At 35.0% G+C, this 247,542-nt stretch overlaps 19 protein-coding genes and 1 pseudogene across 28 annotated transcripts; 5 read left to right on the top strand and 15 right to left on the bottom strand.

Annotated features, from left to right (window-relative positions):
• Window positions 1-14,136: 14,136 nt before the first annotated feature.
• On the top strand, window positions 14,137-16,223 carry LOC120342114 (uncharacterized). Its single transcript, XM_039410807.2, has one exon. It carries the CDS (start codon window positions 14,234-14,236, stop codon window positions 15,770-15,772), a length of 1,539 nt encoding a protein of 512 aa, XP_039266741.2. The 5' UTR covers window positions 14,137-14,233; the 3' UTR covers window positions 15,773-16,223.
• A 1,872-nt stretch (window positions 16,224-18,095) lies between these two features.
• LOC120342123 (D-serine dehydratase-like) lies at window positions 18,096-25,949 on the top strand. Of its 2 annotated transcripts, XM_078111703.1 has the most exons (11): window positions 18,096-18,234; window positions 18,866-19,009; window positions 19,125-19,267; window positions 19,808-19,988; window positions 20,726-20,847; window positions 21,277-21,475; window positions 22,156-22,264; window positions 22,925-23,013; window positions 24,319-24,565; window positions 24,792-24,884; window positions 25,328-25,949. In XM_078111703.1, exons 1-9 carry the CDS (start codon window positions 18,098-18,100, stop codon window positions 24,413-24,415), a joined length of 1,221 nt encoding a protein of 406 aa, XP_077967829.1. In that variant the 5' UTR covers window positions 18,096-18,097; the 3' UTR covers window positions 24,416-24,565; window positions 24,792-24,884; window positions 25,328-25,949. The 2 variants fall into 2 exon arrangements, with proteins under 2 accessions (XP_077967829.1, XP_039266768.1); XM_039410834.2 differs by lacking the exons at window positions 24,319-24,565; window positions 24,792-24,884 and having other exon boundaries at window positions 25,328-25,944.
• A 4,495-nt stretch (window positions 25,950-30,444) lies between these two features.
• Window positions 30,445-46,168, bottom strand: LOC120346870 (ATP-dependent translocase ABCB1-like). Of its 4 annotated transcripts, none has more exons than XM_039416679.2 (27): window positions 46,029-46,168; window positions 45,006-45,123; window positions 44,322-44,521; window positions 44,101-44,241; window positions 43,604-43,708; window positions 43,362-43,533; window positions 42,474-42,598; window positions 41,829-42,048; window positions 40,995-41,177; window positions 40,265-40,381; window positions 39,502-39,714; window positions 39,075-39,255; window positions 38,310-38,519; window positions 37,589-37,701; window positions 36,934-37,036; window positions 36,419-36,597; window positions 36,002-36,212; window positions 35,777-35,926; window positions 35,591-35,696; window positions 34,903-35,043; window positions 34,564-34,720; window positions 33,881-34,078; window positions 33,170-33,282; window positions 32,644-32,737; window positions 32,251-32,397; window positions 31,951-32,120; window positions 30,448-31,623 (listed from the first exon to the last, which is right to left on the bottom strand). In XM_039416679.2, exons 1-27 carry the CDS (start codon window positions 46,055-46,057, stop codon window positions 31,596-31,598), a joined length of 3,924 nt encoding a protein of 1,307 aa, XP_039272613.2. In that variant the 5' UTR covers window positions 46,058-46,168; the 3' UTR covers window positions 30,448-31,595. The 4 variants fall into 4 exon arrangements, with proteins under 4 accessions (XP_077967823.1, XP_077967818.1, XP_039272613.2 ...); XM_078111690.1 differs by having other exon boundaries at window positions 30,449-31,623; window positions 38,322-38,519; window positions 46,029-46,167; XM_078111697.1 differs by lacking the exon at window positions 33,881-34,078 and having other exon boundaries at window positions 30,445-31,623.
• Window positions 46,169-52,558: 6,390 nt separating this feature from the next.
• On the bottom strand, window positions 52,559-62,034 carry LOC120337410 (lysocardiolipin acyltransferase 1-like). The gene is made up of 8 exons (XM_039405177.2): window positions 61,713-62,034; window positions 60,374-60,383; window positions 59,426-59,614; window positions 59,079-59,210; window positions 58,513-58,644; window positions 57,336-57,469; window positions 56,619-56,814; window positions 52,559-55,922 (listed from the first exon to the last, which is right to left on the bottom strand). Exons 1-8 carry the CDS (start codon window positions 61,908-61,910, stop codon window positions 55,693-55,695), a joined length of 1,221 nt encoding a protein of 406 aa, XP_039261111.2. The 5' UTR covers window positions 61,911-62,034; the 3' UTR covers window positions 52,559-55,692.
• Window positions 62,021-84,806, bottom strand: LOC120337400 (general transcription factor 3C polypeptide 3-like). Its single transcript, XM_039405166.2, has 24 exons — window positions 84,650-84,806; window positions 84,128-84,421; window positions 83,124-83,351; window positions 82,777-82,829; window positions 82,216-82,314; window positions 81,390-81,578; window positions 81,205-81,319; window positions 80,178-80,369; window positions 79,346-79,511; window positions 78,367-78,514; window positions 77,962-78,049; window positions 77,530-77,676; window positions 76,335-76,606; window positions 75,707-75,816; window positions 75,447-75,528; window positions 74,732-74,777; window positions 73,736-73,857; window positions 73,248-73,426; window positions 66,743-66,857; window positions 65,911-66,012; window positions 65,407-65,535; window positions 64,426-64,613; window positions 63,855-63,915; window positions 62,021-63,516 (listed from the first exon to the last, which is right to left on the bottom strand). Exons 1-23 carry the CDS (start codon window positions 84,804-84,806, stop codon window positions 63,858-63,860), a joined length of 3,279 nt encoding a protein of 1,092 aa, XP_039261100.2. The 3' UTR covers window positions 62,021-63,516; window positions 63,855-63,857.
• An 11-nt stretch (window positions 84,807-84,817) lies between these two features.
• LOC120337760 (inositol monophosphatase 1-like) lies at window positions 84,818-87,815 on the bottom strand. The gene has a single exon (XM_078111681.1). The coding sequence runs from the start codon at window positions 87,810-87,812 to the stop codon at window positions 86,973-86,975; it is 840 nt and encodes a 279-aa protein (XP_077967807.1). The 5' UTR covers window positions 87,813-87,815; the 3' UTR covers window positions 84,818-86,972.
• A 25-nt stretch (window positions 87,816-87,840) lies between these two features.
• LOC120337786 (vesicle-associated membrane protein 7-like) lies at window positions 87,841-90,918 on the bottom strand. The gene has a single exon (XM_039405676.2). It carries the CDS (start codon window positions 90,812-90,814, stop codon window positions 90,116-90,118), a length of 699 nt encoding a protein of 232 aa, XP_039261610.2. The 5' UTR covers window positions 90,815-90,918; the 3' UTR covers window positions 87,841-90,115.
• A 9,528-nt stretch (window positions 90,919-100,446) lies between these two features.
• On the bottom strand, window positions 100,447-104,116 carry LOC120348235 (arylamine N-acetyltransferase 2-like). 2 transcript variants are annotated; one of them, XM_078115108.1, is made up of 3 exons: window positions 103,772-104,116; window positions 101,884-102,067; window positions 100,447-101,666 (listed from the first exon to the last, which is right to left on the bottom strand). In XM_078115108.1, the coding sequence occupies exons 1-3, from the start codon at window positions 104,102-104,104 to the stop codon at window positions 101,290-101,292; spliced, it is 894 nt and encodes a 297-aa protein (XP_077971234.1). In that variant the 5' UTR covers window positions 104,105-104,116; the 3' UTR covers window positions 100,447-101,289. The 2 variants fall into 2 exon arrangements, with proteins under 2 accessions (XP_077971234.1, XP_077971237.1); XM_078115111.1 differs by lacking the exon at window positions 103,772-104,116 and adding an exon at window positions 102,403-103,159.
• A 3,081-nt stretch (window positions 104,117-107,197) lies between these two features.
• On the bottom strand, window positions 107,198-110,348 carry LOC144427426 (arylamine N-acetyltransferase, pineal gland isozyme NAT-10-like). Its single transcript, XM_078116617.1, has 3 exons — window positions 109,731-110,348; window positions 108,583-108,766; window positions 107,198-107,955 (listed from the first exon to the last, which is right to left on the bottom strand). The coding sequence occupies exons 1-3, from the start codon at window positions 110,139-110,141 to the stop codon at window positions 107,579-107,581; spliced, it is 972 nt and encodes a 323-aa protein (XP_077972743.1). The 5' UTR covers window positions 110,142-110,348; the 3' UTR covers window positions 107,198-107,578.
• A 3,151-nt stretch (window positions 110,349-113,499) lies between these two features.
• LOC144422741 (arylamine N-acetyltransferase 1-like) lies at window positions 113,500-115,454 on the bottom strand. Its single transcript, XM_078112522.1, has 3 exons — window positions 115,128-115,454; window positions 114,128-114,311; window positions 113,500-113,876 (listed from the first exon to the last, which is right to left on the bottom strand). The coding sequence occupies exons 1-3, from the start codon at window positions 115,452-115,454 to the stop codon at window positions 113,500-113,502; spliced, it is 888 nt and encodes a 295-aa protein (XP_077968648.1).
• Window positions 115,455-117,253: 1,799 nt separating this feature from the next.
• On the bottom strand, window positions 117,254-118,905 carry LOC144422727 (cytochrome P450 4B1 pseudogene; annotated as a pseudogene).
• Window positions 118,906-122,804: 3,899 nt separating this feature from the next.
• LOC120325539 (arylamine N-acetyltransferase, pineal gland isozyme NAT-10-like) lies at window positions 122,805-126,943 on the bottom strand. The gene is made up of 3 exons (XM_078117551.1): window positions 126,615-126,943; window positions 125,455-125,638; window positions 122,805-123,803 (listed from the first exon to the last, which is right to left on the bottom strand). The coding sequence occupies exons 1-3, from the start codon at window positions 126,861-126,863 to the stop codon at window positions 123,448-123,450; spliced, it is 789 nt and encodes a 262-aa protein (XP_077973677.1). The 5' UTR covers window positions 126,864-126,943; the 3' UTR covers window positions 122,805-123,447.
• A 2,667-nt stretch (window positions 126,944-129,610) lies between these two features.
• Window positions 129,611-131,378, bottom strand: LOC120347363 (cytochrome P450 4F2-like). The gene is made up of 2 exons (XM_078112420.1): window positions 130,255-131,378; window positions 129,611-130,108 (listed from the first exon to the last, which is right to left on the bottom strand). The coding sequence occupies exons 1-2, from the start codon at window positions 131,283-131,285 to the stop codon at window positions 129,817-129,819; spliced, it is 1,323 nt and encodes a 440-aa protein (XP_077968546.1). The 5' UTR covers window positions 131,286-131,378; the 3' UTR covers window positions 129,611-129,816.
• A 3,915-nt stretch (window positions 131,379-135,293) lies between these two features.
• Window positions 135,294-137,797, top strand: LOC120348690 (arylamine N-acetyltransferase 1-like). Its single transcript, XM_039418898.2, has 3 exons — window positions 135,294-135,793; window positions 136,795-136,978; window positions 137,364-137,797. Exons 1-3 carry the CDS (start codon window positions 135,443-135,445, stop codon window positions 137,735-137,737), a joined length of 909 nt encoding a protein of 302 aa, XP_039274832.2. The 5' UTR covers window positions 135,294-135,442; the 3' UTR covers window positions 137,738-137,797.
• Window positions 137,798-140,946: 3,149 nt separating this feature from the next.
• LOC120348691 (TGF-beta receptor type-1-like) lies at window positions 140,947-162,405 on the top strand. Of its 3 annotated transcripts, none has more exons than XM_039418901.2 (13): window positions 140,947-141,150; window positions 142,729-142,815; window positions 143,113-143,231; window positions 143,606-143,762; window positions 144,133-144,183; window positions 144,498-144,641; window positions 145,268-145,370; window positions 145,475-145,638; window positions 146,057-146,224; window positions 157,657-157,813; window positions 158,455-158,579; window positions 158,945-159,075; window positions 159,478-162,405. In XM_039418901.2, exons 1-13 carry the CDS (start codon window positions 141,108-141,110, stop codon window positions 159,604-159,606), a joined length of 1,578 nt encoding a protein of 525 aa, XP_039274835.2. In that variant the 5' UTR covers window positions 140,947-141,107; the 3' UTR covers window positions 159,607-162,405. The 3 variants fall into 3 exon arrangements, with proteins under 3 accessions (XP_039274835.2, XP_039274834.2, XP_039274836.2); XM_039418900.2 differs by having other exon boundaries at window positions 140,959-141,150; window positions 145,259-145,370; XM_039418902.2 differs by lacking the exon at window positions 140,947-141,150 and adding an exon at window positions 141,281-141,441 and having other exon boundaries at window positions 145,259-145,370.
• A 9,637-nt stretch (window positions 162,406-172,042) lies between these two features.
• On the bottom strand, window positions 172,043-176,809 carry LOC144425219 (uncharacterized). Its single transcript, XM_078114727.1, has 3 exons — window positions 175,967-176,809; window positions 174,280-174,383; window positions 172,043-173,947 (listed from the first exon to the last, which is right to left on the bottom strand). The coding sequence occupies exons 1-3, from the start codon at window positions 176,733-176,735 to the stop codon at window positions 173,744-173,746; spliced, it is 1,077 nt and encodes a 358-aa protein (XP_077970853.1). The 5' UTR covers window positions 176,736-176,809; the 3' UTR covers window positions 172,043-173,743.
• Window positions 176,810-190,011: 13,202 nt separating this feature from the next.
• Window positions 190,012-199,407, bottom strand: LOC120344049 (uncharacterized). Its single transcript, XM_039413138.2, has 8 exons — window positions 198,728-199,407; window positions 198,267-198,380; window positions 196,112-196,252; window positions 195,525-195,655; window positions 194,558-194,733; window positions 193,603-193,747; window positions 192,579-192,714; window positions 190,012-192,081 (listed from the first exon to the last, which is right to left on the bottom strand). Exons 1-8 carry the CDS (start codon window positions 199,320-199,322, stop codon window positions 191,402-191,404), a joined length of 2,118 nt encoding a protein of 705 aa, XP_039269072.2. The 5' UTR covers window positions 199,323-199,407; the 3' UTR covers window positions 190,012-191,401.
• Window positions 199,408-218,885: 19,478 nt separating this feature from the next.
• Window positions 218,886-226,055, top strand: LOC120348057 (uncharacterized). Of its 3 annotated transcripts, none has more exons than XM_039418170.2 (13): window positions 218,886-219,037; window positions 219,106-219,240; window positions 219,994-220,062; window positions 220,857-220,928; window positions 221,008-221,088; window positions 221,397-222,242; window positions 222,526-222,633; window positions 222,903-222,991; window positions 223,143-223,332; window positions 223,476-223,625; window positions 223,826-223,993; window positions 224,127-224,271; window positions 225,888-226,055. In XM_039418170.2, exons 1-13 carry the CDS (start codon window positions 219,016-219,018, stop codon window positions 226,042-226,044), a joined length of 2,232 nt encoding a protein of 743 aa, XP_039274104.2. In that variant the 5' UTR covers window positions 218,886-219,015; the 3' UTR covers window positions 226,045-226,055. The 3 variants fall into 3 exon arrangements, with proteins under 3 accessions (XP_039274104.2, XP_077971447.1, XP_039274112.2); XM_078115321.1 differs by lacking the exon at window positions 219,994-220,062 and adding an exon at window positions 219,728-219,796; XM_039418178.2 differs by lacking the exon at window positions 219,994-220,062.
• Window positions 226,056-241,706: 15,651 nt separating this feature from the next.
• On the bottom strand, window positions 241,707-243,901 carry LOC120348600 (kelch-like protein 25). The gene is made up of 7 exons (XM_039418762.1): window positions 243,810-243,901; window positions 243,419-243,526; window positions 243,062-243,150; window positions 242,723-242,912; window positions 242,430-242,579; window positions 242,057-242,224; window positions 241,707-241,922 (listed from the first exon to the last, which is right to left on the bottom strand). The coding sequence occupies exons 3-7, from the start codon at window positions 243,080-243,082 to the stop codon at window positions 241,759-241,761; spliced, it is 693 nt and encodes a 230-aa protein (XP_039274696.1). The 5' UTR covers window positions 243,083-243,150; window positions 243,419-243,526; window positions 243,810-243,901; the 3' UTR covers window positions 241,707-241,758.
• Window positions 243,411-246,883, bottom strand: LOC144422670 (uncharacterized). Its single transcript, XM_078112373.1, has 8 exons — window positions 246,752-246,883; window positions 246,549-246,683; window positions 245,993-246,061; window positions 245,110-245,181; window positions 244,950-245,030; window positions 243,810-244,641; window positions 243,602-243,669; window positions 243,411-243,526 (listed from the first exon to the last, which is right to left on the bottom strand). Exons 1-8 carry the CDS (start codon window positions 246,771-246,773, stop codon window positions 243,411-243,413), a joined length of 1,395 nt encoding a protein of 464 aa, XP_077968499.1. The 5' UTR covers window positions 246,774-246,883.
• Window positions 246,884-247,542: the final 659 nt, after the last annotated feature.

The raw sequence follows: 247,542 nt of genomic DNA, 5'->3' as shown, positions 1-247,542 counted from the left end.
TTACTTTTGGGGACAAGAAAATAGGGGCGACCGCCCCTCCCCGACTTTCGTTTTTTTCAAAATTGTGCAACCATTATGCAACTTGCTGCAATATATCTGCTTAAGAATAGGTCCACCAAAAAGAAAAATCCGTTTAAAATGCGAATATTATACTTCCAAGTAGTCCTACATACTTCATAATTGGGCAGACTGCACCTCGCATGGGTCAAATACGCGGTTATGACGTCACAAAATCCAAAAAATAAATTCGCGATTATCAATTCCCTGGAGTCCGTATTGAATACATTTAAAAATGCAATGTGGCCGCCAATAGCAAAAAGGTTGTGCATCCCTGTGCGAGAGAATTGCAGGACTCCTCCAACTGAGGGGGGTTCACGTAATCGCTGGTCGGTTACGACATCCTCCACCATCACGTCCATGCTTCTGAAAAAAAAACTGGCTAACGAATCCCGACATGGAATGATAATTGTAGAAGAGACGGTGGTTCGCCATATGATTGAATTATATTTGAAGAATAAAACACATCTAAATTGTATCAAAATCAAAATCTTTATCAGCAAAGATAAGATCACCTGGAAGTATCATTCTATAATTTAGGGTTAACAGTTTATCTACTTCCACAGCTCTTTCAAGTGAAAGATATGATGCCTTGAGGAGTAATTTATATGTAATATTTTTTACAGTGTTATGATGCTTCTAGTGAAAATGGGTTTGGGCGGCTGCTCTTAAAGCGGTAGGTCTAGTCGAAAGACACATTAAATATTTAATATTTATGCTAACAACTGCAAAGTGATATTGCAATGTATACAAGTTAACAGAACCTGTTGAAATGGTGATAGAGATGTAAGTTCTTTAAGAAATAGTTTCAAAATATCAACAACAACTTTAAAATTTTGTATGTGGGCAACCCAATAACGGCAGTTTGTCATATGTTTTTCATTAAAATGACGGGGCTTATGAATACTTGTAGAAATCAATAACGGCACATCATCACCCAACAGCGAGATGGGTGGGAGATGGTGGCCTGTTTTTTCAATTAATAATAAAATGAAACGAATCCGGAACTGGTATGTATACTAAGATCATGAAATAGAAGTGGTCACTATTTGGTAAGTTAGTTTTACTAATCAATATTTGATTATTAAAACATCTTCGATTGAATCACCTTACCTTTCATTGCAGTTAATATGAGAACAGCGAGGGGTTGGAATATGGTACTTTACTTTAGTTAAATATACAGTTATTTTAAAATTAATTACTTGAGGACTTTTCTCCTGATGATACCAATTTCTGCTAATACCACAAAGGCACTTCTAGGCAGAAGTTTCCCCGCAACTAGAATTACTATCCAGCATGCTCAGAGCCGTTAGACTTGAGCACCACAAAGTTTAATATCCTCTGTTCGGAGTTCAAGAAACAGCTTACTAATCCATAACTATCAGGGCAACAGCCCGGCATGATGGTGCGCACCCATCTCTACTAATGCAACAACTCGATTTGGAAAAAAAATTCCCCATGTTCGGTTTATGTAACTGAATCGTCCACTAATATCGTTACTAATATATATATATACCACAGATATGTATGTTACTAATACATATGGGCTATTCCAAGTGACTCTACACAGGACAATTCCAAACATTTTACATGTTGTTAGATGCAATATATTTTTACATTGCCAGCTACATGTTTTGTATTATTGGACACGAAGTGGACATAACGATCGTTTCAATACTATGTTGGTCTTGTTGTTGTTCTTTGACACTTTTTGGACATCTAGTGGAAAATCTAAAAAACCGCTTTTCGCTTCGAAATTTTTACTGGTTAAAGATGAAATTTTTCTCCAGAAATTTAATTCAAATATTTCTGTTAGCTCTGTGAAATTTGTTTTTGTTTGCTGTGACGTCATTAAACGTTCTGCGGATATCGGACGCCATTTTGTGTCCTACTGTACTGCTTCGCTTGGTGTGAAATATATTTGTAAACTGCGATCTGACGGTACGGTAAACCGTACTGTACTGCGAACAGACGTGTCCATATATTTGGGCGTAGCTCTCTTGTTGTCTAATCAATTGCTTTATGGGGCTTGAACAGCTTGTAAAATGCAAAACAACTATCGGCAAGTTGCACACGACTCAAGATTCAATAAAACGGGACGAGGGTCAAGTTTGAGAAAGCCAGGCTTACGTAGAATTGTGCGGGAAACGTAGCTCGTTTGCCAAATTCCGTTTTAATATCTCTACTACATTTATGTTTTGTGATTTAAGTTAGATTTCACTTCTTTGGTTATTACTCTGATATCGCCAAATTTGAGACCCGTATGAACTGGCAACTTTTTAGCCTGAACCTTTTCAGGCTACTAACTGTGAGAAAATGGTGAATTAAATTATGAATGTTTTGTTTAAATTTTCGTGCCTTCTCGAATATCTTACCATCTTCCACTACTAAAAATGAAATGATGGATCGACTGCCTCAAAGCAGTATGAAAGATACTTCACCACGACGGCTGTATACGCTCATAGTTTATTCAATTGGCTCTAAAAGAGAAAGAATTAGAATTGCCATTCTCAAAACAGAATAAATTTTCAACAGCAATTTTCGAAATGTAAATCATTTTGACTCGGACAGATCCAAGTAAATGAAATGTAAATAACTGCTCTGTAAAATGCTAACCTTTTTCAAAAGACTGTTAAAGACGTTCAGTAAACTTGATGCATTTTGAGTCTCTGTAAAAAATTTATTTCTTTCATCACAATTGAAATTCTGCAATTACGACTAGGGTAGCTCAGAATTTGGACTTCTGACTTCAGGGAGTACGACTTCTGATGAAAAAATGCCAAACCGCTATTCTCCAATGCCATGCAATGCGTAGATTGCGATTATACAAATTATGTTTGATGGTGTCAGCTCATGGGTGTGCCAAATGGTGACCGTACATTTGAACCCACGTACATTTGAACCCATGTGTATATCCACGGGTTCAATCTATATGCGGGTGCTAAAACCCATGGGTTAGGGTTAGTATGGGTTTAACTATTCGTGAAACAAAAAAAATCATACAATAGCATACAGGTACAATTGTCATGGGTTCAAATGTACGTGGGTTCAAATGTAATGGAACCGTGCCAAATCAAAGCTATAGTTGTGTATTTTAATTGCGAATGATAATGAAATTATTGGTATCATAAGAGTGTAAAAGTTGTGAACATTGTTCCATGTCTCTGAAGCGGAAAAAAAATATTGTCAAGAAAATTCTTTAATTTTAGATTGGGGGTGGATTTCTTTATGATCGAAGCAAAATAGCCCATATAAATGCGTTTCAAACAACTCAGAATTCGGCCATTTCTACCAGTTCGAAATCACGAAGCCTTGAAGTTTACTTTGGGGCCACATTAAAATAACACAGTTGAAATAATATCCGATCTCTGAAAGAATTGCAACATAAAAATAGCGTTGTTTCTATGTGATTAATTTGAAGATGGTCGCTATAATTGAAAACCCATTTGAAGTATAGGTAAATGTGAATTTTTATTGGATTGTAGGGAAATTCAAATTTCAGTCACGACACCATTGCTTATCAGCAACGACAGATCCCTTGGAAATTCCGGAAGCTGTAACCTTTTCGATAGCAAACTCAAATAACCTTGGAAGACATCTGCGTGTCATTTAACCACGAGAACCCAGTCATTTCAACGCAAAATAGTCACGTGTAACAGCCACAAAACCGCTGCAGGTGGGGGATATTTTATTTTCGCAAATACGTTTGGTTGCAACAATCTTGCGGTTTAACATGAGTAATCAAACTCCCAAGACTTAAGTATATATACTGAATGGATTTCACCGACCAATTAACTATACCATAATATTTTTGTATAGCTCTTCGCCAGATGAGCAAACATCTGATTTGAACGATTCAACTGTACCTGTTTACCCTCTGATGAACCTCTGCTCGGCAACGGCCAAGTAAAGACATAATAACGGTAAACAAGTTAAACCATAGCTTGCTTAAGTGTCATTGAAACACGAGACGTGAGTCATTCAGACTGGAGTATAACGAGGCGGCGGGGTTTCTTTTTCATTATAGTACAAAATACACAATTATAGCACAAAACTACCTTACATACGAATGATCAAACTCCACGGCTTTAACTATTGAAGTGTGATTTAATGGAGATTTACGTGATTTCATCGAGTTTTTGGTGATACGCCTGTAACCAATGAACAACAACACCTGCTTACGCAAAGCCGTTTAGTTAACTTCGGCTTGGCAACAACCCCGTAAGGCGCAAATAAGTGAAATATAATAATAGTTATTTGCTTCTGCCAGGGTATATTTGACTTGAGTAAATAAATATTTCCTTGAAAAATTGTATTTTTTCTTGAAACTACATACGCTTCAACGTAGTTTTACTCAAACTGCTTGATCGATTTTACAACTTCTCCATAATTTTTTCGATATGGTATATTATATTTGTATGTTTGTTTTTATCGGGTGTACAAAAGAATTAGAAAAACAATGTTTGTCCCATCATCGTGAAACGTCGTACGATATTATGATTTATATACTTTTGCTAAAATGCGTCACTTCGTGCTTTACTTACGTAATTTCAAGATCAACATTTGAACATTTCTAACATTATAGCGAGCAAGCGACCAGACATACAAATACGCTCAACCGAAGTTTACGTAGTAATAACCACAAACCCATTCACTCCTGTAATCGCTAAATGGGTCACCAACTCGGTGATCAGCACCGCACAAATGCAATGTTTACAAGAAAATCTCTCCCACTTCTCTCCGTGTCCCGATGTATGTCTAGAATTGATATTTTTGGGGCAGAAATATTGTGGGCCCTTTCACGAAGGCATTATGAAGTTACTTTTCAGTTTGTTCCAGTTAATCATACTACATCACTAACACGTGTTATTAGTGGCGTTCAGTTGATGTTTCATCACGAGAATATCCCAGCAACCACACCAACAATAATACGAAACCATACACAGGATGTTTTTGCATGCACGTAGTGATTATCAAGATTACTGCCAATGCCGTTTCAGTGTGGGGAACATGCTGCGCTTGCATTGATGGTTGTTAAAACAAATCCTATTGACAGGTAAACGAATTCATAGAATGTACAAACAAACATATAGCTCCAAGTTTAGCCCAACCGAAGGTCGCCTGTCCTTAAATGGCTTTTTGAGAAAATATCGATACACCGTGACGCAATGATTTATTTTTAGAACCATTACTGTTGAGTCTGATTCATGATGATGCGGCCGGAAATCAATTTAACTATAGAAAATTTCCCATATTGTAATCTGTTGATCTAGTCAATATAACCCAAGGCGTTATTTATTGTTAGAATTTAGTCTTAGTCACACAGAGAGTCGAATTAATCTTCAAAACACACAAAAATCGCGCTATTGTTTTTCTGGCAAATCATGAACCTGACTTGGTACTAGCTCCCTCATGAAATTTTAATGATTTCCAACGCCGCAGAATACAGTCGATGACCATTTACGTACATTTTCTTAATTTTGACAAATTTAAAGGTCGTCATGCTTTTGCGTAGTTTGGGGAATTTGCACGGAAAGAGACACACAATCACAAATTCAATTTTTTCAAATTTAATAGAAAAATATAGTAATAGTACAATAAGAATAAAGTGTAAAACGAAATAGTTCACAGAGCAGTCGACATTAAAAAATTAAAATTTTAGAATTTAACCAAAAATATATATTAAAGCAAATAGCAGTTTATGTAAGTGGACGATGAAGAGGTCTACGCAGTAATCGAACACCTACAGTAGTCAAGCTTGTTCGGCGTCCTTCCCGAGATTTTTGTCGTCGAATCCGCAGTTTCGAAGGCGCACTTTGTAACTCTTCAACTGGTTCTTCCGCTTCGTCAAGTTTCGGTAAAGAGTTTTTCATGAAATTATGATTGACTTTGACTGATTCAAACGCAGCTGCCTCATTTTGAGTGAACGGCAAAAGAAACTCCACCCATTCGTCTCTGGTTGATTTACTTGGGGCTTGAAGTATGATGACGTCATCGGACATGTTGGGATAAATCCGAAATTGTCTATCTTCAGTATCGTTTGTTCGGTTACCATTCGACGATACAACTTTACAATGTTTAAGTTTAAATTTCACCACAGTTGACGCAAATTTCTTCGTTGATTCGTAGATTACAAAGTATGGACTCGAAACATTGGTGTAAACACAAATTTTCACGTTTTTTGATAATCCGATAACTCCCACAGAACCTTCAGCCTTGCAAAATTCTTCTCGTGGTATTTTCAATTTTCGCTGATCGATTTTATTATAACTCTGTAATCCATGAACACTTTCTTGAATATATGAAAGCCGTTTATTGACAGGTTGTCGCCGTTGTTTGTCCACAAGTAATTTGCAACTTTCACACTTCTTATCAATGTTCGAAGTTCCAGTAAATTTTTCTAATAATCTGGAACTACTGCCTGTGCAGACCATCAGCACACCAGATTTAGTCTCATTAAGTCCCTCATGTAATATGTCTTCAACAGCAGAAACAGTCATTTTATCTGATATCTTGTTTTTTTAGAATAGTACGTAGCGTGTTACATCAACACGCACCGAAAAGTAATACTCGCTTGTTGTTCTGATTCGAAAGAGAGAGTCACAGTGCTTTTAAATTCTCTTGTGATTCATTCATGCATAGCCAAATCGCGTCACGTTCTCTCGTTTACGAAAATGACAACATATTGTCATTCAAAATATAAAGCTGTCATCGATGAAAGCGAACGCGTTTGGCATTTTTCCATACGTGATACACTCACAGTAAAAATGGCATAAAGAACGTCATCATCACCCAAAAATAAAACAAAAATAGAATGTTTATACAGTTTTGACAGATTATCCTGTAACAATAGCATTTAAATTTAACGATAAGTATATTCGTCCTCCAGATGTCTTCAAGAAGGATTTTTGTGTTCCTAAAAGTAAGTTTTATGACGCCGCGTGATGTCAATTTGAATTTAAAACTCGTGAATTAACAGCTGTTATCAATTTTAAAATGGTATTTTTCTCGAATAAAATGGAATCTTACTCATAATACTTAGTTATTTTTCCACTTTTAAAATTAAGTTTGTGCTTCTGTAAGAAGAATTCTTAAGACAAAGTACTAATTTTCCTAGAATTTATGATTGTGAGTTGAGCATGGGTACTTTTTCTGAATAAAATTGAAACTTATTCATAATATACTTACTTATTTTTCATTCCTATTGATGACGTTCGTGCTACTGTGCGAAAAAAATAAAATTTGTAAGGCAAAAGCACAAATGTTCTAGGATTTATGTTTGTGCATTGAGTATGTTGCAGGCAATGATTTCCTGGTTCAGTTATTTTTTCATCATTGAAAAAGAGTAAACTTTTACTTTACATGTGCACTAAAAGAAATGAGCCCTTTTTGAAACGAATGCAATATTTCCATATAAAAAGTAAAGTTATGACATAAAAGCAGCAAGAATAAGAAAACAAAGCAATCGTCTGACGAATAGTTTAAAAACATTTTCCCGTTCTCACATTCGACGAAATTATAATAATAGGGTAAACGGAGGCATTAAAGACGATCTCAGCATTAAATTTCAAGACGTCATTTTCTTTACAAAAAGTCGAGTTTCACATTTTAAAACGCTATACAAGAATCAGATTACAATCAAAACAACAATATGAAACTAAATCGGCTTGAGAAAATACCTTCAATTTATCGACACAATGGTTATTTATAAGTTCACTTCAACAGAGTTGTACAAGCTTGCAACCTGAGGCACTCAACAAGGTTCTTCGAACGGAACGAGTAACTGTGTGTGATAAAACAGTGCTTATAATTTCCCACGTGATAAACTTTCTGCATGCATAATAAGTTTGCTCAGAGAAAATCCCTGGCTCTGAACTGAATCGGAAAAGATACTGACTGAAGAATGGCAAGCGACTATTCGAAGAGCTAACAACCCGTATGGTGCGAAACTAGTTAGGTGGAAGGGAATTTCTCAGAGAATAAATATTGAAATAAAATTTCAACGGAAAAATTGTGTACTTCTCCGCCTTCTCCGGACGGCTAATCTGAGGCAACCGCAATAAAGAAATGCACAGATAGCGAACAAAGTCCGTTGTACAAGCTTTAGAAATAGTAAATTAATATATTCCTCAAACTTACTTATTCACTGAAGACCCTGATTTTTGTTAGCACGAATATTGTTACAGATTACTTATGAGTAGAACATCACTGATAAATAAAAGTATCATTCCATTCCCTAAAATGACTAGGTCTCCGATGTAAAAGATCCTTGAATAGCAATATATAAATAGTATTATAAATTTGTTAAGGGGTAGACTTGAGAATATATATTCTCATATATATATAAGAACACGAATAATTTTCCGAGGTAAAGAATGAAACAAATTTCTCGTTAAAAAATTCAAATTGAATGACTTCTGGAACACATCTTGGAAAGGAATTTGAAAATGTATGTCAGTTCAGAATTGAATGTCGAGTTGTAACGGAATTTAAAGACCTAGGCTTAAGCCTGCCTTGCCTACAGACAATTCCGATTCTGATCTCGAGCGATATATCTGACAAAGTCCATATGCTGAGAGCAAAAACCATATATATCCATTTATCATCAAACTGGATTGAGAATAGACGAAATGACGCAGAACGGATCTCTGCTGTAACTTGTATTTAATGTATGTCCTCATATATTCGAACTCTATTGTAGTGATATTGCAGCTATTTTCTTTTCTGTTTTGCCTATTTGTACGGTGGTACAAAACAAAAACACCCACATATCAATTTTTTCATGAATTGATAAGATATGGAAGATTTTTTGCCCCACCCTGTACATTTGTTTTCTATAAAGATTCCGACAAATGATATTTTAGTTCAGTGATTCAACACCTTTTCGGTACCACGGACGCCTATATTTTGACAATTTAATTGAAAACCGTGGACCCATTTAAGTGATCCAGCCTAGCGGATCAGTTCGACGAATGATTATGTTGTTTTTTGTCTTCCCGGATTACCATAAAAAACTTTGGTCCCTCTCTAGAATGACACACACAAGACTGTTTTTTTTTATCAGATTTAAAAGTTTTATAATTTAAAGGTTAAATATCAGGATTGAATTGCCTTGGTTGCATGTGAGCAGCCAAGTTAAACTGTAGGCTCCCGTCTTTAGGTAGGCTTCCTGTAATTTCCCAACCGTCAAATAATGTAATCTAAGTATATATATACCACCGGTTATGTATGATTAGCAGTGCCATCGAAACTCGCCGGTTATCACAACAGAAAAACCAGAAATCTTAAATTTATTTGCTATCTTTTCGATTGATTTTAATCTATAGATAATTTTAATGTTTCGTCATATTTCGTGTGTTATCGATTAACATAAACTTGTGCCTGCCAGTCTCAGAGCCAGTATGAAGTCGCAATATACGATATATTATTGGATACGGAACAAGTGGAACAATGTATCGTTTAGCGAAATTTTTGTTTTTGAGTGATTGTTGTTGCTGCAAAATTTTAAATTTCAGAAAAGTCGGCTAATGAGACTGATAGGCATGACTTGTCGCATGCATTTCGGTACCGGTAAATGGTAAGGACTATAGACTTACTTGCTTAGCTGAGAACCAGGGTTAGTTTTACTATATGCTTTGAAATTGTATTTTAAACATACTCTGTTAAAGATTTAGATGTGAAAAAATCATTTCTTACAATAATCACGTGTTGATTCTGTCATATTGAAGATTTTTTTGCAAAAATGACGAGAAATTCCTTATGTTCCGCATGGTTATTGTCTATCAAAAATAATTAATGATGAATGACAAAAATTATCTCTCAATTATCTTTTTTACTTTTTCATACATCAATAACGTCGTTTAATACACTCGGAATAGGTTGCGTACGTAGAGTATAAAATACCAGAAAACATTTCACGCCCTATCGTGGATACTTTTGAAAAATTTAAAGAGCTTATTGTTTTTGGCGGGGCTACATTTTTTTATTGTGGCAGAACAGTACCAGCACGTTTTGGCATAGTCATATAGAATACAAAACATAGCATATATTCTTCGATTGTAATTACCGAATAATTAAGAAATTAGGTCCAAATATATTACCACTAATTTGAGGCTAATTAAGTGAATGTTTAGGTAACTTTTCGTGGTCATTGTGGCATTCTTTTTGTTGTCCCTTTTATATATATGATTGTGTCGAATTTAGTGACTATTTAATATTGAGTTGATCGGTTGCTATATTTGCTGCTTCAATGCAGCTACAAGGTGTCGCTGACTGGATGACTCTTTGAGTCTTTCGCGATCCCTCGTCTATTGCAACAAGCCGATATCTGTCTTCGTAATTTGTTATATGTCTTTTTTTATTTTTTCATATCGTATATTGGTTTTGCATGACGAAAATAAAATCTGAATCTGAATCTGAATCACTAGGCATGGAATTTTATTATTTACTGTTACTCTTGTTTTATCATGGAAACATGTTTACAATATATTAACAAAATGATTGGTTTAGGGCTGGGTGGTCCAAAGATGACGGCTTCGCGGGCTACACTATCATTTTTGTATTGTTCGCGGGCCACAATAATGCCAAGAATCCTTGAACATTGCAATACAAAACAAAAAATTTTATTGTCCAAACACATTGATCATTATTTGTAATTTATCAAGCTAAAACATGCCAAAACCACCAAAAAACTCACTAGAACGTGCAAAATTTTACTATATCTACATTTAGTGTAAGATTTCAAACTCTTCATAACGGACAAAAAGTCGTTTTAGATTGTCACCGACACAACTTACAGACATATTAAGCAAGCATTGTGGTATTTTCTCTCCCATATCCAGTCAAACATCCGATTGAATTGGTCATCTTTCGTTTCAAACTCATGTTTACAAAATAACTGCAGATTGTTTGATTACCGAATTTTATCAAAGTTGAGAGGGTAATTACTAAATTTTCTGACATATAGGCAGCATTTTTACTGGTTAAGCTGGCTGCAAAAAAACACCCGCCAGGAATTATGTTGTTCGGCCATTACATTGATATTTAGTTATCAGGCATAGCCAACCTAGAATAATAGATTCCTCATTCGATTTTTAGTTCTCTATTAAGCCTATTTTGTTAGCATATATTCCCGGCCAAAAAATCGAAAATCAGTTGACAATTTAGAGACTATCCAAACACAATATTAAACTTTGCTAGCTGTTTCAGCTAGCCTCAACACTAGTCAATTCATGACATTCATTAGTGATGAAACAATATATATGTCAAAAAAATTTTGCTGGTTATTTGCATTACGAAACAACACCAAATGCGATTTTTTGTTTACCCACGCGCAAATGCGACGCGGGCCACAGATAATGAAGCGGTGGGTCACGTGTGGCCCGCGGGCCTGGGTTTGGGCCACCCTGGTGTAGTTACTAATTGTTTTACATAATTTGCAGTCGTGAAAACCTAAATGAATACTAATACTAAAAAAGTAAAACTAATCAACATGCACACTTTTATATATTTCAACCAAAAAAAGGGTGGAAATTGTTTTTACGCGTAGGGATTTTTGCGATTCTGTCAGCTTCAATTTTATGATTTTCTGCTAACTTGACAGAGGTCTAATCACCTGCGGTAGCTGAACAGGGAGGCGGACAACTCGACTACACGGACAACTCACCAGAGACAACTCGTCAACAGAGAGGCCTGGTGAGTTGTACGTTGTTTCGCATTTTCTATGGCGAGTTGTCCGTCAGCCGTCAGAGGGCCACCCTGGTGTAGTTACTAATTGTTTTACATAATTTGCAGTTGTGAAAACCTAAATGAATACTAATACTAAAAAAGTAAAACTAATCAACATGCACACTTTTATATATTTCAAACAAAAAAGTGTGAAAATTGTTTTTACGCGTAGGGATTTTTGCGATTCTGTCAGCTTCAATTTTATGATTTTCTGCTAACTTGACAGAGGTCTAATCACCTGCGGTAGCTGAACAGGGAGGCGGACAACTCGACTACACGGACAACTCACCAGAGACAACTCGACAACAGAGAGGCCTGGTGAGTTGTACGTCGTTTCGCATTTTCTATGGCGAGTTGTCCGTCAGCCGTCAGGTGGGGGTTTCGGTTAGTAAGGACATATATACAAAAATTGTCTAGCCAGGCCAACTAGAAGTACTTGCGGCGTGTATTTAACGAAACCCGTTATTGCTTTATTGACTGCTCGCTCTTAAACAATGCAGCGCTTCACTTCTACTAAATCTATTTTTGTGTAATTTGTCATCATTCAATAATGCAATAGGAGGTGTACCGGTACCGGTACCGGAGTGTACCGGTACGCAATGTACGATAACTAATTATCAACTGGATGAGGAGTTGTTGCAAGATTTCAACAAAAACTAAAGTTCTGACTCCGTTAAATTATTCAGCTTTCATGCTCGTACCGTACCGAATAGCATGTATAGAGAATTTCTGAATTCAGACAAAATTTTAAGTTCTGAAGTCTGGAAAGAGTCTTGGACTAAGTCTACTGTAAGTTGCCATTTTGAGCTTAAATTTGAGTATTACTGCTTAGATAAAGACAACGTTTCAATGCAATTGGTATTTTAATATTTTAGTCATAGAATAGGGCTATCTCTATTTTCTGATTTTATTTGGAGTACCGGTAGTCTTTTTTTTTGATCCAAGTACAGAAGTAAATTTACCGGGTCTGGTATACCGTAGTTCAGTACCACATGCACTTCTAGTTGGTCTGGGCAACAATTTTTGCATTTGGCAATCCTAACCCCCACCTGACTACGTCACCAAAAAATCTGTCATTTCAGCGTCACAGTGCGTAAAAAGACCCACCAAAGTATGCGGATGGTCGTCCAAAACGCGCAAACGATCACCCGAAATCGAGCAAGCTATTTTTCTCGTTTTCTTGTCACAACGATCACGATAAGAGAGAGATCGCCGCCTTTAGTGAGTTTGTTATCGGCAGCGCAGATGCTATTTCGGGCGATTGTAATTATACTTTGGCAAGCGCTATAACGTGATGGTGACGTCGTAGTGACGTAATGTTTAGATGGCATAGTCAGGTGGGGGTTAGGAATAACATATGCAAAATTCGTAGGCTATACCCACTGGAAGTAGGGTGGTATAGCCAGTCTGCGGACGATTTCATTCAAACGGCTATAAAACCAATATTTCTAACCCGTTAATTTTTTCACCGTGGGTGCATTGGCATGTATTCTACACGCTAAACCTCGAATTAACTTTCTACGACCAGGGGTTAAAGCTATACAAACCACCAAAGTACGACACTCGGCAGAGGTATTCGCGACCGAACGACCAGTGTGCGACCACGTATTTCAAGCCTTGAACATCGTTTCTGCTGCGGTGAGACAAGAGCATACGCAGCCATGCGTGAAAAAATTAGGCTTCTAATTGCATTTCTGACCGTCATATATTCTAAGAACACGGTCATTTTGAACAAAACTTGTCAAATTATATACAAAGCACCGCATCACAGCAATCAAACAGACAAAAACACGGTGGTCGCAAATTGGTCTACAAAGATGTTATCGACGTATTGGAAATACGCACCCCCCTATTCCCCCTCCTTTAAATGTAGAAACGCGAAAATTTAAAGATGGTTAAAAGAAACACAACTCTACCCACCTGCCAAGTTTCATATCTTTATCTCTTATATTTGTATGGATTTACAAGTTATTTTAATGGGAAAACAGGTAGTTTGCAACATAAAAAAATAATCTGTTTTTTTTCTTCGGTTGGGTTTTCGGTCGTAACTTTTTTGTTTGTGGCCGCATTTTAGTGTAATTTTGCAGAGCTGTGAGGGACAAGATGAGGATCACGCGTGAGAAATATAGTTGCGGTTCGCTAATTTTTTCGACATTAATTAGATCTAGGAAGTTGATGGCCGCAAAGCGGTTAAGCCACCCTACTTGTGGTACTAAACTATACTAGACTCAATTTACCAAGGCCACATTCAACGAGAGCATACATCAGTATCGCATTCAGACAAATTGACAGCGTACATGACATACTGTTTCATTTTAGTTTTATTATGTTTCCTGTACATTTGAATATTTACAGATTTATCTGTTATTCCATGTCAGCATGTCATATAGGCTGCGTTAACTGCATAATATATTAAACTAGCGGATTTAGATATTGACTTAGCTAGCAAATGACTGCTCTAGGAATGGATAATGGAGTTGCGATTGACCCAGACACAAGACATAACAACAAGTTTTTGACAAGAATGGAAAAAGAGGAAATAAAAGAAATGCGGCACGGAAGGATGTCAACTAGTGAAAAATTAAGAGAGTGGAGTGCTAATTTGCTACGTCTACTTCTACTTTTTGGAGTTCCTGTAGTCCTGGCTATGGTACTTATTATTATTCTTGTGGCAATATTTGTTGTTCGTCCCTATATACTAACACGAGATTTTACCAGAACTAAATGTGAGGTTTCCGAACATGTTATTCTCAACGAATCATCTGCGAGTTGTAGCGCTGGAACAGATATATTCAACCCGTGCGTCAAAGTTACGGTTCTGTATGCTACAGGAACAAGTGGGAAATATGAAAGTGGAATTCTAATGGAAAATGAACAAGCGTTGGTTAATTGTAACCCATGTTCATATACTTTTGGTACGCATGGTTTACTCCATGAATATCAAGATGCTTGCGAAAGCTGGAAAGAAAATTACAATCCAACTCTTTGTGTGGAGAATTTTCTTGATCAACTTGGGGTTGCTGGCTCTGTTTTTCCTTGTTATTTCAATCCAAACAAACCAGATGAAATTGTACGAGATTTAGTTTTGGATGTTAATATGATGATTCATGCTGTATCATGGCCAATTTTATCATGCCTAATATACTTGCTTGCTTGGGGATTTGTCTGCTATGATGCGAAGCAAAATCGTATGATCAATAAATGTATAAGAGAGGAAATCGCATACAAACGTAAAAGACAACAAATGGCACGTTTACATGCTGCGGAATGGAGAAAACAAAAGTTAGGGAAAACATTAGGTGTGAGAATTGAACACAGTAATGGAATAAACATGTTTGCAAAAAATAACGAAAGCACTAAAAAATTGAGTCTGAGTTTGCCAAGTCTATGTAGTTTGAATGATAATCATAACGTTGCAAACGATATCAAACTTTCTGAGTGCAATGAAAATATCGACACAGAAGATGAAGAAAATTTTAATCTTCATCACTTGGATCTTGCTGTATCTCAACATAATATTAATGGACTTGTGATGACTTATGAAAACCCAAGAACGCATCATTCATTGTCTCACAAAAACATGCGATTTAAGGATAGATATCAAGCTGGTTCCTCTCATCATACCTTGCCAGTTCTTTCATTCTCTCCTATGAGTACTTTTCGTCGACCGAAATACAATGGAAACTCACTTTTACATCAAAACGTCTACAATTTTGCGTACTCTTCATTTTCTGCTGGGGATCGTCATAAAACAAAAAATTCTTCAAAACTGCGGGCAGCCGCAATACTTCAATCTTTTCCTCCAGTTCTTCATACTAATGGTCGTATGTTCTATCAAGAAAAAAAATTAAATTCTGATTCATCAGATTCCGACGCAGCTGTGAGTGAAGATGATATCGATGGATATTATTCTTTTGCTCAAAGACAAAAAGATTTACCAATGCAAACTGTTGATATGTATTCAGGAAAGGATGAATCTAATGTGTAAATTTTAACCTAAGGGTATACAAACTTTTCGACCCATAAGCGTTTTGACCCAGACATCTGGCCATCGGACTTTTCTAACCACAGGATTGGATAAGACAGATTGATTTTGATTTTTAGTCGCCTTGGATGGGGATGAGCAATTCAGAATATCGAAGCCTGAGGATTCGAATCCAGAAGGATTCGGTTTTGGCTATTGCGTAATAATTTTGATATTTGAAGTACACAATTTATTGATTAACAACCGTCGTTTTTTACGAGCACGCGCACAACACTATTTCTCTCCTCGTGACTCTTAATTTTGCTCATGATGCACAAATATGGCAAAATCAACCATAATAATCAGTTCAATCAATCATAAATAATTCAGTTGTTTGAAAATTTTGGCATAGTTAGTATTAGGATTGTATCTCTTCCGGCATGTTATTGTCACTGCTTTGGTGAATATGTTCAAATGTCCTAAAAAACCACATAGTTGTATATTATTATGGTTGGGCAACTCCCAAAGCGACTGAAAATCATAACTCAAACCGTCTTATGCCTATGGAAAAGCTTGGGGGTCGAAAGTCTGTTATGTCCAACTAAGGTACCCTATTCAAAGATTGAAATAAATATCATTGTTTAGTTTTGAGTTGCAATCTTGTATGGATATCATAACTCAATATGGCATATATTTTCTCATCGTTTAAAACTATCTTTCACAGTCTCATTAAATATATATTGAAAAGTTCAGTAGTGCTCTTTTAAGTTATCTAGCTGTCAAACATGACTCACGGTAACTTTAAATATTTGAGTAGCCTGATGAAAGCATTCCTGAGATTTATTTATCTATTTCCTTTCTTAAAATTAAAGAATGGCATGAGAATTCCTTACCATTCACATCATGTGGAAATATTAATTCACTTTTTAAGCAATTTGAGCACTTTGAGCAATTTTTTTACATTAGTATTTTGTAATATTGAGAACATAAGACCACCTAATATCAAAGATGGAAACATAAGTATTGTATTTAATTTTTTTTTAAATATTTATGGATAAGTACTTTGGCTTTCCATGTATTGCTTTCAGCATTATTTATATTTGCTCTTTTCTGTGTGTAAATTTAGCTATTGTATGTTTGGTTTTGTCTGCCATTATTGATTTTTTTTATCTTGTAGATACATCCTTTTAGAATAGTTTGAAAATCATTATTGCATTATCTCTATATTAATTATGGTATTTATCATTCTATTGCATATTTTATTTCCCTAAACGTAGTTCTATTTCTTAGTAAACATACACAATTTCTTCACTTGATATTTTTATGCATTCTTATTTACAATTGTACATTTATAATATTGATATTGCTATCAATGATTTTACTCCCACCCAATTCAGAGATGATATTCAAAATACTTTTTAATATCTTATTTAATTTTAGAAATACAGCTGTTGCAAAACTTCAGTTTGTTTCAACACAAAATCTTGCAATTATGATATATTTATATATTATTTTAGGATAACATAGGATTTCCATATTTATCAATCTGTCAATGTTGGTTATCACAGTGGAGGAACACTTATCCATTCTGACTAGATTCTAAGAAAATATTCTCTGACACATTTTCAATTGAAAAATTGTAATTCACCGAAATAAACACTTTCAAATACATTTGGAATTGGATGAAATCTACCTTCTTTGTGAATTAATGTCTTGTATTAAATTGTTCACTGAACTTTTGTTGTGCCTTTAGTAATTTCTTTGTTACTTAGAGATTTATATTCTGTAATTATCGTGCAATTTTTTTCTGTTATTCATATTTTTTTTTTATTATTATTCTGAATTATGATAGTTTTTCTAGTTTTTTTTTGACATGACACTGGTTATTGTTTTTGGAAGCTAATCTATGTTTAGTATGGGAAGTAGTGTAATTCACATTGATCAAATTAAAATATTATTTCCATATTATGACACTTATAAATTTACACCTTGCGCTCTCGAACAAGGCCCTGTATAGCAGCCACTGATATCTAATGATGTGTGGAAAGGGTCATAAATTCACATTGATTAAACTGAAATATTATCAATATAGGTTCGAATAATTTAAAATTTTCTTCCTCAGTTAGCCGTTTTCACTCGCATTTACACTCACTCGTATATATTTTGATTTTACTGAATCATTGTACCTGCGGTATATGTCGAGACGAAAATAAAAATTCTATTTTTTCTTTCTCATTTCTTAAATGTTATTCTATGAAATCGTTGATACTGGTTGATAAAATATTTCATCTTTCAAATAAAATTCTGTAGTTTAAGGTTGTCAAATTATATGTTACTGTTGCTCCCGCCATGGATATTTCTGACCTTCCTACTCCGGCATTGATCGTGTACATTGACAAAGTTAAAAAGAATATAAAAGATATGGAAAAAAGGTCTAAGAAATATGGCGTTAGACTTCGGCCCCATTTCAAAACTTCAAAAGTTGTGTAAGTCTTTATATCCGGAAGGATCAACTATTTTAAAGATGTGCACACTTGATCAGGCAGGCGCAGTTGGTGGGAACTGGCAAGGGGAATGAGGTCCCATGGCTTGCCATATGATCAAACCGTTTTGAATTGTTAATATCTTTCTAAATGTGAAGAATCCAATCACCAAAAAATATGAACTTCAATCCAGCAATTGTTTATCTCCCTGCTGTATTATCATTATTAAAACGAGAGAGCAATGCCCAAATATATGGACATGTAGGTTGCTCATCAGTACCAACACAGTTGGGTCTTAGCTGAGCACTGAGATTGCTAAATAGATTGACAGGCAAGCGTGACAGAATGAAGTGTTCCCATAATTCATATGAAAATGTTCCCTTTATTAATTAAAATAAAACAGCGGTTTTGTGTGAAATATAGAGTATTGCTCAACCGAGAACTAGGAGGAAATTAAAAAATATAATAGACTTCTATCAGCTTATACCATCGTTCGGTACGAAAATTTTTAAATCGGTCGGTCCATTAGTTGCAAAGAAAATCGAATCCGCTTTGTGTCTAAAAAGATGAGAATCCATTCTCTTAGAATTGTCGATTTAACAAATAAAGATCTTTCATAGATAAATACTTGCAGAAAAGTAGCCGAACTCCAAACTGCTGGATCAAAACGTGGTCTTGTGGTTTCAACTCTTCCTGAAGCAGAAGCTCTGGCTGAAAATGGTTTTGATGATATATTGTATGCTGTCCCCTTGATAAATGATCCCGACAAGATCAAAAGGTAAATAAATTCCAGTTTGGGTCTATTCTAATTCCCACAAATTTTATAATTTGAGTTGCATGTAATGTCAAGTCAGGTGCCCTGGCCACCGTGTCTACAGTTTTTCAGTTTTCAGATGCAAAGCTTTATCTGAAAAACTGTCAGAATTCCATGTGATGATAGACACAATTGACACTGCCAATTTACTTGTCAGTACTAATTTACTAAATGGAAAGAAATGGTCCATTTTTCTATTGACGGATTGTGGATATCACAGAGGTATTTATGTGTTGATAATTACAACCCTTCTTCTCATGTGATACCACTGTAGGGCTGGGCATTTCTGAATACCTGATGATTTCCGAATCGAATACCTTGGGGATATAGAATTGTATGTAACTTTTTTATTGTATTAGGTTTTCAAGACACATAAATTACTGAAAACTTAGAATATATCACTCAGTCAGATTGCTGAGCGTTCACATACAATAAAAATACGTTTTCATCAATAACTCACTACAGAAAAGAGTCGTATGTCAGAATTGCGTTGAAAACATCTTAAAAAAATAGGAAATTTACCTCGACCATTGGCAGAAAGAAAATAAACAAGATGGTGGCGATTCGAAATTTTGCTCTAAAGCGATTCGAATAATTTACTATTCGATTCGAAATGCCCAGCTCTAGGCACCACTTACTCTTAATTGGAACTGAAGAGTTGAAAAGATTGTTACTGACATTTCAAATCATATATTGTTTTCGAAATCATCACGTTTCAAATTCATCTGTATCTTCTATAAATTATTTTATTTTACCATTCAGCTGGTGCATTGCATGACTCGAGCAAACTCATAGAGCTTGCTAAACTACTCCATAAGAGTGAGAAAATCCAGTTTCAAGGTCTCTATACCCATTGTGGACATTCCTATCATCTTAATGCAGACAAGACTGTCAAAAATGTGGCTGATGAAGTTGTGACCAACTTACTTGCAACAGTGGAAAGGTATAAAGAGAAAAAAGTGATATCACTGACGTTCAAATTATCAGTCATTTTGACAAATATAAAGCGGGACGGAATCAGTACATCTCATGAAGTTGTCTGCTGTGATGCTCTCATTCCTGCGGAGTCTCTAGTGAGATGAATACTCGCTGAAGGGCACATAAACATAACAAGTTTCATGATAATTCTCTTTCTCAATTTGAAAACCACTGCCTTAAACAAATATTCACATACTTTCAAATTTGTTAACGCTATAATCAATATACAAGATTTAACACTTATTCTAAGAAGATTGTGAAAACAATGACAAAATAATAATTTCATATTTTTCACAAATCAAATCTTTAGTAATATATATATATAATGCTGTTGAAAGCAGTGTTGAGGAGCCTCTAGTCACAATTTATCAAAGATTCGAAGTGACTCGAGCCATCTTTATGGAATGTCTCAAAATCGACATCAGTCCATACATACATGATAGACTCAGACTAGACTTGAGACTCTTATAAGACATGTCCCATGACTGGACTTGACTCCCGACTCAGAGCTCGGAACTTCCACCCAAATTGGTTGACAATAACTTAATTTATGATATATTCCACATTACAAAGTGTTTGGAATTGTAAATTAGCCATTTTAACCAGCTCTCATTAGATTAATATTGCAATGCAATTCTTTCATTTTTACCCAAATTTTTCAATTATGGTACATACCAATATGATTTCGTTTTATTCCTTAAGATTGAAAACCCTTGGTATACAATGCAAGCATTATGGACTTGGTTCAACACCAACATGTAGTCAACCTACTGAAATGATGAGAAAAGTTACAGAGTGGCATCCTGGAAACTATGTCTTTTATGGTAAACTAGTACCTAACTCATATAATAACAGATCAGAAGAGAAAAATATAACCATTCAAAGTATGAGATTCTGACCCCAAGGAATCAAAAATGTTGACTTCCAGGCAGTTGGACAATTGACTCCAGTGAATCCATGTCAAAATCGACAGTCATGTTTCTGACTACTGACAATGTTTGCTTTGCGAGAAAGATTTTGGGTCCAAACCCTTTGCCCACTTCACCTATTTTCCTCGAAGTGTAATAGATTAGTATGGCCATATAAAATCAGCAATTCAATAGACCGGCATAGAATTTTGTTTGGTGTATGCTTAAGATGAAGATCATGTAGACAATATTAGTTTAGTGTTCAACTCCTATTATGCTTAAACAAATTTAGAAACTTTGTGACATTAAGTAAGCTTGTTCATTTCAATATTTTTCAATTATTAGATGTTCAACAAGAAATGCTTGATTCCTGTGAGAGAAGTGACATAGCCTGTATGGTGGCAACCAGAATCATTGGCCATTATAGCAGTAAAGGCTTCAGTCACATGGTAGTAGATTGCGGATTCACTGCATTGACCCAACAAGGTTACGGAAAAGTGCCTTCTGGAGGTTATGGGGCAATTTTGAATCATTCTGAGCTGAAGTGATTGCTATTTTTAATCATTTTATCGCTTTCTTTATTATTTAAAAAATAATATTGATATATTTTCAATATATGAGGTATTGGCAAATTGAGGCGTGACTGTTGGGATGGAACATCCTACTAATTTGCAAACATGCTCAGTATTGGTACTTTGAATGGCTTTGCAGATGAAGTCGTGGCAGTAGAGCAAAATCATTTTGTAAAAATAGGAATGCCATTGCATTGTGGTTCCGTGTGTATGCATCTGAAACGATAAACAAGCTTAGATTTTTTATACAAGCACAGCCACCGATATCTAATGCTGTATGAGGAGCTAAAAACTGAAATCTTTCTTGTTTGACGTTACCTACCCAATTTTTACACCCTGGGTGAGATGGTGAACATTGGATTTGAATCCAAGATGGCCGATGGGTAACCTGAGATGCCAACACCGTTAAGTTTAAGGCTTCAACCGGTAAGCCATCCCGCCCACAATTAATTTCATCTTCGTAAACAGTAAGCTATGTCATAACTGTGTGAATTTTCACACCAAAGGGTGAATACCAGTTCTGCTTTGTAAAATCAAAAAGATTGTTGTGTTTAGTGAAAGCAAATATTTGTTCTGAAGCTTCAAGCTAGCACTTGTTTGCCAACCACATTTTTTTCTTTGCTAATTTGGTTGAAATTGTTCATTTTCCAAGGTTGGAAAACCTGACACAGGAGGTTGGAAAGATAACAAATGTTGATGGAACTTCTATTGATTTTGCTAAATACCCTATTGGGTCCATGCTATTCATACTGCCTTATCATGTAAGTATTACTACGGATCTATAGCAAAGTCGGTGTAATAAAAGCGAAGAGATTGGTTGAAATCTTTCATTTTATAATTTATCTAGTATAATTTTACCTTGCCTAATTGGCAATCTTTTGAGTTGGTCTTATGAATTGAAGAGGTAAATTAATTTGATATGTTCGTTATGAATAATAATTTTAGAATACGAAACTATTTAATTATTTATATTCTCAATCATAATCATAGCAGAGATGGGAAGATGGTGATTTGAGCTCGCAATCCAGCCCAAACTGTGGCTCTGTCACGGGTGCCTCATATTTTACCTTGTTACCTCTGGCTCTATAGCCATTGATGTTTTTTGGTATTACCACTACTGTGAAACACCATTCCAAATGTATTTTTGCGACAGTGGAATTTAAAACCATGATATAAGATTCCACATTTTAAAATTTTGATTACACAACTTTAACTAAAAAAAAATTCAACTTCAACTTGATATTGAAAAAATTAATCTGAAAAATGAGAAGAATATAATTGTGAAGAAAATTATTGTTTGGAGCAGAATCTTCCAATATTTCTGGCATTACCGACTCCATAAGCTTTGATTCATAGCTGTTTTTGGGGGTTTGCTGTATTACCTAAATTTTCATTTCTAATATTTCTTGATTTATTAACAGTCATGTGCAACATGTGCTATGCACCCTGTTTACTATGTGGCAGACAATGAAGGAAAAATAGTTGACAAATGGTTTCCAGTCAGAGGATGGTAAAATTCTAATTGTTGCTTAATAAAAAGTGCCTATGGTTTGTGTATAAGATGTAAAGCAGTGCATTGTTGACGTTTTTAGTTTTGTTTTATACATAACTTGGTGCTTAAGTTTTATACATAATATTTAATCACCTCTTGGCTTGCTAGTTACTGATTAGCAATTTATATTACTTGTAATGTATACCTATTTCTACAGTTCATCTATGAAATGTGTCAATTATTTTTGGTGCTTTTTTGGTTAAAAAACTTTTAATCATATTACTTGCTGTTTGTCAACTTCCAAAAGTTAGGGTTAGGCAAGTTTTCCTTCAAATTTGACAGTTCATAATAATATATGTATAGTGTTTAATTTTAATCAAATACCGATTTAGATGAGCCTTCTCAACCTTTCAGTAATCAGTAGTTTATTTTCTCACCATACTAAATGCACACTTGATATACAAATTGCAATAAATAAATAAAAGGCATTTCAGGGTGAGGGGAGCTGCGAGAAACCAAATTTGGTTATCGAGCAGCGGCACCCATAAGCAAGTCTAACGAGGAAATAATAACAAAAAAAAGTCGAACTGTGTATATACAGTATCATATATACATTAATTTGAAAATAAATATAAATACGTCAAGGCATTCCAACCAGGTATGCCCAGTAATCTCGCGTTTCAACAACAACAAAACAAGAAACGACTCCGTGCACCAATTATTTAAGTAGCCATGACGATAGCTGCTTTGAGGTAAAGTCACAATGGTACCATTGTAAGGTGACTGTGGTCGTATGTAGAACATTGTATGGTGCAGGGCTACAGTTGTTTAGGTATCAATGGTAAAAATGAAGTTTCACGAACAGGAAGCCTACCAGTAGTATGGTATGCATGCAACGGTAGTACCGGTAGTCATAAATAATTTAACCTTTTATGGTAAGAAAATTGAACTTCAGTGTGTAACTGGAAGGCACATGATCAATGAATAAATGGTATTCTACAAGATCAAGGTAGGATTAAATTTCATGTGGAACTAACCACTTCATACAGAACATGGAAAAAGCAAAGGTAGGTAGATTGATAAAAATCTAATGTCAGTCAGTTTATGACATAACGATGCCAAATGTACAAAGATAAAAAAAAAAAATTACAATCGAATATGGTTTAACATTAAAATGATGTTATTAAGGGTGCCAGAGACCAAGATCTTAGTAACTTAGATCAGGCTCAAATATTACCAATATATACTGACTATATTACATGACATCACAGTGCATGAACTATGCATGGTTTCTTCTTACATGATATCCTCTCATTCACACAGTGGGTCAAGCAGAGATGAATCAAATATCTTTCAGTACCGACCGCCGTCGCGTGAGGACGTGGCTACCTCGAGCCGAAGATATGCATTCGAGAAGTGAATCCCAGACTTAGTGACATCAATAAACAAATAACAGAAATAGCAGATTTTTTAATGATGAACTGGAAATGTGCAAAATGGAAGATTTTGTGATGGACGAAATTATGCTCTGCTCAAATATGGAGAAGACCGGATATACAAATGTTAAACCGTAAATATATACTACTACGGTTAAACTGCACGAACTGATATTAGAAAATTCACAATCGATTTTTACATTGGTGTGTTAACGTTTTAGTAGATTTTACAAGATATATGTTTGAGCATGGAACGGAAACATGCATTCGCACCTCCAACTAGGATTTTTCGGACTGTTTGTTTACATGCCGCATCACACGCACAGCGGATATTTAATTCACTTTTTTGTTTTTGAAAAGATTGCACGCAACCTGATTATCAAGTGAAACGCCTGAGTAATGACTGCCGTCAATATTCATGTTTGTGTTTGTGACTCATTTCTTTCTTCTTTGGTAAGTGAACGCGTTTAATACGTTTTAAACCTATTTTATTAGGTTTTGTTCACTTTCCAGATTCTTCGCCTTAATCTCTTGTGTATATATGTTCATTTTGTTTTTGCGAATGAATCGAAATAAAATCTTATCTTATCTAAAAAGAAACAATTCATAGTAGTAAATAGGTAATAAAGAGGTCATGGTGAGAAAAGACAATATGAGCTTTGCATTGGAAGCATGACTGATTGTAAATGCATATAGCAGGACAATTGTCATTTAATAAGAGAATGATACCTAAAATTTTTGATTTAGGTCAATATTTTAGCAAAAGCTCGCTCTTTGATATATTGGGTGAAATTAAAAATACAGTAAATACTTTTTGTAAGGCTGGGACCATGTAACATACATAGGTAAAAATATTTGTTTGATTACACGATAAATTCCAAAATTATATATTTCAGGTACTCTGGATCAAGTCGACAGTGGAGCTGGCAATGGCGAAGAAAGTTCTGGATCCACTTTAATCGGATGAAAAGGCTTGTGTCTCCCTTTTAGAGGCTTTCAGTACTCATGTCCCTCTCTTTATTATTCCAGTGGTATTTATAGTGTCATTTGATTCATAGATTCAAAATCCCATTACCGGTATGTTCAAAGAATTCATGCTCAACAAAGTGAACAAAAGCCTGTGAAATAACCTTATCAAGTAATGAAACTAGGAAGAATGGGGTCTTTTCTTGTAAAGGGGAAAATGAAATCAGTTTTGCACCTAGCATTGTCACCCCACTCCAACTGATCTTTGGCCCCTTTGTGTGGCCGGACCCTCTGTTGCGAACCACTTACAGATTTTCCACTGTTAATAAACTTGCTGAACTTGAAGATCATTTTGTTTTGCCAGTGTTAGGTTTGCTTTTATGTATATTTACAGTTTGTGCAATCAAACAATAAATGGTAATCAAACTATTCAACTAATCCTTGAGTTCCTGAAATGTTTATAACCAATTGCTTTAGTTCTAGATTCTTGTTATTTGGGGGTACTTGAGTACTTCCACCAAAAATATCCGCCTTTTGTATGTATGCACCATAGATAGATAGATAGTTTAGATAGATAGATAGATAGATAGATAGATAGATAGATAGATAGTTTATTTCGAAAACTCCATAACAAACCTAAATTTAAAATGGAGAATTCTGGAGGGCAAGCAAAACCTACAAAAAAGTTTAAAACATGAAGTATCTCATGTGCCTGCCCACCAGCACGCACACAAAAACACAAGCCCAATTAAATGAGGCTTGGGCCAAACTTAGAAAACAAAATACACGATAGTAATAAACTTTCGGGCTGTTGTACTCTTTTTCAACAATTACGTTGATAATGACCAATACCTACAACCTCATGCAAAGATAATGTGGGGAGTGGAATGTAATAAATTTGCGACGATAGTCATACTCATGAAGCCATGAAAGCTTTAAGAAAAACCAAGCCATGAAAAACTACACTGATTGCTAGATTGGGCATTGCGGAAAAGGTGATAAGTGGTTTAATATACAAACAAACGCAAAACCATGGCGGCAAATTCGGTGTGCGGACACTCATAAAAGCAATTATTAGGAAAAACACTAATCACACGTGAGCAGGTCTGTAGCCTAATTGATACATTGACGTGGCCAACATTGTTAAAACAGTACCGGTATACACACAGAGAGAACAAATCAAAAATATGCCACTAAATGAATGTTTAAAAATGTTACACTGCAAACTATTTACACATATATAGTTGAATACTCAGTATTCAAGCGGAATTTCTAGAAATAGCAGTATATCATACTCTTTGTCACAAAATAAAATATCTGAATCAATCCCTGTTGTATTCATCTTTCGATTCTGTTATGATGTCCGTATGTTGCCTTTATGCTGCCATGTAATTTCATATTTCGGCCTTTACTTGTTGATATTCCTTAAGTGCTGGTTCATTGTTGTCAATCTAATCTTTCTGCGCCGTTCAAAAATGCGACCGCACCCGACGACTGCCAAACACAAACTTTAAATCCAATCTTTTATCCATAAACTTCTTTAATTCCGGTGGATGGGCCTTGATCATGTTGATATCACGAGATACAAATCTAATAGTAAATACCGAAACACACAGCGCGTAGCATTCTCAGTCCAACAGCATTGATTGATCTTTCATCTAACAGAGCAACAAAAACACGTCCGACCCAGACGGCAGACGGCAGTCTGTTGTCTGTAGCTTGATCTATCTTAAATATGTGGAATAGATCTACTTGGCTCGCCAGTCACAAAATAGCAAAAGAAAAGGTAACGAAGTGAAAGAAATAAAATAAAAGCTTGAAAAGTTGTAGAGGAAAAATATGACTCTGGTCACGTCAAATGTGATTTCATTACGGCAGGGATTATTTTTGGGCCAACAGCACAATGTATTGAATGTAAATACTACGTCGCATGTAAGCTTGTCTCCTGCCAAGCATCCACTTAAACCGATAATATCTAATATGCAAGATTTACCTTCACGTTAATATTAAATGCCATGTGGATACATTTTTTTCCGTTTATCAACATCTCATCGAGGTTCGCCCGAGAACGTGGCAAAGGGAGGAATTTATCGAAAACGGTTTCAAATCGCTGGCTTAGTTTTTGAGACTAACAACGACAGGGTTTGGAATTTCAGAATTCAGGGGTGATCATATTTTTGAGCAAGATTTCTATAACTGTGCATTGCAATCGGTTTTGTATACTTGATCAACTGCATTGGTTTTTGGATTATGGCAACGATACTGGACAAAAATTTGGTCGCTCTAGAAGTGTGCGTACTAATATGGGGGTAACTAATTTTGTTCGCCTACTTTACATCAAGTTGTGTAAAGGGACTGAAACCTATGGGTAGGGGGTATATTCTCTTGGCTAACACAGACAGTCCCCGAGCTCGTAATAAAACTAAAACAGGAATAAAATGATGGCCTAACCTGGTACACACAGCTTCCCATCAGATAAATACCTCAAATAATACGCGTGCGGCTCTCAACAACCTTTCCTGCGGCTCATGTTAATGCCTCAAAAATTAATTACTTTCGAAGAAAATTTTCATTGGAAACTAATCATTGACTTGAAATTAAAATGCGGAAGTCTATTTGTTAGTCGAATGGATTCCCCGTGTTTATTTGCGTAGCGTTGACTAATCTACAAGAAGCAATAGTGACGCAACAGTAAGAGTTTTCGCGGCAACTCAGACACTTTTCACTTGGAAAGACTTTAGACATGGCTGTAATCATTGGCTTGCTTTCGTGGATTTTCAGTTTTTGTCGCATTTTCTAATATTATGTATAAATCAAATAACTCAATGATTATTTTAATTTCTAGAGCATTTTAATTTTGTTCCAGTAATCGAAAATAGTCCCGAAATATCTGGCGATCATCTCAAGCAGCTACTGCACCTTGCATCCTCCACGATTACGACCCGCTTTGACAAACTTATTAGGAACCAAAGCCAAATTGAATGGGTGTTAGTCTAGGGTGGGCAAAATAGAATCTTTTTTCGAATCGAATAATTTGAATATTTTTAACGAATACCGAATAGTCGAATAATGAATATTTTTTTTTTATACATTACAGGGATTCAGAACGTCGGAGGTCGATACTCCACTTGGAAATTAATAGAAACATTGAAAAGTCGACAATAAAGCGATTTTTTACTGGTTAATGGTTAATTTCAACAGAATCGCTGATTGTCTTTGTCACCGCGATCGTTTCGGCGGCGATATCCTAAAGTTGGTATTCTATATTCTCGCCTTTTCTCGTTTTTTGCAAGAATAAGGGGTCGCCGAATATCGAAGTTTCATATTTTTAGTATACCCTTGCGTTCACATCAGCGATAGCTGTTGAATACATTAAGGGCTGATTTCAAAACCAAATTAATTTTATTCTGAGTTTTATCCTCTGCCTTGGATTTGATCTTTCTTATCATCACCTGTAAATTAACCGTGCGTGTGTGAACGGTAACCGAGACGCAGATGTTTATTAAAATGATAATTGAGTTTCTCCTGCTTTTCTATGGTGTTCGTGTTATTTTAGTATTAGCTAGATAAACCTAGCAAATTTACGATTGCGTGAATCCTGAACGTTGATTTAAAATAGCGATTAAATAAATTGGCAATAAAGGCATTTCAAGGCATTTGTGCCTGATAGAGGCTCAGACGCTAATTATTACTAATTCCTTCCTAATAAGTTTTAACGTTTTCAACACCCCGATGGTTATTATAGCTAAAATACCTACTGAGAAATGCTCAATTTTTTTTACGGAATTTGTAAATTCAGCACTTCTCTTAATGATTTTGATTATGTCATGCCTTAATAAGGCTTAATTACCACTGCCCAAATGCTTCAAAATTTAACAATTGTAATCATTTTTGATGATAATAGACGCAACAATTCGTGAACGAGTCAGTGTGCGTTGTTACAACGAAATTCACGATTGATTTTACGTTCTACTCTTGGCTCAACGGCCATGCATGGTCGAGTAAAATTTTTACATATTCGAAACATTACTTGGTCAAGAATGGAAGGGATCACTAAAGAGCTAATACAAAGTGCTATAAAGGGAATAGGACATGACAATTCTTATCTGGTTACAACTTAATGAGTGTTTTTCATACAAGTAACTCATACCAGCTTTTGAAAAAACTTTTGGTCATTTTTAAATCCACGCTATTTATATAACTAGTGTTTTCTAAGTAGAGTTTTCTAACGACCTAAAATCGCCTTTTTCACCACGAAACGCCGAAAAGTCATTTTATGATTTTAACATTTAGTTTTAATCAACTTTATGTTCGGTAATGCAAGAAATGGCTGTCACCAAGCATGCGGAGTTTAAAATCTGGAAAATTTATTTTAAATACCCAAAAATCTGGTTTGACGTTTCTAAATTTACGGGACGGTCGGTAAGTTTTTTGCAAAATATGGAATTGAAACGATACGTTAAGTGCAAAGATAAGCACATAACGCAAAAACAACGACTTCAAATTTGTCGTTTTTTTTCTGATAGCTAGCACCGTTGGGAAATGTCGCACAATTCACGATTGAGTTGGAGACGCGCGAGTTCGGTGTCCGAGCAGAGCGGCGCAGGTCACGTGGTACCGGATATTCGAATAGTAAAATGCCATTCGAATATTTTATTAGTCGAATATTTTGCCCAGCCCTAGTTGTTACGATGACTTGGTATTTTAAATACGCGCTCAAGGTTTGTTGCTATTTTACCATGCGTTGTTTTTGTGCGGCTCTTCATAACTTTGAGGTTTGAAATGCGGCTCTGGGACTAAAAAAGTTTGAGAACCACTGCTCTATAGTTTCAGGATATCATTTATTTTATGACGACACGCTTTGGCCAATCTTGGCCGTTGAATTGTTCGTTTTTTCAGTAGTTGGTTCTACTGTCCTACTGATCCTAGAAAAAATAAGTAAAAGAGACACACACTCCTGCGATTTAGAGTACAGGCGTATATTTCATCGTACAAAACCAAATTTAGGCTGAACACGAAGATGAACTACCCCATACTTTTGAGGATTCGCTCGTATGGAGTCTCGTTAGAATGGAGTCATACATCGCAATGCTTTTGGGGGTTGCTTGTGCCAAATTCTAGAGACTATCCAAGTGATCTGTGATTCCAGTCACGTCAACACCGAATTGCATGCAGTTAATGCTTTCCATCATTTGCTAGGAGATGAAGTACAAAGAAAAGTGGCTCATAATTTCCCGCCTATCAGGTGGTTGGTGGTCGTTTTTTTTTAGGTGAGGCCAAATAGTAAAATGGAGAAATTTCAAGACCCAACAATTTCGTTGGAAATTTTTAATTTAACCACGTAATATAAGGATATTTAAGTTGTTTAGTTGAAATGAACGTAATGTATGATCGTTTGATATATAAACAAAAACGTTTTCCAAAACAAAATACAGGAATAGCGTTTCACTAAGTTATAAGTGCTAACTTCATCTTCTAGTAATGTACCGATTTTCTGTGTGTTAGTCGATCCTTGCCTGTACTAACTGATCGACTGAGAAAGTCTGCACTATAGGCTATCGGTCGGAACGCTACGTAAAAGCGAGAATTTTTTTGCGTCACAATATATATTTAAGAATAACATAATTAAATATGAATATATAAATGATTATTGGCACCGGTTCTATTTTATTGAACTCCTAGTATTTAAATTTTATACCATGTGTACAAAAACATGGTCTGACTAGATTAGTCTGATCCGAATAGGAGTGAAAGTGTTATAGCAACTAACCCCCAAATGTAGGCTACCCCATTTCATGTTGAAATCATCAGAACAAAGTTAATTTTTCCCAAAATTCGAACAAAGACTTTCGTAGGAATCAAATTACACCAGTTTTAAGAACATAACATGTTCCACCCAGTCATTATCAAATTAAAATTTATATTCTCAAGACGTTTGGCACTGATTGAAATAATTATATCTGAGTTCCCATCCGTACGATGTACATAATTACCCTTATATGCTATAGTGTGGCATATAACTCTGACCCTTAAGTTTAGTAAACATATATAATTTTGATTTTCGAACAAAACTAGCACATTTTTAAGGTTAAAATCCAATCTAGATAACTTTGTTGACTTTGCTTGTTGGGAGCAACTTCGAAGACGTCATGGACCCACGTTTTGTCGACATTTCCAGTTCTAAAGTTCAATCTACTGCTAACTCATTAGCTGTGCGTTGACCAGGCTGGAAAAATGTAAAAGTGAAAACATAGTCATTTAGAATCAGATTGCATGGATACAACTATATATGTATAATCTTCCCATACTTAGTTACCAATATGCCACTGTATTCGGATAGTATACCCTGACTTCAATTACATCAAAGACATAATATGTATTTATGTATAGTTTCATTCTTTTTCGTTGAATTTTAAATACAAAAGTATATATATATATTTATGAATGAAATGTACCACACGAGTCCGTTACTAATTGCAGCCGTGATTAAATATTCTAATTTATATATATATATATATTACAATTATATCATAGGGATATTTAAACTACTTACCGATGATAGGCGCCCATGTGTTGTAAAAGCTCATTATGTGTCCCCGTTTCAACGACCCTTCCTTTGTCAACCACTGCTATCATGTCAGCGTTCATGACTGTTGATAATCTGTGTGCAATGATAATACTTGTGCGACCTTGTCTTGCTTTGTCCAATGCTTCTTGTACCACCTGAATAGTAATAATTGCCATTTGTGTATACGGCTTCATGTGACTCGAATCTCTATTACGCCAGCAGCGTAATAAAACCGATGTATATATATATTGAAAATCAATTCAATTATAAAAAGGAAAACACTACCTTTTCGCTTTCTGTGTCCAACGCAGAGGTTGCTTCATCAAGCAACAGTAATTTTGGTTTTCCCAGCAAAGCTCTCGCAATAGCAATTCTCTGTTTTTGTCCTCCTGATAACTGTCTGCCCTTGAATCCAAGTTTGGTGTCGTAACCCTGTTAGTAAAATTTTTTAAATAGTGTCATGACAATTTCGGTCTATATATTCCTCAACACTTTTAGTAATTCCGCGCATACATGGTTCAAACACTCTTCAAGAACCTTGAATATATATATCTTTTTAAACTTTTCCCCCAAATTTGAAGTCTTTGTTTTTAACAGTTTTTTTGTGAACCGTTTTTTTTTTATTTCAAGTAGAGGGATACCATTTGTATATTAGGTCTGATAATTCTTATTGCATACCTCTGGCAAACTTGAAATAAACTCGTGAATGTTTGCGTCAGCAGCAGCGGATGCAATTTCTTCGTCTGTGTGTGTCCGCGTGATGTCACCATATCTGCGTCCACATAAAAAAGACAAAAAAACTTCTTGGTCAAAAATCGAAATCCATAATATTATTATTATTTATTCTGGTAATTATTATTACTAAGTTTGTTTTAGTATTAAACCCGATTTGTTATTTACCGTGAATAAAATTTGATGATAACACCACAAATCAGGAAACAATGAATCGCGCCAGTGAAACACCGTACATGTATGACCAATATTCTAATCGAAAGAAAAAAAATCTGAAATACGCAAGATGGCTAGAGATGGTTGGGGTTAGGCCATAATTTTAGGTACAAATACGACGGGAGTCACTTGGCTAGTCCCCGAACTCGTAATAGAACTAAAATAAAAAACCTGGTACACATACTACGTCCCAGTGTCTGACATCTTGGTTCACATACTTCGGGAGTACCTTAAAATCTAGTAGTAATAAACTTACAAAATGTTGTCCTTGATGCTTATATCAAAAAGCACTGGTTCTTGCGATACAATACCAATCTGTTGTCTTGCCCAAGATACGTTAAGTTTCTTGATATCATTTCCATCAATTGTCTACAGAAAAATATTTTAAAGAAATCGTTTATCCTTTGGTACAGTTGGTACTACAGTTTATATTAATATTAACGTCACGCGGGCCACCACTTTAGAGGTATGATATGCGTCAGAAATCATCCTAGAGTTAGACCATTTAGTCACCCAATTTCCTGTGATAAACCCACTTAACAATGTCTAAATGGCCTAGTTTAAGAGATACATTTTAACCATTGCTCAAATATACCGTATTTCCCGGCGAATAAGTCTACCCGGTCAATAAGACGAGGCCTGTTTTCAAGCCTGAAAAAATGGGTTTTTGCATATAACCTGCCAATAAGTCGGGGTCAACATCGGAATCTCAAATTACCATGCAATGTCTTTTGAGCGGTCTCCGCGTTTGCGAATTGGTTAAAATAGCCTATAATGACCTTTTCTTGTAGCGTAATATTCAATCCCTAATAACTACGGGAATTTAAACTGTCTTCAAATTTTAATCTACTTGTGTTCAACTCGCGATTGCGTCCACCATAAAAGAACATTATATAATACATAATAAGGAAATACGGTACATGCGAATTGCCAATAACAAACGTTTTCTTTAAGTACGATAACGTACCACTTCTCCGTCTGTCGCATCATAAAATCTCTCCATAAGTTGAATACATGTTGATTTCCCGCATCCGGAATGACCAACTAATGCTAGTGTTTTACCAGTCGAAACCGAAAAATTACATCCTTGAAGAACAGTTGAATCTGGCCGAGTAGGGTACGTGAAATGAACGGACTTGAATTCAATGTTACCTTTACAAGCATGCTGAAAATAGTTTCAAATTTAAAATCAATAACGAGAAAGTTATTGGCTAGCTGCTTGATAATTATTGTAACTCTCGCACACTCAGTCAAAGTGCGTCGATAACTACGAGAGAGTGGTGGTCTGGTTAACGTATGCTGCCTGTGTATAATAATAACAAATACTCCTACTAACCCTTTTAAATCAATGAAACTGACATATATAATACCCCTGTTGCAGATACACCCTTTAAGAACATTAAAAAATGGAACAAAACGTTATGGCAGACTCCAATTAACTGCTAAAAGTGCCGTTGAATTATCATAAATGCGCATTGTTTTAGTTATCGGTACATAACTTACATCGGTCCTATAGTAGTAGAGCTAACGTTACGTTTTAGATTTCATATTACCAATCTAGACGAACGTAGCCTATCACCACCTGCAAGTCGATGAGTGATAATCGGAAAATAATAAAAAAAAATAGTAATTAGTAATTAACGTTCTTACAGGCTTATGACCTTCATCGCTATGACTTGGAATAGTTGGTTCGCTGTCAAATAGCTTAAACATTCTTGCCGCTGATAATTTAGCTTCGGCGTAGTCTGGTACGTAAGAACTGTTTTGTCCGGCGGCTCTTGCTCCGAAAATAACAGCAAAAAGTACTCTGAATGAAATATTGTTTTAAAACAAACGATTCCAAGAAAGTTAAATACTTCAACAGATAATATATAAATTCAACAGTCACTATATAAATTGCTGTGCAGTGTACTACTGAATATATTAGGTAATTCTCTGTTTTCTAAAATCACCTTGGTTAATCATGACATGTAGGTTTAATGAGCTTACTTGAATACATCTTCGAATGGTATTTCACCACTCTCAACTAATTCGATACCTAAGCGAAAAATCCCAGCATAGGTCATGTAGATGAGACATTGAGAAAACGCGTAACCTATACCAGTGTAGACGGTTTTCTTAACTGCAGACCTTGTAACAAAATATTCAATTTAAAATTCTGTAGAAGTATATTAAAAATAAAAATATGCAAACAAAATAAAAGTTACCAATCGTCAGAAAAATTAAGATTTTCATTTAAAGAATAAATACATCTTTTTACCACAATTAATATTTGTTATTCGTCACCTGGTTAATTACAAAAATTAATGCAAAATAACACTTTAAAACGTAAAATATTCAAAAACTTTAGTAGGATACATGCGGACAGTGGTTCCATTGCATTTGAACCCACGTACATTTGAACCCATGGGAATTGCACCTGCATACTATTGCACCTATGGAAATTTGTTTTGTTTTACGGATATTTGAACCCATACTAACCCTAACCCACGGGTTTAACACCTGCATATAGATTGAACCCGCGGATATACATATGGGTTCAAATGAACATGGGTTCAAATATACGGTCACCGCGGACAGTATATATATACAGTAGTTTTCTAACTGTGGGTGAAGGTTTGTAAAGTCCTTTTCCGAGCGGAGGCGTTAAATATTATAAATAAAAAAGATTAGTTACTTGAAAGGCTCTTTCAGTCTTTCTGTGTAAGTTTGAAAAACTTTGGCTTCGTTGGCGAGTGAAGCTACTGTACGAATATGGCTAATAGCTTCTGTTGCTATGTCGTCTGCAAACAATATGACCATTTGATTAAACGACTGAAAATTACGACAAACACGAAATAGCGTACGCGAATAAATATCTTACTTGCGTTTTCAAAAGCTTGTTTTTCCTTTTCTGATGCTCCAAGCAACAATTTCATCTTTAGAAATTCCCCAAGTACAATGAGAGGTATGTAGGCTATTGTCAGTAACGTTAATTTCCAACTATAAGCAAATGCAATTCCCAACGCAACACCTTTGGAATAACATTGAAACAATAATAAAATAATAATTTGTAACATTTGTGAGAAACTTTTTGACAAGTACATACCCAAACAGGCAAAATTTTTAACCAGCAGTCCAAAACGAGTTCCAGTACATCCTTGTACTCTTGATGCATCAGAAGCAAGCTTCATGCAAACAGCACCTGTGTTGTTTCTATGATCATCAAAGTAAGCGATATCTTGACGAAGAACAGAACGAAATGCTTTTTCTCGAAGTCTTATTGTTAGTTCCGTACCAGATTTGGAGAAGAATATTGCCTGTGTAGTACAATCGTAAATAAATACTAATATATATATACTAATAATATAATAAAGCGGTAATTGTTATGCGACGAAGATAAGTAACAGCTGGTGGTGAATTTAAATGTAATATTTATATTTGACTAAAATATTCAACAAATTATTGAACGTATTTCTGTTATTGGGTTTAAAACATATCGTTACGTTTACTCGAAATAACTTACCTCCAACGTGTTTGAAATAAACGCAGTTGCACCGAGCGCTAAAAACAAACACGAATACAGCACGGACAAGTGACCTTGTTCTTCTACATTTCCTTCTGTAAATATTGTCAAAACAGCGGAGAAGATCAAAGCGTTTATGGGATCCAAAGAACCGGAGACAGCAGAGAAAAAGCATCCAACTAAAATGAATACATCATTGAATATTACTCTGCTCTTCAATTTTTCTGTCGCCGTCTGCTGTTTTTATCCTTTATATTTTACAGTTATTGATGTAGCTCTGTGATTACCACACAACTACTTCTTCATGAAAGCAGAATTTTGCCTTGGCTATATGTGCGTATTGGTTGGCTCTATATGCATGAGTTGGCTGTATATGCATATTTTGGCTGTATTTGTATATCACGTTGCGGACTTGAAAACTAGAGAAATGTTGCCATTTGTCATATGAAGATGATTCATAATTTTCTTCCTACTTAATATCAAATATTATATTTCATAAAGGCTTGAGAACTTACATCCAATGTACACAGCCTCCGGTTTGTTAAGTTTCATTATTCTACTTATAGGAGCATCCGGAAGTTCTTCTTCTTCCTCCTCGTCAACATCTTCTTCAGTTTCCTATATTATACATTCAAGTTTAAATTAGATGGAAATCATCACGTTGTCGACCAGCAGTTCAAAGTCGCGGTGAATGGGGCATTAGTTGACGGACACAAAATTTATAGTTTATCCTTTGCACGGTTCATCTTTAACAAATCGTCTATGGAAACTTCTTTTTGCGAGCCTTTTTTAAAGGGTTACATGCAACACGCCATCCAAATTAATGTCCTGTACCTATATAAATACTCAATGTATGATAGAAATGCCAACAGATATCGACTGAAAATTTTCTAAACCTAAGGGCTAATAATTGACGACTAACAAAGTAAAGAAACAACGCTATCTACATTAAACAAAGTTTTGCTTCAGTCTATAGTGAATAATTTGAATACTCACCCTGGGGTCTCTGGGTGACGAAAATAGAAGGCATATATATATTAGATCTAACTGCCATGCTCTACGTCCACGGTTATCGCGGAGTCCATTACAGTTGGAGTTCAGGTTTAATGGTTGTTTATAACAGGTTTATGTTCTGTACTCAAATACTGTACATAGTAATTTATACTTTACTTCATTTCCACTGAATTCGTTTCCTGATTTTATAGACTGTGTTTCCCGGCGTTTGAAATTCCGATTTGAGCGTCCTCTGGCTGACGTTTTGGAAGATAATTTCGTTAGACGTTCTGAAAGTAATATTTATATGGATCGACTGACTAACTAGTGGTATCAAGAATATACTCTTTATCTATCATTGTTTTGTCACAATATGGAAATTGTGTGAATTTAGTCGTTGACTCAACCATCCATAATAATACATGTTAATGGAAAAAACTGAAATCACTCATAAAAATAACAGTAACTACAAAGTTTATTAACTCATCGGTTTACATTTATTTGAAGGTGTTTGAAATTTCAAGAGGGTGTAGGGTAATCATTGATTACAGTAGGTATTTAGCCTTTATTTAGTAGCACATAATATATTAGTAACACCTATTCCTTCCCAAAACCACCTAGTACTCAATGAAGTTCAATTAATCTTGCAAATCAGTAATCAGTAGTTTATTTTTCACCATACCCAAAATAGGCACAAACACAAACATACAAATTGCAATAAATTAAATTATAAATAGGCCATATTTCAAGATGAAGGAGACGCAAGAAACCAATACTGGTTATTGCAAAAGCAGGATTCTATTGTGATCAGCAGTGTACTTCTAATATATCTTACATTACAAAAATTCCTATGTTTTATTTTATTGTACATAACCGAAGTAGGCTACTGTTAACTTACGGCATATTATACCTTGGTTTTTTGACTCCACTGAATTCTCCGTTTTATTGTTCATTTGACTGTTAATTAAATTCGAATATGCTCCTTCGTGATTTTCCAGTAATTCATCATGAGTTCCTTCTTCCACTATTTGTCCATCATGGAATACAATGATTTTATTCGCATTCTTGATCGTAGACAAGCGATGGGCGATAACGATCGTCGTTCTACCTAGAAAAAGAATAAGATTTCATGATACACTTACATATTTCTTGAAATAACGCAGCCAGACAAGCCGAACCCGCGGTGGAAACCAAAATGTATAATAAGTTTTATTATAAACTTTAGTGAAGTGTGTTTTACAAATAATGTTAAAAATTTATCTGTTATTTAAAATTTATGAATTCAGTGAATTTACTTTTGACAAATAGTCACCGCTTAGGAAAAATCAATAATTTTTTTATTACGATTATTCAATTGCTCTGCAAAATATACTGCATTGATAACTTTTGTCAGTGTTATTGCGCGTTTCCAGAACAATTTTGACGTTACACATCGTTTTTTTTAGTGTCAACAGCAGAAATTCGCAGTAATTGCCTTTTGATTATTGACCAGTTCTATACTGACATATGTGTAGCAACAATAGATATTCATGGGGTTGCTGGGTGCGTTATTTGCCCCTATCTATCTGTGATCTTTGCTTTATAAATTACAAACATATAAAACCTTGCGTACGATTAGGTAAAATTATTGCCGTTATGTGGCATTAAAATCCTATTTGCCTACCTGCAGATGCTTTTTCCAGCGCAGATTGAACAATATATTCGCTTTCGGTGTCCAAGGCTGAAGTAGCCTCATCCAGTAGCATTATCTTGGGATCTCGAACAATTGCTCGAGCAATGGCAATTCGCTGTTTCTGTCCACCACTTAACTGACTACCGCTTTCGCCAACAAGTGTTTCATATTTCTATAAATTATAAGAGGGAACATGAGAATAATTTTATATTAAAATCCTAGAGCGACGAACAGCCTATATATAGTGAACAAACCCACAAAAATCAGCTCCAAATTTCAATACCGAAATCAATCTGTATTCGATTCGATTTTGGTGTTGAAAAATATTCGAGTTTATCCATCCCTAGTTTTGAAGTCTCACTACGTTAGGCACTAGAATATGAATGAAAGAAATGATCGAGTATTTTTATGTTGATACCTTAGGAAGAGCACTGATAAAATTATCCGCGTTTGCCAGTTTAGCAGCTTTGTGAATTTCTTCATCTGTTACATCCTGTTTTCCATATCTTATATTTTCTCCAATAGTTGTATCAAAAAGCACAGGTTCTTGTGCTACAATACCAATACGGTCTCTAAGCCATCGCAAATTAAGATTTTTTACGTTATTTCCATCAATCATAACGGCACCACCCTGAACAGGTAAAAATAAATAAATTTTGCTTTTTTATATTCAATTACACTTCGGGTAATGACCCATTGTACTTCATTCACAATTCTAATAATCCATAAATCGAACTATACAGCAATCTGCACATGTATTGCATACAAAGTAATTATGATTTAGCTAGTTTTGCGTCGCACGACATGACGACATGTTTGAGTGCGGTTGGCAACTTGATATACATATACAGCCAAAATCTACATTTGCGGCCAACTCATAAATTTATATCGGTGTAATCATGTATATATGTATATCAGTTGGCTGTATATGTATATCAGTTGGCTGTATATGTACATGAGTCGGCCTTATATGCATATGTATAGAACGATATCAACCCTATTGCGTGTTTTAGATATCAAAAATGTATATAGTATTAGTAATAATTTGGGCCAATTTTCTACGGAATAAGAAATCTATATTGCATAGAAGAGAACTAAACGAGTTTTGTACCATTAACATTCTCAAATCATGGTCAATAATTCAAAACTTTAAAAAATTAGAAAATGGTAGAATATCTTACCGCAACATCATAAAATCGTTGAATTAAGCTGATCGATGTGCTTTTACCACAACCACTTTGTCCCACCAAAGCGACAGTCTGTCCTTTGTCAGCTTTGAAATTAACGCCTTTCAATATCTTCGACATAAAAAAGAAAACAATAAAAAAGGTCAAAAATGAAATTTTGGGATGTGCGTTTAAACGTATGATTGCTCTAAATTGAAAAATTGAGATACTGTTGATTTTTGCTATATAATTCAATTGTAATAAACGGTGAATTAAAACATGAATGTACGCAGGATAGATCAAATTTTATAGATAAATAAAATAACGCCGAGCTCGCTACCTGAGTTTTGTTATCGTCAATTTTACAAAGCTTCAACAGGTTCCTTAAAATCTACCATTTATAGAAGGGTCAGAATTTTTCTGCTTGGCATTACCCACTCAATTTATTAGACCTTGGGTGAGATAGATGGGTATGAGGCCTGGACATGTTGGTAAAATCCAATTCTCCAAAATGTCTACCTTTCAGATTATCTTACAGAATGTTTTCATCGATATGTATGTATTGGTGCTGCGGCGTAAATGACCAAATTATTTAAACTGATCAAAGCCCTACTATTTCTGATAGTTTTCTATTTGCTTTGAGGCAGTTTAAACAGGACAATTTTTTGAGAACTTCGTAAGCACTCTCTTCGACTTCTCAGGCTAAAATCTTGCATATGCCAATGTGTAGATATGCACCATTTACCTGAGTTTCTGGTCGAGATGGATAGCTGAATTCAACGTTTTTAAATACTACGTTTCCTTCCATGTTTTCCGGTTTTATGCCCTTCTCTGAAAATATATCTATCACTGGTACACGTTCAATCACTGAAAATATTTTCATTCCTGCCACTTTAGCCGTTGAAATGTATTCCATGTTGCTTCCAGCCTATTGGTGGTTTAAAAAGGTAATGTATAATTTTTTTGTTACTGGACACGAAATGGATGGTTATTATGTTGTTGTTAGTATTATTTTCCTTAGTATTTTTTTCTGTTGGTGGCCTTTTTTTTAACTACTGGACCAACTGCTTTGACAAAGATGTCAAAGATTGCTGTGTCGCTAGAAAGCTACTTTATTAATTTCAAAAATTCCTTTGGGGTCTATGAGATTCGTTTTTCACATTGAAGTTTTGTGTAATGAGCTCATTAAAATTAAAAACTGCGCATTCTGTGGCGATCCCGCGAACGCAATTAAGCGATCTCGTGCTCAGCGCTGTCGGAACTTTTTCATAAGGTACCGGCACTGTGAAAGATTTGATACTACTTCGTTTTGGCTTTCGTGTCCCCATTTGAAGATTGGTCTATCCCATCGTGAAGTAGTTTGAATAGCGAAAAGAAACTTAAGCTGGACACCATTTCAGCCAATTCTGTTGTATACGTAGCCGATGGTTTTGGGGTTGAAAAGCTGCATTCCGTACGAAAACTCGAACAAAATGAGACCGTTTGGGATGCTTCATTGATGAAAAATACTAAACCTTTCTGACATTACTATTCCTATAGTATATGCTAGAAGTTACCAGAGAATAAAATAAATTCTTACCGCTCCTAAACCCAAGGCAGCCAGTAAAACGTTGAAGAAAACAACCATCATGTCACCAGGATCAAGAGGATCGTTTTCATCGATTATAAGTTGAACTCCGTACCAAAATGTTATTGCATACACGGAAAACGTGGTTAAATAAGTAAAACCCATGTTTAGTCCAAGCACTGTTCCCTTTTTTATCCCCATTTCTCTTGCTTTTGTCAGATTCACTGAATACCTGCAAAAAAAGAATATAAAAAATCATTTATTAGGTCTTCACCAATAGAGTTAGCGATATTCTTTTGAATTAAACGCCACAGGAGATAAATTTGCGATGACGTAATCATTTTCAAAAGAATTGTACATTATGAAGATGATTTGTACCTGAGATGTCAGTTAACGGTTAAAATAAATCGTAACCGTTAACCATCTAACCGTCTAAAAAAGCACGCACTTTTTCCTTTAGGAGGTGAGGAGTCTAGCAATCCTCTCGCACATACCCATCCGTGCATGGGATTCGTACCTGCGAACCCATGCAAAGTATTCAGAGGTGCAGTGACGAGCGTATTTCTAACGCTTAGCACAATGAGCCACACCACCGCGCCATATTATATTATATATTAAATTTCGAAAAATGTATTTAAATTAGGTAAACAACCATACCTTCTGCTTTGTTCGTCTTGAATTCCTAATGAAACAACGGTTCGAATAGCAGAAATAGTTTCTTCCGCTATTGAACCAGCAGAGCCGTAAGCTTCAATCTCCTCTCCAGCGTACTTCTTTATAAGCTACAAATGTTAATAATAAAACACGTGCTAATTCTTGTATACGACGTGGAGGTAACTATAGTTTGGGAGGACCGGCTCGGCGGCACATTTTGCGCTCGGCGTTGCAATTACTACCTGGGTGAGGCGGTGGTCATGTGATATAAAGATTTTGATTTGTGACGCTGTCATGATTCCCTTATTTATCTTTATGAAACACATTAGTGTTGATCAATTTTACAAAACTTAGTGCAAAACAGTCGTTCGTGACCCCTTTCTGAAGCTTTATACACACTTGGCCCCCTGTTTATCATTCCAGTTGTATTTAGAGTGTTATTTTGATCGGTAAATTCCAAATCTCATTATGATCAAACAACTCATGCTCAACAAAGTGAAAACACCTTGTGAAATAAACTTATCAAGAAATGAAATTAGGAAGAACAACGAGTTTTTTGTAAAGTGAAAGTAAAATCAGTTTTGCGCCTGGCATTGTGGACCCCCGGTTGTGAACCGATGGTGTAAAACCTAGCCCATCTTTAGCCACCCAACCCCATTTATTGTCCCTGACAACGTGTTGAAGTAAACAAACTTAGAAAACAAAATAAAACAAAGCAACTATTGTGTATTTTGCAGAGAGCACGATTGTTTAAGTGGTTAAAGCATTGGACTAACTATGTTAGCGTCTCAGGTTCGAATGCCATGCCCACCTACTCATCTCCACTATTTATCAAAATAATTAAGTATGTTTTAATAATACAGTATATAAATTTACAAACAATATACATACAACAAAAATCATCGCTGTAGAGATCACCAACATCGGAGTCAAAGATAAAGCCACAAGCGCTAGTTTCCAAGAATATATGAAGGCGACGATAACCAAAGAAATAACCATGCAGATGTATTGAATTAATAAAGACAATTTCTCTCCCATTCCGTCTTGTATTTTCAGGATGTCACTAAAGTGAAAATGATATTGAAAACAAAAAGTCAAGAGTATAAAAGACGTTGCATAATACTGATACTCACTCTGCTAGTCTCGCGTTTAATTCTCCTGAAGAATTAACATCATGATATCCAATATCCTGCCGTAAAATACTTTTGACATATGCCAAGCGAATTCGTTTTGTCTGCCTAAAATATCAAAAAATGGTGTACTTATAAAAAATGCTTTTAGGTTCAACGAAAAAATATACTGTTCAAAAGATTTAAAAACGCCATGACTGGATTTATTCTAGAGACATTTGATCAAGTATTCACATGAACATTGCACTTGTTTAGCAGTACACTTCGTACAGTACATTTCGTACAGATGGTCTTAAAATCAAACCGATATGCCTTTTACCGTTGGGTCCGTTTCAATGGCGATTAGGACCATACAACCTTCTCTACATTTAACTCTAAAACTAGGAAAAAGCGAAAATTTCAGGAATAAATTTCACTTGAATTTGATCACATCATGTAATTAAATTTCGTATTTTAAACTATCCATTCACGTCTTTTTACACTGTGACTGATTTACTCACCGTATAGCGAGAAAGCAAAACGTTGTAACTTGAATAGATCCCACAATGAAAACTCCTAATCCAATATATATGAACCAATAAACAGAATAAATGGAGTTGCCAGTCAAATCTCGAGCCTGTTCGGCAATAATTTGAAATTCGCTGAAAAAAAGTAGAAAAATATATTATAGGGAAACGATTCAAAACCACACTGCTATTTGAACATTATATCGTACTCTCACCTTTCCGTACCGTTGAATAACAAAGCTTCGGTGCATAATGTATAATTGAAGTTGCACGAAGAAAATTTTCCAAACGAAGTAAAGGTGTTTGTCAAATCTCCAAAAAATATGAATAGCAAAGGCAAAGAAGCTCCATGAATAGCTGACGCGAGGCTCCCGATCACCAACAAAAAGTAATCAAATCCATTCGCAAAACGAAACTGTCGAAGAAAAAGCATACATGGAAATAAGAAATAGAATCAGTTTTCATATATATATATATAGATATATAATTCAACAAATGAAAAGCCATAAGACCGGGTAAAAATACCAAAATCTACGGCCTTTTGGTTCGTTATTAGTCGAAGATGAAAATGGTTGAAACAATGGTTGATCGTCCCAAACCAGTGCTGGGCAAAGCCTTTTGCAAGGACCGCATTCAGAAAATATTTTTTTGCAAAGGGCCTCACTGAGAAAACTATTTTCCTGACTGTGGTGTCACAGTTACTATTCCAATTCGCCGAACCCATACCACACCATGATTATGACAAGGTGAGGATAAACTTTGGCTGCAGTTTGACAAAATAGCTAAAGTGACCAAGTCATTATACGACCTCGACGACTTGAAAAAGTTTACGAAATAGCTAAAGTGGACCAAAACATTATACGACGACTTGAAAAAGTTTACGAAAGTACACAACTCACCAAGCTATAAAACGGCACAGTTGGTACTGGCGAAAGTTTTGCTGTGTTGGCAGTACTTTCCACATGCCACTCTTTCTGTCCATTAAGAGGAGGTTTTTCATGTACATCATTGCCGCTTCTGAAAAGACCAATTCGAAATTAAGCACTAAGTATAATGAAAATAGAAAATCTAAGAATTGATCCACTATGCATAGATGCATATACCCGAATCGATAATTGCTTTTGAGTTCCGTCATTGCACAAAATAATACTAATATATACATGACACAAGCACACAAGAAGGAAATTGGGGAAATGAGAAATAAATGTATTACAAGGGTAATATCGCCTTGTATAACAGAGAATACAAATGGAAACCCGCAATAAGATACTCTCAAATAATCAGACTAAACCATACATGGGCAAAGCACGGCCGGTTGGGTAACTCAATCTGGCCCGCCTGTTCCTTCCACAACTGAACTAAAAAACCAAATTTTAATGTTTTAAGGTAAAATAGCTCAAGTATTTTATTGATTTTGCGTTTAAATTTAGTATTGGCACGATGCATATTGTTTTCCACCTTTGTTTAAAACACTGTAAATATGGGGTGCTCCAGAAGTATGCGCACCAAGATGTCACACCACCTGAATCATAACCGGTACATACATACTATATTGAGGTTGTGCGCCATCTTGGTGCGCATACTTCTGGAGGTCCAAATATTGTTCATAAGAGGTAACTTGTCATGTCAGACTTACCTGGCTCGGCAGTCTCGGTAGGCAAAATTGTAGGCCCGTGGTTCAAAAACATTGCCCTCCCCTGCTTTAAACCCTTCATATTACACGAATATATGTAAAAAACACGATGACGGGTGAATTGGCGAGTGCGTGGATATTTTACAAGAAGATTACTAGCGAAAGGGGGAAAGTACGAATATGTTTTAAAGCATTTTTACCATATCTAAAAAAGAGGTATTTCGTATTTTGAAACGCTTACATTTCATTATATATATATAATTTATAATAATAAGAAATGTGTACTCACATTACACTTAGATTTACCTCTTCGCCCATGATACCTTTTTTGATTTAAATTGGTGCCCAGATATAAACGTTAAATAAACCTGGTTTGAAAGCATATATATATATATTATGTTAGCCGAAATGAATATTTTAATCACGTTCAAATTCAAAGCCTTCATGCAATAATAAATTCTTACGATTCTTCTGGACTCTCACGCTCAGATCACATATTGCTTTGAAAATCTATAAGTTAGCATTGTCACTAAATGAATAGCTTGATATTGTTCGAAAACCAATGGTCTATAAGTTGAGTACGGTTACATTACGAGAACCGTGTTTGATCGATCCTAAAAAAGCGCGGTATACCGTATAGGCTATATTTCAATTGATCAATTTTAATACCTGAACTATCATGAACTATTTTTTTTATATACATGACTCAAATCTAAGGGCTAGTATAATTAGCTTTAGTTAAATTAGCAAAAACCATAATATACTGTTTTTTTGTTTTGTTTCTGCAATCTTGCTAAGAATGCTACCGCGACGTTTTAATTAACGTTAAAATAGAAAGGACGATGTTGGTCCGATGAGTCAGTGCTTAATATTGTATTGTTGCCAAGCTGCCAAGGGGTGAGAATAACTTTTGTTGTTCAAGTTGCTTACTCCAAGATTTTAAAATTATAAAGTTATTTAAGTCTATAAGTTCTAGTGAATTTGTCTCTCTTTAAACATCAATCTTTCAAAATTTAAAGTTTAAACAATACCAGCAAAAATTTAGAAAAGATTGTAATAAGGAACCTTTAAGGAATGGATTGCCCCTTCAGATGATAAGAACAAGGCCTTTGTAAGTTCTGCAGGTGGGAATTGAATTCTAGGTTGTGAAGTTAGCTTCTCCGACATCTAATAATACTGTATTATGTAAGATAATAAACTTTGTATGCTCTTGTTTCGTTAATTTTCATCAAATTCAATGACTTCATATCTAGATGTATTTTCTAGATGTTTTTTCTTTTCAATCTAGATGTTTTTAGTCAAGCAAAAGTGGCAGCCCTGCTGTGCAGTGCGTCCTTATTCTCCAGAGATTTCGTACCAAGCGTCCACTTACGTTCCAAACTCGCATAAGTGTAAGCTTACACCGTTGGAGAAAAACAATTTTGACTTAGCCTGCACCTATCATGACAAGCGAACATATGGCTTGGTTCGTGTTAAGTTTATTGGAAAATATTTTGAGCAACAGACAGTATTCTCTGGTGCGACCATAAGCGCTTCACTATCTAAAGTCAAACCTCCATTACCTCGAATAAATTAACGCTCACACGGTAGAGATATTCCAACAAAATACTTGGAATTCTGCCTGTGATGCGATTGAAAAGACTTAAATAGTCCATATTAATATCTGTCGGGACAGAAAATCTATATTCGCAGATTTATGAAGATACAAATGACAGCAATATTTCGATAGCTTTGAAACCACCATTTAGTAGGATTTGCAAGCAGTTTAGCAAAACTCCTTCAATCTGCTTTGAGGAAATAATGCCTAAAAATAGGTTTCTGATCCTCTGGCCCTGAAAGGGGACTGTACTGAATGTAATGTTCTTTATATTTGCCTTTACGCATCTGGCGAACTGTTTCTGTTTGGACGAACTAACGCTTTCATAATAATTTTCCTAACTCACTAGCTAAATTAAACTCGAATGAACGAATTCTCTTTATTTTACTTTAATAACTGCAGATCTGAATGTCAAGTTGACTTGGTCTTTGGCTGAATATTGAGCGACATAATCCGAACTTTAGATTATTAACGCTATACCTAATCAAACTAAACACAATTAATGTCCTGTTAATCGGAAATCACCACGAAACACGGTTTTGCTTCAAACTGATGCGGTAACCGTTACCGGAGACTCATCAAAATGACTCGTCAATTTAACTGCGAATAACAATTTAATCGCGATTATAGGTTATCGCCCAAGGGGTTGCAACTTGTGCCGCCAACTCTTTGACCGGTCTAAAGGGCAATTAGATAGATCATTAGAACCGATAACTATACGAGCATGTCCAAATATTTGAAAAAATATTTTTCTAAGGTTTGAATATATTTTCTTATAAACATACGCATCCATAATGATTCCCCTGAAGATAAAAAAAAAACACCTCATCCACGGATAAGTCTAAGATTTTTAATATTTTTATATTATACGCTGGCTACATCATCTCAGTCTGCACTCATTTTAATGAATAACAACACAAAATATGTAGCTTTTGAAATGGGGAAACGCATAAAAATGTAGTCCTATCACATCCACACAAGACCACTGTAGCATGGCACCATTTTCAAATTGTATCGGTTCTTCATCGCAAAACCCAAGCTTTAATTAAAATGAAGCAAAGAAATCGACTGGACGCCGCTGCAGAGCGACGTGTTGCAGAAACTTCGTTGAAGCCTCGTTTTCAATTATATATATATTGGAAAAGTAGTAGCAGCCGCATTCTAACTAGAGTTAATTGTGTTTGTACATGATTTGGCAGTTACATGTTTTTCATGTGGGATATTTTCTGTGTGCCTTTTCACGCACAGTGGGTGCTCAGTACTGCATTTTATTACGCATATATGTCGTATTATTTTATGTTCCCCACATTTCAATTTTTCACCGGCACATCATTTGATTTGCTTGTGAAATGTTTTTAAGTGTGCCTTGTTTTTAAATATAGAAGCATAGTGCCAGATATTGCATTATATTACTCTAATATATATACTGCAGTGGCGGCGCGTCAATAGGGCCAACCGGGGCAATGCCCCGGTTGTTTTTTCGGTATAATAAAAAATATTCGAAAAATACCTCAATATCGGTTGCACAGACTGTCTACACTAGCCATATTCTCCCGACATGGTTCATTTTTCGCTCGCTAAGCCTTCGCCGAACGTCGACGGGGCGACGCCGATTTTGCCCCGGTTGCTCATTGTATATCGTATTCTCTCTTTTATCTTCCACTCGCCGCGTTTGTCTCGTTTGTTTTCTGTTTCTTTTACTAAATCATCGGGGCCGATCGGGGCTAGCCCCGAAATTATGACGACACAATGCCGACGTTTCTTACAACAACGTGTTGACATATTGACGCATTTCTTCTCGTTCGTTGGTTGCTTGAAGAGTTGATAGTTTCCTCGCCTTTGTTTTTGTCGCTTGTTTCGCTATTTGAATCAGTTAGAGACCTTTAGTCCATTTGCTTTCGATTTTCCACATTCCTTTTGAGCTCCTCACTTCTTTCCGGCTTCGCATTTCTTAGCCTTAGACCTCATAATGAATAAGGTTGATGCACTACTTCGCACTCCGTTTTCGCAGCTGCCGCTGGAACAAAAATTAGAGGTACAACGTCTTGGGCCTTATCAACCAAAAAATTGTTCACTGGAACAATCCCATGACGGAGGAAAGCGTCGGCGTACATTCTGCGCAGAAACTTGGTATAAAAAACACGAATGGTTGTGTTACAGCGAGGACAAAAATGCACTTTTTTGTTTTTATTGCCTACTTTTTGCTACCGCCCGTGACTCACGTTGGTGTAAATTTGGTTTTAGAGATCTTAAACATCTTTCCGAGCGTGCCAGGGATCATCAATCTTCTATGGAGCAACTGGACAATGCAGTAAAATACCGAACATTCGGAAATGTTAATATTGCAGCACAGTTGGATGAAGGACGCGCGGTTTCTATTCGTCGGCACAACCAAAACGTCGAGAAAAACCGCCATGTTCTCGGTCGATTGATAGATGTTTTGAAGTTCATTGGTTGTCACGAGCTGTCCCTCCGTGGGCACGATGAACGGGCTGGCTCTTCTAATAAAGGGGTATTTTTGGATATGGTGGCATACATCGCATCCCTAGATACAGTATTGAGAGATCATCTTGATGCCGCAACTGTTTCGAAAGGGACATCTAAGGATATCCAAAATAATTTGCTCGACTCAATGTATAAAACTTATTTACAACATTTGGCTCTGGAAATTGAGAATTGCCAGTTCCTTTCGATTCAGTCTGACGAGACAACTGACATCACGTGCGTTTCCCAACTGGCTGTGATTTTTCGGTTTGTGAAAGATGGTAAACCTACCGAGAGATTTCACAGCTTTGTACCAATCGTTGATCGCACGGCTTGCGGGATATCGGCTGTACTGAAAGAAGTGTTACAGCCTTACAACGCGAAGTCAAAATTGATAGCTCAAACTTATGACGGCGCGGCAGTCATGAGTGGGTCGAAACATGGTGTTGAAGTTTATATAAAAGAAGATTTTCCTCATGCGCATTTTTTACATTGTAATGCACACCAATTTAACCTCGTTATTAAAAATATGTGTCTTGATACCCCTCTCGTCCGTATATTTTTTGCAAATGTTTCGGGGTTTTCTTCATTTTTTTCCGTTTCGCCGAAGCGCTCTGACCTCCTTCGCCAGATATGTAGCCGCCGTCTCCCAGCTTGTGCACCAACACGTTGGAACTTCCAATCACGCGTGGTGCAGGGCGTGTCCGAAATTAGGTCTGAGCTCTTTGAGTGTTTCAATGGCATTCAGAGCTCTCCGGTTTGGGACGAACGCTCTGTGAGGGAGGCGGCAGGTCTAAAGCGTCTGCTAGAAGATGGTGAGTTTTCACTTTTTCCCGCTTTTTTCTCCACAATATTCTATCACGTGGATGTATTATACGGCGCATTGCAGTCAAGGCTAATGGATGGAGCGTCTGTGCAGTCGTGTATTTCAGACTTCTGCGATGCTGTATCTCGTATCCGGGAAACAATAAAATACGACGACACATGGAGTGCTTCTTTACGCCGCGGGCAAACAATGCAGCGTTTGATTTTGTCTGCAAAGGAATGCTGTGACATTCTGGTGAATCAAATAGGCGATTGTCTGCGCACTGAACACCTTGCCGCGTTCTCTTTGATGAACCCCAAAAATTTTTCAAAATTTGCACGTCAATTTCCCATCCATTTGTTGGCTACTGTCTCCAAATTTTACCCCATGATAAACGTGGGTAAATTGGAAAATGAATTGCGATGTATATACACCAATCAAACCTTTTTGAACATCACATCAACTTGCGCGCTCTATGGGTTCCTCATAGATAACACTCTAGTAACTACCTTTGCGGCGTCTGCAAAATTTCTGGACATCATTTTGACGACGCCTATTTCTTCCGCCGACGCAGAGCGAACATTCAGCACGCTGAAGCGTATCAAAACGTATCTCAGAAACACAATGAAGCAAGATAGATTAAATTCCTTGGCTGTTTTATCCATTCACAGAGACGTTATTTCTGGGATGCATGACTTTAATCAGCGCGTTATTGAGCATTTTGCTTCCAAGAAACCGCGGCGTGTTGCATATATGTTCAAGCAGTAGAAGTCTAGCAGCATATATATCTATGAGTGAGCGACGCATGTCCTTATCTTTGCATTAACTTTCCTTTCTTCATAGTAACGATTTAAACCTTATTTTAGGTTTTGTCTGATTTCCCGAAGTTTCTGTTAATATGTCATTGTATTTATCTGGGTAAATATTGCCTTTCCTTTTGAAAGAGGTTTCAAAATAAACTATGTCTATATTTATTAATCCCTTGACTTGGACCGGTTTTAAAGACACTTTCTTATCGTTAAAACTTGTCGCTTTTGCCGATTGGTTGTTACCGATGGAATGGTTTTTATACTCATAAAATGATGGGAGAACTTACAGCGCTCATCCTGTCCCCGTAGATGGGGGTGACTTGGTCCCGCAGTAGCTTGCCCCGGTTGTCAAAATGACCACGCGCCGCCACTGAATTATATAGGTTATTATTTCCCGTTCCACTCATTTCAACATTTTGCCGATCCGCGAGTACATTTTATTAAATTTTACCGGTTCGCCAGGTGCAAAGGTTGGGAACCACTGCGCTATGCGAGTGCAAGGCTTCTCCCATGGTACGACCAAAGTAACTATAAACTTTGGGCACGACCGAATCCAGCGCGATTACCTACAAAACAGTAACTGCATTCCACGTCGCTGGCCTCACGTTACAGATTCTTCAGGCAAGCGCTTCCATGTTACAATTGTCGATCATCCAAAATTCTTGGTCAAGACTTGAAGCGAACTATGACCGCTTTCTCTAGTCGCGATAACAAAAATCTTTTTGCAGCATCTTGAATAGATGTTCATTAGACATTATTATATCATAGGTATAAATTTGGCGCTCCAGAAGTGTAAGTACCAATATGGATTCAACTAATTCTGTTCGCCTGCTTTACATCAAGTTGTGTAAAAGGACTGAAAGCTATGGGTAGGGTTGTATTAACTTGGCTGACACAGACAGTCCCCGAACTCGTAACAGAACTAAAATAAGGAAAATAGGACTAAAATTATGGCCCGACCCTAACCTAGTACACGCACTTCGGGAGTATCATAAATTTTACTATAAATACAAACTCCCATTCCATGATCCGACGTTCTCAAAGTAACGAAAACGATACTCGTTCATATATACTAGCCTGCCTGTCAGACAGACGCACAGACACAAATATTATAGAATTCCAAGTTTCGTGAATCGTACATTTATTGTGTTTGATATTATGAAAGACCAATCAAAAGTGAACAAAATAGAAGGAAGTAACTCTTTTTCCAATTTCCAACAATAGGTATCAAATATGCACAAGTGTGGATTTGTTGATTTTATTATTTTGGTGGTAATGGTACCAGAGTCCCTATATACTACTTTCATTAGGTTGAAATAGAAACTTACAATTGAAGCTAAACGATTTTCGCAAATAGGAAGATTTTTGGGGTCGAAATTATACTATCAAGCTAAAGCAGTAATTTTTTTTCAAGTTTGTTTAAAGCGAGGCGATGCGCACTCACTCAGAAACAAATGCCAAGAGCTTTAATCATTTGTGAAAGATTGTACGTTAGTGAATAGGGTACCGATTGGCGAAAGGCAGTTCATGTCATTACGATTGGGAAAACAGGTATGATGTGTGAAGTCGACATAACGGAAGCTCTTGGAAAAAAATGGGCTTGAATTCTTTTTTGTCTGGTAGGTACGCTGTGCTCAAAAAAGTGAGTTGTGATACCAAACTGGGGAAGCATAATTGGTAGAATGGAGAGAATGAAGTATACTACCTATAACTCAAGGAACTGCTATTTCCAATGTATTTAGAATTAGTCGTCAACTAAGAATAGCAAAAATATGTTAACATCAAGACTTGAGAATGACTGCACATTTCAAAATAAAAAGGGCAATTTAAAAAGCAAATTATATATAATTATTTAAAAACAATAGTATGTAAGTACTGACTGAAAGGATGAGTACTGGTACATTATTCAGTCAAAGGAAAAATAACTAGGCTTACATGCTCAGGGACCACGTTCCCAGAACTAGAATAATTCATGAGAAACTGGAACTGACAAAGGAGAATAGCAAGTTACAGAAAGTACCAAAACAATTACCGACAGGAACTTTACATATTGAACAAGATGAATGAGAGGTCGAAAATCGAGACAGACTACAAAAGTGCCGCAAACATGTTTTTGAACTCGAAAGCTGCATTAGTAACAAACATGATTAATATTGCACAAAACAAATGAAAGTCAAACACAATTTGAAGTTACAGAATTAGTTTATACAACAGGACACTCATAAAAAAAATTGTGGTGGTTAGGTGAAATGCTGGCATGATTTGATTTCAAAGTCTTCAACGACAGAAAAGTAGCACAGACTTTTAAAAACATCAATTTGTTTTGGAATATACACAAAAAATATTTTTACATAATATCAGTTCTCTTATTTAACACAGGTGGTTTCTAATATAGGTATTTCACCTTTTTTAAATGAAGAGTACGATTGTAACAGGGGGCATTGATAAGATCAAATAAAACAAAATACCAACAAATATTTATGTCACATAAAACATTCGAATCACTAAAATCCACTACGAATATATGCCACATATGACTGAAATGTACACATTATACATGGCCAATTATGGCACAGAAAAGAATACAAAATCTTATTATTGCTAATAGATCGTTATGAAATCTGAATAATTTAATTGTATATATATTTTGTCTACAAAGAAAAGAATAATTTTGTTGTTTCAATCTAATAAATTTCAGCATTATATGTGAAGCACTCTTTACTCTTTCAGGTGACAATCAAATGTTTATTTTGATATGGTTCTTCAGGACATGCATAATACGTTTTCTAAAATTTGATACAAAAGTGAATAAACCCATAACAAACATATGAAACAAATTTTATGCATTTACAATTTTGTATTTAGGCACAATCATGTAGATTTATATTGTAGGGCTGTAGGATATATTTCCTAATTCACACCAATAACCACTACACACTCTGACATAACCATAATGAAATCGTAAACATAAAATGGTCATATATTAAAAAGGATATTTTGGGAATTGCAAATCTGATAAAGGAAACATAAATATGTTTTATACCCCATAACATGCTCAGATAGATCATTCTACTGCAAACAGGACCCGAAAGTACATGTACAGAAAAGCTCTGATTCAATTTGAAGTTCTTTGAGGCTAAACATAACTGGTGAATGACTTCGAGCGTCAACTGGATGACTTGAAATGAAGCCCTGCCTAGAATGTGGGGTCAGAGTTCAAATCTTGAATTTTTCGAAGTCATAATTTTAGACTTTTCATGGTGATATTCAAAGCCAAAATTTTCTACATAGACTCAAATAATTTAGTCGACCAAACGGTCCTGAAAGTCGATGTTTTTTATATTAAAATTTGAGTTCCTGTGGAGTAGGAGTACTGCCAAGCTGTTTGAGAAACCTGGCATAATAATCGTCCTGTGAACATCTATAAAGGCTACAAAAATTAGTCAGGCAATTCATTACATGTAACATTTTGAGTTATAATATACTAAATACAGTAAGAAGCAATTGAAATTTAAAGCATTCAGAATGCCAAAAATATTATCAATTGAAGATAGTAAAAACAAAGACAAATTGCGTTTGTAGCAACGCTGAGAATTTAGAGCCAAGCTTAGCATGATGGATGGAGCTGAAACCAGAAATTTTATTGCTTTCAGTTCCGAACTATTTTTTCACATTTGTTTTTTTTAATATTTCATATAAAATGTATTCTTTTTGGTTAATTTTCTGGGAACTCCAGAGGTGTTGTGCGCCATCTTGGTGCACATACTTCGGGAGCGCCATTTTTTGTAATTCAATTTTTAATATCAATTAAAAATTTTAGGCTAAATTAAAAATTTGAAACCCCTCTGCCAAACTGCATTCGACCTGATGTCTCTGGTAGTGGTCATGCAAGAAAACTTCAATGGCTATGCAGCCACTCCAGAGCCCAGCTCAGAAGACAAAGCCATTGTGATTTCTAACCAGCTTACCAACCCTAGTTCGCAGGAATGACAAAGGGTCTCACATATAAGCTGAACACGAAAGACTTTTCCGAAAAAAACTGAACAATAATCAGCCCATTGGTCTATATTGAATGATCACATACACATATTATGCCACGTTCTCGTTTTCCCTACAAAATGTGTTAAATGACTAAGGTCTATTGAAGATTGGAAAAATCCGACCAGTTAAGAATGATCAAGTATTATTGTTCCCCATTTTAAACAGTGAATACATAATTTTATATTAATAATTGCAGAGTTATAAATAAAAACAAATGCTATTGCTTCTTAACATGTTTTGTGTTTGAATGTAAGCTGGGCTTTGTAGGTTTCTGGCCAGAATTTTTCCATTCCTGCAGAACTTCATACACAAACATTTCTAGCTTTTCCATCCCGCCAAACAATCGACCTTGCAGTACGTAAAACAATATCATCACACATGAAAACCATCGTGCTATTGGTGACACTATGATGAATGTGATGCTGGCGATGAGAAAAACCAACCAACCTAAAAAAAAGATTAGCGAATCAAAAAGTTGTCAATGTGTTTGGATGACGTCAAACCTAACTAAATTGTACTCTATATTTTTTATTTTTGTGTGACAACTTTACTGAGATCAAGGTGTCCTATTTATATTTTTAAAATAGTTTGGAATTATGCATGCTGTCTCAATGAATTATTTATTATCAAAAAAAAAAGGAGTCTGAAGTTGAGAAAAATTTTGACCCGTAGATATTTCAACGTTCATAATTTGACTCCAATTCCAGGTCAATGTCAATTTCGGAACAGACTTCAACTCTGAACCCTCAGGGAAATCGAATTTACAGACTGTTAGAAAGGCTCAGTGAACTTATTTTCTTCGATTATAACAAGTAAAACCTGAGATTCCGACTCAAATTTGAGATGATTCCTGGTTCAGCATTGCCCCCCTAATTTATTACACCTTGGGTGAGGTAGAGAGTATGGGATTTGAACCAGAGATGTGTAATCTGAAATGCCAACATAGTCGAGTCTCGCACTTTAACCGCTAGGCCATCAAACCCACAAAATAACCAGAAGGTAAAATGGACAACCTTAACATCCCAATTCCAGCAATGCCTTCACTTTTAAATAATCACCCCCGTGGGGCAAAGCAGTACGATGGAAAGCATATACAGATCACTACAGTCATCAAATAATTTGACACAAATTTCTCCATCTTACCAACAATTGTAAACCACATCAGTAGTCCTCGCTCAGACAATGGTGGAACTTTGTCATTTGGAAAACGTCTGTTTGCAGTGATAGTTTGTATTTGACCTGTATCGCATTCATCATTGTAATATGCTCGTAACATTTCTTCTTTCTCTCTCCATCTTTGTTTACACCATTCTGATAAACCCTCCTCATCTTTTGGAAGCTAAAAATACAATAAACATTTCATAATGGATATCAGAATAAACAAAACTTTTTTACATATTCAAATAAAAAAACTTGAATTGAGTGGTTTTGGAATACATCATGCTGCCACATAAATAGAACTGGGCATTTCAAATCGAATAGCCACCTAGTTTTATCTTGTCTATCAAAGCCGAAAAGTCACAGTAAATTTTTATTGGAACTATATTTTTACAATATTATTCTGACATATGTTCTAGTGAGTTATGGATGAATCATGCCTCTTATTGTATGTGAACACTCAGCGAACTGTCTGAGTGATTGATTCCATATTTTCAGTAATTTATGTCTCTGGAGGGCCCAATACAATATAAAAGTCACGTCCAATTGGGTACTCCTGAAGTAGGCGCACCAAGATGTCGCACAACCTGAACCCTAACCTGGTACACAACCTGAGTCCTGTTACTTTGTTCATAGATAGGTCTACTTTAGCAACTTTTCAAATAGAGTAATTACACATCAAACATGAAAATAATATCAAACCTCTTCAATATCATGTCTCTTGATATGAAAATGAACTTCTTCCGGTACATTGCCTGATATTAAATCAGATTCTCCTTGCGAGAGTGTTTTGGGATAAGCAACAGTGACATCGTGAACTGCTTGGATTTCGCAAACTGTATAGAAACATATATTTTGTTAAGGAAACAGTTTTGGGTGAATTTAATGTATATTGAGGAAAATTTGTAATTACGGCAAATAATAATTATATCTAGGATTGGAAAATTTAGGAAGTGCCGTTAGCAAAACAAAATCAGGCCAAAATTTGCCAAAGCCATATTTTAAATTGACCAGGGTAAAAAGTTGGAGTTGAAATTTCGAACTGTCCGCCCTGAGACCTATGAAAGACTGTCTATTTTTCAATTGAAAAAAGAGCTGTAAATAAGAGAGTGTAAATATTTGGTCAGCTTAGAATCATGGATTATTGCTTCAAACAGGGGTGTGATTTAAGGTATTTTGAAACATCACAGTCATTGAGTGCAGAGCGGGAAATCATCTATATGATGAATATACCAATTTATTATTGAATAAAATTCAATGGTCCTGGCCAGGAGGTTAACATTTTTCCTGCATCAGAGACCTGACAACTCATGCTCAATATTTCAGGCAAGGCATGAGCAAATTGTGCTGGACGTGTTGAAAACGGTTGGACCAAAATTGGCTTTAGGCTTTAAAAATTTTACACAATAATGAAATGTAAATTGACTTTGCCCAATATAACAGGCTTCATTCATACAAGCATTTCAATGCTAGTAGTCCTGTATGGAATTCATTTCCACAAGCTTCACCAATATTAATTTTAGAGACAATAATCGGGTCCAAACGTAAGTTCAATGCATTCGGCATTACTTTACAAAAATACTAATGTGATTACAAAATTACTAATGTCATTGTTTGGGGAGCTCAAGTCATTGATTTGATTAGTTTGGACTCGATTGTCCATTCATCAAGGACTCTGAAGTGACTCGACTCGAATTCAACCAATAGAGTCCAGTAAGACTTAACTGAGTGATCAACTCGCATGACCCAGGACATGACTGGATTCGTAGTTTAGACTTTTAACCAACACCGGCGCAGGTCACTTTGGTTATGATCCTGACTCTTAATTAAGATCCTACAAACAATGCATTACATCTCTTGTTACATGCATTCTTTCTACCTTCTCGGAGAGTGCTGATCATATGTATAAATCCTGTAGTCCTAGGATGTAGAACATATTCATACTGCTTTAAATTATGTTTTGTTGCAAATTTATTACTTCTTGCTTTCGTAAACTCAGTTAAATCTGTACCTGGAATAGAAACAGAAAACTAGCCTACTTCTTACAAGTTTCACTGGTGGGGACATTTCAGACAAACAACCCGAGAAAAATAGACTCATACCAGACTTGACCAAGGTAATTTTGAGAGAAACTGTGAAATAGCAAAAATAAATTGCTGTAACTATTATTAATCAAATTAATTAATGTTTCATTGGAAAAATCGAAAATTTACTAGCTTGTGGCTGCAATATCTCTGCATAGGCTGTGTTAATGCCAAGGCAAATGTTGTTAATACATAATTAGGTTTAAGCTATATTTTCAAAATGGAGTTAGTTTAACGCAAAACAAAAATTTCTATAGGCTGTGTCAACTGTCAGGGTAATTCCTATATTTTCATTTCATGACTTGTAGCTGCAGCAACTCGGCTCAAATAGCAGTAAGAAATTTTTGAAAAATCAAGTTACCTTCAGGAAAAAATAAATAATTAGGATATGCTTTAAGTGCAACAAAATGATTGAGCATATTGGTAATGTATTTTTTATCAGTTTCCCAGTTTCTTTCAAGAAAAATATATCCACAGGTTTGCATCCCCCATCCTGAAAAATACAAAAAGAAAGCTATAACAAGAATTTATTCATAGGTGCAATAGGCAAATTTTTAAGTCAGTCCCATGTGTGGGGTTAGACAGGATTAAAAGTCGGACTCATTGTGTTGTCATCGCAAGTTACGAAACTGTGGGGACTTGTTGTTTGTGAGTTCGCTACAAAAGAAAACTCGGTCTTTAAATGTTGCATTCAATCACTGAACATACCTGCACCAGGAATCCATTTGAGGATAGATTTTAAAGTAATTTTATGACGATTGAGAACTCTACAATGAAATACACAACAAAAGAAAAACATCCAATCAAGCCGAGTTCGATGGTTCATAATAAGTAACGTTTTTTCATGACGTCGTATCGTGTCGCCAGTAATAACAAGTTTGACTCTGAAGATTTTTTCTGAAATGAATAAAATGTGTCTGATAATATGCCAGTTAAGTATAAAAAGTACAGAAAAGCTTTTTCTGCCTTTATGTACTGACAATTTTAAATTAATTGGTCTATTAGTCACAGAGAAACGCGATTTTTTCGATCTCAATAATAAGTCAACAGCAATCATAAAAAATGATAGGTATTACTCTAATACTCTCTCTTACACTGGTGGAAATAGTATTTCATTTATATCAGAAATCATGCAAAATTTTTCAGTGTGGACAAATTATTATAATTGTGATATTAAATTGTCACTACCGAGTACCGAGTAACAAGCTTTCTTACTTTATTTCCCCCATATACCAGCAAATATATATAAAGAGACAGTAGTAATTTATGACTATCTGTAGTTATAAAATGAATCGTTCCTGTTTATCAGGGCTGTGAAGTCAGGAAAATGTTCAATTCCGACTCATATTAACGAAGAAATCAAATTACGAAAGTAAAAAATTTGAGACATGTTAGTCTTCTTTAATAGACTGTTAGTAACGCTTAGTCAAATTAATTTATCTTTAGTTTCTGTAAAATAAATTTTTGTTCAAAATTCCGAATATCGACTCCGACTAAATTCATTGCAACTTAAACCTGTATACCTCTATCCCACAATTTGATATTATACTGCAAAACAATGATGTAATTTACTGTAAAACTTTCAAGTTACAAATCCTATCGATTTCAAATTGATTTTTAGTACGGGTATATTAAAATGAACATAATAAGACTTACCTAATGTAGCCTTTGTAGATGATGCATATGAAAAAAGAAATATATGATATTAATTACCAATGAAATCTTATTCATGAGGATATATAGAACACACGTCTTAGCAAAACGATGCAATTCGCCACGTTTTTAACCCTTTCCGTGCGGTGGGCACGTATACGTACCAACGACAAAAGTCGCTAGATTGCGGCGGGTACGTTGATGTACTCCACTGTTTTATTTAGCAATCGGTCGCAAACTGTTGGTCTAGTTTTTAAAGGGTTTTAGTTTATTGATAAGAAGTCTTTTTCGAGATTAACATAAGCGACGGTAAATCTCGCTTTCGTTTACGACGGGAATTTTATTTGCGGCGGAACGAGGGAGTGTTTTTGAAATTTATGCAAATTTCGGTGTTTTTTGGGTGGTAATAAAAGACATATTATCCCTTCCATCTACCAAAGTATTTTGGGTTAGATCACGAAATTGCTACAGCAATATTATGCTGTTTTTTGCCAACCACGAAGCGGTTACAGTAAAGGATTTAGCGAATATTTTTATTTTTTATTACGGTTTCAAGTTTCAACTCCCAAGAAAAAAAAATGCCCTTTTTCTATCCGGTTTGTGACTCAGACCACCATTTTTAAAAAAACTTTTTAAATAAGCTTTCCAACGAGCCGTCAGTGGGCAGCAGAGGATCATTCGTTTTTCGTTAGTCGATCGATTAGTTGTGGGGGTACAAATGCACAAAATCGGCGTAGCAAATACGATTATTTAATAAAAAATAAAAATCGCATGGAAAGGGTTAAATTTCTATGCAGAAAAACTTTATCTGGGCATTATACGGAAAAAGACAGTAGTGTATAAATATATAGTAAATACAATTGTGTAACATCTAATTGAAAAACACGATAGATAGTAGTTTGGCGAAGTTCAAACAAGCTTGGAGTATATTTATTTCAAATGACGATTTACACACAGATGAAAACATGGGCATGAAATAATATTTCAGAATATGAGATGTCGAATATATTCTGAAAATGGATCATATGGAACAGAAAATTGAAAAAAAAATAATTGTAAATTCGAAATTAATTTTGGCAATACAGAATGTTGGAGATTTCTATTCTCGATTTTTTGAGTGCAAGAAGAAAAATTTTAAGTTTATTTGCTGTCTGATCGTCAGATGTCTAATGCTCAAGATGACAAACTTTCAGATGAAATTATTCTAAAAATCGAACATAATCAATTTTGCTGCTGACCTCGACAAGCAGGCAGTATTGGACACAAACGGGTTACGAGCTGCTCAACGTCAAGTAGTGTTATTATAATGGTAATATATTTTCAAAAAAACAAACAAACTCACCACTAGTAGGGCTTGCCACATGGAAGCTGCAATCTCTGTAAGTCGTCTGTATAACCATGGCCATAAAAACATGAGCGGTATCATCGGCCCATGTAAGAATATAGAACCGAACAAGCTGGTCAATCCAAATACAAGACCAATTATAGCACTCATAAAACTTCCCAACGGTACATTTTTCCCTGTATGTGTTTCAGCCATGGTTGGTTTGAGGATATTTTCAAAAATGCACCAGTAAGAATTTTTTACATGATATATTGTGTCTATTAAAATCTATTTAATACATAATTCTACAATATTAATGCTAAAACCTGAAAATGGAATGAAATAGAAAAAGGTAATAGCAAATATTGATCAGAACATATCATTTGTATCCACCAGAATAAAGAATTTTAAGGGCACACAGTGGCAGTGTTTTAGCGGAATTCTGGCTTTTCAAAGTATTGACAAATATATAGTTCAACAAACAGAAAAAAATAGTATAGAGGTTTTATACACTCAAATAAGTCCACATGATACAATTAGATCTAGGCTAACACAATTGTAAATTGCACTGTAAATTGAATTTGGCAGCATTCACCAATTGGGGAAAAAGTTTGCTGTTTGGGGGAAAGAAATATTGTTTGCATTCGATGTAGCTTATCGAAAATTGTTTACTTATTCAGTATTATTGTTATACAATGAATTGTGAATTTGAAGCGACATATTAAACACATTCCAAAAATTAAAAAACATATGATTTTTTTTATCTTGGTGGCTAATTTAACCAAAAATGTTCAAAACATAAAAAACATCATTTTGGATAACCTGAATGTAAAGTTAACAAAAAAAATTTTGCTAGATTATTTTCTATTGAGCAAAACAATACATTATATTAATAAACAGAGTCCAGAGAGGCTGCCCTGTGCTTGTCTGTTCTAAATGTGCAAGCACATACAATATAAAGGCAAGATAACTTCGAATTTTGCAAAGGGAAATTCGTGTTCATATTCATTTCAATGAGTGAATTCAGTTTCAACTTGACTATATATATTAAACTGGATTCTTGTTACTTTTCACACCTTTTTTGTTTTCAATTAACAAAATATGCAATATCAAACTCAAATGATATTTGTCCTGCATTTTTTTATTAACGATAGCAAATTGACAATCACTAATTTAGATTGAATAAAACCAGCAAAGACTAATGTCATTGAACAAACAATATAAATCAGAGGATTGGAGTTGGCAGAAAATTAACAATCGACTTGGACTCCGAGTTGAAAAAAATTTATAGACTCCAACCTTGGGTTACAAAAGATTTTGACTTCAGCACTGAGAAAATAAATTTTACAGAGAAAACTTTGGATTTAGATTGTCAACTTATTTTATCGCCATTATGTCTGTAATTCTGACTTAGACTGCAAGGAATTTAAAATTCAGATTCCGTCTCTCGAGAGTTTGAAACTAGAACTCTGGCTCAAACTCAAAATGCTAAACTCTGACTGACTTCAAGAGCCCTGATGCAGTTCTTTAAAATACAAATCAAATTTTTTTCAGTAACAATAACATAAGTAGCACTTAAATACCAAAGGACTTCTAGCAAAATTTACCTATCTCAAAGCTGACAATAAACAATTACAACATAGACAACCAGCCGCAAGAAATTTGAGATCACGCCTATAATAATCCATTAACACTATGAGGTATTGTGTCAATGCATTGTAATAATCATCCTGAAATGACTCAAGCATTCATGTCAGATTTATTATGAGTTCATATTGTGCTGCAGTGCCGGATATTCAATCTTCTCTCCAACGATTTGACACTGTATATATAAAAAGAAGTAAATTAACAAATATATTACAGTTTGAAGAGATTGTCACACAAAAAAAAAACCAAACTTTTATTTTTATTTTTAAATTACTTTCAGTTGACAGCTAAAATAAGCTTATCGCCACGGCCAAGCATATTGGATTCTAGTGACTTTTTCCAAGAAAATTTGCTACAAACAAAATCGAGCAAACTCACTCAAAAGTACTTATCTCCGAGTATGGTTATGGGCAACCTCTAAACTTTTGATAAATATGGAAGGTTGTGTGACATTATTTAATAGCTGAAAGAATACCAAAGTAAATTTAAATCGAAGAACATAATAATACTAACCTTTCATATTATACAATATTTTGATAATATCTGCATTGCAAGAGCTTGATTGCCAGATTTTCTGTTAATAATAAAAGAACATAAACATATTTCAACAAAAAATTGAAATAAATGTGATTTTGATTACGTCCATATTCAAATGCAAAATAATCATTGGGTTTATCAGAAAAATGGATAAATTTTGCAAAAATAACCATATACCAAGAAAGCAATGTCCAAATAAATGGATACAAAGGCCTTCCATCAGTACTGGTATTATGGTAAATATTGAGAGCATCAGGTTTACTGAAACAAGTGGACAAGCATCGCGGAGGCATTCAAGTACGAAGTAATAAAAAGCAGTCCCCTTTAAATTAAAACAAAAATTTAGCGTGAAATAATGACCAAGACAAAATGAAAAAAAAAAAAATTGCAAATACTTTCATCTTGACTTCTTGAGTACTGGAAATTTAAAATCACTTGGCCCATTATTTCTTAAAAAAAATTTTCTAGCAACAACAACCTAACAAGAACAACAATTTACCGGAACGATTCATATCTACGCTTCACATCCAAAAATCAAACGACATACCTGTATAAAATAGCAAGGTTATATCCGATTTCACATTTGAGGTCGATAATTGAATTATCGAGCCCTGTACCAGTTGGGGGCGGAGTTTCCAGTGCTTTCCTATACCAGTGAACTGCAAAATGTCTTAATCCAAGTTCGTGAAATGTACGAGCCAAGTTATAATAGATTTCCTGACTGCATTTACGATGCTAAAAAAGAAGATTAATCAGTCAAGTGGGGAATTACATATGGCCAGATATATGACAGAGATCTAACATGCTTGATTACCGAATATTTTTGACAGAAAAATTTTAAGCGTACTCGAAAATTTATTTCGTTTGGATAAAATTTGAAATGGAATTATTTCAAAAATTGAGAGGGAATAAGATTAGTTTTTTTTAACCTGATTTTCAAGCTCAAGAGAATTAATCTTATACTTTACGATTGCTGAATGATTTATGCTTATTTTTGTGAGCGAGTGCTTACATAACCACCATTTTGATTCAAAATATTCAACAACTTGCCTTTAGAAAGCAAATTTTAGCCTAGTTCATCCGAGTGAAAAGTGTAGGTTGAAGAATTTCCCAAAACTTCAATTGTTACATAACTGTTAGGTTGTTAGGTTATAGCTGATTAACCATCATTACAGACAAATCTAGATACTTGGGGAAACATTGATTGTATCAAAATGATTTGTGTTTGAATAAATTAAGAAATATAATTCTAGAATACCCAGCCTTGCTTTGAGCCAGGACTGTGGATATAGAGTTTGGTATGTTTTCATTGGGCGTTGAAAATTTTCCTCATATACGCAAAAAGATTCAAATTCACTAAGCGTTCCTAACAGCCTATTAATGGAGGTTTGCATACGCCAACGTTTTCGTTATCAAAATTAGCTCTTCCCCCAGTTTATTCCTGGAGTCGAATTTTTCACGATCCATAGTCGGACTCCACAGCCGTGCTTCAAGCGAAATCTTTTAACACAAGAGTCGGTAGACATACCTGTGCATATTTATTCAAGAAAGCGAGTGCTTGAACTACGAGTGAGTTTTTATGAGTGGTGAATCGTTGAGCAGAAATGTGAGTATAAATTATTCCGATGAGAAGCATAAACATTGGTTCACTTGGTATCTGAAATATTAAAACCAGCTATAAAATAAATTGATATACTTTTTACATATTGGCTTCAACTGATTCAAGAAATACTTTAACAGACATAACATGGGAAAAATTTTTGTTCTTATTAAATAGTAAATAAAGTAAATGCTTGTACGAAGCCTTGCGTCAAACTGTGAAGGTATAAAAAATCGTTCATTAAAATCTCATCGCTAACTGATCAAGCCATCCATTGCCTATCCTCTACAATTCTATCTCAGTGACTTTTCTATTAGTAACACCCGAGTACCGGTAAACTTGTGGCAATTCGTCGAGTCAAATAAATTTTATACTCTGCTATAAAACATACAAAAATGCCATAAAAAACAACTATCTTAACTCTATGCTCACCCTTCTATGTGCCCGAATGTATTCTCCGAGAGAATGTTTATACGTCCCAGTCGCCAGTGAATTATGTCCATTTAATACAGCCAGTGCAATACTATCAGGTTCCTGTAATGAAATAATATAGAAGCAAGAGTAAAAATCAATACAGATCAATTCACATGAGGATAAGAGAGGATCAATTCTTCAATACATCATAGCATGGTATTACTTGTATAATTCTTCATGGTATACACTGATTCCTTATATAACGTAGTCAATATAAATAAAAGATATGGATTGAATTACAATATGACTATCCTAATACTAGAACTTGTTATAGAATAATCATTTGGAAAAGGATATAGATCAAGGACCCCCATTTTACTGAAAAATGGGTGTTCCAAAAAAGAAAAAAATTGTTGTGAATTGTGATACATTCTACCAAATAACAGAAAAGGATTGAGTTAATAAAAAAAACTACCAAAAATGTTTATTTAAAAAAAATATAGCCTACTAAAGAACCATATTTGTGAGCACGGCCAATTGGTTAGAGCGTCAAACTTAACTATAATGGCATCACAAATTAGTTCTTAAATTAAGTAGTTCTTACCTAAAGTGCTGGGTAGAGCCTCGTTTAAAGCAAAATACAGATAATTATGTCATAAAAAATATGGATAAGTCTAGATTGTAGCACAATATATACTGTAACACTTGTAAAATATTTGACTTCGGCAAAAATTCAATTGCCTAAATTTTTTAAAAACTTCTTTGATTAACAGTCTAAAATTTTATGAAACCTAGATTTTCAGAAAAATACTACCAGCATAGACTAATATTTCTAGAAAAATGTACAGACCTTTACTAAAAATCGTAAACAAAATCTGTGATGTCTTTGATCTTCAGATCTAACAGTGATTTGATTGAACAAATTCCATAGAACATTACTCGAAGCTCGATTTAATAACCATGGCCTGAACAAAAATGAAAACGTAAAAAAATTTGAGCAGACCAAACACCTAAATGAAAGTTCTATGCATGGGGAAGAATTCCACTCCTGTTAGTGTGGGTAGTCAGCAGTGTTAACTCTAAGGAAATTATGAGTGCGAAAGTGCTTCGCAGTCGAAAAAAAAAGTGCGAAAGTGCTTTTTCTGATTTTAACTAGTTAGGTGCCCTAGCTTTCGTTTAAACTCATTTCAAACAGCAGAGATACTCGAAAAAGCGCTCCTTCCGTTAATATTGTGAATTGAAGTCTTTCCGTTAACGGAGTTTCGTTTAAACTCTTGTTAAAAACAAGCGAATTCATCAAAGGACACCTGATAAGCACACTTGTCGGGAATAAAAGTTTCGTGCAATCAACCACCAGGTCAGTAACGTAGCGCACTCCCGCCTGAACAGACAAGCCTTGCAAACTTGTTTCTCCCATCTAACAGACACCGATTGATACATGCAGATATTAGTTTCTACCGGCCATAGCTAGGGAGGGGGGTCATTTGTACAAAACCCGGGCAAAATCACATCCCCATGACCCATCAACAATATCGCTTTAGTATAACACGCTTCCTCGTCCGAAAGAATATGCTTGAAAGTAGTCCGCCCTCTTCCTTTTTAAGAGATTGGTTAACGTAGTCATGTTTCTCCCGCCAGTTTTTTTTGGGGAAATAACGCAAGATCACCATGAAAGTACCGCTGTTTTTATAGATAGAGTGACCTACTTTCTATCGAAGAATTTTTTTCCGAAATATTATGCAAGATCACTTTGAAATCCCTTCCATGAGCTAGCTTGGCCTAATTTATATTATACTGTCTCACGGATTACCCTAAGACAGACGTGTAATTTTCAAATATCGACTTGCATTGGTTTGCGTGCCAGTTAGTTCAAATCGGGTAGAAAACATCATGTATTTGCAATTTTTTTAGAAATGCCATGTACTTCCAGCATTTATAAATAACGCTCTCTCTAATGCTGTAGACCTAGTATGAAATATTCGCATCTCAACGCCACTTTCAATTACACTAATAGTAATGATGACACCAAAGAGTTTTCCTTTGCGAAGGTACAGGAAATACAACAGGGTGATTCTTGAAAAAAAAACATGAATGTAAAAAATAAACGATTGACATGATAGTGGTTCCCAAATAATTTTGAGTGTGACGCGAAATACCAATCCATTTGATAAATCTTTTTTAGTCGACCACGTGAACGCCGAAATCCTGGAAATTAAAGTTGAAAGAGAAGTACGCATTCTCACATAAATAATCGCGATATATAATCGTTCATGTGCACAAATCTCACATGTAGCATCGGTTAGTTGTGCATGAAATGTAAAACTCTTATGTGTGTGCGTTTCAATTTCAATAAAATCAAATTCGTTTTTCCATGCACCATTACTTGTAATTTTAATATTAATTGCGTTCCGAGTTTGTAAAGTTTAGAAACCTCTTGTATATACCATTACCACTATTTTGATTGGCTAAAGAAAGATAACACGTAACCGCTTTTCGGCAACATGGTATTCGTTTTATATCTGCTTTGAACAGAGAAAAAAACATGTGCCCTCTCAGTCATCTGATCACAATCGAAAATCCGTATTCATTTTTTTCGCGATTTCGGCAATCGTTATTATTAAGGGTTTTCGTCGACTGAAAAATAAACATCGTTCTGTTAAATATATATTTCAGGCCATGTTCTTTATATCCTGCCATAATTAGCAAATCTTTATTAAGCAACCCATGATTATAAAATAGCTTTGCTTATCATTTGCTGCTGAATCTTGTGCTATCGCTTGTCAATTATAGCAGAGACGTAAGGAACATATTTAAAAAAAATTTTAAATTTTAAAATTAAACATATTAAAAATGTTTATAAAGAAATTAGCCACGTTATCAGCGCCAACTAACAGAAAATAACTTATCATAAATCACAATTAAATTTCAGTCGGTAATAAATGGCGCTAAGGTGATGCCATACAGAACAAAAAGATTTGGTCGCGAGAGTTACCTTAGATGACCGTATAACGATGTTGTTTTATAAGCGGAAGGTAGAACAATCAAATTTAATAAAAAAAAAACGGGGGTTACGACACCCGTAACACATCAAGTTCATTAGACATCTCTAAAGACTTCTAAGTTGGTTACTCGATTACACTATACTATCAATATTACACTTATTACACCTGCTTGAGTATTCCGGACAATTTCGAATTTGAAATAAACGAAAACTCAACATATCATAATTAATACACAAAAGTAAAATAAACATTCATCGAAAAAGTTATTATTTAAGAACAACAACATAATCGTATAATTCCGCCCAAACCCCGATGTTCGCAAGTGAGATGATAAATAAATACTTTCCGTGTATTCGATAAATCAACTTCTGCAAACAGTCTTGGTGCAAAATATTTCCATCCAGTGATATGCTTACAAATATTCTCTGCGTTAATATCATAACCTCGCCTATAGGACTGGGCAAAATATTCGTATCGTTTCAATTTCATACTTTGCGCCAAAAAAGGTACCAACAAAGCTTCCTAATTTTAGAAGAGTCAAAATAAATAGACTATTCGAAATAAATATCCCAGATTTCAAACTCCGTATATTGGCAGCATGAATTAGCCGTTTCATGTAGGAGCCGCACATACAATTGATTGTCGAAAATTAAAAGTTAAATTGACGTTCCGAGAGCCCACACGTGGTATAACATGTACAGGCTATAACCAGAAAAAAATGACAAGTCCTAATCCTTTTAATGTGCTTTCAATTAGCTCGTTAGTGATCCCTCCCATCCTTGGCCAAGTAATGTTTCGAAAATGTGAACCTTCCACTCAGCCATGCATGGCGGGTGGAGTGTTGAAATCGTGAACAAGAGTATAACGTAAAATCAGTCGTGAATTTCGATGTAACAACGCACACTGTCGCCGTCATGAATTGCGCCTAGTAACATCGGAAATGATTAAATTCGTGATATTTTGAGTAATTTTGCACCAATAATTAGGGCGTGATTATCAAAATGGTGAATTTGCAAATTCCGTAAATAAAATTGTAACATTTTAGCTAGAATTATCACCGGGCAGGGGCGCAGCCAGGATTTTTTCAACGGGAGATTAGGGGGAAGTTAAAACATTACACCAAAACTGCAATTCGCGACGACGTAATGCGTTTATAACTAAAATGTAAGGTCGTTCACGGCGAAATTTCGCAGTTACGTGTAGCCCACCTTTCTTTGCCCAACGGTCCGAAGTCCTATTTTTAAACATCGACCATTTATCCGTAGTCAGCGGGCATCCGCATCTAGAAATGAAACATTAAAAATCGCGAAAATTGAATTTGGAGAGATCTATAACTCGCAGATGTCAGTAGTGTCATCATGGTTTATATGTACAAAAACACGCTCGCATGTAGCGACGATCAAAATCATGAAAATGTGAAACTATTACTTGAGAATTATTGTTAATGAAGTTAAATTTTTATTGCCATTCAATGATTATTTCATAATTTTGTCATAATCGAAGGCTGCAGTAAATTTTTTGTCGCCGCGATCGTGTTGTTAAACTATATTAAAGCATGTTTTTATTCACTAGCAAATATGAGTACCGGTAAGGACTGATTCGCTCTGGTCTGACGTGTCCATATATTTGTGCGTAGCTCTCTTGTTATATTTCGGATAGAATTGTGAATTCACATCGGCGAAGATTTTAAAGACAACTATTAATGAGCACATTCACAACGAAAATTGATTTTGTTCTGATTTTTATCTTCTGTGTAGGATTTGTATCAGTTCGTAAATTACCGTCCCGAGTTTAAGCCAACAATAATATTATTACTGACCCCGGGATGCGATATTTGTGAAGCAGATAGTTGACATTTCTACGCTTTTAATTTTAGATCGTGTCTGTGTTACTTTCGTATTAAATAATAATTGAAAAACTCCGCAAATTGGTTATCTCTTGAGTACTCAGTGTTAAGTATTTACGTAACTCAGCTTTGGGTTAAAACACTGATAGTAACTAAACACGTGAATAAATCGGCAATAATGGCATTTCGACATGGTCAAAATAATATTTCTCACCAATATCTCATGAAAGTTCCATAAATACATTATTTACTTGTCTTACTTATCGACGTTTCTAAATTTACAAAAACGATGTTGACACGCTTTATACAAAATCGTTTCAAATTTATTGTTTCTACATGTTAGCGATAGCCGTCTGGTTAATTCTTACCCGTAACTCATTGTAAAGTAATGTTAATAAATTGTGTTTTGCTTTCCAATGCGCGGTTAACCGCGGTTAAATTGGTTCGTCATCCGGAATTGCAATCAACAATTACACATTTTTTATTTATCATTATCAGTAACGAATAAAAAAAGATAACATATCGTGAAGATGAAAAAAGTCGTTGAAACTTGAGTTGAATTAGTTGCAATTAGCGCCTGATTAGGCACCAGAGCACTCAAGCCCAATGTTTTTAGCATTAGTCGCATATGTAAAATATCCTTAAAAAAGTGCTGTTTATTAAAGTCATCTCGTCTTATGGCCACGCAGGAATGCCTTTATTGACGAATTATTTAATCACAATTTTAAATCAACATTCAGGATTGGCACAATCTCAGATTTGCGAGATTTATCTGTAAATTAATACAGACACCATAAAAAAATTATAAAAGTTAAGTATCGTATCAAATATTTGCATTCTGGCATCGATAATAATAATACCATTCGCTTAAAATTGGGACAGTAAATTTACAAACGTTGATAGGTAATATCAAGTCAACGCAAATGTTTATTTTGGTTTTGAAATTTGTCGTTGATGCCCTTAACAGCTGTTGCCGATGTGAACGCACGCGTAAGCCTGGATTGCCAAACCCAGGATATAGTCGCCAAAACGATTGCGGTGACAAAAACAATTAGCTTTTATAACGATATTAACCAGTAGAAAAGGCTTCCTTGCTAATTTTTCGACCAGACTCCTGCTGTGCGTAAAAAATATTCCTTATTCTTTTAAAATATTCAATTCGAAAAAATATTCGATTTTGCCCACCCCTACTCGCATATTAATGAGGAAATAGTTTAGATTGATTTTTGACCCTGGTCTGAGTTTGATTTATCGTGAATGACTAGACTAGCTAATACTGAATATCGCAAAATTCCGCGAAACGCCATTTGCTTTTAACATTCGTGGTTACAATAAAATGGCTGCTAAAGGTTTCTTCTAATTTAACAAACAATGGCCCAAGTTTACATTCCATTACTGAACAATGTCGTGTCGAGTATCAGAAATTTCTGAATGGCTCCAGTAAATTCACTAAGAAGAGAACACAGACCTGTCAAACCAGTACTAGAAAATCGTGTACTTTGGTCACAATTCATCGATGTCATTGACAGTCACATGACCACTCTCGTTTAGAGAAACGCACTGCCTTGCATTCGGACATCTGGTTTCAAAGACGCCGCCGAGCGTTTTCGCGGTCGAAGCGGAATCGGTGTGCTTGTTTAATAATCATATTATAAACAAGAATTTTGCCATTAATGCAAAAGCTTTATCTTCCATGTCTTCACCACATAGGTTAGAATTCCGGTAAATATCGTTATGATATGCAGAATTGAGTTACAAAAGTACTAGTATGTTACTTATTTGTCAACTTAATACGCACACAAAAACATTTGTCAACTTTGAATTTTTATTCCATTCAAAATCGAAAAAAAGTGCTATTTCTCTTCAAAATCGGAAAAAAGTGCTATTTCTTTTCAAAATCGGAAAAAAGTGCTATTTCGCAGTTCCTAAAAAAAGTTGCGAAAGTGCTTCGCAATTTTCGCAAAAAAGTGCGCTAATAGTGAACACTGGTAGTCAGTGATACTCTGTTCAGGGGCATAGCGAGGAATTTTCAAAGGTGGGTTTCTGAAAGCTCTAATTGTCAATTAGGCTGTATCTGCCAGTGGGTCCGACCGAAGACAGGAAAAGTGGTTTTTCAAGCGCCTTGAGTACCTAAAAAACGTTTCAAGCTACAAAAATCGCTGATTGTTGATACAGAAAAATACTTTTTTTTTATATTTCAAAGGAAGGTTCCGACCAGCTAGGGTAAGCCAACTCTGCTCTCTCACCAATTGATTGCAAATTTTCAATTCATGTAATTTGAGATTGAAGCCGCTAGAAGGCTACTATTTTCATTTTTTTTTTTCAAATTTTCTCCGAGTATTACGGGGCTCGATATTCCAATCAAAATTTACCTATTTCGAATATTGTGGTACCAGCATTTTATCCTTACTTCCATAATGGACACTGAAACATTCTTATGTTGCAATACGAATTACCTCTTTTGGAATAAAAATGCAAATTTCAAAGTAAAAATGAGTAAAACAAACCTCATAAAAGAGTACGCCAGTGAATAATTTCCACTTATCATACAGAAAGAACAAGCCAGCCTTTCGAGTTTCAATCTCTTTTCTGCATTGCAATACCAATATCCATAAGATAATGCTCCATCAACAATAGTAATAGCATCCAAATATCTCTCAGTTTTTAATAGAATTTCACATGTGAGCTGGAACAAACATTCAAATTATGATTAGGCCTAGTAATTTGGAATTAATTGAAAAAATATAATAAAATGTTTGATTTATTATCAAAAGTGATTTTCAAACTGAGTGTTGCAATAAATACCATGTTTACTCACCACTGCACTCAGGGTGTATTAAAATGAGTAGGCTTGCTCAGTACAAAGCCTTGCTAGGAGCCAAAGCACAAATGGGCATTTTATATAAAAAAAATTTTTGTTTTTCTTCCTTTAAACAGTTTTGTGAGATGCATTACATAAAATCAACTTTCAATAAAGCTAACTTGAAGTACTCACCAAGAAGAATTCCCACCAATCTTCAATACTAATGACAGCAGCATTCCCCCTGGCAGCCAACGTCCTTTTATCTTTATGTTTATAAAAATTCTTTCCAACGCGACGAGTTACTCGTACGTCACCTTGAAAATAGGATTTCAATTGATAATCTAAACTAGAGTTGGTAGAACAACTCAATTTGGGTATGTAACCACATTCATTAAAATCATCTCTTGCCTAACAATATAATAACGAGATAGCGATTAGGGACTGTAGATTTATCGATATAGCAGCGTGTATCCTTCGCTCTGACTCAATTTCTCGATGGAAACTTGTGCATCGCACACATACTCAGCACATGTGCGCTCTCGCCTCAAGAATCTAGGTCAGGTGTTCCCAGACTTTATTAGCTGAGGGCCAAAAGCAGAATCGGAGGGATGTTCGCGGGCCGGATGATTGTAGCGCCCGAAAGTGCGCGACGCTTTAGCTGTGATTCAGTGGATCTACCACTGTTTCCAAAAAATGTCTGTTTACGGAGTCTAGTTTTCGTTTGTGTTTTGATATCTCTAAGCTTTCTTATGTGGTTGATAACTTAATTACTGCCATATGTAATCCTAATACCGGTGCATATAATTAATTGAATTGTTGCAAAAAAACATGCTTAAACTGTGATAATCACGTAACACACTAGAACGCAAACAAAATTTGTTGAACACTATTTCATCTGAGCTCGGCGGGCCATTTCAAATCACGGTTTGGGAACCTCTGATCTAGGACATACACGTTCTCTCGCTTTGCAAAAATCTAGATCTCTTTATCACTAATTAATTAATAACTCGCTAATTATACGACATAATTTATTTAAAATCAATAGGTATCTGGTCCGAGATATGATGAATGCACATGCAAAATTTTGAGCAGATTCAACCTCGCTTTCGTAAGATATTGCGTGTATCTAACAGACAAATCCCTATCAACATACTTACCGATCAAGATCGATAAGTAACAAGGAATTACCTTTGAATTTTTTGTGACTCTGTCGAGGTTTCTTGATTAGCATCGTCTGAACAAATTAGATTTGGTTAGATTAAAAATTTAGATTAAAAAAGATCGATATTCAAGATTGATAATCTACAATTCTATTTCCTATTTCGAATATTATACAAATAATTGGTGTGTCAACTGTCACTGTCAACTGAGGCCTGTGAGTCAGAGTTTGTCATTTATTCATCGAAGTTATCTTTTTTAGAATCCTTCAGATTCGGAATTTCAGACTTTCAATGGGTGATAAAAAAAGTCAAATTTTATACAAAAAGCATCAAGTTTTCCAAACATTCCTAACCTACCATGAAAATAGTTTGCCTATACCAAAATTTTCGTTATCTACATTTGATTTTCCCCAAAGCTGGAGTACGAGTCAAATTTTTTCACAACCCAGATTCTGAGACAACTCAGACTCGGGAGTTGATTGTAAATTTGCCCGACTTCACACCTCTGATGAATACTGTCAATTAGTTCCCAGCTTTTTTGGGGGTTTAGAAAGAATTCGTTAATTGCATATTATATTGCTTGTTTCTTGTGTTAATAATCACGCATCACGCGAAATGAGTCACATAGTACAATATTTACTTTAGTTATGATTAATAAAATAACAGGAAGCATTATTGAATAAACGCATAATATTTTGGGTCAGAGTGGCGGTAATACAAATAACACCAAACAATATACTAACCTTAGAAGGGGCAAAAGCTGCTTCCAACTTATTAGCAATCATAAGAAGAGCTGTATCTGCTGCCTTGCAAAGTATTTCATGGCTGTTAAAATGAGTAAGAAAGTTTGTACTGATATATAAAAATGATACCTTGTTAGAATGAAAAGGCATATACATATGCTTTTTAAAACATAACATAACGTCCACGAGAATGCAATATCAATATGTTCGTTAGTATAGAATCAATTCATTATGAACAGGTTGGTTAGTGGACTTCTCACCCTCTTTTCTTTGACACAGCAGACCATTCATGATAAATGTGAAATTTTTCGAAATTCAACAACATTTGCTCATCATTGTCCAATTCATATGTTTCCGCATCTCGCACAACCTTGGAAAAAAAATTAAAATTATTTGAAAATTCAACTGCATTACTGATATGTGAATTTCCAGACTTGACCATGATGCCCCGCAGATTCAAATTTTAGGTTCGAACCCACGATACAGTGTGTAATAAATTGGGTAGACAATGCGGCAATCAAAAGATTCTGGTATTTCCAAACTATATAAAATATGTTGCAAAAAAAATTTGAAATCATTTATAATTCAAAGACAGGAAGGATAAATAAATCAAGGTAGCAAACCATGGCTCCTCAATCGGTTACAAGTTTACAATAACTGAGGAAATAACTTTATAAGTTAATCATTCTAAATGAATGGAATGGATTTTATAACATTCCATTTGGGCTTTGGTGTCCGAGTTTGACTTTGACTTTACCGAGTGTTCTTAACAGTCAAAAACGACTTGAATATTGATTGTGGACATCCCAGAATTCCAGTTTTTTTGGAATAAACAAGATTTTTACCAAAGATGGTGGTAAATTTGACCAAAAATAGGAAAAAACTTACATCAATTGCTTCTCTGCATTTCCCCAGTTTTCTCAAAACTTTACATAAAGCTAAATAAGCTTTCGTATGTCCCGGTGCTTTTTTAACCACCTGTTTAAAGCAATTCATTTCGGCAATATCTTGACCAAGCTCTCTATGACATTCCCCCTTTTTTAACCAAACAGCAGCGAGAGAATAATCGCTAGAAGTTACGAGGATATCGAGAACAAAAATTGCTTCAACATACAGACATTCATCCATTAATAATTCAGCAATGTCGAATTGTAAATCGCCTGATAAAGGAAAAATCAGAGCTAATATTAAGAGCATCATATACAGTACAAAGATTTTGATAAAGCGTAGAAAAATCTATTGTCTTGTTACCATTCCTGGTCTAATAAAAAAAAGCAAAACACTTTTTCAGTGGGCAATAAAGAAAAAGGCGAAGTCCCTCTAGGGAGAAATCCTGCACTAAAGTGTAAGTCCAACGTATAATACAATACTTAATTTTAAAACAACATTGGGTTCCTGTTCGCTAATGAAAAGCTTACATGATGCAAATTACCATTCAAAGGAATAAGAATTTTAACAGTATTGCAAGAGGGTTAGATATAATTCATACAAAAATACAGGTTACTCTAAAATGCTGTGACCCATAATCAACATTACAACCCCAGCTCAGAAAAGAGCATATATCCTACTTAGGGGTTTATTTTATTACTCTGTCCTAAGTTTTATACCTATGTCCTGGTCTAGGATAAGTATAAAACTTGAAACAAGGTTTATTAAAGACCAGGACATAGGTACAAATGGTAAACAGTACAAGTGTGAGACACAGGATAAGATTCACATATTTATCCCGGGGGAGAGGAAAGCCGATAAAACGACTTATCCATATGGCGAACCACGGTATCTCGTCCGGTTACCAGTCCAGGTCGGGTATGGGATTAGTTAGCCAGTTATTTATCTTCGGAAACCAATTTCTGGACCCATTTTTTGTCCTGATTTTCTGAGATCGTCTTATTCAACAGCTAGGATTGTTTGCCATTTTGGGCCAGCCTATTACTAGCTTCACAGAGCAAAATAAAGAAGAGAAAAAATTGGAAAAACCTTCCATTTTAGCGATGAAAATTGGCCTTGGCTTATTAGTCAGAAAATACAATATGTATTATTTTATACAGTCAGAATAAGAATAACTCAATACATTAGTCTTTACCATATTCTGATGCGTCCATTCCACATATTTCATGAAATATATCTTCAACGACGTTAAAACATTTCATTGGAATCGCTGCCAACACACATTTACATTTTAGATCAATTGGTAAATGCTCTGGAATTTTGACATGTGCTAGAGTAAAATCTGTTAATAAAAATAAAATATTTCAAAATCTTGAAACATAAAAAATGAGATTTATGAGAATATTATTTGCTTTGGAACCAGAGCCAAGCTTACCATAATGGGAGCTACGAGATATTTTAGTGACCCCAGCTTCTAACCATTTACGATGCCCCCTGGGGCAAAGGACCCAATTTGAGAAATCCTAGTGTACGACAATGCACAAGATTGAGGTAACATGTAGCACCTGGGCTACTGTTGAACAAAACAATCAATCGCTGAAGAGCAGATAAGAGTGAAATTTCATACCAATATTATTTTCAATTTCTTCCGTTATTTCATCTGTATCCATTTCTGACTCGTATTGAACTTCTATTTGACAATGTTTAACCATTACCTAAGTTGAAAGAAGAAATCTTGGTATTAGAACGAAGATTTGGAATTGCGGAAAGGCAATAAGACAGCTCATTCATAGGTTGAACCATGCGGTAACTGGTCAAGGTCATTTGTAGGAGTAATTTATTAGGGTGAGTATTTATTTAAAATTCTCCCAAAAAATGGGTGATATTTAATAAGCTGACATGTAATTGTAATTTGAAGCAATATTGGCAAAAATATTTCAATAAAAAGTCCCAAACAAGAGTTTGAAACCAAAAATATACTTTTAGTAAATTTCCCAAATTGATTTGATTGAAATCAAATTCTTTAACTCACGTCAAATACTTTTCTGTATTGCTTAGAAGTAATCGCTAATTCACACATAACATTAACATCTTCATATTTGACATGATCTGGATGTTTAGAAGCAACTTCATCCATCACTTCTAATGCTAACGCTGTTTCTTCGTTGGCATGGCACGCTCTGTAAAAAGAAAACAAGAAACTTCAACATTGAATTGAGGTAGAATGTTCTGAAATCTGCAGTAACATGTTTTATAATGGGCATTCAGAAAGGGTCTAAATTTTTCTGAATATTCAGAACTGAGGAGTCGGAATATGGTATTTTTTTATTATTAATATTGGAGCTTAAAGGTGTGGTTGTTGTCTAAGTACAAATTTTGGTACTCCCGAAGTATGTGAACCAAGATGGCTGACACCAGAACGCAGTATGTGTACCAGGTTAGGGTCAGGCCATAATTTTATTCCAATTTTCCCCATTTTAGTTCTATTTCGAGTTCAGGGACTAGCCAAGTGACTCCCGTAGTATTTGTACCTTAAATTATGGACACCGGAACGTAGTATGTGTACCAGGTTAGGGTTAGGCCATAATTTTATTCCAATTTTCCTTATTTTAGTTCTGTTACAAGTTCAGGGACTAGCCAAGTGACTCCCGTAGTATTTGTACCTTAAATTATGGACACCGGAACGCAGTGGGTGTACCAGGTTAGGGTTAGGCCATAATTTTATTCCAATTTTCCTTATTTTAGTTCTATTACGAGTTCAGGGACTAGCCAAGTGACTCCTGTAGTATTTGAACCTTAAAATATGGCTTAACTTTAACCTGGTACACAGACTATGTTCCGGTGTTTGTCATCTTTGTTCATATACTTCGGGAGTATATAAGTACACCACAAAAACTCAGAAAAATTCTGATTTTATTTAGGTCTTATCTGGTCGAATTCTTTCTTTCTTTTATAAATCTGATTCACAGTTAAATAAAAACACAGAAGCTGGATAAGAAAACCACAGTTACCTGGCAATATCTCTTGCCAATGCCATACGCTGGGCAACTTCAGTTTCCGGTATAAGACGAACGACAGATTTGAATAGGACAAGTGCTTGATGTACGTTACCAAGTTGTTGTTGGGATACTGCAGCCGCCCAGTACAGTTTATAGTCGTCAGGTTTTAGCTTCAATGCTGAAAAGTGGAAAAACCATACAATATAGAAAATAAGGATACAGTGTTTGATAACTCCAAAATGGACCCAACGTTGGGTACTTGGCTGACTTCAAGTTATTATGATTCATCATAACATAACATTTGACCAGATAACTTAAAATATATATAAAAAATATTAATATATAATAATAATATATAAATTATATATAAAATCCATAGTTCAGTCATAAGATAGTACTGAATTCAGGTACGGAAAGACTGATTTGCATGCATATATATTTGTATTCATACAAATATATATGAATTACTGAAAAATGTTACGTTCAGTATGAATTACTGAAAAATGTTTATAATGCTACTAAAATCTTATTATGGTTTCAATAGAGTTTGAAAAGAAAGAAATACATTTGAATTTATAATGAGAATTTTATTTGTTATAGGGGCTTTTAAACGTATTAAAGTCACTACCATCCATCTACACGGATATTTTGGATTTCTTTAGTTCATTTGAATCTCAAAAATTTTGTTTCCAAACGTAATCGTACACACAAAAAAAATGCCTAGGACAATGCATCACCATTGTTGCCCCTAAGAGACTTAGATTTAAAAAGGTTTAGTTACTAGTATTTAGTTATTATTATTACAATACCCTTCTTTTGTGTAACTACATATTCAGTTATTTACCCTTGTTATAACAATGAGCAGCTTGCATTAGAAGTCCTGCATCCTCACAGTTTTCCGCTAATCTTAACCACAGATCAACATCGCCAGTTTGAAGATAAGCTGCAAGTAATGAATATTGCAATCCCTTGATATTTTCACCACGTTCTTCATAAATCATTGCCAATGTTTCAAATGGATCTGGGCACCAGGGAGCTAAAATGAAAAAAAAGAGATTCATATGAAATGCTAAAATACTATCCAGTAACATTTAATCAGAAGAGATGTGTCGAAGTCGAAAAAATTTACACCCAACTCTGAATCAAGTGTTACACTTAATTTTGCTTGCATCACAGATTACACATCTTCGCTTCAAATCCCATGCATCCATCTCACTCAGGGTGTATTAAGTTAGGTACGCAATAATGATGGAAAGGATTCTGGTCCTTCCAAATAATAGTAGCTCCTCACGTATCATTAGATCTCAGTGACTGATTGTATAGAGCCTTGTTCAAAGCAAAAAGCCATTTAGTGTGGCCTTTGTCAACACTCAGGTTTTCCTCATCAGGCATAAAATACTAATCAGACAGTTTATGTTTAAAAAGGCGCTCACATGGGTAAAATACACAATGTTTTTTTTGCTCTTGTCACTGCCTTAGATCTTTCGCCGTTTTGCCTGTTGCCTTTATATAGCCTTATTCTGTCTCTCTCTGTTCCCTTGTCAGCTGACTGATGAACAGTTGCCCAGTCAGCTAGGGGTTGCTACAACTTCTGTCAATCTGATGTTACCAAACTATGTAAAAACTTTAAATTTCGAGTGTCCACTAAAATGTTACTGTAATGTATAAATGAAATTTTGCATTGTCAGAAGTTTTTAATTCATTTTACACATGGAAAAACTAAATTTTTTGTGTGGCCCTACTAGATGTCTGAAGTTGGGTATATAGCCCCCCGACAAAAACGGTTGCATACCCCTGAGCTAGGCCATTATGCCCAACTAGCCAATTTACTACAAAAAATAATCTGATAGAAAACAAGTAGTTCTACATACCAATTCTGATTATTTCCATGCACATTTTCAATGCATCGTCATATTTTCCTCTGGCGAAGCATAGATTGGCTTCTCCCATTAAACCTTGAACTTCTTTAGGTAACTTATTATGTGCCTGTAAAACAAGGACCATATCCAGTGAGTAATATTTTGCTTCCCACTTTTGAATGACATTGTAAACTCACATCACTTTTCATTCCTCTTCTTTTTTTATTGGCTTTATATACATCGCATTCTATGTTTAAAGCTTTTGTTATATTTTGTACGCTTTGTCTTTCTTCTATATCCTCTTCATTTTCATCTTTATCTAAAGTTTCTCCTGTTTCGAGCCCTGCGTTTGTTTCCAATTTCTTTTCCGGTTGAGTGCTTGAGGTCTGAATTTGATCAATACGTTTATTAGTATTACATTAATTAAAGCGAAATAAATACAAAAAAAATCTGTTTGTAATAAGTGTATGATTTTTGTTTTGATGTATTTTTTGAGTGAAATCCAATCAAATTTAGAATCAGAAAGTTCATATATTTTATGATATCTTTCAACCATAAAAACTGTTTCAACTGTAACTGTAAGTATTTTAATCTAAAATTCAAACTAAAGTATGATTAACATAGAATTGTGCATGATGATTTATTATATAATGTATTTATATAGCTATTACTTCAAACAAGGCATCACTGAGCTTTTGAGTAAGTAGCTACTTTATATTGGAAGAACCCGAATCTCTCTAATTCGGCATTGGCTACTTAATTTATAACACCTTGATTGAGGTGATGGGAATAAGATTTAAACCCGGCGCAGTGAGTAACAAAAAAAAAAAAATTGAAAGGCAAAATGGCATGAGTCATCAGAATCTCAAGTTGGAAGTCGAGTCAAGTCAATGCAGTACCAAATCACATTCAGTAGATAAGATAAACAACAGAAAATGGATATGACTCAAAATCCACCATTCGACAAATTTCAAAATTCATTTAACAAAAAAAAGTTTTTTTTTGACTTCAACAACTGCTTACCGGTGATTCAGAAACGGTCGAAAGAACCGGTTTTGACTGTGAATTTTCTGATACAGGAGAACTATCTGGTACTTTCGGTAACACAGGATGCATCAAAAACTGCAAAATAATAGAACAATTACTACAAGGGTCAGATAACAGCAGAACAAATAAAGACTTTGTTAAAGTACACAAAGTCTAACAAATAGTATATCAATGCACGACCTATAATATAAACTTAGGTAGGTTTGCTGCATTGATGTGCATACAGACAATGCAAATTTCCACAAGGGCTATGGGGTCAGAGTTCGACATGTTTTAATTAGAGTTGTATTTTCCAACTTACTGGAGTTCAAGTCAAAATTTTTCCAACTCACAAATAGTTCAAGTCTAAATTTTATACAGAAGCTCGAAAGGGAAAAAGGAAATTTTCGAAGAGAGTATCGAACCCCCGGGGGGCTCAACTTGAATATAGATTAAAATCATCCGTTATTCATTAAAAATATTTGATTTTGGTGACTTGAGTTGAGTCAATGACTCAAGTGTCTGCAACACTTCAAGAAACTAGTGAAAAGTAAATACCTGCGAGAAGCAGTCCATTGAGGCTGCAGATGAACTCGACAATAATGTAGGATCTGAAAATAATGCATCACAGTCTAAAATGATATTTATGACTTCAGTATTTCCTGGACCAAGTTAGACAAAGTGATAATATTTCTCGAAACAAAAAACTGATTTATCTGAGTAAATATGACATATTTAAGAGAACATTTGCAAAAAGTTTAATATTGATAATTTTTCTTTTTATATAACACCCAAAATTTATACAACAAGCAGCCATTGTTATCTAGTAATAAGTAAAAGGCTACCATTTCTCAAAAGAACGGAATATTTTAAATCAGAATTCAAAATTTAAAAAAGTTGATTACCTTGTCTAAATGATGCCAACATATCCAATGGATAAGTGATTGAGATTCGACCGTTTCCCTTTTTCGATATAACTGGTCGAAATTCTGTACCATCGGGAGCAACCAGACGAAACGGAGTGGGTGGAGACTTGAAGGAATGGATCTCAGTTACTGGACGAGCCGGCGTTACTTGAGGAGGTTGGTCGACATGAGTATTTTTATCACCATCTTCTGCTTTATCTTGAATGCCTGTCAGATCAGAAAACCGGCATTAATTTAAACAAAAATATGTCCTCTGAACAGAAGATAATTTTAATTCAACTCATGGATCCACAGTCTATAATAATATAACAGTCCTAACAGTCTTTGGTTTAACTCATAAGAAACTTTTGAAAAAAAGTGTTAACTTTCAAGTATGTTAAAGTATTAAAGTTAGGGGATCCCCCAAAACAGCGCTCTTACTCCATAGTGACATCTTGTGTCCCATCACTAATTAATAAATAACTCGCTAATTATACGACATAATTTATCCAAAATTAATAGGCTTCTGGTCCGAGATATGATGAATGCACATGCAAAATTTGGAGCAGTTTCAACCTCTCTTTCGTGAGATATCGCGTGCATCTAACAGACAAACAAACATACAGACAGACAGACAAATACCAATCAACATACTCATCGATAAAGATCGATAAGTAATGAGGAATATAATAAATTCATGAATGTTCAACACTTAATTGTATAATGATGTTGAAAAATAATGTAGATTGGATAAGTTTTAAGTGTATTATACAATAAATTCAAATTAGGATCTCAACAGTAACAAAATTTTTAGCCTCACTGTTAGAATTCAATTGCTAAAAATGACAATTTGTCTAATGTGAGTTTACTGAATTACACTTAAAATTGGGAATTTAAAATATTGAGTATAAAAACTATCTCAAGATTGAATCCTTGATTGTTTTTGCTACGAATATCGTGAATATTCAAAAATAGAAGACTTATGTAAAAATTTCTGCATCTACCACAAAGCTTTCGAGGAGAATCGTTTATTCTTGAAGGAGTAACAGGTTGCAAGTCTGTAAGCTGTTGCATATCTGTCAAAGGAGTTAGAGGATGAAATGTTCCTGTTGTATCAGCATCAACATGGACTGGTGGGGTCTGAATCTCGGTGTGGGGGAACACTGGACTTTTTGCGGAAAATCCTTCGCTTCTACGTTGTGTCGCCGGAGGCGACTGTAATAGAGACATCGATTGACAATATACTGATGATGTTGAAATTGAAAAATCACCCCCAGTCTGGTCAGCGTCCATTTCATCTAAAAATAATTTTTTTTACTAATAAAAATGATGTTTTTTACTAATGAAACAAAAGACATTGTTTTCCTTATATGCAGCATTTCACACCTTTCCTTTGAGGAGAGCTCAGTAGTTTTACCAGATTACAGTAGGTTTACCAGATCTTTAACTCGCGACACCAACAAGTTAAAAGCTCCACTTTAGCTTTCAACTCTTTTCTGAGAATGAATAAAAATTTGTCAACATACCAAAAGCAGATTGTCCAGGAACCCATGACGCAGTTGTCTGCATCAACGGGGGATCACATTCTTGTCCATGCAATGAATGTGAATCAGATGTCGTCAGATTACCAGGGAATGTTGAGTATGATATATTTTGCTGAGGATTCCCGTGTCCGTCATTCATTATTATAGTAATCTAGTTGAATAATACAAAATATAAAGTGAGTAAATAGGTTACTGAGTAATCAAAGCGTCATGGATATAATTTTATACAATTATTCTTAACGCCAAGAGCATAAATGAGATAAAGAAATAGGGGCCGAAAGACTCTTGCATGAAAATGATGAAATATTATTGCAAGCACACAAACTTTGTAGCTTATCAGGCTTTTGTTCGAAAGCATCTACGATTTAACTTTAAGCGACACTGATACACTAGCAGCCACTATTTTTCGTATGACCAGAATCTTACCGGTTCGCTTTTGCCTACCCATTTTACTCTGGGTGAAATGGGGGCATGGCATGTGTGGACTGTGATGCGCCATAACATAACAAGTCTACGCTTACGCATCACAGTCATAAGAAAGCAACTATCAGGACCCAAATTGATTAAATTACCTAACCAACTTTAACCCAGTCCAGGGTTAGATATTAAATATTCTTACATAGATTTCTGATTCGAAAAATTCCATTTGACTCACTGCGCAGCAGATATAGCAGAATTATAATTTTTTAACATTATTGAACAATGACGAATAATCGAATGAAATTAATCTTAGATAGCAGAATAACAAACAAATAGTATACAAATATTCTACAATGTATACCACCACTAGGGCTGTGAAGGTGGAGTCGTATTTCCCCAGAGCTGAAATCAAAATTCTGATTTTCCTATCGTTGGGATTTCAGACTTTTGATGATGATAGAAATCATAATTTTCCAGATAAACTTGAAGAGTATAAATTTTATCGGCCTTTTACAGAAAGCTTGCATATGCAAAGTGTTTGGTTTTCAAAATTTGATTTTCTTCGAGTTCAAAGCTGAAATTTTCAAAACCCGTAGCCTGGAGTCTGTGTCTATAGTAAATTAGTCCTACATTAAAGCACTGATATATCTGAGATTCAACCATCTACTACATACAAATAATATATTGCTAATTTTTTTCTCAAAAATTATTCCATATTCTATTCATGACTTCAAAAAGATAACCAATAAACAGAACTGGGAAGATCAAAAAACAGATGTTGGTGCATAACAGATCAATTAAGCATCTTGAATACAATTGTTTTAATACAATTAAAATAATAAAAGCAGCTTTTTTCACTCATAAAAAATTGAACTGTGATTTAATAATATATTACCTGAATAGAGCAAAAAATATAATATACCCTACAATTCCAAATTACAAAAAAGATTTGCATATATTTAGTACGCAAATTACACTATAGTTAATCGATTAACAATTTTTGTAGCAAAATTTAACAATTCATTCTAAGCAAAACTTTTATTTCAGTATAAAACAATAAAATTCAAAGTTTTGAAAATGAAACAGTATAGAAAAATCTGTGTATAGGCTACTACAGAACTGAGCAGTTAGGGATGAGCAATATAGAATGTTTAACAGAATTCGGTTTTCAAGTGAAGTGCTCAATTTAATTTTTTCCAATATTAAATGTTTTATACTGAAACGACTTAAAAACAGCCCCCAACAGCAAACCAGACAAACACAATGCATTTCAGCAGTATGTCTGACTTCACAAGCTATTCCCATGTCATCAGGTCGCAATAATGCTGGGCCAATTGTTTCCTCTATGCCTGCATTTGAAAGTCTCACATCAGTCCGAATAAGATCTCGAACAAAATGATTCTCGCTGAGAACGTGACTGCTCCACTACTGGCTCGTAGATAACCGGTCAGTGCTAATTCTATACTTCAGAATCAGGATAATCATGAAGTAAGCACATCGGGTAAAACAATTCGTTATGGTAAAATAAACACCAACAAAGTCAAACATCAATCAATACCCAGACTAGAGACAGAAGGCTTACAGCCATTGTTACCTTTCTCAACATCTTATTATTGTGAGGCCTGGTTTTTCGATATTGATAACTACAAAATCGAGGTAGGCTGGATGTAAGAAACACGTTACGTGTGTCGGTGTCGACCATATCTTCAATATGGGAACAGATGGCCAGCCAACAAATACAGATCTCGCATTAAATAGCAAACTTTCATTTTTTAGTATAATGTCAACATGAATTTCCTAACACGTATACTTTTATTTCATAAGCTTAGTTCTTTTGTATGAAGGTGGTCCGCCAAAATTTTCATCAGGCTTAACCGCTCTGACATTAATCTCTAGGTAATTCCATTTGTTCCACAATCACATTTGACAAACTTTTTGCCACTGACATATTGTTTGCCGCTATTATTCTTCGTCTCATAAGATCCAATTCACCACCTTGAGTGTCAATGACTACACCACCGGCTTCTTCCACAATGATTCCGGCAGCACAATAATCCCAACAATGAATGCCAAATTCATAATATGCCTCTGCTCCCCCTTGGGCAACCATGCAAATATTGCAAGCTGCACTTCCAAGGCTATGAATAGCATGTACAGGGGCACTGATAACAGATTGCATGTTTTTAAAGATTTTATCTAAGTGCTTTGGATCTCGACTCGAACCACATTCAGTCATTATCATACTTTTCCCCAAATCCTGTTCTTTTGAAACTTTTAATTTTTTATCGTTCAAATTAGCTCCTTTACCTTTGAATGCTGTAAACATCTCATTCAAAATCGGGTTATAAACTACACCAAAAAGACGTTCTTTTTTCCAGACGAACCCAATACATACAGCAACATATGGAAATCGATGAACGAAATTAGTTGTTCCGTCAATAGGATCTACAATCCAAGTAGGAGCGTCCGTTAAATTACATTTTAGTCCGCCCGCAACAGACTCCTCGCCTATGAAATCATGTTTAGGGTAAGAATTCTTTATTGCTTCTAAAATTGTTTTTTCCACATTTTGATCAGTCTCCGTCACAAGATCTGTTGTGCAAGATTTTGTCAATATTTCTTTTTCCGAGTAAAAAGCATCCCGGATCATTGGGCCAACCTTTTTTGCCAATTCGATAGCAAATGCAAAATATTCTTCTGCTAATTGAAAATCTTCAGAATCCATTTTGATTTATTCTACTTTTATTGAAGTGCTATATAAAAAAGCAACATTATATATAAGTATGTTTATGATATTTGCAATGATAGTACACAATGTAACTTCATTATTTCTATATTATAGTACTGATAAAAAATACCCCTCGATTTGAGATATTGAAAATGGGCAACAGATTTTGGAATTTATACATCCCTGTATTAAATAAGCAGCCTTGAAGAATTTAGTTTTAATTTACAGCAGAGAATTTCCACAAAAAAAAAATTCCTTGTATATCATGAATTTTTAACGAATTGAAGTCAACACTGATTGTTCATGACACTAAAGAAAGATGATTAATTTGCAGTGAACACTTAACGAAAAAAGATTGAACTTGCGATTTGAGAATTTCAAATTTTCAACAACTTCAATAAAATAAAATCTAATTTATATCAGAGTCTGATGCCTCTCAGTAAACCTTTTTTGAGCATTTAGATTACCTGTCTCATTCAAATAAGCATTAGTATGAATTTTGGTTCAAATCATTTACATTTATACCATATCTACTAAAACCCATTATAAGATAACTAAGGCACAAATAAAGAGTATTACAAAATGCTACAACACTTGTATTAATAATTTAACTTAATGGATTTAAAAAGAAGAATTTTAGCACAGTCGCACAGCTTTCAAAAAAAACTTCTATGACATATCTCAGGGGTGACCAACAGGACGATTGCCACGTCTTGAGTTGTCGACCGTGCTTATCAACATGCCTGCAAGGAATATGTGTTTAACCAATATCCAAGCATCACTCATTTAAACATGAACATTATTAAGCAGCAGGTTCTTGTGTGGTATCTGTCAAAACTGAGCCCACCATACCAGAGCAATCCCGCACGGGCTTTTTTAAGAATCTGGGGGTGAACAGGGTTCCAGTCTAGGCAGGGGATAATTAGGATGGCTATATCCACAAGCAGCTCTAGTGTCTGGTGTTCAGGGATTTGAAGCGGAACATCCTTATTGAGGTTCAGTTCTAAATTTAGTACTCGTTCATTTTTGTGTGTGACTTTATTATCCATCAGTCAATCGCAAGATATTGTGAAAAATTAAGTCAATCTCAGTCAAAGACAGGTTGGCCCCCCCTGGCATAACTGCAGACATATTCATTTATAAAACAGTCAAGTGAGATAAACAATGCTATGTTTCAAGCGCATGAGAGCAATTCAGAGGAGTCCAAACAATTCAGAGTATATGAAATTCACAAATGAATATATTTCCGAAATCCCAGAATCATCAAAATTGGGGCTTTATATGGTAATTTTACACAGTTTTGAATAGTCATTCATGTTAGTAGAATATGTCCATTCGTGGAAATTCGATTTAAAAAGGGTTGTCAAGTTATATTTATTTATCATATGATCACTGGACAGAAAAAATATACAGCTAATGGAGTGAAAATGAGACATAACAAAAGGACACAACTAAAAACTATCATACCCTAAAATACAACAAAACAAACTTATCAAAAATATGAAGGATTATCATTTCCTGAACTTTTAAAATAAACTTTCTGTCATGCATTGTGCCAAGAGTCTAATTATCGTTGCACCACTGCTTACTTTACACATGAAACACAATATCAATTTTTGTGGAGATAGTTGCGTGCAAGGGTTGTTCAAATACATTGAAACAGATTGAACAGACCAATGCAATGAATTAACAGTAAATATTAGACTAGGTATGGTAAATGGGGAATACCTAATCAGCCACAGTTTCTAGCATGATTTATTTATTCGTCCAACATGAAACCATAATGACAATTCAGGTTGATGAAAAAATATAATACAATAAGAGCTACTCAAGGCAAGTGAATGAAACTCATCAAAAAAAATAACATGTACGACTAACGAATATCCAGTATTTAACAGAACCAAATTGATAAGTGTTTCCCAATATATGCTTGTACATTAACGAAGTCAGGAAATGACTCATTGGTGAAAATCATTGAAGAATAACCGTATTTGTTAAGTAAAACTCATACTCCAAATCTGCCTTTTAATAGTTTGACGGCACTTTTGTATCACTCAAAAACTATAAATGAAAAAGTCCGCTCTAGCAGAGGTATTGAACAAACTTAGAGAATTCACCAATTCATAGGTTCAGTTTATAACCACTATTTTCAGCTTAATGCACAACACAAAACTAGAACCATTATCAAAAAACAAAAATTTGACTTCAAAATGCATGAAAAAAAAATAACCCAAATCACTAATACCAAACTTTGGCAAACTATATGACAAACTCACTACACGAATCATCAAATAATAAATTCAATCAATTCTTGAACCATTATTAGATTTCCCCACGCACTTTGGCCAACTTAGTCCTCCACAACCCGCAGAAACCAAAAAATATATGACTATTATTGCAACAACAATCAGGACGATTGTTATTTTAACATTTTTCCAAAATAGCTTCCTAGCTAGGTTAGTGCTTTGTTTTTTGAAAGTGACAGATGATTGGCTAAGATCTTCTGTTTTATCCACAAGTAGATTGAGATTTTCTCCGCGTTCTGTTATGCTATCAATATTTTTCACCATTATACCCTTTAATTCATCAAGCTGATCGTTGACTTGTTTTACTTTTGAAATCTCGGGGGATTCCACGACAGGTTTGGAATACTTTTGCATTTGAGACCACAGTTCCCGCGAAAATTCATTATCCATCGCATATGGTAAAGCTGTCAAAGCAAGATCTCCATAGTTTCTCTGAAACTTTCTTTTTATTTCTCCCAGAAATTGGAACGCCTTCGAGCGCTCAAATTCATCTTCTGTTATGGCGTAATATACAATTCCATTTTCTCTTACATAATGAAATAAATAATTTCCTTGCGAATATGTCATTTTTGTATCCTTGTCTGGAATCTTTTTCAGTATCTGGTCCGTGACTTCGTCAAAATTGCCAGCACAACTTGCGCATTTGGCAAGAATTGTCGTCTCACGAGCGACAACAACATATAAAAGAGCCATACTTATTTTAGATAGACTAGTGAGCTAGACCATGCCCAATATAATTCTGTAAAGTTTCAAATTTTTCATTTAGCATTATAGTTTGATGTAAGACTGAATACGATAACTCAATCTCCTAATTAAACAAAAAAAAACTTTTCATAAGTACGGTATACCGGGTACAAACTTATTAATAATGTGCCAGGCTCTATTGCTGTGATTGGATATTTTATTTATTGTCCCAGCAAATTTCAGTACCAGGTACCAAGTCAATTCGACTCACTGCTGCTTCTATCACAGTATCTTTTTTTTTTTTTTTTTTTTTTTTTTTTTTTCTATAAAATTGAGATGGTATTTTTGAATAATAGGTTATCAGTAATAGGTTGCGCGAAAACAGCACAATGTGCCATGTGGTATAAAATTTAAAATATAAATTAAAAAGGAGTGAAAAAGATTTTGTTTCCACAAACAATGTTAATATTACAAAATAATACAAAACAATATTCAGTAATTGCAAAGCAATTTAAACATTGTTTTGTGCAGGCCAGTACTGCAGTATGACCATCGAAGGTCACTATGGCTGCTGCGCGTTTTTGTGCACTATGACTGTATGAGTAAACTGACAAAATTGGTTGCGACAATATAGCTAAATGGAAAGATGAGAAAATAGCCAGAGATAATTTTTATTCGACCATTTTACATCTTATAACTATGCAACTTGACTCGGCGTAAAATTTTTTCATAATATACTGTTACTGTTATATGGATATTTAGTATGTTATTGATCACCATAAAATAACCGACTCAATGTAGAGGGCCTAATCAATAAAAAAGCACATATTACTGTACTAAATAACACAAATGACATTAAATTATTATCAATTTCAGAAGTTAGACAACACTTTCAGACTTAACAGTAAATATTCTTCAAGAAAAAAACATTCATTATACTCATTCAGAGGCTATTATTATATAATATACCGGTACCTTATATCTGCATGAAATGACTGAATGATAAAACGCCTTTTCTCAGCAATAAAACTAAAAGGCGCGTTATCAACGTCTAAGCCCATCGAATGACAATTCGGGAACAACAGCCACGATATCTTTTTTTTTTTTTTTTTTTTTTTATTTATAAAAACAGTCAATATTATCAATACTAGTCAATCTTAAAAATGTACTATCAAAAGCTATGACATTACCGACTTTTCTAACAAGTTTTCAATTCTTCCATCCTCCAAAAAGCTATTTTTCATATTTGATGCCATATTTTTCAGCATCCCTCTAATTTTACATTTAAAAATTATTCTCATAACTGATTGGAAATTATCCAAATCTTCAAATATTATTTGATTCCTGAATTCCCAAATAGCTGCCTTTCCACATGCAACTATCATAATAACTGACAGGTCACATGTATTTTGTGCAATAATGGTATCAATATTATTTTCACTAAAATGCAACTCGCACCAATCCCAAAATATTTTAACATAATAGCATTCAAAAAATAGATGTTTACAGTCTTCAATGATATTAATATTGCACAACACACAGTGACCATCATCATATTCTGTCCAATGCCTTGTTCTATTTCCAGTAGGTAATGCCATATGAATTATTTTCCAACATAAAACTTGTACAATTTTAGATATTCCATGAACCCAAATGTTATTCCAATCAATATCAAATTCCAGTCCATAATATTCCTTAATTGATAAACCTTTTTGTTTTGTCACTTCCATTATCTTTTTACTTATAATTTGATTATACATATATTTCGTGGTTGGAAGTTTTTCAAATGAATATATTGAACTGGAATCTGTTTGAACATTACTTTGACTATTCAACACATTAGCCCATCCTGATGGTATGGCTTTTAAAATTTGTACAGAATCTTTTACTACTTTCCTATAACAATCAAGTTTTTTATTTTCACGCATACTACTCCATTTGTTTATGCCCCAAATTTTGATTGCTATTTCAAGACAGTCATATTGGAACAGATGGCCAAATGTTAAAATGTTTCCTCTTATCCAATTATTTATAAATTCTGGTTGATTCAACCATGTTAAGGCTGGATTCCACCATATGTATTGATCATATATTTGTTGTTTAGTGGTAATTTGTTTCGTTTTTACATCAAGTTCCTTGAATATGTTGACCGAATTTATATAAAACTTAGGAATGTTATTATTCCTTAAAATTTTCAAAGAGAGATGTAGTATTTCTAAATTTGTCACTGTTATTTTAGGATGGTATCTATTTATAAATTGTTTCGCTCTCTTTGCCCAAGGAGCCTCATCACTTTTTAATAATTTCCAAATCCATCTAACTTGTAGACTTTTAATCTGACTACACAGATCCATGGCCTTCAGACCTCCTTCAACTTTCCTTGCACAGCAGACTCTCCTCTCTACCGTGGGTTGTTTGTTGTTCCATACAAAATCCCATACTAGGGTCTCAATTGTTTTAATGATATCATTTGGAATTGTTATTACAGCCGCAAGATACCACAATTTAGATAATAATAGACTTTTAGTAATCAGTATTTTCCCTTGCATGCTCATAGTTCGAGCTCTCCATATATTCACTACTCTTTTGATTTTTTCTATAATTGGATTCCAGTTTTGTTGCGTCGTGTCATTGTTGCCGATCCAGACACCAAGGACACATAAACTATCCCTTTTTAATGCTATACCTTGAAACTATCACAGTATCAACAAGTCCCGTCCAACTTGTCATCATAGATTTCGTGCGTAAAGCGCTGCTGCAATGCAGTAATGCGACCCGCAATATCCATAATGCTGACTGGCTGAAGTGCGCTGTTGATAAAGAGGCCTAATTGTTGATAACGGGACATTCCTAATGCGACCTTACTGTGCGCAATGCGATGCTCCTCGAACGACCAAAGGCTATACCGGTATGCTACAGTACCGGTAGTCTATTATTTGATATGAGAAATATGGCTAACGCTTATACCGGTATACGGGGCATTTATAACATAAAGGGTTAGTGTGTATATACTAAGGTAAGGTTCTACGCAGATTCATTCTTGTGGAAGCTATTTCATACAAAATTACATTTTCGCAAACTTACATACAGTCGAAGTAGCCTACACCAAGAGGCGGAGGGAAATACTTTCACATGTATAAGTATAAGTTTATTTCGGGTCTCAATAATCAGCAAAACAATAAAATGATTGGTAAAAAAAATAAATAAAAACTGATTATGAAATCAGGAGAGCAAACAAAACCTTAGATAAGGTTTAAAACGTACAGAATGTATACAAGATGGCAGGTTTTGCCAAGAAGAAGTGGTACGTGTTCACTCACCTAAAATAATGAAAATATTTCACACACGCACCCACACACACAACCAGAAGTTATAAATTAAGAAGTTATAAATTACATACGGGTAGTTCAAAAATAAAATAAAAATTACTTGCCATACCATATTAATAAATTTATAACGTTTGCCACTGCCGAATTGATAGATTTTATAAATGGGAGTGAACAGTAGAGATAAACTTTTATGAAAAATATATTGCCAAGCCAACGACTAACATACCAAGCTGTGCCAAGCTGATTATAGTTGGAGCAATGACATTAAACAACATGATGCGCCACTCCGCCATTTTTGGCCGAAGATCGTGTCCGATAGCACGCTCCAATGCACATACTTGACGAGACGAAAACGAGCGGATGTGTGCTGCTTTCAAGGAATAGCACGAATGGTGTTCGTGCCTGCTTTGACAGTTGTTGTCGATTTTAATGATATTTTGTAAAGTTGAGGTAGAAAGAAATTGAAAAAAGGTAAGGTAAATACTATTGTTGTATATCACACCCGGGCATCGCACTGTTTAGTACATGTGGGAAAGCCAGCTTTTGTCAAATACTACGAAGTTATTAATTCAGTACGGTACGTAGTTGTCCATTTGCCGAAATTGCATATTTACTTACCCCTTATGGTTTCAAATAGTTCATGCACCTCCAGTTAGATTTTTTATTCAGTGAGGATATATACTCATTTCTGTAACATACTATTGCTCAATAACTTTTATTTGCGTATTGAATCAAAGGGTTAACAAGTTCACCTAACATTTTACTCATACCGGTCTATATTGTATAGTCTGATCTCTCAAGTATAAGAATGCTTGTAATTTTCTGACTAAACCCTTTTATTAGTTGGTTTATATACCAAATTCAGTAAAACATATTTTACATAGACATGGGATATTGGATTTATTAGCTTTCCCATTCTAAATCATATAGACTGCTTTATTCATTCTTAACGAAAATTAATAAATCTCCTCTCTTTCTTCAGATGTGAATGTTGTGGAAAAACCTGTCTAGCATTGTGAGACTCCTGCAGCACAAGCGGCAATAGCAAAAATAGTAAGTATATCAATCAAGAAATTAAGCCGACATAAAGCAAAACTTTCAACTATTCGTCTATTCTCAATTTCCTATTATTTATTCACAGGACAACTGTAGCAGAAGCAGATATCAGAAGTCTGGCGACATATCAGTGACAGTGTGATTCCAAGAGAGAGAGAGAGAGAATTTTTTTATTGTTTCGTCAAACCAGAAAACTCATACAATATATATATGATAGCAAAATGAGAAAAATTAGGTTTCGGTAGATGACAGGGTGGTAACGATACGACCATTAACAGTCATCTGAGTCGGTTACCACCCAAAGCAAGCACATGAATAAATAAATTAATAACACAGGTTCTGTAATATTACACTCTCAGGATATACATATGGAAAAAAACTATATACACTATGTAAAAAAAAAAATGATATATAATTAGAGATGAGAAAAATTTCTAATCGGGATTAGGAAGTTATTAAATAAATTTTAAATAGAGAGGAGCAAAAAATAAGAATTCCATTCCAAATTTATTATTATTTGTTATATTAATTTACACTTTCAATCTGTTCTGAATCTTCTTTTGTGCTTACACATGATAAAATATGAGGGATATGATCACAGGGAAATTGAAGGTTCTATGAGTGACAATAATGTGTTGTGTGAAGAAAACCATAGATTGAGATATGAAATGTAGGCATAAGAACCAAGAAATATAATTAGAATACTCCATAAATGTTTGCAATAGAAGAACAACCTATGGAGGCATGCAAATGCATTTGACCCTCCGGTAGAGTTGTGTATGGCCCCTACATCCTGCAAGGCTTGAGGAAAATAACTAAAAATTCCAATGCGTAAGATTGCATAAGCGGTCTTATTTGTGAAAAAGCACAAAACATGCCAGGCATTCTTAAAACAGCTTTGAAAAATGAGGATTTCGGGTCACTCACTACACCTGTGTTATATTTGGTCCATCAACTTTTGGTAGTACTGTAGAAGAAATTCAGGAAAGGGTATAATCATGATTCATGATAAAATACTGGTATATATTTTGGACAACTTCAATCTAGACCAAACTCGCGGCCCCAGAGAATTTCCAGTGCGGCCTCGAACGCTTAATAATAATTGTAAAAGTATTTTGGAATTTTTTTTTTATCTAAATGTAACAGATTTTTCAAACTTTTTAAAGTGAAATTGAATATTCACACAGAAAACAATTTACTGAAAGTAGTTTTAAAAAATTAATTTTTTTTGTTCACATTTTAACTCGTTTAAGAATACACATCAAGCTAGCAAAATAATACTTGAATAAAACACTTGAGTGATTAAATTAAACGCAAAGTACATGAAGAAGGTGGCATTTTCGAAGAAAATGGGAGTTGCAATATTTCTGCATTTCACAAAATTCTCTGAAGCACATTGTTTAATTTGTCATATTTCCATCAGTACAATGAAATAACACAATAGGCTCAGCAGTCAATATGACAAATTCGAAGACCAACTTCGAACAGAAAATTTCCATATGTTTGTATATTAATATAATTATACAACTCTTTTGTTACTAAATATCAATAATAATTCAAGCAATCCTATGCCATGCAATGTGGCGCGAAATTTCTTGTCGAAAAAATCTGTCATTTGTTTTTTTACTGATCTATACATGAAATGATAAATATAACTTTTTTGCATTACTGGAATTAATTAAACATTCGCAAAGATCCACATTAACCCATGATCATGTGACCTCGTTAGTTAGAGTTGGTACTATAAAATTATTTCATCCTGGCCAAACGTCAGGACAAATGTAATTAAAAAACATAGAGTTTATATTGTAGTATTTTTGTTAATTTTAGGTTCATATATTTAGATTGAGTCATTTTTTAGTGTATGTATTATTCTTTCCTTATCCAAAGCTTGTTCAAAAATGATTTTGATGGTTGTACATAGAATTTTATGATTTTTTGTAATAAATACAGTAACTTGCAATAATAGTGGAATGCAAATAATAACATGAAATTGCATTTGAAATTAAAAAAAATAATAAAACTTAATCCAACTGTTTAGTTGCATCCTAATATATGTCACAAACTAAAACTTAAATCTTGAAAATATCTTTCAAGTATACATTATTAAAAACTGTTTGCGGCCCTTTTTACAATTTCCAACATGCAATGCGGCTCTCGAAAACCCATGAGTTTGACACCACTGATCTATTCTAGACAATTCAAGCATTGCTTTGGGAAATAATATCACTTCAATTAAATTGAAAAAAATCTTGCCGTTTTAAAAACAAAATCGTTGCTATCATAAAGGTAAACCAATTCAGCCACTGGCAATATATTGGCCTTCACAAAGCAATGGAGGCAAAATTGAGAGTTCCTGAGCTAGAGAGAACTTTTGTTCTTTTCTTTGTCTTGAACTTTTCATACTCCACAGCCCCTATTAATTTTAATTTTAATTACCATGTGATGGTCATACATATCTTTAACTTGTATTTTCTGTAATGATGTATTATCTCAATGTGTCAAACTTTTAATTAGTGTGCATATTTTGCTTCCACATGACATGAATGTATTGTCTTGTTTATTACCTCAGCTTGGAGTATTGACAAGAAAAAGGTGCCAGTAAATTCTTTGGTATAATCAGAATTCACAATTAATAGGAATTATAAACAGCCACCAATCAATGAGAATTACATGCGAAATCCCTCACAATAAATTTGTCCAAAAAATTCACCTACTAAGGCAAGTTCGATAGGTGCAAACTTTGTGTTATGGAATTGTATCACAGCACCGTTAAGAGTAGTAAAAACAGTTTTGCTGTTTTGTATGACACCCTCTTTAAATGAAATTTCAATGTTTAAGCGCAAACATTAAAATGACTACCTTTGAACTTTGTCATTATCTGCAAAATGTCCCACACAAATCTTTACGCTATCGCGTTTGTAATCTTCTCTGATAAAAAAAAAAGTCTATGATGTCCATTTTACTCTTTACAGCTTGTATGTCATTCCAGCTTTCCAAGTGAGCAAAACTTCTTAGATATAGAGATTATTTTCTTACGTTACAGGCGCAAAAAGGCAGGTACTAAACGTAAAGAGGACGCCGATTAGCAAAAGCAAGCGGAAAACGGTCGCGAAAGGCGACGAGAAATATGTGCATTGGAGCGTATCATGAAATACAATCTTTCGCATGTAGTCTTATGGAGTGACGTCAGAGTTGCCTATCATGTTGTTTAATGTCATTGGTTGGAGTCAATTGCCAAAAATGCCCAACCAAAGTTGCCAGAATTGGGTGCATGAAGAGGTGGGCTAGTAGACCACTTCATTCCCCAAACTAGAGCCTATTATTGCCAGATTATAGTCCAGATTGTAATAAGTATTTAAAGGTACAAGTGACATAAGTTATTATAATTAATTAAGGTAGGACAACGGGGAATAGGAATATGTTGATTACCAAGGGTATAAGTAAGGTTTTTTTCAATCTTAGATATTGACTTCTGCAAGGACAAAGGAATTAGGATTGTTATTTCACAGGATCATTTCTTCATTTACTTAATGTAACGCAATTGTTGTCAATTCAAATTTATCATAGATGAGACATCAGACTGCCAATTTTGATGATGTAGATTGTAGACACTCTTTATATTCAATAAGCTAGCCATTAAATTGGTCATCACAAACGACCTGAAAAACAGAAAATAAATCTTCGAGTAGAATATTCAAGGGTTACATATTAGGAAATAACACTCACTACCCTACACTTTTGTTGAGAAGAAAATAATATTTTGATTAAATATTGATCATTAGTTATTTATCTTTAAAACGCAAGTTGAAAGACCTGATTTGAATTCTGGTTGGGACACAGGGTAAATAATCTTCGCAAACCATGTAAGATCTCTCAAACCACACTAACCATTTGTATGTTGGCCTTCACGTTAACTTCACAGTAGAACCTTAACCTAGAATAAAATTTTGTATACACACAAGACAAATCATTGAGTACCACAGCAAATCAAAATGAAGGGGAGAATCCAATATATCTCGACTGGTCGCCTAATTACAGTAATAGGTACAGGAGTTAAATTATACCTTCTACAACCCTCACAAAGAAACACACCACTCAAATAGAAATAAAAGATCATGCATGTGGAATATCAGAAACCCAACAAAAAACATGCACATGCAGATATCAGAATATGAGCAGCCATATGAGGAAGAATCTTATGCTTTGCATGCTATAGGACAAAATAAAGAGCCAGCTAGAATGCAAAACAAAACAGATGTGGAGAGCTTAGCTGCTTGTTCAAAAGCGTGGCAGTCAAAAACAATTTTTTCATATAATATTATTACAAAGTTATTTTCTTAACGGAAGCATCCAATTTATCTCTGATTCACTAGTTAACAGAGGGAGAGAGAACTGCTGTTTTGTTGTGTGAAAGGTATTATAATTATGTTAATTGCGATAATTTGACGCACAACGTTAACTGACCTGTCGATAAATTATCGAAATTCCAAATGGACGCGTAGAAAGACACGGGGCAATAATGTTTTTTTCAAACTCAAAAATAAAACTGAAACGAGCCTTTACGAGACTCGCATAGGATTTGCGGCTCATTTACCTTAAAACTAAATTCAACATCATTCCGTGGATACTTTGCCCGTTCGAGTAGAAAGTCTTGTTGTCAAAATTTATAATTTTTTCAAACTTACTCTGTTCAAGTAACAGAGCAGAAATCATTTTGCTATATTGTCATTATGAGTACAACTATTGCAGTGTGGCAACCGCAGGTGTCTCTCTTATGTCGATTATTGAAATTTTCAAATAATTGACTGCTTTTATAAATGATGTTTGGCGACTGCGCGTACAAATTAATTTATAGCTAATTTAATGCCCGGTATCTACTCGCAAAGATATGATAGAAGATTCAGATATTACTTAGCCTCAGAATCGAACCAAAGTTAGTCCGATCCGCACTGTCCCGGTTTTTTGTACCAGATATATGGTAAACCTACCTATTGAACGTTTTGTTATTGTGTTGTTGTTGTTCATCTTGTCAGTATTTTTCTTTCTTTTATTCTTTTTCTTAATGTAGGGAAAATTGCTTCTCAATAACTATAGTTGCCTTGAATTTTTTAGTGGTTAAAAATTGTATTTTCGCATTTATTTTCTCACTTTCATAAATGTCTGTGGGCTCCAAGAGATTCGTTTATTGTGTGCGATGACGTCATCAAAAATTGCGTTTGTTGCTTTCTGGTGGTCAGGCACATTCGCGAAGACAGCGGTACTGATAGTCTACTGCGGTGGTTCCCAACCTTTTTCTTGCAAGCGACCCAAATTTGAAAAAAAGAAATTTGGTGAAACCTCGCGACGTGAGTATAGTTTCAAATACTAAACGCATTGTAATGCTTTTATGGTCGAAAACTTAAATTACTAATACAAAATATTCATTTATGAATAACATTTATTTTACCAAAAATGACCTTAAAAATAAAAAACATGCGCTTATTTGTCATCGGCGAGTTTTAAAATTGTGGCCTGGAGATGCTGCCAAATTTTGAGCTGTGATACTTCCAATAATATGCAATTGGCCTACTAATGAGCAATAACTTGCGCCACTTGAAGAGCTCCAATGTGACCCTCGAACATCCATCAGTAATTTTAATAAACCAGTTAAAAGTTATTGATAATTGAATTACATCAAATATCGCATTTTATTATTTTTATTTTTTTGTAAAAACACAGTCTTATTTAGTCCTTATGTATTTATGGGAGGGAGAACGTGGTGAAATGTTACAGAGGCGAGTTGTTGCACAACAGCACAAAAATGGATTTTTTTAAACATCTTGATTTAAGTTAAAATGTTTATATCTTCATCAGCCAGGAGGATGTGCTGGTTTATTCTACAAAAAATTAATATCGTAGTGGTTCTTGGCATGTTTGATCATGGTAGCTATTATTGCATCAAACAGCTGTTTGGCCAAGGCTCAGTTAGTCTTTGAGTTTCAGTCTTAAATATGTTTCTGTGAATTCAAATAATAATGAACTGCAAGAAATTGTTATGTAAATGTAATTTAATATTTAAAACAAATCAATAACACAAAGTACTCCCCAAAGTACAACTCATTCAATAAATGGTATACTGAGTTTAAAATTCAAAATAATTCCAAATTCTTTTTTCAGAATGTCGTACATTTCTTCCATCGAGCACTTCTGAAATCTCTCTAACTTCAGTGTTACGGGGTCGATATATTTCTTTTCGTAATATAAATTTTTCACAAAAAATTTTCTTCTCTCCCTGTTTTGACGGATCACGATTGGTTTCGATATCATGAATTTTTCTTCATCTTGAGCATAGTCGTGCCCGACTTTACAATCTTCAAAGGTACACGGAGCTTTCTCCACACCAAATAGGATGTTCCACGGAATATCTTTGAAGCGAATTTCATCAAGTTTTACGCAATCTTTTTCGGCTTTACTGTTGAAGTAAAGTTGATCATCTACACAACAGAAAAAAGTCCACCTATACATTGTTTATCAATTGTAAGATATTCGTAAACTGCTAAATATTTCGGACCATTTTAAAAAATGATATGCGTTCATACGAATGTTAATTTCATGATACCTTGAACTGTATAATTTCATTTTACAAACAAAATTATCTAAAGATCCCTAGCACCGATCCGAATTTCGATTTAGACTGTGAACTGAACTCACATTCACTTTTCAAATAGGTTTGTCTCTTCTTCTCCACAATATACATATCTCGATTCTCACTCAGGCGATAAATTCCATTTGGTTGAGATTGTTCAATTCCTACTTTTAAATTCAACGGAAGAACAAATGATGATCCACCCCACCCAACATCTGTCAGGTATTTGTCTTCAGTGTCCCAAGAAACCTAAATTACAGTGTTGATATGATTTGTGGTTGAACCACGACTTTGGGAGCTTATCCTGAACCCGATGCCTGATTTGATCAGAGCCCCGGCATTTGTCTTAAAACGAATAAAAGCGTCAGGTTACTGGGGCGCTGTTTTACCCACTTTTCTTTAAAGTATAAACAGGGGAGAAGGAACGCATTTAAAAATATCTATCGAAAATTACCACCAATAATCAGATTTCTAGAAAACGTGATGTTGATCACTTTCAGTTGAAAAAAAAAATAATTACAGCGATGCTCAAATATATGGACACGAATGCCACAACGAAAAAAAAACCTGGTATGTAAGCTTACCATACGCCCCGCTTTAGGCGGTACAGTCCCACTTTTAAGCGTCTTGTCCCGCCGTCCCGACAAGTCAGCCAAAAGTCCCGCTTTGGCATTCAGCCATCCAGCATAAAACACGAGCATGTTCTCGTTACTGTTGTTGCTGTGTAGCGCAACGCTAGCGTACTTACTGAAGGTGAATGCGTTATTTTGTTTCGTTGTTACTCGCTAACATTGTCAGCGAACGTATCACATGTAAAATCAATTCTAATTGGTCCTGTTCGGACGTTCACGTGAATGTAACATTGAACAACGTCTTTTTGAAGGTGTTATCTACAGAAAAGCATGCTTGGGCGAATAAGTAAATCTCAATGCTGGAAAACGGCAGACTATTTCGTCTTTTTGAAGGTGTTATCACAGAAAAGCATGTTTGGGCGAATAAGTAGGCTAAATGTCAATGCTTGAAAACGGCAGACTACTTCATTATTTTTTATTCCTTTTGCTGTACATAAAAAATCTAAATTCGGATCATTTGTATCGTTAGCGTCTATTCCTTTCTATTTTTTGAACTGAACCCGATATTCAGACAGAGAATATGCGTTCGATGACAATATGGTCAATGACGACAGCCGGGATGGCTTTAAATGTAGGCCTATATAGTAAAATCGGAAACTGTAAAGTTACAGGGTCACAGCTAAGGGGTCGTGTCTTTGGAGGCGTCCCGCTTTGAAGTCAAAAAAAATGGTAACCCTACTGGTATGCAATCTAACAAAGTAGACTTCACGACCTTGCGTGACCGCGAACGCGGAACCGCCACAAGGTGCGTAATTTTGCTGACGTCAATGCACGCAAAAAAATGAATCTCATAGAGCCCACAGAATTTTTTGGATTAAATAAAAGCAATATCCTTCTAGCGAAAAATACAATTTTCAACCACTAATAATTCCAAATCAATTGGTCTGATGGTTTATGTGAAAAAGAAAGCATGATAAAGAAGAACAACGACATAATAACAAAACGATCCATATATATGTACATTTCGTGTCCAAAAATAGAGTGTATGACGTGAATATAAAGCGGCCACAGAATAACTCCGCAATCTCCGCGAAGTAGGAAATTTGTCTTTGGCTAACATCCAATTTATTATAGATTAACTGATTAAGCAAGCTACAAAAATTATTATGGGAATTAGAAATAGATGTAATTAAATCATTACGCGTCGGTTGAAAAGATGAAATTGCTAACTACTACTATCAATATCAAGTGTAGTCGTATTGAAATGACATAGAAAAATCTTTAGCCTGTATTACAAAATACCGATTTTTGTTCTTGACAAGATGAACGCATGCAATGTGAGATTTACAAATAAACGAAACGTACTGTTTTCCGTTCTTACCATCAATACCAGGTGATCACTGACAGTTTGAAATAGATTATTTTTTGAATCGTACATATATCCCATAAGCAATTCGACTTTATATCCAAGTAATTTTAAAGCCCACTGCAAAAGCCCATTCAATTCATAACAAAATCCTCCTCGTTTCTTCTCTACAATATTTTGATATATTGTTGGCAAATCCCAGATTTTTCGTTCACCTCCGAACATATCCAAGTTTTCATACGGAATGTTTGACGCAGAACCCATGCATATATCTTTTAACAACTTTAGTGAAGGTTGGCGAGCTGGGTTTCTCAAATTTAACCTTTCGAAATACTTTTCCACATCCATACTTGAACTTGAACGTGAACAACTTTTTGCTGTTATAATGCTTATTGATTACTGAAAGAATAGACACGTCATTAATACATATACATGTCAGCCATGAACGTGGCATAACCGTCTTTTGACCGATTCACGTTTATTTAGACACTTCGGTTCGCCTATTGATGCAACGCCTGCAAAATAGATGCTGCCAAATTTTACGATTACGATTTATTATTGTATGAACATATGCACTATCTCATACCTAGATCAATCATGATGTGACATTTTCTAGGCAACACCAGATTTGTTGAATATTATATGAAAGAATTTAAATGTCGAAATTTATTTAGATTTAATATTCATACATAGATACAGAAAAGAAAAATAACAAAACACCCACTTTAGTTGTTTTCTGATTCTCTGTCTAATTTTTCCAATTTCCATACAAAAAATTAACTAGTTCGATTAATTACTGATAAATGTATATAAAATGGACGCACGAATTGGATGACGACTGTATGATAAAATGAATTAACTTATTCCTTATGGTCATACATTGGATTAACAAAATTCTGGTAATTGTATGGTTTTATATTTTAATTCTTACTATTTACACTCGTAAGAAATGTGTTTAAAACTATGAAATCAAAATACAAAAAATTTGGGCACTTGTTTGTTTGTTGTGCTCCACACTTCTCGTTATTTTCTTGTATATGATATATATGGTAGAAATTGCAGCCCATGTTCAAAATCCACACCCAAGTATTTACATCCGAATTATATTCCGTGTATATTTTTAATTACTTCAATGTGTCGTTTGCTGTATGGGGTAAGTGGAAACGTGAATCACCACGTCATTAGATTTTGCTTACTTTCCTGATTTTCCGCATATTTGTTTGTTTTGTCCTGTATTGCTTCTTTGTTATTGTGGTAAGGAAAATTTGAAATAAACTTATTTACTTACTAGTCTACTTACATTGGCGACCATTCCGGGGAAAAATATAATTGTTAAAACCGGCTTTCGCGAAAGGGCAAACAGGAAGGACCTTTTAATATATTTCTGTGAATTTTACGGCAATTTTGAGAAATCGTAAATGCATGACTAACATGGCATTATTATGTGCAAAATTTTTACAAATGCAACCTTGGTAAAAATAGTCTCAATTTTACACTAGCAAATAATATTATTCATGTAGAAATGATATTGCTGATCATAGTGGAAAATTAAGAGCTGATGCTAAAAGTCGAAAGGTATTTCAAACTTATTTTCAAGTGGGATTAAATTCGTGTATTAGCTTATATATCGTACATTGTATTGTTAAAATAATGAGTTAGATAACATAATATTTTGTCCACGTTGTAAGTGTTGCATTCTACGCAATATAGCAATTTTACTATGAAAAAGGGAACTTCTACGGGAAATTTTCCTTATTTGGTCATTTCAAACCCATTCCACGCAGGAAAAAATTTAGGTAGCAAAATGAGAATGTCAAACATGCGGCTCCAATGCGACCCTCGAACATTCAAAAGTAATTGTTATAAACCAGATAAAAAGTGATTAATTAATTGAATTACATCAAATATTGCGTTATTTTTCAGGAGAAATTCAAATTGCTCTCTTCTCCGGCCGGTGCTAACTGCTAAATATTTACGGCCATTTTAAATGATACGCCAACATTAAAAACTCACGATTAAAAATGATATACGAGTATATTCGTTCATACGAATGTTAACTTCGTGATACTTTTAAATGTAGAGTTAGATTTCACAAACAAAATTGTCCGAAGATCCCTCGCACTAATCTGAAATTCGATTTAGACTGTGAACTGAGCTAACATTCACTTTTCAAACATGTTTGTTTCTTCTTCTCCACAATATACATCTCACTCAGGCGATAAATTCCGTTTGGATGAGATTGTTCAATTCCTACTTTTAAAACTAACGGAAGAACAAATGATGATCCACTCCATCCTACATCTGTCAGATATTTTTCTTCAGTGTTCCAAGAAACCTTAATTACAGTGTTAATATGACTCGCGTCTTTGGGAGCTTATCCAGGAGCCGATGCCTGATTTGATCGAAGCCCTGGCATTCGGCTAAAAACGGGCAGATGCTTGTCAGGTTACTGGGGCGCTGTTTTACCCACTCGTCTTTAAAGTATATACAGGGGAAAGGAACGCGTTTAAAAAATACAATCTAACATTCACGATCTTGACTGACTGCGAACGCGGAACCGCCACAAGGTTCGTAATTTTGCTGACATTATCGTACGCAAAAAAAAATGTAAAAAGAGGCCACAGAAATTTCGAAATACATGAAAGCAATTATCCTTCTAGCGAAGAATACAATCTTTAACTAAAAATTACATGAAAGCAATAGGTCTGGTAGTTTATGTGAATATCGATTTTTTTTCCAAGAACAAGAAAAATGAATGATTAAGAAGAGCAACAACATAATGACAAAACGATCCATATGTACATTTTGTGTCCAAAAATAGAGTATTATGAGGTGACTATTGGGCGGCCACCGAACAACTCCCCAAAGTAGGAAATTTTTTTTGGGCTAACGTCCAAATTACGATAGATTAACTGATTGAGCAAGCTACAAAAACTATTGTGGGAATTAAAAACAGATGTAATTAAATTATTACGTGTCTGTCAAAAAAAAGAAATTGCCAACCACTAGTAGTATCAAGTGTAGTCGTATTGGAATGTCCTAGATATTTTATGAAGAAGAACATAAACGCCAAAGTTTATTGCTGAGCCAGTATCACAAAATTTAGAATTTTTCTTCTTCACAAGATGAAAATATACATTTTTAAATAGCATTTATTTTACCAGATATGACCTTAAAAATGAGAAACGTGCGCTTATTCGCCTTCAGTGAGTTTTGTAATTGTGGCCTGGCCTAACTTAAGCAAAATAGATGCTGCCAAATTTTACGCTGTGATACTTCTAATGAGATGCAATTAGCCCACAAATGAGAAACAACTTGCGACACTTGAAGAGCTCCAATGCGACCTTTGAACCTCCATCAGTAATTGGTATAAGCCCGTTAAAAAGTGACTTATAATTGAATTACATTAAATATTGCATTATTTTTTTTATTTTTTAGTAAAAACACCGTCTTATTTAGACGTTATATATTTATGGGAGAACGTGGTGGAATGTTACAGGAGCTAGTTGTTGCACAGCAGCACAAAAATATATTTTTTTAAACATCTTGATTCATGTTAAAATGTTATATATTTGTCAACCTGGATGATGTGCTGGTTTTATCTACAAAAAATTAACTGCGTGGTGGTTCATGGCATGTTTGATCATGGTAGCTATTATTGCATCAAACAGCTTTTTGGCCAAGGCTCAGTAAGTCTTTGAGTTTCAGTCTTAAATATGTTTCTGTGAATTCAAATAATAATGAAATGCAAGAAATTGTTATGTAAATGTAATTTAATATTTAAGACAAATCAATAACACAAAGTACTTACCAAAGTACAACCTATTCAATAAATGGTATACTGAGTTTAAAATTCAAAATAATTCCAAATTCTTTTTTCAGAATGTCGTACATTTCTTCCATGGAGCACTTCTGAAATCTCTCTAATTTCAGTGTTACGGGGTCGATATATTTCTTTTCGTAATATAAATTTTTCACAAAAAATTTTCTTCTCTCCACGTTTTGACAGCTCACGATTGGATTTGATATCAAGAATTCATCTTCATCTTGAGCATAGTCGTGCCCAATTTTACAGTCTTCAAAGGTACACGGAGCTTTTCCCACACCCAATTGGATGTTCCAGGGAATATATTTGAGGCGAATTTCATCAAGTTTTACGCAATCTTTTTTGGCTTTGCTGTTGACGTAAAGTTGTTCATCTACACAACAGAAAAAAGTCCACCTATACATTGTTACTTATCGATCTTAAGATCGGTAAGTATATTGATAGGTATTTGTCTGTATGTATGTCTGTGTGTCTGTTAGATGAACGCGATATCTCGCGAATGCGAGGTTGAATCTGCTCCAAATTTTGCATGTGCATTCATCTTATCTCGGACCAGAAACCTATTGATTTTGGGCGAATTATGTCGTATAATTAGCGAGTTATCAATCAATTATTGATATAGTGATCTAGATTTTTGTAAAGCGAGAGAATTTTGAGACCCGCCGAGTGTGTGTGTGCGATGCGCAGTGCGCAAGTTACAAGAGCGGATGAATCGAAACTGCAGTTTCTGTTTTGGGGGATTCCCTAACTATCGATCGATAAGTCTTCGGTTTCCAACCGATATTCTCGTTTATCAATTGTAAGATATCCGTAAACTGCTTAATATTCACGACCATTTTGAAAATGATACGCAAACATGAAAAACGCACGATTAAAAATGATATATACGAATGTTAACATCGTGATACTTTCAAATGTAGAGTTTCATTTTACGAACAAAATTGTCCAATGATCCCTCGCAATAATCCGGAATTCGATTTAGACTGTGAACTGAACTCACCTTCACTTTCCAAACATGTTTGTTTCTTCTTCTCCACAATATACATATCTTGATTCTCACTAAGGCGATAAATTCCGTTCGGTTGAGATTGTTCAATTCCTACTTTTAAATTCAACGGGAGAACAAATGATTTTCCACCCCACCCAACATCTGTCAGATATTGTTCTTCAGTGTCCCAAGAAACCTAAAATACAATATTAATATAATTTGCGGTGGAACCACGTCTGTGAGAGCTTATCCAGGGCCCGATGCCTGATTTGATCGGAGCCCTGGCATTCGGCTCAGGTCACTGGGGCGCTGTTTTACCACCCACTTATCTTTAAAGTATATACAGAGGAAAAGAAAAGCATTTAACAATACAGGTTCTAAAAATATCCTTTAAAAATTACCAACAATATTCAGATTTCTAGAAAACGTTATGTTGGTCACTTGTAATGAAAAAAAAGACAGCGATGCTCAAATATAGGAACACGAAACCCAAAAAGCCCGGGTATGCAATCTAACAAAGTAGACTTCACGACCTTGTCTGACTGCGAGCAAGGGACCGGAACAAGATGCGTAATTTTGCTCACGTCACCGCACGCAAAAATAAAGAAAGAGCCCACAGAAATTTTGAAATACATAAAAGCAATGCCCCTCTATCGAAGAATACAATCTTTAACTAAAAATTCCAAATTGGTCTGGTAGTTTACGTGAAAATCGTTTTTTTTCCAAGAACAAGAAAAAAGAATGATTACGAAGAACCCCAACATAATAACAAAACGATTCGTATGTACATTTCGTGTCCAAAAATAGAGTATATGAGGTGACTATTGAGCGGCCACAGAACAACTCCCCAAAGTAGGAAATTTGTGTTTGGCTAACGTCCAATTTACGATAGATTAACTGATTAAGCAAGCTACATAAACTATTGTGGGAATTAAAAACAGATGTAATTAAATTATCGCGCGTAGGTTTAAAAGATGAAATCGCCAACTACTAGTATCAAGTATAGTCGTATTGAAATATCATAGATTTTTTGTGAGGGAGAATATAAACGACAGTTTATTGCTGAGCCAGTATAATAAAATTTCGAATTTCGTTCTTCCCAAGATGAACGTAATGTGAGGTTTTCCAAATAAACAAAACGTCTTGTTTCTCGTTCTTACCATTAATACCAGATGATCACTGACAGTTTTTAATAGATTATTTTTTGAATCGTACATATATCCCATAAGCAATTCGACTTTATATCCAAGTAATTTCAGAGCCCACTGTAAAAGCCCATTCAATTCATAACAAAATCCTCCTCGTTTCTTCTCTACAATATTTTGATATATTGTTGGCAAATCCCAGATTTTTCGTTCACCTCCGAACATATCCAAGTTTTCATACGGAATGTTTGACACAGAACCCATGCATATATCTTTCAATAGCTCTAAAGAAGGTTGGCGAGCTGAGTTTCTCAAGTTTAACCTTTCGAAATACTTTTCCACATTCATACTCGTGAACAACGAAATATCTATTTCCTGATGATTCTTATTTATAAATGAAAGAATAGTAACAATAACGCACCTCATTAATGCGCATACATGCCAACGATTATCGTGTCACACTTCATTTCGATGCCTACTCATGATAATTGTGTTTGTATTATGATATCCCAGCACAATTGCAGAGGGTGAACTAGCTGACTTCTTTCAGTGTTGTTGGACTTTTATCTGGTCCGTTGAAGACAAAGAAATTAGCCTGTCTTGCAAACTGTATTACCGCTATCTGCGTTTTGGTACGTGGAGCGTTCACTGTCTTTCTATTCATAGGATTCTGGTACCATAACTGTTGTGCAAATTTTTGAGTGCAGAGGTCGAAATCAGCAGTCGATAGGGTTGGTAACGTGCCGTACGGTGACCGTACATTTGAACCCATGCGTATATCCACGGGTTCAATCTATATGCGGGTGCTAAAACCCATGGGTTAGGGTTAGTATGGGTTTAACTATCCCCGAAACAAAAAAAAATTCCCTTGGTACAATAGCATACAGGTGCAATTGTCATGGGTTCAAATGTACGTGGGTTCAAATGTAATGGAACCGTGCCGTACATATACCAGTAAGAATATGCATACACCGCCAACTCATGTATACATACAGCCAAACCAAATATACATATACTGCCAAGTCATATGCATTCATAATCAACTCAATCTACAAATACAGCCATCAAGATGATGTACAAATACTGCCAGATCATTTCATAAGAATGCAATATATGTATATGCGATTGCATCCACGAATTATATGCACATTACCGGTCATTCATATAATAAGCCGTTAAAAGCGTAATAAACTCCAAAGAAGCTAGTGATCGATATGGTATTAGCATACAGGGACAAGGCTTCACTCACATGTTGATTGCGCCCAGAAAGACATAAAACTACCAGTGTTCGGCAGTGGCGTATCTACGTAAAATGGCGCCCATGGAAAAGTCTGAAAATGCGCCTACTTGATACTTGTTTGAACACTTATATTGACTATTATTGAATTGAGATATTTGTACGTTATCATTTGAGTAAAAATACAAGTTTCAGTTACTCCCACGAAATTATTTTATTGAAACCTTTTCTAATTAATACGTTTCGCCGTTTTTGTGCCCATGTTCAAACGGCGCCCATGACATAAGCCATGGCGGCCACACCCGAGATACGCCACTGGTGTTCGTACTTCGTAGTACATGATAACTATACAATTAGTACCAATCTATAATATCCTAATATAATATTCACAACAGCTGGTCGTTGATAACACGAGTAATGTGATGGCTGAAAATCTCTCTTCAGTGAACTATTCTTTGACCACTGGCAATAAACTGTCCACAAAATAATCAAATTAACGCTCGATGAAAAATATAAAACATGAAACTGCCGGTGCGCGTACTACCGTACTGCTTGTCTGAGGAAGTCTGACTCTGGTCGGACGAAACGTTACAGAAATACCTTTGTGTTAGTGTGCAGCTGGACTCTTTAATTGGATAGAATGTTGGTGTATGTTGTTGATTCGAAGATGGGCGGATGGTACTGTTAAGATTAAAACGCGACAAATTGTTTGTTTATTCATTCTTACCTTCTTCACTGTGTGTATGACCTAATATCATTTTAAAAGTTTTCCTTCCTATTTGTATAACTCGCGTAAGTGAAGCCCGCCTTCCCTCAGTAACGAATTTTGGCCGTTCTACTAATTGAGCTTTTAGTTCTCTTCTATACAACGCACAGGTTCTCAGCGACCTGCATGAACAAGATGTCTACAAATAAAAAACATCCGTTATTCATCGATTGCAAACAGAAAATAAATTTAATCTTTTTTCAGATGAATGTTTTACTTCAATTTGCAGCATAGAATAAACATTCGCACAAAAAGTAGTGTGATCGTGAAAGTTCATATGTACGTATGTATATTTGTACCTTACGGTATGTACAAATGTGCCTTGCGTGTTTTACAATTGTGAGTTTATTTTAAATGTTGGATAGTAAAACTTTTCATATGACTATTATATTGCAGCGACTTTTATGTAGGTACATGGCTTGGGGCTTGGGGTAACTGTAATTAAAATGAAAATGCCTTCAAAAAAGCGTTATCTTTCCAAAGTGTGGAAAATAAGCTACACATGAACTTATGTCATGAAAGAGGGAAAATCAGTTATGTTTTTTGTTAAGCTTACATTTGGTTTTTAAATTTCAAAGATCATCCGTTGCATGGCACCTGTAATAATTTCTTTTTATCTTTCTGGGCTTCATAAGGTTGTTGTTACAAACTTGCTTTTCAATTTATTTGATCGTTTTGACCGTGTGCAATATTACAATTCGTTGATAATAAAATTTTAAATTAGGCTTTTTCACGAATATCCTGATCGAACTGTTGCGAAGTTAACAGAATACGGATTCGTGGAAACTTAATTAACAGAATACGGATTCGTTTTACAACCATGTCCGAAAATCTGTCTGGATGACAATGCGTTTAATTAACCGCGCTAGAATTCCAACTGTTACGTCGCTGCTGACATCTTTCATATTAGCCAATGCTATCGTAAAACTTGCGGCTCCAATGCGACCCTCGAACATACATCAGTAATTGTTTTAAACCAGACAAAAAGTTATTGATTAATTGAATCACATCAAATATTGCATTCTTTTTTAGTAGAAGCACAGTCTTATTTAAGCGTTATATATTTAGGGGAGACTGAGGAGGAAGGTTACAGGGGCGAGTTGTTGCACAACCCGTTCGAGCACAAAAATATTTTTTTTCCCAAACATTTTAATTAAAGTTAAAATGTTAATATCTATATCAACTTTATCAGCCAAGAGGCTGTGCTGGTTTAATCGAAAGAAATTAACAGCGTAGGATTCGTGGCATGTTTGATCATGGTAGTTATTATTGTACCAAAAGGTTTTTTGACCAAAGCTTAAAGGAACTTTGAGTTTCAGCTTGAATATGTTTTTGTGAATTCAAATAATAATTGTCACGGACCATAATGTCCGTATTTGTATTGCGTTAAAATCTTTTTGTATTTGTCTGATGCTATTTACCAGACCTTAGATTTAGGCAGTTTTGTCCGGGTCTGGACTTCGACCACTCATTCATTACACGTGCGAGAGAAAATAACTCTTGCTTTCTTCTCCGGCCGCTGGGCTGGAGGTCGGCTGCTTTTTGGTTATGTCTGGTGTTTTAGTATTTATTACTGCTTTAAGTTTGAAGCGTATCAATAAATAACCAATCCGAGATCATAAGTCTTCTGATCTGACCACCACAGTAGCAAAAAACCTGTTTGCCGAGCACGCCAGGACTTGGTCAAAAACAAACTGTGACATTATGAAATGCAACGAATTGTTATGTAAATGTAATAATATTAAAAACAAATAAGCAACAGAAGGTACTTCACAAAATACTTATTCAATAAATGGCATACTGAGTTCAAAATTCAAAGTATATCCAAATTCTCTCTTTAAAATGTCATACATTTCTTCCATGGAGCACTTCTGAAATCTTTCTAATTTCAGTGTTCCGGGGTCAACGTATTTCTTTACGTAATAAAAATTTTTCACGAAAAATTTTCTTCTCTCCCTGTTTTGAAGAACCACGATTGGATTGGATATCAAGTATTCATCTTCATCTTGAGCATAGTCGTGCCCATGTTTGAAATCTTCAAAGGTGCAAGGAGTTTTTTCCACACCCAACATGATATTCCACGGAATATCCTTGAATCGAATTTCATCAAGTTTTACGCAATCTTCTTTGGCTTTGCTGTTGAAGTAAAGCTGATCATCTAGGCAACAGAAAAAAAACATAGCCTTTACATTGTTTATCAATTGTAAGATATCTGTGAATTGCTAAATATTCATGACCATTTTAAAAATAATACGCCAACGTGAAAAACTCACGATGAGAAATGATATATATGCGTTTATACGAATGTTAATTTCATGAAATGTGGATGAGTTAGATTTTACAAACAAAATTGTTCAAAGATCCCTCACACTAATCTGAAATTCGATTTAGATTGTGAACTGATCTCACATTCACTTTTCAAATATGTTTGTTTCTTCTTCTCCACAATATACATATCTTGATTCTCACTCAGGCGATAAATTCCATTTGGTTGAGCTTGTTCAATTCCTATTTTTAAATTCAACGGAAGAACAAATGATGATCCACTCCACCCAACATCTGTCAGATATTTTTCTTCATTGTCCCAAGAAACCTAAAATACCGTGTTGATATAATTCGCGGTTGAACCACGCGTCTTTCGGAGCTTATCCAGGACCCGATGCTTGATTTGATCAGAGCCCTGACATTCGGCTAAGAACGGGTAAAAGCGTTGGAGTGCTGTTTTCACCCACTTATGAAGTGGGTTTCTGAAGTATATACAGAAGAGAAGAAACGCATTTAAATAATACAGGTTCCAAAATATTGATCGAAAATTACCACCAATAATCACATTTCTAGAAAATGTTATGTTGGTCCATTGAAATGAAAAAAGAGAGCGATGATCAAATATATGGACACGAAAGCCAAAACGAAATAGTCCGGGTATGCAATCTATCACAGTAGACTTCAACCGTCACAAGATGCTTGTTTTTCTGACGTTATCGCACACAAAAAAACGAATCTAATAGAGCCCACAGAAAATTTTTGAAATACATAAAAGCGATAGCTTTTTAGAGAAGAATACATCTTTACCCACTGAAAATTCCAAAGCAATTGGTCTGGTAGGTTATATGAAAATCGAACAAGAAGAATGGTATGATTAGGAAGAACAACAACATAATGACAAAACGATCCATTATGGACATTTCGTGTCCAAAAAGAGAGTGTATGAGATGACAATTAGGCGGTCATAGAACAACTCCGCAAAGAAGGGAATTTGTCTTCGGCTAACATCCAATTTATGATAGATTTACTGATCAAGCAAGCTACAAAAACTATTTTGGAAGTTGAAATCGATTTTAGTTTTTCACAAGATGAACGTATGCTATATGAGGTTTTTCAAATAAAAAGTATTGTTCCCCGTTCTTACCATCAATACCAGGTGATCAGTTTGGAACAGATTATTTTTTGAATCGTACATTTTTCCCTTAAGCAATTCGACTTTATATCCAAGTAATTTCAAAGCCCACTGTAAAAGGCAATTCAATTCAAAACAAAATCCTCCTCGTTTCTTTTCTACAATATTTTGATATATTGTTGGCAAATCCCAGATTTTTCGTTCACCTCCGAACATATCCAAGTTTTCATACGGAATGTTCGACACAGAACCCATGCATATATCTTTCAATAGCTCTAGTGAAGGTTGACGTGCTCGGTTTCTCAAATTTAGCCTTTCGAAATACTTTTCCACATCCATACTTGTGAACAACAAATCTCTTCGCTGCTATGGGCTTATTGTTTACTGAAATAATAGCCACACATACGCATGTTTAACGTCAGTGACGCATATAAATATGCCAACAAATATTGTGATTGAGTTTTATTGATTACTTAATTAATGTGTTTTCATCTTGATAGCCGAGCCGATTGCATAGGATGGACTAACTAGCTGACTACTTTCAGTTTTGCTGGCGTTTTGTCTGGTCCGTTGAAGAAAAGAAATTGACCTGTCACGTACTGTGTATTGCTACTATAAAGCGTTAATCCATCCATCTATTCATGGGATTCTTGTAGAATATTTTGTATTTATTTTATTCTTTTCCTTCATGTTGTGAAGAAAATCGGAACAATTTCTCTGAATTTGTCATTGGTAAGAAATTGTATTTGTTTCACATTTGTTTCCTTACTTTAATAAATTTCTGTGTGCTTAGAGGGATTCGTTTTTTTTGTGCGCGATGACGTCATCAAAAATTATTCGTTTTGGTCTTCGTTTCCATGTGCTCGTATTTGAGCATTGCTCTCTTGTGCAAATAACTAAGGTTAGGATATAAAGGATTTCTATGACAAAATCGTAGTAAACTATCTATGTAATTCGATTGCTATTGCCACATATCGGATAAGCATATTACTGCAATAAAATTGTGTATTCAATGAACATCGTTCCAAGATTTCATTGTGAGTCATAAACTAATTGTCAAACTGAAAATTAATAGGCGATAAAGTGTGAAACCATTGATCTAGTTAAAATCGTCTGTCGTCTGATCTTGCAATATATATATATATATATGAGTTTTTTCTTCAGTTTAATTACGCGAAATTGAAAATGGTCATATAAGTTAACTTTGATAAACATCAACCTATATTCTTCTTTAGAAAAATTTCATCTTCTGAAGAGAGATTTCTTGTTGTATTCTTTTTTTACATATTCATTTGTCACAAGTACAATAACATCACCTAATGATGATCTCATCAGCAATAATCAGAGATCTAACTCTTTTCAAAGATCTAGTCCCTTTTATCATGATTAAAATAAATCATTAAATGCTGCTCAAAAAATAATGGCAAAAATAGCTTGCTGGCAAAACTTGTAGCTACCAGTAGTATATGAATTGAAATTCTGTCATTATAATATGCTCAAATGAACAAGCTTTTGCAATCGAAAATAATAACTGGTTAACCGTACTTGACATGGACTGAAAGCCGACCGAGTAATGACGATTCGCCATATAATTAATTCACATTAGTGATTTTTATCTCCCCGTGATAAATGTTCTATCCTAGATTGCATGTGCGAAGAAGTATGTTAAAATATCATTATGACTAATGGGGGAATAGCACTGTAAATCTGAACGATGTAGCCGATATTCTTGATTCGAAGATGGGCGGATGGCAGTGTTTAGATTACAATGCGAAAAATTGTTATTCCTTCTCTTTACTGTGCGTGTGACCTAATATGATTTACAAAACTTCTTCCTATTTGTATAACTCGCGTATGTGAAGCGAAGGCCTTGTCTCTTCCCAAGACTGAATATTCAAACCCTCAAGTATCTACCTCAGTAATTAGTTATTTCAGTGTGAAATATTTGGCGAGTCTTGGATATTATTTGTAAAAATCTACCTTACATATTTGATTTATTTTGTCGAACACGAATAAAATCAGCTGTGAGTACATAAACAATTATTTATTCAACAATTATATAAACAGGAAAATTATCATCTTTTCATTGGAATGACGTAATTTTTCACGGGTATGATCAAAATACATATACACTTCAATATACATCTTACACGATTGAAAGATTTGAAATGTACAGAGTTGATGTAGCGATTAGTCATAAGCCTAAAGCATCTTATCGTTATCATCTTACTAAGCCATGTTATATCAAGTAGTCCATTTGTCGCTTCTAGATTATTCCAACTTTTCTAGCTTTACATGGATACCCGTGGTTGATCGCGAGACAAGCTGTGGCTGGACAGCTGGTTTTGGGTAGGTTTCATCCAGGGAGAAACGAAATCTTTGAAGTGCTAATGCAAGAGTAACTTTCATTTCATTCATTGCAAAATTTTGTCTAATGCAATTTCGTGATCCTGCGGAAAACGGCACATATGCATGAGAAGATCGCTTAGATATATTTTCTGGAGTGAATCTCTCAGGATCAAAAACCTCTGGATTGCTCCAAATGCAAGGATTGCGATGTAGTCTGTAAATGGAGACCCCGATGAGTGTGTTAGTGTGAATAATCTTAGAAGATTCCGGTCCCGAACTCTCAGACGAATTCGTGTTGTATTGGTCAGGTCCAAATCCATTAGAAAAGAAAAATGGTTTGTTCATTTTTCTACCAACCGACGGTACTGGTGGATGAAGTCTCATGCTTTCTTTAATGCACATCGTGAGGTACTTGAATTTAAACAAGTTTTCATAATTAACTCTTTGTTGTTCACCAAGTACTTCAAATACCTCATTCCTACAAATTTCTTGATGTTCTGGATTAGTTGCCAAATTATAAATTATCCAACATATTCCACTTGACACTGTATCATGCCCTTCAAATACGAAGGTATCAACTTCATCACATATTTCTTGGTGTGACATACCTATTCCATTATCATCTTTTGCTAGCAGCATAATATCTAAAAAATCCAACTTCGTAGTATCGTCGGTTGAATCTCTTTCGTTCCCGTGCTTCAAAGAAGATTTTCTTTCATTTATTGCAGCACTCGAAAAAGAATGAACAGTTTTGCAAGCTTCTTTAAACTTTTTCCCCGCTGGCGATAAGTAGGAAATTAAATCGAAATGGTATAATGGGTTTCGAAGTCGGCCAACAACGCCCTCTGTTATGCATTTTATAGCGTTAAGATATTCCATGCTTTTTCCGCTTTGACATCCAGATTTCTTGGATAGAATACATTGTAGCAAATTGTCTAACGTCATTGCACTGATATCGGTGAACAATTCTACACTCACACAATTTTCACTTGAAGTTGACCATTTTTGAATAAGCTCGGCAACAGAATCGTTGAAACACACAAGATACCGTTTCAAAATATCAAAATGGAATGCCGGGGTAAGGAGACGACGATTTCGTTTCCACTTGCCGCCATAACTTGTTAATAATCCATCACCAATCCAATTCTCAAATTTAACCTTTCGAAATACTTTTCCACATCCATACTTGAACTTGAACGTGAACAACTTTTTGCTGTTATAATGCTTATTGATTACTGAAAGAATAGACACGTCATTAATGTATATACATGCCAGCCATCAACGTGGCATAACCGTCTTTTGACCGATTCACGTTTATTTAGACACTTCGGTTCGCCTATTGATGCAACGCCTGCAAAATAGATGCTGCCAAATTTTACGATTACGATTATGATTTATTATTGTATGAACATATGCACTATCTCATACCTAGATCAATCATGATTTGACATTTTCTAGGCAACACCAGATTTGTTGAATATTATATGAAAGAATTTAAATGTCGAAATTTATTTAGATTTAATATTCATACATAGATACAGAAAAGAAAAATAACAAAACACCCACTTTAGTTGTTTTCTGATTCTCTGTCTAATTTTTCTATTTTTCCAATTTCCATACAAAAAATTAACTAGTTCGATTAATTACTGATAAATGTATATAAAATGGACGCACGAATTGGATGACGACTGTATGATAAAATGAATTAACTTATTTCTTATGGACATACATTGGATTAACAAAATTCAGGTAATTGTATGGTTTTATATTTTAATTTTTACTATTTACACTCGTGGGGAATGTGTTTAAAACTATGAAATCATAATTCAAAAAATTGGGGCAATTTATTCTGATTCGACACTAAAATCTCTTGGATTGGCATTGGAATTTATTTGGCAAAAAAGGCTGTGAGGTATGCTACAGTAATATTTTATTTTGAGCATTATGGCTAACTTTTATACCGGTATACGAGGCATTTATAACTTGAAAGGTTAGGATGTGTATAGACTAAGGTGGATATTTTCTACTCAAATCCATTCTTGTGAAAGCTGTTTGATACAAAATTACCTTATCGCAAACTTACATTCAGTCAAAGTACTCCATGAGGCGGAGGGACATACTTTCACACGTGCAACCGCAAATGGAGTTCATCGTGGAAAACTGACTGAAGCTGAGAATAACATGAAAAGTCAAACGTCAGATGTAGCGGATATAATGGATTCCATAAAAACGAGCGCTTGCACAGCACAAGTTCACAAAGCTCGTGGATTCTGATTAATACTGAAGTGGGAACGCCAGGGCATAGAATACATTGTTATACTGTACATCGTTTGTTGTTGTTTACTTTTAGGCTGCTATTGTTGGGTATCGCCCAGTCGACTATTAGTTTCGTGTGTTCGGAACCACATTAATTATCACAGCGCCGCTTGTTTGTTTGTTGTGCTGCACACTTCCCTCGTTTTTTTCTTGTATAAGATATATATGGTAGAAATTGCAGCCTATGTTCAAACTCCACACCCAAGTATTTACGCCCGAATTATATTCCGTGTATATTTTTAATTACTTCAATGTGTCGTTTGCTGTATGGGGTAAGTGGGCACGTGAATCACCACGTCTTAAATCTTTATTAGATTTTGCTTACTTTCCTGATTTTCCGCATATTTGTTTGTTTTGTCGTGTATTGCTTCTTTGTTTTGTTGTAACGAGAATTCGAAATAAACCTATTTACTTACTAGTCTACTTACATTGGCGACCATTCCGGGGAAATATATTGCTGTTGAAACCGGCTTTCATGAAAAATGGATTTTTTCAGAAATGATTTTAGCTGGAGCAGGCAGGAGAGACATTTATTTTATTTCTGTGAACTTTACGGCAATTTTGCGAAATCGTAAATGCATGACTAACATGGCATTATAATGTGCAAAATTTTTCATTTACAAATGCAACCTTGGTAAAAATAGTCTCAATTTTATACTAGCAAATAATATTATACATGTAAAAAGGATATTGCTGATCATAGTGGAAAATTAAGAGCTGATGCTAAAAGTCGAATAGTATTTCAAACTTATTTTCAAGTACGATTAAATTCGTGTATTAGCTTATGTATCGTACATTGTATTGTTAAAATAATGAGTTAGATAACATAATATTTTGTTCACGTTGTAAGTCAGGGGTCGGCAACCTACGGCCCGCGGGCCGGATCCGGCCCGCGGAGCACTATAATCCGGCCCGCGACGCTTCACTAAATTATAGTAACAAAACATCCGTTTATAATTAGGGTTACCATATTTTTGTGACATCAAAGTGGGACGCCTCTAAAGACAACGACCCCTTAGCTGTGATTTTGTAACTTCACATTTTCCGATTTTACTACTTAGGCCAGGGGTCGGTAACCTACGGCCCGCGGGCCGGATCCGGCCCGCGACGCTTCACTAAATTATAGTAACAAAACATCCGCTTTGACGAATATATTCTTTAGACTAAATTATATTATAACCTAACAATTATATAATTCACAATTACTCGTTTAATGAGCATATAATTTAATTATAATTAGGCAAATGGCAACAAAACGCAGAAAAGTTGATGCTAAGTGCAAAGGGTTCAATGGCGCTGAAATTATTGAAATGAAATTTTATGAGATGCAATGAGGAAATAAAACTATATTCTATTCGAGAGATGTATCACTGCTTGATTTTTATTTTAAGAAGTACCATCCGTTAGGTTTTTAAACTTTCTAAAAATAAGTGCGGCCCGCCAATGACTTGCAACCTCAATTTTGGCCCGCGAGCGACAAAAGGTTGCCGACCCCTGTTGTAAGTGTTGCATTCTACGCAATATAGCAATTTTACTATGAAAAAAGGAACTTCTACAGGGAATTTTTCTTATTTGATCATTTCAAACCCATTCCACGCAGGAAAAAATTTAGGTAGCAAAATGAGAATGTCAAACTTGCGGCTCCAATGCGACCCTCGAACATTCAAAAGTAATTGTTATGTTATAAACCAGATAAAAAGTGATTAATTAATTGAATTACATCAAATATTGCGTTATTTTTCAGGAGAAATTCAAATTGCTCTCTTCTCCGGCCGGTGCTAACTGCTAAATATTTACGGCCATTTTAAATGATACGCCAACATTAAAAACTCACGATTAAAAATGATATACGAGTATATTCGTTCATACGAATGTTAACTTCGTGATACTTTTAAATGTAGAGTTAGATTTCACAAACAAAATTGTCCGAAGATCCCTCGCACTAATCTGAAATTCGATTTAGACTGTGAACTGAGCTAACATTCACTTTTCAAACATGTTTGTTTCTTCTTCTCCACAATATACATCTCACTCAGGCGATAAATTCCGTTTGGTTGAGATTGTTCAATCCCTACTTTTAAAACTAACGGAAGAACAAATGATGATCCACTCCACCCTACATCTGTCAGATATTTTTCTTCAGTGTTCCAAGAAACCTTAATTACAGTGTTAATATGACTCGCGTCTTTGGGAGCTTATCCAGGAGCCGATGCCTGATTTGATCGAAGCCCTGGCATTCGGCTAAAAACGGGCAGATGCTTGTCAGGTTACTGGGGCGCTATTTTACCCACTCGTCTTTAAAGTATATGCAGGGGAAAGGAACGCGTTTAAAAAATACAATCTAACATTCACGATCTTGACTGACTGCGAACGCGGAATCGCCACAAGGTTCGTAATTTTGCTGACATTATCGTACGCAAAAAAAATGTAGAAAGAGGCCACAGAAATTTCGAAATACATGAAAGCAATTATCCTTCTAGCGAAGAATACAATCTTCAACTAAAAATTACATGAAAGCAATAGGTCTGGAAGTTTATGTGAATATCGTTTTTTTCCAAAAAGAAGAAAAATGAATGATTAAGAAGAGCAACAACATAATGACAAAACGATCCATATGTACATTTTGTGTCCAAAAATAGAGTATTATGAGGTGACTATTGGGCGGCCACCGAACAACTCCCCAAAGTAGGAAATTTGTTTTGGGCTAACGTCCAATTTACGATAGATTAACCGATTGAGCAAGCTACAAAAACTATTGTGGGAATTAAAACAGATGTAAATAAATTATTACGTGTCTGTTAAAAAAAAGAAATTGCTAACTACTAGTAGTATATATCAAGTGTAGTCGTATTGGAATGTCATAGATATTTTATGAAGAAGAACATAAACGCCAAAGTTTATTGCTGAGCCAGTATCACAAAATTTAGAATTTTTCTTCTTCACAAGATGAAAATATACATTTTTAAATAGCATTTATTTTACCTGATATGACCTTAAAATGAGAAACGTGCGCTTATTCGCCTTCAGTGAGTTTTGTAATTGTGGCCTGGCCTAACTTAAGCAAAATAGATGCTGCCAAATTTTACGCTGTGATACTTCTAATGATATGCAATTAGCCCACAAATGAGAAACAACTTGCGACACTTGAAGAGCTCCAATGCGACCTTTGAACATCCATCAGTAATTGGTATAAGCCAGTTAAAAAGTTACTTATAATTGAATTACATTAAATATTGCATTATTTTTTTTATTTTTCAGTAAAAACACCGTCTTATTTAGACGTTATATATTTATGGGAGAACGTGGTGGAATGTTACAGGAGCGAGTTGTTGCACAACAGCACAAAAATATATTTTTTTAAACAACTTGATTCATGTTAAAATGTTATATATTTGTCAACCTGGATGATGTGCTGGTTTTATCTACAAAAAATTAACTGCGTGGTGGTTCATGGCATGTTTGATCATGGTAGCTATTATTGCATCAAACAGCTTTTTGGCCAAGGCTCAGTAAGTCTTTGAGTTTCAGTCTTAAATATTTTTGTTTGAATTCAAATAATAATGAACTGCAAAAAATTGTTATGTAAATGTAATTTAATATTTAAAATAAATCAGTAACACAAAGTACTTCCCAAAGTACAACTTATTCAATAAATGGTATACTGAGTTTAAAATTCAAAATAATTCCAAATTCTTTTTTTAGAATATATATCGTACATGTCTTCCACGGAATACTTCTGAAATCTCTCCAATTTCAGTGTTACGGGGTCGATATATTTCTTTTCGTAATATAAATTTTTCACGAAAAACTTTCTTCTCTCCACGTTTTGACAGCTCACGATTGGATTTGATATCAAGAATTCATCTTCATCTTGAGCATAGTCGTGCCCAACTTTACAGTCTTCAAAGGTACACGGAGCTTTTCCCACACCCAATTGGATGTTCCACGGAATATTTTTGAGGCAAATTTCATCAAGGTTTACGCAATCTTTTTTGGCTTTGCTGTTGACGCAAAGTTGATCATCTACACCAGTGGTTCCCAAACTTTTTTGACAATCGCCCCCCTATAGTAGTTTATACAACTTCATCGTACATCTCATTTATTCGTACAGCATGATGACATGCACCAAAATACTTTGGTAAAATTCATCCCCGATTCCTCATCCTACCACGGCCTCCAGTCCGATCACCAGTCCATAATTAATCAGCCATTTGTTTTTGGATTCATGGACTCGGATGTGAAAGAAGCCGTGATCGACTATCGGCTACGGCCCAGGGGACGGCAAATTTTATGTCGCTCGCGGGACAAAATTCAGGGTTGCCATTTTTTTGCGGGTCGCATAAATTTTTTGAAATTAAAAACGGAACAGTGCGCGAAAACTGCGACAATTCGTGAACTCAACTCAGTCGTCTTATTAAAAAAATATTACAATGACATTTAATGTGGCACTGTCTTGTTGCTGCATCACGCTAGATAGCTTTACGACGCCAAGATTGGAATATTTTCTAAATGGGAATCACTAATCCTAGTTTGCTTTAGGATATAATAAAATTTAGTCCGAACGTGTCTCACGATAAATTCTGTTACGTAAAAAAATGTAATTTACTCCTCGAGCGTAGATTATAAATAAAAAAATTTCATCGTCAAAACCGCCATTTGAATGTTTACCCGGACATAGACTTCCTTGTTTACTTCGTAACATTGGCCAATCAGCAAGATGCAAAAAACGTGACAATGCCCCCTTTCGCATCCGCTCAGACACGCTCACTCAGACAGATTCTCAGGCGTGGTCGTGAACATTACCTCAGTTTCGCGATTTTGAATTATGTCCGTTAGTTTTTAGTTGTTTTTCGGAAATTTAAATATAAATCAAATAAATCAATGATTACTTTGTCTTCTTATGAGTTTCAGTTAAATTACAAGAATCAAAAATTAGTGTAGAAATAGCTGTGAAATTCTTTATCGGTACTTTTAAAAAACAGATTGTTGAATGGTGTGTATTAGAATGACAGTTTGAAACAAATACCCCATTTTACAGGCAACAACTCGCGAAACCACACTTAAAATAAACACCGAAAATTTTAAAATGGTAAAGTATGGGAAGAATTTTCCGCGATCAAAGGTCGGGGAAGGTCCATTCAGTGAATCGTCCCGGGCCAGATTATTTTACTCCGGCCGTATTTTGCCGACCACTGGGATACGCAACTACCGTACCTTACAGCGAAGACGAGTCCAGAAATCCTTTCGCGTGTGATAATCGCCCACGTGATTCAAGTCTGCGAATGCACACAGATTACAGAATTAGGTGCGCCGAACATAAAACAGGTTTCGCGAAATCGCCCCCCTATCGCCCCCTTCAACTTTTTCGCCCCCTTCTGTATCGTTTTCGCCCACTGGGGGGCGATATCGCCCACTTTGGGAATCACTGATCTACACAACAGAAAAAAGTCCAGCTATACATTGTTTATCAGTTGTAAGATATCCGTAAACTGCTACATATTCACGACCATTTTAAAAATGATACGCCAACATGAAAAACTCACGATTAAAAATGATATATACGAATGCTAACATCGTGATACTTTCAAATGTAGAGTTTCATTTTACGAACAAAATTTTCCAATGATCTCTCGCAATAATCCGGAATTCGATTTAGACTGTGAACTGAACTCACCTTCACTTTCCAAACATGTTTGTTTCTTCTTTTCCACAATATACATATCTTGATTCTCACTCAGGCGATAAATTCCGTTCGGTTGAGATTGTTCAATTCCCACTTTTAAATTCAACGGGAGAACAAATGATTTTCCACCCCACCCAACATCTGTCAGATATTGTTCTTCAGTGTCCCAAGAAACCTAAAATACAATATTAATACAATTTGCGGTGGAACCACGTCTGTGAGAGCATATCCAGGGCCCGATGCCTGATTTGATCGGAGCCCTGGCATTCGGCTCAGAACGGGTAGATGCATGTCAGGTCACTGGGGCGCTAATTTACCACCCACTTATCTTTAAAGTATATACAGGGTAAAAGGAAAGCATTTAAAAAATATAGGATTTAAAAAAATCTTTCAAAAATTACCAACAATAATCAGATTTCTAGAAAACGTTATGTTGGTCACTTGTAATGAAAAAAAAGACAGCGATGCTCAAATATATGGACACGAAAACCAAAAAGCCCGGGTATGCAATCTAACAAAGTAGACTTCACGACCTTGTCTGACTGCGAGCAAGGGACCGGAACAAGATGCGTAATTTTGCTCACGTCACCGCACGCAAAAATAAAGAAAGAGCCCACAGAAATTTTGAAATACATAAAAGCAATGCCCCTCTAGCGAAGAATACAATCTTTAACTAAAAATTCCAAATTGGTCTGGTAGAAATCGTTTTTTTTCCAAGAACAAGAAAAAAGAATGATTACGAAGAACCCCAACATAATAACAAAACGATTCATATGTACATTTCGTGTCCAAAAATAGAGTATATGAGGTGACTATTGAGCGGCCACAGAACAACTCCCCAAAGTAGGAAATTTGTGTTTGGCTAACGTCCAATTTACGATAGATTAACTGATTAAGCAAGCTACATAAACTATTGTGGGAATTAAAAACAGATGTAATTAAATTATCGCGCGTAGGTTTAAAAGATGAAATCGCCAACTACTAGTATCAAGTATAGTCGTATTGAAATATCATAGATATTTTGCGAGGAAGAACATAAACGACAGTTTATTGCTGAGCCAGTATAATAAAATTTAGATTTTCGTTCTTCACAAGATGAACGTAATGTGAGGTTTTACAAATAAACAGAACGTATTGTTTCTCGTTCTTACCATTAATACCAGACGATCACTGACAGTTTGTAATAGATTATTTTTTGAATCGTACATATATCCCATAAGCAATTCGACTTTATATCCAAGAAATTTCAAAGCCCACTGCAAAAGCCCATTCAATTCAAACCAAAATCCTCCTCGTCTCTTCTCTACAATATTTTGATATATTGTTGGCAAATCCCAGATTTTTCGTTCACCTCCGAACATATCCAAGTTTTCATACGGAATGTTTGACACAGAATCCATGCATATATCTTTCAATAGCTCTAGTGAAGGTTGACGTGCTCGGTTTCTCAAATTTAGCCTTCCGAAATACTTTTCCACATCCATACTTGTGAACAACAAATCTCTTCGCTGCTATGGGCTTATTGTTTACTGAAATAATAGCCACACATACGCATGTTTAACGTCAGTGACGCATATAAATATGCCAAAAAATATTGTGATTGAGTTTTATTGATTACTTAATTAATGTGTTTTCATCTTGATATCCGAGCCGATTGCATAGGATGGACTAACTAGCTGACTACTTTCAGTTTTGCTGGCGTTTTTCTGGTCCGTTGAAGAAAAAGAAATTAACCTGTCACGAACTGTGTATTGCTACTATGAAGCGTTAATCCATCCATCTATTCATGGGATTCTTGTAGAGTATTTTGTATTTATTTTATTCTTTTCCTTCATGTTGTGAAGAAAATCAGAACAATTTCTCTGAAATTGTCATTGGTTAGAGATTGTATTTGTTTCACATTTGTTTCCTTACTTTAATAAATTTCTGTGTGCTTAAATGGATTCGTTTTTTTGTGTGCGTGATGACGTCATCAAAAATTAATCATCAGCATATATCCTCATTTAATATATATCAATACACTAACTAACCTGTAGTCCCCTAGCAACAATCCTATAACCATCTATAAGCAACTAATATCATCAAGTGTAACGAAGCTATATTCATTTTGGTCTTCGTTTCCATGTGCTCGTATTTGAGCATTCGTCACGCTAATAACCGAATTGCGTAAGTCATTTTCAGCAGTTTTGAGAAAAACGTAAAAAACTTTCTAATGATATTGTTATGCCATTGAGAGTCAATAATTTGCCATGGTTCATTTTTTTGATCCTAGCCGGATTTAAGTTAATTTGTATGACGCAGTTAAGTGACGTCATAATGACACACTGTGACCTAGGCAGAAATGTGTCTATGACTTGGGGACATACGCAATTTTGCAACTTTAGTATATGAACCAGTCCTGAAAACTAAACATTCCAAAAACAAATGTAATTTTTAGTATCTACAATGTCTAATCCCAAAAATAGCTAATCAGTTTCAATTACATTATTTTTTATGTTTAAAAATATATATTTCAATAATATAACACGTTCTGCACACCCACCGAAATAAGACTAAGATTAAATATAAAGAATAAAACAGCAATGCACCCAATATAAAAGCCAACCAAGGTGAATTGGACTCGGACAGTGAAAAACACAAGTGCACGCCTTCCTATGCTGTAGTATAAATTTAAATTAATACGCGCTAAGTTAGAATCTGAGATGCAAAAACTCGAAAATACTTCGCCGAGGTTATTTTGCCTTTGTGACGTCACAATAGTCCTGCGGTAACAATGATAATTCATTATGACGAAACAATTGTACAAATGTGCATGTCATACTAAATCTCCATTTTTATGGGTTTCGGAATTCTTAAAATAAAATCTGAGTTAACAGACAGGTGCGCAGCATTACATAAATACCTATTTTATAAAAAACTCAAAATCGCCAAAAATGACTTACGCAATTCGGTTATTAGCGTGACGCATTGTGCATTGTGCTCTCTTGTGCAAATAACTAATGTTATGATTAAAAGGATTTCTATGACAAAATCGTAGTAAACTATCTATGTAATTCGATTGCTATTGCTACATATCGGATAAGCATATTACTGCAATGAAATTGTGTTTTCAATGAACATCGTTCCAAGATTTCATTGAGAGTCATAAACTAATTGTCAAACTGAAAATAAATAGGCGATAAAGTGTGAAACCATTGATCTAGTTAAAATCGTCTGTCGTCTGGTCTTGCAATATATATATATATATGAGTTTTTTCTTTAATTTAATTACGCGAAATTGAAAATGGTCATATAAGTTAACTTTGATAAACATCAACCTATATTCTTCTTTAGAAAATTTCATCTTCTGAACAGAGATTTCTTGTTGTATTCTTTTTTTTACATATTCATTTGTCACAAGTACAATAACATCAACTGATGATGATCTCATCAGCAATAATCAAAGATCTAACTATCATTTTTATTATGATTAAAATAAATCATTAAATGCTGCTCAGAAAATAATGGCAAAAATACCTTTCTGGCAAAATTTGTAGGCTACCGGTAGTATATGAATTGAACTTCTGTCATTATAATATGCTCAAATGAACAAGCTTTCGCAATCGAAAATAATTACTGGTTAACCGTACTTGGCATAGACTGAAAGCCGACCGAGTGATGACGATTTGCCATATGATTAATTCACATTAGTGATTTTTATCTCCCCGTGATAAATGTTCTATCCTAGATTGCATGTGCGAAGAAGTATGTTAAAATATCATTATGACTAATGGGGGAATAGCACTGTAAATCGGAACGATGTAGCCGATATTCTTGATTCGAAGATGGGCGGATGGTAGTGTTCAGATTACAATGCGACAAAATGTTATTCCTTCTCTTTACTGTGCGTGTGACCTAATATGATTTAAATAACTTCTTCCTATTTGTATAACTCGCGTATGTGAAGCGAAGGCCTTGTCTCTTCCCAAGACTGAATATTCGGACCCTCAAGTATCTAGCCTACCTCAGTAATTAGTTATTTCAGTGTGAAATATTTGGTGAGTCTTGGATATTATTTGTAAAAACCTACCTTACATATTTGATTTATTTTGTCGAACACGAATAAAATCAGCTGTGGGTACATAAACAATTATTTATTCAACAATTATATAAACAGGAAAATTATCATCTTTTCATTGGAATGAGGTAATTTTTCACGGGTATGATCAAAATATCTTCAATATACATCTTACACGATTGAAAGATTTGAAATGTACAGAGTTGATGTAGCGATTAGTCATAAGTCTAAAGCATCTTATCGTTATCATCTTACTAAGCCATGTTATATCAAGTAGTCCATTTGTCGCTTCTAGATTATTCCAACTTTTCTAGCTTTACATGGATACCCGTGGTTGATCGCAAGACAAGCTGTGGCTGGACAGCTGGTTTTGGGTAGGTTTCATTCAGGGAGAAACGAAATCTTTGAAGTGCTAATGCAAGAGTAACTTTCATTTCATTCATTGCAAAATTTTGTCCAATGCAATTTCGTGATCCTGCGGAAAACGGCACATATGCATGAGAAGATCGCTTAGATATATTTTCTGGAGTGAATCTCTCAGGATCAAAAACCTCTGGATTGCTCCAAATGCAAGGATTTCGATGTAGTCTGTAAATGGAGACCCCGATGAGTGTGTTAGTGTGAATAATCTTAGAAGATTCCGGTCCCGAACTCTCAGACGAATTCGTGTTGTATTGGTCAGGTCCAAATCCATTAGAAAAGAAAAATGTTTGTTCATTTTTCTACCAACCGACGGTACTGGTGGATGAAGTCTCATGCTTTCTTTAATACACATCGTGAGGTACTTGAATTTAAACAAGTTTTCATACTTAACTCTTTGTTGTTCACCAAGTACTCCAAATACCTCATTCCTACAAATTTCTTGATGTTCTGGATTAGTTGCCAAATTATAAATTATCCAACATATTCCACTTGACACTGTATCATGCCCTTCAAATACGAAGGTATCAACTTCATCACATATTTTTTGGTGTGACATACCTATTCCATTATCATCTTTTGCTAGCAGCATAATATCTAAAAAATCCAACTTCGTAGTATCGTCGGTTGAATCTCTTTCGTTCCCATGCTTCAAAGAAGATTTTCTTTCATTTATTGCAGCACTCGAAAAAGAATGAACAGTTTTGCAAGCTTCTTTAAACTTTTTCCCCGCTGGCGATAAGTAGAAAATTAAATCGAAATGGTATAATGGGTTTCGAAGTCGGCCAACAACGCCCTCTGTTATGCATTTTATAGCGTTAAGATATTCCATGCTTTCTCCGCTTTGACATCCAGATTTTTTGGATAGAATACATTGTAGCAAATTGTCTAACGTCATTGCACTGATATCGGTGAACAATTCTACACTCACACAATTTTCACTTAAAGTTGACCATTTTTTAATAAGCTCGGCAACAGAATCGTTAAAACACACAAGATACCGTTTCAAAATATCAAAATGAAATGCCGGGGTGAGCAGACGACGATTTCGTTTCCACTTGTCGCCATAACTTGTTAATAATCCATCACCAATCCAAGGCCTAATAAAACGATAAGATACATTATCTTTAGGAGTGTCACTGCCCAATACTGGTTTTATGATATCAGGGTGGTACGTTGAAAGAACGAAAGTAAATGGTCCAAACCAATTCAGAGTAACTTTTGGGAATTTTTTCATCCATTTCACCATTCGGCGCATACCTGCTTCATTCGGAGTAAGTTTACGAATGTGGCCGAAAAACCAATGCCTTTTTGCGCATCCCACATCTTTCACGGCTTCTGACATTTTTCGGTGTTCTTTAAACCACGGAATTAGAATGTTGATGACGCAATGAGCCAGAATGAAAATAATCGCTACTATGAATAATATAGCTAGCAAATTCATTTTTAATCTGGATTTCCTAAAAGTAATAAACTACAATACAAGGTTGAAAAAGAATAAATAAAATTTCTCAATTATAATACATATATTTTTTAATAGCTGGTGTTACAGAATTGTGTTATGCACATTTGTCTAAGCTAGAGCTCTTTAAGTTTTTACCTGTCCATACTTCATTCAGGTAATCCCAGGTACTTTCAGCATTGGCAATGAAATGAGATCATTTTTTGAGTACACTCATCAAAAACAATCATTCGACATTTTGATATGATATTCTTTGCACTGTTTTTTCGCCCGGGAAATACGAATAAAATTTCTCCCGCCTTCCTCCCATAACGAATTTTTTTTATAAAATTTTGCTGTTAGTTCTCCTCTATACCACGCAGAGGTGATCGTGAAATTTTATATGAGCGTCTGTATATTTGTACCTTATGTACAAATGTGCTCCATCTGGTTTACAATTGTGCGTTTATTTCAGATGTGGAGTAATAAAACTTTTTATATGACTATTATATTGCAACGACCTTTATGTAGATATGTGTATGAGCTCGAGTTAACTGTTATTAAATGAAAAATGCCTCATTTCGAATAGCGTTATATTAAATATCTAGTCGTAATAACAATAAACCATTCTGCAATCGTGCACGGCATGCACTGTAAATAATCGTATATATTATGTAAATAGCTATAAATATAGAGATGATTATTTTCGAAGTATGGTAATAAGCTATATATAAAGTTATGTCATGTCTTGAAAGACGAAAAATTAGTTATGCTTTTTGTTGAGCTTTCATTCGGTTTTCAAATTTCAAAGATTAACCGTTGTCTGAAATCTGTTGAAAACCTTCCGACGCTACCACTTTAATACTTAATTTAAGCAATATAAAAAGATAAAACCTTCTCAGATCGAACCTGAATCAAAAATAAAAATGGTGATTAACAAAATATCAAATGTTACGAAGAAACAGAAGTTATTGGAGTGAAGGATTTTTTTGCAGCAATTGGACTTCAATTTTGGAAACAGTTCATCCCAAAAAGTCAATAATTTTAAATGCCCTCTGGGCTACACAAGGCTGTCGTTAGAAACTTGCTTTTAATTTTTTGACTGTTTCAACCGTGTGCCATTTTACAATTCATAGTTTAAGCGCAAACATTTTGACGATGAAATTTTGAATTAGGTTTTTTCACGAATATCCTGATCGAGCTGTTGCAAACTTAAAAGAATACGGATTCGTGGAAAATTAAAAGCACTCGACATGAAGCCACGATAATTGCGGGAAACAAGCCATTTTTACAACTATGTCTGAAAATCTGTCTGGGTGAAAAATGCGTTTGGGCGCGCTAGAAATGTAACTGTTACGTCGCTGCTGACATCTTTCGTATTAGCCAATGTTATGGTAATAAGCAAACGAGTAATTCCATGCTCGGAGAAATGTCCCTTGCTCTACGATGTCACAATTCTTTCGTACGTGATTATAGAAGAACCGTCGTTGCGTTTAATTAATTTCAAGAGAGTTGAAAAAGATACTTCACGACGTTGGCTATTTTGTTCTAAGTTATAACGCAGTTACATGTATGAGAGGTCATGTATCAAATATAATCTGACATTTAACTAACGCTTCAATACGATATAGTAGTGATGTTAATGATAAGGTAATAAGATATAGATCAGGGTAGTCCAAACCCAGGCCCGCGGGCCACATGTGGCCCGCCGCTTCATTATCTGTGGCCCGCGTCGCATTTGCGGAGGGGTAAACATAAATCGCATTTGGTGTTGTTTTGTCATAAAAATAACCAGAAAAAAAATCATTTAACATATCGTTACATCACTAGTGTCACTGAATTGACGCAACTGGCGAAGTTGAACAATATGCTTGGCAAGCCAATTAATCTAAATTGTTAACTGGATTTCTATCTTTTTGATCGAGAATATATGTTAACAAAATAGTCCCCATAGAAAATTAAAAATCGAATGAGGAATTTATTAGCCTAGGTCGGCTATGCCTGATAACTAAATATCAATGTTATGGCCAAACAATATAATTCCTGCCGGGTGTTTTTTGGCAAGCAGCCTAAACAGTATTACAAAAAAGGCTGCCTATATAAGTCAGAAAATTTAGTAATTACCCTCCTGTATCTCAAATTTGGTAAAATTCGGTGATCAATCATTCTGGAGTTCTTTGCAAGTTATTTCGTAAATATATATGAGTTTGAAAAAAAGCTGACCAGATCGAACAGATTTTTGACTGAATATGGGAGGGAAAATACTACAATGCTTGCCTAATATGTCTGCAAGTTGTGTCGGTGACAATCTAAAACGGCGTTTTCTCCTTATGACACTTTCTCCGTTATGAAGAATTGGAAATTTTAAACTAAATGTAGATATATTACGATTTTTGCACGTTTTAGTGAGTTTTTTGTTGGTTTTTGCCAGGGGCGTAGCCAAGAATTTTCAAAGGGGGGTTCTGAAATTTAGGTGTGTACGGAATGTTGCACAACCTGAAAATAGTATGTGTGCCAGGTTAGGGTTCAGGTTGTGCGTCATCCTGGTACGAATACTTTCGGAGCGCCGAAATTTGTAATTGCCAAGTTTGACAGCAACAGGTGGTCTGGCCGGAGGCCGCAAAACGCGAGTTTCTAAGAGAACTGATGTTCTAAAAATTGCTATGTGTGATACAGAATGATTTTAGAAAGCGAAACTAAATATGTTAGGATTTGCCAGGAATAAGGGTATCAAATAAGGGCGGCGGTTCGACCCCTCCCCCTCCCCCTGGCTACGCCCCTGGTTTTCGCTCGATAAATGACAAACGAGAATATCAGTAAGAGACCGAAGACTTATCGATCGAAAGTTAGGGGATCCCCCAAAACAGAAACTGCGTTTTCGATTCGAAAAATTCTGCAAACCCGAACTGGATTGTTTTGATTAGTTTTCAGCCAATATCAAAAATGTAGGAAACAATAGCCAACTCCCCATGTCGTCGTCGAAATACTGCTCGAGGAAATACTTTTATGAAGAATTCTGCAAATCTGAACTGGATTGTTTCGATTAGTTTCCAGCCAATAGCCTATTTACCAATCCTATAGTTTGTGTCAAATACAACGGCGCTAACCCAGGTTGCGACGGCTATTCAAACACAGCCTAGCGATATTTTGGTGAGGAATTCTGCAACCCCGAACCTGATTGAGGAATATGGACATTGCTTAAACTTTAAGGAGTAATTATAAGTAACGAGATAAGATCTCGCGGCGTGTATCTTTCGCTCTGACTCAATAGCGTGGAAAATTTCTCGAAGGAAACTTGCGCATCACGACGACGTCAAAGTTACAAGAGAGATATGGACAATGCTTAAAGATTAATCACGAGATACGATCTAGCGGTGTGTATCCTGTCGAGGGCGTTTAATGTTCTAAGCATTCGTCATTACCAATCCAATATCGCATACATCTGCAATTTTCATTGGTTTGTAAAAACAAGAGAGCAACGCTCAAATACATGGACACGTGGACTAGAGCGAAGCAGGGTTTACCTTCGACGTTACCGGTACCGTACACTCAAAAAGTTCCGGGTTTTCAGTCGCAAGAATATTCAAAGTCAGCCGTCACGATTGGCGGATTAAAAACCGTGTTCCCATAATTAAAAATTAATACAGCGCAATTTTGAATGAAATATTAGATCTCATAAGATTCATAGAAAATTCAGGAATAAATGAAAGTAATAGCCTTCTGGCAAAAAAATCAATCTTGAACCACTGGAAATTCCAAAGCAATTGGTCCAGTATTCGAAGAGAAAAGCGATTTTTTAATGATAATGACGAAAGAAAATAACAATAACAACAAAATCTTGAAACGATCGTTATGGCCACTAAACGTGTCCAATAAGACTTTAATAGTGGATCAGGGTATAGTACGAGATCACTCTCTTGTAACAGTAATGCCTTTCCACTAAGTAAACATTTATTCAGTAAACAAAACGCGATCGATCAGAAGGCCAGGAAGCGCGATGATTGTTGGTAGCGGTGTTAGCATGCGGTGACGACATAGAAAAACCTACATAGTAGCCTACAATGGTAGACTTCACAATCATGGATTTAGAAAGGTATTTCGGAAGAATAAATTTGAAAAACTCAAGTCGTCAACCTTCGCTAGAGCTGTTAAAAGACATCTGCATGGGCTCTGTATCAAATATCCCGTTTGAAACTTTGGACATGTTTGGAGGTAAACGGAAGATCTGGGATTTGCCAACAATATATCAAAATATTGTAGAGAAGAAAAGAGGAGGATTTTGTTATGAATTGAATGGGCTTCTGCAGTGGGCTCTGAAATTACTTGGATATAAAGTTGAATTGCTTAAGGGATATACATACATTTCAAAAGACAATCAGTTTCAATCCATCAGTGATCACCTGGTATTGCTGGTAAGATGTTTTTTTTTCATTATCCAGTTATGCGTTTTGCTTTCATTGGTTGGAAATGAGTGGATGTTTCATGTTTTCTTCGTGAAGTAATCTACTTAGGTGCAAATTATATCTGATCGGAAACAGAAATACTCATAATCGGGGTCATATATGCGATATCATTCTTTCCTATGCAAGTCAATATTTTTCTTTTCGAGTAACGAGACTCATTTACTGTATCTTTCAAAAGTTACATCCCCGAGGCCAAATACAATATGTAATTTAACTTTTGTTCTGAGGGCAATCTATTCTTGGTGTTCAGTGGCGTTGCTATAGCAACTGCTCCAATTAACTTGGACTGCTGTTATTCTCCAATTGGTGTAATATTTTTTTCACTTAATTCCGTCCTTTAACAATAGCTTTTTATCTTTGCGATCCCATTATCGTAGGCTGATATAGATATATTTTGCATGGTACTCTACGACCTACGCGATAGACTAGTGACTATTATCTTAGCTATAACAACCATTTTTTTGTGCACTGTACGTTCGAGTATTGTTACATAGAGTCATAGACTGGATTAGCTCTCCATATCCGTTTGACTTTAGATTATAAGACTATATTATAGGGCAACAAAGATTCGACCCTATCTGCGTGTCCACACTCCCGTGTTATTGAACACACGTTAACAGAGTGTAACTCCGATCTTGACTCCTTCAGAGGTCGAAAAGCACACAATGTATTGAATGCCAATTGTTATATTGTAAGGTTGCACAATCGAATTGATCCAAATAACGAATTACACTTGAAACCTTAAAGCAAGTATATGTGATGAAACCAAATTTCTAACTAACAAAGAACGGCAAAGACAAGCTACACTGAGTGAGAGAAATATATCATAAAGGAAATGAATTGGGACAACGACCTTGTTTCAGGCAAATAACATGCACTACTAACAATAAGTGGTGAAAATATTAAAATACACAGTAACTATCCTTATGTACTTGCTACAATATATTTAGGTGTCTTGGAATAGTGAAGAAAAATATTTGACAGATGTCGGGTGGGGTGGATCATCATTCGTTCTCCCGCTTAATTTCAAAATGGGAGTTGAACAATCTCAACCAAATGGAATTTATCGCTTGGGTGAAAATCAAGACATGTATATTGTAGAGAAGAAGAAACAAACATACTTGAAAACCGAAGGTGCGTTTGACACAGAGCCTGAATCAGAATAAAAATTACGATAAATTTGTCAGCTGGAATTGAAATTACAGCTTTATGTGACATTAAAATATTCCTAAATCCTATTTTGAAGTAAAATTCATTTTAGACAGGATGCGTAACCAGGGGGTGGTTTTGGGGGCCGGACCCCTCTCCCTCGGAAATGTAAAAAAAGTAAAAGCCTGTTTCTGTATCACACATAGCAATTTTTCGTTATATATTTCAATCATTTTTGTCAATTTCATACATCCAAGCATTACATAGTATTCACTACCTCTTTAGGTTGCCAATGCCCGATAAGACGAACCATATTTTATTAATAATAAAAAATTACCAATTATTTTCTCTTTTCTGCTTTAAACAAAAGATCAACCTAGGTTTAACAGCAAAACCGAGGAACATTTGGCAAAAATTGATGAAACGGGCTACAAAGACATTCCCTGGAACATTGTATTCGGAGTGGGAAAAGTTCCTTGCACCTTCGAAGATTGCAAAGTGGGGCATGACTTTGCTCAAGACGAAAATGAGTTTTTGAAAGCAACGCCAATCGTCGTTCTTCAAAGCGTAGAAAAAAGAAAGTTTTTCGTCAAAAATTTGTATTACGAAAAGAAGTATATTGACCCCGACATATTGAAATTAGAGAGATTTCAGAAATGCTCCGTAGAAGAAATGTATGACATTCTACGAAAAGAATTTGGAATTAATCTGGATTTTGAACTCAATATACCATGTGTTGAATAAGTTTTATGCTGTAACACTTTCCCCTGTATCCCTGACAAATATATCTGCAATTACAAGCAACCGTTGAGCACAAACGAGCCTACCTTGGAAATGATTTGTTGCATATTTTTACAGGGGTTATGTGTGTATAGGCATAACACGATTAAAAATCATGTCATAAAATAATCTCTATTTCGGCATCGCGTACTGCTGCGAGCAGGACAATAAAAAATGACCCTGAACAAGGAGAAATTTATGTACCAGCTTACAGATGAGCACTTGGAAACTTATCTTCGAGGTGCTATAATCTAAAATCTGTCACTAATTGATACGTTTTAGCCCATTGCGATAAACAGTTGCACGCCCCTTTTAGAGTATTCCTTGAGTAGGTAAAGTGGGATGAAATAATTAGTACGTTTTGGAGTACAAATATAACCTAAATACCAGGTCCATGAAGGCAGACAAATCCTGAAGCTTGCGGCTAGAATGTCACAGTAATTGTAAAGCAAAATTGAAGAATCCGTTCATGCAAAGCCTGGTTTACATCTTTGAAACACACAGATTTTTGCAAGGAGCAAAGAGAAAAGAGAAGGAGCAACAACTTTTTGACACACCCGCCTAACCACCAAAAATTTTTGCTCTGCTTTTCACTCGCATCGCATTATTGGCAAGTTAGTACTCACGCCGAAGTCATTAGAATTTAAGAGCAATGTTTATTCGAGATATAAGGAAGGCGGTACCTACGCCGCAAGTCTGCTTTTCTTGTTTTAACCTATTTAACGAATACAACAGTCATTTTAAGTAATATATATATACTTTATAAGTAGTAATCTAAATACTTGTAAAAAGTTTATGAATGAGCATGTTTTTCTTTGAAAGTAGCTTCAAATGTCAGTAGTGTGTTCACACAAATTTCGGTTTGCACAGGGAAGAGTTTTGTCATTGAATTTAGCCGATTTGGACACGCAAACAAAAAAAAGTTGCCCACCCCTGATCTAACCATTATTATTTTTTTGGATTAAAAACGAAGAAGCTTATGGACCTTTCCCCGACCTTTGACCCCCGAAATATTATTCCTATACTTTATCCTTGCAAAAATTTCGGGGCTATTTTAAGAGTGCTTTTGCGTGTTGGCGCCTGTGAAATGGGGTATGTGTTTCAAACCATCATTATGATTCATCGCATACAACAATCTGTTTTCTAAATGTACCGTTAAAGAATTTTAGCTTAGTCTATCACAGCTATTTCTACATTAATTTTTATTACTGCAATTAAATTAAAATTCCTAGGAAGACAGGGTGACCATTGAATTATCTGATTTACATTTAAGTTTCCAAAACACAACTGAAAACTAACGAATAGAGTTCAAAAATGCGAAAACGAGGTAATGTTTACGACCACGCTTGAAAATCTGTCTGAGTGAGAAAAGTGTCTGAGCGGATGCGAAAAGGGAGCGTTGTTACGTCACTTTTTGCAATTTGTTGATTTGCCAATGTCACGAAGTAAACAAGGAGGTCGATGCTCGGGGAAAGGTCCATTGGAGCTAAAACTTTTTATTATTTCAAAAGTTGTTTAAAGCGAAGTTGTCCCTCTGCTGTATATCTATCGCAAATAATAAATTGTTTCGGCATCAGTTTCTGCTACATGGTAAGTAAGTTTATTTTAATTTTCCGTTTCAACAAAAAATCAATACAGGAAAATCAGTAAAGTAGGCAAAATCTGAGAAAACTTAGGAAATGGTGAAGCACGTGCTCACTTACCTCAAACAACACATTGATTGAAGGAAATAAAAAAAAAACTACACGGAAGATAATTCGGGCGTGAACGCTTGGGTGTGGAATCAATAAATGACGATATTTTGAATGTTGAGCTAATTCCACACGCAGACATATTAGACCGAAAACACGCGCAGTGAATGTAATCGAAAAATGAGAAATAATTTGGAGTCAAGATCGACGAAACGTCGGAATCTTCCAGAATCCGGCAGTTGGTTTCCTACAAGTTTGTTACTTCTGAACTTGTTGGACACGAAGTTGTTCATCAGTTTGGTTGTTCATTTGTTTGTTTGTTTAGGCTTTGTTCGCTAGACTAGTAAACATGCTAATTTGATATAGTTACCGGTAACGTTACTGCACTGAAACTACGATGGCCTCGAATGAGGTGCTTGTCCTCATTCAGCATCATTATCTGCATATTGATTCAAGTTAAATAGGTACCGGTACCGGTACCGGTACTGGCACATACTGACATATCATTATCAGTGGCTCACTGACGTTTTGGCCCACGCAGGCTTGAGTGCGACATGCGTTTGTTAGCAATACCGGTACCGGTACGCAAGTCTCAATTGCGAGATGGAATAGTCTACCCGTACCGTCCTGGTACCGGTATTTCTTCAAGAAAGTGAAGTTTTGTTATTTTATTACATGTATTACAGTATTATGGCGGTACGGCCTGGCTGACATTTGACAATGATACCTGTACCGTTACCGTACCGGTACTGACAATACTGCAATACGACCATGCCTGCATGCGGTCATCAGAGTCGGTCAGTTACGGTACCGTAACTACTACCGGTACCGTTACCGTATGTCAGTATGTTTAACACCTTTTAATATTCTGAAAAAAATTGGCTTAATAATTCCATACCCGACTATTCAAATAATGGAATGTTCTAGAATATTCTCCAATATTTATGACTTAAAGAATTGTTTTTAGTCTTGATGTCATTATTTCTTTTTCTATTTTATTGTCTTACTAATTGTATATAATTCTTTCAATTGCAGTTTAAGTGACATAAGTTAATCGTTACCGTATCTTGCTGTTTTGAGTCTTATATCATTGCTTATTTACATCAAACAGTTTTTAACTTGTATTACATTGACATTTCAATTATTATTTTCAATATTTTGAGATTTTAAATTTGGACATTTGTGCATTAATGACATAATATTTTCAAATTTATCCTTATATTTCAAGGGATTTTAAGACTTATACAATTATCGGTTAATTTTAGTATGTCCTGTTTAAATATTTCGCAAGTGGTCTCTTGAATGTGTAACAAATCAACTAATAATTTTGGAAATAAAAACATCAAGACTAAATATAGTTCTCGAGTCATAAATATTGGAGAATATTCTAGAACACTCCTATATGATATTTCAACATAACATGCAAAATAGCGAATAATTCCCGTGTGATATGTTTTACATGAATAATCTGTGTAACGGTCTCGAACAATCGAGGAGTAAAATCTTACATCGTGGAAACAAATGTATTAGGATAATAAAGAAACAGACCATTTTGGACGAGTGAAATAAAATTGTTGTACACCTTAAAATACGATCTTAAACATACAAGGAGGTCATTATCGTCAAGCATTATTAATAATCTGATGATCTCTACCAATCAACTGTTAAGAATAGTAACTTGGAATTGTAAGTTGGTTTATTTGATTTATCGTAATATCTTTATCGAAGGAAATCAAATCTATACAGGCAATTGTCTAGATCCTTGCTGTTATATCAAATTAACAGACATCTCAACTTGAACAAGCAACCTATTATATATTCTGTTTGTAGTCAGATTAATATCTAACTAGTTTAATTAGCAATTACGACAGAAGACGTGTGTTATTGTTATTTTTTCAATCCTCACCTAAACCAGTAAACAGAAAAAAATATTCGGAGAAACGAAGGGCCAGAGTCAGGAACTGCAGAACTGTGGGGGTGAATTTAATAGTTTATATCTGCACACAGACTTCTGGACTTGAGCTACTATATTTATTGTTTTAGGCAAAACATGATAGCTGCAGTTTTGGGGTCTTGTGTAGTTTCGTACCTAACGTACTTCTAGTGGGCGTAGCATAACAATTTTTTGATATGTCAATCCTAACCCCCATCTGACTACGCCATCCAAAAATTAAATCACTACGACATCACAATCACGTCATAGAGGTTGCCAAATATACACACGATCGACCGAAATGGCATTGGCGCCGACGATAAAGAACTGACTGACATTATCGATCTCTCTCCTATTGGAATCGTTGCGACGAGAAAACGAGAGAAATAACTGTTCAATTTCGGGTGCTCGTTTGCGCGTCTTGGATGGCAGTTCGTATATTTTGAGGGGGCTCTATTACGTCACTGTGACGCCGTAATGACGTCATTTTTGGATGGTGTAGTTAGGTGGGGGTTGGTTAGAATTGATACGTGAAAAAAATGTCATGCTACTCCCACTAGAAGTATGTTAGGTTCGAATCTACATCGAGACCCCAGTTTTGGGAATTACTTTTATATACTGATTTTGGACTGTATCATGATTTAATTTTCAGTACTGCAGTAAGGAACATTTTTCCAATTCCAAGATGTTCACTCAAACACTCTATTTGTCTCTGAAACGAGGGCGTCTGCCATGACAGCAGATGCGTGTGATTGCGCCATGCTCTTCTCCATAATAATTTAACTTTTCAACGGCCCTGCAGCTATGCGACGGACTTAGGTGCACAAACGACGACGACCTGATCCATTATTATATGCTAAGGGCAAAGACGCGAATAACGACGTATTTCTTTATTTTGGGCAAACAATCACGAAGTCAATGCACGTACTGTTTTAAGTGTAAAAATATCCACTAGATCGATATTTTTAGCCAGAGAAGACGCGGTCGGCGCGGAATCACGCCCTATTTTTGTTCTGAGTGACGGCATTAACCAATATATCATCGGTAGACTACTACGATTTGGTGTTTAAATGTCCCAGAAGAAACACCAGTGATAGAAATTACTGCTCTAAGAGATTTACTTCCTGTCGCACAAAATAAGCACGCACCGCCTGACTTACGATGTCAAAAGGAGACAAATGATACGTGAGCGAAAAAATAGGGTTTTCGCCATTAAATCAATCGCGACCATGTTTTTTGATGTGGGGGCCATTCTTAGAATCGGAGAACTGTACCATACGATTTTAATTTGCTGCTATGTTTTTTGATGCTCGATTTTTTTATCAATTTAGTTTTTAGAAATCTATCAAATATGAAGATGAAAAGTTTTACTTTTGTAGTTTTTTATATCTGCTTTCATATACATCAAACACAAGCAGGTTAGTAATCTAAATAGAAGAACCGAGAGGCACTCATAAGTAATGACAATAGCTCATTTGCATAACCATGTCATTAATGGCATACTAGCATTGTCATAACTAGCTACATACCGATATACTGGAATGTTGGATTGAGATAAAGTTAAAGTTGTCCTTATTAAAACTTGTTCACTAAGATTTTAATATTGAAATATTAGTATGTTTTCCAAAAATACCTGACAGGTTTGGATATTTATACTGATACTAATTACTTCTTAGGAGTTTTCATTTGAAATAATAATTTATTACTTATTTCAGAGCTACATTGTCATTGTGGAGGCAACAAGCCAAATCCATTCTGTTCAAGTGATACATGTACTGTAGAAGGAAAAGGACAATGTTATCATCATATTCAGAAAATGCCAGAGAGTGGAAATGTATGTTATATTTTGACAATTGATATTGAAAAAAAAACTGTTCACACTGAATCGTGAAATAACGGATTTTTACTGTTTGGAAAGTTTTGAATCCAAATTGAAAAATACTAAAATATCATCTGAAGAAAAAGATAATCAATTCACTAGTTGAAAAACAATATTTGAAGATATTTAGATTTTGGGATGTTTGTTTGAAATAATCTCCAAAGAATTTACTGGAAAGTAAAGAAAAACCAAAAGAGCATTGTTGTTATGACTAAAGTCTTTTATTTCAACTATGTCGTTCGTTTCTGACTCTTTTTTCCCATATATCATGTATTATTTTATTTTGTATATTGTATTTGAAGTTTTCATTTTTCTAATTCTTATTTCAGATCTATGAATCTTATGGGTGTTTTACAGAAGGAACTTTACGTTCTAGTCCTTTTGTTTGTAAACCATCTACGAGTGAATATCTTGTACAAACATGTTGCAATGATGAAGATTATTGTAACGGAGAACCTATATTTTTGCCACCTCCTGAGACTACTGGTGGGTAATCTGTGGAAATTTTGTTATTTTTGTTTTTGGACATGATCGTTTTTCTAAATTCTAGTCTTTGTGAAAAAATCGCTTTACTCCATGACTGAAAATTTTCATTACTTGAAGATGGACAACTTTCCTCTAAGTTCCAATATGTCACCCAAAATTTTGGTGTTATATTTCAATAATAATTGTTAATGGGAATCACTTTTTTTTCATGTTTTCATGCTTGCCACCTACGCCAGTGGATCTTTTCAACAAATTCAATACTCAGTTATGTACAGGCATCAATGCCATAACTCCCATATTCATACATCTAAGCCTAAGCTCTTTTTATTTTAATCTCCTTTTTTCATTATTTATATATCTGTATTTTTAGTTCCAGAAAAATCAGGATTAACTTCTTCACATCAAGCTACAATCATTTCAAGTAAGCATTTTTAATTATTTTACCTGATAATTTTACAGTTCTTTTATATACTTGATTTTTTCTGCCAATGTACCAAATTTGATCCTTGACTTTTAAGACCAGAATTATTTGGCTGAAATATCACTCGAAAGAGAAGAATTTTTGTTTAAAGTAAATTGAATTGAAAAACTGGAAAGCAGAAAACGGTCAGTTACATTGAAATGCTTTAGTTTCATATTAGGACATTATATGGCATTTGCCTCCAGATGCAGTGTTTTTTTTTTTCGCTTCCAACTTCCAAGATTGATGTTTGATGCAGTTTAATCTCTTCTTAGGTGTAGCTGGTATTTTGTTGATATTAGTGGTTGTAATCTTTGTTCTCGTAAAAAGAAGAAGTACGATTAAAGATCCTCTAAGTAGTAGTGGAAGTAACGGTTCATCTTTGTCCATAAAGGAGGGTTATGTCACTGACAATAAAGGTAAAGAGCTCTTAATTTTTCTGTTTTGTTGAATTATGATAGCAAGGTTAATTCTGAATTTGCCTTCAATAATATATACTGAAATGCACAGTAGGTCCCACAAGCCTGTCTGTTGATTGGTAGCTAAGTGAAATATTTTAAAAGAAACTTCCTATTCGTCTCACATTAATGCTGCAATATAGATATATATTTCCATGAAATTTTAAAAACAAAGATAATGATCTGATATGCTCATGCATCCCTAGATTTATAGTTATCTTACAGTAACATATGTCAAAGTCTACAAATAAATGCACAATATGTCGCAGTAAATCCGTAGTTCCTTATCTCCCATTTTTTTAAAATGGACCTTTTTGGTTTTCTGGACCAGGAGCTATCTTTTGATCTGGATTTTAAAGCAGTAGGCCTATCAGTTTTAGTTTTTAGGTTATGCTGTTAGAACTAAATTTTTACAAAAATTCAATTTTCTGATAACTCTAAAAAACACATCAGCTAATTTGGTTCTGCGGTACCAATTATACTAGTTTGGCCAAATTACTGATTTAGCTGTTTGATTAGGTCTCTTTTACTTACTGATTGATTATTTTTGTTGAAAACTTGATGGTCATTCCCAACAGTTTCTTCAGAATTTGACGATTGGTCAAGCGGTTCTGGAGCTGGCCAGCCTTTACTGGTCCAGAGGACAATAGCCAGACAAGTTCAGTTACAAGAAGTCATTGGAAAGGGACGGTGAGTCTCATAAAGATGGATGGTTAATTCCATATAAAATACTAATTTGCCTTTCATATATTTTAAATTCTTCGTTTTATTATTTGTTCATGCTCGATTTGCAGATATGGGGAGGTTTACCGAGGAAAATGGAGAGGGGATGAAAATGTAGCTGTGAAAAAATTTTCTTCTCGTGATGAGAGATCTTGGTTTAGAGAAGCGGAGATTTATCAAACAGTTATGCTTAGACATGAGAATGTGCTCGGATTTATTGCTGCTGATAACAAAGGTAAAAATATTATAACTTGACTTGAAAGAGAAAAAAGTGGAAAAATTGTGAATGATCACATATCAGTTTTTTGAAGGATTCAGTGTGAATTAAATTTAAATTTTAGAAGTACAAGAACTTTTTTTCCCAGTACTTTTATATAGTTTGTTTTAAGCAAGTTTGCTAAAAAACAAGCCCCAAAATTTGCAAACTGTACTGAAAAATCTAATAACCTAATTTTAAATAAAATCTGTCACTTTTTATGAAATTCAAATTTTAACTGTTCAGAAATTTTTTTCTTGTCCAATGCTGATACAATATTATTTGTATTGTAATATGCAAGTTTGTTCAAAGGTAAGCTTTGATATATGAAAAGTGCACGGAAACGCCCCAATAACCATATTCTGACATTTATTTTCCCATTATTTTATACTTATAGATGTAGGAACATGGACTGAATTATGGTTACTTACGGAATATCATGAGAATGGATCCTTGTTTGATTACTTGGAAAGAACCCAAGTTGACCAAGCCGGACTTTTTAAATTGTCAATTTCAATCACCAGCGGACTTGAACATCTTCATATGGAGTTTCTCGGCACTCAAGGTACATTCACAGAATGGTTTTTGTTAATTATATATACAGGGTTACCCAAAAAAACAGAACCCATTTAGTAATTAGGCTACTTCTACGAAAATGAAGAAAATTTATTTAATTTTTCGATTACTGGCTGCCGATTTTTCGATATTTGTACCGAAAGTTTAGGAATCTAGGACACTTTGCACAAAGTTATGTTCTCTGTGATCTGTGATCTCTTTTGGGCTCACACAGTATATTTACTATAAATAAGTCAGCAGTTTGAATTGTACCAGGTTATTTCAAATGTTTTTCAAATACTTAAGGTTTATTCCTGTTATTAATAACATACAGCAACCTTTCTAACAATGTATTTGATAGAACTGTACAATTTAGTACAACTAAAAATAACTTCCCTTGAATCAAAGTTCATACGTAGTGGTGGTCCAACTTAGGGGTCAGCAGCAGCGTGACTTTATTGAAGTTACAAATTTGCCTTGTTAGTCTAGTGGCCGGCTTTAAATCATAATCTCAATCAAAGTTGTAAGAAATCTGGCAGGCTTTGCTGATTCATAAAGATTTCTGTCAATTTAAATCATATTAGTTAATTTCTTTGTCAGTGTTAACTCTAAGGAAATTATGAGTGAGAAAGTGCTTCGCCGTTGAAAAAAAAAGTGCTAGAGTGCTTTTTTCAATTTAAACAAGTTAGATGCCCTAGCTTTTGTTTAACTCATTTAAAACAGCATAGATACTGGAAAAAACGCTCCTTTCGTTAATATTACTTATTAAAAAGAGGAGTTTTTCCGTTAACGCAATGTTTCGCTTAAATCCTTGTATAAAACAAGGGAATTCATCGGTAACATAAGGACACCTGCTAAGCACACCTGTCCCGAACAAAACTTTTGTGCTACCAACCACCCCTGTCAGCTGCGAAGGGGAAGCGTACTCCTTCGTCTGAACAGGAAAGCCTTGCACATTTGTGTTACTCCTTCCATTTAACATGAGACAAGGATTGATTCATGCAGGCAGGAATCGATATTAGTTACTACCGCCATAGCTAGGGAGAGGGGTCATTTGTACAAAGCAGATGCAAAATAACATCCCCGTCACTGATATTGCTTTAGTATAACACGCATCCGGAAGAATATGCATGGAATAAGTCCCTCCTCTCCCCATTAAGGAGATGATCACTTTGAAAATACTTCCCCTTCTCATGAGCTATCTTGACCTATTTTTTCATTTACATTTATAGTATACTATCTCAGAACTTATGCAAAGACATGTACGTGCCTACGTGACATGTCGGCGTGCCTTCGTGCGAGTTAGTTTAAATCCAGCAAAAAACATCATATATTGGCAATATTTTTTGGAATGCCATTTACTTTCAGCATTCATAAATAGCACTCTTTGTAATGCTGCTGACCTAGTATGAAATATTCGGATTACACTTACACTAATAGGAACAATGACACCAAAGAGTTTTCTTTTGCGAAGGTACACAAATACAACGAGGGTGATTCTCGAAAAAAATTTGAATATAAAAAATAAACGAACGATATGATAGTGGTTCCCAAATAATTTTGAGAGTGTCTCGAAAAACCAATCCATTTGATAAATAATTTTAACCGCATTAACCGCATGAAACGCTGATATCCTTAAAATTAATGTTGAAAGGGAAGTACGCGTTCTCAGATATCAGACATCCATTCCGGATATTCAATCGTTCATGTGCACAAATCTCACATGTAGCATCGGTTAGTTGTGCATGAAATGAAAAACTCTTATTTGTGTGTTTCAATAAAATCAGATTCGTTATTCCGTGCAACATTACTGATATTTTTAATAGTAATTGCGTCCCGAGTTTGTAAAGTTTAGAAACCAACAAACAAAAAATAACTTATCCTAAAACAATTAAAATTCAGCCGGCAATAAATTGCGCCAAGGCGATGCCATACAAAACAGAAAAGATTTCGTCGGGATAGTTACGTTAGATGACTGTAAAACGACGTTGTTCTTTCTTTAAGCAGAAGGTAGAACAATCAAACTAAAAAAAAACGGGGGTTACGACGCCCTCAAAACGACGTTGTTCTTTCTTTAAGCAGAAGGTAGAACAATCAAACTAAAAAAAAAACGGGGGTTACGACGCCCTCAAAACATCATGTGTATTAAACTTCCCATTGCTAAGTTGGTTACTCGATTACACTATACTATTATTATTATTATACCTATACACAGGCGCGCAGCCAGGATTTTCAAAAGGGGGGGTTTCATAATCATAAATTCCCATTGCGGTCTGTAACAGTCTTCGCATTACGCGCTCGTTAAAGGGACGTCTTTTCAGCGTATAATGATTATTCTTGTGGCGTGAAATATTCAATCTCTGACAACTACAAAATTCCAAAATGTCTTTATATATTAGTTTAATTTTGTCCAACGTAACTCGCGGTTGCTTCTTCTTACGTCAAAATTAAAATATTAGTTTTCTGAAATGCCACGGCGATCGGTGGACATAAAAATATGAGATAAACGGTGTATTTAATTTTAATACGTATTTTTGGAATCTTACCAACTCCTTATCGCCGTTAGAAAAATCTCAATAACTGATATAAAATCCCGAAAAGTACAATTTTATTTCGTGCAATGAAAATGCATTTGAAGTATATATATCGTTGAATCAAAAATACATATTCATCGCCGCGATTACGCCACTTGTTAAAAGAACCGACGTTTACAACGAAAAATGATTTTTCTGTTGTGCAAAGTAATCAATTCGTGACCGATAAGGGCATATTTAAAATGTCTTAAATTGCTTTATTAATTTAATTGTCTTCAATTCAACCAGCGTTTGTGTCGTTTGCGTTTGCCGACATAAAAATAAAAATTTGTGGTAAATAAAATATAAAATAAAAATTTGTGGTTGTGGTAAAAAACTGCCCGTCGCCTATCATATATTGTTTTGATCCGTATTTTTTCTATTTTGCAAATTCGACAAATTTGAGATTACGGTTTTATTTTCAGTATTTTATAATGCCGCTTTTCAATCAGATTTAGATCGCGGTTTTGCTCCTTCTTTTGTCTTTAGAACCTCGCCACCGATGAACGTATAATAATTCACAATTCCGTGCAAAGTACAAAAATAAAATAATTATCATGTTTATCGTGACACAAATTTATGATTTAGAAAGAATAAAAACCGACGTAAGGCGTTTACGGCCTAAATAACACGCTGATGAAAACATGGGCGATTTCAGCAGAAGGCAATTAATTGCACGCTTTTTCAGTTTTCACATTTCCGTGCGGGTACAAAAATAAAATAATTATCATTGTTCCCGCGGTACAAATTTGTGATTTAAAGAGAATAAACACCAATGTAAAGGGCGTTTACGGCATAAATAACATGCCGCGTTGATGAAAACGAACGGCGATTTTAGCAGAAGGCAATTGCACGTGTTATCGGCAACTTTTTCACTTTTCAGAAAATTTAAAAGGGGGGGTTTCGACCCCGACCCCCCCCCCCCCGTATTTCGGACAATTTCGAATTAGAAATAAATGAAAACCCTACATATCATAATTAAGACGCAAAAGTAAAATAGACATTTATTGAAAAAGTTATTATTTTTAAGGAAGACAACATGATCGAACCCCGATGTTCGCCAGTGAGATGATAAATAAATACTTCCTCTGTATTCGATCAATTAACTTTAGCGAATCGTTGTTCCGCAAACCAACAGCCGGGTGCAAAATATTTCCGTCCAGTCCATATGCTCACAAATGTTCTGGGCATTAATATCATGCCCTCGCATATAGGACTGGGCAAAATATTCGAAAACCGAATCAAATATTACAGTATTTACTTTGCGTTGTGGTGTTATTTGATTTATTTTTGCGCCTAACGTCGATAAATAACATCGGTACGAAAATGACTAGTCAACGTTTTTCCCAGAGCTGGTATCAGTAACTGGTATGAAAACAATTTTTAAGTTGTAGCCAGATAAGAAATGACAGGCCATACTCCCTTTATACACTGTACTTTCTATTAACTCTCTAGTGATCCCTTCCATTTGACATTTTATTCGACCATACAGGGTCGGTGGAATATTAAAATTGTAAACAAGAGAGAAGTAAAATCAAGCGCGAATTTCGTTATAACAACGCACGCTGGCTTGTTTACGAATTGTTGCGCCTGTTATCGTCGAAAATGATTACATTCGTTGTATTTTGAAGCATTTTAGCAGTAATAATTAGGGCATGACTTCAAAATCGTCAAGTGAGGTGTTGAAATTGCAAATTCCGTAAATAAAATTGTGAATTACTGGGTAACGAATTTAACTATAATAACCGTCGGGGTATTGTTAAAAACAAGTCAACACTTGAGGGAATCAGTTATAAATAGAGTTACAATTGAGTCTGATCTAATCACGTATAAATGCTTTTCTTGCCAATTTATTCAATCACTATTTTGAATCAACATTCAGGATTCACGCAATCGCATATTTGCAAGGTATCTGATAATATCCCGGTGTCGATAATAATATTAGTGGAACGGTTAATTTGCAAACGGTGGTAAGTAAGACCAAAGCCAACGCAAAAGATAAAAATCAGAATTAAATTAATTTCGGTTTTGAAATCAGTCCTTAATGTCTAACAGCTGTTGTCGATGTAAACACAAAGGTATACCTGAAATATAAAACTTCGATATTCGCCGACCCGCAAGAATTACCGGTAATATCCCCAAAAAGAGAAAGCGCGGGAATAGAGATTACCAACTTTAGGGAATCGCCGTCGAAGCGAGCGCGGTGACAAAAAAAAATAGCGATTATGATTAATTTAACTAGTAAAAAAAAAACGCTTTGTTGCCGACTTTTCCAGGTATCTTTTAATTCCGAAGGAAGTATCGACCTCCGACGTTTTGGACCCTCGTTGTGTATAAAAAAATTATTCGACTATTCGGTATTCGTAAAATATATTCGAACTATTCAACTCGAATAAAAAATATTCAATTTTGAATAACTAAAGTTGGATTGGCGTTTCCGAAAGGCAATACATGGTATAATACGTACAAGCAATATCCAGAAAAAAATGACAGATCGTAATCGTTTTAATGTACTTTCAATTAGCTCTTTAATGATCTCTTCCATCCTTGGCCAAAATTGCGGTGGAGTGGGGAAATTGTGAACTAGAATATAAAGTAAAATCAATTGTGAATTTCGATGTAACAAGGCACACTGTTTCGTTCACGAATTGTTGCGCCTATTATCATCGGAAATGATTACATTCGTTATATTTTGAGTATTTTTGCACTAATAATTAGGGCGTGACGTTATCAAAGTCGTCAAGTGAAGTGGTGAATTTGCAAATTCCGTAAATAAAATTGTAAATTACTGGTAACATTTTAGCTTTAATTATCGACGGGGTATTGTTTTGTTGAAAAAAATTAAAAAACTTGAAAGAATTAGTTATAATTAGCACCTGACCCTTTATTAGGAACAAAAGCACTCTAGCCAAATCAAGTCGCAAATGTAAAATATCTTTCAAGAAATGCCTTCATTGTCTAATTATTTAATTACTATTTTAAATCAACATTCAGGATTGACGCAATTGCAGATTAGCGGAGGTTTATCTGTAAAATAATACAGACACTATAGTAAAGCACAAGAAAGTTGATTATCATCTTAATAAATATCTGCATCCCGGTATCAATAATAATATTACAATTCGCTTAAAATTGGGACGGTAAATTTACAAACCTTGATAGGTGATATCAAGTCACCGCAAATGGTAATTTGGGTTTTGAAATTAGTCATTGATGTCTTTAACAGCGGTTGCGGATGTGAACGCACAGGTAAACTTGAAATATAGAACTTCGACGTCCGCCGACCCGCAAGAATTCATACTTGCAAAAAAGAGAAAGGATATAGATTGTCAAATCCAGGATATCGCCGCCAAAACAATTATAACGAAATTAGCCAGTAAAAAGGCTTTGTTGCTGATTTTTCAATGTTTCGAAAATTAATTCGATAAAACTATTCGATTTTGCCCTCCCCTACTCGCCTATCAATGAGAAATAGTTGCGATTCATTTTTGACCCGGGCTGAGTTCGATTTATCGTGAATGACTAGACTGTATTATATTGAATATGGTAAAATTTCGGGAAACGCCATGTGGTTTTAATATTTGTGGTTACAATAAAATGGCTGTTAATACAGCCTGTGTATGTAGTGAGTTTGGCGATTTTACAAATCTGTGATAGCTGCTAAAAGTTTCTTCTAATTTAATAAATAATGGCCCAAGTTTACATTCCTTTACTAAACAATGTCGAACTTTATGAATGGCTCCAATAAATTCACTAAAAAGAGAACAAATCCTGTCAAACCAGCACTAGAAAATCACACACTTTGGCCACGATAGTCACAAGACCACTCTTAAATTCAAAAAAACGCACTGTGTAGCATTTTAACATCTGGTTTCAAAGACGCGGCCGAGCGTTTTCGCGAGAGAAGGGGAATCAAGGGGAATCGGTGTGCTTGTATAATAATCATATTATAAACGAGAATTCTGCGTTAATGCAAAAGCTTTATCTCCAATGTATGCACCACATTGGTTAGAATCCCAGCAAATATCGTTATGGAATGCAAATTGGGTTATAAATCTACTAGTACGCAACTTATTTGTCAACTTCATACTCGCATGAAAATATTTGTCAACTTTGAATTTTTGACCTGCAAAATCAAAAAAAGTGCTATTTCGCAGCCCCTAAAAAAAGTTGTGAAAATGTTTCGCACTCCTCGCAAAAAAGTGCGCTAATAGTGAACACTGTGACCCCAGTAATTTTTTAGGGATTTATTTGAAACTTATGAATTAGGTTGTTTTCTTCGCAACTCAATTTAAAACTATTGCTTCACAATTTAAGCACTAAATTGGTTCCATAATAAAGGGTGTTCATAAAGTCCTGTTGCAATCAAAGTATCGTTATGAAGTCAGGTCTCAATATATGTTAACCAGGTTTGTTTTATTTTAATCAGTGCTCACTAATTTTTCTATTTTATTTAATACTAGTTTATTTGCCCACCATTAGTTGCACCAAGCACATCAAAGTTCTTTCACCTACCGTAATTTAATTGAGGACTATATTATGAACACTGTTATTTGTTTAAATTGGGCGAAGTGTAAAATACTTATATAGATACCTGCAAGCTGCAATGGTAATGTCAAGTTGATGTGTTTTCATGGTTTCTTTTTACAATTTTATTATAATACTGAAAACAATGTGGCTTGGTTATGAAAGCATGATCTGTGAGTTTCTACATTGAGCACCTATAATAGATATATGTTTCATCTACAATCACAAAGTCCTAAGTAGTGCTGACATTGGAATAGGACTGTTGCGATACCATAGCTTGAGCTAATTCATCAATTAGCCTAGTTATCTTGTTGTATTAATTGGTATTTCATAGACAGACCTAATTATGCGGAGATGCCTTCAATATATCTTAACATCACCTGTATTTAACAAAATTTTGGGGTCTGATAGCTTTTCTTGCCTTATCAAAAAAGGATTGATAGGATCTTTGTTCTCATGACATAAGTTTTGTATTGTGTTTCTGACATACATAAATATAAAGAATTTAGTTTGTACAATATTGTAGACCCCTTCTCTTCAGTATTGAACAATATGTTGATGTATCATTCCATCAGCAATGACTCACACATGAGCTATCCCGAAACTTCTCTCATTTTTATCAGTTTAATATATAACCGATACATGAATCATTAGACCATAAATCCTATCAATCAACAGTCTATACCTGACGCTAAGTTGGGACTGGTAATAATTTGATATCATGTAAATAAACTATCATATTGTTGTTATTGTTCTGGATAACAAGATTGTTATCCAGAATCGTGGATATTGTTATATTTTATTTTAATTTGGAAAAGTATTCCTAAATCATTCATTTTCTGGGCTTAGTATGTAATCGATGTAGTTGCGTTAGTCAAAAATAAATCATGGAATGGATTCAGTATGATATGTTTTAATAAGATATATACCATGCTTTCGTAATTCTGGTGAACAGTGAAAATGTCATCAAATTTTTCAATATTGAAATAAAATTTCCACCCAAATCGTTTGATTTTGACACAAACTCGTTTCCAAACGGACGGAAGTTGTGTCGGCTAATTTTTTGGGGTTTGAACTGGATCATTGAGACAAGCAAGTTCGCCCTAGACTAATATGCTTTTCTTCTTAAATGCTATTTAATAGACATCAGACCTAATCAATTACTATGGTTCAAATAGGGCACATTACTTTGATTGATTATACGGAGCATATCAAGCCAAATAGCAAATTTTGGAAACCATATATTGAATTATGTAATTTTAGGAAGCTCATTCAGATAGGCTATACATGTTAATGTTCAGATTTGTTTTGAGTGTATGTCAAGCTGCTTCAGGTGGTTTGATTTTACCAAATAATTCCAATTATTATACTGAACTCTTTCGAAGCGTTTGAGTACCTTTACTTAATTCAGGCTTGTCCAAAACGAATCGAATATTCGAATGTATTCGAATATCAAAGTATTCGAATACCTTTTCGGCTGATTTTCGAATAATTCCGAATAGTAGCCACTTTTTGCCGTAAACGTGGTGTTTCGTTTTACGGGAATCTTTAAACGACTTTTTACGCTGTCTCACGTAATGACGATGAAATAGAATCGGCACTTTGATTGTTTATATTCTGTGCGACCGTACGTCGCATAGTGTTGCGACACATTTGCACGTTTGCGTGGGTGGACATTGCCGACATTCGTGTACGAGGCTTTTAATTTACAAATTCAATTCCATTATGTCGAAAAATTGAGAAAGTATGTTTATTTTATTTCTATGTGGCCTGCTTATTATTCGCATGAGTCTTCTCAAGCATGATTTGTGTAACCTTATATATGGGTCTTAGGGTCTGCCAATCATGATATTTAATCGCAGGCCGGTTATCGTTACTTTAAAGAGAAACACGGCCACCAAGATAAAGTGATTTGTGACCCTTTCGTTTTGCCGATTCAGCAAAACACGACAGGGACAGGAAAACACAGCTGTGAAATAACCCGTGGACGTACAGTGTAGTACTTATCACATTCGAAAATTATTTCAACATTCGGGTTAATAAATTGTCCAAAATGATTGATTTTTTGTTGCGCAAAATAATCCAATCCATGACTGGTACCAGCATTTAAAATGTCATGCCGTATTAATTTAATTCTGTTCAACGTAACTCATGGGTTGTATTGACAATCTGTGGACATACAATGTGTAGTAAACTGACCGATATTATCAAATATTGATTCCTATTTTTATATTGATAAAATAATGAAAGTATTAATGCCAAATACAACGGGTATTTGTGGACATGAAATATGTGGTAAACTGCCCAATTATAATTAATTTCGGATTCGTGTTTACAAAATGATAAAACTAATAATTTCAAAATGCAACGGCGATCTGTGGCCTTCAAATGTGTGGTAAACTGCCCGATTTACCAACATTTGAGTTATGATAATAGAATTAAAACAACGCGGTAAGGCATTTCAAGTAGTGGTATCGGTCATGGATTCGAATATTTTGCGCAGAACAAAATCATCCTCGTAAAAAGTCCATACTTTTAAATACAAACCACTGGCAACCATTATTCAAATTAGTTCCCAAGAGCGGGATAAAATATAAATTCTTTTTCCGACTTGTGACAATTTTTCGTGAGTACGAAAATAAGAATCAAAACTAATAATATTCGGCCCAATATCACGGCAATCTGTGGACATAAATTGTGTGGCAAACTCGCGATTAATATTAACTTTTGATTCCTATTTTCGTATTTACAAAATACAACGGCGATCTGTGGACTTACAATGTGTGGTAAACTACCCGATTATAAATAGTTTTTGATTCCTATTTTCATATTGATGAAATAATAAAAGTATTATTACTCAAACATACAACGGCGATCTGCGGACTTAAAATATGTGGTAAAGTTCCCGAATATAATTAATTTTTGATTCGTATTTTTGTACGCACAAAAAAATTGTCACAAGTCGGAAAAATACCTCATACTTTATCCCGCTTTTCGACAAATAATTTGGATAATGGTTGGTATTTAAAAGTATGGGCGTTTTACTAGGATGATTTTGTGTTGCGCAAATATTCAAATCCATCATCGATACCACTATTGTCGTATTAATTTAATTAACATGTTAACATGACTCATGGTATATAAAATATATACTGCAATAATCTGCAAATATGAAATGCCTGGTAATATAGTTAGGTTGTAACTTGTAGATAGCAGTTATTCCATTGCTTATTGTATGGAAATTCCTACATACATTTAGATAAGCTTCAATTAGTGGATTTTATTTTCGAAGTATTCGAAATTTCATATTCGAAAAAAATAATTCCGAATGTATTCGAAATAGTGAACTATTCGGTATTGGCCATCCCTGACTTAATTGTTAATATTTTTTTATTCAGCCTTACATTATCTATGTGAATGATTTCAACTGCATATTCATACATACATTTTTTAGGCTTGATGTGGCTTGATTTCAATAGGCTATTAGTTAGACAACACGTAATCAATTGATTAATCTACGTTATTTTAAAATGATTCTGTGTCACGAATTTATGCAAAATATGTCTGAATCGTTTGTTGGACATGCTGCCATGACATGATTCTGTTCGAATATGGTATTGTTATCGGAACAAGGAGTGAACATGTCTATACAATAATCTTTTGAATATCCTAATCTTATGTCTTGAAGTTACTAATGACTGATGTTCCATGAGAATGATCTGAAGTTGTATTCACATATGTGTGTAATACAAATCTAATAGATTCATGCCTACTTTATCTGCCTCAGGATTAGTCTATTCAAAGCGATAATACAGCCTTCTTTTTTGAACTAGATACAAACAAATGCATGGAAGTATTGTTCATTGAACAAAATTGGAATTACCTTATTTTACTGACCATAATAATGTTAATAAATTGCTCAGGTTTGTTCTAAAATAAGGCGCCACCGGTACTACTACTGATTTTGTGTGTAGGAAATAAAGCACTACCTTATTCATACATTAAGCTTTTCAGACGCACAATCGAATTTTGAGAAAAAACAGTATTTAAAGTGTGCCTTATGGTCCTTATTTAAATACAGTACACAATATTACTTTTTCTCAAGGAAATTTCCTGAAAAGACTCAAGATATTCAAACTTTGAGACAGATAATATGGGATCATTTCATGAATGATATCCACTATTAAAGCCAACATAACATAACATAACCGAAATATTTTGACAGGAATGCATTTATATTTTCATTCATTTCATTTTGTATTTGAAAATTCTAAATATTTAAATCTATTTACCACATTTAAAGAGGTAATTTGTCAATTTAAATTTTTTATTCTTTTTATAGCAAAACCTCCGATTGCTCATCGTGATTTGAAATCGAAAAATATTTTGGTGAAGAAGAACGGTGAATGTGCAATTGCTGATCTTGGACTCGCAGTACGACATGACTCACAGACTGACACCATCGATATTCCGCTGAATAACAAAGTTGGAACTATAAGGTGAAAATTGCACATAAGATTTTCTTTCGATTCATCAAAATTTTATTCAAATGTTCCTATTTTTTAGAATTTGAGTTTTTCAAAATTAAAAATGATTACCAATCATAATATCAAAACAAGGCAGTTAGGGTTTGTCATATTTTAAATTATATTTTAAAACTCCCCTAAGTAAGGTGTTGGAAATGAAATATTCAATTCCTCGGAGTTATAATTCCAGAATTATAATGGTGATAATTGAAGTTACATTTTCTATCGAAATTGAAAAACTGTTATTCACAATTTATTAAAAAAAGCTCACATAAATTTTGATCAACAAAATCTATTGATTGCCTTGTTTTTTTTCTTACAATAAGGATAAGTTGTCATTTGTATCACAGGGATAGGAAAGCCTATATTAAGTCGGCTTAATTATATTGTGTATCAAGGCCTCTCGTTCGATTACCAGTGCATGCCAGGTATGGGAACAGTTATAGTTAATAGCTTTTCACCATTTGTTGCCCCACACAGTCATGCTAGACTAGTACAAAAATGCTTCGTTTAGAATATTTCTAATGTTGTTCTAGATTTGGCAGGGCATGATTCTGTGGTAGTTTGGATAGATGACCTCATTTGTGTAATTTATATCTTTGTATATTATTTAGATACATGGCACCTGAAGTATTAGACGAAACACTAAACATGAGACATTTCGATTCATTCAAGAGAGCTGATATTTATTCTCTTGGTCTCGTTTTCTGGGAAATTGCTCGACGTGCAGATGTTGGAGGTGTGTTTTTTTATTACAATACCTTGATGCGTCCAAGCCGTCCATGGCTATAGAGTCGGAGTTTGGCATGTTTTCACTGGAGACTGAACCAGAGTCTTTTTTTTCTTCTCCCAGAAATTACAAAGTCGATATTGCACATTTTCAGTGGTGATAAAATTAGTCAAAACTTCCCAAATTGGATTTCTTACAGTTCGTATTTTGAGACGAGTTTTTGCAACTGGAGGTCTGAGCCAACCGGATTTGCAGGCAATTGGAATTTTCTCTGATTTCACGGCCCTGCTAATTGTCTTAGTATTACAGACTGCAAATCTTTCATCTCTTTTATTAAATTAGCAATTGTTCATCATTTGGCTAATCATTTTTAGGACAAGCGCTGGAGTACGAGCTTCCATACTTTGATGCTGTTCCTAACGATCCATCTGTTGAAGATATGCGTGCAGTTGTATGCGGAAAGAAACAACGTCCTACTGCATATCCACTCTGGGAACAAAACGATGTAAGATTTCTATTTTCTGTTTCTTTTTTTCTTTTCATTTTGAGTGCAAGTTCACTTTAGTAATGTCCCAATCCCCCAACAAAAATGGAAAGAGTGATTAGCTACATATTAGAAAGATGTAATTAAATACTAGTTGATATGGGTGAGAAACAATGCAAGTTAATAATGCCAGGAAATGAGATTTTCCACAAAACAGAAACTGGGACAAATAGTGTGGGCCGTCGACGGCCTAATGGTTGAAATGCTGAACTTAACTACTTTGGCAGCGTAAGTTGAAAATCTCAGGTTTCAATCCTGTGCCTGCCATATCAGCCAGGGTGTAATGATTTGGGTTGGACTCTGCTACTTAAAGTTATGCACATACTGATAACATAACACCTAATTTCTGTTTTCTTATTTCAGTGCCTAAGAGGAGTTTATAAGATCATGTGCGAGTGCTGGTATGAAAATTGCTCTGCTCGACTCACAGCATTGAGAGTGAAAAAAGCTCTGAAAAAACTTCAGGACGAAGAAGGAATAAAAATCGTTTGATGAGCAGGATCGCAATAAACACTTGTTTTATAACATGTATATTGCCATAAAGGCTAACTGACAATATTGTTTTCAGCCATGACAGGCTTGAATTTATGATAAATTCAAATTCATCTAATTGTATGCTGTCTTGCCAACTTGAGGAATTGTTTGAGCAATTCGTAAGTTCTGACTTGGTCAATGTAAAAATATATGGGAGGAATTCGAAGATGTAAGAGACCTATCAGCTTAATTGAAAATCCCACTTCATATGCTTATACAACCATTTGCTGAAACTTCAATGTTTATTCTAACACATGAATTATCACAGTAACCCATTAAATTTAGTCTCGATGAATGCAGGATTTTCTGGGAAGGATTCTAATGATTACTATTGTCTATGGTGGCATATGACCATTATGCTCAACCTGGTTATCATTAACAGGTTGGAAGCCTGACTCTGGCTGTACGTAACATGTGATTCTGGATGAATTTTAATTAAAATTAGTCATTTTACTTTTACAGTTTTTGCATTTTGTAGCATAACATTTTTGAAATTAAAGAAAAAACAAAACGCAAGCCTATAATCAATATAATCCTGGCATTCTGAATGTCTCCCACTGGATTGTTTAGAGAATACCATGGAACAATTTGCGCTCTTTAGTTGACCAGTCGTCAGACATCCATGTAACATACTATTCTGCCTGCCCATCCATTACTAAATTTGCCATATTTGCTGCGGTTTACTTGGCTTTGTACAGCTTAATTATAGTACTATATAAAAACCTATTACCTGCTGATAAAAATTTGTCACATTTTCACCTTCCAGTTATTTTTTAGACTGTTTTTTGTACTATTGAGATTCAACTCATATTTCCAATGTGCCCCTAGATCCCAAAACATTTAAATAAGGCAAATATGTAGAATAAGGACTTATTGTTGTGATTTTACTTCAAGTACCGTCGTCTGCCAAATTATTTTTGTTTTCGAATTTTACCCCACCAACGCGTATGCCTATCGAATATTGGTACAACCATAGTCTTCAGCCATAATATTTGATCCTTATGATTGATAAATTTTATGATTTTTTTTCCTTTCTGGGTAAAGAAATACATTTAAAATATTTTACTTTTTACGTTGCCTTGTTTTAGAAACATAGGGTTTAGTGGCTTTAAAAATTCTCATAAATTTTTATCATTATAGTCCTGCCTGGATGGTAATGTTAATAACGGGGATTTATTTGAACTGAATGTTTCGATTTATAAAGTCTTCAAATGAATTCTAATAGTTCCACATTGACATAGCGTCTCTGTTATGGTTTTTATATTTGATCTTGTGTTTTGGAATTATTATTATAAGAATTTGGCAAAATATTGATCAGTAGTATTTTACCCAAATCATAACTTCACTGCAAAATTGGAAACTGTATGTCAAATTCAGTAACCTGAATTATCTGGATTCTCGAAAAAAAATTGTCTTAATTTTGTTTAAGCTAAATAGGTATACCCCTAATTTTTATCTTTAAGATCATCCTACAGACACTCAGACAGTGGTTGGCAAACTGTGGCCCGGAAACAATTTCTTTGTTACCCCTAAACAACTTCACTTTTAATACATACACACAAAAATTGCTCATAACTTTGCACACATATGTATATCATCGCAATGGCTGTTGTACAGCGTTTGTTTTGTTGTAATTAATAGGGCAAGGGCATATTATTGTGCACAGTATGTCATTTACTACCAATAATTTTTTTCAACACCGAAATAGGAGTTCAAGTGCATTATAATTTTAAGTTTAATGTGGCCCGCATGCTTCCGTGAGCAGATTTGGCACAATGGTATGTAAAATTTGCAGACCACCGCCCTCAAAGCTTCTAACAAGAATAGTAGAATTCTTAAATCTAATTTCATGTGATTTTTTTTAATTAATACATTATAGTGTCTGAGCCTAAATAAATCTGCATTTATTTGTGTAAATATAATATCAGCTTATCATTTTTAGACGACTTCTTAGGGGTGAATACTTCTTTTAGGATAAAATCCTCTCTAAATGTGTATCTGTTCCTGATTACCCTGTTGTCTTTTCGTGAATGTGCATGAGAGATTTACAGGGTGTTCATAAATTCCTGTATAAAAATGGTAGGCATATAAAAGTGTATAAAACTGATCGAAATAAAACAAACCTGGTTAAGATATATTGAGAACTAACTTCATAATAAAATTAGAATTATAACAGGACTTCATAAATACCCTGTACTGTATCTCTGTCCTCCATTAATTCGCTCTTGTGTTCAAGCAGACGATGTTTCAAATTCAATTTGAGGAAATATCTCTCAGAAATTCAAAAAATATGGATTTCACTATTTTTTTGTTTTTTTTATCCAGCATATTTTATTATATATATACAACCTTTTTAACAGAATACCGATTTTCTTGTTGATTTCATATCTGTATCATGGAAATTATGAGGAATGAAATCAAGTTGAAAATTTTGACAGGTGTGTAAAATTGTATACTGATAGCCTTTTTCCTTAAAAGTGGAGATCCTGAATTTTTGTGGTATATTCATGTACTGCTGTTTACTATAGATGATTACACATTTGACACCCTTGGTTCACAGTTTGAAACCTTTTGGAAGTAGAGTGTCATATGAGTGAATTTTTATATTAGATTCGAGAATTTTCGCGATCTTGGAGTAGTGTTTTATTCATTGAAAATGGAATTATGTTCATTGTATAATTAATTTTCCGAAATCTTATCTCTCCTATGATCTATCCTTTTACATTAATTTGTAAATATATCTATCTTCTTCATAAATTTGTATTTGTACTAATTATTCACCAACTTGAAGATCACAATTCAAAGTTAGGATAGGATTTTCATATTTATTCCTGGGGAGAAGGAAGGAGATCAGGCAGCTCGAATCATATAGCGCATAGGTTCTCGAAGTGCTCTGTACAGAGCCCCAGGGCTCCGCGGGAGAAACCTAGGGGTTCCGCGTGCTATTCTATTACTTTTCAAAATACTTACTTTGCTAATTTTATAATTGTTCAAAGAAGCAATAACAGGTTTAATAAAATTTGACAACAGTATAGCCTCGAAATATGGCATAGAGGCGGAATTCAGAAATGACATTATTTATAAGAAGGAGCGAAGCCAGGATTCTTAAGAGGGAGAGGGGTTCATAATTGGAATCGGAAATTTTCGCGCAACATTCTTCGCGATTGAAAAAAAAAATTGCAGTGGATAACGAGATTTCTGTTGCGTAAAATATTCAATCCATGACTATTGCGAGCAGCATTTAAAATGTCTTGTCATAATAATTTAATTGTGCTTACCGTTACTCACGTTTGATTCGAGATTACTATTAGGATTACTAAAATAAAAGATTACTATTCTAAAATAATATAAAATACGTGATAAACTGCCAACAATAAATAAATTGAAATCGTATTTTTGCGATCTTGGGATTTGTCAAACTTGATTTGTACTTTCGCACTCGAGATTATTTTTAAGCAAGATATCGGCGTTACAAAAAGCCTTAGGTTGACGTTAAAACTCAAAAAGTACAATTTACAATCTATGACAGATGCGGGCATATTTAATAAATCCTAATAAATCCTTACTTCTCAAATTACCACGGCAATACGCGGACATGAAATGAGAAACAAAGTTAAGTGAACGAAGTTCTTGTGGATATTTGTGCCCTTCCCAATTCATAATCGTAATCATGGCTGATTGCATGGCAGTGTGGTAGATTTAGCGAATTCGACAAATTTGAGCCGTTCTTGCAACACTAAATCCTACCGCGCAGGTCTGCAACTCAGATTCTTTGCAAGATATCGCCGTTTAAAAAATCACAAGGTCTGGGCAAAATACGAACGATAGAAATTTTTGTTTTTGCATGCGGCTCCGTCGGTAGTCTCAGAATGGATAAAAGATCATCGCGCGCATAATTGACTGTGTTTCGATTTCAGTTACTACGATGAATAACCAAAGAAAATCTAACATAACACCAAATTTTGGGATTTACAATGTCTAAAAAAGCTTTAATCTGTCGTGAGTCTGTTGAAACAAAACTTAGTGTTATCCTCCGTTTTAAGTTTTAGTTTTAATCATTCATAATGCCGCTTTTAAATTAAAGAATTTGAGTTGTGGATTTACCTCTTTTTTAAATATTTTAGCCTCTCGTCGCCGATCAAGCAATATGGTAACGATGCTTTCACGTTGAACTCATAATTCCCCACAAGAACAAAAGAGCAATTATCGTCGTCATTGTGTAACAATACATGTATATACGGTAGGAAATTTTTGATTTAGGGAGAATAAACACCGATGTAAAGATGTTAGGGTTTTAAAAAAACACGCCACGCTGACAAAAACAATAGACGATTGTAACAAAATGCAATCGCGCAGCGACCTTTTAAGTCTTTTAAAAATATCAAAAGGGACAAGATTCGACCCCTACTTTATTAATACGTTTGTCGAGTGTCAAATTTACAGCCTTTATATATATAATTTATCTGTGAAATTTAGATTTATTTATGGCTTGTATTAACCCCATTAAAAAAGGTTTAGCTTTTAAATTCGTAAAGTACCTTTAACTTACTCAGGAATATTAATCGGAAAGTAACAATTTTAAATTTATTTTGGGGCTCCGTGAATATTAGTCAACCTCTTCACGGGCTCCGCAAGACCAAAAGTTTGAGAACCCCTGATATAGCGAGACTGTTAGGTATTGGTAATACTTATTCCAGATCCATGAATTTGATTGTAGAGAAAGCCGTAACCTACCCTCCTTTACTTGGGATTTTGACCTTGACTTTTCTTGGGCCCCTGGGGAGGTTAGGAACCTAATCAGGGTAGAGGTGGTAAAGCTGATTTGATAAGGATCGTCAAGAGTGATTTAGTTTAGATGTCCCAGCTGTATTTACATGTATTGTCTGTCAAGTACGCCAATATCAGCACAAACAAAATGAGTCGCGCTTCAACTAACTGTATTCTGTACAACTGTTATAAGCTACACATTCCCTCGTCAACTGCTAGAATTGAGGTTCGTTCATTCATGGACACCAATGCCATGTTGCAGGGGTCTGGGCTGGGATATGCGTAAATATCTCGTCTGTGGTGGAGGAAGTCGTACCGGTAACAGATCAGCGGTAACGTAAATCACCCTGCGGCGACGAGGAGTCCAGCAATCTTCTTGCACGTATTTATCCCAGCATTGGATTCGAACTCACGCAGGGTACTCAGAGGTGCGGTGTCGAGCCTATCAATCTTTCCCCGAGCATCGAATTTCTTGTTTACTTCTTGACATTGGCCAATCAGCAAGATGCAAAAAGTGACGTAACAATGCTCCCTTTTCGCATCCTAGGTAGATTTATTGGGGGTCAAAGGTCGGGGAAAGGTCCATTCTTAACGCTAAGCAGGATGCGCCACAACGCCGAGCCCCTGTCAAACACATCAATCAATTTTATTTTGGTCACTCTGAAAAAACAAAACAGAAAAAAACGGACAAACAAAATGAAGAGGACCTGTGAATGTGATGATCATATGTCACGTATAAAAGCATTCTCACGATTCTTGGGCCGTAAGTCGCGCCGCCATCTTTGTATTCTCTCAAGAAGAAAACGAAATAACTCGCTAATTATACGACATAATTCATCCAAAATCAATAGGCTTCTGGTCCGACATATGATGGATGCACATGCAAAATCTGGAGCAGATTCAAATCTCGTTTCCGTGAGATATCGCGTGCGTCTAACAGACAGACAGACAAATACTTATCAACATACATACCGATTAAAATCGATAAGTAATGAGCGGAAACAGCACGTAAATTTGTTCAAATTCTCGTGCATTTGATTATTTTGAAAAATATGAAAGTAATTCTTCCTGGTTGCATCACATTATGTCGGCATCTTAGTTAAACAAATAGTATTAAAGCGGTTTTGAAGAATATTATTTTGCAAAGTTGTAACGAAATTTTAAGGTTAGGCTACATAAAAGCTGCCGAGAAGCTTGTTAGATCTCCGTTGATTTCTATCGCTAAGTGATATGCTTAAGTGGTCTTAGCTCACCTATAAAATATATTATAGGAGTCTGTTATTGATCTTTTATAGCAAAGGTTGCGTCATACTGATACCGTGTGGTTGTTGAGTCTCAGCCTTGAAATTGTTTTGCAGCAGGCACAAATCTAATCATGAAAACTGTATATTTTCCGGCACATCCTTCTATATTGAGCTGTGGAGTAGGTAAATCCCCTTATTCATTTGAAAACATGTTATTTAGGACAGGTGGAGAGTACGTCATGGGAATGATTTCATCGGGTGTATTTCATACAAATGTATTTGCACAAGTAAATTTATTTATGACTTTGTGCACGTCGAAAAGTTGGAAAATGCTTGTCAGAGCTTGTTTACGAACTCAATTGGAGATTGTATCTGTACTGTATCTGTATAGCTAGCATTTTCTTTCCCGCTGCTTTGCATTTGAAGTAATTTAGATACATACTCGCAGTAACTGCACTCCAAGCAAACATTTCGATGTTGCACATCCATGATCCTGCCTTGAGAACGAAAAATAGAGAGATAGAAATCTGATTTCACTTGCATATGGTTTGCGTTAGGAATCCCATTATGTAAATTATATTGGTGTCCATGCTATGCTTTTGATATTTAGAATTACTGAATCTCAAAATTTACGCCTGCTTTTGCGTGCACAGTACATCTGTTTTTCCGTGCAGTGTCCAGTTACCAGTTCAACGTTATTATTAACACACGAAATTAAAACTGTACACATCCATCATGTGGTATTAGTCGATCGAATTATTATCCAGAAAGTTCGTTACTACCTTCGTTTTTTTATGGTGGAAAGAAAACTCGTGATCGCTTTGTGCCGTCCCGGCTTATAAAGATTGATATCACGGGTGAGATAGGGCACGATTTGATCGCCCATTGACGATGACTCTGGAAAACTTGGGATATTACCAGTTTGGCGTAGACATTTATATTTGGTTTTAGGGTACACGCCATGTGAATGTGTTTTAGATACAGTCTTGAATCAATTTATTTCCCCCTGTCATTAATTAGACGGATACATAAATACACTACTACTTTTTTGTATAAGATATGGTGATTTATGGCCAATTTTGCCGTCTTTAGGCAGAAGACAACGTATAAAATATTTAAACTCTTATCTAAAATAGTTATGGTTTGATGTTAATTGCCTTATTTATAAATGCCTCAAAGTTCAATCTTCATTATGCCCGTCGATCGTATTCTTACATAATCTTTGTAATAGTGAAATGGGCGCGAGGAACAAAACTCTATACAATGTAGCTTTGTAAAAAGAAGAGTATTTTGATATTTAATGATACAGTTATACAATGACCAATCTACAGCTTTTTTTTTATAACAGACTTTGATGTCTACGTTCTAACTCTATAGCCATTGCTGAACCAGATTAGGAAATAGGAAAAGTTCAAGAAAATAACAAGCGAGCAATGCTCGGATGAGGGTACAATAAGCAGACACAGTACTGGTAGCCTTTGCGAACCAAACTGAAATCATTCAAATCTAATTTATTTGGTCACTCTGATAGAAACAAAACAAAAACAATAACAAACGGACAAACAAAATACAGAGGACCTGGAGGACGGGCATAACTTAATAAAAAGTTAAAAACGTACAAGTACGGGTCCGTCCACCAAAAACAGTCAAAACACAATAAAACAAAAACACGATATAAAAAAACGGGCAATTAAATTTAAAATGTGAGACGTGTATGCGTGACACAACAGCGCTTTAACTACAAAATTATGAAATAGAAAACACTTGCTGACGTAAAATGGTGATGTTGTAGGCCTAGTTCAATTTCATTGCAAAAATAACACAGTGACAAAAATGGTTACTAAAAACAAGATCGGTAAATAGATTGAATGTTCCATAGCAGTCTATGCACAAATCAACGATTGGGGTATCGTTTTTTTTTGTCGTTTTCCATTAGTTCAATTTAAAATCATTGTATCCGTTCCAATGCTTCCAAAATTATTACCGAATTTCCACGAACGATCACGATTCCAACAGGTGCAGTGATGGTCTCATCTTTTCTGCGCTCTGTTCCATCATTCAAAAGCTCCAAATTAAAAGTATAAATGATGCCGCGCTGCTGCATCAGCAACATCAATGCAGGTAAGATCGTAGAAAAGTGGGCATCGGAGATGTCGGAAAGTACCTGACTGGTCTGATATCAGGCGTTGGTGTAGGAATACCAAAATTTTGATTGAAATGTCTAGCTTCTGAAAGTAATGACCTTCTATCCGCTTCAACCATCTGCGACTACTGATATTTTAAAAATTCTTTGCCCATTAGTGTCGAAGAAAAGCAATTTTTCCAACAATATAGGTCAGCCAATAACAACTTAAAACGTCCACATACAGTACAACGTCATCCTGTTAGTAGGCTACTCGTATGAATGTTTGGGTGTCAGTTAATTTTCTATATTGGGGCTATTCCTCAATTTTGTGTTTTGTAAGAAACATATGCAAAGCCTCCATACTATACCAAAAAGGTATTTTCTTGTGAATATGTTTGATCACGTTAGATATTCTTTCACAATAATTAATTTGACCGTCGAAATCTGTCGATCGATCATCGTGAACTGACCGAAACAAGAGTTCGTATACTTAACGTTAAGCTACCACAGGCGGTATTGTCATGCGATTTGTAGTTTAGCAGTATTTTATTTTTCTTGTTTTTCATATATCCCAATACTATACTAAATTCCGAATTTTATGCCACGTTTAGCGTATTATTACGCCACACATGCATCAGAGAACTGACGTACAAGGAAATTCCTCAGAGATAATGAGTCATCAAAATTTATAAAGTCACGCAGACTTACGTCACTCTGACTACGACAGAAATTATATAATCAACTTTATAAACGCACTTCATGATTTATATTGAAAGTGTGCATCCTAGTTATTCTTTATCGCTGATTTGGAAAAACTTATTGATAAAAGAAGAAATTGAATTAAATTTTCGTATATTGTCGGCACAATTGTTGATTTAAATAACGAAGTAACAGAACAAAATAACTTTTATTCGAAATGACATTATTGGTCATTCCGTAACAAGTTTTTTGTATTAACTATATATTCAAACCATAAAAATATTGATTGCAAATTAGAAAGTGGGCAGAGCCTTTTAATTTTAACTAATGATCAGGCTCATATATCTTATTTTACACTGATCTCCTATCTTGGACGTAGGCAGGTCCACTCACTTTTTTCCGTAATTTGACATCGATTAATTTAGATTACTGGTCACGCAATGCCAAAATTCGAACCGCGTGACTGGCTAGCTAACTCAGCTGGTTTCAAAACTCAAAAAAAAAGACCAATAAAAAAGAACTGTTCAAACAAGACAACAAAAAATCGGAAATATTTTTGCTATGAAAAAGAGAAACAAAAAAAAAATTTAAAATCGTAAAAAATGTTAAGTCAAGTTAAAAATTTACTATCGTGCTAAGGTGTTGTGAGAGCTAGACTGATGGCGGGATTAAGTTATGGATAAGATCTTTAGCTTTAAAAACAAATGCATACATGTTTTGCTCCGTCAAAATGTCACATATGGTTAACCCTTACAAGCTTGGGCTTAGTGCCTCACCACTAAATGGCGGCGTAACTATTGGGCGTCGTACCATCACGCTTCGGCGCTCACGGAAACAACCTGACAAGAAAAAAAATGTTTTGATACTGGAGAAATGAAATAAATTCTAGAGTTTAAAAAATTAAAGAAACTGAAAATATTGACTTTGTTTTTTATTTGGGCTGATTTTTTTTTATTTTTGTGAATAAATACCGATTTACTCTCAGTTATGTTCCAGGCATCCGCCGGGGCTCCCGAAGTATGCGAACCTCTTGGCTAGTCTTCGAACTGATAATAGGACTAAAATAAGGAAAATTGGAAAGAAATTATCGCCTAACCCTAACCTGTTACCCATGTTACGTTCCGATGTCCGCCATCTTGGTTCGCATACTTCGGGAGCACCCATCCGCCTTTATTTCTTCTCATTCTACTGCAAAAAAAGTGTTTTGTCACTTTAAAATAGGCACTTCATTTTTACTCAACAGAAAATAAATAAACAAACCCAACAATAGCACCTTATAGTGCGGTATTCACCCTGGCCACAATATCTCGTGCGACGGTTTGTGCCCAACCCGTTGCTCCGCCTTTAATCCCAGAAAAAATTCTATTAAGCTCACTAATTCATACCGCGTTCGATAAATTGAAACCTCAGTTAGTGAATCGCAGCCCTACCCTATTTACCTGCCATCTCCGATGCTTATAGCACTATAACCAAATTGAATATCATGTATGAACAATAGGAAACGAGTGAAAGCGTGCTTTCGCATCAAGACTGAATAATAGAATATTTTTTTTTGAAAACGACCAAGCATGTTCAGACCACTACAATTACCATGTGGCCTAACATTTGAGTACTTGGAGAGAAAAATTAGTTTGCATTTGAGAGAGATAATAATGGTATTAATCCTGTTTTGTGTATTAATTTTTTTAAGTATCGCCTATGAACTCTGAGGTTTATAATCGCCAATTGAAGGCAGAAAAGGATGATATAACTGCTATAATAAGAATACTTTCCCCTTGTTCCCCAGAACGAGTGAACGTTAATTTGAACTTCATTCTAATACATCAACAGATTAAAACCACTGGGCTTATATTGTCAATGATGCTGAACAAAATATAAGTATCCTACATATTTCAACTTTTACGTCTAATTGAAGGTAATCTTGAATAAATAAATGAAAATATGGTTCAGATCTAACGCATTGGATTCAAATCGGCGTATGTAAAAAAGAGGAGTGGCTCACATCATTTTATAAACTTAATATCAAGTCTAATTTTCAACTTTATCATAGTCTACTTAATTATTTTTTCGTTAGGTATGAAACTGAATAATTATTTTCAATTTTGCTTGCTTTCCGAATGTGGTCCTGGATTTCACTTGACGATTAAATGCTATTACGTTTTAGCTGTGAATATGCTCCACGACGTCAAGTCTCCACAACAAATTATGAAGTCGGTGATAATACTGTTCATCCAAATCAGATTTTGGTATATAATATTCACTATTACTCAGCAGCGGTAGCAAAGTAAATGCAATTCAACAAAGAAATTTTAGTAGTAGCTGTTACATTATATAACATATATTTAAATTTATTTTTCTTTTATTCAACTCATTTGTTTACTATTTGGCTATTTTTAAACGGTGTATTATTTACAATTTTTATTTATTTAAATTTAGCAGTAAAGCTGTCGTGCGCCCCTCACGTGCGAAAATTTTGCAAGTACGTGCGTACTTAGTGGTGAAATAGTTTTTACAAGGACTTATCTTGATTTTTGTTTTCCCTTCGAATTAATTTGGAAGAAGCCTTTGTAGACAAGATGCCGATTCGACTGAGAGAATGTTTCGCACGAGTCTGGGAAGATGTTCCACGTTACCTGGCACGAAAGTTATTAAATTAACTTATTTTAGAGGAGACGAGTGCCTTAACCCAATGGAGTAAGTCTCATTTAAAGGTCAAGATTTTGAAAAAAATATAAGTAAACACAAAATTGAACCTAAAATAAGAATTCGAAATTTGTTATCTTTTTTTTGCTTTTTGCATGAAACTGTATCTCTGTATTCGGAGAATTTTTCCAATTTTGCCACCTATTCTATTAAATACTCCTAAACATGAATCAATCAAGTTATTTTACACGCTGACGGTGTGGGAATTCAAAAGAATATATTTTTTTTTGACAAATAGCGTGAGAGTAATCTTTAGTTACAATGTCATTTCAATGATACATTGTGAATGCGGAACAAAATTTTCCTTATAAATCAGAATCTAAAATTTGTTTCGCAGTGTGCAGGGTTCCCGGTTTACAAGTTTAAATCATTTTATTCTGCTCCCATGCTACCTGATTTCCCTTTGTTTCGAAACTTCGCAAGTCGAGGAAAATGTCTCTAATTATCTCCCATACTCGCTCGCACGCACGCTATTTCTTTCTTTATATAATTTTTTATAATCTATCTATAGCATTTCTCACTAGAGTAGAAAGTATGTTATGCACGCATGATTCTTTCGAAATACTTTAGTCAAATTATAATTTAATTAAATGTTGAATATTAAGCTTTAGCTTATACCTTTGCCAGGGCTCAACATACTTAGGCTCATAGATATAGCAAGATAACTTAGCGCCCTATATCACGAGCCCACATTTGGCCGCGATAAATTCCTTCAAATAGGCCACGGCAATAAACTATTGTTTTGATTGCTTTATTGAAATTAAAAGGCAATTTTTGTCAAAATAACGAACAAAAATGATAAAGAACAAAAATGAAAACAAATATAAAAAATGAGGCAAAATAAATAGCATAAAAATGTAGAAAAACAAAGAGTGATATAAAAATAAGGAAAAATTAAAATTCTAATACTGAAAGTTAAGCATTTAGAAAGACATGGATATTAATTTTCAATTGTTAAGATTATGTACCAAATAAACTGGCATATGCATGTAGTTTGATCCTGAATATGCCATGCACTTCTGTCGTTGAAAAATGCTCTACTAAAATTGTATCACCTCTCACTAACACTTATATAGATTTGTGGGAATATTTCACCCTGTGTCCGGTTAGATATATGATGAAATGTCAGTTTATTCTGATGTAATTTTTAACAAATTGTGTGGTACAAATTCGGTCATTCGTCGCGTATTATTGAGCTTAATTGCATACTGACAATGATGTATATTCGTCTCATGTCTACTACGAAAAATATTTTTCTTGCGAAATATTTTCAACACCATTAACGGACTTGAATCAAGCATGAGCTGTATTATATTTTTCTATTAAATGTGGCCAATCGACCTACGTAGCCAACTCAATATACGAAAAGGAATTTGCTCGTGCGAGAAAGATTATAGTTTGTTTTAATATGATCCTATATGTTATGATATTTCATGTCTTTAATATCATATGACCATGCTTGACCATGCATAATTTGTGAAATGTTGTTTAAAAATAGAACGGTAATCTTATAATTTGCAAAAGAGTATGCAGAAAAGCATTTCATGGATGCCAGAAATTCATCGGTATAAGGGAGAAATAGGATCTTGTTTTTAATATAGCGTGATTATGAATTGCGAAGACACAATTTAATATTCCAGATGAATTGTAAACGCATTATATTTTACTTGACAATAACAGTAATTTCAAACCAATGGCATACTAAGTGAGACCCAACAAATGTATATCCACAGAACCAGCAGGGATTTATTTACAGGCAAACGCCAGTTAATTTAGTACATTTTATCACGTCTTAATGAAGTCGGTGAAAAACACGTCGTTTATTGTATTATATTATTTAAAGCTTGCGACACCGCAATGCCTATCTGTGTATCAACAACAGCATATTCCCTTGCGAATTGTCGGTCAAATTTAGTCCTGCACATAAGCATGCATTAAAGACACTATGCGCATGATAGCTGGTAGCCTACGATAACAATTACAAAGCTGTGCTATTGCGTACGTCTACAACGAATTGGGGTGCAATTTTCGTAGACACTCATTCTCGATCTGTCTTTGTTGACGACACAAAACAATGAAATCAACCAATCAGCGATACTAGTAGAGGGCCACATGACAAAAATACTCGCTTCATAGTTTCGAAACAAATAAATTCGTTGAAACCATTAAAACATGAATACCACAAATAACCATTTTTGTCTTACACAGCAAATTTAAAATCTGTCTACCTTTTAGAAAATTTCAGATTTAATAATCAGTTTGAAAAACGTTCCACAGAAATGCACTAAAATAACGCGTAGTTCATTTTAAGCTTTTATATTGAACTTTTCTCCAAAGGTATAGCGTGTGCAATTTTCTCCATAATTTAATCTCACATCGCCACATAATTGTTCGATAAACACCCACACCAGAACCCCATTTTAGATGCACTTTCATTGGCGCAAGTCAGTTCAAGCATCCTTTGTTTTCATCATCACTTCCCGATTTCTTATGAACGCTGCTATATGGCAAGCTGCCTTTTTGTGTTTTCCAACACCGTCAGCATTGTTACGTCCAGTCAGTCGACGTCCAGAGGCAGGAAATGTGCCGACTTACTGGTGTATGAAATTCTCGTCCCCTTTTTGGGTTTTCCGTGTTTGCTTATACCGACATAAGATTTTCGTTGTCTTTTGTCGCTGGGCGATATCCAGTTTGAATATGTGTTATACCACCCTTCTTCCACCTTTTCCACAAAATTACTTCTGTTGGGGTCGTACACCTCCTGTAAAATAAAATCTTATCAGATGTTTGTTACAATACAGTTGCTAATAAAACCCATATGTTTCTTTGTCCTAATACTTGTTCAACTTATGAAATCTAGTATCGTTACGAGAAAGTAGTCTTAACATGGGTAAACAAATTGATTCTATTTCAAGGCATTTGTGGTTGACCTTGCGTGCAAGGGCCGATATAAAAGTGTCGCTTCACAAAAAAAGCTTTTGCTGTTATATTTTAATCGTTCAAACCAAATTCTGTTAAAAATAATGGTACTTTTTCATTAAATGTTTTTAATTACATTTTTTGAACTTTAGAACTTTTATAGAAAATCCTTACCGTGGCGTATAATTTCCCCGATCGAGTCATGGCAAGAAAAAGTCCAGTAGCTCGACTTTGAATTCTAACTAAACCTTTGCTGACCGTTTGTATAAGCATTTCACCTAAAAATAAAGAGGAGGAACATAAATTCCGAGCTTAGTAATAAAATTAGTAAGTACATCGGTTAAGTAAATAGCAGGCAGGGGTAGGTACATACCCTTATTTGGTAGACTATCCGTTTTTTGAGGGCATGGGTACTTAATCTCCGTGCGTACAAGTGAAGATAATTAACCCTAACTAAAATTAGAAGGTTTGGGTCTTGCGAAAATACATTTTTGGCGAGATTTGTGGGTACAATGAAAAGTTTATGCAGCATTTGGTAGCAGGGTGAGTGACCTTAAAACTACTTTTATTATTTTACAAAGTCTCGCTAGGTGTGTGTTTTTTAATTAATTCAAAAAGGTGGCATTTTGGTTTTAAATAAGATTAATGGTGCTGTATTATTAGTATAAATATGAATCCCTTAAACAAATTTATTCTGTGTTCTCATCGAATTAAATTCGAGTTTTATTAGTTTCCCATGAAAAATCCACAAAAACCAAATAGGTTTATCTGGTAAATTCTGTTTTGTAAAAACAACTTTTTCGTTTGAATTCAGTCGTGATTTGAACTCTTAAGGGTCGGCCTTCTTCGGCTTCGCTTTCGTTCGATTACTTGGTGTACTATTTCATTAGAAGCGCGGTAACAAGATTAAACGTGTTGACTGTATTCAAAAAACGAGTAGCGTTACTATTCTCAGTAGCAGCTAAAAAGGAACTTTAGGGGTAGAAGACCGCTTGCAGCGTCAGCAAATAAATTTAGTACCTTAAGTCGAAAGTTACACAACATTAGACAATACCAATACTCGATATTTGATCTGTGAAAATATCAGTGTTGACGCAAGTAAACCCAAATGCTTTTTCCAACTTGTATTCGGATCTTACTCTCTTGAAACATCAAACGGTAATTTTTTTGTTGGTCCTGTTTTAATGGGAGCATCTTCACCACACTTTCTTCATTTTATACTTTTGATATCAAAATAGGTATAATTTTACCCGCAATGGCGTCGCACGCACCAATTCAATCCTTCTCACCGGGGGTCCCCTAATCTCCATGGTAAACTAAACAACAATCGCTGTCCATTTGTCCAGTTAAATCGCAAAAACAAACTAACGTCCACAATTATGTTGAGACGCGCAAGTTGCTGACACGCTAATGGACAGTTTTCCACGAGGTCAAAATAAACATATATTCAACTGGAATTCATAGCACATTTACGATGAGCGTAGAGGGACTTTATGTAGATTAAGTTATGCGAATTCTTCTTAAAATTACACCTTAGTAACAAAATTTTTTTTGATAATTTCCCGTGATAATCTCATAGTGAACCACAATGTAATATGGGAAATATATACATATTTAAAATAAAATTTCGCCTTGATTGAAGGGCCTCAACACACTAAATGTGATAATAATAACACGCACTACATATTTATGAATTTAAAATAGTAAACGAATCTGATTCTACAGGACGGTGCACTGGGTTCATATTTAATATCGACTGCGTGAATCAGATTATTCTAATGCATCTACCCTGTGACCATGTGTGATAATAATAAGTGAGAATGTAAATGATTTCAACTAAGAATTCCAAGCTAATACTAACCGAGTTTGCTTCGATGGTCGTATGTCCCATCTACACGTCCATTTGAACGAATTTGTAAAATATATCCAGTTCTACAATAAAGTCTTTTCAATCGTCGATCGCCGACATTTCGACGCCATCTTCTTCGCGTCCTGGGCTTATTAAACGGAAACGAGTCCATGGCGGTGTGCGAAATTGCACCCATTAGACGCAATTTTCCGCTAGAAGTAGTTTCTGATTTGGCTGTATTAGTTTGAATCGTTGGTAGGTGACCTGTTGTTGTACTTTCTGATGAAAAAGCAGTCTTTTGCTGTAATGAATTTGATGAACCTGTATGCGTTACTTTATTGGGTGAATCCTTCCGATGATAAGAAAATATTTTACAGAATAAACAGTTTGTATTTTTCTCCTTTTGAAGAAAATCTAAAGGAGTCTGTCTTTCGAAATCACGTTTTTTGGTGGTGCTTTCATAAAGGTTGAAGTTATCATTTGTTGATACTTGATTGTGTGTTATACTCGGATTTTCTTTATTGGCCAGGCCCGATTTATCCTCGGGGTTGACGATCAACGGCGACCCCATGATTGGTACAAATAACAAGTTCAAGGCAACGAAAAGAAGAAAAATGTTTGCACGTTTGAAGTTGATAACACTGTTGTTGATTAAAATAAGTAAATGAAGTAGAAAATTGAAGATGATTTGAGGTCGATTTGGCGTTTTAAAACACACTGATATTGTTGACGACGTTGTTGCTTTTATTCTTCGACAATATACAGAAAATGGCAGGAGCATGTTGTTTCATTTGGAGATCTTGCAATCATTATTCCGCTCGAATATATTCATTAATGTACTAGTTTTTAAAAGAAGTCGAGAATGCTAAAAAACGTCAACAATAAAAAAATATTTTTCAACTAAAATTGACCAATTAAATGCTTGCCCTATACGTCAATTTCAACCAAAAATGTCATTCTAGAAACGTTCATATATTTCTTGAGTGATTATCAGAAAATGCACTGATTTTAATCAATCAATATTCCCCAATATGTGATTCTGATTTGGCTTTTCCTAGCTCCACGTTTTTTCTACTAATATTATCCCTTAGCTGTTGTCATAATATATTCAATCTAAATTCAAATACTTCGTTAAATACACTGACAAGACTTGTTTTGTTTTATGTGTTCTTGAGATCACACTGACTCATACTATTTTCTACGTAAAACAATGCCCTGCGACCTTGTCTGACTGTCTGAAAATAAACATCAACCGAAAAAAGTAATATTCAATTCAAGTCAGATTTCACAGATAAAAAAACTGATTCAATATGAATTTATTGGTTTTGTTGGCGACTTGACAGTCCTAAGCATTGTTCCTGGAATCAGAGAGGGACTTCGCTTATAAAGACCCTCAAAAGGTAAAAGCGAGCACTGTTGAAAAATTTGAGCAAATTAATAATATTTTTTTGGCATTTACAAGTCACATACACCCTGGTTCGCTGGGGGTTGGTGAAAGCAATTACTCAATGGCCAGAATTGACACAAACATTAAAATTTTGCATGCTGAAACTATAAATTTAGTTTGACGAACTATGGTATTCATATTAATTTAACAAGTACTTGATCATCGCGTTACATCTACTAACAGAGATTATGTCTCGCCCGCTGTTTTTATTTTTATTAAAACATGAAAATTTGTTATTTTTTCCTTTTTACCGACTCTAAAGCAAGCGTGATTTACAGATTTTTTTTTTCGAAAATGGTAAAAGTGATTTTTATGGAAACAACACGAAAATGCACACTTCTCACGCGAATATGCAAAAAATTGTATCCCGAATAGAACTGATCAAGAAAAAACGACCTAAGTGAGACACTAGCGTAACTTACTAAGGAATTAATAAGCGCCCAGTCGCGAAGGATACTTGTGTTTATGCATCTTCGCTTGCTTACATTAGTTACATATGGCCAAAGTACTTGCAACAACTAGTTTAGCCTTTCGCCTGTCTTCTTGGCATGCGTTTTAGTCGATTACACTTATTTGAAGTCCCATTGCTCATTCTAACTTTAGAATTATCATTCTAGTATAGCCACGACAGCGTTTCTATCAGACGAGTTAATTGCAAACTGAGTTCCAAATGCATATGATGGTCACACTGCCTCTTGCCTTAAATGATATAAAAACATATTGGTTAACTTAATTATATCCGCATTCCATACCAGGCTAATAATATACAGCGAGAAAATGCAAAAGCGCTAACGCAATAAAAGTTAATCTGTAAGTATCGGAAGCTGTCCGTGTTCACACCATGCTTGGGAGTTTGAAATATGATTTTCGTAAATGGCCGCATCAGACCTCGCAATGCTGATTGCTTGTAAGCTCCTCGCTATTGAATTTAGAACAGACTTGTCGGTTTCAGCTGATCGTAGCACAACTCGATGCAAACATCGGGGGCGTACGTGCCCTCTGCCTGCGTGTGACCACCAAATGCCGCGCCAACCGACGACGACCAGACGATCGACTTTTTATGGAATCAATTCCCAATAGATCACTTGTGATGTGGTCAGTAACAAATGAATCATTGCATTTAACCGAATAAACTAAAGTTGGAAAACCTCATTTGCACCGGGCAAATGTCACAGCTAGCGGATGAATACAGACCTCGCTTTCACTTATTAATTTCGTGACCACATTACTTAATATTCGAGCGCAGACAATATACGTAAATATCCTTGTAAATAGGTCTAATACTGATCTCTATGAGATGACCGATGGGACATGATCCATACTGCAAATTTGTATTATTGTGTTACGCAAACACTACTTTTCCTGCGTCAAACATTGTGCATTATGACGTATTTTATATAAATTGTGACATCGGGTCAATGGGATCCGAAGAACTTTTAAACTTCGTCGTCGTTGTATAAACTCTGATTCTAAAGTTATTATGAGCAGATGTTTATTCACGGCTTGTTTGAATTGTTATTCCCCTTTTGTCCAAAGCTTTTAACACTAATACGTGCCAATATTTAGCCATGTCAACTTCTACACCACTCCTGTCTTCCATTGAGTCCAGGTCTAAAAGAGAATTTTAAAAAGTCTTTCTTGTCCGTGAGACCTGATACAAAATATTTTGACACATGGAATTTTGTAATCATAAATAAAATTTAATAATGTTGTTTCTCGGAATACAAAATCCCATTTATCACATTATTTATCCCAGTCAGAAGCTTCGGAATTCAATACTGATGACGAATCAAGGATATTCATTAATAAGTTTTATTGCATTTTAGTGAGTCACCTATTGCATATGCAAACGGTAAAAACAACTCTGGGATACGCAATAGACAGCAGAATCAAAAAGTTTGGGCTCTGTGGAAGCAACTGTTTCAGTTTACATCTATCTAGAGACGACAAGTGTGGAACGTGTATATTCTTTAGTAAGACGTACAAGTGTCAAAATTACTTCAGAGTACATGATTTTTAGGTTTAACATTGGTCTATGTCTATGACATAGGACGGACAAATTGTAGCTCTTGCTTAATTGCTTCTCCGATTTTTTTGTGTGCCACGCTACCAATACAATGGGGTTGCAAGGTAAAAATGGTCGCAGTGAAATTAATTTTGGGTCTTTGATACTTTCGTTCTTTTTATTGTATTTTCAAGATAATTCACTCAGAGCAAGATCACGTGTACTTGAGAAGTGAAGGAGACTTGAAAAAGCAAACTTACGGTCGATCACTGATATTCTAAAAGCTACTGTAATCATATAGAATTATGGTGGCAGCATTGCACATGTGTCAAATGTCAATAAATTTAATGTTTTATGTCTAATCAACCACAATTTTTTACTTTTGAGTTGGTTACGTAGTTATTCCACTTCATTAGATTTCAAACATAGAGACCGTTGTTTAGTGATTGCGATTAAAAATTTCATTCGCCTAATTTAACGCACTGTAAATTTTAAAATGACAAACTTGTCGTAAATAGCTATATATATGTTGCCGATGATATTATTTTGCAAACATTATGTTAACCAAACTTATGACTAAGCGCTATTATCGTTGCTAAATTAAGAAGTTAATGCAAAAACAGCCAGGCTATCGCCCCCGTAGCCCCATTTAAATATATCCCTCGATGATCTCTCGGTAATCTGAATAGCTTATAAAGTGAACAACACCGACCACGTCCCGGAAATGGGACTACACGAACAACTTAATATAGTTCACTATTTTTTGTAGTGTTGTAGTGTTTTCGTCATTTTCCATCGAGAACTGGGCATAAATGATACTAGAATTTTAAGGGCGTTGCATATATCTCCGATGTTTACCTAAAATGTAATTTTAAATATTATTAACATCATGGGAGTTACAAAGCACTTTGCAAAATAGCATTCCGTGCTGAACTTCAGCAAATATGTCGCTTAGATGTGATAAAAAAAAAACACTTCTTTTGACTGCGTTTATCCGTTAAATTCCTAAATTTACTTTAAGTCTGTATTTCAGAAAGGGTTCTGAGAAATTGTTGAATTCATCTGTACATGGGTAATATTGTGCAAACCATCGCAGCGTATTTGCTAGTATGTTTGTTGCCTTAAAACATCGCTTGTCTCAATTTGTTGTTATTGTTATATGTTTGCGATACTTCAGCAATTTTATTCACTATATCACATCAAGAGCGTTCTCATCTTTCAGAAGAGATTCTTGGCCTATTTTGTTGATCCCATTGTAATTTTAGTTAAGGGGAATTATACTTACATATCTGTATATTTATTTATAGTTCGTTCGTCTGCTCTGAAAAATTGCTCAAAGGCAGACAGTTACGTTTATCGGGACTTACATGGCCTCACGCATATTCTAAAAACGGTGAAACTATTAAAATTTTAACCTTTAACCCTAACAATGACTATAAAACAAAACTATGACGTTATTATCAATGGTAGTTTTCTTTAATCACATGAGAATGACGAGATTCGACACTACGTTGTATTTACAGTATATTAGAAGTATTCATATTTTTCGTATGATTTCAATCGATATACGTGGCCATATCTGGAGTGCGGATGTACGTAATTCGCATCTTCTTGACACTTAAGAGGAATTAAATTACGATTGGAAGTCAATTGAAACTCCTTATACCTCATCGAAACATACATCTTTTTGACAATCTGCGGGTGTGAAAATATATTATCGTTTCCTTAGTCTTGTTCGAGTACATTATCAAAACTTGAGTGGTCCTTGCTCTTTGCCAAATCTCAACGATGAGTAATATATTAGGTTTATCGACGTCATGATTACGTCACCATGTGACGGGTGTCCACACCAAACCAAAGTGACCACTTCAAAGACCTCCCGATGCTTTCCAAAGTTCTTACTGTCATCAGGTGGGCGCAAAGTGCTGGTTGTTCACAAAGCATCGCGGTGAGAATGGGGATTTCGCACCAAGATAGGATTAAGTAAGATTGTTCACACGCTGGTTTCCCCAGTTAAATATTTATTCTCAATTTGTATGTACAATCCGTAGTAAATCACACATAAATGGTGGCTTTTAAAATAATTTTCGAAAATAATCAAGCATGGGTCTTAGAAAACAATATTCCCTCAAAAATCACACGTAGATTTGGTTAATGTATACTGACTAATACAGAAATCCGATTTCTGCATGTGTGGTAAAACGACTGAAAAACATCAGCCAGGCTAGCCCAAACGAACCCAGCTTAAAAGGTGAAAAGGGGAACTTTAAGGAGCATCTACCTCAAAATTTAACCGTAAAAAATCTGCAAGGCGAAAAGTTTTTGGATTTAGCTCGCAAGTTTTAAAATTACCGAAATAAATCGTCTGGCATTTACACTATAAATTAATTAAGGATAATTACGCGCACAAATACCCCAGCAAACTTAAAAAACAAAACAGGTAAAGATTTTTAGCCTGGATCAACCATGGTTTTGGTAAAAATAAACATATTTTGGAATTTATAACTTCTGTTATTTGGCTCGTATATACTCTATTGATTTCGAGTATGGGATGGCGTCATAAACAAAATAAATTTAGAATTTTAGACTTCTATTTTAGGAAGGAATTCTGAAATTGAGGTCAAAAATTAGACTTGACGACTGCTAAGGATTGTGGCGAATTTTGGCATTTAGAGTCCTTTATCAAGTAAAGTCAAGAAAACGTTAGCGGTTGGGATAGTATAGGCAGCGACAAACACTATGACGTACAAGCACCTACATGAGATCGGTAGTATTTGTAAAGTAAAATCCACGCGAGTTCAAGAAATGGACATTATTCAAAAAATATTATTACACATTGCAGTAAAAACGATAAGTACTAAGACCATCACAACTGTATGTTGGCGTAACCAACAATTTAAAGCTAACGCCCCGAGCGCTTAGTGGACGCGGTGAAACAGTGGTTAACGTCTTGAACTAACTATGTGGGCGTCGCAGGTTGACGATCTCGGGTGCTGCCGTCGGTCACCAACTCACTAAGTTGTAATAAAATTTGGCAAGCTGAAAAGATTCTGGTCTCCCCAAAAACGTATTACGTTGCGTGCTTTTGAGATAAGTGGCCGCAAACAGATGGTAAACAGATAAGTGGTTTTACAATTTTATAGAAATATAGGATGGTTATGATTTTATCCAGATAATATGCGTAATTTCTAACAAGCACAATATGTAATTTAAACTACCCATTATGACGTCGTGGGCACACCCAAAGGAATCAATTAAGATATTTGTATAGTATCAAAGGTAAAACATCAAATCCAGAGTAAAGTTCAAAAAAGAGCAAAAAACATCACTAATTTGTCTGTTTCACGTCAAAGTGATTCAAATGTTACTAAAATAGAATATGAGAAATGCTGCGCGTTTGAAATTGTTTTTTTCAAAATTTGGGTCGCCCTAAATATAAATATATGTGAATAAATTTGCTGGACTTTATTAGTAATTGCAACTCAAATGTTAATGTCATAAGTTCCTTTCATACAATTAGATGCTTAATAGAAAGAAAACTCATGTGTCCACTGGAGTAAGATTAATGAGTCCCGGGGATAATATAGCAGTACATTTGAAATTATGAATACATTCAGCAAATTAACAATTGTGGCACTGAATGTTTTTGTTTTATACTTTTATTAGATCATTTTACCTATATTTCCTGCTAATGTGCTACGTATGCTTTTATTTGTTAATTTTATACAACTTCAAAACAGATTAGGGACCATTTTCAAATGCTGTTGAATTTAAAATGTTGTATTTTAATCTAACCTGTAGTTACAATTGTGCTGATATGATGACATATTGTTGAGGCTTCTCATTATATAAATCAGGAGGGGGATAGACCGAGAATAAATATTCAGCAGGTTGTACGGAATATAATTGTTCGTTCTTTAAATGATAATTAAATTGATTCAGTAATTTTATATTATATTTAGTTTGATGTTGGACCCGAACTAGACTTTAAACGAGCATAGTCACCGGTTTTTGCTGTCATAATATACCCAGGAGTGAAACACAAAATATTTAAAAGCTTTTATATTTCAACTTCAAAACAAGATGAAAAAACAAACAAAATAATAATAAATGTCATTGGGCAAATGGATATCATAAAAATCCTTTTTCATGCACAAGTCGTCGAAAATTAGACTTAAGGTATTACATTGTCGCCCCCAAAATGAGTATTTCACAACTGCTTAATTCAAGGTCCCAGGTAGAATACTTAAAAATATATCATATTATCCGATATTACGGTTCCCCTTTTCTCCGCTAGGGAAGTGTCGGTTAATTTTCGTCACTCTTCAGCGTAAAAAGACAGTAACAGACATGCAGTGTGGTATCTTGCAATTGTTTGTATTGTTGATCTCAGCTCTCAACAGCTTGATCCTTGGTATGAGTTGGGAGCAAAAGGTGGCCTCAAACAATTTTCTTCTTGTGCATGGCCCACAGATTAGTGACTAAAATATCTCGTAAGACGTTCCACGTCTAGAAAGGTGTTTCTTAGGGGAATCAACTTGGCTCACGAGTCGGAAACCAGAGTCGTCACTTGCAAGTTTTAACCGGCGGTTTGTTGTCACGTTTAGCGGTCTTTGGTTGAGTAAACAAAAAGAGAAAGCTACTGAACATTTCTCCGCGCATTTATAAAGCTTAACTATAGAAATGCCTATGCAGCGTTAAACATGCAATTTAATATCGACAACAACACTGCGAGTATCTCTTCTGTACGAAGTTTACAAGCAAATGCATCATTACTTTTGTATTGATATGAACCTAATCTTGAGTGTTTTATGTCATATATCTCTGTCTCTCAGCCTTTATTTTATTGTGGCCCATTTTCGGCGTCAAACGCAATCTCGGGCCCACAGAACCATCGTATCATAAAATGTTTTTTTAATCATATAAATAATACCGTAGAGGGGCCAATGACTAAACTAATCCTTGTTTCTATTCATCAGTTTGTCGAGTTGAACTTCCAAGCCTTGGTTCAATTTCAGCATTACATTTTTATTGGAACCAACTGTAGGCCGGGCCCATTTCAAAAACGCAGCACCTTGAGAAACACTGCATGTATGTAGATTGTAGATAGATGTATCAACAAAAGCATGTTTAATTGGGACATTCATTAAATAAATCTACTGCTATGTTATTGCTGTAACCCCAAGACATTGATGTTTACACGACTTTATATTACAAAGCATACGAGAATTTGTATGTACCATGCCAGGGCAACGCAACCTTTTACAGTCTCAGTGGCTCGTATGACTGCAAAAAGTTCAAACGGTCCATCCCCGAATGATCATGCTCGCAGGAATAAATATCTGGTGCCATGCACGTTGAGCATTGACATTTTGTTGAAGTAGCATGAACCTTGTGATATACTATATCTCGTCTACTTAGAGAGTTTACTTTCTATTTACTTTATTTGAATATTCAATACGTACACTTAGTTTCTGGCATACTTGAATTACTGAAAGTTTATAAATGACTTGTGCCAATTCGTATGTACCTAAAACATATTTTGCCCGATATTTTTGTGCAATTCAGGCAATTGCAAGTTATCTGACAAAAAGTTTTCAAATACTCCTTTCACAAGACAACAACGCGTAAATAACACATGTCATAAATGTCCGATTTTGAATCCTTATTCGAGGTCTCAAGTTTTGCAAAAGTTCAGTGAGAATGGGAATATTTCGAAATCTCAATTTTGATCAAGCAATGATTGAGCTGAACCCCATTTGACGTTCCCGAATGAAAGAAAATTATGAGAAGAGTTGAAGTGAGAGTGCTGAATCCAAACGTTCAAAATCGAATCGTACATTGAGGAGCAAAGTGTGAGTTATAGCAGGACTGGGTGAAAGCTAGAGGTTCAAATTTTCGTCTTTAAACATTGCAAGATAGAATTTGAAGTTTCCATTGACAGTTGTTCAAAGAAAAATACAACATGTATGTACATTGCACATTTTCTGCAATTAAATCCTGATCGATTTGGTAGTGAAAGCTTTAATTTTCTCTACTAACTTTTTCTAAACGGCACAATAAAATGCACTGATAGCGATGAAAATTAACGAACTTTATTACTTAATTAGCAGTTAATGGCAACTTTAAGCGGTATACAATTAAGTACCGACGCTTCGGTAGTTTGCGGATACCACAGAAGATCTGCAAATTACCCCCATTGGCGATATCTAGTGTTGAAACGCGACAAATCAGAATTTATTAATCGGTGCGCGAGAAAACTGAAATCTTCATGAAATTTTATCAGGAAAGATTAAATCAACGCGTGTATCTGCGGGTATTAAAATTTTTTCTTTCTTTACGGATAAATATTTCGACATATCCGCTCCACAGAATTTGTTAATCGGTGCGCGAGTAAACTGAGATCTTCATGAAGTATTATCAGAAAAGATTAAATCGACGCATACATCTGCAGGTAGTAAAAAACATTTTTTCTTTACGGATGAATAAATCGACATATCCGCTCCAAAGTTCTTAAACACATTTTAAAATATTAAATTTTCGATTTCAGTCTAAAACTATTACTGGAGTTCATGAAGATGTTAAATATTGTATATTATTTTGAGGCATACACTTCATTACAGTCTTCTCTTTCGAATTTGATTAACATTTACGCCTTTGTGCGTTGGTGCCTATCGGAATCCATCTAGTTTTTAGAGAATATAATGGAAAACTGTTTTAAAAAAACATTTTAGAAAATATATTTAGAGGAATAACATTTATTAATTTTTAAATATAAGTTTACAAAATGTTCCCAATTTATCATCCACTCTTTTACTATGTAATATGCAAAAATCTGAGTCAAAATCTCACGTGGCCTATCAGTCTTAAATCTAGAGTCTGTCCGTTCACGTTGGAATTGTACCAGATTAGAACTCAGAACTCAGAAGTTTTATTTCGTCGTGCATGAAATATTGTACGCAATTAAACAATTATAATGATAATACAAAAATCAATTGAAGACTGAAGTATACATGCATACAATATATCGCAATTGACGCGGAGCCGCGAAAGACTGCAAAAGTCATCGTGTCAACGACACCGTGTTGATTTATTGATGAACAGATGACGTTGAATAAATGTAAAAAAAAAATATGAATTGGATGATATCATCATGACTTGCTGAGCGAATTTAATTCAGGAAATAAAAAGTAAATATGATGCAAGTCAATCGGGAAAGAGTGACTGATTAAGTCAGTTTCAGTCAGATTATGCATTAAGCATGAGTCACACAATTAGTCACGCCCTGATTATTGTGATATGCCTATATTAGATTTGAGAGCGTGTTGAATAGATTCGACAATGAATGAAAAGTTGGTATAAATTTGGATATATAAATAGAAAAAAATGCAGTCTTTTATACCAGTTAGAGGGAATCTACAACGGGATACCACACTGCATCACATGTTATAACACCAATGGCAAGTTACAGTAGACTAGCAAACAAGCCAAACATGGCCTCCTGGAATCGAGAAAAGTTATTGGACCAAGAAGACAACTTCAATGAAGTCATTTCCAATGTGACCAATGCAACGCACTTCGGATCCTGGATTAAGAAAAACACTGATTTTGCTTCCTATACTTCTGGTAAAATATCAATAATGGCGATAATACGTATTTTCAACTTCATTTTATGTCTCTATTTGCTTATTGCAATGTTACACTTCTACGATAACAACCAGAGTCGGCGGCGTTTTTGCTACATCAAATCAATAGATTGGTGTGGATGGACGAAGCGTTGCATACTCCTAGCAGTCATCTTGCAAATAGTGGCGAGTGCGTGTAGTAACGTTACCCTGGTATTTGATTATTGGAAGTTTGAGCACTGCACAACTCCAAAAATCCTTGTTACTATTCTTGGAATTTCAACAAACACTGCAGTTCTTACATCATTGTGGTGCAGACAGAGAATGGTGTACTGTGCTCCGCTTTTGCGTAAATTAACAAACAGAATAACGAGACGTCTTAGCATCGTCGGGGGAACGTTGACAGTAATATACCCTATTTTCATAGCGCCTTTAATTCTGTCAATGGGATCCTCAAAGAAATGCCTCAACAATTATCTACATACGGGAGCTAGAAGAATTATACTAACAGTAGCCTTTGTGAGAATCTTCGAAAACATCATTCTTCTTGGTTTGTTTTTCTATCCATTATTACGCTATAGAAAAGAAAGAAAAGAGGGAGGGGCCGGAAGCAGTGCGTTATCATATGCGGTACCTCTGATAAAGCGATCGTTCTTTGTATCCGTGGTATTTTTTGTTGTAAAGGTGATGGTAACGTTGCTCAATTATTCGATGGTTTACGAATGGTATGATTTCCCAGCTGTTGCACTGACCAATCAAACCATTAAAGTGTTTGGATCAGTATTATCATTTTCAGAGTGGAAAACTATTCTACTACCATGGAAAAAGTGCGAAGGCGACGGGACGCATGAAGATTGCAATATGGCGACACTCGTCGAAGCAACTGCCGTAAAAGATACCAACTGTGCTACGTCATCAATCGACGACAGCATCGCTTAGCGCAGCGGTTCCCTAACTTTTTGTTCGTGCGGAGCCACAAAAACTCACCGCGCTCTTACATGAAAAAAGCTGCATTTAAATAAAACTCGATTTTGTGATCGTTAATTTGTACTTTATGCCCTTTAAAGTTTTTAAACACGTAGGCCTGAGGAACAAAGGAAATGATCTCTTCTTGAATTTGCTTTGAAATGCTAAGAAAAATAAACTGCAGCCCACGAAATTGCAGAAAGTATTGTCTACCTCTATTGTTACGTGGCGGTAGAGGCTAAGTGACAGAAAGTAAACGACATAGAAAGGTTAAATAATTTGATTAATTACTATTGATTCATTCAGTAATTGATTCATATACACAGCATTTAAAATAAGAAACGATTGAACATTTATAATGAATACAATATCCAAAATATTCAATCATATTTTAGTTATGTTCTACAGTTACACAATTCTGTTAATTGTCGCGGCGCACTTAGCAACTCGCGGCGGCGCGCCCTTCGGGAACCGCTGGCTCAGCGAATTGATTTTCAGTCGCTGTTTCGTGAACGACATCTAAGTGCTACGCCTCAAATTGTTATCAGTAGAGTTGCGCGAAACTAACTCCCAATCCCAATTAATTGTGACCAAACAATGAAAAAAATATTGATATTCAGAAACAGATTGCGACATAAAAAAATACGATCGGTTCTCGGCATGGAATAATTCTTCCGCGACGTGCTTGATTTCACAATAAGTTTCACTAGAACATTTGTCAAAGTGTTCGCCTATCCTTCCTTATTCCCTTTCAGAATAGAAGGCTTGTTCTCATAGAAACATGCCCAGATATCACATTAATATGTCATTGCTGTATATATTATCTTGCCGCCTCTTTAGGATAATCTCATTGGCATTTTGCGAACTGAGTTTGGAAAACATTCATTCTTATTGTTAGTTTTTTTGTAGCCATGAAATTGAACTTGGTATCTGAGTTTGAAAAACTTTCATTCTTATTGTCGTTTTTTGCAGCCATTGAACTTGGTGACTTTTTAAACTCAAGTCATAAGCTTATTGGTCTCTTTGCTACCTTTTTCTATGCCAAAAGTGATCAGTTAATCGGATCTTCTATTTTCGAGAAATCTGACGTGTTTTCTTTTGGTGTTCCGCAAGCAATTTATAATATAAAAAATGTTTCTTTACCAAAAAAGGTTGAATATCACTGGTAATATTCGTGGTAAAACGTGTGCTGTCTGAATTTTCCTTCATTGAACGGAGTGTATCAATACCGAGCGATGTATAAGACATATTTGCAGACTAGTCACAGACAAAGTTTGGACTACCTGGGGTCATAGTTTCAAGTGCAGGACAAAATTGTCAAAAAACCTTAATTTTAGAATTAACTTTTGGTCCTGAAGGCAATAATTTAACCCAAAATTCTGAACACACCCTCAGATCACCAAGTTTCCTGATGTTAATAGAAAAATCATTGCATTCGCATAGATTGGATGACTGAGAAGGGGCAAACTTACTGGTGATTAAGGCAAACGGAGGGGATGAGTTCAGCAAATCTCTCACACATAATTATTGCACAAGCGACTCAACTGTCAATAAATAAAAAATACAATCAATATATGATATCTAGAACCATACGCGCAGCCAATAATTTTCAACATTTTTTAAATGCAATTTTGCGGCATTATTAAATCATACGCCTTTTTGCGCTATTTTTGAACGATGAAAACCGGACGTTTCCTGGCTTGCTATCAATAATCCCTTCACCAAATAAACCAAACGAGATATAGATCAAAATGCGCGCTTATATTCCTCGGACAACTTGGACAGCGAAGTACGTCTGTAGAGCGATTCTTTAAGATATTGTTAAATATCAATGGCCACTTCAATCTGGCTTTGTTCTGAGCAAAAGGCACGAGTAAGCGTCGTATTAAGTCAATATACAAAAAAAAAAATGCCCCCCCCCATCATCAATTTTGTGATGGCTACCTTACGCTCTTGACTAAAACTCCCAATTGCTCAAATTTTTCAACCTCTCAAATAACAATTGTAACACAAATTTTGTCATTTACATTTTGCCGGAGAAAGACTTTTCATTTCAACATAAACAAAATTAACTGCCATGAGTCAAAATATCCATTATTCAGTCAAGTATAAATAATAATAAATATAAACAATAATATTGTTCAAAACTATTTTATCTTCACAGACAATTAAATTACAAAAAATTATCTTAAACGATAACTTAATCGAATCAAATAAAGAGCTTTTAATCATTACTTAAAATTATGAAATAATTAATTATAAGGTCTGAGCCCTAAAGTATACAATAGGTTGTTGGCAACCCATGCTCAAGATGTATCTAACATTTCTGAAACCGGTAAAGAATTGAAAATATATAATTCATTTTTGAGCATTCATATTGCATAAAACAGGAAATCACCTAAAGGCAGTTCCAACAAACATACTAGATGACAATTGTTTGTTGACAAAAAAAGAATTCACATTAAACAGAGCGCTTCCGGTTTTATTTCCTTCACTCCCATTATTTTCACTTAGAGTTTCCTTAGAGGAAATTTTGTCTCAAAAAATATGACAAATTTAAATTTCATATACCAGAAGGATTTAATATGTTTAAAAATTATTCAGAAACGGAAATTATTATTCAGAAAAAGATCATCTTTTAACAAGGGATTGGAAAGATAAATATAAATGAATGTGGTTTCAATTTATGTTTTTTTAAAAGCTGAAATCAAGCTCTGAATGGCATAGCTGAAAAAGAAGTATTCTTGGTTAAAGCGCACATGTTTTTACCCATAATAATATTTTTACTGAAATTGTTATAAACTATATTAGGACTTCTGTGTTATTTCATAATCACAATGTAAATAATTTACGACCGACATTGAGCGTAGTTACACTATCTTCAATATAAATACATGGCAACATCATAAAAAAAATATAAATAGTGCATACACTATTTTTCATTTACATAAAAATTCAAGTTTTAAAAAGAGTGGCCCAGATTGCCAAGCAGAGGTGTGCATGGCACATCACTCTGATTTATGTTTGCTAACACTATTACAAAGTCACAACAGCCATCTTTCAATAACTGGAAAATTTCAGCATACCTTCCACTAAGAAAAAAGTGAAGTGTTACTATTTGTTACTTAGGAATGAAATCTCAATCAAAAAATACGTCATGGCGATCAAAATCAACCGATGCAAAAAGCTCAAACAGTACACACAAATATCTATCAATCTCAAGATTTGCAACTTGGCACAGGAATTCGAGGCAGCATATGTACGATTTATAACTATCAGTATCATGACATTGCCATAAATTTTATCCAATGCCATAATGCAATGATTACCACCCACTCATGGCCACCTTTTCACAAAATACTGCTAGAAAACAGCTTAAAATGAACAAAATTAGCCTGAATTGACTAGTTGCTAGTACATGGGATTGTTTCTGAATTTGAAGATATGCTATAACTAGAGGTCATGAATGTAGCAATCGGATCAAGCAAGACCGAGCAATCTCTGCTGGTTGGATTGTCTTGCGAGCATGATTTGGCTAGTGTAGTGCCAAACATGGGCCTAGTAGCTTGTTGTGGCAGATCGGTTGGGTTAGGTATAGACTGCGCTAGGGACTCTATTGTGATGTGATGGTGTATATTATCATTGTGCATAAAGGGAGAAAATTGTTCATAAGGAACGACTGTGCTGTGAGGTATTTCGGCAGAATTTTCAATCAAAATATCAGTGAGAGTAGTACTTGTTATGTTTGCAGATACTTCCGTCGTTGGCCCATATGAAAAGTGAGTCAAATCAATTTTACTTAGACCAAGGGCATTCAAAAACTCGAAAGACGGCGATTTGTTCTTTTCAGGGCCACTCGTAGGATTATTGTAGTCGGAATTATTAGAGACGGTCCTGTCACTACTTTTTATACAAACACACGTCTCAGCATCCTCAAATTTGATGTGTGTTCGCTGATGCATGCCTAGTACTTCATCAGATTGATCAGTTTCATCTGAAGACAGAAAATCGCACTCAGACTCGCTGCTCGCCACAGACTCCAGTTCATTTCCTGTTTGGCAGTCAGAAACCTCCACTTGAGATCCTGTTTTTTAATAACACATAAAAATTATTAATTTGCATTTAATGATTATATTTTTCAAAGAGCACTAGCAGGAATACCAGCATGCCAACAGACTTCAGCACTAGCGTCTCTAGCACATTCAAATTTCAAAAAATAAAAACATATGAACTGTGCTGTATTTTCATACGTTCTGGACAAGGCTCTACACAAGCAGCCGCTGATATGTAAGGAGCTCCTGTATTTTAGAGTGGCCGGAATCTTTCTGGTTCAGGATTGCCTACCCAATTTATTACACCCTGGGTTAGGTGGTGAACATGATACTTGAAAATGAGATTTTAACCCACGATAGCACCCTAGTTAAGTCTAACGCTTTACCACTAGGCAACTGTGCCCACAAATATAGAACAGACTAAGTATTATACATTCGAAATATATATTTTGGAATACCATTTCTGCTTTAGACGATCGGTCTGAGTAATTTAGTAATAGAGATTCAATCTTATAAATCTCCAGCTTACCATCTTGTACAGTGCTAAGTCTTTCCATAGTTTCCAACAAATGAGTTCTCACTCTATCCGAATCGAATTCTATTCTTCCGTTCTCATTTTGGCACTGTGACGCTGCACAACCACAAGGAAAGCCTTCTCGATCAACCTAGCCAAATCAAATAGCATATACATATATAAAAAGGTTGGAATTCAGTAATTCACTTGGCATTGCGGGGCGGAAAATGTTAAACATCCAAAATAATTGTTAAATTTAGGAATATATTATACCAAATATAACAATTTTTCAGTGTATTCATTTCCTTCATGTGTGGCATAAAAATAACAATCAGTCCAGCGCTGTTAGGACATCTATATAAAGTACTACTTTTATACCTATTTAATAAAACCACACTGAAGCATGATTTATGTATAAAAATGTGTATAAAAATTGCTGAAACTGATGAACAGGAAACAAGAGACTAGAGCAATGCTCAAATATCAGGACGGTTGTGCATCGCTACCATATTTACTGAAAAGATCGTCAGAAAAGCAATGAGAAATGAAAATGCTCCTCTTTAATTATTATAAAACAGCTAAAATATTTGTGAAATATTGGGTCCCACAGGACTTGGACGAAATTTGAAAAAAATTAAACTAATAGCCTTCTAGCGACTTCCTCCATCTTCGAGTACTGAAATTTAAAATTTATTGGTCCATTAATCTTTCCCGTAAGTCTGCTTTGTGTATGAAAACCCATTATGGACAAAATTTGGAATATCAAAATATTTCAATGTGAAAATCCATTTTCTTTTTAAAATTATTCAAAATTTAGTAAAACTCTTCTAATGAGCTCAAATGTTCAAATCACGCTGCTCTTTTGAAATGACGCTCCTTTGGGTGTTGCCCAAACCTCACATACGATGTAAGAAATCTAGTACACTCCTTTTAAGTGAAAGAATCCTTCAATAATAATTGTAAGATCAAATTTGGAGATAAGAAGAATATCAAAAGCAACACTGATCTTAATATACTGTAAAAAGAATAATTTACATACTTGGCATTGAATTCCCGATAGCACGCATTCGCATGATTCCGGCATACAGACCATTTCACAAGCGCATCCACACATTTCACGAGATTCCCTCAATATTCTGTTCATTAGTTTTTCTTCTCCATCTATTCTTTCAACACCAGATGCCCTGGAAAAAGGAAAAGTAATTTATATTATAAATATTTGCTCAAAGTGAGGTAGGTTGTAAAGATTTTCAAGGAGGGATCAAGGTCTAGCATAAATTAAATATATGAACACTGCGGGCATTCGAAGATGTGCGATGTGCCTGTTAATTTATTAAAATCCAGCAAAATTTGGGGTAAAAAATAGGGAAAACGTTGGAAAATAATAAAGAAAAAAAAGGCTTCTAGCGACTTTTTTCATCTTCAAGTAGTCTACATGTAAACTAGAAATCCATCGGTTTATAAGTTGTGAAGGGAAGCAATTTTCAACAACCATTTAGCAAATTAAACCATTTGTGTTCAAAACATTCATTCCAAGGTAAAAGACAAAGTGATTTTAATTGATGACAACACTTTAAGTAAATGTTTGAGATTTTCTATTGTCGCAGATACTTTTTGGTTTTGTCAAATGAGTCACATACATCTTTTATTGCAACAACTACAACACAGGTTATTTTACTAATTTACATCAATCTTGAAATGAAAACAGATCTTATGCTTTATGTAAAGTGAAATGAATGGTTTAGAACTTTGCACTAATGCATTTTAAATCAAAGAAAACTGCATACCTTTTGGAAATTTTCATTTATATCAAGTGTACATTCGATGGGCTTTCTGCTGCTCTATATCTAAGACAACTCTTGAAATTTGTGATTGTGTTTTGCAGAGTGTGAGTTATATATTATCTTTGGCATTATGCTTGGCATGCTTGATGCTTGCAGTTACGACTTCAGCATAATTAATAACTGGGTGTGTTTAATTATAATAATTCATACCTGAGAATTTTTCTTCTTTTCTTAGCAGAAATTGGCTGGAGAAAAAAAAATTCATCAAAGTTAACCAGAACTGAATCATCTTCAGATGCCATTGAACTCGATTCATTTTTTCCGACAGCATTTTGAGCCATTGACGAAAGTGTCCCATTGTCCAAATCAGGATTCAAAAATTTCAGCTGTAAAATAAAATTTGCAAGTTAATAAATTTTTTCAACACATTCATTAGGATTCCATTCAAACTCCATAACTATATATTACTCTGCCAAGTGCGGCCTGAGACTGACACCAGTGTTGGGTAAATGCCCCTGCACCCTAAATCCTGACTGGCGAGGCAACGGGTCATCCGAGTTAAGTCTTACTGACGATTAGTTGATGACGAATCCGAGTCATCCCATTTATTAAATGACTTCGAGTCTTCGACAAATGGTGACTCTAGTTCAGCAGGGATGTGCAAATTTCGGCACACGGCCCAAATCCGGCCGTGTTCCAATCGAAGTGTTTCATCGGGCCCACTTGCTTACCACTGTGTTTTCACGGATATGAATTTTCGTTGAAAATTCTGATGAAAATAACAAATCGCTGGCTAAATTCCCTGTGTATTATCCGCACTTTAATATAATGTGCAAAACGAGCCACATATACCTCAAACTCACCCACTCGAATTATTCACGTCACCCTAGCGTCTCTGCCAAAAATAGCGCTTGAGAATAGCGTTCCGGCCTTCAAATTACAGAGTTTTGTATCTAAGGCCCTGTAAACAAGTCAATGACTTGAGCCTACCCAATTTACCCATTTTACTGATTTACGTCACGACTGGACTTTCTGAAAATTTCTGATATAAAGTCTTATAAGAGGGGAAAGATAATGATTCTCTCGATTCGGTATGTTAAGGAATGGAAGATAAAATAAAATTTTTCTAATCTCTGACCCCGAATATATAGTACTGGTATATTAATTAAAACATTACCTGTTGAATTTTGTTCTCAATTTTCTGCTCTCTGAAGTGTTCCCTTATTTTTTCTTTGTGAATATTTTTCATCGCTTCATTGTGTTCCTGAAGAGTCATTGTTTGACAGTGAACATGTTGCAGTCCCATTCCTGGAAAATAAAAATACGTCTCAATACAGTAGAGACTCTACATACAAAATTAATTCGTTCCGAAAGCCTCTTCGTATGTAGAAAATTCCGTCCGTGGAAAGGAGAGTGGGAGGACAGCGGTCAGAGGGGCAAAAGTTGAGGAGAGAGATGTAATGTACGAAAATGAGCACATGCACAGTAAATTCAAAATTATAATTTACTCTTTTTTTACTTTTCTGCTTTTCTTTTATTTATTTTGTTTAACTTGTCCATTTTTTATTTTTTTGTTTTGCTGTTCTATTTTTATTCATTTCATTATCTTTGTTTTAACTGTCACACATATTATCATCTTCTCAATGAATTTCACTAGCAAAACTGAAACGGAGCGATCTGCCCTTCCACCTAAACCGTCAATGCAGGCCGTTGTTAAATATGTGAGATTGCAAATACCGGTATATAGTTTTGAATAACACTCACCCAAGGTCGAACCTCCCTGACTTGGTACTGTGATAAAACTTTGTTTCCTTGGAAAATAATACACAGTGACATCTTGAAATCCAACTTTCCTGTCAATTTTTCTTTTCTTAACCCTAGAATTCTGTTCGGCAATCTGATATTCTGAAACAAATTTATTAGTTTGTTAACTTAATAAAAAGGCGGGGAAAGTTGGCAATATTCCCAGAAGCTAACAGGCAAATCAATATTTGGTTGAGTTTCAATATTTTTTAAGTCAATAATTTTTTATTTGAATGTTTCTGTCTATTTGATATCCTCGGATACCAAAAAGTATGCTAAATGTAGGGATGGGCAAAATAGAATACCCAATCCGGAGGATTCAAATCGAGGAGGATTCGAATCGAGAAGGATCCGATAACAGGATCCGGTTTCCGCCTCTTCGGCGCTGTGCGTAAATTTTTGTGTTTCGATTTCTCATTTTTTAATAATCAGCGACAAGCGTTCTCCCTCGCGACGAAATCTCTCTCGTTTGATTATCGTTGTGTTTTCTCACAAAGAATCCACAAAAGCAGCAGACATCAAACACTGAATGCCAGCTTGCATATTCAGAACGCGAAGACGACGTTATTGCACCATTTTTGCGTATTACAATTTTACTATCTAGTTCGCTTATAATAATTATTATTATTGGTGCAGAGTCCGACTTACTGGCATGAGCAGATTTTCCGATTACCTGATGGTTCCAACTCAAATTTTTGGAATATGTGAAACATTCTTTCATTTTAAATTAAATGGCTTTCCGCGGCCTTTGATTTCTCTCGGAAAATGATATGTACCAGACATTAGATAGACCTATAAAACATTACTTGCGATTAATTAGGATCAAATTTTATTTTTACGACACCCCGTTTCCAAAAATACAAAGTTATATCGCAAAACAAGACGTTTTGTAACATTCATTTTGCACTACCAATAAATTACATACCATACTTTACAAAATTAAAGTCGACGATGAATCCGTTCCTATCGCCCAAGCTGGACACACGTTTGGTTGAATGTCGGGCGGTATGTTAGTTGACAATAAATTGGAAAAGTTGTCGCTTGTGGTGGAGACAGTTTTCCTATCCGGCCTTATCTATTGATAGACATTTTGCAAAGCGTATCGCCAGGTCAGGCTATATATAATGATATTAACTGAAAATTACGATTTTGCAATAGAAATAATTTGTCTATCAATGTTAGTTTACAAGTCTTGCTTGCAGAAAATAAACAGGCTGACATACTTGATTATAATCGATAGTCGTTAAATTTATTTTGCACTTTTAATTAATGCGCCATAGGAACGGCGGCACCCATTGCGACCACATAAATTGCAGCGGCCTCGGTTTGGCCTGTGTGTTTTCGCCGCTCTCAGATTAATAATAATTTGATGTTTTTTCATATTGTAATTTCACAATTTATTATCAAGGCGGATAATGCGCTATTAATTTTAACATATTAAGTATTTAGGGATCACATAAACTTTGATCTATTCAAGGCACAAAGTAATTTGTTAAAATTCTTATGTTCCATTGTCCTGTTTGGTAACAAATAAAATCCAATCAATTTTGCTTTTTTTTATATGTAATCCATCAATGAGGTGGAAGAATTCCCACATTTGAATAATAATAAAGGGGCTCCCGAAGTATGCGAACCAAGATGGCGGGCATCGGAATGTAATGTGTACTAGGGGAGGGTTAGGCCATAATTTTAGGTATAAATACTACGGGAGGCTCTTGGCTAGTCTTCGAACTGATAATAGGACTAAAATAAGGAAAATTGGAAAAAAATTATCGCCTAACCCTAACCTGTTACCCATGTTACGATCCGATGTCCGCCATCTTGGTTCGCATACTTCGGGAGCCCCATAATAAAATTAAAATAGGATTCGGTATTCTGGATTCGATTTAAGTATTCTAGAATAGTAAATTATTCTACATTGCCCATCCCTAGCTACATGCAATAAGAAATCTGGATTAGCGACTAAATTCTCTACATCAATCTAAACAATACCAGGCCAAGTAAAGAACATCTTAGTGATTTTATGACGGTTGGAGGCGATTTTATTGCGCCTGTTTATATTCTTATAGCCTTCAGTTATCGCTTGGAAATTTTCAGAACGAGATACACATCATACCATCCAAGTCATGTTTACGCTTCTTTGGTCTTGCTGAATCAGTGTTGGAAGTTGTAGTCAAGCAATCACAGAATTCGTCAGCCCCGAGGTTGGTTGAACTAGAATTCTGAGTACCTGTTAGCGATGTAAAAAAAGTTGATACAAATAGAGAAATTGAGGATAAAATAGCAGAATCAGCTGTACCAAGGTAAGGCATAGCCAATTCTGTTCAGTCATACTTGCTCAATTCCTGATACAGATATCAGAATATGATAGTTGACTGGAGCCCTTAATACAATATGGTACAATTTAACAAGTCTTGACTATGACTATCTCATCTTAAGTAGGTCTACAAGTAGCTCATGAAAAGTCATTCATCGTTTGTGACTGCGTATTAATGATATATTTTCAGATGGGTTCATACACCTTATTAAATGAAAGACTAATATTCAAAAAAATTGATATCATAAAATCATTATTACCATGAACATGGGATGACTGTTTATCCATAGTAGGTGGCGAAAGTGTATTTTCTTCTTCGCTATTTGGGTAAGTAGAATCGACCGATCCCAGTCCCGAATCCATAGAAGACTCTTCAGAAGCAATAACAAAGATATCATCTTCATCCTCATCTTTCTCAAGTGATTTAAAAGTTGCTGGAAAACTATTCATGTCTCTCGATGAGGCATCTAGAGAATCATCACATTCGAGTTCACGATTCCTGCTGAAACATGATGATACCGAAGTTGAAGTTTGTTCCGGAAAAGGTTCAAAATGAGCTTCCCCGAGAGCGATGGAATCTTCTGATATCATAAAAGATGGCTCAGTACATTCAGTTTCTGTTTTATCAGAGTTGATATCATTACCAAGGATTGAATCTGATGATGTGAGGTCATCAGGAAGAAGCTCAAGGCTGAGAGGCATTTCTGTAAAAGAGCTCTGCTTATTTTCTTCTACTGGTTCAGAACATATACTGATAGCAATACTGGAAGTTTCAGTTTGAAGAGTTTCATTCAAAGATATTTTTGCAATGGTTTCCTGATTTCCGGTACAGTACCCATCATTATTTAAACTCATAATTATTATCAAAAAATCATAGACTGCTGTAAATTTCTCTTATATCAGAATATATTAGAGTCGAAAGATCTGCAAAAAAATAAGGACATGCTGTTTATATTTTTTTGTAAATACTTTTGAGGCATACATAAATCAAGAAGAGTTAACCAATTAAATCACAATGTCTAATTTGAAGACCCACCTGTTTTATAACCGTAAAAGCACCTAACTTCAGACAAAATCACCATATTTTCATCGATAACACGACTATTTATGTCCAAACAACGTCAAAATTGCTCGGTAGAACATGTGTGAGGTAATTTACATTCCCTGCAAATTTCGGGTCAATTGGGCTATTTTTACCAGAATAATAATATTTTTTTTGCCATCTGACCGTTATCCTTCACTGCCCTAACTTCAGACAGTCATTTTCCACACTGTGTAACTGCGACACACAGGGAGAAAGAGGCTTACGATGCGAGTGACGTAATTACGATGCGAGTGACGTAATCACGTCGCTGCGTGAAACTGAAAATCCATACAAATATAAGAGATAAAGAGATGAAACTTGGCGGGTGGGTAGAGTTGTGTTTCCTTTAACCATCTTTAAAGTTTCGCATTTCTACATTTAAAGGAGGGGGAAAAGGGGGGTGCGCATTTCCAATACGTCGATAATATCATTGTCGACCAATTTTTGACCACCGTGTTTTTGTCTGTTCGCTTGCTGTGATGTGGTGCTTTGTTTATATTTTGACGAATTTTGTTTGAAATAACTGTGTTCTTAAAGTATATGACGGTCAAAAACGCAATTAGAAACCCATTTTTTCCACGTATGGCTGCGTATGCCCTAGTCTCGACGCAGCAGGAACGATGTTCAAGGCTTGAAATCCGTGGCCGCACACTGGTCGTTCGGTCTCAAATACGTCTTCAGAGTGTCGTACTTTGGTGGTTTGTATAGCTTTAACCCCTGGTTGTAGAAAGTTAATTCGAGGTTTAGCGTGTAGAATAAATGCCAATGCACCTACGGTGAAAAAATTCTACCAGTAGTCAAGTATAAAGGTAGAGCCTACCGGTACTGATCTATGGCTTTGTGGAGTGTATTTTGAAAAAACAATACAGCTAAGCATAATGAATACCGGTACGGTACCGGTACGACGGTACCATATTCAGATATTCCTCCTTATTCATTTTTTAAAAAAAAATAGAAATGGTTGAACTTATCTAGATAGAACTCCTTTCAACAACAGTACCTTAAACCATAGTTTATCCTAAAGTTAGTTTTTTTAGGTGAAGGCAGTAAAGCAGTGAGAAACACTGAAGACCGGAAGATGATGTATTGATACAATCAACTGCCGGCACAGAACTAATGGGTCGCAATGTAAGCTAGTGACAAAATTAAACAACGATACATTTACTTGTAATCAACTTGGTCGCTACTTATGAAAACAAGCCGCACTAGTGAAAAAACGAGAAATCTCCCCAGCTTGCCAGCGCAGAAAGCAACAAAAGACCAACCAGATTATATCAGAAAATCAAGAACGCTTCGCGTCATGAACACTAGTGGCGCAATTGACGTTTTTCGGCCCTTGACCCCTAAAAAATCTGTGAATATTGATAAAGTATTCGTTCCATTATTCTTTTTTACCAAAACCCTTCCATTGGACGTCCATAGGAAAGCATATCCACACCGTTTTTTAGCACTTTCGCTTGGTAAAAAAGATTTTTATTTTTGTATGTTCAATTTTCTACCATGAAGGCTTTCGATAAATTTGACACGGATGTAATATTCCGAGCTGTTCGAATGAGATGACGATTCTTGAGGATTTTATTTCTAATTTTCCTTTTGTAAACTTGGCAATTATAGGCTTATAGTTGTTTGAGTTCTGAGACGGGAAACGATGGGTGACAGATATATCGGATGGCCCAACGACTAACATACCGTGGGATGGCCTGATAGCAACATGGATCATTTCCCCCTCTCCAATACCAGTTTGTCTGTATCCTCGATTGAGGTAGAGGGGCTAGGCCGTGCATTCAATATTGTCCACAATGTCTAGTCTTGAACGCCTTTCTTGTTCCTCTACTTTTTTGATAGTATAGTACAATTCTTCATCAAGCTCTTAAACTTGGTCTTTCAGTTCACGAATTCTTTTGCAGCATTTTGTGAGGCTTTCTTCCATAGGTTTTTGTTTGGCAGAAATCGCATCACACATGTCTGATTGGAAGGATTAAGACTCTTTAATTACAGAAATATGTTGTTCTATTACCTTCATGGACTGTATTTGTTTCTCCATGCATTCCTTGAGGCCGGGGCTCAAGGGAAGGTCCAACTCTAAGAGGTATTATTGGTCTTTTACAGTTAATTACTTATCGATCTTAAGATCGGTAAGTATGTTGATAGGTATTTGTCTGTTTGTCTGTCTGTCTGTTTGTCTGTTTGTCTGTTAGATGAACGCGATATCTCACAAACGCGTGGTTAAATCTGCTCCAAATTTTGCATGTGCATGCATCTTACCTCGGACCAGAAGCCTATTAATTATGTCGTATAATTAGCGGGTTATTAACTAATTACCGATCTAAGATCGATAAGTCTTCGGTCTCCGACCGATATTCTCGTTTTCTATCAGCGGTTCCCAAACTATGGGTCGCGACCCGCTGGTGGGTTGCAAAAGGAAACTTAGTGGGTCGCGAAAAGATGTAGAAAGCTTTGATCAATTACTTATCGATCTTGATCGGTAAGTATGTTGATAGGTATTTGTCTCTTTGTGTGTTTGTCTGTTAAATACACTCGATATCTCACGGAAGCAAGATTGAATCCGCTCCAATTATTGCATGTGCATTCATCATATCTCGGATCAGAAGCCTATAAATTTTGGATGAATTATGTCGTATAATTAGCGAGTTATTGATTAATTAGTGATGGGACACGCGATGTCGCTATGGAGTAAGAGGGCATGAATCGAAACCGCAGTTTCTGTTTTGAGGGATCTCCTAACGATTGATGAGTCTTCGGTCTTCGAAAGTTTCTTTTTTACGATCTTCTCAAAGGAACAAAAATTTGCCACACAAAGAATGACCATGTGGTTTTTTTTACGTATAGCAGTTTTGTACACTGTACAGCACTCCTTACCGTGTTTCCCCGAAATTTAGACAGGATTTAGATTTAATTTCTTTTGAAGAATAACACTATGGGCTTTTCTTTGAAAGAGGTCTTTTGTGTTCATTTATCGAAAATAAAATTACATTGTAGAAAATCACGAGATTTTTCAATAAACATTATATAAAAACCGACATCTATTGTTTTTTGATTATTTGGTTTCTGCGAGACTAATTACTTCTCCTTTTTCTATGCTTTTGTGCCGGTGAATCCGTATGCATATATTGCAAGGATGCTGTAGCAAGAGTAGAGATAACAAGTGATTCAAGAGTCTTGCTGCACACTAAAACAAATACATTTCTGTATTGCTTTTTCCACTTTCGATTTGGTTTTAAATGATACTCTTCTGTGTTGTTGATGTACTGGATCCACAGATTTATCGATGTTCAGCTTCAATTGATATCCTTTGAGTTTTCCTACACCATGAAATATACTATAATACTCAGTTACTAGCCATCATTTGACGTCACATTTGCAGCAAATTCGCCAATTAACTGAAGTGGTTTTTCACTACCATAAGCAAATAACTTTGTATCAGCAGGACATAAACTACAACATTTGGAAGTATTCCTCCGTATTTCTTGATACGCTTTGTTGTCTAGGACAGGGGTTCTCAAACTTTTGGTGTTGCGGAGCCCTTGAAAAGTTGACTATCATTCCCGGAGCTCCAAAATAAATGTTAGAATTGGTACTTTCCGATTAATATTCCTGAGTAAGTTAAAAATACTTTACCTAACTTAAATGCAAAATTTTTTTAATAGGGTTATCACAAGTCATAATTTAATAATTTAAATATACAAAACGCTGTAAATTTGACACTTGACAAACATATTAATAAATTAGAAGTCGAATCTTTTTCCTTTTGACATTTTCGGAAGACTTGAAAGGCCACTAATAATGTGCATGATAATTCTTTTATATTTTTCCTTTTTTTCTTTTTCTTGGTCTATATATATCCACTTGTGTTTTTTTCATATCAAGCCTGATGAAGTTTTCCTGTATAGAAATTCGAAACGTCGGCAAATTACATCGTTTTGCTAACACCGGTTGTGCTTCATTTATTATCAACATGACTTTACCTGGTGGCAATCATGCATTATGTTATACTCACGTCAGATTAAAAACGCTTTTATAGGCATTGTAAATCACAAAATTTGATGTTTTGTTAGTTTTTTTTTTGTTTTTCATCGTAGTAACTGCGATGTCGAAACACAGTCAATTGTGCGCACCGTGTACCTTTTTTCCATTCTGAAAATACCAACGGAGCCGCATGCAATAAAATAAATTTCCATCATTCGTATTCTGCCCAGATCTTGTAATTTTTCAAACGGCGATCTTATCTTGCTTAAAAATAATCTCGAGTGCGAAGGAACAAATAAAGTTTGACAAATCGCAAAAATACGACTCCAATTATTTATAGTTGACACTTTATCACGTATTTTATGTTATTTCAGAATAGTATTCTTTCTTTTTAGCAATCCTAATAGTAATCTGGAATCAAACGTGAGTAACGATGAGCACAATTAAATTATTACGACAAGACACTTTAAATACTCGCATCGGTCATGTATTGAATATTTTACGCAATAGAAATCTCGTTATCCGTTTTTTTTTTTAATTGCTAATGATGTTGCACGGAAATTTCCGATTTCAATTTTGAATCCTTTTAAAAATCTTGCCTGCGCTCCAGCTCATAAATAACGTCATTTTTTAATTCCGCCTCTTTTCCATATTTCAGGGCTATATTATTGTCAAATTTTATCAAAGCTGTTATTGCTTCTTTGCACAGTTACAAAATTAGCCAAGTCCGTATTTTGAAAAGTAATCGAATAGTTCGCGGAGCCCGTGGGTTCTTCTCGCGGAGCCCTGGGGCTCCGTACGGAGCACTTTGAGAACCTATGGTCTAGGATATTAACACTAGAACCACTGTCAACAATAAAACATCCACTTCAACTGTTGGAAGCTTATTAGAAATCTGAGATTGTTCAACCTTTATTGAGTATTCTGAATCTTCACAAATTTGAGATTCGACTTTACTTGTGTTGTTTGAGCTTGCTTTCAAATTATTAACAGGAGAAAAACCGCAGACGACTAACAGATAACAGCTACCGAAGAATTTTGGCACACGCGGAATAAATGATATGTGTGGGAAGTTTTTATTTAATTAAAACATTTTCAAGTTTTGGAAACACAGAAACATTGGTAAAACACAGAAACATTGGTAAACGCGGAAAAAAAGCATTGGGCGTGGGAAACTGTCTACTTGAAGCCTCCTAAAAATTTAAATTGGCAGATGCAACGGATACAATTAATATGAACGTTTGCTTTCTTGCTTGTAATGGAATTAGTACTGATGTTCGGAAATGCATTGAGTTCCTGAGATAAAATAGGGTTTTGGCAGATAGTATCGCCTGTGTAAATTGCAGTAACTTAATGGTTGAAGAGTCAACGAGTGTCTAATTCAGCGTTTCCCAACCTTTTTTGGTCGCGGACTAATTTCACACCGGCGAAATCCTGTGCGGACTCAAGGTGCGTTTATTGCAACCGTACGTGTGAAGAAGCAATAAAACCAAACACAACGAAATTTGAACGAATTTCAAAATCGGAATTTCGCCGCAATTACGCGTCCGTAAGCAGAGTCGGTTTTTTAGTGTATAATGGGCCTTTTCTATCGCACTATATTCAATCCATGACAACGACGAGAATTTAAAATGCCTTTCTATTTTAATTGTGTACCTGGTAACTCGCGGTTGAGTCGACTCACGACAAGCTGATAGCATTACTTCTTTAAAATGCCACAGCAATCTGCCAGCATATTGCTCGAATATATTTAGTTTTGATACATATTCTTAGAGATCTTGCAAATTTGTTATCGTCGTTAGAAAAATCCTATCATCTGCTATAAATTTCCAGAAAGTACAACTTGATTTGGTAATTATTAAAAATATATCTAAGTATATTTGTAAATCAAAAATACCGCCTTACTTCATTATTAATTTAATGGTGATCATTTTAATCTGCGGTTGTGTTGACGAAATAAGAGCAATACTAATCAGAAAATATCATGACAATCCGTGGTCACAAAAATGCGTGGTAATGTGCCCGATTATATTTTGTTTTGATTCGTATTTTTGTGAATTCAACAAAACTGAGCTGTTCCTACAACACTTACGGCGCTCCAGTACTGTATGTACCAATGTGGAAGCCTAAGGGGAAACGCCCTGGTACATATAATACTACAGTATCACCCGAAATTTTGCGATTTGCAATGTCTAAAGAAGCGTTTTTAATCGGTCGCGTACAATCATAAAACAAAAGTTATGGTGTTCTCCGTTTTTTTTTTCAGTTTTTGTATTGCCACTTTTCAATTTAGAAAATTTGGTTTGCCACCATTGACATCTACTAAAAAAAATTATTTCTCGTTGTTCGAACTCACCACGCGTGTGCTCGGGTTTTCGTCGCCGTCGGAAATTCGCAAGTGAGTTGTGAAATCCAATCGTTTTGACCTGTCGCGTCACCTGTTACCAAATTTTCGAATAGTGAATTGCCATTCTAATAGTTGAATATTCGAATATATTCCCAGCCATACTCAGTAACTAGTAATAATTGACTTGATTAATGTTATGTGAATAAACTTATTTTATTTTCAGGAAAACAATCATTAGTAGGTTATTACTTTTATGTGTATATCACAAAGAACAAGTCTGAAGACGCTCAACTTAAATAGGTTAATGGGTCATGATTTAAAAATATATTCTTTTTTCTGTTTATTGGTTTATTAATTTTAACCTGACTGTGTAATATATCTTTTTAACCTATTTTAGCATTAAAACATTTTAATATGTTTTTCTCGTTTAAATAGTAGGTTAATACTATGTTTACTCAAATGGACCTTTAACTGATACAAAAACATTACAAACACAAGTCTGAAACTGCCCAATTTTAAAATAGGTTAACATATCACGCTTTACAAATATGAATGTTTTTATTTTTATTTTTTCTTAAAATTATTGCCCAAAAGCATGAGATAAGTGAAGTACAATAAAAAATAATAAATAAATACGGGGCGTATATATAAAGAAAATTTTGATCCACTTTTTCAGGATAAAAAGTCGTGGTTTCGTTTAATACTTCAGTACTGAAGACTTCACCACTCAATTCCTCGCAGTCAGTGTCATCACAAGGTATACGAGTGACTAACGAGTTGTTATTAATAATAAAACAGTGAGCAGTAAATAAAGTTGAAACGATCATGAACATATGTAAATGTTGCATATTTAACGTTTGAGATATTTTTACTGAGTGAATTTTTTATTATGTAACACTTAATTTTTTACCAAGTAACTAGTTTAATATATTTTTTTTTATCAAGTTGAAAAAATGTCGTTTTCTGATGAAGAAGAGTTAGATAATATCATACGTCAAGTAATACTGGAGTCTGAGCAAGAGTAAGGTTAGTTAAGGTAATACTTAATTATTAAATTTATAACTTAATCTAAATTTTAGAGTTAAATCGATTGAAACAGTGGCAGAAGTTGTTGTTGAAGAGAAAAAACAGACAGAGGTACCATGCTGTAGTAAGACTTTACCAACACCGCGTAAGAAAAGGTACTTTTTACTTAATAGCGTATGCAATTATACGAGTTGATTTTTATCGCATTATTATTTTATCACAGACCACTAAGAAAAGAAGAACCCACAAAGAGCACCGTAAAAAAAGACCACGCAAAATACGGACCGCTGATAGTTCTACTGAAACACCTATTCCTTAGCCCCGTCTTTGTCGAGATTGTTTAGAGCAAGTGTACACCGCTTATCAAGCCGTCAATAATAATTGAACATAACGTTTTTTTTTTAATTATCTCTCCATGTATATGTGTTAAGTATTATTTTTAAGTCTTACATTTAAAATGAAACCCATTAATTTGTTGAATATGTGTTACGAAGTTATCGTGTATCACATTCAGCAATCTTTATATCTGAACATACACGAACCCATTATTCTTAAACTCTCTTTACCTAAAAAGTTAATAATAACTATCACACAAAATATTATCAAACATATTCAGGAGTTAACTTTCAGCTCAAATGATGAAAACAAAAAACTCTCGTATCATACAGAAGTATTATTAGCATCATGCGTTTTCACTGCAATGACTATTTCAAATCACCCCGAATTTAATCTTTCTACATACATGGGACTAAGCGGTTTTTGCTACACTGAACGCTTAGCGGTTAAATACGCATTAAGACGCTTCATTTATTCACCATTGTCCAGTTTGAATTTGCATGGGTTACGTAACATCTCATGTAAAGTACTTTTTTATGAACTATTTCAACTTAATAAAATATTACCAGTAAATATTCAACGACGTGTAAAAGTAAACCAAAAACCTAAATTAATTACCTTCCCGTTAAAGATATTCTGTTTTTGTGAAGCCAAGGTTTTATTTACATGTTTTATGAGCTCTTTAGTTCAAAGAGGTTTTCAAGTGGAAATACCTTGTTTAACGTAAGTTACTATTAACGTATATAAAACTTATATTTCACTTAAAAAGATAATATTTATAATATATATATATATATTTTTTTTTTTTTTCAGATTCGTGAATATGGAGCATGATATCGTTTTTGGAATGAAAGCAATGTTTGAAGGCGAATCTGCTATCATATTAAATGAAAGTACTCTTATCACATGTGCTCAAGTGTCCCACCATTATCGTTGATTACATTCATATAAATATTCATTTTTACTGTGTTTTGTAATATGTGTTTTTTGTTTTTGCTTTAGATTATAGTTAATATTAGAATTATGACTAGTTATACTTGTGAAATATGCTCGAAACGGTTCTCAACCAAAGCGATTTTGTCAAGACATCAGAAGACGGTACACATAAAGAGACGATATGAATGTCATAAATGTGGGGAAACGTTTTCAAGAAAAGATAATCTCAAGAGACATATCAAAATGGAAGAGACAAAGACAAAAAACTTTGAACACTGCACAAATCTCTTCGCCTAAATCAGGTAATGAATCTCACAATGTAAGAAATCAGACATTAACAAGATCATTCACTGAACCTCATAGCTTGAGTAAAACGTCGCGAAAAGCTGAACAAGCAAAAAGTAAACGTATAAAGAAAAACTCATTGATTGCACCCGTCTCAGAATCTATTGATTTACGCATCCAACAATCAGAATATCAGTGTACTGAAAAGAATTTAAATGCTTCATCTTTCCAACTTCAAACTGACGCTAAAAAGAGAGAAAATCAGAAAAACCCCTCATCAGCAATAGAAGATCGATGTGTCACCGTATCAATAGAGAAGTTCTCCAGAAAACGTTGTTCACCTACTGAAAAACGTGAAACTAAAAAACGTAAAAAGTATACCACTTTTAATTCTGAAAATATTGATGAGGTATGTGAAACTTTGAGTCGGCATGTCGCAGATGTGTACAGACGTCACTGAGCTTCCATTTAAACTCAGTATTCAACAGGCAACACCACACAAGACTTTTACAATTTCCGTTTATTAAACTCTGGTTTTGAAAACGCAACAGACAGTTTCCGGGCAATATTTGATGGTCAAACCTCTTCATTTAAAATCAGTTATTCATTCGGGTATATTTTGAAAAACTCTTCCCTTGACACTGAAAATCAATTCAGATATTTCCATCCGTCCCCAAATGAGGGTGCCATCATAGAACTTCAAATAATAACTTCTGAACGCGAATTTTTAAAATTCATGGACTTTGTCGATACGACTATGGGTTTAGACTGGGCAAGACGCCAAAAACCTACAAGTTCTGATAAAGTTGAGTCAGTAACAAACATTTGTTTTATCGTTAACAAAACGAATTTTAACCTTATCGGTTGCTCAGTCAGTTTACCAGACTTCATTAAAAATTCAAAATTTGTTTCAGTCTTAATAGTTATAAAACTATTCCATACACGGATAATTTGTGTATGTTTCGCTGCCTAGCAATTTTACGAGACCCCTCTAAAAACAATTTTGTGAACGACACTGTGGTAGCCGCTCAACGTTTTGCACAATTCACGGGAAATGACCCAAGTGAAGGATTTTCAATACTGGACTAAAATAGAAGACTGCTCTCAAGTTTGTGTCAACGTGTTCCCATTAATAAACTCTGATACTGCCATTGTGATTCGAAGAAGTCAATTTACAATCTCAGATGATACTCTCAATGTCAACCTTTACCAGAATCATTTCAGTTACATCACTGATATTAAAGGGTAAGTTTTTAACACTTTCCAATTTTCTGTACCAACTCGTGTATTCTGTTTCAAATAATTTTTTTTTTATTTCATTTATGCAAAAAATTATCAATGCGAAACCTGTCAAAAGTTATGGCATTGTTTGTGAAAATTAAATAGACATTCAAGTAATTGCTCTCTTCAACAAAAAGAAAAATTTATAAGTGGTGTTTATGAAAATCAAAAAAACGTTTTTGAAAGTCTTGAAGATTTTAATATTAATATCCCCTTAAATCAACAATATTACCCTATTCGAGTAACTTTTGATTTTGAGTGTTATTTCCCCGTAACAAATAAAATTGAAGATACTAAATGCACCAAATACCTCAAAGAGCATGTCCCTCTTAGCGTTGCAATAAATTCCGATGTCCCTGGATTCACGGATGCTAAATGTTTCATAACCGAAGGTGATCCAGAACAATCAATATTTCAAATGATGAAATATATTGATAATATTCAAAAAAACGCATATAAACTGTTTTTTTCTGAATTTGAACCTTATATTATACAAATTAATGAAAAACTACAGGATTTACTGCAACGCGAGAGAGATTTCGCTTCTAAACACTCTATCAATTCAAGCCCTTCACCCAGAAAACATGGCTTAAATATAATAAAGAGTATGTTAATTAAATTTATGAAGCAAATTATAATTCTCGGTTATAACCGAGAAATATGATATTAATGTAATTAAACCGTATCTGATAAAATTTTTCAAATCACAAAATTCCAAAATTTTTTCATTAAAAAAAGGAAATAAATTTATGTCTTTACAAACTGAAAAATTCAGATTTTTAGATATTATGAATTATTTAGCACCCGGTTATACCTATGATAAATTTCTTAAGGCGTTTTCATTAAACGTCTCTAAAAGGCTTTTCCCTTATGAGTACATTGATGATTTAAAAAAATTAGAAGATAAACAGTTACCACCTCATTCAGCTTTTTTCAGTAATTTGAAAAATAAAAATATTACTGAGGCTGAATATGAACAGTGTAAAACTGTTTGGCGGGAACGTAATATGAAATCATTAAGAGATTATCTCATTTATTACAATACACAGGATGTAACACCTTTCCTCGATGCAATTGCAAAACAATTTGATATTTATAAAGCTAAAACACAAATTGACATGTTTAAAGTACCTATATCTGTACCGGGGTTAACCCTTCAAGTCACGTTTCGAAACTTAAACGCTGTTTTCACTGTTCCAAACGAGCAAAATTCCGATATACATAAACTGATACGTTCTAATTTAGTAGGTGGACCGGCACAGATATTTTATCGGTATCACGAGGCGGGTGTGACAAAAATACGTGGTGATTATAATGATGAATCCGCTCAAACATGTGAGTCGGTATTAGGATTAGATGCAAACGCTTTATTCTTAATGGCTATCGGTGAAAAACTTCCAACCGGATTTCTTGTGAGACGGAAATCTGACGGGAATAATCATTTAAAAAAATCCAAAACTGCACCTAATATTTCAAAAGCTTGTTCATGGTTAGACTGGGTTAGTTATTCACAAAACATTAAAATTCAACACGGACTCAATAGCTCTGAAAAAAGAATTGGTATGCGTAATTTACCCGTTGATGGCTTTTCAATAACTTCAAATTATGCCACAATATATCAATTTCACGGTTGTCTGTTTCACGGTCACAATTGTCATATTGGTAAAAGTGAAACTTTCCCAGGTAAAAACGCTGAAGAATTACGGCAAAACACAGCCTTAAACACACGTCATTTTCAAACTCTCGGATATAAAGTTGTGATAATACGTGAATGTGAGTGGAACGAAATTACCAAAACAGAACCGGTAAAATCATTTCTTAAATCAAGGCAACCGAATTTTTCAAAAGTTACACACTTTCAACGCAACAAATGATAAACGCAATTCAGAAAGGTAAACTATTTGGTCTTATCCTATCCAGTGTGACATTCAAGTACCCGACGCTCTTAAAGAGTATTATGCGGAAATGCCTCCTATTTTCAAAAATATTTTAGTGTCTCGAGAAGATATCGGTGAACATATGGGACAATACGCTGTTAATAACAAAATAATGTCTCAACCGAGACGTTCACTCATAGGAAGTTACGTTGGTAATAAAATTCTTCTAGCGACTGATCTCGTTCGATGGTATATCGACCATGGAATTCAAATTACCCACATATATCAATTTATCGAGTATGAACCTAAAGCATGTTTGGCTCCTTTTCGTGATGAAGTTTCCGCGGCTAGAAGGGAAGGAGATACATCACCAGAAAAAGCAATATTAGCTGATACATACAAGTTACTTGGTAAGTTTTATTTCATCACAATTTTAATAACACCGTTCAACTCATAATATCACGTAAATCTTTACATGTTTCACAGGTGTTTATGTCTAAACATATTATAAAACCTTTTTTTTATTATTTACTTTCATTTTTCTTTTCACAGGAAACTCCTCATATGGAAAGACGTTAGAAAATGTCGCCAACTACAGGACCATAACATATTGTGATGGTAAACAAGCACGAGACTTAATCAATGACCCTTCATTTGTTGGCGCGACTTAGCTCGATGACGACTTATTTGAAGTGAATTCAAGAAGTAAACAGATTTCATGGAAATTACCTAATCAAATTGGATTCGTAGTGTACCAAAACGCGAAGTTACGCATGCTAGAACTGAAATATGACTTTTTTGACAAATACTCTGATCGTTCTGACTATCAATACCTTCGTATGGATACGGACTCAGCGTACATAGCTATTTCTAATGAAAATTTAGAAACGTTAGTAAAACCAGATATGCGAGAAGAATTTTATAATAATTATCATAAATGGTTCCCCTCTAAATCATGTGAAACTCATCGTAACGAGTTCATTTTTAATAAAACCAACTTATTACCATTTGACGATACGCGTGAATGTTGTATAAAACAGTTTAAGTTTGGTAAACGAACACCGGGACTTTTCAAAGTTGAATTTTCCGGCGAAACGTTTGTTGGACTTTGTGCAAAAACATATTTTTGTCAAGGTGATAACACCTTCAAATTCGCCACAAAAGGTTAACAAAATATTCATCAGAATATAACGTTTAATAAAATGCGAAACGTTCTCTTCTCTAAAAAGCCAGCTGGTGGGTTTAACGTTAACTTTAAACTTTATAAAAATAAAATGTACACTTATAAACAATACCGAAATGGGTTGCCTTACTTTTACGCGAAGAGAAAAGTTCATAGTGATGGAATTTCTACCAGCCCTTCATTAATTTAGTTACACCATGTTTATACATTTCATAAAGTGTTCTTTAAAAGTACATATCAGATAATATAATTTTGTCTATTTTTTTGGTTTTTGTTTGTTTCTACTTCACAGCCAAGTTTTCTTTACCCGACCTTTTCATACATATTTTCTTAAACTACTCTTTATATTTACTTTTTATTATGTTATCTTTCCCATTTCATTTACGTGCTTTTATTTTATCCTAATTTCTGTTCTGTTATTTTTACAGTTCATATTATAATCTTTTAATTCTATAAATCCATTAAAATGAACAAACCACAAATTCCTAGCTACACAGAAGCTATACTGAAAGTAAGTTTAAATAAAATATATATAACATAATTTAAAAGTTCTTTCAATAAATATGATTTACGTAATGTTTTTTTTTTACAGGCGTTGGAGTTTTACGAGTGGACAGATGGGTTCGAGACAATCCCGACTCTGAAAAGATTTCTTGTCCATATCTTTTGCAGATTTAAGAAATATGGGGAGAAGTGAAAGGCTTCCGGTGGTACACGCCGTACACAAATTTATCATGTACATAGTGACCTGCAAGCAGGAGTATTTGGATTATATTGTATCGACAACATGTTGGTTTGGAATGTATATAAATCTCCGGGATGAGCGTTTTTAATATTTACAATTTACTTTTATTTTTAAATATATTACTGTGCCTGTAAACTTTTACATGTGTGTTTGTGCCTCTCTGTGATAATGTGTTTTCTATTGTTCATATACTTTAATATAATCACTTACAAACCTGTTCAATATTTTTTATATATTCGCCAGATTAATCAGTTAGATTTCTCTCTCTCTTCAGTTCAGTTGGTAATAAAGAGAGCACCCGTTTAAACAAGTCTTATCGATTAAAGGGCGAAAATTAAACCATACCGTGATTTTTCTTTTTCCCAATCTTCCCTCATGTCAAGGTCTTATCGAGAGAGAGAAACACCCCTGACCCTCTACGCGAATACTCTAATACCTGACCGAAAAGGTGGACATGTAGGACCAGTCTCTGTGAATTCGTTCATGGACAAGAGGCTCTGGGAGGCTCTAAGAGCCTCTGGGAGGCTCTATTTTAGGAAACGTAAACAACCTAATATACTACTCAGGTGTGCTGTGGAAAATTCTCATCAAGGTTGTCACAGATTTTCAGGTATACGATCCATTTAAATTAGCGCATAATAAAACTTCAGTTTTAGTCAGGCTATTCAGTGGAAAACTGAACTCGCAGTTTGATGGAAATTACGCCACACATCATCTCGAGTGATACGTAAAAGAGTGTGTTGTGCTGAACTTGAAACAAATGACGGCAGATCAGTAAAAATTCAATCACGAAAAATTCATTTTCATTTTTATCCCGTAATTTGGTGTTATTTGGAGTTCCGCATAAACGCATTCAATAGTTTTAATGCCGCCGAAAACAACGATTAACAAACGTTCAATGTTTTTTTTTTCTCGGTAAATCGCTGTCTTTTTCCGAATCGCATAAATCTGATTCGAATCGATTCGGAAAAGATTCAATTCAAATCGATCCGATTTGGAAATCCAAAAGTGGCATCTCTATCAATAACTTTGCAAACAGTTACAGTTGAAGAAAGAGACCCTTGATTGGGATACAAAGGGCACTGCGCCAACTATACAACTAGAGGACGTAATCAGGAAAGACCCAGATGAAATTAGACTTTCCCGTAATCTCCGATCAAGATTACCAGAATCCCTCAGGCTGGTAATGCAAGGCCACGAGCAGGACACATGGGGTGATGTAACAAAGGAATTGCAAGAGTTCTGAAATTTGGAATTTTCAGATCAGCAATCGGTCAAAGCGACCGACAGAAACGGGAGATATTGGAGCTCCTCCACCCATGCTGTAATGTCAGCGACGCCAACCGCCCCACCCACTTGCACGCCTCCACCGGTGACATACGTACACTCAGCATCCGCAGCAGCCTTCTTTTGCCATAGTTACACTCGAAGCTGAATCGTTACACTCGTACCCTTACTTTCTTAGGAACGTCCAGGATGAACGATTGGCGAACAGTATGGGGGAATCTCGTCGTAGCACAAGTGGGCAGGCATTCGGGAATAGAAGGGACCCGCCTCAGCCGACAAGAAATCGTCTGCATCGACAAGCTTAAGAAGGACCAAAGACATGAGAAAAGCCTTCTTCTCGATTTCAAAAGGCAGGGAAGGGAAGACCTGCGAAAAGAGGTGCTACGGTGCCGCTGATACCACCCAGACTACAACAACGACCACACCCAGTACTGAGAACGCCACCTCAATTGTTGAGTCAGCAGGAGACAACTCCAAGCAGTGTACAGGAAGCCTCCTTGATAGCCAACCGCGTAGGTGAGCGTTATGATTTTTTGGCTCAGCCAAACATCTTTGCACCGCTTGGGCTGTACATCCCACCACGTAACGGTCAATCACTATCAGTGTGCTACCTGTGCAAGGCTTCTGAGCACATCGCGACTAACTGCCTGGCTAAAGCGATACTCTGAACAACCGGTATGATACTGGCAAAAAATGACGATGGCGAGTGGGTGGTAATAGGCATAGGTGGCACATGCCAGGTAAATTCGTTGATGACAATTGAAATAGATGGGCTAGAGATTTATCTCGCTATAGGTAAGGGAATACTACTGAATATAATCGGCCTTGGCTTGTTAGAACAAGTACAAGCGCTGCTGTTGATAAGGACAGAAATGAATGACCCGTCGTCGTGTATAAGTAATTTGGTAATGGCCGTGGGAGAATCAGAGGGTGACGACCATTTGCCAGGAGCCTACAGGGAGGGGAGAAGTACAGAGTTGTATTTAAAGTTGCCCAATACCTCTGGTCAAGAATAGAGTTCGAAAGACTAGACATTCAAGCACACAAAAGGGGGACCAGATCCGGAGGATAGAGTCCCAGCCCTAGAGAGGGCCAAACCTTGGAATTCCGGAATGACGCACAGAATGCAGGTAAATCATCCGTCACATACATGAAGGTACTTCGGTACAGGTTACAGGAAGGAACTTCGATGGAAGTAAGGGAAGAATTACAGAGACTTAGCGACGAAGCAGAAGCACTCACAAAAGGGTGCTACAGAAGTATGCGCACCAAGATGTCGCTCAACCTGAATCCTAACCTATGTTCAGGTTGTGCGCTATCTTGGTGCGCATACTTCTGGAGGTCCCGCAAAAGTGTTATATACCCCACCCGGATTAAAAACGCCCGATAGCACCATAATTCAGGATGAAATATAGGAGTAGGTACACAGGCCCTCGGAGTATTAGAGACGGGGTTCGCGGAATGGGAACTGGCAATATTCGTGGTGCCTCAAAAGATGAATTAACGGCAAAAGCAAGAGGAGGGCTGACAGCAATCCTGGAGGGTTGTGCAAAACCTTCAACCCTTAAATGCGGCGATGAAAACGATCGAGATTCCGCCTCACTTAATACCCGATGTAAAGCAAATGGCGCAGGGAATAGAAGTATTCACGTTTCTCGACCTCAAGAAAGCTTATTTTCATTGTGATGTGACCGAAGAGTCTAAAACCTTTCTTGGAATAGCAGTGAAAGGATTACACATACGTTGACGCAAAATGCCGATGTGACTCAAAACTGCCGTTGCGTTATGGTCGGCTATCATGCAAGAGTGTGTGGTGAAACCCACAACAAGGACATACCGGGAACAGATGACTAACAATAACCGACTGGAAAAGGCAAAGGCGTCGCCGATAGAGGCATACATAGACGACATTTTCCTTAGCACTAAAACAGTTGAGGACCACCTAATGTTGCTCCAAATGACCTTCGAACAATTGGCAAAAATGAAATTGACCGCAAATCGAAAGCATCAATAAGAGAGTATCACGAATCAACCTTCTAGGCGCGACCTTAAGTGGAAAAAAAATAGATTCAACTGGAAGGACTGAGGGCGTTACAAGAACTCACGCCGCCACGAAATATATACCAACTTAGAGGATGGATCGGTGCTCTGAGTTATATAGCAGATCATATTCGGAAACTAAGCCTGAAACAAGCAAAGTTTGACGCCCTAACAGGAAACGTACCTGCCACAAGAGCCTGAGTCACGCCAGTAATATAGACTAGAGAATTACTTGAAGACTACAAGATCGCACGACGCCAACTGAATAATACGAAAATATTATATTATGTATAGAGTCGTAGACCAAAGGCTTCCTTTGTATGTCGAAACGAATGCTTCAGAGAATGGGTTTGGCGCTGTCATGTTTCAAACAAAAGAGGGGGAAGAACCACCATTCAAAAACGTTTACCCTATAGCGTACTATGGTCAGGCATGGAACACCCTCGCAGCCAGAGCATATGATCCGTGCAGTACGTTTTTTTTTTTGGATTATTTAATAGAATGAAAAAAAAACTCAAAAACCCAAGCTCGCAGATGTTAAGATTGTTTATTTTGTTTTTTGAATTTTTCAGTGATTAAAGATTCTTGAAGTCGATAAAAGGCTATTACTTTTATTCAGTCCTAAATATTTGATGAATCTAATATTTCATTCACAATTTTGCTTATTTTTTTACTGTGGGAACACGGTTTTTAATCCGCCAAGCGTGACGGCTGTCTTCCGCTTTTATTTTGCGAACTCGTGCTACGCGAAAGTCAAAGTTTAGTTGATACCAGAAACGCACTGTACACTAAGTAAGATAAACAACTTGGTTATGGACTTTTCCCCGACCTTTGACCTCGAAAAATTCTTCCTATACTTTACCATTGCAAAATTTTCGGGGCTATTTTAGGAGTGCTTTTGCGATTTTGCGCCTGTAAAATGGGGTATGTGTTTCAAACGATCATTATGATTCATCGCATACAACAATCTGTTTTTTGAAAGCAACGGTAGAGAATTTCAGCCTAGTCTATCACAGTTATTTCTACACAAATTTTTTATTACTGCAAATAAATTAAAAATCCTAGAAAGACAGAGTGATCATTGAATTATCTGATTTATATTTAAGTTTCCTAAACACAACTGAAAACTAACGAATAGAGTTCAAAAACGGGAAAACGAGGTAATGTTTACGACCACGCTGGAAAATCTGTCTGAGTGAGAAAAGTGTCTGAGCGGATGCGAAAAGGGAGCATTGTTACGTCACTTTTTGCATCTTGCTGATTAGCCAATGTCATGTAGTAAACAAGGAAGTCGATGCTCGGGGAAATGTCCATGGCTTTCGTGTCTTTACATTTAACCATTGCTCTCTTGTTTTAAATGGTTGAATCTCCTAATTGAGACAGCTGCGTATTTTGTATATCAATAGTGACCCGGAAATTCAAGACATTTTATCTTTTTTTCGTATTTCTATTGGATACCAAGCTTAATGCTCAAAATCCGGTCTTTGACCGTGAAACCTGGAATCTTATTCTCACATTCTCATTACAATTTTGTCAAATTTTGTTTCAGCAGAACTACATTTTGCGAAAATGATTTCCAAAAAAATAGACCAGCAGCATATTCTGACAAAAAAGGCCAACAACGTTGGTTTTGTCCGGCCCACGCTCGTTTTGTGGGCCAAATAATTCTGTCTTTATTCTTATGACAACCTATTCTAAAGTGTCATGTGAAGATTAATTGTGACCGAACAAGGTAATTGCGCTAAGATAACATACAATTATGAGGAAATACATGTATACAAGGAATGGTATTAGAGTCGTTTGTGAAAGAATTTTTTTCACTTCACTTTTTATATATTGAAACTCCAACAGTGCGCATTTTTACAAGAAATTAAGGACGAATCATAGATAAACAAATTGAAAAAGAAGTCACTTTAGTGAAGTGACGACTTTTCGACGTTGCGATGATTTTTGCACGAGATTAACAAGATTTAATTGCCTAAAGGCATGTAGCTAATTGTATCGTGCAGTAAACATTTGCGCGTGGATTTCGACTTGAAAAACAAAAAGATGAAATTTAGTTGAGGGTTTTATTTTGTTCAAGATCAGATTGTTAATATAATTTTGCAAGAAGAAAATTGAATCTACAGAAGATATGTCGGAATCGCATTTCACCGGTTAGTAAACATCACTTGGAGTAAATATAAACCAAATTTGCATTATCTTTACAATTTTCCTATTTCAGATGAGGACGAGGGCCATATCTCTGACATAGGATCAGAAAATGAACATGGTCAACATATAGAGCTTCAAAACAGAGGGCAAATAGCAAATATATCATCAAACTCAAATGAATTAGCAATGCCACAAGAGAGATCATGTATGACTTTAAATTTTATATAGCCACGCAAAAGACAGCTAATCAAGGAAGCACTTGTATATAGATATGCGATATTCGACTATTTTGAAGATTCTATTGTTTTTTGTTATATAACACCAATATTATATAAAGTAAAACTATATTTTCAGTCTTTGTAAATTATGTCGCAAGCCAAGGAGACAACAATACCCAACTTTCGCATTCTTGTTGTCAAAATAATAGGTCAGTTCTAAATAACCCACGATAATTATATGTAGTGTGAAGTTGTGCAAATTCGATTTCAGTAAACGTTATCAAATGTCCATTGGTTTAAGATGTAAACGCGTTCCAGAAACCTATTGTTTATCATATCACTTCGCACTGGGATCTCCAAGAATTGATTCGGGATATATGAGGAATCGCTGAGGCAAATTTAAAAATAAATTACTCACCTAAAACCACTAATTTATTTTTTAATTTTTTTATGTGAAATGATGGGTTAATTCAGATGGCGTGAGTGGAGGAGATTTCAAAAACGCAACATTTGGTTCACCGCAGTATAATTTGACTAAGAAAGGTATGATGCAAAACTATTGGGAAGAAATCACTCAAAAATTCCGCACGCTGTAGATAAGTAGGTGTGCAACAGGCGACCCGCGTGCCACAACCAGGCCCGCCAAACCATTTAGCGTGGCCCTTCTTACCACTCAGATTTTTCCTCATTAAGCATAAGATCTTTTAATTTTTTTTATGTGAAATGATGGGTTAATTCAGATGGCGTGAGTGGAGGAGATTTCAAAAACGCAACATTTGGTTCACCGCAGTATAATTTGACTAAGAAAGGTATGATGCAAAACTATTGGGAAGAAATCACTCAAAAATTCCGCACGCTGTAGATAAGTAGGTGTGCAACAGGCGACCCGCGTGCCACAACCAGGCCCGCCAAACCATTTAGCGTGGCCCTTCTTACCACTCAGATTTTTTCTCATTAAGCATAAAATCTCAATCCGACAGTTTATGTTCAAAAAGACTCTCACATTGATAAAAATATATAATGTTTTTTTGCTAGTATCCCTGATTTAAATCTTTTGCCATTTTGCCCGGTGTCTCTTTCTCCAAAATGAATCTCACCAAAAGCAGCTGCAGAAATCAACTGACTGATGAACATTTGACCAGTCAGTTGGAGGTTCTACATCTTCTGTCAAAGCTGATGTTAACAAACTATGCAAGAAATCAAAATTTTAAGTATCCCACTCAAACGTTAATAAATAAAATTTTCATTATGAGAATTTTTTTATTCGTCGTGTACAGGAAAAATCTAAATTTTTTGTGTGGCGCAGCGAGACGTCCGAAGTTGGTTATATGGTCCACCGGTAAAATTGTTGTACACCCCTGCTGCGAATGTTCATTATATTCTATTTGATAAAACAGTACACTTGGGAGAATTTTCCGCACCTTCAGAAGAATAATTAAAGAGAATGGTTATAATTACAGATTTATTTTCATTCAGTATTTGTTATCTTTTTGCATTACATTGCATATCCTGATCATTGCATGTATCTGTTTTAGGATTCAAATTAATTTGTTACAGGGTGTTTTCTTCTCAATTTTCATTCAAAATTTTTATATTCTTTCAGATGGAGTAATTGATGGTGATTTCAGAAAGCAAATATATCACAACACGTACAACACTTACATAACTGAACAGAGTAAGTGTATTATGGATATATTTTCGTACTTTGGACAATCACGTGAAAGTAATATGATGCATTTATGTTTCTGCTCTAGCATCTTCTGCACCAGCACCTAGCGTGAACGAAAAACGCCCACAAAGAGACACACAAGATCCCGTTGAAGATTTTGGGGAAGGTATAGCACCTATTTTCTGTATTTATTCAAAAACTGATAAAATATTAATTCATGATTATCTATTTAATATCATAACACGATATCAAAACAAAAAAAGAATTGTAATGGTGATAAGTCATTTGAACAAGCCAAGAAGTTTTTCTTTTATTTTCTGTCCTAACATAAATTGCATTAAACGTCCCTCGTTATCAGCTATATAAACTAATGTCATTTAAACTAACGTTTAAAGAACTGTAATATTCTTTGTACTTTAACACCAAAGCCCCGCTGCGTTGCCTTTTGGTGTCATTTAAATCTTTACATTAAAGGTTGGATACAATTGAGTGACAAAATTGGATTATTCAAAACTCGAGCTTTGTGCAAGAGAGCACACATTTACCAAGGACTTCATTTAAGTAAAATAACAGGGAATATCCCCATAGCTATCAAATTCCTTACTCCGTACGACGAAGCAAATATAAAAGAGGCAAATATACTTCTGAAATTGCAACACCATCATGTTGTGTCTATTATTCATTCTGATGTTTACGAAGAAGGGCCGTTTCCGACAATGTATATAGCCATGGAACTTTGTCTCACCAAAACACTGTATGATTACATTCTTGAGCAGAGGACCACTGGAAACTTAATATTCTTTGCAGAAAAGCAATCAATGGTTCGGCAATTAACCGAAGGACTCGCATTTATTCATCTAAACAACGTATTACATAGAGATCTCAAGCCCGAAAACATTTTGTTTGCCTTAGATGGGAAATCTTTAAAAATTTCCGACTTTGGTTTGAGTAAAGAATTGAGCCATGGACGGTCGGTTACTGCACAAAGCATGATTCGTCCCGGTACAGACGGGTATCGAGCTCCGGAAACTTACAATTCTGATGTCATATCGAAACAAGCGGATATTTTTTCCTATGGTTTGGTTGTTTATTTCATATTGAGTGATGGACGTCATGCTTTTGGCGACGAACCCGATTTATGGAATTACAACATAAAAAAAAACAAGAATCTAAATATTGAGCTTCCTACGATACCTAGATCCGAAACAGCAAAAGAGTTGATAGAATGGACATTGCAATTTGAACCGGCAAGACGTCCGTCGTGCAAGAACATTTTAGAGCACGAGTTCTTACTACGCGAAACTGCTACAAAGCCCAAGAGTAAGTTAATTATTTTGGATTGGGGGGTATTTTCTTAGCATTCTATTTTGACACTATTGTTATTTGAAACTATTATCTTGCTTTTTTTTTACAAACAGCTTGAAAGAGTTTAGATTTTTCAGGTCATGATTATTTTATAGATGGCAAGTTAAAGTCAAAGTATCAATCTGCAAATGTGCTCAAAGCTATGAAAATGAGAAATTCCGAAGTTAGATAAATTTCACACGCCATCGTATCTTATATACACGCTCTAATATGAAGATTCTTTTTGTATAATTTCCAGGTTTGTCCACAGATGAAGATTATTTTGTATCCTTCACCGATAGTATTAATGTCAGCAGAACATCGAGTTTTTCCTCGTCAGCGAAAGTTTCTGACGTCTGCGCAGAGGGTGGGTGAAATTATGCATATGTACTTGGATAGCCAGTGGTTCCCAATCTTCTTCGATACATTCTTCCCTTTGCCTGGTTTGAAACTTAATATTGCAATAATTATAAATAATAATAGCGAAACTAATCCGAAAAGAGAGTAATATTTCCTTCCCGAAAACAACAAGATTACTCTCTGGGGAGTAATTTTACTTGGTTGGGATCGACCCCAATACTGGAGAAAATATAAGTTTTTAATTGATTTATATACACATATGTTATTAATTTCAAGGTTCAGCAAATGCAGTCGCAATTTTTGATCGCGATTCGGGACATATATCCGCCTTCTCGCCATCTGCTATGAGGTGGATCCCAATGAAGGTGAGCTGCTCTATTGAGTTATTTGAAATATCTATAAGCACAGCACAGCTAATGCCTTGAAATAGATTTTGTTTTATTCAATTGGAATTGACCATACACGTATTATATTCTAATAATGGGTTGAGAAATACCACGGAGTTTTCAATCACAGTGTCAAAAAATTCCTGATGACATCATCGACAACAATTTTCAATCCACGCGGATAAACAATTCAATTTACGTGTTGATGGAGACAAAGGCAGTCTATAGGCTTGACTATCGAAAAACGGAAGAAGAATGGGAAAGAGTAGCAGATATGATTGAAAATCATGGATGGTTTGCTCCTGCTGAAGCACTCGACGGTGAGCAACTTGGAATAAGGTGTAAGAATTTCCTATAATCTCTAAGATGGAATCGTCTTTAAAATGCTATATTCGTCATTATTGTCCCAGAAAACTGTTAACTGCAATACCACACTTAATTAATTAATAAATATTTTAATCAGGATGCATCTATGTTGTTGGAAGAGGATATGCACCGTATCCCACATCGTCAAGAAAATTTGTTGAAAAATATGATCCGAAGATTGATAAATGGACAAGAGTTCGAGATATGAACGGTAAAAGGGAAAATCACTATATCGCCGTCTGTAACGGTGAGTTACATCACACCACTCTCATACATAGGGCCCTGGCATTTCTAAATGGTTTCGTTTACCACCATATCGCATAGGTTATCAAACCGGACTCACAAGATCTATATTGGAAACAAAGGAAATAAAATAAAATAATATGACGCATTTAAATGCTTAACAAGTCTACATTTAGCACGTACAATGGAGCTCTACTATTCCAGGTTTTATTTATTGCTTTGCGGGCAGAGATGAACACTGGAATTCGACAGTAGAAGTCGAGAGATACCACGCTGCTTCCGACGTTTGGCAAAATGTCTCTCCAATGCCACGCCCCATGGAGTTCCCCCCGATGAGACCCGTTACGTTTAATGACGTCATATACGTAATGAGTATGATACTTTTATAATTTTTTAAATAAATAAATGAATTTGTGCATTTCCGTTAAGGATATATATCCAAGTTAACTATATATTTCGCGATATACATATATCATAATATGCTATTTTATGAAAAAAAAAACAGACCACAGTGACATACAATTGTATGATACCGTGAATGACACTTGGACAATCGTTACTCCTGGCGGACCATTTCCATACGATCAAGCTGTCAGTTTCGCGGCATTTGCAGTAGACAACAACATAATCGGAGTCGGCTACAAAAAAGGGTACGATTCAATTAGCTAAATAGTCAAGAACATGTTTGAATTGGTCAGCTTTTTTCAGTTTACAAAATAACTTACAAATAACTGCAGATTGATTGATTACCGATTTTTACCAAATTTGAGATACAGGAGGGTAATTACTATATTTTCTGACATATAGGCAGCATTTTTTGTATTACGGTTCAGGCTGTTTGAAAAAAAAAAAACACCGGCAGGAATTATATTGGTCGGCCATTACATTAATATTTATTTATCAGGCATAGTCAACCTAGGCTAATAGATTCCTCATTAGATTTTTAGTTTTCTATGAAGCCGATTTTGTTAGCATATATTCCCGACCCGACAAAAAATATAGAAACCAAGTAACGATTAAGACTAGCCAACCACTTTATTCAATTTTGCTAGTTGCCTCAGCTATCCATAACACCAGTCAATTCAATGACTTTAGTAATGTAACAAGATGTCAGAAAATTTTTCTGATTATTCTTATGACGAAACAACACCAAATTCAATTTTTGTTTACCCTTGCGCCAATGCGACGCGGGTCACAAAAAATGAAGCGGCGGGCCAGATGTGGCCCGCGGGCCCGGGTTTGGACCACCCTGATTTAACCTATGTTGCAAATAATATACCAAAATGGTTCACACTTTGTTTTTATATATTATACTTTCACACAGCAGGAACATTACAATCCCGCAGTTTAAATTGTTTAAATGGGTAGCTTCAATATGTATGATTTGGTTTCTGCGAGACTAACTACTTATCCTTCTTCTATGCTTTTGTGTCGGCGGATCCGTATGCATATAGTGCAAGGAAGCTGTAGCAAGATTAAAGATAACTATCCTAAGTGATTCAAGAGTCTTTGAACTCTTGAATCACTTAGTTCAATATGTATCCTGCAAAATCAGTTTCATTTTTCCGTGGATTAAGATTCTAATGATTTAGTAGACATGAATTTCATATATACAAGCTAAAGAGCGTTATGTCTGGTAAACCATGAGGATAATTTTTAGAATTTAATGGTTTGCTAATGCCACTCTGATTAGGCAACGACAAACCACTCACAAGTAAACCGAGCATAACATGAAATACGTTCCAATTCCAATCAAACTGACAGACATCGTTGGTTATTGTGCGTTTCATCTAGTTTTGACCACATCAATGTCTAATCATGTGATATTGATACGTTTGTTTCACTGTTTGGTTCTCTGCGTGTGTTACAATTTTGCTAATACTGTACAATAAACGAAGATAGTCGGTTCTGTTAATTCCAATCGATAATCTTGTCACATATATAACTCAGCGATACATGAATATTGGTCATAAGATTGTTGACGAATCACTATGTATTAATTGTTATGAGATAAATAGGTTGAAATCAAAGGTAAGGTTGAAAAATTGTAAATCTGACATGTGTCAGTGGTTTGAAATTTTTACTCCTTAATAGTCTTTGTTATCCTTCCCAATATATAAGGTTTAGATAACAAGTCTTGCTGCTCATTGGCTAATTTTCCTCAGTTGTAATTACAGAAGCTTTGGATATGCACTTCCACATGGCAACAAAGCGTTTGAGTAAACATAGTTATATAATTCAACGAAGTTTATCCTTTATTCAACAGAAAAAGTCACATACATCGATTAGAGTTAGCAACGATGAAATGGACGTTTTTAGAAACCGTTAAAAGCAATATTCTGCCCCGCGAATGCGTTGAGCTCTCGTTGAATCGTCGACAACAGACTGTTGAAGAGGGGCAAGTGTTCCATCATTACCAATGAAATAATAAACCGTTTTATTTTATGGATTGTGTATAACTTTATATGATTGTGTTTTTTTTGGGTGCCGTTTATATACTTTTACACTCCATACTCTGTTAACCAAATAATTATGTCGATTCAAATATATATACATATTTTGTGATTTAAAGAATGTTGTACTATGATTTTGATATATATTCCAGGGGATGATACATATAAATCTTCTATCATCAACACCGACCGTACTTTTTTTTTGCTCCAATTTTTATTTTATTTGTATCCTGCGCCGTACTTGAGTCGGCTTGACTTTCCAAAATGTGATGCTTTTACTTTAAATCTGTAGCGTACTGTCAGTCTATGTACGAATTTCCCAGTTCGAAATATCGTTTAATATGGTCTGATGTCAATCTTTTTCCCAGAAATCACTCCAATTAATGCTATTTCAATCTTATTTATTAACTAAGAATCTTAATACAATCAAATACTACAATGAATCATCAGAAAAGAAAGAATACAATAAAAATAACAAATACTGGGTATCAAAATGTAAGAAAAACAATATATAACGTTATATAAACACTAACGACTTGAAATCTGAAGACAATTCCTAAAATCAAGCACTGTAATTGCACTATACTCAAACAGCAATGTCATTTTACTGACTAACATATTCAGGACTATCATAAACCAATGACCATAAACTAAAAAATAAACATAACTTGGTACCCTACTTAGAAACTTGCAACAATTTTACAGACATAAAAGACCCAAACACAAGAGAAATCTAGCTAAAACAACCACAGCTGCATTGCTGCAACCGGTAGCAGTGTTTCGACCAATAAAATACAAAATCTAACAGTAGATTAAATAAAGGTGTTACGAATTAAAAGGAGTAATTTCACCCCCAGGTCCCGCGCATGATAAATTGGGTGCTTCGATTGAATTACTTTTTACCACTATCACCGTTTCGAGTTGTCACGTCAGGTAGCATCAGCTCGTCAATCAAATTCATGGTCCGAGTGTAATTCCGAATGAAGCCATGAGTCAGAATCTACGGCATCGATAGGCCTGATTATATTCCTAGAAACCGATCCAACGGGTTCGATCTGGCAATAACGTAGTGGTATTTGAGGCAACCATACGCCTTAGATCAGCGGTTCCCAAACTATGGGTCGCAACCCACTGGTGGGTCGCAAAAGGAAACTTAGTGGGTCGTGAAAAGATGTAGAAAGCTTTGATTAAATACTTATCGATCTTGACCGGTAAGTGTGTTGATAGGTATTTGTCTTTTTGTGTGTTTGTCTGTTAGATACACGCGATATCTCACGAAACCTAGATTGAATCCGCTCCAAATTTTGCATGTGCATTCATCATATCTCGGATCAGAAGCCTATTGATTTTGGATGAATTATGTCGTATAATTAGCGTCTTATTGATTAATTAGTGATGGGACACGCGATGTCGCTATGAAATTAGAGAGCGCATGAATCGAAACCGCAGTTTCTTTTTTGGGGGATCCCCTAACGATCGATAAGTCTTCGGTCTCCGACCGAAATTCTCGTTATACTGGTTATTAGGATCGGTGGCGACTCGAACACGTAAATCTTAAAAAAAACAAAAGAAATTAAATTGAATCTAAATTCTAATCTGTGAAAGATTCCTTTTTACGATCTTCGCGCAAAGGAACAAAAGTTTGCCACACAAAGAATGACCATGTGTTTTTTTACGCATAGCGTTCTAAAAAGTTAAAAATTTTGGTGCCTTAGATGTTTCACATGTTCACGAGCACCATGATGAGCATCGCTCCAACGCTGCTTCGGTAGAACAATTAATCAATGGTGCTGAAACTATGCGTATATTAATTGATGAAGCGGATTAAACAGTAGAATCCAAATCAGATGCGATTTCCATTTTGTGTTATATATAATTGTAGACACTGTTGCTCTTTCTGATGAACTCGTTCGACTTCTAACCATAATCTGTGAACGAAATACCAAGTTCAGTAACGTCATAAAAGATACGATAATAAAATTACCATTTCGTCGGAAATAGTGAAATCACACTTCTGCCCACATGGTATTGTAACAAACTATGAAATCAGCAACATGTTGCACGCCGCACAGATCAATATAAAAGTTACGGCACTACCGGTAGTTAGGCTGACAATATGTTAACTTTTTAACATACAGTGAGTGAGTGTATTTAAAATTTGTCGATCAAATCTTGGTAAGTGAGCTCACGTTTTTACTTGAAACACAACTTTGCTTATGTCATTACCATCCTAGTATTATCGTACCTGAATTAAAGTTTCAGTTGGTGCCCGTTCAAACGATTTTATAGTGAAAATTCAAAAATTGTGCGAGTACCAGTAACAGATTGAGGTACCGGATTTTTACTAACTCTGCAAATGTGGCGTATAAAGTTCAATTTCTTCTATAAGAAAGGTCTTTGCTGTACCTACCAGTATCCCACCAGCTCCAGCATTCCATTCACATCAACTAACTGGCGTTTGACACGAGAAATGCGGGTTTAGTTGAACTTGCCAGAGCGAGGTAAATAAATCGTACTTGGAGCAGAATTCGTGAGTTCGGTCCGAATTGCTTGAATAACGATATGAGTGCTCAGGTTATCTTTCTAGTTTTTGTGCTTATAAAATCCTTCAAAACTACACCAAAATACGGAAATACAAGACCGAAGCTACTATCATATGATTATTAAGATATAGAAAAACCATACGTAGCAGGGTTGTAATATTCCAGTAATAAAAAAGCCAGGTCAATACACAAAAAGTCATCAGTTTTACTGAGTACAAAAGCCCCATAATTTGTCAGATTTATAATCTTCACACAAAAGTGGATTTGCACAGTTGACAATATGCTGATTTAGAGCCATCAGTTGATTTAGTGGGTCACGCATTACAGTCAAGCTGACATTCATATATATAAAAAAAGTTTGAAAAATCAAAAACCTAATAACAAAAATTATTAGGCCGACAGCAATACTTCACAATTAAATATATACAATATATATAAGGTGCCGCCGTAGTATGTGATATACCTACATGTTTCTACTTAAACTTACGATATACCTCAAAAATTTCTCTTTATACTCCACTATTAAAACAAAAAATATGCTTTTTCGAGGGTTTTTGATGTGTTGGCAATTATAAACTGGTTTAAAACCAATGTTTTTATTAAAATTATACAACCACGTACTGCTGGTACCGTATTAATATCTAATTTTTGCTTAGGTTTATCACAGCGTTCGTGAGATTAAATTTTGATCACTGCAACTTAACTAAAGGAAGACATAATGACATTAAGTTATTTATTAACAACTATTATTTGACTAAAACTAAAAACTTACAAATAACAGCAAAACTTTGAAAACGGGGCAATGTTCACGAGCCTGCTTGAGCGGCTGCAGAAATTACAATTGCTACGTCATTGTTGACATTGTTACTAACATGGAGATAACTAATTTTGTTTGCCTACTTCACATCAAGTTCTGTAAAGGGACTGAAATCCATGGGCAGGGGGTATATATCAGTGGTGGGATTCAGCAGGTTCGCATCGGTTCTATAGAACCGTCTCGTGAATTTTCATAAGATCAGCGAACCGGTTAGCATTACTGGTTACTGTCAATGTTCTGTTTGTAACATAACTGGCTGAAAAGTAAGACTTTTGTGATGGAACCGGCTGACAATATATCGGAATCCCACCACTGGGTTTATTCATTTGGCTAACACAGACAGTCCCCGAATTCGTAATTGAACTAAAATAAGGAAAATCGGAATAAAATTATGCCCCAACCCTAACCTGGTACACATACTTACTATGGGAGTAACTGGGGAAATAAACATGAAGATCGATGCTCGGGGAAATCCATATGTTAAACAGCTAAGCAATAAGCTATTGTTGCTCACCAAATATTTCATATAATTTTAATGTTCAACTTCACAAAAGTCAAAACGCCAAACGGAAATTCTGACACCAAACGTGTTCTAAAAAAGCCAAAATTGTTAAATTTGGCTTTAAAAAAGTCAATATGGCAACCCTTAATTTGTAGTTCATTACCATTTATCTCAGAAGTGAAAAATGAATCCATTCAAACCCCAAAATTTTTGGAATAAATAAAAGAAATAGCCTTCTAGTAACAACACTGTAAGACGATTTTTTTGAACTTATTATTAATGCGCTTAATTTATGTCACTGTTGCGCCATGATTTATGATGTCTATGTTGTATCCACAATACAGTAGAAACTCTACCTACGAAAGGCTCTGGATATGAAAAATCCAACTTACGAAAATTCTTTCTTTAAAATTTTTGCGCCGACTAACGTAATATTTTCTACATACGGAAAGCCGAAAACCGAAAACTCCAAAAACGCGTGTGGTGATATTTGTTTATTTTGGAGAAATTTAATACAATGCTTGAAGCAGGAATGTCTAATTCGAATACCGTATTTCGTGTTCATAAAAATACGATCTCCATAAGAATAGCGAATATGACGCACATATACTAACGTCGCCGTCCAGGTTTTGATTTAAAACATTTCACAATTACGTATTTCAAGTTTTATCGTAATCGAAGGCAGCCGTGTGCGGCACGGCAATAAATTACAGTAGACATGAAGGGATTTCAATTAGCGCCGACTTGAAGTACTTAAAACACGGATGTTTTTGATTGATAATTTTAATAAATTATCATCGTATATTTCAATTTAGTCGAGATAGTTTGCGGCTCCGACAATAAATCTAAAAGCAAATTGTGTCGTAATTAAATGTTTTCATCCTTAGTTTCGATTGTGACCGAACATGACAATATATACATTTTTTATTTTCTTGCAATTTAGAACGTATAAAATAGCTACAGTATTTAGCGCGGGATATTTATTGATATCCCGGCGTCGTTGAAAATATCATTCATTTTAAGTTGGCGATATTAATTTATAGGCAAAAATAAAATCATACCAAACGACATGAATATATTTAAATCAACGCCGACTCAATATATTAAACACGATTTCCGATCGTAATTCTCCATCATTGGCGGATGGAAATTTGAAATCGGGTGCACTCATTTGAATATGACGATGATCGAGTAATACTAATTGCGTTTTGCTGAATCAACGAATGGTTTCGTGAGCAAAATAAAAATTGAAGCCCGTGGTAGCTGCCCTGCCAGGCGCCTAGCAACTATTTGCCACTCTGTTGGCCAGTTTGTTTATCCGCGTGTACGCACAATGTGTCTTATTTAGTTTCAGTTGCTAGCGAAATTTAGTGAAAAGACTGTGATACGCGCGTGACAGACAAAAAAGGTAATGAAATGAAAAAAATAAAACCAGAAGCAAAACAAAAAATAAAAAAAAAACGGTAAAGTAAAACAAAAATAAATAAACAACAGATAAATAAAAAAGATTATTTCTAATTTTGATTTTCATGTGTGTGTGTGCTCATTTTCGTACATTACGTTCTCTCTCAGCTGTTACATTATGCCGCCTCCTTCGACCGCCGTTCTCACACTCGCCACGGCCTTTGCTTAGCCTAGCCTAGGCGGCCGACGCAAAATGTAAACTAGATAGCGATCGGAGAACGCCGACTTATCGATCTTGCGGTTTCGATTCTTTCGCTCTGGCTCAATAGCGACAGCGCGTGTCCCACCACTAATCAAATATTTACTTGCTAATTATACGACATAATTCATCCAATATCAATAGGATTCTGGTCCGAGATATGATGAATGTACATGCAATGGAGTAGATTCAACCTCGCTTTCGTGAGATACCGCGAAAATTACGAAAGTGAAACAAACAAACAAACAGACAAATACCTATCAACATACTTACAGAACGAGATCAATAAGTAACAAACATACCATTCGTAGTTCGTTATTTCTCCGTTCTTTCTTCTTTCCGTGTGCACCATTTCTATTTATTATGCAGTATTCTAATTTTAACATGTATTTGTTACGAGGTTTAACCATTATTATAATTTTTACAAATACCATGTCCTACTACTATTTTAGGATAAAAATATGACAGCGAAAATACTCAAATTTACTGAGCCACTTTGGCTGATAAAGGACTAAAAACAGGCCAGAATACGATTCCCGTGTCTGCTAGCAGGGTCAGGACATGCATGGCTCATAGTTCACGATCTATCCAAGAAGAAAAATAATTTCAAGATCAGTATTCTAACCTAATTTTTGAAACATTCTGGATTATATAATGTCGATAATTAGCGAAAAACAATTAAAAGGCGTTTCAAGCTATTCAATTGCGATTTTCTAAAATATCCCACTTTAGAAGTAGAAATATTTTTTTGTACATTAAAGTCAATTAAATTTACTTGTTTTAAAAATGTATAACATAATGCGCATCCATTTTAGTTCAAAAGATATAAAGCAAACAATGGCGATAATTAGCAAAAAACGGAAATAAGGGTGTTTCGACGATATTCAATTGCGATTCTCTAAAATATCCCACTTCGGGAGTAGGAATATTTTTGTTGTACATTAAAGTACATTGAATTTACTTGTTTATAAAATGTAGAAAATAATGCGCATCCATATTAGTTCAAAAGATATTAAGGAAACTACGTCGATAATTAGCGAAAAAAGAAAAAAAAGCGTTTCAAAGCTGTTTAATTGCGATTTTCTAAAATATTCCACATTAGGAGTAGAAATATTTTTATTGTACATAAAAGTCCATTAAATGTATTTGATTTTAAAATGTAGAAAATAATGTGCATTCATATTAGTTCAAAAGATATAAAGCAAACAATGGTGATAATTAGCGAAAAACGAAAAAAAAGGTCGTTTCTAAGCTATTCAATTGCAATCCTCTAAAATATCCCACATTAGGAGTAGAAATATTTTTATTGTACATTGAAGTATATTAAATTTACTTGTTTTTAGAACGTTGAAAATAATGCGCGTGAATATTAGTTCAAGAGATATAAAGTAAACAATGTGGATAATTAGCGAAAAACGTAAATAAGGGCGTTTCGACGTTATTCAATTGCGATTCGCTAAAATATCTCACATTAGGAGTAGATGTATTTTTATTGTACACTGAAGTACATTAAATTTACTTGTCTTTAAAATGTACAAAATTATGCGCATCCATATTAGTTAGAAAGATATAAAGCAAACAATGGCGATAATTAGCGAAAAACGTAAAAAAAGGGCGTTTCGACGATATTCAATTGCGATTTTTCGAAATATTCCACATTATGAGTAAAAATATTCCTATTGTACATCAAAGTATATTTTTTTACTTCTTTTTAGAATGTAGAAAATAATACGCATCCGTATTAGTTCAAAAGATATAAAGCAAACAATGTCGATAATTAGCGAAGAACGTAAAAAAGGGCGTTTCGACGATATTCAATTGCGATTCAAAACAAGTAAATTTATTATACTTCTATGTACAATAAAAATATTTCTACTCCCAAAGTGGGATATTTCAGAAAATCGCAATTAAATATCGTCGAAACGCCTTTTTTTACGTTTTTCGCGGATTATCGACATTGTTTGCTTTATATCATTTGAAATAATATGGTTGCGCATTATTTTCTACATTTTAAAAACAAGTAAATTCAATTTACTTTAATGTAGAATAAGAATATATTTACTCCTAATGTGGGATATTAAAGAGAATCGCAATTGAATATCGTCTAATCGCCCTTTTTTACGTTCTTCGCTAATTATCGACATTGTTTGCTTTATATCTTTTGAACTAATACGGATGCGTATTATTTTCTACATTCTAAAAAAGAAGTAAAAAAAATATACTTTGATGTACAATAGGAATATTTTTACTCATAATGTGGAATATTTCGAAAAATCGCAATTGAATATCGTCGAAACGCCCTTTTTTACGTTTTTCGCTAATTATCGCCATTGTTTGCTTTATATCTTTTTAACTAATATGGATGCGCATAATTTTGTACATTTTAAAGACAAGTAAATTTAATGTACTTCAGTGTACAATAAAAATACATCTACTCCTAATGTGAGATATTTTAGCGAATCGCAATTGAATAACGTCGAAACGCCCTTATTTACGTTTTTCGCTAATTATCCACATTGTTTACTTTATATCTCTTGAACTAATATTCACGCGCATTATTTTCAACGTTCTAAAAACAAGTAAATTTAATATACTTCAATGTACAATAAAAATATTTCTACTCCCAATGTGGGATATTTTAGAGGATTGCAATTGAATAGCTTAGAAACGACCTTTTTTACGTTTTTCGCTAATTATCACCATTGTTTGCTTTATATCTTTTGAACTAATATAAATGCACATTATTTTCTACATTTTTAAATCAAATACATTCAATGGACTTTAATGTACAATAAAAATATTTCTACTCCTAATGTGGAATATTTTAGAAAATCGCAATTAAACAGCTTTGAAACGCTTTTTTTTTCTTTTTTCGCTAATTATCGACGTAGTTTCCTTAATATCTTTTGAACTAATATGGATGCGCATTATTTTCTACATTTTAAAAACAAGTAAATTCAATGTACTTTAATGTACAACAAAAATATTTCTACTCCCAAAGTGGGATATTTTAGAGAATCGCAATTGAATATCGTCGAAACACCCTTATTTCCGTTTTTCGCTAATTATCGCCATTGTTTGCTTTATATCTTTTGAACTAATATGGATGCGCATTATTTTCTACATTTTAAAAACAAGTAAATTCAATATACTTTAATGTACAACAAAAATATTTCTTCTCCCAAAGTGGGATATTTTAGAGAATCGCAATTGAATATCGTCGAAACACCCTTATTTCCGTTTTTCGCTAATTATCGCCATTGTTTGCTTTATATCTTTTGAACTAATATAAATGCACATTATTTTCTACATTTTTAAATCAAATACATTCAATGGACTTTAATGTACAATAAAAATATTTCTACTCCTAATGTGGGATATTTTAGAGGATTGCAATTGAATAGCTTAGAAACGACCTTTTTTACGTTTTTCGCTACTTATCACCATTGTTTGCTTTATATCTTTTAAACTGATATGAATGCACATTATTTTCTACATTTTAAAAACAAGTAAATTTAATATACTTCAATGTAGAATAAAAATATTTCTACTCCCAATGTGGGCTATTTTAGAGAATTGCAATTGAATAGCTTAGAAACGACTTTTTTTTACGTTTTTCGCTAATTATTGATATTGTTTGCTTTATATCTTTTGAACTAATATGAATGCACAATATTTTCTACATTTTAAAAACAAGTAAATTTAATGGACTTTAATGTACAAAAAAATATTTCTACTTCTAAAGTGGGATATTTTAGAAAATCGCAATTGAATAGCTTAAAACGCCTTTTTATTGTTTTTCGCTAATTAACGACATTATATAATCCAGAATGTTTCAAAAATTAGGTTAGAATACTGATCTTGAAATTATTTTTTTTCTTGGATAGATCGTGAACTATGAGCCATGCATGTCCTGACCCTGCTAGCAGACACGGGAATCGTATTCTGGCCTGTTTTTAGTCTTTTATCAGCCAAACTGGCTCAGTAAATTTGAGTATTTTCGCTGTCATATTTTTATCCTAAAATAGTAGTAGGACATGGTATTTGTAAAAATTATAATAATGGTTAAACCTCGTAACAAATACATGTTAAAATTAGAATACTGCATAGTAAATGGAAATGGTACACACGGAAAGAAGAAAGAACAGAGAAATAACGAACTACGAATGGTATGTTTCTTAGTTATTGATCTCGTTCTGTAGGTATGTTGATAGGTATTTGTCTGTTTGTTTGTTTGTTTGTTTCACTTTCGTAATTTACGCGGTATCTCACGAAAACGAGGTTGTATCTGCTCCATTGCATGTACATTCATCATATCTCGGACCAGAATCCTATTGATATTGGATGAATTATGTCGTATAATTAGCAAGTTAATATTTAATTAGTGGTGGGACACGCGCTGTCGCTATTGAGCCAGAGCGAAAGAATCGAAACCGCAAGATCGATAAGTCGGCGTTCTCCGATCGCTATCTAGTTTACATTTTGCGTCGGCCGCCAAGGCTAGGCTAAGCAAAGACCGTGGCGAGTGTGAGAACGGCGGTCGAAGGAGGCGGCATAATGTAACAGCTGGGAGAGAACGTAATGTACGAAAATGAGCACACACACACATGAAAATCAAAATTAGAAATAATCTTTTTTATTTATCTGTTGTTTATTTATTTTTGTTTTACTTTACCGTTTTTTTTTATTTTTTGTTTTGCTTCTGGTTTTATTTTTTTCATTTCATTACCTTTTTTGTCTGTCACGCGCGTATCACAGTCTTTTCACTAAATTTCGCTAGCAACTGAAACTATAAATAAGACACATTGTGCGTACACGCGGATAAACAAACTGGCCAACAGAGTGGCAAATAGTTGCTGGGCGCCTGGCAGGGCAGCTACCACGGCCTTCAATTTTTATTTTGCTCACGAAACCATTCGTTGATTCAGCAAAACGCAATTATTATTACTCGATCATCGTCATATTCAAATGAGTGAACCCGATTTCAAATTTCCATCCGCCAATGATGGAGAATTACGATCGGAAATCGTGTTTAATATATTGAGTCGGCGTTGATTTAATTATATTCATGTCGTTTGTTATGATTTTATTTTTGCCTATAAATTAATATCGCCAACTTAAAATGAATGATATTTTCAACGACGCCGGGATAACGATATATTCCGCGCTAAATACTGTAGCTATTTCATACGTTCTAAATTGCAAGAAAATAAAAAATGTATATATTGTCATGTTCGGTCACAATCGAAACTAAGGATGAAAACATTTAATTACGACACAATTTGCTTTTAGATTTATTGTCGGGGCCGCAAACTATCTCGACTAAATTGAAATATACGATGATAATTTATTAAAATTAGGTTTTTGATTTTTCAAACTTTTTTTTATATATATAAATGTCAGCTTGACTGTAATGCGTGGCCCACTAAATCAACTGATGGCTCTAAATCAGCATATTGTCAACTGTGCAAATCCACTATTGTGTGAAGATTATAAATCTGACAAATTATGGGGCTTTTGTACTCAGTAAAACTGATGAATTTTTGTGTATTGACCTGGCTTTTTTATCACTGGAATATGACAACCCTGCTACGTATGGTTTTTCTATATCTTAATAATCATATGATACCAGCTTCGGTCTTGTATTTCAGTATTTTGGTGTAGTTTTGAAGGATTTTATAAGCACAAAAACTAGAACGATAACCTGAGCACTTATATCGTTATTCAAGCAATTCGGACCGAACTTACGAATTTCTGCTCCAAGTACGATTTATTTACCTCGCTCTGGCAAGTTCAACTAAACCCGCATTTCTCGTGTCAAACGCCAGTTAGTTGATGTGAATGGAATGCTGGAGTTGGTGGGATACTGGCAAAGACATTTCTTATAGAAGAAATTGAACTTTATACGCCACATTTGCAGAGTTAGTAAAAATCCGGTACCTCAATCTGTTACTGGTACTCGCACAATTTTTGAATTTTCACTATAAAATCGTTTGAACGGGCTCCAACTGAAACTTTTATTCCGATACGATAATACTAGGATGGTAATGACATAAGCAAAGTTGTGTTTCAAGTAAAAACGTGAGCTCACTTACCAAGATTTGATCGACAAATTTTAAATACACTCACTGTATGGTAAAAAGTTAACGTATTGTCAGCCTAACTACCGGTAGTGCCGTAATTTTTATATTGTTCTGTGCGGCGTGCAACATGCTGCTGATTTCATAGTTTGTTTCAATACCATGTGGGCAGAAGTGTGATTTTACTATTTCCGACGAAATGGTAATTTTATTGTCGTATCTTTTATGACGTTACTGAACTTGGTATTTCGTTCACAGATTATGGTTAGAAGTCGAACGAGTTCATCAGAAAGAGCAATAGTGTCTACAATTATATACAACACAAAATGGAAATCGCATCTGATTTGGATTCTACTGTTTAATCCGCTTCATCCTTATTATTTTGTATTCAATTTTCAAAATATTGAGATAAAATATACGCATAGTTTCAGTACCATTGATTAATTGTTCTACCAAAGCAGCGTTGGAGCGATGCTCATCATGGTGCTCGTGAACATGTGAAACATCTAAGGCAGTGGTTCCCAAACTTTTTACCTTTTTAGAACATAACACAGAACACTGTATTGGCTGCTAATCATCGCAAAACTACCGTGTTTCCTCGAAAATAAAACCTGGCTTAAAAATAATACCTAATTTGAATTTTAAATTGATTGTATTTGGACCCTACCCTTAAAATAAATTTGAAATGGGTAGGAGAGGAAAGGTTCAATGACCTTGAGGTAAGGTGAAGTTCACACCACTATTCAAGATTGTGTGATATCACAATTATGATATTTGTCACCTGATTTTTGTATAGGAAATGCAAATGAAAACAATGGATGTCGGTTTTTATATAAGGTTTATTAAAAAATCTCGTGATTTTCTACAATGTAATTTTATTTTTGATAAATGAACACAAAAGACCTCTTTCAAAAAAAAAAAAACGCTATGCGTAAAAAAACACATATGGTCATTCTTTGTGTGGCAAACTTTTGTTCCTTTGCGCGAAGATCGTAAAAAGGAATCTTTCACAGATTAGAATTAAAATTCAATTTAATTTCTTTTGTTTTTTTGAAGATTTACGTGTTCGAGTCGCAACCGATCCTAATAACCAGTATAACGAGCAAAATTTGGAGCGGATTCAATCTAGGTTTCGTGAGATATCGCGTGTATCTAACAGACAAACATACAAAAAGACAAATACTCATCAACATATTTACCGGTCAAGATCGATAAGTATTTAATCAAAGCTTTCTACATCTTTTCACGACCCACTAAGTTTCCTTTTGCGACCCACCAGTGGGTCGCGACCCATAGTTTGGGAACCGCTGATCTAAGGCGTATGGTTGCCTCAAATACCACTACGTTATTGCCAGATCGAACCCGTTGGATCGGTTTCTAGGGAATATAATCAGGCCTATTGATGCCGCACCCAATCTATCATGCGCGGGGTCTGGGGGTGAAATTACTCCTTTTGATTCGTAACACCTTTATTTAATCTACTGTTAGATTTTGTATTTTATTGGTCGAAACACTGCTACCGGTTGCAGCAATGCAGCTGTGGTTGTTATAGCTAGATTTCTCTTGTGTTTGGGTCTTTTATGTCTGTAAAATTGTTGCAAGTTTCTAAGTAGGGTACCAAGTTATGTTTATTTTTTAGTTTATGGTCATTGGTTTATGATAGTCCTGAATATGTTAGTCAGTAAAATGACATTGCTGTTTGAGTATAGTGCAATTACAGTGCTTGATTTTAGGGATTGTCTTCAGATTTCAAGTCGTTAGTGTATATATAACGTTATATATTGTTTTTCTTACATTTTGATACCCAGTATTCGTTATTTTTATTGTATTTTCTTTCTTTTCTGATGATTCATTGTAGTATTTGATTGTATTAAGATTTTTAGTTTATAAATAAGATTGAAATAGCATTAATTGGAGTGATTTCTGGGAAAAAGATTGACATCAGACCATATTAGAAGATATTTCGAACTGGGAAATTCGTACATAGACTGACAGTACGCTACAGATTTAAAGTGAAAGCATCACATTTTGGAAAGTCAAGCCGACTCAAGTACGGCGCAGGATACAAATAAAATAAAAATTGAAGCAAAAAAAAAGTACGGTCGGTGTTGATGATAGAAGATTTATATGTATCGTCCCCTGGAATATATATCAAAATCATAGTACAATATTCTTTAAATCACAAAATATGTATATATATTTGAATCGACATAATTATTTGGTCAACAGAGTATGGAGTGTAAAAGTATATAAACGGCACCCAAAAAAAGCACAATCATATAAAGTTATCCACAATCAATAAAATAAAACGGTTTATTTTTTTATTGGTAATGATGGAACACTTGTCCCTTGCCTCAACAGTCTGTTGTCGACGATTCAACGAGAGCTCAACGCATTCGCGGGGCAGAATATTGCTTTTAACGGTTTCTAAAAACGTCCATTTCATCGTTGCTAACTCTAACTGATGTATGTGACTATTTCTGTTGAATAAAGAATAAACTTCGTTGAATTATATAACTATGTTTACTCAAACGCTTTGTTGCCATGTGGAAGTGCATATCCATAGCTTCTGTAATTACAACCGAGGAAAATTAGCCAATGAGCAGCAAGACTTGTAATCTGAACCTTATATATTGGGAAGGATAACAAAGACTATTAAGGAGTAAAAATTTCAAACCACTGACACATGTCAGATTTACAATTTTTCAACCTTACCTTTTATTTCAACCTATTTATCTCATAACAATTAATACATAGTGATTCGTCAACAATCTTATGACCAATATTCATGTATCGCTGAGTTATATATATGACAAGATTATCGATTGGAATTAACAGAACCGACTATCTTCATTTATTGTACAGTATTAGCAAAATTGTAACACACGCAGAGAACCAAACAGTGAAACAAACGTATCAATATCACATGATTAGACGTTGATGTGGTCGAAACTAGATGAAACGCACAATAACCAACGATGTCTGTTAGTTTGATTGGAATTGGAACGTATTTCATGTTATGCTCGGTTTACTTGTGAGTGGTTTGTCGTTGCCTAATCAGAGTGGCATTAGCAAACCATTAAATTCTAAAAATTATCCTCATGGTTTACCAGACATAACGCTCTTTAGCTTGTATATATGAAATTCATGTCTACTAAATCATTAGATTCTTAATCCACGGAAAAATGAAACTGATTTTGCAGGATACATATTGAACTAAGTGATTCAAGAGTTCAAAGACTCTTGAATCACTTAGGATAGTTATCTTTAATCTTGCTACAGCATCCTTGCACTATATGCATACGGATCCGCCGACAAAAAAGCATAGAAGAAGGATAAGTAGTTAGTCTCGCAGAAACCAAATCATACATATTGAAACTACCCTTTTAAACAATTTAAACTGCGGGATTGTAATGTTCCTGCTGTGTGAAAGTATATATAAAAGCAAAGTGTGAACCATTTTGGTATATTATTTGCAACATAGTATAAATCAGGGTGGTCCAAACCCGGGCCCGCGGGCCACATCTGGCCCGCCGCTTCATTTTTTGTGACCCGCGTCGCATTGGCGCAAGGGTAAACAAAAATTGAATTTGGTGTTGTTTCGTCATAACAATAATCAGAAAAATTTTCTGACATATTGTTACATTACTGATGTCATTGAATTGACTGGTGTTATGGATAGCTGAGGCAACTAGCGAAATTGAATAAAGTGGTTGGCTAGTCTTAATTGTTACTTGGTTTCTATATTTGTGGTCGGGTCGGGAATATATGCTAACAAAATCGGCTTCATAGAAAACTAAAAATCCAATGAGGAATCTATTAGCCTAGGTTGACTATGCCTGATAAATAAATATTAATGTAATGGCCGACCAATATAATTCCTGCCGGTGTTTTTTTTCAAACAGCCTGAACGGTGATACAAAAAATGCTGCCTATATGTCAGAAAATATAGTAATTACCCTCCTGTATCTCAAATTTGGTAAAAATCGGTAATCAATCAATCTGCAGTTATTTGTAATTTATTTTGCAAACATGAGTTTGAAATAAAAGCTGACCAATTCAAACATGTTCTTGACTATTTAGCTAATTGAATCGTACCTTTTTTTGTAGCCGACTCCGATTATGTTGTTGTCTACTGCAAATGCCGCGAAACTGACAGCTTGATCGTATGGAAATGGTCCGCCAGGAGTAACGATTGTCCAAGTGTCATTCACGGTATCATACAATTGTATGTCACTGTGATCTGTTTTTTTTTTTCATAAAATAGCATATTATGATATACGTATATCGCGAAATATCTAGTTAACTTGGATATATATCCTTAACGGAAATGCACAAATTCATTTGTTTATTTAAAAAATTATAAAAGTATCATACTCATTACGTATATGACGTCATTAAACGTAACGGGTCTCATCGGGGGGAACTCCATGGGGCGTGTCATTGGAGAGACATTTTGCCAAACGTCGGAAGCAGCGTGGTATCTCTCGACTTCTACTGTCGAATTCCAGTGTTCATCTCTGCCCGCAAAGCAATAAATAAAACCTGGAATAGTAGAGCTCCATTGTATGTGCTAAATGTAGACTTGTTAAGCATTTAAATGCGTCATATTATTTTATTTTATTTCCTTTATTTCCAATATAGATCTTGTAAGTCCGGTTTCATAACCTGCAAAACGAACGATAAACGAAACCATGGGACCAGGGAAATGCCAGGGCCCTATGTATGAGAGTGGTGTGATGTAACTCACCGTTACAGACGGCGATATAGTGATTTTCCCTTTCACCGTTCATATCTCGAACTCTTGTCCATTTATCAATCTTCGGATCGTATTTTTCAACAAATTTTCTTGGCGATGTGGGATACGGTGCATATCCTCTTCCAACAACATAGATGCATCCTGATTAAAATATTTATTAATTAATTAAGTGTGGTATTGCAGTTAACAGTTTTCTGGGACAATAATGACGAATATAGCATTTTAAAGAAGATTCCATCTTAGAGATTATAGGAAATTCTTACACCTTATTTCAAGTTGCTCACCGTCGAGTGCTTCAGCAGGAGCAAACCATCCATGATTTTCAATCATATCTGCTACTCTTTCCCATTCTGCTTCCGTTTTTCGATAGTCAAGCCTATAGACTGCCTTTGTCTCCATCAACACGTAAATTGAATTGTTTATCCGCATGGAATGAAAATTGTTGTCGATGATGTCATCAGGAAATTTTTGACACTGTGATTGAAAAATCCGTGGTATTTCTCAACCCATTATTAGAATATAATACGTGTATGGTCAATTCCAATTGAATAAAACAAAATCTATTTCAAGGCATTAGCTGTGCTGTGCTTAGATATTTCAAATAACTCAATAGAGCAGCTCACCTTCATTGGGATCCACCTCATAGCAGATGGCGATAAGGCGGATATATGTCCCGAATCGCGATCAAAAATTGCGACTGCATTTGCTGAACCTTGAAATTAATAACATATGTGTATATAAATCAATTAAAAACTTATATTTTTCCAGTATTGGGGTCGATCCCAACCAAGTAGAATTACTCCCCAGAGAGTAATCTTGTTGTTTTCGGGAAGGAAATATTACTTTCTTTTCGGATTAGTTTCGCTATTATTATTCATAATTATTGCAATATTAAGTTTCAAAATAGGCAAAGGGAAGAATGTATCGAAGAAGATTGGGAACCACTGGCTATCCAAGTATATATGCATAATTTCACCCACCCTCTGCGCAGACGTCAGAAACTTTCGCTGACGAGGAAAAACTCGATGTTCTGCTGACATTAATACTATCGGTGAGGGATACAAAATAATCTTCATCTGTAGACAAACCTGAAAATTATACAAAAAGAATCTTCATATTAGAGCGTGTATTTAAGATACGATGGCGTGTGAAATTTATCTAACTTCGGAATTTCTCATTTTCATAGCTTTGAGCACATTTGCAGATTGATACTTTGACTTTAACTTGCCATCTATAAAATAATCATGAGCTGAAAAATCTAAACTTTTTCAAGCTGTTTGTAAAAAAAAAGCAAGGTAATAGTTTCAAATAACAATAGTGTCAAAATAGAATGCTAAGAAAATACCCCCCAATCCAAAATAATTAACTTACTCTTGGGCTTTGTAGCAGTTTTGCGTAGTAAGAACTCGTGCTCTAAAATTTTCTTGCACGACGGTGCATTGCAATGTCCATTCTATCAACTCTTTTGCTGTTTCGGATCTAGGTATCGTAGGAAGCTCAATATTTAGATTCTTGTTTTTTTTTAAGTTGTAATTCCATAAATCGGGTTCGGCGCCAAAAGCATGGCGTCCATCACTCAATATGAAATAAACAACCAAACCATAGGAAAAAATATCCGCTTGTTTCAATATGACATCAGAATTGTAAGTTTCCGGAGGTCGATACCCGTCTGTACCGGGACGAATCATGCTTTGTGCAGTAACCGACCGTCCATGGCTCAATTCTTTACTCAAACCAAAGTCGGAAATTTTTAAAGATTTCTCATCTAAGGCAAACAAAATGTTTTCAGGCTTGAGATCTCTATGTAATACGTTGTTTAGATGAATAAATGCGAGTCCTTCGGTTAATTGCCGAACCATTGATTGCTTTTTTGCAAAGATTATTAAGTTTCCAGTGGTCCTCTGCTCAAGAATGTAATCATACAGTGTTTTGGTGAGACAAAGTTCCATGGCTATATACATTGTCGGAAACGGCCCTTCTTCGTAAACATCAGAATGAATAATAGACACAACATGATGGTGTTGCAATTTCAGAAGTATATTTGCCTCTTTTATATTTGCTTCGTCGTACGGAGTAAGGAATTTGATAGCTATGGGGATATTCCCTGTTATTTTACTTAAATGAAGTCCTTGGTAAATGTGTGCTTTCTTGCACAAAGCTCGAGTTTTGAATAATCCAATTTTGTCACTCAATTGTATCCAACCTGTAATGTAAAGATTTAAATGACACCAAAAAGCAACGCAGCGGAGCTTTGGTGTTAAAGTACAAAGAATATTATAGTTCTTTAAACGTTAGTTTAAATGACATTTGTTTAGATAACTGATAACGAGGGACGTTTAATGCAATTTATGTTAGGGCAGAAAATAAAAAAAAAACTTCTTGGCTTGTTCAAATGACTTATCACCATTACAATTCTTTTTTTGTTTTGATATTGTGTTATGATATTAAAAAGATAATCGTGTATTGATATTTTATCAGTTTTTGATTAAATACAGAAAATAGGTGCTATACCTTCCCCAAAATCTTCAACGGGATCTTGTGTGTCTCTTTGTGGTCGTTTTTCGTTCACGCTAGGTGCTGGTGCAGAAGATGCTAGAGCAGAAACATAAATGCATCATATTACTTTCACGTGATTGTGCAAAGTACGAAAATATATCCATAATACACTTACTCTGTTCAGTTATGTAAGTGTTGTACGTGTTGTGATATATTTGCTTTCTGAAATCACCATCAATTACTCCATCTGAAAAAATATAAAAATTTTGATTGAAAATTGAGAAGAAAACACCCTGTAACAAATTCAGTTGAATCCTAAAACAGATACATGCAATGATCAGGATATGCAATGTGATGCAAAAAGATAACAAATACTGAATGAAAATAAATCTGTAATTATAACCATTCTCCTTAATTACTCTTCTGAAGGTGCGGAAAATTCTCCCAAGTGTACTGTTTTATCAAATAGAATATAATGAACATTCGCAGCAGGGGTGTGCAACATTTTCACCGGTGGACCATGTAACAACTTCGGACGTCTCGCTGCGCCACACAAAAAATTTAGATTTTTCCTGTACACGACGAATTAAAAAATTCTCATAATGAAAATTTTATTTATTAACGTTTTAGTGGGATACTTAAAATTTTGATTTCTTGCATAGTTTGTTAACATCAGCTTTGACAGAGGATGCAGAACCTTCAACTGACTGGTCAAATGTTCATCAGTCAGTTGATTTCTGCAGCTGCTTTTGGTGAGATTCATTTTGGAGAAAGAGACACCGGGCAAAATGGCAAAAGAATTAACTCAGGGATACTAGCAAAAAAACATTATGTATTTTTATCAATGTGAGAGTCTTTTTAAACATATACTGTCGGATTGAGATTTTATGCTTAATGAGGAAAAATCTGAGTGTTAAGAAGGTCCACGCTGAATGGTATGGCGGGCCTGGTTGTGGCACGCGGGTCGCCTGTTGCACACCTACTTATCTACAGCGTGCGGAATTTTTGAGTGATTTCCCAATAGTATAACTATACGTTTATCTCGTTTTGCATCATACCTTTCTTAGTCAGATTATACTGCGGTGAACCAAATGTTGCGTTTTTGAAATCTCCTCCACTCACGCCATCTGAATTAACCCATCATTTCACATAAAAAAATTAAAAAATAAATTAGTGGTTTTAAGTGAGTAATTTATTTATAAATTTGCTTCAGCGATTCTTCATATATCCCAAATTAATTTTCGGAGATCCCAGTGCAAAGTGATATGATAAACAATAGGTTTCTGGAACGCGTTTACATCTTAAACCAATGGACATTTGATAACGTTTACTGAAATCGAATTTGCACAACTTCACACTACATATAATTATCGTGGGTTATTTAGAACTGACCTATTATTTTGACAACAAGAATGCGAATGTTGGGTATTGTTGTCTCCTTGGCTTGCGACATAATTTACAAAGACTGAAAATATAGTTTTACTATATATAATATTCGTGTTATATAACAAAAAATAATAGAATCTTCAAAATAGTCAAATATCGCATATCTATATACAAGTGATTCCTTGATTAGCAGTCTTTTGCGTGGCTATATAAAATTTAAAGTCATACATGATCTCTCTTGTGACATTGCTAATTCATTTGAGTTTGATGATATATTTGCTATTTGCCCTCTGTTTTGAAGCTCTATATGTTGACCATGTTCATTTTCTGATCCTATGTCTGAGATATGGCCCTCGTCCTCATCTGAAATAGAAAAATTGTAAAGATAATGCAAATTTGGTTTATATTTACTCCAAGTGATGTTTACTAACCGGTGAAATGCGATTCCGACATATCTTCTGTAGATTCAATTTTCTTCTTGCAAAATTATATTAACAATCTGATCTTGAACAAAATAAAACCCTCAACTAAATTTCATCTTTTTATTTTTCAAGTCGAAATCCACGCGCAAATGTTTACTGCACGATACAATTAGCTACATGCCTTTAGGCAATTAAATCTTGTTAATCTCGTGGTAAAATCATCGCAACGTCGAAAAGTCGTCACTTCACTAAAGTGACTTCTTTTTTAATTTGTTTATCTATGATTCGTCCTTAATTTCTTGTAAAAATGCGCACTGTTGGAGTTTCAATATATAAAAAGTGAAGGGAAAATATATAAAACATTCTTTCACAAACGACTCTAATACCATTCCTTGTATACATGTATTTCCTCATAATTGTATGTTATCATAGCGCAATTACCTTGTTCGGTCACAATTTATCTTCACATGACACTTTAGAATAGGTTGTCATAAGAATAAAGACAGAATTATTTGACCCACAAAACGAGCGTGGGCCGGACAAAACCAACGTTGTTGGCCTTTTTTGTCAGAATATGCTGCTGGTCTATTTTTTTGGAAATCATTTTCGCAAAATGTAGTTCTGCTGAAACAAAATTTGACAAAAATGTAATTAATGAGAATGTGAGAATAAGATTCCAGGTTTCACGGTCAAAGACCGAATTTTGAGCATTAAGCTGGTATCCAATAGAAATATGAAAAAAAGATAAAATGTCTTGAATTTCCGGGTCACTATTAATATACAAAATACGCAGCTGTCTC

Source organism: Styela clava, chromosome 1 (assembly GCF_964204865.1).
Source record: "Styela clava chromosome 1, kaStyClav1.hap1.2, whole genome shotgun sequence".
Taxonomy (NCBI): Eukaryota; Metazoa; Chordata; class Ascidiacea; order Stolidobranchia; family Styelidae; genus Styela; species Styela clava.
This window is presented reverse-complemented; position numbering and strand designations above follow the sequence as displayed.

Coding starts and splice junctions, on each gene's coding strand:
- LOC120342114 (XM_039410807.2), top strand. CDS start 14,234: ATGACTGCTCTAGGAATGGATAATGGAGTTGCGATTGACCCAGACACA.
- LOC120342123 (XM_078111703.1), top strand. CDS start 18,098: ATGGATATTTCTGACCTTCCTACTCCGGCATTGATCGTGTACATTGAC. Junction 19,268..19,807: donor GGATTGTGGATATCACAGAG/GTATTTATGTGT, acceptor TTTACCATTCAG/CTGGTGCATTGCATGACTCG. Junction 19,989..20,725: donor TTACTTGCAACAGTGGAAAG/GTATAAAGAGAA, acceptor TTATTCCTTAAG/ATTGAAAACCCTTGGTATAC.
- LOC120346870 (XM_039416679.2), bottom strand. CDS start 46,057: ATGGGCGAAGAGGTAAATCTAAGTGTAAT. Junction 36,213..36,418: donor TTATTTCAAACACGTTGGAG/GTAAGTTATTTC, acceptor TGTACTACACAG/GCAATATTCTTCTCCAAATC. Junction 31,624..31,950: donor CACATGGGCGCCTATCATCG/GTAAGTAGTTTA, acceptor ACATTTTTCCAG/CCTGGTCAACGCACAGCTAA.
- LOC120337410 (XM_039405177.2), bottom strand. CDS start 61,910: ATGGCTGAAACACATACAGGGAAAAATGTACCGTTGGGAAGTTTTATG. Junction 56,815..57,335: donor AGAGACATGATATTGAAGAG/GTTTGATATTAT, acceptor TTGTATTTTTAG/CTTCCAAAAGATGAGGAGGG. Junction 55,923..56,618: donor GATGTGGTTTACAATTGTTG/GTAAGATGGAGA, acceptor TCTTTTTTTTAG/GTTGGTTGGTTTTTCTCATC.
- LOC120337400 (XM_039405166.2), bottom strand. CDS start 84,806: ATGAATGACGGACACGGGAATCCTCAGCAAAATATATCATACTCAACA. Junction 78,515..79,345: donor TTGGCAAGAGATATTGCCAG/GTAACTGTGGTT, acceptor TTCTTTTTACAG/AGCGTGCCATGCCAACGAAG. Junction 74,778..75,446: donor CAGCTTTTGCCCCTTCTAAG/GTTAGTATATTG, acceptor TAATTTGTTCAG/ACGATGCTAATCAAGAAACC.
- LOC120337760 (XM_078111681.1), bottom strand. CDS start 87,812: ATGGATTCTGAAGATTTTCAATTAGCAGAAGAATATTTTGCATTTGCT.
- LOC120337786 (XM_039405676.2), bottom strand. CDS start 90,814: ATGGCTCTTTTATATGTTGTTGTCGCTCGTGAGACGACAATTCTTGCC.
- LOC120348235 (XM_078115108.1), bottom strand. CDS start 104,104: ATGGATGTGGAAAAGTATTTCGAAAGGTTAAATTTGAGAAACCCAGCT. Junction 102,068..103,771: donor GTGATCACCTGGTATTGATG/GTAAGAACGGAA, acceptor ACTGTAATTTAG/GTTTCTTGGGACACTGAAGA. Junction 101,667..101,883: donor AACCTATTTGAAAAGTGAAT/GTGAGTTCAGTT, acceptor TCTGTTGTGTAG/ATGATCAACTTTACTTCAAC.
- LOC144427426 (XM_078116617.1), bottom strand. CDS start 110,141: ATGAGGTGCGTTATTGTTACTATTCTTTCATTTATAAATAAGAATCAT. Junction 108,767..109,730: donor GTGATCATCTGGTATTAATG/GTAAGAACGAGA, acceptor ATTGTATTTTAG/GTTTCTTGGGACACTGAAGA. Junction 107,956..108,582: donor AACATGTTTGGAAAGTGAAG/GTGAGTTCAGTT, acceptor TCTGTTGTGTAG/ATGAACAACTTTACGTCAAC.
- LOC144422741 (XM_078112522.1), bottom strand. CDS start 115,454: ATGGATGTGGAAAAGTATTTCGAAAGGCTAAATTTGAGAAACCGAGCA. Junction 114,312..115,127: donor CTGATCACCTGGTATTGATG/GTAAGAACGGGG, acceptor ACGGTATTTTAG/GTTTCTTGGGACAATGAAGA. Junction 113,877..114,127: donor AACATATTTGAAAAGTGAAT/GTGAGATCAGTT, acceptor TCTGTTGCCTAG/ATGATCAGCTTTACTTCAAC.
- LOC120325539 (XM_078117551.1), bottom strand. CDS start 126,863: ATGGATTCTGTGTCAAACATTCCGTATGAAAACTTGGATATGTTCGGA. Junction 125,639..126,614: donor GTGATCGTCTGGTATTAATG/GTAAGAACGAGA, acceptor ATTGTATTTTAG/GTTTCTTGGGACACTGAAGA. Junction 123,804..125,454: donor AACATGTTTGGAAAGTGAAG/GTGAGTTCAGTT, acceptor CCACTGGTGTAG/ATGATCAACTTTGCGTCAAC.
- LOC120347363 (XM_078112420.1), bottom strand. CDS start 131,285: ATGTCAGAAGCCGTGAAAGATGTGGGATGCGCAAAAAGGCATTGGTTT. Junction 130,109..130,254: donor AGACTTCATCCACCAGTACC/GTCGGTTGGTAG, acceptor CTCCATTTACAG/ACTACATCGAAATCCTTGCA.
- LOC120348690 (XM_039418898.2), top strand. CDS start 135,443: ATGGTAGACTTCACAATCATGGATTTAGAAAGGTATTTCGGAAGAATA. Junction 135,794..136,794: donor GTGATCACCTGGTATTGCTG/GTAAGATGTTTT, acceptor CAATATATTTAG/GTGTCTTGGAATAGTGAAGA. Junction 136,979..137,363: donor AACATACTTGAAAACCGAAG/GTGCGTTTGACA, acceptor TTTAAACAAAAG/ATCAACCTAGGTTTAACAGC.
- LOC120348691 (XM_039418900.2), top strand. CDS start 141,108: ATGATCTCTACCAATCAACTGTTAAGAATAGTAACTTGGAATT. Junction 143,232..143,605: donor AAATGCCAGAGAGTGGAAAT/GTATGTTATATT, acceptor TTCTTATTTCAG/ATCTATGAATCTTATGGGTG. Junction 146,225..157,656: donor GGAGTTTCTCGGCACTCAAG/GTACATTCACAG, acceptor TTCTTTTTATAG/CAAAACCTCCGATTGCTCAT.
- LOC144425219 (XM_078114727.1), bottom strand. CDS start 176,735: ATGCTCCTGCCATTTTCTGTATATTGTCGAAGAATAAAAGCAACAACG. Junction 174,384..175,966: donor CGACCATCGAAGCAAACTCG/GTTAGTATTAGC, acceptor CTTTATTTTTAG/GTGAAATGCTTATACAAACG. Junction 173,948..174,279: donor CGGGGAAATTATACGCCACG/GTAAGGATTTTC, acceptor TTTATTTTACAG/GAGGTGTACGACCCCAACAG.
- LOC120344049 (XM_039413138.2), bottom strand. CDS start 199,322: ATGAGTTTAAATAATGATGGGTACTGTACCGGAAATCAGGAAACCATT. Junction 196,253..198,266: donor GCGTAAACATGACTTGGATG/GTATGATGTGTA, acceptor AATTTGTTTCAG/AATATCAGATTGCCGAACAG. Junction 192,715..193,602: donor TATCGGGAATTCAATGCCAA/GTATGTAAATTA, acceptor TGATTTGGCTAG/GTTGATCGAGAAGGCTTTCC.
- LOC120348057 (XM_039418170.2), top strand. CDS start 219,016: ATGTCGGAATCGCATTTCACCG. Junction 220,063..220,856: donor GTATAATTTGACTAAGAAAG/GTATGATGCAAA, acceptor ATATTCTTTCAG/ATGGAGTAATTGATGGTGAT. Junction 223,626..223,825: donor CTATATCGCCGTCTGTAACG/GTGAGTTACATC, acceptor CTACTATTCCAG/GTTTTATTTATTGCTTTGCG.
- LOC120348600 (XM_039418762.1), bottom strand. CDS start 243,082: ATGAGGTGGATCCCAATGAAG. Junction 242,580..242,722: donor TCCTGCTGAAGCACTCGACG/GTGAGCAACTTG, acceptor TATTTTAATCAG/GATGCATCTATGTTGTTGGA. Junction 242,225..242,429: donor CTATATCGCCGTCTGTAACG/GTGAGTTACATC, acceptor CTACTATTCCAG/GTTTTATTTATTGCTTTGCG.
- LOC144422670 (XM_078112373.1), bottom strand. CDS start 246,773: ATGTCGGAATCGCATTTCACCG. Junction 246,684..246,751: donor GTCGGAATCGCATTTCACCG/GTTAGTAAACAT, acceptor TTTCTATTTCAG/ATGAGGACGAGGGCCATATC. Junction 243,527..243,601: donor TGAAAATGAGAAATTCCGAA/GTTAGATAAATT, acceptor TATAATTTTCAG/GTTTGTCTACAGATGAAGAT.